Raw genomic sequence first — 230,817 nt, 5'->3', positions numbered from 1 at the left:
TAAACATAGACGTAAATTTAGAGCATAACATGATGTCTGTTTTAGTGACCCATTACCAGGAGAAAATAAAATGTCTGCACGAATACCGCACATTCTAGCCCCTCCCAATGACACACTGCTTACGACTTATAACAAATTATTACTCTACCTATGAAAAGTTATTCCGTTATTATACTTCCTCTGTGTACATCTGTATGTGTAATCTGTTGGGTTGGTCGTGAGCCCTTGGGCCCTGGCCGAGGCCAGCGGGGCGCCGACCCAGGTCAAGGGGAGACCGACCCACCACCACACACCCCAGCTACCCAATACCCCTAAGCTACCCCTCCCCGCAGTCCCTCAGGAAGAAGGGAAATAGGCAAACAGGCGGGCCTTGCAGCCGAACCGGAACCCACGCACACAGAGCCACTCATGCGGGCCTCATGGCCAAACAGGAACCCAGACACACACGGGGGGGGGGGGGGGGGTGAAAGAACCCAGAGGGCCCCCCGGGACCCCAAAATGTCAGACACGCGCTGAACACCAGCGATAGGGCAGAGGGAGAAACAAAAGAACCAGAGTGGGCCACACCCACCCCGGGGACTAGCACAGGGCAGGGGAACTAACACAGCAACCCCCAAAAGGGTTAGGAAGCCCCAGGCAGAAGCCAGAGGAACCAGACACAAAAGGAAGGTAGGAAGCCTTTGCCCCAAACCCACAGCAGACAGAGGCAACCAGAACACAAAGGGTTAAGCTTGTAGAGCCAGCAGGCCGGGACACTGGGAAGAGCAATCCTTAGAGTAAACAAACAACCAGAGAGGACACTCTCAGACAAGCAGCCTAGCTGAGACAAAAGCTGAACAAAGCCCAGCCTCCACTGAGGAACAAGCAGCTGGCTTCCCACAGAGAGCAGCAGCCAGTGAAGGGAAGCCCAGCTGGAGGCAAGAGAACTAATTAAACAAACACACACACACACATTGCCCCCCAGCTAACACAAACAAAGGGAAAGGAAAGAAATCCCTGAACAGGGAACTCAGATCAAAGTCAGAGCACAGAGCATGTTCTGACCAAGAGCTGCGGCTTTCAAGTCACCACAAGAGTGTGAGTAACGCCAAAGCAAGGCTGGGAGTAACACGCAGGCTTAAGTAGACTCACAGACGTCAGCACAAACCCTGGCAGCCAATCAGAAGAGACATTCCCCCTCTCTCCCTGCCAAGCCGGCAGAATCATAACAGTATGCTGCACAAGCTGGCACGTTTGAAAATATAAGTGAGATTAAATAAAAACAACAATAAAGAACAATACCAACAATACCAACAATAAAGAATGACGAGGATGCAGCAGCTCATAGGTTTGCTTGCTTTGTTTTGAGTGTACGAGAGATTACGACTGCGCACGGAGAATGGGAAACAGCGACTGACCAAATTGGCTTCAACTTTTTGATGTCTTCCCATCTCCTGCTTTCTTCAACCTCCTTGTATCTGACCCTCTAGGGGTGACCCAGCCCATTCTATAAACCTAGCACCTAAATGCTACATTGCACAACAACAAAGAGGATGCGCACATGAGCAGATGAGGGGCGGGCCTTGCAAGTACTCAAACATACAGTTATGTGCATGTCAACTTAAGCTGTACTCTGTAACAGCAATTTCAAGCTCAATTGCCATTATAGAATTGGTGCTTAGCAGTCATAATTTTCACACCTAATTTTTGGCGCGGTTTCTTAAATCTACCTCTATGGGTGTAACTTTCCACTCCATCTATCTGCAAACAATACGCTATCAGAGGTTTGTGCATAGTTATAAATTAGTGCATAGGTGGCAAAACCAGTATATATGTACGTCTTGAAGAATACAGAGCCACAATTTTCTATATTATAGGACCAAAACTTTGGAATAATTTACCTCTAACACTGAGAGCGTTCAGATCACTGAGTCATTTTAAAAGAATGCTGAAAACTAATTTGTTTCAGAGTGACTTCTCAGATATCTATTTAATAACAGGCCATGTCTGGCCTTTGGTACTGAATGTCCGATTTATGCGGCATCAACTAACACATAGCTACTTAAGTAAATCATAAAGAAACTCCAGACCGCTCAAAACTTAGCAGCCAGACTTGTATTTGGAAAAACACGTTTTGACAGTGTCAAACCACTCAGAGAAAAACTGCATTGGCTACCAATCAAAGAACACATCACTTTCAAAATCTGCACAACTGTCCATAAAATCATCTACGGTGAGGCACCGGGTATCGACCTGCCAACCAGAAACACCACAAAATATGCACGATCATACCTAAACCTCCACTACCCAAGCAGCAAAGGTCTCAAATACAAATCCACCCATGCATCCAGGTTTTCCTACCTAAGCGCACAACTATGGAACGCATTGCCAAAAGCAGTAAAAACTACGCTCGACCACCTAAATTTTTGGAAAGCACTAAAGACAGACCTGTTCAGAAGAGCATACCCCACTGACCCAATATAATAATACCTGGACACCTGCAACAAAATGTCCCCCTTTCCCTCCATAAGTTCCCCCTAATTGTACCTACCATACATGTACCTCACTTTGTATTCATTCATACTATGTATTTGTTCAGACCGGAATCGGCTAACACTGTTAACGGTTATATGTAAGCCACATTGAGCCTGCAAAAAGGTGGGAAAATGTGGGATACAAATGTAACAAATAAAATAAATAATAAAGACTCTTTTGCTTAACCCAAGTTTGTTATTTTGACACTTCAGATTTGATATAGAGGTGTCTGCTTTAAGTATGATTTTATGTTTTGTGTATTTGATGATTTTGTATGTAATATTGTACACCGCCAAGAATTGTAGATTGAGTGGTATAGAAATGTATGAAATAAACAAATATATGGTATTCTAAATATTTACTGTTTTTTACCCTCTCCTTCTTTCTCTACACTTTGTTAATATGATAACATTGCAGTAGCATAGCCAAGAATTTTCGACAGAGGGTGCATCTGCATTTCCCTTCCACCGCATCTCTCTCTTCTCTTCCCACCCCGGCCCCACAAAGATCTGGCAATTCCCTCCCTCCCTCCACCATACCATATAATCACCTCCAGTCTTTGCTCAGGCAGCGCCAGTGGCACTCATAGGCTGCCTGCACTGTGGCTTTCTCTTGGAACCATCCCATCCTTCAAAAAATAGGAAATTGCATCAGAAGGGGGCAGGATGATTCAGAAACCCCTTGCAGGCCGCAGCAGGCAGCCTATGAGTGTCACTCACTGCCACTGCCAGGGTAAAGACTGGAAGTGGTTTTAAGGCACGGGGGAGGGAGGGAATTGTAGATCTTTGCAAGGCCTGGCCTGTCCAGGAAGGGAGAGCTATGGCTAGAGGAGGAAGGGTGGACTGATGGGGTGCATATGTAACACATGCACCTTGAATGGTTACACCAAGATTGCATATTATTAGGCTTACCTTGGTTTTCTTTATTGCCGTTTTTAGTTGTAACCTGCGTAGTTTATAGGCAAATCAAATCAAAATCATGTCTTGTTATCCCCAATTGTCTTGGTTTGTTTATGTCTTATTTTATTTTAACTGTTATTTTATCTGCAACTGTAAACTGCGTAGATGTTAATATTTTTATGATTCACAGTATATCAAGAAGTAAATAAACTGTAACATGCAGAAATGTTGGAATCTACTTTACAGAATTACCCCCTTATAAGTGGGTATGAGGTACATATATAAACCCATTCCATACATACTTTTACCTGCAGTAAGCAAAGATATTTCTGCAAGTAAATTTGGACAGAGTTTGGACTTTTGGATTTTCAAAAGTATGATAAATTTGGAAGAAAATGTTATGCTTGCTAATAACAGGTGTAAGTATATGTAGGTATTTTTGGTGGTGAAGAACAAAAGTCCTCCGCACAAGAGCAGCCAGATAAGCAAACACAGTGGGAGTGACATGAAAGATGATGCAGCACAAGCAAGGTTCAATGGACTCAAAGAGTTCACATCAGATGTTTTTATTCAAAGAAAATGTGTTTTGGCCACAAAGGCTACTAGCTGTGACTTCGTTTTACAGCACTCCTACGATTTGCCAATGACAAAGCTGATCAATATAAAATGTATAATGCATTTTATATTGATCAACTTTGTCATTGGTTTTTTATTTATTTTTTTATTTTTATATTTTTTATTTGTTGTATTTTAATTCTTTGTTCTTCTAGAATTATTCATTTGACCCCTGATGTAGGCATTTCGTTACGCTAAAACACAGACCGTGTCTGGTCCACCAATATCAGCATCAATAAGGCATTTCTCCATAACATCTCCAGTGTTGGATTCGTCCTTTGGTCAGTCTCTACTTTTCCTTGTTTGCTCTAAACAATTCTTCAGACATGTGCACCCCCACCTCTCACCCTGTGGGCAGTTCAAGGCCCTATCCCCTGTAGTCCAGCATCTCTTCTTCCCCTCATTATCCTCCTCCCCGGGTCCACAGTGTCTCATCTTACCTTCCCCTCCCTGTCCCCCCTCAGTCCAGCATCTCCTTTCCCTTCTATTCCCCTCCCTATCCCATCTCCTTCCCAAAGTCCAGCATCTCATATCCTATTCCTCCCTCCCTACCCACCCCAGTCCAGCATCTCTTCACCCCTTCCCCTCATTCACACCGTCTAGCATCTCCTCACCCCTCTTTTCTTTCCCTCTACCCACACCCTGACCAACATCTTTCTCCTCCTCCTCCATACCCCCATTTAAGCATCTCCTTTCCCTCTTCTTTCCTTCCCTATGCCCACCTCTGTCCAGCATCTCTCCTGCCTTCTCATCCCACCCTCTCCCCAGCATCACCCCTCCCTCAGGTCAGCATCTCCCTTTCCTTACCCAGGTCTTATGTCCAATGTTCTCCATGCCACTGCTGCCTCTCACTATTGCACCTCTTCCCAGGCTGCTCTGAAGGTATTCTCTTACTGGCCCAAGGCTTCTCAGTAGTCACCCATGCTCAAGAGCTGCTGGCTTCTTCCCTCCCCCCTGACAATGGGCTTTCTGTAGGCTTGTATATATGTTTTATTGTACTTCATATAGGTGGACTATAAATCCAATAAATACATAAACAAAAAATGCAAGGCCTTGCTGCAGCATGTAGCAATTTGAAACAAGCTCAGGAAGAGGTGCAATGGTGGTGGAGGTGGAAGGGGGAGCATGCTCTACTTGGGACTGGAGTAAGGAAGGGAAGATTAAATTATGCTCTCCTGCTGCGCTGCAGCTACCTAAATGCTGCCACCCTAAGCCAATGTCTAGTCTGCCAAGTGGAAGGGCCAACCCTGCCTATACATGTGAAAAATCCTATATAAAATTACTTGTATTGGCTGTTAGCTTGGTTATTGCAAAATCACCCTCTTTGGGGATAATTTCATAACAGGGTACTTAGTGAGAAGTCCATAAAGGCACCTTTATTAAAAAGGCAACATAAACACTTATGTGCCTTTAGAAAATGGGACCCCAGAACCAGCCTCAGCAGTGCACAAATGCCCTTCCACAAATGTACATCTGCTTTGATAAAGGTGTAACTGTATTTTATAAAATACAAGCATACATTCCTACTCCACCTCTGCTCTGCCCACACCATGCTGTGGGAATGGCTATGCACAGACCTTTCTGCACCCCTTCCTTTTACACACATATGCAGCTATGCAATTTTACAAAGTCCTTTATAAGATTACCCCCTTTACATGCAATGTGTACAGTAAACTTGAGTATTTAGTGTGTGTGTGTGCTAATTTGTATGTTTGAAATCTCCTGTGCTAAATGGCCCAAAGCAAAAAGGTATGAGATATTTCATGTGTCACCACCAAAGGTAGATTCCCCCTTCCCCAATAATCACTCTCTCCCCCTGAAAGCCCCAGACTCTAAAGCAAGGGCCTTTGCAGGCTGATCATCCCTCTCCATCGAACACCAATATCAATGAGCCTCTGCCTTCTAACAGCCCCCTCCTACACCTTCCCTATAAAAGATCAGGGCCCACTCCTAACCCATAATCAGTGATTTTCAAAATGGCAATGGCTGACCACTTGTGTGGGGCAAAGTAATACAAGGTCAGCCAGCTATTTTGATGTACCCGGTGATGGCACAGTACTCTTCCCTTTCCTGACTCAATTTTCTACAGTGCATTGTTACCAGGGGTAAGACTTGCCAGAGGAAGGAAGGGAGTTGGATGTTCAGTCAGGGCATAGACTTGGTCTCGGGGGAGGAATGATCAATCTGCTGTGTGTGTGTGGCTTTTCATGTCTAGGATGGGAGGCAGGATGAGAAACTATGGACACAAGGGATATTCTTACTTTTGTTGGGGAGGTGGGGGAGACCAGGGCACTAGTGAGAATTATTTCTGTGCGTGTTGAGGGAGAGGGAAATTGGTATATACAGACCCCTAGATTGGGAGAGTGGGCAGATGATCGGGCCCCTTTATTCTTGAGGTTGCAGTGTGTGTTTGGGGGGTGGATACAGCAAGCAGATCACTTTATTCTTGTGTCAGGTGGGGAGGTGTATTGGAACCTAGAAGTGCCTTACTTTTGGAACTGGGGAGGCTCAGAGCAGTGCCATCTTAACCTGTCCTAGAGCCCTAGAATGAGAATGAACAGCATGGGGGTTTCTCTCTGCTGAGACTGTAAGGGGAGGGAATGAACCAAGAATACAGTGACCTAAGATGGCCCTTCCCTGAGAGCATGGCCCCTCTCTCCATTACACCTGGGCTGAGACAAGTGTAGGCTTTAGTGGGTCTACAGAAAATGGTTGAGAGCATACCATACTATTTCTGTGCATATGCTAAAGCCTAATTTGCATATGATGTACACTTATTTATATACAGTATGTACCAACATCTAAGCCTGATTTAATGTGCATTGTACAGGTTCAGTGAATAGGGCCCTCAATCTTCACAAGCAAAGGACAGAAAATCTCTTTCATGAAGAACTGACAATATTTCTTCTGAAAAGAGAGTAATATAAGGTTTATTAGGAAAAACAATGTTAATCATGCATAAATATAAAAAACACAGGATGCAGAACCTCTCCAATGGCAGCTAATGGTACAGTCAAGCTATATCATGGAACAAAAGGCTACAGCTGAAAAAGAAATACACTTGGGTTAAAACAGATGTTCTCATTCTGAGAAGGATGCACTCTCACAAGACCGGCCTTTACAGTACATTTCATAGCTGTAATGTCAGCTGCATTTAGGGTAACACACAGCTTTCACAGGTATCAGTGCCATGATGCAATGACTACTGGGTCTTTTTCAAATATTGTGGCACATGCACTAGGTAAATCAAAAGTCAAACATACGGCATTTGTATTACATCTTAATGGCAGACAGGCTAAAATGAAAGATCTCCACTGTACAATGTTCCCAATCAAATGTTTCACATTTCCATGAACATTCCAGTCCAACCTGCCACATAAGCATCTGTTTATTTATTAAGGCTGTATGGTTCTGGAATACCTGTGAGCAACTGTGCTCTTATTTATCCCAGTTCCTATATCTATCATATTAAACAGGTACCAGCGTCATTTTTTTAAACACACATAACTAATAGCGCTATTTATTAAACAGCAATAACTCAGCATCAAATCTGATACTCAATGCACTTTGGAAAATGCAGTACTGTGCAATACCGTTAATATGCCTTTCCATTCATTCATTTTTGTTCCAATTGGGCCTACGTTGTTTTAAGCCAGTGTAGATAATTAGCCCCAAGAATAATTCCCTCTCCCAAAACAAACACAGACACAATCTCACCATGTCAAATGTCCCTCATGAAAATAAGACTCCTGACATCCTCTACAAGGGAACAGAAGCCTTGGGTCAACTGGCATAATACTGGGTCCCCTGTTGTTCTCAACTCATTACTATTGAAGCTGGAGGGGGAGGTGTGGCCTCATGGTTAGTGTAGCAGGTTGCGGACATGGGGAACTGGGTTCAATTCCCACTGTTGCCTGATGGTTAGCAGTTAGTTGAGATTCTGGGGAACCAGGCTCAATTCCCTCTGCAGCTCCATGTGACCCTGGGCAAGTCGCTTAACCCTGTTGCGCCAGGTACAACAGTAGTACAATGTACTACCTAGACTAAGAGCCCAATAGGAACAGACCCAGTACCTATAAAGTGAAACTGTAAACCACTTAGATCTAAGCAGTATATACATACTTGAATGAATGAATGGGAAGGTCCAGGGTGGGCAAGGAACACCAGAGGCCACAGCAGGTTTGCTTTCTTGAGGGACATCTGGTGCAAGAGGAGGCTTCATACCCTTTTAAGAATTACTGGAGATAGTGCTGGAAGCATGTGTTCCCACCAGCACTAACATGCCAACTTGAACATCATTGTTGCTGGCTGCAGGAATAATTCAGTAAATCACAGTACTCAGTGACCAGAGTTTAGTAATACCATGGGCACTACTAATCTGCAGTTAATGTGGTTCAGTAAATAGGCCTCTAAATTGGTCTGATTTCAATGTGAAATTCAGCATCATCTGTGACAGGTTTTTCTTTCCATTTATTTTATTTTTCAATTTAAGAGTATAATTGTGTAACAGCGTGCCATGGGTAGGTGCTATTTTTATAAACCAAAAATATATAAAATATATATTTCCCAAGTACAGAAGTGAGAGCTGTGTAATTGAATGCAACAGGATATTCCAGTGTGTAACAGAATCCCAGAATGACCTTAATGCAGCTGAGCGAAACGCTGGCCTTGGTTGGTCAGAGGATTTCTACTAGAATGGGCTCAAATTCATTTGGAACTTCATGTGCCAGATAAGTGCTGTTTGCAGAGACTTTTTACTGTTTGCTGGAGATTGAATATCAGTACAGAGATAGATGTGTTGGAAGTTTTCTTATGTCTATGATGAAGATACTAAGCTCGAGTATTTTGTACCTGGAACCCTTTGAGGCTTTTTCCTTCCACAATTTTTATCTCTTAAAAGTTATTTTGTGGTGATTACTTCTGTGCTTGGGAGTTATATTTTTTTGGTGACTTTGGGCGCCCTCCCCATGTGTATTTTGTAGCTATTTTAATAAAGACAAGTAAGCACCTACGTGACTTTATAAAAATACTAGTGCGTATGGAAGAGAATGTGCCTTGAACGTAGCTGCCATCACTTACACCTGTGAAAACTGGTGTGAATAAAGGCACGTACGTTATGTATTTACATACATAGATTGAGGTATTTCATAATCTATACACAGGTGTTAATTCCATCCAGATGTGTGCACAACCACCAGCAAAGTACTGTCATGGCATGTATTTTTTGTGCATATGTAGCAGTGGTGTAGCCATGGGGCCCCCTCCTCAACCAAAGTACCTGTTCAATTTTTGGGGAGCTCAGGGGCTGGACTGGGGAGGGCAACGCATTTTCTCTGTAGGTTAATAATTTTACCTTTGCTGGCAAGGATTCCCAATACCCACCAGCCGATGAGATCCGCTGCCCAGACTTACCCTAAACTTATGTACTTATGCTGCCTCACCTATGAAGAAGTCGGCGATGACCTTATTTTCAGCCGCTGACACCAGTACTGCGCAAACATGCTCAGTTAGTGCATGAACTGAGCATGTGCAAGGAGTACCGGCATCAGCTGCTGAAAAGAAGGCTGTCTGACTTCTTCACTGCTGAGGCAGCACTGGGGTAGTTCCAGGCAGTGGATCTTCAGCTGGCAGGAATAGGGCATCCCCACCAGCAAAGGTAAAATTATTAAAGGGGGAGGATGGTGTAGAGAGAAAATGAACTGCCCCCCATCCTCACCCCACCCCTCAAATTTGAATCCTGGCTATGCCCTTGTACATAGCTGTATATGTGCAGACTTGACTTTATAAATTACCTCTTTTATGTGTGTTTGTAATGTATGTAGCTTAGTATTACATTCTTCTACAAGTGGCATCTCTTGTTCAATTATGTGTGTCTACTAGAAATATTCCGATTAACTACTGTACAAAAATATATAATAAAAACTTCACTACACCTGTCAGTTTCTGGCACTCCGGCATATGGATACCAGTATCTGAAAAAGACCCTAATGCAAACAAATTCTTTCTGTGTAATAAAAGGAGGTTATGTTTCAGCTTGTGCTTTGATTTTCCAAGGCCATATTACGTACATCTTTCATCGCTTCTTCAATGAAAATAATACAAAGACGTACAAAGTATTTACAGATCACCAAGCCGAAAAATATTCTGCAAAAAAAACATCCAGGACTAGTCTGAGTTCAGGAAGCTTCAGTCAACAACTATTATTAATCCTTGCAATAGAAAACACTGTTAAACACACTTGGGGGTATTAAAGAAATACTGTCGTTTATCATGTCACATAGGCAAACCCCTTAATGCAGTCCTTCGCCAGTGGAAATTTAAACACATTTTAGTAACCTGCATTCTCTCGGGAATCCTATGACAAATTATAGTGAAATGTTTAATTCTGTAAAAAGAGAGAAACATCGGTGTAATACACTTCCAAACAATTGTAAAATCTTTGGCTTTTCTTGTAGCATATAACAGAGTTTAAAAATACACATAATAAAAGAATTTAAAAACCTGAAAGCTATATTACCAATAGATGTCATTTGATATAACATATTAAAATATATAACACTTTATATTTCTGTTCAACAATCAAAGTTTGTCAGTTCTAATAAGTACACAGGAACAACTTCACGGACATTAACAGCTCTCGAAAATAACTTTCAATATTATTGTCAAAAAGCACATTCCCTCCCCCCCCCCCCCCCCCCTTTTTAGCAGCTCTCATCTACTGTTCTTTTCCTTACAACAGGTTGTGAGCTAACTGCGTAGCTTTTCCACTTTGGCTAAATATGGCTTAATACTATTCCTGTATTTATTGCAGTGTATCCGGTGGCGACATGTTACATCTGTCCGTTAGATCATGAAGTGTGTGTAGCCTTCAGCCCCAGTAACTATAACATCCATCCATATCCTCATAGCTTCTGGGGTTGGTGCAACCATGTAGTATATTCTATCATGTGTCTTCACGCTGAACGTGAGTAATGGATTTGGACTCTAGAGGAAAAGGGGAAAAAATATCAGTTAAAAATATGAGGGTGTACCATTTTAAATGAGTACTTTACATTCTGAAGCTTATATTCATATCTAGAGCTGATGACCTTTCTGTATGTTAATACTAGCTGGTGCCACGCTTCAGCTATATGAAACAAGCAGAGGAACCGAGAACAACACAAGAGAGAATGATCCAAAGGACCTGTCTAAGCATTTTTCTTTCTTACTGCAAAATCTACAACTTCCATGTGATTTCTGCTTTACCTTTGCTCCCCCACCCTGTGTTTCTCCTAGGGCAGGATTAACCCTTTGGTGGACCCTCAGGAAATAAGCGCATTGGGCCCCATACTGTAACACAAATACATTTTGAAGCGCCCACAGACGGGGTCCCTTGTGGACAGTAGCATAGCTACATGGGGCCACGGGGGCCTGGGCCCTCCCAATTTTACTGTGGGCCCCTGGTTTTGCTGGTGGGGTCTCCAACCCCCGCCAGCTAAAGCGTTGTCCAGCGCTGCGTTGCCTGCCCTGCTCTGTCTTCCCCTCACATCCGGCACGCTCCTTTTAGTGAAAATGAATTTCACTAAAAGGAGCGTGAAGGATGTGAGGGGAAGACAGAGCAGGGCAGGCAAAGTGGCGGCGCTGGAGACTGGCGCTGGACAACGTTTCAGCTGGCGTGGGTTGGGGACCCCTGCCAGCCAAGGTATTTGCTGTGGCAGTGGCAGACCAAAATGCCCCCCCCCCCATCTCGGGCTCTGGCCTCCTCCCACCGTGAGGTCTGGCTACGCCCCTGCTTGTGGATTCAACTGCAGAGGATGACCGGCAGAGGAGAAAGCAGCAAGTAAGAAGTGCTACTTGCAACTTGTCCTGTCTACTGGAAGACAATGCAGAGGAGATAGGGAGAATAGACATACCTCTGTGGGCAGTGGTGGTTCCAGTCCCCATCCTCCCACGCTTCTTTCTGCTAGCAGCTGATTTACTGTGGCTACTACTACTACTACTACTATTTAGCATTTCTATAGTGCTACAAGGCGTACGCAGCGCTGCACAAACATCTAACTACAAGGCGTACGCAGCGCTGCACAAAAATCTAACTCAGAAGCCACTGAATTAGCTCATTTGTGAGGGCCCCTTCCAAACATTTGGGCCTTAGACATGTCTCTAGTTTGCCTATGCATTAATCCTGCTCCGCTTTGTTCACCTGTGCTCCTCTTTTTACCTCCACCATATTCACTCTATCCCCACCCTTTCTTTGAAGAAATACTTCCTTGTGTTACTCCTGTGTTACTCTCCTCTCCAGCTTCCTATTATGACCTAAGAATTCAGTTAAGATGTGCTGTTTTTACTTCCCTTTTCTGTTTTGAGATGGGATGAAACTTTGCTTTGATGATCCTTGCCTATCAGTCTGGCATTTGCCCTCCATCAGGCAAGGATGGCCAGTACAGACTTTCATTCTAGACATTTGCCTACCATTGTAGTCAAATTAAATGTGCAGAACTGTACTGAGCCAGAAATGTGTCATGTGCGATACCCCCTGGTGCCTCTACCCCACTCACTGTACCAAGGCCAAGAAGAGGATATGGGGAGCAATTTTGCCACCCCTACCTTCCTTGCACCTTCAGTACGGCCCTGTCAGTGATGATAATCCAAATGCAGGAAACCAGGGCAAAAAAGTCCCTTTCATGATTACAGCCTGTATTTGTGGACAAAAATGTAAGTGTCCGATTGAAGACTGATAAGTTTCCAGTTTTTCCAAAATTAATTTCTATTTTAAAAAGAAACTCATAATGTGATATATATTTGATTGCATTCTCCCTTTTCTTCTACCTTGTGCGCATTCTTGAGGTGATCATAATATACTTCTTCAATGGCTTGGAAATATATTACTCCTTTCAGCTTGGCTTCATGCTTGTCTGAAAAGAGACAGAAGAGAGCTGTTAGAAAGGGAGTCAGATCCAGTAATTAACCCATATTTATCAAAGGCTGCAGCCAGCTAGTTTCCTGCTTCACTTTTCAATATATTGTGAAATTAAAAATCATTTCTTTCAACAAGTTTGACAATATGTTCTCTGTGTTGTGCACAATTTAAGAACAGCACTAAAGTTCAAATCTTGATGTTTATCTATATATATAAAAGGCACCTCCAACGTTCCATTGAAGCCTCAAGCCGGAAACTTGAGGCGCCCGAGATATCCGGTTTGGCTTGCAGGCTGCAGTCACTGTAGCTCCGCCCTCGCGTCAAAACGCGATGACGTTGAGGGCGGGGCGGGCCTGCAGTCAGTGTACCTACGCCCTCGCGTCAACACGCGATGACGCAGAGGGTGGGGCGGCGACACAACGGACTTCCACACATTCTCTGACAGCTGCTGGGAGAGCGCACCGAACTTCGCAAACTCGCAACCACGTCACTGAGGGACGGAGGGAGGGAGAGGACAGGTGTCGAACTTGGAAGGGAGGCACGGAGGGGGTGTCTGGAACTCGGGAGGGAGGGACGGAGAGAGGACGGTGGGGGGGGGGGGGGGATTACCCTGCTAGCACCCGTTTCATTTTTCCCCGAAACGGGCATTTCTTACTAGTATATTAATATTATTAGAAAATGAAATTAAAGGGGTGAATCCGTGAGCAAGGTGGCGTAAGTAGAGTGAGGTGAACATTCGGTGGCACCATATCTGGGTAAAGTTAATCAGACCAGACAACTTATCCGGTCATCTTTAGCCAGATATTCAGAGAGACATCTGATCAAGTCAGCACAGCAGATTAAAGTTATATGACTTAGGGGAGACATTATGATGTTTTACTGCAGCTTAATTTATCTGTGGTAACTCAGTACTCCAGGTCAGTATCTCCCAAGACAAACGAATAATGCATTATTCTGGGGCCATCTTAAAGGAGCCAGAACTAAAGAATTATGTGGATCCCCCACCACCACCACCCCTCCTGGAAGACACTCCATGGATCCCCCTTGGAAAGACTCCGCCCCCCTCAAAACCCCCATGGCAAGACCCCTCTCAAAGCACCCATGGACTTCTCACCTCTCTGAAGACACCTCCCCCACAGCTTCCTGGGAGTACCCCTGTTGTCTAGCGGGTGGACGGATCCCTTATTTTGAACTCAGTGCCCAATGGTCATAAATATCTACAGATCGTTTCTGCTCCAGCTTCTAAACACCAGGGGGTTCTCTGGTGGCATGGAGGATCTTTCTCGGGTGGCCTGTGGGTATCTTCTGGGAGAGGGGAGGTCCAGTCTTGTGCAAATCCTTTATCGTTGGAACTTGGAGCAGATTAAAATTTTCAGAATGTAAGGATCTAGCAGGATGGTATCACTGAAGAATGGGCTAAGAAATAAGCTGTAGCAAGGTCCTATAGAACCTTAAACATGACTATCAAGATTCAGTTGGTAACCAATGTAATTTAAGTAGAATGGTATAATACATGCATATCTTTTGACAACCCAAAAATCACTCTTGCTGCTGAATTTTGAGCTATTTGCAACACTCTCGAACAATGTTTAAAGAAGAACTAAACAGACAATTACAATAGTCTATTGAGGATAACAACAGCCTCTGAAGCACTATAAAGAGGTCTTGGAATGACAAGTAAAGTTGGGAACCACTGTTGTGGTGACCCGAGTTGGACATCTGAAATAGGTCTTGTTTTCATATACTCTCTACTAGGTCCCTGTTGCTTTCTTATATAAAATGCTGGCTTGATGCTCCTTTCATGTGACTCGAATTGGCCTTATGTTACATGCATGACTCACCTGCATAGTAGGACACAGTCCTCTTGTTTCTGTCAAATACGAACCAGCGCTTCTTCCAGGTTTTGATCTTCCCTCCCATCTTGATCAGGAATCCCCTGCAGGTCTTCTCAGTTAGGGACACATGGTAACAGATCTCCACATTGTGGCCAGCTGATTCAATGTGACTCCGAAGATCAAAATCTTCTTTCCTGACTGGCAGGTAGCGCGTCAGAGGACGAGCCTAGAATATAAGACAAGGCTGCATTATACAGTTTACTCCTTGTCTGCTCAAGTGCCATCAGCAGAGGCTTCATTTGGAGGTTCTGACCTTCCAGAACTGCCACAATAATGATGCCCATACCACCTTTTACCACAAGTTGGGGGGGAGGGTATTTTTCCCCCCAAATACCATGTTCCTTTCTCCCTTTTGATCTTGTACCACATATTTTCATGATATGAATTTCCACTAAACCTTGACCTTGAATAAGTAGTAATACCCCTGGGGCATGGGTTCTGGAGAGTTCTGGAGAGCCTGTACCAACCTGCGCTCTCTGCTTCTCACGCATTTTGATTTCCCTTTCAATCAGTTTTTGCCGGTGACTTGTTTCTTCCTGCAGTCTTTTCTCTAGGTCCTCCCGGCGGCGCTTTTCCTCATCCAGGGCTCTTTTTCTTGCTTCCATCTCGCGTTCCTAAATACCAACACAATTAGACAACTTCATAAACATGATTAAAAATCTGGTAGAAAGACTGGTCAATTTGTAAACAAATGTCTGAAAACTTGCACATTACTTCTGTCCCACCACCCCCCCACCCCCAGCACAATGCTGCTTCTTGGCAAAAACCTCACTCAAGTTTCAAGTTATTTCGAATTTTCTATCCTGCTCATCAAGTAAATATCTGAGCGGTGTACAATCTAAATAAAAGGGGAGGAGTGAGAGGACATCAAAGTTAGGGAAAGGAGGAAATACAATTACATAAGCAAAGCAGGGAGGAGGGAAATACAAAGGGACAACTGTGTAGTCCAGGGTCACACCGATCAGATCTCAGTAGCATCTATATGCATCAGTGAAAAGACATGTTTTTAATTCATTCTTAAATTTCTGTAAGGACGTTTGTAGTCTGAGTTGTTGTGGTAGCAAGTTCCAAATCTCTGGACCCTGAACTGAAAAAATAGGCCGTCTTCTGAAAGAGGGAACATTACGTTGGTTTTGTTGTGATGACCCAAGTGCTCTTAATGGGCCACACCGAGTTAAATATCTAGCAAGAAATAGGGGTGCCCTAGAAAGTTTGATCTTACGTACTAGGAGAAGGATTTTATAAGTGATACAACGCTTCATCAGTAGCCAATGAGCTTCCTTCAGTAGTGGTGTGACATGGTCATATTTCCCGTGCCCAGTAATAAGCTTAATAGCTGTGTTTTGTATCATTTGGAGACGTTTGAGTTCCTTAGCCTTAATTCCTTTGTAAACAGCATTTCAATAGTTGAGCTGACTGATCACTAAAGAGTGAATAAGAATATTTAAAGCTGAAGATTGTAGTAATGATCTGATGGAATGGATCATTCTAAATCACTTGAGCAACAAGGCGTGAAAAAATTTATATCTCCCATGCTACAGAATTTGTCCCTCATTCTTGCATATCAGAATGAAGAGTAACCGCACCCTCTCTAAAGGACATACCCACCAACAAGCTTTCTCTGGAGTAGCCCCCACTCTCTGGAATGCACTCCTTGAAAGGCTTTGCTTAACACAAGACTGTCCATACTTCAGGAAGCAGGTGAAAGTTTGGCTCTTCAACCAGGCCTTTAATGGAAGAAGTAACTAACTTGCTAGTCACACATACACACAAGGAGTGACACCAGCTGCACATACTATAGCTGGACATGCTTATCCACTCCTACCTTAGCTGAGATAATATTCAAGCACTTTTCTGACCTCATTTGTAACTTTTTAAAAAATTAGTACCTTATTTTATTCCTCCCATTACTCTGTCTTACCTATCTATATGTTTCATCTTTGCTTATACCCTATGCTGTCTATTAAACTGTTTTATTACTTATTCTGTTGACATTGTAAGCAGTATACTATGCCATACTTTGTATTGCTATTTGAATATTTTTACTACTGTAATTGTCTATTGCCTGTGTTTGACTAATTTATGCTGTAAACCGCCTTGAATGAATTCATTCAAAAACACAGTAAATAATTCGTAATAAATAAAGCTTTTTAGTGCCATAGTGCACCCAGGAAGAGGTTTTGGGGGTTGATATTCAGCTGGCGGCACTCAGGGGTCCTTTTACTAAGCTGCGGTAAAAGGGGGCCTGCTCTAGTGTCAGCATGTGTTTTTGACACGCGCTGAGGCCCTCTTTCACCGCACTGGGTAAAAGCCTATCTTTTTTTGGGGGGGGGGGAAAAGAAATGGCCATGCGGCAAGTGAACCACTTGCCATACAGCCATTTGGGGGGGGAGGGAGCACTTACCGCCACCTTCTGAGGTGGCGGTAAGGGTTCCCACGCTAACCTGATGGTAACTGGGCAGCAATTACAATTATACAAAATTGAAAATATTTTTTTGTAGCGCCGGAAATGGCGTGCACTGGGGGTGGGAATTATCACCGGGCTCCTGCGGTAGCCTGGTGGTAGTTCCAGACTGGCACGTGGCAAGCCTGTTGCCGTGCACCAACCCTTTAGTAAAAGGGCCCCCTCAATGTTTTGCATTACGCCTGAAATTCAATGCCGGGCCATGTCTGGTTCTCACACTGAAGTGCCAGGTTTACAGAGCCGGCTACACCATGCGATATTCAACACTTAACTGGTTATGGGGCACTGAATAAAGAGGACAGACTTTTAAGCAGTCCTAGTTATAAAGTTAACCTTGGCTGGTTAAGTGCTAAATATTGGTACTTAACCAACTGTCTCCGCCCCTTGAATGCCCCCAAAATAGTTTTGGGTTGGGTGCTAACTGGTCATTTTCAGTGGCACTATCTTGTTAAGTGCCACCGAATATTTATTTAGTTAGTTAGTGCATTTTTACCCCACCTTTTCCCACAGGATGCGGGCTCGAAGTGGCTTACAATAGACTGGAAAGGCGATCGCCAGACCAGTGGTAATACAAATACAATATTTAAACAAATAAGTAGGCAGAGAGAAGAAAGCAAAAAGAATAGAAATTAAGGAGTCCAAAATTAGGTCTTGACTCGCTGAGACATAGCAAGGTAGGTAATCAGATCTCTACATCCGGCCACTCGCGATCTTCGTCAGAAACAGCGGACCGGCAAGCTGAACCCGCCAGCAGGACAGGAATGCAGGCGAAGGCCAACGGCTGGAATCGCCCGTCCAGGAAGAAACAGGGCCCCTTCAACGTGCCGCACAGTTAGCCCCAGACAGGCGATTTAACCGACCAGGAGCCATTGCTGGCTGGTTAAATCACTTTGAATATCGACCCCTTCATTTAAAAAAAAAAAGTATGCAGGACTTTATTCTACAGTATCCTGTAAGCTTTGATAGCCGTAACAAACATTTTAAGCTTGACTTCAGCGAAGGACACGTTTCTCACCCTCGATTCAAGCAGTCGTGTCTTCTCTGCCTGGGCCTCCTTTAGCAGTCTTTCCATCTCCTCTATTCTAGCGACATTCGCAGTGCTGGCGCTGAACAAAGACAGGGATATTAAAATCTAGGCCTAGACATAACAAAGACCTGCCCTATTCAGGAGATGCTGAACACGCATACTGCTCTGTTCTCAGGTGGGCAGGATATTTTTCAGCAAGAAGCCAATGACTTAAGACACAGGAAGTTGATATTCAAAAGATTTGTGTGTATAAATATGCCACTGTGAAAATACAGCCTTTATATGGGCAAAGTTACCTGGCCGATAAGGGGACATGATAAGGGCGGGGTGGCAAATTTAGCTGGTTAGCTCAGTATTATGCACTATTGCACTAAAGAGGTCTTTTACTAAAATGCATTTTTATTTTCTTATCGTGAACCTTTCAGTCCAGGACCCCCACCACTTGACAGGTAGGGTAGGAAAGTGAGATTTCTAAAGACTTTTTTGATAAATGCAAAACAAAGTTGTCGTTTCCTCTCAGGCCTGAAGAATTCTTGGAGCTTTTTTTATTTTTAAATTTGAAATTACACATAACGTTCATGTTTTATCCCATTCTTGATCTGCTCTTCTTCTACTAGATACAGCCATGGTCACGCATTCACTGATTTAATAAAGACCCCAAACCAGACCACCCTTTGGTACAGTTATCACAACTTGTTGCAGACTTTTCCCACTCACAGTTATTTTTTTCCCCAGTGTACTGCAAGTTCTGGTAATAACAGATTTACCTGGAAATATTGTCAGGTGAGCAGGCGGATATGCTAGTCTCCATGCTGTCGGAACTGTCCAAGCTTAGGGTGTCAAAGGCGTGATCAGCGTAATAGAAGTTGTCCAAATACACATTTGATTCGGATGCAGTTCTGTTGTAAAATTCAGGCGATTTCTGCCTTGGTGCTTCACACAGATGTTGGTGATTATAGCCTAGGTATCAAGTCGGAAAGTGCAATGATACAGAATGCCAGAAGCGGCTACAGGATATGTAAGCATGAATGTTATTTCCATACATATTTGAATCAAACAATATTTAGAGGCCTATGGAACCATCTAATACTCCAATATCTAGTGTTTTACTGGACTAAAATCTCCACAGTAGGTATTCAAGCATTTGGGTTAAAGCTCTTGGTCCTCAGACACAGCAATGCATTGAGTTTTCATGAACCCCAGTGCTAACAGAATAAAGAAAAGGTCTATCTGCAGTATAACAATGTGGTATGCCAAGGATTCATCCAGTATTATGATTAGAGGGCAGATATTTCGTAGTGTAATACATAGGCAGTCCATTTCTTCTTCAGTGTGTAAAGGTGTACTCCATGATGTTCGCAGTGGTAGGCTTTATGTGCATGCACCCAAATAAGAAAGCATGCCCTCCTGATGGTAATTTCAGATTCGGTGCGTGCCCATCACCCATGGATGAATTATTTCCTCCTATGAGTGCCAGTTCCGGCGGTGATCGGCACTTGGCGCTCACTGACCAGTCACCGCGTGTGTCGTGCGTGAGCCTTTACCGCTAGATCAATGGGTGGCGTTAAGGGCTCAGGCCGGTTTTGGGAGCGCACTGGTTTCATTTTTACAGCAGGCCCATTTCCCGTCCCATTAAAAAAAAAGCCTTATTTTTTTGTAGATGCGGTAAAAACTGGCCCGGCGCACGCCCAATATACTTGCCTACGCTACCACAGGCCACTTTTTACCGTGGCTTAGTAAACGTACTCCATAATGTCCAAAGGTGTTCTTTAAACTGTATGGAGTAGATTCAGTAAATGGTGCCAAAAAATCTGTGTGTAGTGCTATTCTATAAAGGGTGCTCTGAATAGCTCATAGAGTCGATTTTTGTGCCAAATTTGGATGCGAGAATTTATATCACCTGAAACCTGGTGTAAATCCTGGTGCGTAGTTTAGGCATGGATCCCAGGTATTCAGTAATACTGTGCGCATCTTTAGTGAATGCCTGATACCCGTCCATGCCCATCCCATGGCCATGCCCCCTTTTGAGTTGTGTACTATAAGATTTGTGCATGGATCTTTATAGAATAGCGCCTAGCAAGATGAGTGCAAAAAGCCAAATTGTTGCCAATTAACGCCAATTGATTCTAGCACCCAATTATTGGCACTAATTGGCTTTTTAGCCTTTTTAGTGGCACGTGCATCTCAGGACATTGCACAATTTTGCGCATGGAAATTTGTGTGCCATTTATAGAATCCGTGGATTTGTGCACAGTCTCTGGTGCTCTCTCCTCATCCCTTCAAAGCCCCCAACCAAGTCTCAATCATGCCCCCCCCCCCCCCAGTCTCAGTTATCCACTCTCCAGTCTCAGTTCCCCCTCTTGGCCTAGAATCCCCCCACCCCTAGTCAGGGCTGACCCTAAAAAGGGGTGTGCAGATTCAGCAGGATGTCCTTCCCAAAGACTGATGGGTAGGAGGGACACAGTGCTGAAATCTCTGCCAATGTATCTCGGAATATAGTTCAAGGTGAGTTACATGCAGATATTTTCCAGTTACCAATGGACTTACAATCTAAGGGCCCTGTTTACTAAGCAGCGCTAAGGCCGCATTAGCATTTTCAAATTGCACTAATGATTAGCACACACTAAATGATAAGTCGACCATAGGAACATATGGGTGACTCCAGTATTTAGCACATGCTAAAAATGCTAGAGCGGCTTAGTAAACTGGGCCCTAAGTTTGTACCTGAAACAATGGAATTGTATATAAAATAATGAGTGGAGTGGAACAGGTGGATGTGAAGCGTCTGTTCACGCTTTCCAAAAATACTAGGACTAGGGGGCATGTGATGAAACTACAGTGTACTAAATTTAAAACAAATTGGAGAAAACGTTTCTTCACCCAACGTGTAATTAAACTCTGGAATTCGTTGCCAGAGAACGTGGTGAAGGCAGTTAGCTTGGCAGAGTTTAAAAAGGGGTTAGACGGTTTTCTAAAGGACAAGTCCATAAACCACTACTAAATGGACTTGGGAAAAATCCACAATTCCAGGAATAACATGTATAGAATGTTTGTACGTTTGGGAAGCTTGCCAGGTGCCCTTGGCCTGGATTGGCCTTTGTCGTGGATAGGATGCTGGGCTCGATGGACCCTTGGTCTTTTCCCAGTGTGGCATTACTTATGTACTTTTATGTAACCCTGGCTCCCTGGTTCTCAGCCTGCTGCTCTAACCATTAGCCCTATATACTGAAGTGAATCAGTAGAAAGTGAAAACAGTAACTGAGCAGAAAATAACTAACATACATTACTTGAACCCCTAAAACGATATCGAATGGCCTTGAGACTGCACTATTCAATACAATGGGCTTTATCTTGCAGCCAGTGGATGGGCAGTCATGTTCTAAATAAAGAGGCATTTTCAATGAACACTGCCCCTGTTTCAGGCACACTGGGTGTGACATGCTTGATAACATTTTACAAACAAACCTACCTTTTCTGCTAGGGCTCTTGGCAGGACTGGTTGCCACTGTTTGGAAGGTTTTACATTATTTGAAGCAAGAAGAGAAAAAAAACAGAGAGGACTTAAGAATGAGCATCGAATGTAATACAATAATTTGCTGCTCTGAAACAGAGGACACGGAGCTACATATGTGTCAGCTTCAGTGACAGACCATTTTAATTACTACTGAAATCACTTTTATAAAACTTCTGTAAGGAGGGGTTGGGTACGGTGAATGTACCATCCTGTGGCCCCATGTCAAACAGGAAAAAAAAAAAAAAGAATTAAAATACCAGGAAAGTGCGCGGTACATATGTAACAAAAATAAAAAAATAAAATAAATATAAAGAATCGAACACTTCTAAATACAAACTATGGTAAATGCATAGGAAATACAGGAATCACAATAACTTATTCTCAAAAATAAGGAGGAAAAAGACCTCATCAAAGACCGAGATCACCAATATCAGGGCTCAAATCAAATGTAGCCACCTCATAATGCGATTGGTCAAAACATCATCATCGATCTAGGAAAACCTCCAAAAATTGTTAGGTAGATCAAACATTTCACTGAGGTTTTTTCTACACTGCATCTATATATATTTTTTTGATTTATTATATTTTGGAAATGTTTACTGGATTTACAGAATCCTTCAACATCTCCCTGTTTTGGGGCTATAGTTTTGTATTTGATTTTTGTGATTTGAAACCTGCCCATCCAGTACCCACCTTGTTTCACGGCATTGTACGTTTATCTGCATTTAGCAGAAGTGTTCCCAGAGACAGGGTAAAGGAAGGGACAGAAACATCGGCACACTTTTCATATTTTCAAAAGTACGGGTGCCATTTTGGTCAGAAAAAGTGCCCACAGAAGAGGGAAGTGCAACTGTCTGTGGGCACTGTTTCTCTTCAGCAGTTCTGAAAGTGAAAATGCATGCCTGCTTTTACTTTGTTAACGTACAAAGTCCGTGTGTACAAACTTTGCGGCCATGCAGGTGGTGTGAAAAATACTCTCATGAATAAAACTTTAGGGTGACCAGTTTCCAAATGCAGCACTTGTTAGCCACGCTAATCCTCCTGCATCCTTACCTTTGTGCATCCTTCGGGAGTCTACATCTTTGGGCGACAGGCTGTGGGCGAGCATGCTGCCACAGCTATTGCTCTGTCCAAGAGGTAGGTGGGGCTTTGTAAAAACAAACACAAAAGAACAGAGCAAATAAACCAGCAGGCTACAATATGTTAAAAAGACATCACATGTTATTTACTAGAAAAACAGAATGGGAAAGAAAACACAAACAGGTCCATTAAAAATCTGAGGGGGGTCGATATTCAAAGCAATTTAAATGAACAGGAGAGGCTCCTGGCCATTTAAATCGCTTGTTCAGGACTACTCACTGATATTTAGTGGCACTTAAGCCGAAAATAGATAAGTTGTGGGCCGTCCAGGGGCGGAATTGGCACTTCTGTGGTTAAATGCCAACATTTAGGGCTCAACCACATAAGGTAACTGCGTAAACTGGGCTGCATAAAAAGCTTCCCTATCTTTATATAGTTCAACTTATGAAGTTAAGTGTTAAATATTGCACTTAACCACATAAGTGTTATCCAGCCATGTATGCCTGGATAGTCAATGAAAGTGCATGAACATGGCCCAGCACTGAATATCTGGCAGTGGCCAAAAAAAAAAAAAAAAATCAAAAAACGCTGATCCCACTGTCGGAATATGTCAGCATATATAGGTCCAAAATATTTTTCAATGCAGGGACTCTGGCCTGAAATTTACCAATAATATTAGGAAAGAGTCTTTGGGTGGCAATTCTATAAACTGGCACCAAGAATTAGGTGCCCCAATGCCATATGCATAGCACCGATTCTATAACGGCTTTTGGGCGCCAAAATGCCATCGTAGAATACTCAAGTCAAATAGGCTCAAAAAGTATCAAGTAATAGAAGTAGAGCATATAACATCATCCAATAGAAAGAACTCTATTGTAATAATAATGAACACCTTAGAAACCAATTTCAAGAACCTCAGGGGTACCACTTTAAACTGAAGAGATACCCCCACCCCCCAATATTTGGCTGGCGGCGGTCAGTATTTTTTAAAATGCTTACTGTAGCTGGCTGAATTAACCACCAATATCCAGTGATCGATCATGTCCAGGCACTGGGGGCTAAGTGTGGGTGGGCTGGTTGCTGAAGCTAATGCGGGCCTGGCTGATATTCAGTCGGATCCGCATAAGAGAGTTATGCAGACCCTGACTGAATATCGGCCACATAACTATTTTTTAAAACATTTTACTACAACCCTCCCAATTCCCCTCCCTGGCTCCCTCCTACCCCCCTTCCATGTTCCTAAGTCCCTCCCCTCTCCCCCAACCCCTCCCCTCTCGATGTCTAGGTAGACTCCCCTGGGCCTACCTGTCTCCCAGTGGCACAGCAGAGTCTCTGAGGGCAGCAAAATTAAAACCAGCGTGCGTCCATTTTCGGCCTGAGACCTTACTGACACCCATTGACTTAGCAGTAAAGTCTTATGCGCTAACCGGGTGGTAAGCAGCCAGCGCTCGTAAACTGCTGATTACCGCCAGGTAAGCGCCACGTGGTAGAAAATATTTTCTACCACTTGTTTTGGATGCGTGTCAAAAATGGAATTACCACCCGGGGCACACTGTAGCCGGGCGATAGTTCCAATTTGGCACATGTTGGACATGCGTAGGCGCCTACGCTCCTTACTAAAAGGGCCCCTCAGTAGTTCTCAGTCTCCCCCCTCTGCTAGTCAGAGGTCATTGGGAACAGTCTGGAGAGATGACAAAGAATTGCCCTTTTTGGGCTTGATATTCAGACTGTGGGAGGGAGCCCAGCTAACTTCTGCAGACAGCTGAGATATTCAATGCCGGGCCATTTCCAGTGACCAGCATTGAATATCTGGGTGTTTTTTTGGCTGGTTTAATTTTAACTGGCCAAGGTGAGATTCAGCACTAGCTGGTTAAGTTTAAACCAGCCAAAGATATACCTGCTTTTTGGTGGCCTAATTTGGCTACCAAAACTTGCTAACTGGCAATATTCAGCAGGAGATAACCGGATAGCTAGTTAAGTGCCATTTAACCGGCCAGAAGCTGTTCCTGGCTGGTTCAATGGTTTTAAATTTCAGGAGGTTTGTCTTTTAGGAAACAATTTAACACGTGGTTCTTTGAGGTGGCTTTTGCTGCCGATATGTAATTCATAGGGATTTAAAAAAACAAAAAGGCAACAGTCTACTTGCTAAAGTAGATACAGACTAAAAAAAAGCAGACTGATACAAATATAAAATATATAAAAATACTTTATTGAAACAAAAACCCAGAGGTTTCACCTCTGGGTTTTGTTTCAATAAAGTATTTTTATATATTTGTATCAGTCTGCTTTTTTTAGTCTGTATTCATAGGGATTTGCCTGTTTCTGAGAATTAGTGTGATACGGGCGGGTTTACACTTTAGATTTTATTGTATCTGATTATTGTTTTAAATATTTTATGCATGTTTTATAGTAACTTGCTTAGATGTTTTACAGCAGGAGAAGTGGAGGAACACAAGTCCCTACAACAACAAACATGCAAAACCAAACAGTAGGGTGTGGGAATGACTCTTCCAAAAACTACAGGGTGGACGAGAAGTTCTTTATATGCAATGCAAAGTTGACATCCTTGCAATAAACTTTGCATGTAATGAATTTCTCGTCCACCCTGTGGTTTTTGGAAAAGCCATTCCCACACCCTACTGTTTGGTTTTGCATTTTTATGGAAGGTGAGACACGGAGCGAATGCTGATGAGATAAAACCAGTAAGACCACTTCACCTACTTTTGGAGTCACACTTCGCCCCAGGGTGGAGCTGCTAAAGTACGGTGAAACCGCCATGTTCGTTTTCTTGCGTGGCAAGGTGTCGCTCAGATATACGCCTTCCCTGTGCTGTTTCTTCCTTTCCTCCAGGTTTCTAAAATGCTTGAGAGATAAATTTATAAAAATGCTCTTGGTACTTTGGATTATATTGTCTCCACTGATCATCATCACACTGCACTCCATGCAGTAAAGACAGCTTCCTGTTTGGATGAATTCTCCAGTCTCAGGCAATGCAGATAAAACAAAGCACAGTCGTTCTAGGAGTTAAATGAAATCTGTAAATTAACTACCATGATCGATATCGAATGGCTATGATTTCCAGTAAATTCTGACTTTGGCCTATTGTTCTGCATAAGGCATCATCTGAACTGGTGTTCTGGTGTTTGAGTCAGCAAACGGAGTCTGAATCCAAAGAGACTGCTACAGTTTCCCCCTCTGACCCTCACTGCGTGACCCTAACCAAGCCACCTAACCTTCTGGTACTGAAACTGAGGTGGTTCAAGATGACAGTTCGTGCTACTGCTGTGTGTGCCAAAGCAATTGTATCTTTTAGAAATACTGGAACCTTTACAATTTTTTCTTCTGGATCTAATGTATTTGTTAATATAACTTATTATTTACCAGTACTTTAGATCCAGGACAAAGATATATAATATACTAGTGCAACAAAGCCCGTTTCATCAAAAATGAAATGGGCCCTAGGAAGGCTCTCGTCTAAGCAATTTCTCCTCTCTTCCCTGCTCTCCCCTCCATGTCCCGCGATTCTTCCCTCATCTCTCCTCCCATCCACTCCGTGTCCCGTGATTCTGACCTCCCCTCCATGTCCAGCGGTTCTCCTCTGCCCTGCCGTCCCCTCCGTGTGCCACAATTCTGGCCTCTCCTCCATGTTCAGCGATTCTCCTCTTCCCTGCCTTCCCCTCCGTATCCCAGGATTCTTGCCTCCCTTCCATGTCCAGCGGTTCTCCTCTGTCCTGCCCTCCCCTCCATGTCCCGTGATTCTCCCCTCACCTCCCATCCCCTCCTTGTCCAGCAATTCTCTTCTGCCCTGCCCTCCCATCTGTGTCCCGCAATTCTCCTCTCCCATCCCCTCCATGTCCAGCGATTTTCCTCTCATCCGTGTCCCACGATTCTCTCCTCTCTTCCCATCCATGTCCATCGATTCTCCTCTGCCCTGCCCTCCCCTCGACATCCCGCGATTCTGTCCTCCCCTCCATGTCCAGTGATTGTCCTCTGCCCTGCCCTCCCATCTGTGTCTCGCGATTCTCCCCACCCCTCCCCTCCCCTCCCAGTGATTTTGGCCTCCCCTCCATGTCCAGCAATTCTCCTCTGCCTTACCCTCCCCTCCGTGTCTCGCTACTGTCCTCTCGCCTCCCATCCCATCGAAATCCAGCGATTCGCTTCTGACCTTCCCTCCCATCCCATCCATGTGCAGTGATTGTCCTGTGCCCTGCCCTCTCATCCCATCCATGTGCAGCGATTCTCCCCTCCCCTCCATGGCCTGTGATTCTGTCCTTCCTGCCACCCTGCCTGTAAGCCGTCCATCTTACCTCAGGTCGGAGCGGCGGCAGGCAGGCTGGGATCATGTCACCTCCAGCGTTCCCTCTCAGTGTCCCGCCCTCCTCTGATGTCATTTCGTCTCTACGCGAGGGCGGGACAATGAGAGGGAAGGGAACGCTGAAGGCGAGCGGACATCACCAACATGTTACGAACCTAGCCAGCCAGCCAGCCAGAGAACCGTGAGGTACAAATTATTATATAGATAAGTATAAAATGATAAATTTACCACATCTTATAATATATATATATATATATTTTTTTTTTTTAATTTTGAAGCTATTTTCGAAGTCGGTACATTTTTACTGACTGCTGACCCCACCCAAAATTGCTTCTGACTCCAACTCTGATACCATAGCCTTGACTCTAACCAGCCTGGCACTATCCATATAGAAAAGGGGTGGAGAGAAGGAGCGTAGCAGCAACATTATCTTGCTAGCAGTGATTTTCAGCTATCTGGGTAAACTATCAGTTTTGTTTAGGTCTGCTGAATGGCACAGCTAATTTAAAAGGATAGCGGTGGTGGTGGTGAACACACAATATTTAATTTCAGTGTCACTGACTGTCTAGTGGTGCTGACTATACATATTAAATACTGCTGAAAACTGACCCTTGGCAGTTTCCTCCCAAGCCGTTTTGCTCCCAGCTCAGTGCAGTTCAGCCGCTGTTGTGTCACATCACCGGAAGTCTTCATTTGCAGTGACTTGAGGATTTTTTTCCCTTCTTATACAGTCCTCCCACCTCACCTAGACCAGTCATTGCAGTGACCGTCCTTAGTCAGGGCCCTAAAAGGTACTGTGACTGTGAGATGACTGCAACTTCCTTCCTTGCACGGCCTGAGTCCTGCCTTGGCAATACCCCTAATCCTGACTGTCCTGGGGAGCATACATTCTGACTCAGGAAATGAACCCAGATCTTTGGCATCTCAGTGCACAGTGCTGCCACTGAGCAGCCGTCTAACATTTCTACAGCATTTAGCTATTAGCTTCTTAACACTGGAGGAAATGGGCATTATAGTTACTATTAAAAAAGCAAAGGAAATTAAGCATGCAGAAATGTTACAAATTTTCAAGGTACAGCTAGCAACAGTAAGATAAGCATTAAGGGTATTCTTTATCACTAATTTCCAACATTTCTTTCACAGTTTAGGAATCAGAGCATATCATACAAAAGACCATGCACTGTTAAATGATATCTCTGTTGTCCACTCAACAAATACACCAACATCCAAGATATCTGCTATGCACCAGGGTGAGGCTGGGATCCCAAGGCCTCCACTAGGCATAGGGGTAAAGATGAAATCAAGAGGCCTGAACTAGGCATAGACAAGAAAATGGGAAAAGGCCTTCACTAGGCATGGAGGTAGAGATGGGATCCAGAGGCCTCCGATAGCCATTTGGTGATGCTGGCACACTGAAGACATGGAAGTCTATTGAGGTGAATACTTAATGTTTTTGGGGGGGAGGGGGGATTTTGCTGCCCTTCCTGTGGGAATTGGTTGAAATGCTAAGTTTAAGATGATGAGATACCCAAAATCTCTCCTTTATTTCCTTCCAGAAATCATAAAAGGGGCTTGCAGCCATCTGGGTCAGAAGTCCAGAATAATTGAGTGCCAGTAGGTACTAAGCACCCCCAATATTGAACAAGTTCCTTTGTCTTGTATTGGGTACCTCAATCGCTCTGAACCGTTGGTGTCTATGTTCATGCTTACTTGGGATGAATTAAAGAAAACTCAGTAAAGCTTTTAACTTGTTGAACTATATATAGTCAGCAAGAAAGAGAAGCGATTCCCACACTAAAACAACAAGCCAAAACAAAGAGTGTAGAGCCTAGCACAGAAGGCAGCAGGACCATAGAAGTGGATGAATGCAAAGCAGTGGTACAGCTAAGACTGAATGGGTCCCAGGCAGAAACATTAAGGTGGGTCCTATAATATCATCTCTCCCAAGGCAGTGGAGATAGGGGGGAGGGGAGGATCCTTCTGAGCTCCAGTTAAGGAAATTGAGGGGTATGAGGGATAGAGTGTAAGTGAGTAGATTCTGGGATTAGGCATGTGTGTAGATTTGGGATTTTGCTATGTAGGTCAGAGGGGTACATGTGGGGTAAATAGGGGAGTACCTAAGTCAACAGGAGTATGTGTGTGTGTGTGTGTGTGTGTGGGGGGGGGGGGGGGGTCTGATCTGGGTGTGATGTGTAAGGTGCAGGAGTAAGGGTTTTGTGTTTGTCATGAACACAGTGGGGGTGCATCTGTGGGAGTGCATGTATGTGACGAGCGTCAACGTGGGGTGTCTAAGTCTATGGTCTGGGAGGCGGGGTGGAGGGGGATGTGAGGTACTGTGTGCAGGGCCACCAAGAGACTGGGCCAGGCCCGGGACAAGGCCGCCCCCCCCCCCCCCCCGAGGTCACCGGGCCCTCTCTCCACCCCCGGGCCCTCTGCACTGACCTTAAGTGCCTCACCTTCGAAAGCACAGCAACAAGCAGCGGCAGACCACTCCTTCCTTCTGTGTCCCACCCTCGCGGAAGTTACATCAGGCGAGGGCGGGACATGAAAGGAAGGAGTGGTCTGCCACTGCTTGCTGTGCTTTTGAAGGTGAGGCGCATAAGTTCAATGCCAGGGAGCGACGGAGGGCGGGCCGGACTGCGGCAGCAGCACCGGGGCCCCCCCCTGGAGGCCCGGGCCCGGGGAATTTTGTCCCCCCTGTCCCCCTCTCTCGGCGGCCCTGACTCTGTGTGTGTGTGTGTGTTTAAGAGACCAAAATGAGAATTGTCAGATGTAGTTAGGTATTGGGAGGATGGTTCTGAGAAGAGTTTTGGCTGGGGTGGTGGTACAGTGTGAGGGGAGGGGGAGGTGTCTGAGATGGGTTTGCAAGGAGGGTTTAAATGCACTATTACATAATTTGAGAGCTTCTAGCCTAATTTACGTGTGAGGATTTATACCAGGTTTCAGTTGATGTAAATCCTCACACCCAAAGCTGAATGTGGATCCCAGTGCTACACGCTATTCTATAAACAGAGTGTTCTGATTAGCGCGTGCTAACTGGATAATGCAAAGTTAATGCGGGAGCACTTAGCACCTGCTAAACAGGAGGAGGTAAGTTCTCCCATATTTTTTTTGCAGGTGCTGTACACTAATGGGAACATTAGAACACAACCTTTACAAAAAAAGCCCTACTTTAAGCCCAGATTTCTCTGCACCTATGTAAAGGGGTTCCAAAGTTAGGACAGGAAAAGGACTGACATTTTAACAAATGGTGACTGCCACAAGCTGAATATTGGGGGGGGGGGGGGGTGGTAGTTTTTAATATACATTGTTAATTGAAAGAGTTGTGTACCTCAAATACAGGCATTTTTAGTCTCAATGTGGCTCTGTTGGATTTCATTATGTTTTCATTTTGTTGTTATATGTGTTGTTTAATTTATTTCCTTGCATTAAAAAATACACCCTATGGGTTTTTATTTGTTCATATTTCTCAGTATTCTATAAATAAACTTATAGTTTCTTTGCATCCATCTATGCTGACAATCCTGCTGCCTGTTGTGCTAGACCTACTTACAGTATTCGGAAAATATCCAAGATGCATGAATATCCAAAATCCATCATACAATTTTTTTTCTGGCACAAGCGAGGTGCATATGTTTTCCAACTCTGTGAGATGTAGGTTACCTGCCTCTGCCTGCGGTGTTTCTTTACTGGAAGAGGTGGAGGAGTGTCTGGTAAAGTCGAAGGAGGAGGTACACAGGCAACCATGACCTCAGGCCAGTGGACCGGAGGAAGAGAAAGAGCATGAGGGGACACACAGCCAGAACAGAGGGAGGAGCCCAGAGGCTTAAAGGGAAAAGAGAAACACACAGCAACATTTTCTACCAGCCTGCACTTGTTAGACACCACACAGATTATGAACAGTCCAGGGGCGTAGCTACGTGAGGGCACGGGGGCATGGGCCCCCACAGATTATGCCCTGGCCCCCTCTACATTTGGCCCCCCACCGCCGCCCCGCATCAGGTACCTTGTTTGCTGGCGGGGGTCCCCAATCCCCACCAGCCGGAGTCTTCTTTAGCGCTGGTCGACTCCGGTATCTTCGTTGTGTGATCATCTGTTTCTGACGCCTTATGTCCTGCACCGTGCATGTAGCCCCGTGCAGGACGTAAGGCGTCAGAAACAGATGATCACACAACGAAGGCGCCAGAGTCGACTGGCGCTGAAGAAGACTCTTAGGCTGGCGGGGATTGGGGACCCCCGCCAGCAAACAAGGTACCTGATGCGACGGTGGGGCAGGGGGCGGGCGGGCGGCGGGGGGGGGGGGGGGGTCTGCAGTGGCAGTCCAAAGTGGTGGTGGTGGGGGAGGCGGCTAAACAGTGCCCCCCCACCTCGGGGTCTGGCCCCCCCCTCCCGCCAAGGTCTGGCTACGCCCCTGGAACAGTCTAGGAAAATGACCATTTTTAACTGGTCAAACTGTCCAAAACTACTTTATAAGTCATTGTCAGAACATTAAGGAAATAGATGCAACAAGATGTACCCTGAATTAACCCGTAGAAACGCAGACCAAAGGAAGCTTCTACAGAAAATCAATTCACACACACATAAAAATTTGCTAATAGCAGAAAATGAAAACTCATAGTACAATCTCAAAGAAGCTAGCAAGTAGTCATGTTGGCCCAAAATTTTCTGAGACAAAATTCATTTCAATGAGTACATCCAAAGGACATGAGCTATAGAATGAAGGTTCATTCCTAAATGAAATGATGTGTGTGTCTGACCTATGGTTTTTTTTTATGTCTGTCCAAATAAACCTTTCAAACATATTATGACAAAGACAAAGGTCTCTAAAATTGATTATAATAAAGGATAGTCTTGAGTACTCCTCAGCCAAAGAGCAGAGGCAGAAATCCAAATGCATGTCCAAAAAAACCCAAACGATATTCACATTTCAATGATCAGAATAATTGACAAAGGCCCCCTGAAAAAAAGATCAATAAAATGTGAATCCCTTCTACTCACCTTTCATTCACAAATTGTCCTCTGAATACGGCATGTTTGTCCCTGACTATAAACCATACTTATCCTTGGTATTGTGCCCTGTGGTGTCAAGTACTGTGGTGAAAAAAGGTGTTAAAAAAGTCACACGGACAAACCTCTTTGTTTTGGGAGTGGCTTGGTGGTACAGATGTGGCAGGCTCAGTGGGTGCAGGACCTGCATCGGAGGGGGCCTGGGTGGAAGGGGAAACATTCTCGGGGCTGTCACACAGCTCATTAATGTCACATACACTGATATAGCCCTAAAAGGAGGAATGCAGATGTTAGCACAGAGAAAGAAGAGTGATTGAAATAAGTCATGCAAGTGAATTAACATCTTCAGCCCAGAAAGTGTTAGTTCGGGGTGATACAGCCCAACATCTGTGGGTATTAATTGAAATTTCATTAAGCGGTGAAATCTGAAATTCAGAAGGCAAAATGTTAAAACAGCTAAATTTAATATAAGCTGGAAGAAACATTCTTCAATCATTCCATGTACATTTTAAATGGTCTGACACAAGGCAGGAGCTCTGAGGTTTGTAAATGAAATTATGATTTAGTTTAAAAGAGCACAATTAATTGTTAACAATGGACAGGTTAAATAGCATCTGATAACCTGCACAGGGACACTTCCTCAATATAAATTTATATCTCTGTTTTTCAAAACAAACCTGTGATACCCTCACACCAGTCACTTCTTCAATGAAGAAAAAAGATTTGGTGGGGGGGGGGGGGGAGAAAACCTGAAAACTACATTTAAACTAGATCCACACAAAGATAATTTTCTCCTAATTCTGAGCAAGAACTGTCCACATTAAATGGGGTCCCTGTAGCCATTCAAATTTGACCAAACCTAAGCAACGTGGGAGTATAGAGCACTGAGCTGCCTGCAGCCTTCACTGTTGCCACAAGATGGTACTGCAGCTCCATCTTCTTTTGAGGTCTGGTTTCTGTGAGCACATGTGTGCTGCAAGCGATGAGGACCCTCCTGGAAACTAAAAGGCAGGCTATTATGGTATGCAGCCAGCCTGACACCTTTGACAGGGTGGAAAAGTTATTCTTAATATAAGTGCCAATGATTGAAATACTCTTGTCTGGAAAAGAGATTTATGCAGGCTTTAAAGGATTTCCCAGTCTAGTTCTAAGGTCCCTAATGTCATGTGTGATTATGAGGCAAATGTGATATCCAGTGCAGTATTTTGATTTATGTATAAGCTAGACAAGCTATAGCTTAGGGTCTCATATTACGAGGATCACACTTAACAAGAAATATAAAAAATTAATGCATTTGTAAATAATAAAAATGACAATATAAAATATATATATTTATATACTTATCGTCTATTAAACCACTGAGAGGGGCTTCTTAAATGTTACAGCTTAGGGGCCACAATAAGCATAAATCCGGCCCTGTTGAGAACACTTCTTACAACTGGTTAATGAGAGCAGTGAAGTGACCAGGCCAAGTATGCTGAAAATATGTAATATAGCCAAGACCATTAGCGGGGAAGTTATCAACATGGGCTACTGTTGTCAGATTATTTTACCATAAATTGGGTTAATTTAGCACAGGATCCCATTTTATGCAATGAGACCCTGTGTTAAAATCAGTGGCATTCCTAGGTCGGCTGAAACCCTGGGCGGATTGTTGCTGCGCACCCCCCCCCCCCGGGTGCAGCACGACCCCCCCCCCCCCGACGCATCAACACCCCCTCCCCTGACGCATCAGCATACCTGGCATCAACACATGCTGCTGGAGGGGTGTTGGGAGCAGCCACGCGGCTGTCGGCTCCGCTGGCTCCCTCTGCCCCGGAACAGGATCACCCGCAGCCGCAACGCCCCGCCCTTGGTACGCAACTGGCTAAAATAACTTGACTTAACAATAGTCCACGTTGATAACTTCCCCACTTACCATAAGGTGTTCACACTCAACCACACAAAGTGGCAGTATGGGGATCGGCATGCGTTTCCCACACGCTAAAAGACTGAAAATATTTTTTTAGCGCTGGGGTGCAGAGCAGGCGTGCCCAGCATTAATTGGCTAGCGCAGCTGCATTGCCACGTGCTAACCGATTAGCGTGCAACTAGGAGCCCTTACTGCCCAGTAAATAGGCGCTAATGGCCAGGTGCTAATTGGGAAATTAGCGTGTGGCCATTAATTGAACAAATGGAATATGTGGCCATTTTACAGCTGTGCTAAAAAGTGGCCTCAGCATGTGGGAAACTCATGCGCTAAAAAATAGTGCAGGCCACCTTTAGCACAGCATTGTAAAAGGGCGCCTAGGTTTGTTGTTCGTCATTATTTATGCTGCTGTTGAAATTTTTGCATTGCTCTGCTCTTTCTGTATTTATTTATTTATTAGGATTTATTTACCGCCTTTTTGAAGGAATTCACTCGAGGTGGTGTACAGTAAGAATAGATCAAACATGAGCAGTAAAAATATTCGAACAACAATACAAAGTATGGCATGGTATACTACTTGCAATGACAACACAATCCAGCTTATTTTCGAAAGAGAAAGACGCCCATATTTCGACCCAAATCGGGAGATGGGCGTCTTTCTCCCGTGGGCATCCAAATCGGTATAATCAAAAGCCGATTTTGGGCGTCTTCAACTGCAATCTGTCGCGAAAACAGCCAAAGTTGATGGGGGCGTGTCGGAGGCGTGGTGAAGGCGGAACTGGGGGAGAGATGGGTGTCCTCGGCCGATAATCGAAAAGAAAGGCGTTTTTAGCGTGAATTTGGGTCACTTTTGTGGACCCTTTTTTTCACGAACAAGTCCCAAAAAAGTGCCCTAAATGACCAGATGACCACCGGAGGGAATCGGGGATGACCAGCCCTGACTCCCCCAGTGGTCACTAACCACCTCCCACCCAAAAAAAACAACTTTAACAACTTTTTTTTCCAGCCTGTATGCCAGCCTCAAATGTCATACCTAGCTCCATCACAGCAGTATGCAGGTCCCTGGAGCAGTTGTTAGTGGGTGCAGTGGACTTCAGCCAGGTGGACCCAGGCCCATCCCCCCCCCCCACCTGTCACACTTGTGGTGGTAAATGGGAGCGCTCCAAACCGCCCCCAAAACCCACTGTACCCACATCTAGGTGCCCCCCATTCAGCCATAAGGGCTATGGTAATGGTGTAGAGTTGTGAGCAGTGGGTTTTGGGGGGGGATTTGAGGGGCTCAGCACCCAAAGGAAGGGAGCTATGGACTTGGGAGGTATTTTACTTTTTTTTTTTTTTTACTTGTTACAAGTGCCCCCTAGGGTGCCCGGTTGGTGTCCTGGCATGCGAGGGGGACCAGTACACTACGAATCCTGGCCCCTCCCACAAACCAATGCCTTGGATTTGGTTGTTTTTGAGCTGGGCGCCTTCGGTTTCCATTATCGCTGAAAAACGAAACCGCCCAGCTCAAATCCGCACAAATCCGATGCATTTGCTGGGCACAAACCGTATTATCGGCAAAAAGACGGACACCCATTTTTTTCGAAAATACGGTTTGTCCCGCCCCTTCACGTACCCGTTCTCGGAGATAGACGCCCATGGAGATGGGCGTTCGCGTTCGATTATGCCCCTCAATATGTACTAGAACATTATAATTGGTAGTGAAGGGTAAGGCAAAGTTGTAACATATAGATGAGTAAGAAAATAGGAAGAATTAGAAAGTAAGGTGATTGAATTGAAGAAAGTTGCTCTTGAGGTCAGTTATTTGGTGTACAAACCACTTTGAATGATCTTAGTCACAAAAATGGTATAAACACCTACATACAAATAAATAAATACATAATTCTTTCCAGTTATAAACTGTGGGACCCTTTTACTAAGCTGCGGCAACAAGTGGCCTGCGGTAGTATGGGTGCGTGTTTCTGGTGCGTGCTGGGCCATTTTTTATCGTGGCTGGGAAAAAAAGGCTTTTTATTTATTGGGGCAGTAAATGGCTGTGCGCTAAAACAAAAAGTAGCACGCAGCTATTTAGTGCCTGAGCCCTTACCACTACCCAATGACCTAGCAGTAAGGGCTCATGTGCTACTTGTGCGGTAATCATGCAGCGTGTGTCAATGTGACCATACCGCCCGGAACGCCCCCCCCCCCCCCCCATGGTAGAAAATAGAAAAACATTTTCAACCGCGGGAAATAGCACGCACCAACTTTGAAATTACTGCTGGGTGCCTGTGATACCCTGGCAGTAGTGTTGATTTGGCGCACATTACCCCCTCCCCCCCACTGTGTTAGCCCTACCGCAGCTTACTAAAAGGGTCCCAATTAGAGTTAGGTGCTCCTGCAGGAATGTACTGAAACAGCCATGTCTAGAAACTCTCTCTGATGTGAGCGGCACTCCATTCTGTAAAATGATGTTGTAATCAGTCTCACAGGCTCCTTGGAGGTGCACAAAATGATGTCAAAGAGAGCACTCATCCACTGTCATACACAGCAACATTTAAAGTGTAATACTAAAAATAAACAAGTCAACGTTTAACGTGAATTATCCAGCTAACAGCAGCTGTCATCTGAATAATTCCCCTAGCAGGCACTACTTGAGCATTTTCAGCAGTGCTAACCAGACAATGCTGCTGGAAATCCTTTCAGACAACTCAAGCAGTACCCTGAAAATGCCAGGGTAGTGCATAGGCCAAGCGCCAAGTTATCCAGGTAGCAGTAATAACCAGGGGTGGTCTGACCATTTAGGCAAGTGGGCAGTACCTGAGAGTCCAGAGGCTCTGCCCGGTTGCCCGCCACCACCGCAGCACATTGCAGCCTTCCCCGGTCCTACCTTGAAGGGCCTGGTGGTCTAGTGGCCTTTGCAGTGGCAAGAAAGAATCCCACTCTTTCCTGCCCGCTGCTGTGCATGGCAGTACCGGCGCCGCTGTGTTTTATAAATGGCTGCCAAGACTTCCTGTGGAAGTCTGACGGGACTGCCGAGACCCGCGAGACTAACACAGTAAGCCTCGGCAGCCATTTTGAAAAACACGGCGACGCTGCCGCTGGCTGGGCACATTAGCAATAGTGGACAGGAAAGAGTGGGGTTCTTTCCTGCCCCTGAAGAAGTCACTAGACCACAAGGCTTTTCAAGGTAGGACCAGGGAGGGCAGCGGCGGTGCAGTGGCTGGGGGGGGGGGGGGGGGGGAGCCCCCCCAATGACCCTTACTGCCTGGGGGCCCCAACCACTGTCAGTCCACCCCTAGTAATAACTATCTGGATACAGTTAGGATAGTAACTTATCCCAACAGCGGACTGAATATCGCTGATGTTTGGATAGCTCTGGCGTTGTCTGCTCTACAGGTATGCGCCACCCACTATCCATGTAACAGCTCTGAATAAACATGCACAATTTTAGCAGCCTAGTGGGCATTTAACATGAATACTGACTACAGAGTTTAGTTATCAATGTCGGCTACCGTTAAGTCGGGTTATTTTACTACAACTCATGCTATTTTAGCACAGATCCCATTTTATGCAATAAAGGGTCCTTTTACTAAGCAGCGGTAAAAAGTGGCCTGTGGTAGTGTGGACGTGTGAAATTGGCGTGCGCTGGCCCGTTTTTTACTGCAGCTGGGAAAAGGGGCTTTTTTAAGTGGGGGCAGTAAATGGTCGTGTGCTGAAATTAAAAGTAGCGTGCGGCTACTTACTGCCTGAGCTCTTACCGCCACCCACTGCCCTAGTGGTATGGGCTCACGTGCTACTCGTGCGGTAATCAGGCAGCATGCGCCAATGTGGCCAGGCTGCCAATTACAGTCATAAATACCCCCCACAGAAGAAAATAGAAAAATATTTTCCGCCACAGGAAACAGCGTGCACCAACTTCGAAGCTACTGCAGTGCGACCACACTACCCCTGCAGTAGTGTTGATTTGGTATGTGCTACCCTACATGTTAGCCCTACCGCTGCTTAGTAAACTCCTACGTTGGGAGGGGGGATCCAAGATGGCGAACGCTGCTCGTTGACGCTCATCGAGGCTCTGCGGACTCTTATTCCTATTTTCCTGAAACTATTTTCAAATTATTAACTATGCCCCATACAAAAAGGAAAGGGTTGGTTAGGGGCTTACTGACTGCGCCAAGAGCCTCCCAAGTAGTCCAGCGGACCCTTGATGGATTTGCGACGAGTACTCCACGGAATAGAGAGGCGAGGAGCCCTGCTGTGGAAGCGGTCGGAGGAGCGGCGGCTCCCCTAGGGCTAGAGACGACGCTTTCCTCGCCCGAATTGAACCTGCCTCCATGCCCAGCAGAACTCCGTGGGGAGGTGGAACCTTCGGAGGCGTCTGGAGTTGGCGCCGAGGAGGGTATCGCAGTCGGAACCACCCCCGGAAAAGCTGCTGAAGGTTTTCACCAGGTGCTAGGAGCCTGCGTGGAGGTTTCCCTGGAGGGCATTTGGGCAGTGCTACAGAATCTTCAAGAGACAACTTCGAAAGCTGCCTTGGACACGGCTTTATTAGTGACTAAGGTAGACTCTTTGTATGATTCTTTTGAAAAATTCAAATTAGATTCTGAGAAGCAAAAGGCTTTGTTTCAACAAGAATTTACCTCACTAAAGAATACAACTGAAAGTTTGATTAAGGATAAAATTATCCTACATAACAAGTTAGATCAAATTGAAAATTTCAACAGACGCCTCAACTTGAGGGTATTAAATTTTCCAATAATGACAGAGTTGGGCCCAATGGAGCTATTTAAAAAATATCTAAGTGAAGTTCTCCACTACTCCTCTGATTATATTCCTCCGATTAATAAAATATACTATCTCCCAATTCCACGAAAAAATGAGGAGCAGCGGAGTACAAAGGTTCAACAGGATTTACAACCTTCAGGATTACAGGATTTGACAGCATTTCTTGAGCAATCGTTGACTGAGATCCAATCTCGTGCTACTTTATTGGTATCTTTTATTTTTGAGCCTGATGTTAATTCAATTATGAAATTATTCTTTAAGAACTCTCAAAAATTATTTTATGGTGCTCGAGTATGGATCTATCCGGATGTTATAAAATCTACCCAAGAAAAGAGGCGGAAGTTTTTGTTATTGAGAGAGGATGTTAAAAAGCTAGGAGCCAGCTTTTTGCTGGCTTATCCTTGTAAATGTCTTATAAAATATCAGGATAATAAGTATACCTTTTTTGAGCCGGAACAATTGAGAAGTTTTGTTGAATTAAAGAAGCTTGCTAAATGACTTTCCAGGATAAAGGTTCAATATAGTGTTAAATATACCTGTGGTTAGGTCTAGGCCTTAATTCCTATAAAATTTGATTGTGTTAAATTTCTCCTCAATCTTTCTGATTCCTCTCCCCTATAGTTGTGGTCTAAGAAAGGGAGATTTGTTTTCTTTGTTTTCGTTTCCTATAATTATTCAATTGATCCTATATGACTTATCTCTCTGTATTACCTAAAGCAAGGATATCTTGTATATTATTGTTTGAAATTATAAATAAATAAATAAATAAAAAAAAAAGTAAACTCCCACGTTGATAACTTCCCCCCTAAATCATCTCTGTAGAGAAATAAATTATATATGCATTCCTGGTTTGTCTTCACTTTGCTTTAAAAACATGTTCTTCCTGAGTTTGACAGAATTAGTGGTTGAAAAAGAAGAACTGGGTTCAGGCTGAGTTCGGTCCTAGGTTCCTGCTTACTCAGCAACTTTGAGTACTGCTATATTCATATTCCCAGTCCCTAGAATCTCTTCTGAAGAAATACAGTGATTTATTAAAAAATGGAATGTGCCATCATAAAAAAGTCAAGAAATGGAGACTGGTTTATTACATCTCACTTCATGTCCTACTTATAGTATATTAATGCGTCAGTAAGATGTGCTAATCATGGAATGAACTCTTGAGAGAGAGAGAGAGAGAGAGAGAGAGAGAGAGAGAGAGAGAGAGAGAGAGAGAGAGAGAGAGAGAGAGAGAGAGAGAGAGAGAGAGAGAGAGAGAGAGAGAGAGTAAATACTGACACCTAATAATGTGAGACAATCTACTACTCATTGTCTTCTTAAGTGCAGCTGCAGGGGAAATGAAATTATTTGAAGGGACAGGACAGCACAGCATAACCTAAGGTTACCTCTTTCAGGCTGCTGGGATTCACAGGAAATCCTTTCCCTCCTGTAAGACTGGCGTATTTCTTCTCCAGATGACAGAGATTCTCCTTCTCCTGTCAATGACATAAGGAAATATTTTCTAAAAGTTTGTATAAACCACAAAAAAATTCTGGGATGGCAACACATGATGCTGGGGTTTGACACAAGCTTACACGACTATAGGTGCCAAATTAACATGGGTCCCACACTTGCAGCAGTGCCCAAAGAAGCTCCAGACTTCAATTTGTTAATAATAATAATAAGGAAGATTTTTTACTTCATCCACACAGGATCCCAAATGTGTTTACCCCTGGATTCTGTATATGACGGACAAATTTGGGCGTAGATCTCAGATCCGCATGCTAATTAACAAGCCACTAGCAATCAATTATTGACATTCATTGGCACTAATTAAGATTTCCACACGGATCTGTCTGTGTGCTATAACACAGTGCACCTAAATTGTCTTGTGTGCAAATGAAAAGGTGGCATGGGCAGGTTAGGGGCACTCCAAAAATTTAGGCGCAGTGCTATAGATTAGGGTCATTTGTGTGCCCAACTGCCATCAGTTGAGCATGAGGATTTAAACCAGGTTTCAGCAGGTGCAAGTCCTCACACCCAAAGTTGGATGCTGGAATCTGCGCTCAGCACTTTTCTATAAAGGGGACTTGGCGCAAATTGCCCTTTAAATACGAGTTTACCCCCTAATTCTATAAAAGTAGCCAAAAATTGCACATGTGCCCAATTTGTGCATGAAATTTAACTGAATAAAGAGCTAATAGAGGTTGTGGAAATAGGAGGACCAGGGACATAATGGGAGCATTCCTAAAATTTAAGAGCACTGTTATAGAATAATGGGGATATACTATGTTTCAGTAGGTGCAATTGGTGACGCATAAAGTTAGGCAAAATTCCCGAGCGTAAGTGCTATTCTATAAACCATGCCTAACTTTAAGCACAGCTTATAGAATAGTGCTTTTTTTGGCGTTATGACAAAACAGTGGGGGTCTCTAAGCTGGTGAACTGAATTAGTTCCTGAAGTGTATTTCTCCTACTTGGCCAGCAGGTGGCGATTGTTTTGTGTTTTAAAGCTGTTGCAGAAAAAATTTTATTTTTTCCAGTTTAAGCTTGTGGAAAGGCAATTTGCAGTACCATTGGTCAGATACTTTCAAAGTTGGTGCTCTGGGCTTTGATTGGCCCTGGAATTCAAATCTAGCCAGGAGGTACTAGATTTTCCCGAGTCTCAGCCAGGGAGCGGAGAGAAAAAGATCTCTTTACTGAGGCCCTGTGAGCAGTTATATTCTATAACCTGTGAGCAGCTATATTTTGGCATGCAATTGAAAAGGGAGCAGGGCTGCTAAGAGAGGGGCATGGGGGTTAGGGGCGTTCATTAAAGGTGCGCACCTGGAGTATTGTGTTCAGTACTGGTCTCCGTATCTCAAAAAAGATATAGTAGAATTGGAAAAGGTACAGCGAAGGGCGACGAAAATGATAGTGGGGATGGGACGACTTTCCTATGAAGAGAGGCTGAGAAGGCTAGGGCTTTTCAGCTTGGAGAAGAGACGGCTGAGGGGAGATATGATAGAAGTGTATAAAATAATGAGTGGAATGGATCGGGTGGATGTGAAGCGACTGTTCACGCTATCCAAAAATACTAGGACTAGAGGGCATGAGTTGAAGCTACAGTGTGGTAAATTTAAAACGAATCGGAGAAAAGTTTTCTTCACCCAACGTGTAATTAGACTCTGGAATTCGTTGCCGGAGAACGTGGTACGGGCGGTTAGCTTGACGGAGTTTAAAAAGGGGTTAGATAGATTCCTAAAGGACAAGTCCATAGACCGCTATTAAATGGACTTGGAAAAATTCCGCATTTTTAGGTATAACTTGTCTGGAATGTTTTTACGTTTGGGGAGCGTGCCAGGTGCCCTTGACCTGGATTGGCCACTGTCGGTGACAGGATGCTGGGCTAGATGGACCTTTGGTCTTTCCCAGTATGGCACTACTTATGTACTTATGTACTTATGTACTAAGTATTATAGAATTCAGTGGATCTGTGCCTAATTTATGCAAGAGGACTTACACCAGGTTTCAGTTGGTGTAAATCCTCATGCCCAAAGTTGGGCGCGGATCCCGGTGCAACGCACTATTCTACAAACGTCTCGAACTCAGAGCACCGTTTGTAGAACAGCACTAAGTACTCATTCTTTTCGGTGCTAAATTTGGGCACCATTTACTGAATCTAGTCCTATATGTGCATTCTTCAAAAATGCAGATGTAGCATTTACACCAACTGTACGGGTGGTTTTAAGCGCTCATGCTTAAAATATAAGTGTGTCTTAAATGATGCAATCTGAAAATTTAAAATTAGCTGAAGAAACATTCTCCACACACATTTTAAATGGTCTTAAACCAGAAGGCAGGTACCTTGAGGTTTGTAAATGAAATTATGAATAATATATTTGAAAAGGGGAACAATTAATTGTTCTTAATGAGCAGATTAAACAGGATCTGATAACCTTTAAGGTTGCGGTAAGTAAAAAACTCAGTGGATAACGGGCCTGAAACTCAAGACGTTTATCCAGATAGCAGCAGCCATTAATCAGCAAAATCAGCCCACAGGAGGGCTAACAAGTGAATAGCGTGCGCCAAATTGGCACTACCGTTGGGGTAGTGCGTGTGCCCAGCGGTAATTCTGAGTTTGGCACACGCCAAATCCCACAGTAGAAAATATTTTTCTATTTTCTACCACAGGGGGCGTTCCCAGCGGCAATTGGCAGCGTGGCCACATTAGTGTGCGCTGCATGGTTACCTTGCGGGTAGCATATGAGCCCTTACCACTAGGTCAATGGCTGGCGGTAAGGGCTCAGGCTGTAAATGGCATGCGATAGTTTAAATTTTTGCAAACGCCCATTTCCCAGCTCATTAAAAAATAGCCTTTTCCCAGCCGCGGTAAAAAGTGGTCCAGTGCGTCAAAAAGACACGCCCACACTACTGCATGCCACTTTTTACTGCGCATTTGTAAAACAACCCCTCTATGTATGATGACTAAACTTATGTGCGCAATTCTGGCTGTGCAGCAGAATTGCGCATGTTAGCTTAATTGATTAACGAGTGAATCAGCAGCAATAATTGGACCCTAACAATTAGCATCACTAATTGGCAATAATTTGAATTTGCACACACTACTTGCTAAGTGTATTCTATAAAGTAGTGCGCATAAATTCTACCACGTGGATCTCAAAATAGGGCGTGGACTTAGGAGGAGCATGGGTGGGTCATGGGCATTCCTTAAATTCTGCGCAGTGTTCTAGAATACACCCATTCTGCGCCTAACTTATGCGGGGGCATTTACACCAAGTTTTACTTGGCGTAAATGGCCGTGACTAGATTTAGTCGCAGGGACAGGCGTTAGGCATATTCTCTAAACTGTGCCTAATTTTAGGCGTAGTTTATAGACTATGCATAGGCATTTTTTTTTGCGCCGATTTTCAGGCACGATATATAGAATCTAGCCCTAAAGAAAAACTGCTGTCCTAACTTTGGGTCGAATGCTCAAAGCTACCACCAGTGTAAACGCACAGTCAACGCCGGGTTTGCACGCTTGCTATTCAGATACAAATTAAGTATACCAGTGTTTAATCATGAAGAAGTGGAACCTGTGCAGAGTGCCGGATTCAACTCTGACCACCTTGTTGGGCAGACTGGATGGACTGCGCAGGTCTTTGTCTGCCGACATTTACTACGTTACTACAGCGTGTGCTGAATGCTCGAGTACAGGTGGCGAGCAGAGCACAGATGGGAGTGCTGGAATGAACAGAATGATGGCCCTATAACGCCAAAAGATTTTGCCAAGTCAGGGGCAGCGTATGTGGTTTTCAGGAGAGGATTTCTTGTCAATATTTTACACTGAACTGCTGGTCTTTTCTTTTACAAGCAGAAGGAGGCTCCTGCAAGTTTTAAAGACAGACGGGAAGGAACAAACATGTGTGCGTGTCAGAGCAAACCCAAAAGTAAAAGCACACATCTGCGCCTGTTCTTCTGAATGCAAACATTTGTGAGGTTCATATTTAGGCACTGAAGAAAAAGCACCGATGTGTCTGGCACTTCCATTTTTGTCTGGCATGCACACAAGAGCCGTGCTTACCGCAAAACCTTTGAGAATGTGTGTCAGGCACGTTCCTCCCCCCATTTTCATTTAATAGCGCAATTTAACCATGCATAAAATGTAAATATGATTTGTTTCAAGCATCACTGCACTAGTGTTTTGCATTGCTGTTGCATTGTGGGCCCATCTGTGCATGGCTTGGAGCATCGGCTCCTTTATCCAGTGAGCTCTCTGAATAGCAGTTTGACTATTCAGCACCACTCACTTTCACGACCAACACTTTCATGACCAACATCGGTGAATAGTTTAAATGTGCATCCAGTGTTTAAAACAAACGCTGACTGAACAGTTTAAATATTGACTCTCATATCCTTCATTTATACAATAGAAAGCCACGAGTGAGGCAAAGTTTAAAAAAGTATTTATAAATCCAGACATATTTGATGAATGCAATCACCCGAAGGGTTATTTATTATAACATAAGCATTATCATACTGGGACAGACCGAAGGTCCATCAAGCTCAGTATCCTGTTTCCAACAGTGGCCAATCCAGATCACAAGTACCTGGCAAGATCACAGAACAGTAAGACAAATTTTATGCTGCTTAGCCTAGAAATAAGCAATGGATTTTGCTGTCTCCATCTTAATAATGGCTTATGGACTTTTCTTTTAGGAAATTATCTAAAGCTTTTTTAAATCCTGCTAAACTAACCTCTTTTACCACATTCTCTGGCAACAAATTTCAGAACTTAATTACTCGTTGAGTGAAGAAATATTTCCCCCAATTTGTTTTAAATTTACTACTTAGTAGTTTCATTGCATGCCCCCTAGTTCTTGTATTTTTGGAAAAAGTAAACAAGCAATTCATATCTACCTGTTCCACTCCACTCAGTATTTTATAGATCTCTATCATATCTCCCCTCAGCTGTCTCTTCTCCAAACTGAAGAGCCCTAGCCGATTTAGCCTTTCCTCACAGGGAACTCATCCCATCACATTTATCATTGTTAAAGAAGCCTTTCTGATCAGATGAAGAAGGGCTACCTTCAAAAGCTAATCAAAAAAATGTATTAGTCCCATAAAAAAGGTATCATCTTATTTTCTTTTCTCTGTTTTATTTTATTTCTATTGATTACCTTCAAAAGTGGACTAACACGCCTACCACATCTCTCTACTCAAGAAGCCTTAGAAGAGATTTGGCTTTTGAGGTGTAGTGCCAGAGTGAACAAGACAGAGGAGGACTGTTGGGACCCTTAGGCCCCATTTTACTAAGGCGCTCTCACGTTTTTAGCGCGCGCTAAAAATGTGAGCGCGCCTTAGTAAAAGGGGGCCTTAGTCAGAAGGAACACACCCAAGCCTTACCCTATGCAGCATTAAAACCAGATTGTTCTTCTCTTTTAAGAAATGATCCTGCTCCCGCTGGGCTTGCTGGACAAGCTGACTGGCCTGCTTCTTCAAAGCAGCGATCTTTTCCTGAAAGCAGAGCATAAGTAGTGTGTGTTAGCTGGAACTGGGGAATTAAGACATTCTGCTGGATTCTGTGCTTATAACTACATTTTATGTTAACGTCCACAAATACCCAGATATCGAAACCATTTGTACTGGCACTGCCAGCTTTGATGCATCTCTGAGTCCAGAAGAGCCACCTGTGCCCCTGGTTATAACACATTTGTGGGATGTTGTATCATTCCTTCACGCATATAATGCCTGCCAGCATAATTCAGTATTGTTTTCTGAGCAAGGGCTGCAGACACCTTTTGCCTGAACGCCTGGGATGCCAGACGCATGAATTCTGACTCGGATTATTACAAATACACCCGCATCAAGGCACCTCAATAGTCAGTTACAAATTTAAGCTATAACAGGCTTGTCCAACTACGGCCCACAGGCCAGAATCTGGCCCAAGTGATTTTTCTGGTCCTTGGAATCTTGGCAATTCTTGTGCAGCTTACAGCAGGATTTCTGCTTCCCCACTATGACTTGGGTCTCTGTAAACTTAATCCACGCAGTGCTGGAAGTTTGGATTGGTAATGCGGTTTCTAGTTTTGCAAGACCTGAAACTGCGAGACCAGCCTGAACTTCTAGCACCATGCAGCTTAAGCTTGCAGACAGCCGTGTTGCGGTGGGGAAGCAGGAGTCCCACTGTTTCTTTTGCAGTTGAAACCAGGTGAGGGAAAAGAGACCAGGTGAAGATTGGGGGTGTACATGACAGATTGAGAGACTAGGGGAGGGGTGTATGAGAAAAAGACAGTGAAAGAAAGTGAGCGAGAGACAGAGAGAGAGAGAGAGAGAGAGAGAGAGAGAGAGAGACTGGTTGAAGGCTGGAGAGGGAACAATACACCATCATATTTTGCCACTATCTGACTAAACATGCCACAAAATGGTGCAAGTTTTGGCCTTCCATATGTTACAAAATATAAAATGTGGTCCCTGATAGAAAAAGGTTGGGCAAGTCTGAGCTATAACAATAACATTTAATAAATGTTCAAAACTTACCTGTAGTCCAAGATTCCCAAAGTCTACTGTGGTAGACTTGTGTGCACAGGGCTTTATTTAGGAACTATTTACTAAACTGCATTAGCCCTTTAATTCCAGAAAGTTGCACACCCAAATTTCTGACTAGTGTGCAAAGTTGAGTGCATAAATTACAGAATAAAGTAAGTTGCACATGTAATTTAATTTAATAATGAGCTAATTGGTGTTAGTGGAGGAGTAGCGTAGTGGTAAGTGCAGTGGACTTTGATCCTGGGGAACTGGGTTCGATTCCCTCCTTGTGACTCTGGGTAAGCCACTTAACCCTCCATTGCCCCTGGTACAAAATAAGTACCTGAATATATGTAAACTGCTTTGAATGTAGTTGCAAAAACCTCAGAAAGGTGGTATATCAAATCCCATTTCCATTTCCCTTAACAAGCAATAGGCTATACTTGGCCTTAATTGGCACCAATTAGCAGTTACATGCAGTGTCATATTTATTCAAAGTGCATGTGTTGCATACACACTCACTGTTCAGAACCCCCCCCCCCCCCACCCGTGCCTTAAAATCAAACACAGACTAGCCCAACATTTAAGTAACATTAAATTGCAAAAAGTGGAAGCACCTTTGGTAGAGCATTGGATTAAAGAGAATGTTATGGCAGATTTGAAGTTTGTGGTGTTATTTCAATTCAATGTGCAAATGGGGGGTAATATACTACAAAAAAATGTTTCAAACGGAGCAACAATTTATTTTTGAGTGGAAGACTGTAGCCCCTTTGGGATTAAATAAGGAAGTGGAATGGACAGGAGTGTAGTATGTGACGTAGGGTTTCAAAAGATTAGTGAGTTCTGCACACGTACGGCGTCACTGGTTTCAGCGACACCATTGATCCTGTTACCGGTTAGAAGTTCGCTTGGGTAAAGCAGCCAAAAGAATGGTATATAAGCACAAGGTATGAAAGCTTATAAGATTACATTTGTAGTAGTTGAAGAATTAATATGCATATACAGGTACGGATCTGATAACCTCACTGATTTGTATTTTTCTAGTCAAAACCCCTGATGACGCATTTAGCGAAACATAAATTTGTGTAGGGTTTGATGACGTTTTCAAGAACTAGACATTCCTGCGAGTTCTGGTAAAGGATTACATCGGAAGAAAAGGGAATCGGCTTTTGCAGAAATAAGAGCATTGCAATTGATAAAGACGGTTCAAGAAACTGGATATGGTATGTGGAGATATATATGTGGGGCTGACAACTTTTGGAACCAGGGCTATATGTGGACTGATGATTTTTGGAATCAAGCACTGGAGATGTGAATAGTGGTTAAAATCATTGTAATAAGGTAGACATTTATTAAGGAAAGGTAAGATGGACACTTATTTAGAACACCCAATTTCATTATTGAGAAAAAACAACAGTGAAATTTATAAATGTGTATGATGAAACATTTTTAAGGTGTCAGATGCTATAGGCCATAGAGATTCTTTAATGAAGGGCAGGTTCTACCCACAAGTTTGAATGTAGTATGAATGATGAGAATGAGATGGTATGGTGAGGGCAGATGTTGGAATATATTTTGAATAAAAGAATATTTTCTATTATAAGATTGAAAGTTTTCAATAAAAAACATATAATAATTTTATTTATAGAATGGTAGTTATTTGAGAAATACATATTCACTAGAGATATCCTGAAAACCTGGCCTGTTTGTAGCTCTCAAGGACTGAACTTTGACAAGACTGCCCTAACCAGAGAAAGTAAATTGTTTCCTATAAACCATTAACAAGATGATAGATCAAAGCAGGCATTTCCTCATGAAAGGACTGTTAATCAACACTGGTAAAACAATAGATCTTTTTCTTTACTTAAGGGCAGCACATATACCTTCCTGGTGACAGATGAGCGCTGGTACTCGGCCACTTCACGCAGGAGCTGTTGCGTCAGGGTCTCCTTCTCCTCATCCATTCGGCTTTCACGCTCCAGCTGCTGGAACTCCAAGTCTTCAAACATTTTACTCTCCATCTCCAGGAGCTCGGCATCCTTCACGGGACACAAACCAGCACACATCAGAGAAGGGCGGGTATACAGTTTTGTTCATATCAAAGATACAGTCTACTGATGTACGTAGCTTAAAGCACTGTCCATAGCTTTACAAAAATGTTTATGGTGCAAAAGCTGCTTTTCTGCAAACTTTAATTCAACAAGGAGAGAGGGGGGTAGTAATTATTCCTGTTGAGTTCAGTTCAACCCTTGTATGTGGACACAGGCTGGCAACACATTGAAACTTTCTGAGCAACCAGATAGTTTGATTTGGACTTTCACAGTGGTTAAACTCTCAAAGAAGGGACTTGGGACTGCAAAAGAGTCTTTAAAGGTGTTTACATATTGATCAAATAGATCCCAGCAGTGGGGCTATACTCAAAAAATGAGTCCCAGTGTCAGTAGAACAGGTGAGGTCATTCATGTCTTCTAAGTTTCTCACTACATGTGAAGAGAAGATAAATCTACTGTATGGATTAAGTTCCATACAGAGCAATTTTCATACTGTCCACATAACTAAAGTTTGTAGGTATGCTTTACCAGTCACACTTTTAACCATGTTTCCAAGACAAATGAATGTGTACACTTTCACTTACTGCCCATTTGCCTTAACTTTTTCTGAGGGTAGTATTACTAATCAAAACAATGCATGTAATTTTGAAAATACAAAAAGTGTGCATCATCATCATCCTCACCCTAACCTTGCTCCAGGAACACCTCAGTCAGCGTGGTGAAAGTACATAGCATGAGCAATTTTTAAATAACCTATTTCCATGTAAAACAGTTTCACATGCGGAAATGGCACTGAAAATTGCCCTCAAGCCTTAATAAATCTCTGCTTATATGATCCTTTATTATGATTTTAGTAGACTTCCACAAGCATAAACATCTATGGGACCCTTTCTGTATGTGGGTATTTTTGTTTGGTAATGGGCAACTGTGGCAGCCTGAAAGACTGCAGCAAAATCTAATGCACCTCAGTAAAATAATCCCACTATTATGAAATGATACAAAATATACATCCCTCATATCCACCAGGCTTCAGAGGAATTTATGATGCTCTAGCCCTTGGTCTTCATTCCCAGTCCTCAAGGGCCACCAACAGGCAAGGTTTTCAAAATATCCCTACTGATTATGCATAAAAGATTTGGGTTGATTATACAGAACGGTAGCATAGGTAGAGAATCAGAAAAATAATGGCCGCCAAGACAGGAATACGTAGAACTGAAGAGTTTCATTCCAAAACCTATTAAATGCAGAAAGCTGTTTTCTGGATAAATGAATGTTTTTATGTTTAAGAATTCTAGTCAACATAGGAAGTTTTTTTTCACTGAATATCAAATACCTTACAAAAAAGCCTTTTTGTAAATTTCACACTTCCAATGGCTATCTATGAAGGCAGTCTGTTTCCGGATTAAACTTGTTTTTGAAAAAAATGTTATTCACAGGTTTTGGAATGAAGCTCTTATTACTGTAGATTAAAGAAGCCCCCTAGGTTCCCAAGATTTCTCCATTAAGCTTGAGGTGTTGACCCAGACTGCTGAAAGAAGATAGCACACTGAGCTAGCCCATGGCAAGGCTGCACAGTACCACAGTGAATGAGGCAGATGAAAAACCAATTGGTCCATCCAGTCCGGGCAGGCTTAACCAGTAAGAAAATTAGGTGGATGCCTAGGCTGGCAGCTTCTGGGGGGGGGGGGGGGGGGGGGGGGAGGGGATGGCAAAGAGCAATAAAACTCAGGGAAGCATGAGCACATGCCTTTACCTGAAGGGAGGGTGGCTCATTTTCAAACAGCCCACTAAATAAGAGGAACAGGCAGTTCAGAAATCCAGAAAATCAAAAAATAAACATACTGCCTAAAAAAGAACAATACCATGTGGTCCCCTAAAAGTCAAGTAGAAGAAACGTGATGGTTCTTCTCCTCTGGTACAGATACTACGTGAAACAGGGGGCCTCTGTGGGAATTTATGAAGTCTTAAGCCTTTGACTGGGGTGGCAAGAAGCAAGATTTGATAAGCAGATGATGTAATACCGTGGATATAGTGATACTGGTTGATTGATCAAGCTTCATTTCCACCTTTCATCTCTACACTTCTCTGACTATGTTGGTCCCTACCATTTATTGATTTTTGTTTTTGGGATATTTTTGATATTCTTACTCTTTTTGCTCAGTGGAACTGTTTTCTGACCAATATAATTAAACGAGCATACAGTGAATGCAGTTCATGCATAAATTTAAGCTCCTATTCTTAGGTCTTTTTCTCCACTCGCATACATTTCTGAGACAGCTTGGATTTATTAATAATTGCGGGGACCACACGGTATTGTTCATTTTCAAACAGCCCACTTACTTGGATAACTGGCTTTTGGAAATTGTCTTTATTTTGTAAATATATGCAAAACAAAGTTTGTTTCTCCAGGAACTTCTGCCCAGGACGGAAGAGTTAGGACAGTTGTTGCAGTTGGTGATTCGATCTTTAGGAATGTAGATAGCTGGGTGGCTGGTGAACATGAGGATCGTGTGGTTATTTGCTTGCCTGGTGCGAAGGGGGCAGACCTAATGTATCACCTAGATAAGATTTTAGATAATGCTGGGGAGGAGATGGCTGTCTTGGTACATGTGGGTATCAATGACATAGGAAAATGTGGGAGGGAGATTGTGGAAGTCAAATTTAGGGTCTTAGTAGAAAGCTTAAATCCAGATCCTCCAGGGTAGCATTTTCAGAAATGCTGCGCATTCCACGCCCAGAACCCAAGAGGCAGGCAGAACTCCGAAGTCTCAATGCGTGGTTGAGATGATGATGCAGGGATGAGGGATTTAGATTTGTTAGGAACTGGGCAACAGTATACCACCTTCAAAAAGGCGGTAAATAAATCCTAATAAATACATTCTGGGAAACGGGGAGCCTATTCTAAAAGGATGGACTCCACCTTAACCGGGATGGAACCAGGCTGCTGGCACTAACATTTAAAAAGGAGATAGAGCAGCTTTTAAACTAAAATGGGGGGGGGGGGGGGAATGCTGACAGTCACCCACGAGCACATGGTTTAGTGTGGAGTATCCTTGAAGGATAATATTGAAACAGGACATACAGGGAATCCCAATACAGAGGTTTCAACAATGGTGAAACCAGGAGTGTTTAAGGAGAGAGCAGAGTAAAGGATGCACATTATCCCCATCAACTTCCAAGCAGCTTGTAGATGCAAGAAAAGAACCCACAATCTGAAGTGTCTGTATACAATGCTAGAAGCCTAAAAAATAAGATAGGAGACTTAGAGTATATAGCACTAAATGAAGAGGTAGATATAATCGGCATCTCAGAGACCTGGTGGAAGGAGGACGATCAATGGGACACTGTTAGGGTACAAATTATATTGCAATGATAGAGTGGATCAAATTGGAGGAGGGGATTGTGCTTTATGTTAAAGAGGGAATTGAGTCAAACAAAATAAACATTCTATATGAATCAGATAGCAGTGTGGAATACTTATGGATAGAAATTCCATGTGTGAAGGGAAGGAGTATTCTGGTAGGGCTGTGTCCACCAAGACAGAATGAACAGACAGATGAAGAAGTGTTTACAGAAATTAGGAAAGCTGGCAAATTGAGCAACAGTATAATAATGGGTTATTTCAATTATCTCAGTATTGACTGGATAAATGTTACATCAGGGAGCACTAGGGAGGTAAATTCCTAGATGTAATAAAGGATTGCTTCTTGGAGCAACTGGTTCAGGAACCGACAAGAGGGGGAGATATTTTAGATCTAGTCCTTAGTGGAATAAACGGCAGTGTTGGGTCCACTGGGAAACAGTGATCATAACATGATCAAATATGAGCTAATATCTGGAGTGAAGTCACAAAGGAAATCTACTGTAGAAGCATATCATTTTCAAAAAGGGAAACTATGATAAAATGAGGAAAATGGCTAAAAAGAAGCAAAAGGGATTGGCTGCAAAGGTTAAGACTTTAAACGAGGCATGGATGTTGTCTATACCATCTTGGAAGTCCAGAGCAGATGCATTCCATGTATTTACAATGGTAGAAAGAAGAGCAAACAACAACCAGCATGGTTAAAAGGTGAAGTGAAAGAGGCTATTAGAACCAAAAGAACGTCCTTCAAAGAATGGAAAAAGGACCCAAATGAAGAAAATAAGAAGCAACAGAAGCACTGTCAAGTTAAATGCAAAGCATTGAGAAAGAAGGCTAAAAGAGAACATGAAGAGAAATTTGCCACAGAGGCAAAAACTTGTAGTAACAATTTTTTTCTGGAACATTAGGTTGAAAGCCTGTGAAGGAATCCATGGGACCGTCAGATAATGAAGGAGCAAAAGGGGCACTCATGGAGGAGAAAGCCATAGCAGAGAGACTGAATTCTTTGCTTCGGTCTTTATAGAAGAATATGTAACAGATCTACCTGTACCAGAAATGGTTTTCAAGGATGATGATGCAGAGGAACTGAAAAATCTCAGTGAAACTGGAAGATGTACTGAGCCAAATCAAAAAAATTAAAAAGTATTAAATCACCTGGACCAGATGGCATGCATCCTAGGGTACTGAATGAACTCAAATATGAAATTGCTGATCTGCTGTTAGTGATCTGTAACCTGTAAAATCGTCCCATAGTATCTGAAGATTGGAGGGTGGCCAATGTAATGCTGATTTTAAAAAGGGTTCCGGGCTGATCCAGGAAATGACAGACCGGCAAACGTCAGGCAAAACAGTGGAAACTACTATAAAGAATAAAATTATGGAACACATAGATAAACAGGGTTTAATGTGACAGGTTCAGTATTGATTCAGCCAATGGAAGTCTTGCCTCACCAATTTGCTTCATTTATTTGAAGGCTTGAATAAACATGTCGATAAAGGTGAGCCAGTTGATGTGGAGGGGCATAATCGAACGGAAACGCCTATCTCCATGGGCGTTTATCTCCGAGAACAGGTCCGTGAAGGGGCGGGCCGAACTGTATTTTCGAAAAAATGGACGTTTTTGAGCTGGGCATTTGTTTTTTTTTGCGATAATGAAAACTAAAAATGCCCAGCTCAAAAACGTCCTAATCCGAGCCATTTGGTCGTGGGAGGGGCCAGGATTCGTAGTACACTGGCCCCCCTGATATGCCAGGACACCAACTGGGCACCCTAGGTCAGTGCGGTGGACTTCAGAAAAAGCTCCCACATGCATAGCTCCCTTACCACAGGTGCTGAGCTCCCAATCCCAATCCCCCTCCCCCAAAACCCACTACCCACAAATGTACAACACTACCATAGCTCTTAGGGGTGAAGGGGGCACCTACATGTGGGTACAGTGGGTTTTGGAGGCCTCCCATTTACCAGAACAAGTGTTACAGGTGGGGGGATGGGCCTGGGGCCACCTGGCTGAAGTGCACTGCGGTACCCACTAAAAGTGCTCCAGGGACCTGCATACACGCAGGCCTCTAGGACTGGTTGCTGCTATATATCATTGGCACACCAGTTGACACCTGAAGACTAATCTCTCCGAAATGTCCTTTATTGGAATAACCACGTTTACACACAGTTAACTGCAGATCAGAGGTTGTGCCCCAGCCCCACTGGCAACGAGTCTCCCTGGTACTGAGATGAGCAGAATGCTGTAAAATGCCCTCTTTCAGCCACATTCAAGGTAAGAACTAAGTTGTCTAACGTGGCTAACACAGGAAAGGGAACTAAAACTGGCTTACAAAAATGGCCACTACCGCATGGACTACAACAGGAAACACAACAGGGCACACTCTGACCCAGTTGGCAGGGGGAAAAGCACCATGGGAGAAGAGCCTACCAACTACCAACATCGTGAGACTGTAACACAAGCTAATGAAATCACGGAGCCCAATACCCTACACCCACCACAATGCAATGCTGTGACCCTGTACTGCACCCGAGAGCCACATCTGACCCAGGGAAAGGCTGTGACAGAATCAAACACATTCTGCTGTCGTGGAGGTGGGTACGGCATTTGAGGCTGTCATACAGGCTGGAAAAAAGTTTTTAAAGTGGGGTTTTTTTGGTGGGAGGGAGTTAGTGACCACTGGGGGAGTCCGGGGAGGTTATCCCTGATTCCCTCCAGTGGTCATCTGGGCAGTTGGGGCACTTTTTTGGGACTTGTTCGTGAAAAAAAGGGTCCAAAAAAGTGACCAAAAATCGCGGTCAAAACACCTTTTTTTTTTTTTCCGATTATCAGCTAAAGACGCCCATCTCTCCTCGGCTGATAACCATGCCCCAGTTCCGCCTCCGACATGCCCCCATCAACTTTATTCGTTTCCGTGACGGAGTGCAGTTGGAAACGCCCAAAATCGGCTTTCGATTATACTGATTTGGGCGCCTTTGCGAGATAAACGTCTATCTCCCAATTTAGGTCGCACTATAGGCGTTTTTCTCTTTCAAAAATAAGGCGGATAGTGTATCTAGATTTTCAGACTCCTGAGAAAATTAAAGAGTCATGGGAAAAGGAGGCAATGTTCTGTTGTGGTTTAGGAACTGGTTATTGGACAGAAATAGAGGGCAGGGTTAAATGGCCATTTTTCTCAATGGAGGAGGGTAAATAGTGGAGTGCCACAAGGATCTGTACTTGGACCAGTGCTATTTAACATATTTATAAATGACCTGAAAATCGGAATGACAAGTGAAGTGATTAAATTTGAAGATGACAAAAAACTGTTCAAATTTTTAAGACACATGCGGATTGTGAAAAATTGCAGGAATACCTTAGGAAACTGAAAGACTGGGCATTAAAATGGCAGATGAAATTTAATGTGGACAAATGCAAAGTGATGCACATTGTGAAGAATAATCCAAATCCTTTTGGGGGAGTGTCATAAGGTGTCTACCTTGGGAGTTGGCACTCAAGAAAAAGATCTAGGTGTCGTAGATAATACATTAAAATCTTCTGCCCAGTGTGCAGTGGTGGCCAAAAAAGCAAACAGGATGCTAGGAATTATTAGGAAAGGGATGCAAATAAGACCAATAATACTGTAATGCCTCTGTATCACTCCATGGTGTTATCCTACCTTGAGTACTGCATTCAATTCTGGTTGCCGTATCTCAAAAAAGATATAGTGGAATTAGAAAACGTTCAAAGAAGAGCGACCAAAATGATAAAAGGGATGGAATTCCTCCCATATGAGGAAAGTCTAAAGAGGTTAGGGCTCTTCAGCCTGGAAAAGAGACGACTGAGGGGGATATGATTGAGGTCTATAAAATCCTGAGTGGTGTAGAACGCGTAGAAGTGAATCAATTTTTCACTATTTCAAAAAGTACAAACACTAGGAGACACTCAATGAAGTTACATGGAAATACTTTCAAAACAAATAGGAGGAAATACTGTTTTCACTCAACGAATGGTTAAGCTCTGGAACTCGTTGTCAGAGGATGTGGTTACAGCAGTTAGCATATCTGGGTTTAAAAAAGGTTTGGACAGGTTTCTGAAGGAAAAGTCCATAGAATGCTATGGAGATAGACATGGGGAAGTGACTGCTTACCCTGGGACTGGCAGCATGGAATGTTGTTACTATTTTGGTTTCTGTCAGGTACTTGTGACCTGGATTGGCCACTGTTGAAAACAGGATATTAGGCTAGAAGGACCTTTCATCTGACCCAGTATGGCTATTCTTATGAAGCTGGCTGACCTGAGGCAGACACTATTTTGGTGTATGCTATCACACTGGAATGGCTCTGGTCCTCATTTCAGGAGCATCCACATATGTTAATAGTAGCTTTTAATCGTGTAGATCACCTAAACATGCAAATTTTAGAAGACTACTATTTACATATGATGATCCTCACCACGTTCAGACAGCAAGAGAAAATGGTCAAGGTATGTAGAGGGAGTGGTCTGGGCGTCATATGAAAAAATCTACACATCCACATTTATACCTGCTCCAAGGAATGCAGCCTGCTGGGAGGTGCAAATGTAATGATCAAGGCCAACTTTCCCCACCCACTGACATAAGCACAACTACCTTATGACACTCCCCCAAAAGGATCCCCCTATTACAGACTCCCCCCAAATTTCACCCCCTCCCTGGCAGACTCCCCAACCCCACTGATGCCACTTTTCTGGCTCTTAACGGGTCCCTGGTAGTCTCATGGGAATAGTGCAATCCCCATTTTCTCCTGTTCATGCCAGGCCCAGGTTCAAAATGACACCCATGACTCCTAGCAGTAATCTTGCTGTCTATTGCAAGGAGTGATGCTGCAAAATAAGGAAAAGATATCCTTAATTCTCTCTGCTCCCACCCCTCTCTCTTAAACCCCTTATCTCTCTCCCTACCCTTCAGCACACTCTCTGCCCTCTGCAGTTCCCCCTCCCCTGTTCTCACTTCCTAACTCGCAAAACCTCCAATTCTGTCTATCCCCAAGGCTTCCTCCTAGCACATACCCCCCCCCCCCCCAACTAGGTACATAATCCCACCTCTTCTCCATCTCTGTGGTAGACCTTCCCGATTCTTTCATCCCCTCCCACCATGAGCTAGCTTCAGCCCCCCCCCCCCCCCCACCACAGCTCCCCTAAGAATATAAGAATATGGCTGTTGCCATACTGGGACAGACCAAAGGTCCATCAAGCCCAGCATCCTGTTTCCAACAGTGGTCAATCCAGGTTACAAGTACCTAGCAAGATCCCAAAACAGTAGAATACATTTTATGCTGCTTATCCCAGAAATAAGCAGAGGATTTTCTCCAAGTCCATTTTAATAATGGCTTATGGATTTTTCTTTTAGGAAACCATCCAAACCTTTTTTAAACCTTGCTAAGCTAACTGCTTTTACTACATTCTCTGGCAACAAATTCCAGAGTTTAATTACATATTGAGTGAAGAAATATTTTCTCCAATTCATTTAAAATTTACTACTTTGCAGCTTCATTGCTTGCCCCCTAGTTCTCACCACTCCACTCATTATTTTATAGACCTCTTTCATATCTCTTTCATATCTCCCCTCAGCCATCTTTTCTACAAGCTGAACAGCCCTAGCCGCTTTAGCCTTTCCTCATAGGTAAGTCGCCCCATCCCCTTTATCATTTTCATCATCTCTCTTTCTCCTCCCATCATATTTGCCTCCTCTCCTTTTCGCACAATCAGGATTGCGGGAGGGTGATTGGGTAGTAGGTGCTGAATTCTATGCAAATGCTGCAACTTGCACATAAGCCACAACACATAGCAGACTGTCAGTCAGCATGTATGAAATGCTAGTGTCAAACCATGAACATCCTGCAGTGGACATGAGTACAAGAAAGACATGAATGGAAAATCCTTTAGTGGCACATGCAAGTAATTACCATCAAGATCAAAGATGTTAATGGCCATGAACAAGACTTCCTGGAGCCTGTTATAAGAAAGGACAGGACTAGCGTGGTGGTGGTTAGAGCAAAGAGCTGGGAGCCGGGAGCCGGGAAGACCAGTGTTCCAATCTTGTTTCTGCACTCCCTGTGACTTTGGACAAGTCACTGTGGACCTGATTTACTAAGCTTCCTTTTATCCTCAGACACAGAATGGGAAAGAAAAACTCAGTAAAGCAGGCCCTTTACTCCACCTCCCCATACCTTAGATAATCCTCAGTGTCTAACCATTTTTAGATAGGGTTTTATCAAACCTGAATGTAATCTAATATGCTGTTTGCATGAGTTTCAAAAAACAGCCAACCTAAACTATCTGATGCCTTGGGAAAAAAATGAGAGATGTGATTAATGGGATAGCAAAACCCTCAAACAATTCTTCCGGTCTGGACCAAACTACAAGCCCTTATCTGCTCATTTTATTTTGACCTAATGAAAGGGAGTGTCATCTCTTAAAAGCTAATTAAGACATATATTAAGTTACTTTCCAAATGGACTAACATGGCAACAATATTAATGTCAAAAGGATAAATTGGTGAATTCTTCAAGCTTGCTACTGACCCTGTTCAGCTGTTGCTGTAACTGTTCCCTCATGGACTCAGGGCAATTATCAAGCTGGGTCTTCTGCTCAGAGTAAAGCTCCTGCAGCCTTTCTAGCTTTTCCCTCTCAGCATCAAGCTTTAATTTCTCCTAAAGTATGAACCAGAAAATGAATGACCTAGTTAGCGGTGGTTAGATGGAACACAACAACATTAGTGATGAATCCTGGACATGGTCTCATGAGAAGATCATACACAGACGCTGAAAAGCAACAAATCCAGAAACAAGCAAAGCGGTTTTAATTCATTGGATTCATGCTCACACGCACAAAGTAGTGAAGATTAAAAGCTGTGTAAGCTTCCGTTAAAAAACAGCTCTTTCAAGATGTGCAGGAAATTGTAGCTCAGGCATGACAGATTCTTCTTTAAGTAGATTTTTTCTTGAATACACATGCTTTGATAAACAAGGTTAAAAATTTAGTGAGCCCCTCTTCTGCTGTTAGAAATGAGCACAGGCCAAAAATAAAAGGGGTTGTTTTCATATTTTTTAGCTTTTTGCTGAATTTTGGACCTTTCGGTAGTTCATTCCAGATATTTATTTGAACAAAAACTGAACGCATATTAGAGAACATGTAAAAATCAGTTGTATGAGTACAGTCCATCCGCGGAGCAACGAAGAGCAGAATAATCAATACTGGGAACAATGGACAGTGGCTGAAAAAATAAAAGAGCATTTTAAAAAAGATAAAAAATTTAAAAAATAAAAATAAAAACAATATGAAAATACAAAACATCAGGAACATTGGATTTTCAGATCAATGAACATTGCCTCCCTCTATGTAATCCATTGCCCTGAAGATGGACTGTATTAACTCTTAGATTAACACATATTAAATCAAATTTGCACATACTAACCCCTTGTTTACCAAGCTGCGCTAGTGGCTGCCACACAGCAATGCCAACACAGCCTATTCAAAGTGAATGGGTTGTGTCGGCATTAGCGCACGGCAGATGCTAGCGCAGCTTAGTAAATAGGGTTTAAAAAAAAACACATGATAATGAGCTGAATGTGTGGTAACAAATGCACACCCCATTCTGCGGTATGTTTTACATTTGCCCTATATAACTGTGTATAGTGTCTTAGGACAATTCTATAACAGGGTACCTATAAGGCATCTACTGGGAGACTATATTTTATTTGCAAGCACTTATACCAGCTATAGAGCTGGTATAAATGCTTGTGCCTAGATTGTTGTACAACTCACATAAATTATAGTATTCTATAATTTATGCACATTATGGGCTAAATTTTATATATCATGCCTAAAAAATCAGCACCAAAACATACACCTAAATTTCTGCATGGTTTATAGAATTTGTCGAGTTCCCATCTGTGCGACTAAATTTAGTCGCAGACAGTTACGCTAAGTAAAACCTGGTGTAAATGCCAATGCCTAAATTAGGTGGGGACTGGGTGTATTCTATAACTACATGCACAGATTTTAGAAACACCCACGACCCACCCATTCCACGCCCATGGCCACGTCCTATTTTCAACTATGTGACTTGGAATTTACATGCATCACTTTACAGAATACGCTTAGATAATTGTGCGTGTAAATTCTAATTAATGCCAATTAGTGTCAATAATTGTTTGTTAATTGTCAATTATTGGTGCTGATTGGCTTGTTAACTAATTACGTTGCATGCAAAAATCTAGAATTCGATCGGATTTGTGCATGCAACTTAAATCATGCTATATAGAATCCAGGGGTGACCTTGTGTCCTGCCCATGCTCTGCTCAGACTGCCTGTGTGTACACCCATTTTCAAACTATGCATCATCACATTTAGGTGCCACGTTACAAAATAACATCTGGATGGTGCACAATAAGGTCTGTCCACCCCCAGAACCTGAGATGTCACCCTCTAAGTTCACCCCCCCCCCCACCCAATCCATTGTAGAAAATCTAAAGTGACACCAGGCCAGGAAAAATCTCTGGTCCAATTCCAATTTCTATGCAGATGCTGTTAGCTGCATTCTTTTACTTTTGACATTGGACCTCATTTTTCTTTTAAAGACAGGTATTGCAGTACATGTTTTGAATTTGTGAATGTATTGTGGAAACCTATACCTATGTAACCCCTGATGATGGTTTTTCCGAAACTTAGCAGGTTGGGTCCTGTTTCCATTAAAGTTGACATTTGGATAAACTTTTGCTATGTTTGTTCTTCCTTGGATCTCTGCTGGTGCTGCTGCCTGTTCTGCTTCTGCAGTAGAATGTCTCCTGTTTGTTTCTGCACCCCTCTGTTAAACCTGTTATCACCACTCTACCATCAACTCTGACTGTGGAAGAGGTACTGCTAGTACTGCTTATGTGTGTAAATGAGCAGTTTCTAGCTGTGTTAACATATGCATGCAAATGACTACAATACAAATATTTATGCACATTCTTACCACCTAAAATTAGGTGGTTTGTCATAGAATTCCCCTTAGGCCACAGCTTAGCACTCTTTTGTTGGCTGTAACCCCATGGACAACAAAAAAAGCACAAAAGGGTTTCCAAGGCTGGAACAATGGTACAATCTTTAATGAAATGGACCCGACATGGGCTGCGTTTCGGTGCAAAGGGGCACTTGCCTCAGGGGTCTGACAAAACACAAAAAAAACAATATACAAAATTATAAATTAAAAATAGGTGTCCATGCACATGATAATCAAGATCAAATGAAAATTAAAAATTATATATATAAAAGATCAAGAAAGATTTAATTTATGTTCATACATATGCTAATAACAATGATGACATATCCTATATAATAAAAAGCACCTCCAACATTCTGAAGCTGACTCTGTGGCACTGTGGCAGTGTAGGGTTCGTAAGTCTGTAGAGTTCAGCGTTTCATTGGCTCTCACTGTCCCCGCCCTCACGTCGAGGAAATGGAACACTGCATAGTTGCCAAGCAAACAAACGCGACATCACAGGAACGAAGAACCAATCAGACAGAACGGAACTTGGAGGAGGGAAGTGGAGTGGATTGAATCTCTAACAAACAATCATATATACAGGAAGGTATGAACATCAGTGGAGGCAAGTGCACAGAACGGAAGGGAAGACAAACATTTAATCACTTTGTCACTCAAACACATACACACACACACAATCACTCTGTGTATCTCTCTCTTACACTGTCTGTAAAACACACTGTCACTCTCAATCTCTCACATGGGCAACTGTGTGTTGCATTCTCACGAGTAAGGAGCTCTTCTGATGTGATTGTTAAACTGATTGAAGGGCCTGAACAAGGAAAACTTTTACCACATTATAACACAGTTTACACAAAAAATATTGTATATAAAGAAATCTTACACATGTAAACAACAATTATATTCAGAATACAACCGTGGAAACATTAATGGCAGGAACTCATTACATTGCTAGCGCCCGTTTCATTGCGTTAAGAAACGGGCCTTTTTTACTAGTGTGATAATAATAGACATCAACACACATATAAAGTATTAAATAAAATAATGTATATATTGAGCTTTACATTTAAAGTAGGTGTCCATGCATATGATAATTATAATCTAAGGCTGGACATGTGTCCATGGCATGTGGGAATATACATAACTTGTGAGAATATACATAACTTGTTATTAAAAATAATAAATTAAAGTGACATAATAAACATGAAAATACACGAATAGTGTCATATAAAACAATGAAAGTACATGCTTGCATTGACTATAAGAGTGTAACACTGCTCCAGCCTTGGAGGCCCTTTTGTGCTTTTTTTGTTGTCTTGATTTGTGTACTTTTGGACCCTCTCTTCTGTTACTTTGCAACCCCATGGACACAGCCGCAGCATTCCTGGTAACCCCAGAATGATGTGCCTATGTACTTCTGTTTGGGGTCTCATCCACAGACTGAGAAGGAAAAATTAATTCTTACCTGATAATTTTCTTTCCATTAGTCCCAACAGATCAATCCAGAGACTTGTGGGTTGTGTCCCTCTACCAGCAGGTGGAGATAGAGAGAACCTCCGAGGTTTGCTATATGTGGACCTGTGCAGCCAACTGAACTTCAGTATGAACGATACCAAAGCAGTGGAGTGGAAACAATAGAAAACTCTCCTGACATTGTCAGACCAATTGCCCAACATACTTCCACCACTTCTATATTTATTTATTTTATTTTTTTAATCAAATGAAGGAACATTCAGAACAACGGACCCCCCCCCCCCAAAAAAAAAAAACTAACCAACTGCAACAAAACCACAGACAGTAAACCCAGGGGGGGGCCTCTGGATTGATCTGTTGGGACTAATGGAAAGAAAATTATCAGGTAAGAATTAATTTTTCCTTTCATGGCGTCCCACAGATCAATCCAGAGACTTGTGGGATGTACCCAAGCAGTCCTCAAGTAGGGCGGAACACCCCCAACCCAGCAGAAATCACCGACAAGCCAAACACCGCATCTTGACGAGCTGCTACATCCACCCGATAATGACGAGTGAATGTATGGGCCGAAGCCCATATAGCTACCCTGCAGATACCTTCCAGAGAAACCAAACGGGACTCTGTATAGGAGGAAGCCTGAGCTCGCGTAGACTGACCCTTCTTACTGCCTCCAAAAAGGATGAAGAGATGGTCAGAAAGAAGAAATTATTTTCTACCACAGGAAACAGCGTGCGCAAACTTCAGAATTACAGCCGGGTGCCAGTGCTACCCTGGCGGTAGTGCCAATTAGCCTTACTGCAACTTTGTAAAAGGGCTCCTTAACCCTCTGCACATGGAAAGAGTGTGCCTACTTTATGCATCTGAGCATAGGCATTCCTGCTGGCATAGTTTGGGCAGAGTTGTGATATATGCACAGGTATAGAAGACATATGAGTTTCCACCATCTTCGGAGCAGGTGTACATTTGGGTGTTTGAATTTGCACACTTTTAGGGCTGGTTCTGGATGCCATTTTTTTTATAAATATAAAATAGGCTTAAACTAGGCTTGTTTTTGGATTTTTCGCACAGGTCTCATCTTATAGAGTTTCCTCTTTCTAGTTCAGCAAACAAAGCAATGAAAACAGTTTCCTGCAGCTAACATTCAACTTCTTGGGAAAAAAAAAGACACAGTTTCATGCATTTGAACCCTCAAAAGAGGGCAAGTGGGAGATGGATGTCACAGAAAAGTAAAAGACTTGAGGAGGGAGAATATTTAAAGGGACAGCAGTCCTGGATTTCACCCGAGATGATTATTTTATAGATTCGCTCACTCGGAGACTCTGTGAAAAACAAGAACTAAGCCAGCTAAAGGGACTCCTGCCACCAGCACGATGCTTTCTACCGGGAACAACGTCCTACTGAGCTCTGTGAATCCAAATATGGGCAAAACCATACAGTCCATTCTGAAACCATCCGGACTTATCTAGCATTTTATAACCCCAATAAGAATGTGAAGGGCTGTTATTCAACGCAATGTGCAAACGCATTAATAAGAAAGAAAAGCAGACTTCGTGGAAGTTTTAGGAGCTTTGGTTTAATGTGGAAAGCTCTTCCTCAGTGACTGTCCCTACTGTCACTGGATAATATTATACAACAGTGAACAGGAAACTAAATTTGGGTTCACGGAGGTAGCCAATATTACTACTACTACTTAACATTTCTAAAGCACTACTAGGGTTACGCAGCGCTGTACAATTTAACATGGAAGGACAGTCCCTGCTCGAAGAGCTTACAATCTAAAAAGACAAATGTACCGTTAATCAGATAGGTCAGACAGATTGGGGCAACCTATATGTTCGAAAGGTTAGGTTCCGAATGCAGCATTGAAGAGGTGAGCCACCTATATACAGATACAGTTATCCATGTGTACATGTACAAACATCCATGTGTACATGTACAAACATGCACAATACAAAACAGTTTCTCTTTTCTTTCACTACCAAAATCTCATCAGTATGGTCCAGGAGTACAGGGAATCTATGCAGTCAGAAATTATTAGGCGCTCTTTTACTAAAAGGCATGTGCCAAATTCTGTGCATCCCATTTTATGTTTATGGGCCATGTGGCTCTTAGCCCACGCTAAAAGGGTCCCCTAGTGAACATTCGTGCACACACTTATCCCCTTTTTCAGTGATAGGAAATTCTATCTGCATACCAGCACCAGGAGGCCAAACAGAGAAGTATTAGGAAACTTGTAAATAACATTAGCAGGCTGCATCCATTCCAATCGCAAAAAAAAAAAAAAAAATACCAGCCCACTCTGACTCATTATTTTAAGTAGAAAATAAAAACATTTGGCAGATGCACATCTTGCTGGAAGATACCCAATAAATTTGGGGTTGGGACCATGTGAAGTAACTCCCAATTAGGGCTGGAAGACAGTGAAGAGAGTTGAGTCACAGTAGAAAAACAAAGTGGAAAAAATGGCCACACTAAATAACAATCCATACCAACTCAAATGAAATATTATCTACAAGCAATGTATTCAATAAAATAATACACACAACAGAAATATCTAAGCTAAGAAGTGTTAATATCAGAAGAGTAATTTTCATGCACAAAAGGGATCGCTCCTGAAATTATTTTGCAGTCTTCCTAATTTTCCCTTAGGTAAATTGAGTTATTCTTAGAAACAAGACACATTATATCAGAATGAACTTCAGAATTGCTCTTCCTGATGAGATCACAGTTGCAGTGGGTTTTGATCCTGGCAACTAGGGTTCATTCCCACTGCAGCTCCTTGTGACCTTGGGCAAGTCACTTAACCCTCCACTGCCCCAGGTACAAAAAAAACTTAGATTGTGAGCCCTCTAGGGACAGAAAAAGTACCTGCATAGAATGTGCACAGCGCTGCGTACATCTAGTAATGCTATAGAAATAATTAGTAGTACCCTGTTTCCCCGAAAGTAAGACATCCCCCGAAAATAAGACCTAGTAGAGGTTTTCCTGAATTGGTAGATATAAGGCCTCCCCCGAAAGTAAGACCTAGCAAATTTTTGTTTGAAAGCAGGGCCGCCGAGAGCCGGAAAAGGCCGCCCCCGGGCCGTCCCCCCCACCCTTGGTCGCCGGGCCCCCCCTCCAACCACCCTCCGTCGTTCCCGGAACTAACCTTAAATGCCTCCTTTCACCTTCGCAGCAAGCAGCAGCAGGGCAGACCTCTCCTTCCTTCCGTGCCCCGCCCTTGCGGACGTTACGTCAGGCGAGGGCAGGACACGGAAGGAAGGAGTGGCCTACCCTGCTGCTGCTTGCTGCGAAGGTGAAAGGAGGCATTTAAGGTTAGTTCCGGGAGCGACGGAGGGTGGGCGGGCCAACCCCGATGTTTCCCCGAAAAATAAGACAGCCCCTGAAAATACGACCTAGCGCATTTTTGGGGGCAAAAATTAATATAAGACAGTGTCTTATTTTCGGGGAAACACGGTAGTAGTATTAGTAGTAGTAGATTGGCAATCTAGAGACCTCCCACATTCTCAGACAAATGCTGTTATTTCCCTTGCCCTAGTCCTTTGCAACCTCCCAATATCCAGGAACACAACCGGAGAAGTGGGAAAGGTAATCACTCTACCGTACAGCGATATTTATGTCAAATTATTTGATACACCTGCACTTTTGTGAAATATATCTCTATCATTCTCTTCTCCCTCACAAGATGTTGTGTTGTACCCTCTGTAACACTTCTGTCCTGCTCGTGTGAATGATGTCTGTCTGCAGGCTAGCACAGGAAATTCAGTATGCATTAGCAGGGCACCAGCTGTAACCCGAGATGCTGGGGTCCTCTATGTCTCTGTTTTTCTAGTCTACCTTTTCAGCTTTAGGAATAGGCCACTGGGAAATTTAGCAGGAAGCTAGTGCAGGGTCTTGTACTGGGTTGGAAATTCCTCTGTTTAATAGCATCACCCTTCCCGCATGCTAATTCTATCACAGCCCTCAACTGGATTCCCACAGGAGTGCCTATGAGCTGCCATGTCACTTGCAGCTCTCTTCTGGTTCATTCACCCATGAAATGTTAAAGAAGAGCCGTATGGTAGGGAAAGCATGTGGTTCACTGAACAAAATTAAACCTGGTCTGCTGCCATCTCCGCTTCCGGTCTAGGATTACTTGGTCAATGGCACAGCCATGAGGTATCAAGGAAGCCTGGGACTACACTCAGGTGTCAAAAACTGTACTGCCAGTAGAAAAAATGTCTCATGCTATTTAAGGAAAGTCTTGAAACGATACCAGTGAAGGAAGTGTGAGACCTGCTGGCCTATTCCACAGCGAGAAACAGAATCCTTAAAAACGGCACAGACGAGAACCTTTTCCAACCATAAAGGAAAAGAGTTCTGAACATTACTTTTTTCAAACATGGTTCATCCTTATGGCCAGATCCAGCGAGCTTTTTCCCCTCACAAATAAAGAATGGGAGAGGAGTCTTCCTGGATGAGGCTTAAACTTGTAGAAATCAGAAAACTAAGACTTAGGGCCCTGTTTACTAAGCCAAGCTAGAGGCGAGTTAGCATTTTTTAGTGTGTGCTAAGCATTAGCACGCACTAACCATATAGATGTCCATAATATTCCTATGTATATCTAACAAATGCTCAGCACTTTAATAACTCTTTATGCTTTATATATTCATGACCTCAGCAGCGACTCGTTTCACATGAGCATACAACTTATGACTCGCCTGGAGGAGTAGCCTAGTGGTTAGTGCAGTGGACTTTGATCCTGGGGAACTGAGTTTGATTCCCACTGCAGCTCCTTGTGACTGTGGGCAAGTCACTTAACCCTCCATTGCCCCAGGTACAAAATAAGTACCTGAATATATGTAAACCGCTTTGAATGTAGTAGAAAGGCGGTATATCAAGTCCCATTTCCCCTTTCCCTATTTGAGATTCTACATGGAATGTTGCTACTATTGGAGATTCTAGATGGAATGTTGTTATTCCATTAGCAACATTCCATGTAGAAGCCTGCCCTTGCAGATCAGCAACACGGCTGCGCAGGCTTCTGTTTCTGTGAGTCTGATGTCCTGTCAGACTCACAGAAACAGAAGCCTGCACGGCCGCATTGCTGATCTGCAAGGGCAGGCTTCTACATGGAATGTTGCTAATGGAGGAGTAGCCTAGTGGTCATCTCAGTGTATAACATTAGAAGTAAAAGTGTTAGTTTTTCATTATAATTTAATTGTTTTTAGGTCCACACCCTGATGCAGCTAAGGTTTAATACCCCACAAAACATGGTCTGTGTAGGCAGCGGATCTGAAAAGTCAACATAAAAAGCGAAATAGCATAAGCAATTTTAATAGAAGTTTACATAAATGAATGAAGACTGTTAAAAGCAATTCTGACTGATGACGAGGCAGGTGAAGTCATGAGTTGTTTTTAGCACGTGCTAAAAACGCTAGCACCCCTTAGTAAAAAGGGCCCTTAATTTTTTTAAAAATCCTTTCCCTGACGGGTCTCTCAGCATGCAAAGTTTCCAGAGCTCCCACCATCTTCTCCCATATTGCCTCCACTGCAGAGGCTGAGAGCTGCCTGCAGCTGATTCATTTCTGCTCTTTATTCATCTTTCAGATACAGAAATGAAAAGAGCTTCCCACTGTAACTGTCTAACACTTATTCTCAAGGACTGCTGTTTTCACCATAACACCACTTCTGGCTCTGGAACCCAAGTAGTGGAAAAATCTCAGCAGAACACCAAGCCACTTTAATGCCTTATCCACTGAATTAATTCTCACTGTCACACGTTCTTTATCTTTTTGTCAGTCACTGTCCTTTTCAATCAACTAACTCTAGCAGAGCCTAACATCTGAACTAACTGCTAGAGCTCAGCTGGGCAACTGAAAGACATCTTTAAGTCCTTTTCTGCCTGTGCGCTTTAACACCACATCCCTGTCTTCATCTTTCTCCTGTGATTCCAAGCATTTTAGCCCTTCACATTCTATATTTTAGTGGCATTTCCAGCATTTTCAGCCCCTGTGGATCCATGCAGATGCCAATTTTCATAAAAAGGACAGTTCTTAAACTAGGCTCCTTAATTTTAATTTGACACTTGTTCCATTTTTTTCCCTGTAAAGAATTTGGTTCAAAGTGGGTTACAACAGGTACAGAAATAAAACAGATAAAATGAGAAAATAATACAAAAAATATAAAATCTTATTAAGAATTCATAATAAAAAAATAATGAAATGTACTCTGAAACAGCTCAATTCTGTTCTCAAAATATTAAAATATCAATTGTAACTCCCACCCCCCAAGTGACCAAATCACATTCAATAAAACATAAAAACTGAGGTCTCGAAAAACAAAATGTCCTGATAGAATTTTTTAAAAAATTAAAAATTAGGCTGGAATAGAACACACCACAAAATAACACTCATAAAATTCTTTTGGAAATATAAACTTAGCAATAAGTATAGCCCTGTCTAATATACTCAACAACAGAGACACATTTCCATTTAAAATGAAAAGGTTATCTGGTTGAAAAGTCAGGTTTTTCAAATGAAAAATAGAAAGCCTAACTTTTGGATTGCAAATGTACCTAACATAGTAAATGACAGCAGATAAAGACCTGTATGGTCCATCCAGCCTGCTCAAAAAGGCCAGAGTTATACCTGCTGCTCCATGCAGGTCCTCTATGTCCTGTTTGAAGTGTGAAGGCCATTTAAGTTTTGCTTTGATTCCATCCTCTTTCTATACAGCAATCCTCTACGTTTATCCCACATTTTGAATTCTGTCACTGTTTTTGTCCCCTCTACCTCTACTACCCTCCCCATAAAGAAGTATTTTCTGAGGTTACTCCTAAAGTCTACTACCCTGAAACTTCAGTTCATGTCCTGTAGTCTACTGCTTCTTCGTCTCTGAAAAAGATTTGCTTGCATATTAATACCTTTCAAGTATTTAAACATCTGTATGATTTTCTCCATCCCTGCTTTCCTCTATGGCAGGTGTCCTCAAATCCAGTCCTCGAGATTCACAACCCAGCCAGGTTTCAGGACATCCACGATGAAATCTATTTGCATGCAGTGGAAGCACTGAATGCAAATAGATCTCATACATATTCATTGTGGAAATCCTCAAAATCAAGCTGGGCTGTGGACCCTGCAGATTAAATCTATGAACCTTGCTTTAGACCTACAATACTCTAATGGTGTAATATTCCACCCCTGAGCTGACCTAACCCTGGCTATTCAATGCTGGAGTATAGAATATCTGGGTATGTCTGCTGACTCAGATTTTAACCGGTCACCCACAGATATTTAGACTGGTGCCCAGCTAACTTGGCATATAAAGTTAGGTCAGATGTTTTGCTGTCCTAACTTTGGGGCCCTTTTACTAAGGCATGGTAGGCCTAATGCAGGCCTATTGCACATTAAAAGAGCATTACGTGGAGGGGTGGAAACTGGAGACGGATGCTGGGGCTGAGGGGCTGGGAGAAGAGGCTGAGGGTAGAACATAGGAAGAAAGGAGCTAGGGGGTTGGGAGAAGGGAGCTGGAGACTATTGCTGGTGCTAGGGACTTGGAGGAGGGGGCTGGAAGCTAATGCTGGGACTGAGGAATGGGAAAAAGGAGCTGGTGGTTGATACTATAAAATAATGAGTGGAGTGGAACGGGTAGATGTGAATCGCTTGTTTTCTCTTTCCAAAAATACTAGGACTAGGGGGCATGCAACAAAGCTACAAAGAAGTAAATTTAAAACAAATCAGAGAAAATATTTCTTCTCCCAAAATGTAACTAAACTCTGGAATTCTTTGCCAGAGAATGTAGTAAAAGCACTTAGCTTAGCGGGGTTTAAAAAAGGTTTGGATAGCTTGCTAAAAGAAAAGTCCATAAGCCATTATTAAAATAGACTTGGGGAAAATCCACTGCTTATTTCTAGGATAAACAGCACAAAATGTACTGTTTTGGGATCTTGCCAAGTACTTGTAACCTGAATTGGCCACTGTTGGGAACAGGATTTGGGCTTGATGGATTTCAGTCTGTCCCAGTATGGCAATACTTATGCTCTTATGTTCTTATGCTAGAACTGGGTATTGGGAAAAGGGAGTTGGAGGCTGACGCTGGTGGAAACACAAAGGCCTGTTCAGGAAGAGGATTCTAAGGGAGGAGAGAAATAGGTATGAAGGAAAAGATAGGGGTAATGAATACGTAGGAAAGGGGCAGCAAAGACTCAGATTTAGGTATAGACTCTAGGGCTGGGTAGGAAAACAAAAGAAGATGTTTAAGATTGGTTGAATTTTGGGAATGTAATTGGAGATTGGCTGGGATTGTGAATGAAGACTCAGGGATTGTGTAGGATGGAAGAGTGGGGATTTGGGGATTAGGTGGAGGGACAGTGGGGATTGGGTAACCGGGCAAGGGTATGAGACTGAGTGCAGAACCGGGACCAGGGGGGCTCTGAAAAGAGCCCTTGGGGCAGGCCTTACAGAACCGGGACCTGGGGTGGTTCTGAAAAGAGCCCTTGGGGCAAGCTTGGTAGAACCTGGACCTGGGGTGAAGCACAGACAGAGGTAAGGCTGGGGACAAGGTGAGACAGGTAGGAGGCAAGGCAAGGCACACTGGAAATGAGGCTAGGCAAGGAGGACTGGAGACTAGGCACGGCAGGGCAAGACGGATACAAGGCTAGGCAAGGTAGGATGGAGGCAAGACAAGGCAAGCTGCAGACAAGGCTAGGTGAGGTAGCCAGGAGACAAGGCAAGGAAGAGCATGCTGGAGCCAGGAAGACCTGACGGGAAGGCAGTAGGAGAGGGAATGTGGCCTGACTAAGAAGGTCTCCAGGGCTGACTTCAGCAAAAGGTGTCATGTAACCCCCTCCCTCCCATGGATCTACTTAAGCTGGCTCCCAATGTACATGCACACATCCAGGAGACCCTGTCCCCAGCAGGGCTGAACTGGTGTGGCCTGCACCATCTATGGAGTACTGAGTGATGCGATCAGCCTGCCAAACCACCGGGAACGCTAGAGGACACTGCGGACTTCCATCCCAACACCCCATGAGGTCAGTCCATCTACTAGAGCTTGCGGCACGGCCCAGGCTGTGACAGCAGGCAGCAATGTATCAAGCGCTGTGCAAGCTGCGCAGCCCCACAGGCAGCAAAAATGCTGGAATGTAAAAAGTTTTCTCAGACCATCATCTCCAAAGTGGGCAGGGGAGGGGGGTTACTCACCAGTGGGTGAGTTACACAGGGCGCAACTATACCTCAGTACTGTCTGGCAGGTGGATTTGCAAAGCATGTGCATTCTTTATATTAAATAAAAATACACATGGGCATACAGATGAGCTGCAGTAAATGTGCACAGCTTGAATCTAAACCTTATGCTTTGGAGTCCTTTATGGTGATCCTCCTACCATTAGCACAGCTTGAATCTAGCCATGATTTCTGCTGGTTTATCCTAGTTTTTTATAGACACATTCTATGTGTCTTTATGGGACATAGCTACATGGGGCCACGGGGGCATGGCCCCCATAGATTTGGCCCTGGCCCCCCCACCGCCAACCCCTTCGACCCCCCTCCCGCTGCCAACCCTCCCCCCGCCACCATTGGGTGCCCTTGCTGGCGTCAGACTCACAGAAACAGAAGCCTGCCCTTGCAGAACAGCAACGCGACCGCACCGGAGAAGAGGAATTCGGCTGGCGGGGGTTGGGGACCCCCGCCAGCAAAGGTACCCGACAGCGGCGGGGGAGGGTTGGCGGTGGCGGCGGGAAGAGGGGGTCGAAAGGGTTGGCGGTGGGGGAGGGGGGTCGACGGCGCCAGGGGGGGCTAAACTATGCCCCCTCACCTCAGGCTCTGGACCCCCCTCCCGCCGAACTCTGGCTACACCCCTGCAACAGACTAAAAAGAGGCACCTTCTTACCCTATTAGCCTAAATAACCTGTTATAATATTAACCCCTAAGCATTTATTTTTTATCTTGGCTTAATCATGATAAATCCTCCCTAAACGCAGGTGATCAGCTGTAGTTAATTTTCAAAGAGGCTGAATTGGGTACTTGTCCCAAAATTAAATACCTAAGGGTCCCTTTTACAGATCAGCAGTAAGCCCAACATGGGCTTACCGCTCGCTCTTCTGGGATTATCGTCGGCCCAAAGCAGCCGCTGGCAGCAGTCCCACCCCGAGCGCACACCATTTCCGGAGAAAAAGAAAACCTCCGGAAATGGCTTGCGTGGCAATAACCCAGCAGTAATCTGGCAGCAACCACGCGCTGCCCGGTTACCGTTGGGTTAGTGCGGGAGCCCTTATCGCCGCCTCAATGGGTGGCAGTAACGACTCCCTGCTGCATGGCCATGCGGTTAAGAGTTCTCTTTTTTACCTGCTGCGGTAAAAAGGGCCATGGCACACGGGAAAAACACCCTTTATCCTGAAGCTTGGTAAAAGGACCCCCAAATCCTTTGAAAACTTACCTCTTAAAGGGGCCCTTTTTACTAAAGGGTGTTAAGCTCTAACATGCTCAGTGCGGGCAACACAGACTTCCGCAAACTTTTTTATAGTGGTAGTGTCATGGGCAGAGAATGGGCTTGGCAGATGCCCTAACTGGCTAACGCTGAAGTAACACAGGAGCATACAGCGTCTCCTAAATAGCAGGCAGTAAGTGCTCCCAAGCTAAGCTTTTGCACATCCTGAGTGCTAATGGAAAAATTAATGTGGGGCCTGCAAAATAAAAAATACAAAACAAAAAGGTTCAAAAAAATATTGCCGCGTTGAATCTTGGTAGGGCTTACTGCGCAGGAAAGTTCCAAGTTAAGACGTGCTAAGCCCAGATTCTAACGCCCTATAATAAAAGGACCTCAAAGTCTATCCTCCCCCGATATTCAAAATCATTTAACTGTCCGGGAACGGCATCTGGTCGTTTAAATGGTACTTAGCCGGCGATATTCGGCGGGAGATAGTTGGCTATTTCCTGCTGAATATTGCCAGTTAGCAGCTAGCTGGATATATCGTGAAATATATAAGGCTATCTGCCGATGTTTAGCATGGGCTTGGTGGCCATTTTTGGCCACATGTATACCTGGAATATCTTTGGCCGGTTTGAACTTAACTGGCCAGCGCTGAATATTGGCTTGACCAGTTCAGTTCAAACCAGGACCGCTGACAGGGGGGGCAGGGGGGACAAAATTCCCCGGGCCCGGCGCTGCCGTCCCACCCGCTCACCCTCAGCTCCGTCGACCCTCTGCCAAGGGGCCGAGGCCCCTCCATTCAAATCACAGCGCCTCACCACCTCGCTCCGTGTGAAAGCGCAGCAGCGGCAGTCTGCAGATCGCCTCCCTTCGGGCCTTCCCTCCCTGTGTCCCGCCCTCGCACAAGTTACATCAGACGAGGGCGGGACACAGGGAGGGAAGGCCTGAAGGGAGGCGATCTGCAGACTGCCGCTGCTGAGCTTTCACACGAAGCAAGGTCAAGGTGAGGCGCTATGATTTGAATTCAGGGGGCCTGGCCTGGTAGTGGACGGAGGGAGCGGGTGGAGGGGGGGGGGGCGGCAGCGACAACCTCGGGGGGGGGGGGGGGGGCAGCGGCGGGGGCCTTGCCCCGGGTCCGGCCCAGTCTCTCGGCGGCCCTGGTTCAAACCAGCCAAAAATAAACTGGATATTCAATGCTGGTCACCACAACCGGCCCGGCATTGGCTGGGCTATCTCCTGCGGTCTGAATATCGGCCCCTTTAACAATAGTCCCTGGCAAATTCCCAAAAAAATCTCCAGCAGATCTCTGCCAGCCCTTGCAGAATACGGAACAATTCTGGTTAAATCTTTCAGAACGATACATTGTGTTGGTTCTAAAGTAGAAACAATGAATCTGTTCCGCCCTTTAGTAGGTAAATCAAGGACTGCCTGTTACATTCTGTTTATGACTATTCTTATACAGAAGATTCAGGAGGGTTTTGTATGGCAGCCAAGAACAGCTGCGGTGAGCAGGAGGAAAGGGATACAGGGTAGGGTGTTCATGTCAAAACAGGTGCAGAGGATAACAAGCACCTCCGGAAGACACTGCTACTTCCCTTTGGTACCACAGCTTAAGCCAGGTCATCAACTGAACAGCCTGAGCTAAAAATATAAGGATCTGTCAGCGTATGAGAAAGGAAAAAGGAATCGCTCTCATACTAAACGTATGATTACACACACATTATTTCTGTAAATCAGGATTTATTGATTTTTACCAATAACACACATAAATCATTTGCTTTAGACAGACAAGTAAAATGGATTTCTAATCTAGAAAAGAAGAATATTGGTAATCTGATCAGTTTTGTAAACATTTACATAAGAACATAAGAATAGCCATACTGGGTCAGACCAATGGTCCATCTAGCCCAGTATCCTGTTTTCCAAACAGTGGCCAACTCAGGTCACAAGTACCTGGCAGAAACCCAAATCGTGGCAACACTCCATACTACAAATCCCAGAACAAGCAGTTGCTTCCCATGTCTGTCTCAATAACAGTCTATGGACTTTTCCTCCAGGAATTTGTCCAAACCTTTTTTAAACCCAGATACACTAACTGCTGTTACCACCTCCTCCGGCAGAGTTCCACAGCATGACTATCCGTCGAGTGAAAAAATATTTCCTCCTATTTGTTTTAAAAGTATTTCCATGTAACTTCCCTGAGTGTTTCAGTGTCATTATTTAAAAAGACGTATCTAAGTAGCAGCTGCTACCCACATAAGTCCCACTAAGCCAGATATTCGGTGGTACTATCCGGACAGTGCCGGAGTAGCCTGGAGCAGACAGCAGTTATCCAGGATGTACAATTTTCAACCCTGCTACGCGGATGACTATCTGGATAACTTAGGACAGCAAAAAAAGCTATGCTTGGTGTATCCAGATGAGCTATCTTGATAATGACTGAATATCACAATTACCAGGATAGTGCTGGGTGCTCACTACAATATCTAGATAATCAGTGGCAGCTACTTTCTGGATACTACCACTGAATGTTTGGCTTTTTTGAGGGAACATTAGTGCAAAAAAAACAAAAAGAAAGAAAAAAGAAAAATGCCCTAAATGTGCCACATGAAATCTGGGCTTGGTGCATGGGAAAATCTTGTGTTACACCATGCGAAGCCCAGATTTTAGCGGACTTTAGTAAAAGAGCCCCTTAGAGAAATATTTTTGGGATACGTGAGCAAAACGATTACTTTTGAAATAGGGAGTCGCTGAGTCTGCAGTATTTATTTTTCAGCTGATAAATCAAAGGCATTTCGCCTCTATTTTTTATTATTTTATAAGACTGCATTTCTGAAGTAGGCTGTGAAAATTGTAAGGGCCCTGTTTACTAAGCCGCACTGTTTTTAGCACGTGCTAAAAAGTGTGCACTAACACTAGAGATACCCTTAGGAATGGGTGTCTCTAGTGTTAGCACGCTAAAAACGCTAGCGCGCGGCGCCTTAGCGAACAGGGCCCTAAGGCTGTTTATAGCTATTCTGCATGGTGTTTTAGATTCTTTAATTTATAATTGTTCAGTTTATATTTTATATTTTTTATATTTTCATTACTTTTTATTCTTTAATATTTTTAGGGCTGCATTTTGATGAAAATTTGCAATTGTGATTAATTGCACGATTAATCGCACAATTAATGGTATATTATTACTTTTGGTTCCCACTACAGCTCCTTGGTGCCAATGATCAGAAGCTCTGCAGTGCTCCAAACAGTGATCTAAAAATAGCGCTGGAACAGCAAGGGGCTATAACGCCCCTATGATCAGAGTTAATAGCATGCACATTTAGGCATGCTATTAGCTCTGATCAAAGGGGTAAAGTGCAGGAGGATAAGGGCACGGAGGGCTGGAGATCCGGTGGGATGCACTGGGCAGGGTGCCGCCATTTTCAAGGTGGCACTAGAAGAGGAGGGAGTGTGCTACTCCCTTCTCCATTGCAGAGATATGGGGGGGGGGGGGGGAAGAGGGGGCTACTAAACCACCAGGTGGGGTGGGGGTTGGGTTTGTGTGCCACTGGGTCACCAGGGCTTTGTTTGGGTGTAAAGTGAGGGTTAGGGGAGGCTGGAGATCCACCAGAGGATCTCCAGCCCCCCGTGCCCTTGTGTCAGGGAGATCGGGTGCACTGCCAGTCCCTGTGTTGCTGGCTTGGAGGGGGGGGGGGGGGGTCAGAGCTCCTACAAGGAGAGGCCTGTTGTCGGGTTGTCTGTTGGGAGGGATGGGGGGGCCTGCTAGCATACAGATGCATGCTGGACAGGGCTCCCCATTCCTCCCCAATGTTCTGTAAACCCTAAATCCAGCTCTTTGGCGCACTGCCCGCTGAGCATTGGGGAGGAACACTAATGTCCCTGTTTAGCTGGCTCTGATCCTGGGACACAAGCAAATGCGGGCACTAGTCCGGCGCTAATAGCTTCTAGCGTCCACATTTGCTTTTGATCAGGTGAGCCCTTGTGACTCAGGGCAATGGAGGGTTATGCGACTTGCCCAGAGTCAGGAGCAGTTGCAGTGGGAACAAAACTAAATAAATAATATAAATTTAATCATACAATTAATCATGATTAAAACTTTAATCGAAATGCAGCCCTAATTAATTATATATCTTCACTTTCTCCCCATGATGTGGGTTTTTTTTTTTTTTTTTAAGAAAGTTTGGTAATATTTTTTTAGGGGCCCTTTTCCTAAAGGGTTTCTATGTGGGAACAGGTTTGCCGCACGCCAATCCGAAACTACTGCTGGGCCGCTGCAGCAGCCCAGCAGTAATTCCAGCCCCAGCATGCCCCATTTCCGACGCTATGGAAATTTATTTCCATATTTTTACTGCTGGGTTAGCACAGGAGCCCTTAAGTGCTCCCCGCCGATATGGCCATGCGGCACGTGCAAACTTACCGCATGGCCTTTTCTTTTTTTGGCCTTTTTACCCTCTGTGGTAAAATGGGCATTGATGTGTGGCAGCTAGCGCAGTGCCCCTTTTACTTCAGCTTCCTTCTTTTTTGCATTTGATATGCCTGGCAAGCTGTGGCAAAAGGGGGCACTTTTTTCATGCATGCCGAGGTCCCCTTTTACCGCAGCGGGTAAAAAGGATGTCTCTCTTTCCTGCAGGAAACAGCCCGTGCAGCAAATAAAGCATTTGCCATGTGTCCATTTCCGGGGGGGGGGGGGGGGGGGGAGCCCTTACCGCCATCCATTGAGGTGGCGATAAGGGCTCCCAGTGCTAAGCCGGCGGTTGAAGTGCTGGATATGACAGTGGTACTTCCTGTTTAGCGAGCAGTAAGCCCGTGTTGGGCTTAGTAAAAGGGGCCCTTATCCTTCCATTGCCCCAGGTACAAATAAGTACCTGTATATACTATGTAAACCGCTGTGAATGTAGCTGCAAAAAGCACAGAAAGGTGTATATTAAGTCCCATTCGCTTTCCCTTTCCCTAAAGAAAAAAGAAATGTGTCTAGAAATTGAAATCTATGTAATAAAAGTGAGCCAAGTGTAGGACAAACAAGTCACTGTGACATCACTGATGAGGTTGACACTTAGGCATTGGTTGAATGAGGCATGGAGGGGCATAATCGAAAGGGACACCCAAGTTTTGTTGAGGACGTCCTCGCAAAACGTCCCGATGGAGGGGCGGGGAAACCCGTATTATCGAAACAAGATGGACGTCCATCTTTCGTTTCGATAATACGGTCGGGGACGCCCAAATCTTGAAATTTAGTTCGTCCTTGGAGATGGTCGTCCCTAGACTTGGTCGTTTCTGATTTTTGGCGATAATGGAAACCAAGGACGCCCATCTCAGAAATTACCAAATGCAAGTCCTTTGGTTGTGGGAGGAGCCAGCATTTGTAGTGCACTGGTCCCCATGACATGCCAGGACACCAACCGGGCACCCTAGGGGGCACTGCAGTGGACTTCATAAAATGCTCCCAGGAACATAGCTCCCTTACCTTGTCTGCTGAGCCCCCCAAATCTCCCCTAAAATCCACTACCCACTGTACACCACTACCATAGCCCTTACGGGTGAAGGGGGGGATCCAGATGTGGGTACAGTGGGTTTGTGGTGAGTTTTGGAGGGCTCGCTGTTTCCTCCACAAACATAACAGGTAGGGAGGGGGATGGGCCTGGGTCCGCCTGCTGAAGTGCACTGCACCCTCTAAAACTGCTCCAGGGACCTGCATACTGCTGAGATGGAGCTGAGTATGACATCTGAGGCTGGCAAAAAATATTTTTAAAGATGTTTTTTTGAGGGTGGGAGGGAGTTAGTGACCACTGGGGGAGTAAGGGGAGGTCATCCCCGATTCTCTCCGGTGGTCATCTGGGCCACCTTTTTGTGCCTTGGTCGTAAGAAAAACAGGACCAGGTAAAGTCGTCCAAGTGCTCGTCAGGGACGCCCTTTTTTTTCCATTATGGGTCAAGGACGTCCATGCCCAAGTCCCGCCTTCGCTATGCCTCCAATACGCCCCCTTGAACTTTGGCCATCCCTGCAACGGAAAGCAGTTGGGGACGTCCAAAATCGGCTTTCGATTATACCGATTTGGACGACCCTGTGAGAAGGACGCCCATCTTTCCGAAGGCGCCCATCTTCCAATTTGTGTCGAAAGATGGGCGTCCTTCTCTCTCGAAAATGACCCCGATTATGACATAATAATATCAGCTCCAATTATCAGAGACTGAAAGTAACTCTTCACACTGAGGGGGGAAGTTATCAATGTGGACTACAGTTAAGACGGGTTATTTTACCACTAACTTGTGCTATTTTATGCAATGAAACCTAGTTAATAATAACTAGGGTTAACAGTAGGAAAACACATCTTAAACAGTAACTCACATTGATAACTTCCCCTCAATTCATGCTTTTGTAGGAATCAGACCCTCTGTAAACAGGGCCTTTATTGTGGATGAGAACAAATCAAGCTGAGCAGACTTGCTGAAGGCTTTAATGCTTTGTCCTCCTACCTTGGTTTTTTCACACACAGCACTTCTCTCCAGTTCAGCAATCTTCTTGTTGAGCTGATCAAGAATGTCCTTCTCCTTCTGCAGCTGCACAGCTTCAGATTCCTGTTCCCCTTCTAACAAAGCACATTCCATGTCCACCTAGGAACCAAGAAACACAAAATGTAAAAATATTTTTCAAGGTCCTTATTAAAGCCTTCAGAAAAATCTGAGCCAGTCTGTGGCTTTTTTTCAACAATGATTCTGCCTCATCTGTCTCAAAATCACGTCATTTGCAACAAGTAAAAACAAAACAAAACAAAAAACGGAGAATATCGCAGTTACATCCACATCCTTTCCCTAATGTTTTAAAAAGTGTACACAGTATTCCATATGTGTAGCTGCATTTACAGAAGGTGTTTCATGGAGCACCTTTTCATTTGTGGACAAAAAGAAGGTGCAAAGACCGAATTTCCAAATATACACTAGTTTTCTATTAAAAAAGTACCCATAGAAAAGCCAATGTGAAGGTCCACAGGTACACATATTTTTGCTCCGAAATATGCTGTAAAGCAGACTGACTAAAAATTTACCCCCTTAGGAATCTTTCTTGATTTCTCAGGTTTTATTATAGGGGGGCGCGGGCAGAAGGGAGCAGAAAGACGGGGTGGTGTTAAATTTCCAGAATTTTAATTCTTGTGCTGAAATGGTACATCAGAGGTTTCCAAACCTGTCAGCAAGTCAGGTTTTCAGGATATCCACAATGAATATTCATGAGAAAAAATTTGCATGAAATGGAGGAGGTGTATGCAGATCTCTCATGAATATTCATTATAGATATCCTGAAAACCCGACTGGCTGAAGATCCTTCCCCCAGGACAGGTTTGGAAACCACTGTGTTACTCAGTGACACTGTTATGAAAGAACCTTGGTAGACAATAGGTGTAAGTTAGGATAAGGGTCTCTGAGTTGAAGCCTTTAAACTAGGTCACAGAAGAAATATTAACTGATAGAAATGTTCCAGCCATCCTCTGCAAGTAAACAACTAACATCCTGTTTAAGTGATGTATTTTTGATACATCTTGTTTTTGCTGCTTTTATATTTTTGTTTATTGTATAATTTATGAATGTCCTTGTCATTTGCAGGGCACAAACCTAGAAGTCTGCCCAGCGCTGGCCTTGTACTCCAACTTCTGAAGTTGTCATAGAAGCCCCACTCCAAATCTTTCCAGTCATGACCAGAGCACAGAGAGTAGAAGTCTGCCTGGCACTGGCGTTGTTCTCCAGTTACTGAAGCTGAATCTGTCCAGCCACAATCAGGGCACAGCCCTGGCTTTACTTCCCAATTACTGGTGTTGCCATCTAATCACCACTAAGCTAAGCTTGTCTGGTTCCATACCTTCTAAACAGGATTCTTTTGTGTTTATCCCACACATTTTTGAATTCCATTACCATTTTCATCTTCACTACCTCACGTGGGAGGGCATTGGGTATCTACCACCCTTCTCCATGAAAAAGTACTTCCTGACATGACATTATTCCTCAGTTGGCCTCCCTGCAACATCAATTCATGTCCTCTAGTTCTACCACTTTCCCATCTCTGGAAAAGGTTTGTTTGTAGATTAATACCTTTCAGATATATGAATGCCATAGTTTTATCTTTCACATGGATAAGCAAGGTAATCATCTGCATATATATATATATATATATATATATATATATATATATATATATATATATGTACAGAGAGTGGAAGAGAATGACTTCAATGAAGTTGACACATCTAACTGATCTGACTGAAAATGTGACCACACTCTATTAACTGGAACCTGCCTTAAATCAGTCTTAAACCTGCCTTAAATCAGACAGATAGTGTAGCTATTCTATAAAGAATTTATGTAATTTCTGATTTTTAAAATCTTATTTTAAGAGCAATCACAAAGTATATCTGCTGTTGGTATTTGAAGTGAAATAGTATTAACAGAGTTGAGTTTGCTAACATTGGTAAGAATATGGACTATACAAAACAATTTTTTTGGATCCAGAGAGTAAGTACGGTACTTCCCAAATGTGAATAATAAGCTTTTTGGGATTCTAACAATTGATTTTTATATATTTTAATTGCCATTTTCTAATTATTCCATAATCATTTGTACCTGATTTTCTCCATTGTTGCTGTAAACGCCTAATTTTTGTTTTAATAATAACAGATAACAGATATTATAAGCATGTACTTTCTCTGTCACTAGTGGGCTCACAATCTAAATTTTGTACCTGGGGAAAAGGCGTGTTTTGACTTAACTGGAGTCTTTCCTTCCATGACACATCCTTCCAACCCCTCCAGCAGAAGAACTGAAAGGATGTGTCATGGAGGGAAAGACCCCAGTGAAGAGGTTGAGCAGAGAAGATCTAACTCTGGGCCATTCAGAGAGGGAGGGAGAAGGATATCTTTAGTGGGACTAGATAAGTATAAGCATTATGTGGTAAGAGTGGGCTAAATGCAATCTGTTATTTCTGTGGAGTTCATGATTATTTCAAGTAATAAAAGACAGAGTTTATCACTGAGTGAAATAAAGCGCAATTTGTTTATCTCTTCCAAGTGTGTATGAGTCATAACACCTGTGGTACTCATGACTTCCTACTTTATCCCTGCACAAATAAGAGTTCAGCTTACTAAGGCACTCATAATGTCGTGCCCTCATAGATAATTTTCCTTAACAATTTGAGATCAATCATTCCAACCAATGATGAAATCTTTGGAAGTCATCTCTGTTGTAGGAGCTGATGACAAGGACCACCAAACTGGGATCAGTTTAATATTTGTTTAAACAAAGGAGTATTCACATATGGCTGAGAAATAATATCTGCACGTTAAACATAGGGTTTAGTCCGGCTGGTCACTCAGAAGAGAGCTACTTTGCCAATTACCTTATGAGTTACTCATGAGCTCTATATTTATCCTCCAAAGCAGAAAAACAACATTTCAATGAAACACTACTGCTTGATAAGTTGGACCTTTCTTCTAGCTGCACAGGTTCTAGCTAGCCTCCAACCCCAACAATAATCCTATCAGAGAGCTGCATCAATTGCTCTAAAGTAAGGGTTCTCATCCCAGTCCTTGGGACACACCCAGCCAATCAGGTTTTCAGAATATCCACAATGAATATGTATGAGACAGCTGTACATACACTGGAGGCACTGTGTTGAACTATGTTTCATGCATATTCACTGTGGATATCTTCAAAACCAGATTGACTTGGTGCACCCTGAGGACATCCCGAGGACTGTAGCAAGTTTTAAATTATTGAACAACTCAAAAACACTAAGATGGAGTCAGCAGTCCAGCAGCGAGAAGGGTGCTATCCAGTCTTTTGCATTGAGTGTCACATGTATGATTATCTCCAAGTTGGTGAGATGTCATATGTGAGTGCCCAATGCAAAGAGCTCCTAGCTCTTAGAAAACATGTCTGTTCTCTTGAGGCTAGAGTAGCAGGCTTGGTGGAGCTGAGGGAGACAGAGAGGTACATAGAGGAGACCTACAGGGATGTTGTAGAGAAGTCCCACCTCCAGTCTGGTAGCCCCTGTGCTACCTTGTAGGAGAGAGGTCTCCTAAAAGGACAGCATCGCCCTGGTGAAGTAGGAAGTACTCCTGTAGCCAGGACCTGCCCACCAGGGGATGTACTATCCTCTCGCACCGAGGATATGTCTCCAAGTGCTGCCCGAGAAAGGTTAGGACAGCTGTTGTAGTTGGTGATTCGATCATTAGGCATATAGATAGCTGGGTGGCTGATGGACATGAGGATCACCTGGTGACTTGCCTGCCTGGTGCAAACGTGGCGGACCTCATGCGTCACCTAGATAGGATTTTAGATAGTACTGGGGAGGAGCCGGCTGTCTTGGTACATGTGGGTACCAATGACATAGGAAAATGTGGGAGAGAGGTTCTGGAAGCCAAATTTAGACTCTTAGGTAGAAAGCTCAAATCCAGATCCTCTAGGGTAGCATTTTCTGAAATGCTAACCATTCCACGTGCAGGGCCCAAGAGACAGGCAGAGCTCTAGAGTCTCAATGTGTGGATGAGACGATGGTGCAGGGAAGAGGGTTTTAGATTTGTTAGGAACTGGGCAACATTCTGGGGAAGGGGGAGCCTATTCCGAAAGGATGGGCTCCACCTTAACCAGGGTGGGACCAGGCTGCTGGCGTAGGCATTTAAAAAAGGAGATAGAGCAGCTTTTAAACTAGAAACGGGGGGAAGCCCAGGCCAAATATATTCCGCATATTAAAAAAGGAAGACGAAAGACCAAACAACAGCCGGCGTGGTTAAAAAGTGAGGTGAAGGAAGCTATTAGAGCTAAAAGAAAAGCCTTCAGAAAATGGAAGAAGGAACTGACTGAAAATAATAAGAAACAGCATAAGAATTGTCAAGTCAAATGCAAAGTGCTGATAAGGCTAAGAGGGACTTCGAAAAAAAGATTGAGTTGGAGGCAAAAGCACATAGTAAAATTTTTTTTAGGTATATTAAAAACAGGAAGCCGGCAAAAGAATCGGTTGGACCGCTAGATGACCGAGGAGTAAAAGGGGCGATCAGGGAAGACAAAGTCGTAGCAGAGAGATTAAATTAATTCTTTGCTTCGGTCTTCACTGAGGAAGATTTGGGTGGGATACCGGTGCCGGAAATGGTATTCGAAGCTGATAAGTCGGAGAAACTTAATGAATTCTCTGTAAACCTGGAGGATATAATGGGGGCAGTTCTACAAACTGAAGAGTAGCAAATCTCCTGGACCGGATGGTAGTCATCCCAGAATACTGACAGAACTGAAAAATTAGCTTGCGGAGCTATTGTTAGAAATATGTAATTTATCCTTAAAATTGAGCGTGGTACATGAAGATTGGAGGGTGGCCAATGTAACGCCGATTTTTTAAAAAGGTTCTAGAGGAGATCCAAGAAATTATAGACAGGTGAGTCTGATGTCAGTGCCGGGCAAAATGGTAGAGACTATTATAAAGATCAAAATTACAGAGCATATTCAAAAGCATGGATTAATGAGACAAAGTCAACATGGATTTAGTGAAGGGAAATCTTGCCTCACCAATCTAGTACATTTTTTTGAAGGGGTGAACAAACATGTGGATAAAGGTAAGCCGGTTGATATTGTGTATCTGGATTTTCAGAAGGCGTTTGACAAAGTACCTCATGAAAGACTCCAGAGGAAATTGGAGAGTCATGGGATAGGAGGTGGTGTTCTATTGTGGATTGAAAACTGGTTAAAAGATAGAAAACAGAGAGTAGGGTTAAATGGTCAGTATTCTCAATGGATAAAGGTAGTTAGTGGGGTTCCCCAGGGTACTGTGCTCGGACTGCTGCTTTTTAACATATTTATAAATGACCTAGAGATGGGAGTAACTAGTGAAGTAATTAAATTTGCTGATGACAAGTGGAGGGGCATAATCGAACGGGGCGCCCAAGTTTTCCTGAGGGCGTCCTCGCAGGACGTCCCCGCAAAGGGGCGGGGAGACCCGTATTATCGAAACAAGATGGACGTCCATCTTTTGATTCGATAATACAGTCGGGGACGCCCAAATCTCAACATTTAGGTCAACCTTTGAGATGTTTTTCAGGGTGGGAGGGGGTTAGTCACAACTGGGGGAGTCATGGAAGGTCATCCCCGATTCCCTCCGTTGGTCATCTGGTCAGTTCGGGCACCTTTTTGAGGCTCGGTCGTAAGAAAAAATGGACCAAGTAAAGTCGGCCAAGTGCTCGTCAGGGATGCCCTTCTTTTTTCCATTATCGCTCAAGGATTCCTATCTGTTAGGCACGCCCCAGTCCCGCCTTCGCTACAACTCCGACACGCCCCCGGGAACTTTGGTCATCCCCGTGATGGGAAGCAGTTGGGGATGTCCAAAATCGGCCTTCGTTTATGCCGATATGGGCGACCCTGAGAGAAGAACGCCCATCTCCTGATTTGTGTCGAAAGATGGGCGCCCTTCTCTTTCAAAAATAAGCCTGAAAGTTATTCAAAGTCGTTAAATCAATGGAGGATTGTGAAAAATTATGAGGACCTTATGAGACTGGGAGACTGGGCGTCTAAATGGCAGATGACGTTTAATGTGAGCAAGTGCAAAGTGATGCATGTGGAAAAGAGGAACCCGAATTATAGCTATGTCATGCAAGGTTCCACGTTAGGAGTCATGGACCAAGAAAGCGATCTAGATGTCGTCGTTGATGATACGTTGAAACCTTCTGCTCAGTGTGCTGCTGTAGCTAAGAAAGCAAATAGAATGTTAGGTATTATTAGGAAAGGAATGGAAAACAAAAATGAGGACGTTATAATGCCTTTGTACAGCTCAAAATATTTTGTTCAATTCTGGTCGCCACATCTCAAAAAAGATATAGTGGAATTAGAAAAGGTGCAGAGAAGGGCGACGAAAATGATAAAGGGGATGGGATGACTTCCCTATGAGGAAAGGCTAAAGCGACTAGGGCTCTTCAGCTCGGAGAAAAGGTGGCTGAGGGGAGATATGATAGAGATCTATAAAATAATGAGTGGAGTTGAACGAGTAGATGTGAAGCGTCTGTTTAAGCTTTCCAAAAATACTAGGACTAGGGGCATGTGATGAAGCTACAATGTAGTAAATTTAAAACGATTCGTAGAAAATATTTCTTCACTCAATGTGTAATTAAACTCTGGAATTCGTTGCCAGAGAATGTGGTAAAGGTGGTTATCTTAGCGGAGTTTAAAAAAGGTTTGGACGGCTTCCTAAAGGAAAAGTCCATAGACCGTTATGGAATGGACTTGGGGAAAATCCACTATTTCTGGGATAAGCAGTATAAAATGATTTGTACTTTTTTGGGATCTTGCCAGGTATACTGTGACCTGGATTGGCCACTGTTGGAAACAGGATGCTGGTCTTTCCCAGTATGGCAATACTTATGTACTTATGGTTGAGAACCCTGTGTTCCAAAGGGATCATCCCTGCCAAGGAGAGCTCACAAATCTTGCTGGTGTTTTCTCTTTGCTCAGAATGTGTAATACTGTATTTCAGCATTATATACTAGCAAGGGAATTTCAACTTGATCTTAAAAATCCTTAATTTTGGCAATGATATCTAACATTGTTCCCCTAAACCACGGTTGGATGGTGTACATGGTTGGAAAGGGATTGGGGGAAGGTGAAAAAGCAGAAGACATGAAAAATGTTGATGTTAATTTCATGTTCTTTGCAACTAAATAGTTCTTTGATGACTGTTTATATTTCTTTTCCATTGTATGTGTGTGGGTACAGCCCTATATATGGCCTGTTACTTGCTTGTATTATCCCTGACTACACTTGTTGCTATACAGTATGCACCTGACAGGGTTCAGACTTCAGGATTGAGCTTTCATTTGTTAATGTTTAAGGTTTAATAAAATATATTTAAAAAAAGAAATCCTACTACACAAAATGAAATCAGTTCCCACACAGAATCCTACTTAAGGAACATCTACTATAATAAAACGCACCCTCAACGTTCTGAGGACACTGACGTCACTGCAGGCACTCACACACAGGTTCGTAACTTCATGGTGGTGAAGCCACAACACTCACCATGTTGGCAGGCCCCGCCCTCGCGTCACACGTGATGACGTCGAGGGCAGGACACGAAAAAAAGGCAAATCAACGAACGGAGAGCAGTAGGGAAACACGCGCAGCGTGTTTTCCTACTCCTCCCCTTCCAACAAATCCCAGCCGCAAACGCCGACGTGACCAGCACCCCGGCCCCTTTCAACACATCGCCCCGCCCCTTTGAAGGTACCGGCCCGCCTCCGGTAACACACTCTTCCCCTCAACACCTTCCCAACCCCCTGTCACCTCCCATCTCCTTACACCAATATCCCTGGTGGTCTAGCGGTACCTGTTCGCTTGGGCAGGAACGAAGGAAACCCCACTATCCTGCCCGCAGCGCTGCTGCTAGCTGCCCGGCTGCATCGTGTCTGAGTCCGGCTCTCGGCGAATCAAAATGGCCACCGAGAGTTGAAGCTGCCTCGCGAGAATTCAACTCACGGCGGCCATTTTTAAACGCCGACAGCCGGACTCCAACACGATGCAGCAAGGAACCAAGCAGCACCGCTACGGGCAGGAAAGAGGGGGCTCTTTCTTTCCTGCCCCGACTGAACAGGTACCTCTAGACCACCAGGGAGACAAGCGTAAGGGGAGGGGGAGTCCGGTGCCGGCTAGGGCCCGTTTCATCACCGCCAGAAACGGGCCTTTCCCACTAGTTATTAAATGTTACACTTGAATTTCACTCTGTAGGTCCTTGATATTTAGAACATACAGGGAATACAATTTAAAAGATCTTCAGCTCACAGGTTCGCCTATACTGTACCTCTCTTGAGGATTCATCCATCTGGTTGTTTAAATCTTTGATCTTCTGCTCCAGTTCCTCCAGCCGATTTAGTATTAATACACGCTGTTCTTCCAAACGAGTCAGCTCCTGTCCTCCCTGCTCATCCGCTGTGTTTTCAGCAGCCTGCAATTAACAACAATTATAACTTCAAGTCATTTTGTCATTTGCCAATTGATCTAAGACCAAATCTGTCAATTATGGCCTTTGTAATGGGAAAGTATTTAACTAGTAGGATAAGTGAAACCTGATAAATATTTCCACAACAGATATAAGAGATAACAACTAACCTGATACTTGCAGGCACTAGTAGAGAAAATGCTCTCAAGGAAAAATATAAAATGATGGCAGATAAAAGACCATCCCCTGAATTCTACAAAAATTGAATGCACAAATTTGGGCGCACGTCAAATTTGTGTGCGCAATTTAATTACATAACGAGCAAATTAGTACCAATAATTGTCTTTTTAACAAGCAATTATTGGCACTAATTAGGTTTAATTAGAACTTACATGTGTAAATTTTGGTGCAGGATCCCCATCTAAATTTTAAGTGTGGCCCAAAAAAGGGGGCGCAGAAAAGGGAAGGTCATGGGCATTTTGGGGCAGATTAAGGGTGTGGTTTTGAGTTACACATGTAATTATAGAATATGGGGGATCCACGTACAAATTTATACACGGGCATTTGCACCACGTTTCTGTTGATGCAAATGATGGCACCAAAATTTACATGTGACCCCTGGGCGTAAGCACTATTCTATAAACTGCGCCTAACTTTAAGTACAGTTTAAAGAATAGCGCTTTATTTGGCACCAAATTTTTTTTGGCGCCTTATATAGAATCTAGTCCCATATGACCTATCCCGTCCAACCATACCAGCTACTATCTCTTCATCTCTCTTAGAGATCCTCTGTGCTTGTCCCATGCTTTCTTGAATTCAGATACAGTATCCATAACCTCCACTGGGAGGCTGTTCCACACATCTTCCACCCTTTCTGTAAAGAACTATTTCCTTAAGATTATTCCCAAGTCTATCCCTTTTCCCCTTCATCCTATGCCTCCTCCATTTTCAATTCTAGGTTCATAAATCTCTCAGCTAATTCATATCAATTTTCATTGATTTGAATTATCAGTACATCACATCAAGCTTCACTGGAAACAGCTGGGGCAGGCATTCCAGGAAAGGACGGTTTGTGGCTGTGCAAACCTAGTCTAAGTAGTGGTTCTCAACCCAGTCCTAGGATCACCCCTGCCAGTCTGGGTTTTAGGATATCCACAAAGAATATGCATGAGACAAATTACATACAATGGAGGTGGTGCAAGCAAATCTCTCTCATATATGTCACCATCTCTGGAAAAATGTGACTAAAGCCACCAGAAACAAAAAATGAGGTTTTAATTAATTCTGTTAGAGCACACATTAGAATAGTCACACTGGGTCAGACCAATAGTCCATCTAGCCCAGTATCCTGCTTCCACCAAGAGAAGGCTTGAAGCTCTGAGATCCTTCTGGCTGAGATCCTTAACTTTGTGTAGGGGTTCAAAAAGGGATTTTTTTTTTTTGAAGGGCCTGAAGAATGAGATTAAGGTTCTGTTCATGACAGAACATGTCTAAACGGTGGCCTAAGGTGAGTGACACCCCTCACAACATCTGAATGTGTCGCCAAAGAAGACTGTTGGATACGAAAACAAAAAATAAGCCAGAGCCACTACCTGAATTTTGAGGGAATTGAGAGAAAGACCTTTAAGCCCTTCTTGAAGAAAGGCTAGTAATTGTGGAAAACCAAGATTCAAAGGCTCTCAATATCCGAGCATATGTAGTAGAAGTAGATCTTATTCAGGCTTGTAGAAGAGTTCTTCTTCCAAGTAACCTTTCTTCCTTAGGCTTGACCTTTCAAAAGCCAAGCCAGAAGACTAAACAGGGAGGGATCATCCATTGGAATTGGACCCTGAATCAGAAGGCCTCTGTAATTGGGTAGAAACAGTGGAGTATCAATCTTCAACTGTATCAGATCTGCATACCAAAGACATCTTGGCTAATCCAGACATACAAGGATCATTTTCCCTGGATGAAAAGCCATGTGAAGAAGTTTTCTGCGTAACATGATCAAATGATCAAACAAATGTAACACCCACTGGCATTCACTTCATGAGGAACTGGGACGAATTAAGTAGGAACACATTGAACAAAAGAGCACCGCTCAAAATGAAAACAAAAAGGAAAAGATAACTAAGTCCTTGATTTAAAGAGGAACTATTAGAGAAGAAAAAACTCTGCAGGAAACTGGAAAGAAAATGGTCCAAAGACAAATCAGACATGAACGAAACCACATGGAAGAAAGCCCTAAGTAAGTACAAACACAGTATAAAAAGAGCCAAAGCGGAACATTACAGCTCATATATAAACCCAGAAGCGATAAACACACACACACAAAAATATATGAACTACTCAGTGAAGGGGCATTGGTATGGATCTGAGGTAGGGTAGGGGAGGGGAGGGGGGGTGGATCCAAATTACCGTATAAAGTTGATGATGTTTTGCTGTACTGTCAAAATAGTTTACTTGGTTAATGATACATTAGCTATGTGAATGTATGCCTGTACCATTTTTTTCTGTCATCAATAAAAATTGTTGGAAATTAAAAAATATATGAACTAATGAATAAGGTACTGAACACACAAGCTCTACTAACATCAAACGAAACATCACTAACAGCAGATGAGCTTGCACAACATTTTGCGGAAAAAATAATAAAAATTATATCAAACTTAGCTGCAACACAAACATCCCTCATAGACTTCCTACATGAATGTTAAATCAACAATGATCACATCAAGGTAGACAGAATCTGGTCCGCCTTCAAGATACCCACAACAAGCTCAGTAAAAGCTCTATTGATGAAATATGTACACACCAATTGCCTATTAGATAGTTGCCCAAACTGTATGATGAAAAATCCACCAGACTAGTTCATTAAACGAGTAACTGAACATACAGAACACATGTTCTCGAAAGGTCACTTTCCTTCAGATAAAGGTGACATCATACTTACCCCAATTCCTAAAAATGCCTCCAATAAGATCTATGAACTCTCAAACTATAGACCCGTGACCTCAATACCATTACTGACCAAAAGGATGGCGGGTCTAGAAGCTCAACAACTAATGGAATACCTAACACACTTCTCAGTTCTACACAGCTCTCAGTCAGTTTTCCCATTATCACCTATATTATTCAATGTCCTGATGGCTCCACTTGACAAGAAACTGGAAAAAATAGGATTCAACCCATTTATATATGCCGAACAATGTTACCATCTATCTACCTTTCAACAACAGTATCACCAAGATACTGGACAAAGTCAAAATAGGGCTGGACCTCCTGGAAAACTGGGCCACAATTGTCAAACTCAAACTAAACCGAAACCAAACCAAACTCCTGGTTTTATCCAGCTCTCACAATCCCACTACCTACCAAAACCTCACAATAGATTAACAAATGTGTCCTATTGAAACACAAATACTAGGAATCATCCTTGATAAACATGTCTCTCGAAAACCAAGTTTCTGCAGTCGTATCAAAAAGCTTCAAAACACTATGGAAATTGAGAAGGATTAGAGACTATTTCCCCAGACAATCATTCTGTCTTATGGTACAAATGCTGACATAGCCCCAACTAGACTATGTAAAGAAAGCATACTAAAATCGCTGCAGACTGTCCAAAACACGGCAGCAAGACTGATATTCAAAAAGTCGAAAGAGCAACCCAACTATTCATAATGCCACACTGGCTCCCCATCAAGGCCAGACAATTTTTCAAAACCAGCATAATTATTTTCAAAATACTGTTTGGCATGCTAGACCTGATTACATTATCACCAAGAATCGCAAATTCAGGAAGCAAGGGTTGCTTACTACTATACCTGCCCAACTGCAAAAAGATTTGCTACACAGCAGGATTTAGCTATCTGGGTGTTAAATGGTGGAACTCAATTCCAAAGGTCATAAGAAGCATCACAAACTGCCTCCAGTTCAGAAAAGAACTAAAGACCTACCTTTTCAAAAAATTCTATGATTAATCTACGTGCACTAACAAATTCACGCTAATCACTCTGCCACTGTTATAGAAGAGCATCCAGACCCTCCACATTGGGGTCCTTCCAATGGCTGAAGAATCTGTGTACTTGAGCATTCCTTCTGGATGCCAATAGATTTAACCCCAGGACTCCCGAACATTACGTAATCAGATGGATTGCTTCTGTCAGCAACAGCCACTTCCCAGATCCAGAGAAAGTTTGCTGAGAAAATCTACTGGAATATTCGGAGTCCCTGCAGTAGGAGTTGCCTTTGCCCCAGAAGCTCAACTGAAGCCTCAAGAAAAGGCCAGGAGCCCACCACAGGAAAGGGGAGAGGTGGTTGAGGGGAGGAGGGAGGGACCTGGCATCTCCAGGCTTATACCAAGAAGGCAAATTTATAAAGCCTTTAACTTAGAAACCCAACTGAAACCTCAGAAAGGAAACAGGAGCCCACTAAAGGAACCTAAGACAGAGCTGCGCAGCAAGGTTCTATCATCTTATGTGGCAAAGTTCTAATTTATTTATTTATATTTTGTTCACACCTTTTTCAGTAGTAGCTCAAGGTGAGTTACATTTAGGTACACTGGATATTTCTCTGTCCCAGGAGGGCTCACAATCTAAGTTTGTACCTGAGGCAATGGAGGGTTAAGTGAATTGCCCAAGATCACAAGGAGCAGCAGTGGGATTTGAACCGGCCACCTCTGGATTGCAAGACTGGTGTTCTAACCACTAGGCCACTCCTCCACTCCAATTTGCTCCCTATCTCCACCTGCTGGCCGATAGGCATAACCCAGAAGTATGGACTACATAAGTACATAAGTACATAAGTAGTGCCATACTGGGAAAGACCAAAGGTCCATCTAGCCCAGCATCCTGTCACCGACAGTGGCCAATCCAGGTCAAGGGCACCTGGCACGCTCCCCAAACGTAAAAACATTCCAGACAAGTTATACCTAAAAATGCGGAATTTTTCCAAGTCCATTTAATAGCGGTCTATGGACTTGTCCTTTAGGAATCTATCTAACCCCTTTTTAAACTCCGTCAAGCTAACCGCCCGTACCACGTTCTCCGGCAACGAATTCCAGAGTCTAATTACACGTTGGGTGAAGAAAAATTTTCTCCGATTCGTTTTAAATTTACCACACTGTAGCTTCAACTCATGCCCTCTAGTCCTAGTATTTTTGGATAGCGTGAACAGTCGCTTCACATCCACCCGATCCATTCCACTCATTATTTTATACACTTCTATCATATCTCCCCTCAGCCGTCTCTTCTCCAAGACTAATCCTTTGGAGACACTAAGGAATAGGGGCTTCTACCCCATCCATCAATCAGGTTATTTAGGCGGCTTACAAAGCGTAATCTAAGAAAACAGGAGTCGAAGAAAAGAGGCCAATAAGAACTACAAGTAGGACAGAGAACGGAAGAGGGATTGAACTAGAATAATAGCATAAATGCATGCCTGAGTGCACATACGTGTTTACACGCCAGACATGCACATAAGCACTATTCTATAACTATGTACATATCTCTGACAGCACAGTAGTGTGCAGGTATGAGTGCATGAGCAGGGTTTGAGTGAAGTGAAAAGTTACATGCGCTTCTCTGGAAAACAGGTGTACACCCTCATGTCAGCTCTATCTGGTTACATTAGTCTTCTAGTAGAGAGATGTGGTAGCCGTGTTAGTCCACTTCTAAAAGCAGTCAATAGAAATAGAATACTACTACTACTACTATTAAAACAGAAAGAAAATAAGATGATACCTTTTTTATTGGACTAAATACATTTTTTGATTAGCTTTCAAAGGTAGCCCTTCTAGGAATTCTACAAAATAGGTACAATATAGGTACCACTAACTGCTTAAATATAGATGCAGCTAATACAGAAATAAGACTGATTTTTCAACTGAATAGCTATAGTAGTGTTTCATTATGTTTTGTTAAATTACATTGGCTTCCAATAGCTGAAAGAATCAAATTTAAAGCTGCTTGTCTGGTCTTTCAAATTTTACATGGTTTTACATCTGAATTGTTCATCACTGTAGCATCATTATGTATGGTTTGATCTGACAGACTGTGAGAACAATTGACCTTATATTCTCCGTTCTGTAAGGGAATTCAGTTTCAGAAGACATTTAATTCTTTATTCTCCATTTTAGGAGTTTCCTGATGGAATTCTTTACCTTTTGTTATTAGGTTAGACAATGGTTATCTTAGCTAAAGGAAGAGGCTAAAAACTTTTTTTATTTCCAAAGACTGTTACATGATGTTATTATTTTTCTGTTATTTTTTTAATTGTTTATAAAATTGTTCTGTTTTGTATTATTGTATAAGATGTAAACCGCATTGAACACTGAATAGGGGAATTTAACGGTATATAAGATTTGTTGTGATTTGATTTGATTTGATGTGATAAATAAAACCTCCTTAGGATGGAACCTACTGACCTAACTTACTACTGACACAACCTGGGAAAAAGGAGACAGTACCAAGCACATTTTTCTTTTTCATTAATAAAACGTACCCTGTAGTACCACATGCATTCACTTTTGAACTCTATTTTCTGTGAGCAGCTATCTAATTCTGTAATGTTTATGAGCAAGGTATTAAACAGCACATACATGTCAATCCCAAGAAACCATGTCCGATTTCTAAGCCCATAAAAAGGAAGCTTAAAGCAAAAACCAAACAAACTTATGAACTGATGATCTCAGCACCAGCATCCTCTCTCATCAGCTGTGCACAGCTGGACAGTGGCGTACCAAGGGGGGGTGTGGGGGCGGTCCGCCCCGGGTGCACGCCGCTGGGGGGGTGCTGCGCACCTGTCTGCTCCGCTCGTTCCATGCTCCCTCTGCCCCGGAACAGGTTACTTCCTGTTCCGGGGCAGAGGAAGCATAGAACGAGCGAAGCAGACAGGCGCGCGGCACCCCCCCAGCAGGTAAAAATCCACCCGTGGGGGGTGTGTCCTTTTGCCGGGGGGGGGGGGGAGGTGTGTCCTTTCGTCAGGGGGAGGTGGCCTTTCACCGGGGGTGGGGGGGGGTCGTGCTGCACCCCGGGGGGGGGGGGGGGGGCGCATCGGCGATCCGCCCCGGGTATCAGCCACCCTAGGAACACCACTGCAGCTGGATATTCCTAAGGCATAATACGGCCTGTTAGGCTTCAGCAATCCACCTGGGGGATCCTTCGCAATCACTGCTTGAACCAACCCTGGCAGGAAGGCTGAGAACACAACTTGAGTTTCAGCAGCCGTCCCAGCTCCCAGTCAGGATTACAAGTGGAATCTCTCACTTACAAAAAGAATGTATCTCTTCTTGTGTCTGTAAGATCTGTGAATACAGTAACTGCAGGAAGAAATGAGTCACAAATGGAAGAGGGGAAAAACGTTTCAGGAGTTTATGAGACTGCCAGAATATTCAGCCTAAAATCTTTGGGCCCAATATTTTAAAAAATGTATGATCCCAAGCTATGGTACTAAATTTGTGCCGTACTAAATTTTCAGCCAAACTTAGAAGCCTAGGAGTCAATATTCAAAGCAAGGGGCTCCTGGCTGGTTAAATCGCTTATGCAGGGCTATCCACTGATATTCAGTGGCACTTAACCAGTTAACGCTGTTGAATATCAGCACTAACTGCTAATGCTGGCTATTCTGCAGGTGGTCCAGGGGCAGAGTCAGCACTTATGTAGTTAAGGGCCACTATTTAGCACTTAACCGCCAAGGTTAACCAGACAAACTGAACAGCATAACATTCAGTCCTATCTTTATGCTACCACTACTAATCATTTCTATAGTGCTCCTAAATGTATGCAGTGCTATACACATTATATTCAGATACTTTATCTGTCCCTTGAGGGCTCACAATCTATTTTTGTACCTGGGGCAATACAGGGTTAAGTGACTTACCCAAGGTCAAAAAGAGCTGCAGTAGGAATTAAACCCAGGTTGCCGGGATCAAAGCCCAATGCACTAACCATTAGGCCACTTCTCAGCTTTTTGGTGGTACTCACACGGTTTTTGACTGTGTGGCTTCATTCAAGAGGTATACACCCTACAGGTACCATATAGATACAAAGCATTCTCCTTTCAAGTCTTGTGAACCCCAATGCAGGTGGTTTTCCCATTGAAACACTGGCCCGTGTTGGGTCTTCAGCTTTGGTACCTAATAAAAAGTTTCAACTTGAATTCTCCCTGCCTGAGAGTCGTGTCTCCCTCTACTTTGTTTTGATCTTCTTTGAATCCTGAAGAGGGCATCTTCCTGTTCCCCTGTGGACTTGATGATTCTTAATGCCACACAACCAAGATGAATGCATCAACTCTCGATCAAAGCAGTATGAATTTTCTTCTGACTTCAAAGCAAGGCATGTGAATGAGTGTGCCCATTTGCCATGTGAGCATGTTATCACACAGAAAAAATCATACGAGCTTTGTGCAGTGCCCAATGTTAAAAGTACCGGAGAAGTGACAGCAACAAGCCTCTGACAAGAACAGCAATCCACATTTTGCTCCAAAAGGCACTGTGTTCTGCTCTGAAGGCTATGAAAGGTGACTGTGGTACAATTTATGTTTGGATATTAATTGGAAGGTAACATATAAATGTTAAATAAATAAAACACAAATTTCTTCATTGAAGCTCAGACAGGAAGGAATAAGGCAAAGGAATGGATCCTCTGAAGGTTAGCAGAGATTGAGTGGCAGCACTGGTGGTTTGGAGGCGGGGCTAGTGATTGGGAGGCGGGGCTAATGCTGGGCAGACTTCTACGGTCTGTGCCCTGAAAATGGCAGATTCAAATCAAGGTCAGGTATACACATAAAGTAGCACATATGAGTTTATCTTGTTGGGCAGACTGGATGGATCGTACAGGTCTTTCTCTGCCGTCATCTACTATGTTACTATGTTCTGAGGACTGAGACACTGAATAACAGTTAAGTGACTGAGGAACAGCATTTACATTTCTTAGGTTTGTAATAAAATTACCTTTGGTGCACTTGAGTATGAAGATGATGACACACTGGAAGCGTTCAGCAGAAGTGGGGAGGAAAGCTGTGGAAGTTGGCTGATTTCACCAGGGTACTCTTCTGTCCTTGTTCCTCGAGAGACAGTGAAAACAGAGGCACTCCGACTTGGACTGCTGAACTCCGAAAAGGCAGAACCACGACTGGGCGGCCTCAAGAGCTCCTGCAACCTGCCATCCTCAAAGACGGAGTCTTCATCCGACAGTTGGAGCTTATCCAGTTCTTTGTTAATTTTCTGAACATCTGCTACCTTCCTCTGATCAGTGTCAATGTCAGTTTTGGTGTATTCCGCACACAGATTAAGAATGGTCTCCAGACGCTGTCGTTCCTAAATAGAAATTTTTAAAAAATTTGGTTAGTTTAAAAAAATACAAACAATAGAAAAAGACAAATAAAAAATAGTAGTGGGCTAAGAGAAAAAACTGATTACTTCAGTGCTTCTCAGCCCTCTCCAGCAGGCACACCTAGCCAGATTTCAGGATTACCATAACAAATATGCATGAAACAAATATGTACTGGAGACCCACTGTAAGCACATTTTTCTGGTGCACTGTCATTGTGGTAAGCCTAAAAATCTGACTGGCTAGGTGTGCCTCCAGGAGAGGGTTGAGAAGCAGTAATTTAATCCACAAATTCATTTTTGCAGAATGTTGCGTCAACATGAATTTGCCAATATGATTTACAGGTATCTTGAGGTGCTAGTACATGACAACAGCAATTGTTAACAAATTATTATTATTATTTATATACCATCTATAAGTCCGAAAGCTATCAAAGTGGAGCACATTCAGGTACTTGTGTGGCTAAGGGATTTAAACTAGAATCGTTGGGGCAGGGTGGTCAAAGCCTCCAGGTTAAGTACAAGCCCTCAGGTAAATGAATCCTTAAATACCTCTACACAAATGGGGAAAAGAGGCAATGTCTGGAAAGCAGTAGATTTCTCAAAGTATGAGAAATAAGGTTTTAGATCTTAAGGCTATGCTGAAAGAGGCTGATTTGGATTAAGTGGCAATCACATAGAACCATGACTGGGATTTAATTATACATGGCTACAATCTGTTCAGGAAAGACAGGGTAGAAAGAAAGAGAGGGGGAGTGGCATTATATGTTAAAGATAATAATAAAACCACAAAATTGCAGGACCTATAGGGTAAGGAAGAGGCACTGCAGATCAATCTGAAAAGAGGGACTGGTAAATATATTTACATTGGTGTGATATACAGGCCTCCTTCACAGATAGAAGAAGTGGACAGAGATTTAACTGAAGACTAGAGAATGAAACAGGAATAGGGACCCAGGGTTAAAAAAAATTAAAAATTACCACATTTACAGCTTTGATCCTTTGGTTAAAACAAAAAACCTTGATTATCACAGGTCCAGCATATCTTCCTGTCTTCCTCCCTCCTCCCTACCCCTCCCTGCCATGTCTCTCTACAGTACCTTATGGAGCTGCAAGAAGGATCCCTCACAGGCCTGCTCCGCAGCCTTCCCTCCTCTGCCGCCTCCCGCCTTCTGATGTAATTTCCTGTCTCATGAAACAAGCTCCATAAAAAAAAGGCTGGACCAGCATGAGGGAGGGGGGCAGTGCTGGAGGGAAGGGGGGGCTGGAGCTGAAAGGGACAGAGGTGCTGGACCCAAGGGAGAGCTAGAGTTGAAGGAACAGGAAGTGCTGGACCCACAGGAGGGCTGGAGCTGAAGGGAACAGAGGTGTTGGATCCGCAGGAGGGAGAGGAGCTGGACCTGAAGGGATGAGAGGCGGTGGGACTGCGGGAGGGAGGTAGGACTGGAGCTGAAGGGGAACGAGGGTGGGAGGGAGGGAGCTGAAGGGGGCAGGGGTGTTGGACCCATGGGAGAGCTGGAGTTGAAGGAACCAGAAGTGCTAGACCCATAGGAGGGCTGGAGCTGAAGGGGACAGAGGTGCTGGACTCGCAGGAGAGAGGGGAGCTGGAGCTGAAGGGAACAGAGGTGCTGGGCCTGCAGGAGGGTGTGAGGGAGAGAGCTGAGAGCTGAAGGGGATAGAGGTTCTGGACCCATGAAAGGGAGGGGGGCCTGAAGCTGAAGGGGACAGAGGTGCTGAACCCACAGGAGGGAGGGAGGGCTGGAGCTGAAGGGGACAGAAGTGCTGGACCCCTGGGAGGGAGAGGGGAGGGATGCTGGAGCTGAAGGGAAGTGACAGAAGTGCTGAGTCCCATGGGGGGGATACTGAAGGGAGGGAAGCAAGGGAGAAGGTGCTGGAGGGAAGGGAGTGAGAGAGGTACTGAACAGAGGGAAAGGAGAGAGGGGCTGAACAGAGGGAATGGAGAGAGGGGCTGGACCAGCAAGAAGGAAGGCATAGAAGGGAAGGGAAAGAGAAATACCAAACCAAGAGGATGAAGGAAGAGGGAGTGAAATCTGAACAAACAGCGGAGGGAGGGAGACACGGTGGTGTGGGGGAGGAAGAGAGAGGAGAAGCTGGACAGAGGGAGGTATACAGAAACAGAGGGGAGATGATTGGCATGGAGGGGAGCATAGGAACAAGGACACAAAGGGGAGATGCTGCATGCAGATGGTACATGAACACAGAGGGCCAATGCCAGACATGGGGGGAGGATTATGTACACAGAGGGAAGATGCTAGACATGGGAGAGAATAGGAACACAGAAGGGAGATGTTGGACTTTGGGGGCATAGGGACCCAGAAGAGTGATGCTGGACACAGGAGGAGGAGATAGGGATATAGAGTGATGATGATGATGAATGCAGGGAGATGAACACAGTGAAGAAGCTGGACAGAGACGTATAGGGGACACAGAAAAAGGAGATGCAGAACATGGGGAAAGATAGGTACACAGAGATGGAACATGGATGGTGAGCATGGAGAAAGAAGAAATGTCAAATGAGCAGGAGAAACTGGCAGGTGAGTTAAGGGAAGACAGAGGGTTCAGAATCATGCATATAGGCTACAAGAGCCAAAGGAAACTGTACAGTTTAGGAAATGAAGAACTTCTGTACACAAAAGAGGGACTTGGGTGTGATCGTACATGATGATCTTAAGGTGGTCAAACAGGTAGAAAACGTGATAGCAAAAGCTAGAAGGATGCTTGGGTGCATAGAGAGAGGAATGGCCAGTAGGAAAAAGGAGGCGATGATGTTTCTGTAGAAGACTCTGGTGAGACCTCATTTAGAATACTGTATACAATTCTGGAGAGTGCACCTTCAAAAAGATATAAACAGGATGGAGTTGGTCCAGAGGGTGGCTACTAAAATGGTCAGTGGTCTTCATCATAACGCTTATGGGAACAGACTTAAGATCTCAATATGTATTCTTTGGAAAAAAAGGCAGGAAAGGGGAGATATGATAGATTCATTTAAATATCTATGTGGTATAAATGCACAGGAGGCGAGTATCTTTCAATTGAAAGGAAGCTCTGGAATGAAGAGGCATAGGATGAAGGAGAAAGGGGATAAACTCAGAAGTAACCTGAGGAAATACTTCTTCATGGAAAGGGTGGTGAAATCATAGCATGTTGGAGTTGGAGTCAGAAGCAATTTTTGGAGGAGTTGGCATCAGAGTTGGTAAAAATGTACCTACTCCAATTCCAGTTTCAAAATAAAAAACATTACAATGTAAGGTAAATTTATCATTCTATACATATATGTTGTTATATATAGTCGGCCCCGCTGCACACAACACTGACACCCCAATAGCAGCCTCTGACCGCATGGCCACAGCCACTCTATAATGCTTACTGAAGGCATGCAGTGAAGCCCATGCCGCTGCCCTACAGAAATCCACCGGAGAACACAGGGAGGCCTCTGCCCAAGATGCAGACACATGCCTGGTCGAATGCGCATTCAAAACCAGAGGCGAAGCCTTCCCCACCAAGACATAGTCCGAAGCCACAGTCTTCTTCAACCAGCTGACAATGGATATCTTGAACGCCATGAGACCCAACTTTTGCTTATCAAAAAGCATAAAGAGTCTATCCAAACGACAAAGGTCATTAGTCACCCTCAGGTACTGCAAGAGAGCCCTCCGAATGTCCAGAAGTCACAATGAGGTGGAGTGGCATGGAGGAGTAGCCTAGTGGTTAGTGCAGTGGACTTTGATCCTGGGGAACTGAGTTCGATTCCCACTGCAGCTCCTTGTGACTCTGGGCAAGTCACTTAACCCTCCATTGCCCCTGGTACAAAATAAGTATCTGAATATATGTAAACCGCTTTGAATGTAGTTGCAAAAACCTCAGAAAGGCAGTATATCAAGTCCCATTTCCCTTCCTTGGTCACCTACATCCTCCCGACAAAAGGAAAGAAGATCCGCGGATTTATTAATATGGAAGGCCAAAACCACCTTGGGCAAGAAGGAAGGTACAGTCCGAAGTGAACCCCCACCTCCGAAAAACGGAGAAAAGGGTCCTTACAAGAAAGCGCCTGAAGCTCCGAGATGCAACGGGCAGACGTAATTGCCACCAAGAACAGTCTTCAGCATAAAACTTTCAGGGTAGCCTTGCGAGTAGGTTCAAACTGAGGGCGCTGTGAAGAACCAGATTAAGGTTCCATTCCGGACAGGGCACCCGGAAGTGCAGATGAGGCCTGTCTTCTGGGAGTCTCTGAGGCTTAGACTCCCCCAGTTCATTAACTAGATTGCTAAGGTCCTCTCCAAACAACAATTTACCCTGAAAGGGCAACGACCAGACAGACCTTAGAGGCAGTATCCGCCGCCCAAGCTGATGCCTGGTGATGACTGCCAAAGACATGCCCTTGGCCGAAACCAGCAGCATGTCATACAATGCATCCACTAAATAGGCCAAGCCTGCCTTCAGCCGGCCGCCTTAGAACTTTGGTGCCACTACAAACAGGCACAGGCAACAAAAGAACTGCAAATTGTAATAGGCTGCGTTTGGATGCCATTCTCTAAACAACTTATGAAATTTTATAAAATATTATACAAAAAATGTACAGGAATTAAGAGAGAATTAAGTCTTTTTAATTACTCACCCACCATCACAACATCAGACATCAATTGTAAAGTTATAACAAAACTTACAAAATCTAACATCAGTACCTCTGGTAATTATAAGTAATTAGACTAATTATATAAAGAAGAGAAAAAGAAGGAAGAAGAGTTTGTTCCTCATACAAAGGTCACAGAACAGAGAGAAAGCAGAGAAAGAAAGAATAAATGAAAGAAAGATTCTTATATAGAATTAGATTCTACGAAGGGGGGGGGGGGGGGAGCAAACCCCTTCGGGAAAAACCATAGGCCATTGGACGGATCTGAAACTCTCTCCCCAAGCCTAGTTTTTCAGAGTTCCTTTGTCTGCAGCATGGTTTTATAGGCTGTGCTGAGCATCCACCACTCCTCTACCCTGGACCAATCATAGGTGCTGCATATGGGCTGGAGACTTGTAATTGGGGCTTTCATATGTGCTAGAGGCTTGCAATTGGTCCTTGCCACACCTCTTTCCAGTAAATTACTTTTGTAACAGGATATACCAGGTATCTGAGTTGCCAGTTGCCTTAGCAACATTTTCACCATCAGAGCATGTGACCAGCCAGAAATTCCTTCATGTGGCTGATAGGAAAAGAGAGGTGGGGGGTGGGAAGTAATGCAGTATACCTGAAGTAAAACTTTATAGCTTATAGCTAAAATGTATTTATTTATTTGTTACATTTGTATCCCACATTTTCCCACCTATTTATAGGCTCAATGTGGCTCACATAGTACCGGAGAGGCCTTTGCAGGCTCCGGTGTGAACAAATATAGGGTGGTGATGTGGTAAGATCAAGTTCATGTGGCACAGCTACATTAGGGAATCGGAGAACGGAAGAGTTGTGCAATGTCCATTACGTGCTTTAGTTTGGTTGTGTTGCAGAGATTAGGCATTTAACTTGGATCGGTAGGGTATGCCTTTTTAAACAGGTTGGTTTTTAGTGATTTCCGGAAGTTTAGGTGGTCGTACGTCGTTTTCAAGGCTTTTGGTAATGCGTTCCACAGTTGTGTGCTTATGTAGGAAAAACTAGATGCATAAGTTGATTTGTATTTAAGTCCTTTGCAGCTTGGGTAGTGCAGATTTAGATAAGATCGTGTTGATTCGGATGTATTTCTAATTGGTAAGTCGATCAAGTCAGTCATGTAACTCGGGGCTTCTCCATAGATGATTTTGTGAACCAGGGTGCAGATTTTGAAGGCGATGCGTTCTTTGATTGGAAGCCAGTGTAGTTTTTTGCGAAGGGGTTTTGTGCTTTCAAATCGGGTTTTTCCAAATATAAGCCTAGCTGCCTTGTTTTGAGTGGCCTGAAGTTTCTTTAAGGTTTGTTCTTTACATCCCGCATAAATTCCACTGCAGTAATCTAAGTGGCTTAGTACCATTGATTGTATCAGGTTGCAAAATGTTTCCCTCGGGAAGAATTGCTTCACTCGTTTGAGTTTCCACATTGAGTGGAACATTTTCTTTGTTGTGGATGCCACTTGGCTCTCTAATGTTAGGTTACGGTCCATTGTAACGCCGAGGATTTTCAAGCTGTCTGAGATAGGAAGGGTGTGATCTGGGGTGTTGATACTTGTGGAGATGTCCGCATTGTGTTGGGATGAGAGGATGAGACAATGAGTTTTTTCATTATTGAGTTTTAGTTGAAATGCATTTGCCCAGGAATCCATGATGTTCAGGCCGAGCTTGATTTCGTTGGTGATTTAAATGGACACCTGCAGTCCCAGGGCAGCCACCTCAAAGGCCTGTTTCAGTGCCTACTCCAACTTCCTATCCTGTAGGTCCTTCAAGGCTACCCCACCTTCAACCGGCAAGGTAGTCTTCTTGGTACTGCTGTCACCAACAAATCTACCTTAGGAAAGACCAATTTTTCCTTCTCTTCTGGCACCAAGGGGTAGAGATGGCCCATGGCAATCCCCACCTTAAGGCCTAAGTCAGGAGAACTCCACCCCATGGAAATCAGGTTCTGAATGCACGGTGCAAAGGGAATGCCTTGGATGGCCCTCTAAGGCCCTTCATAAGGCTAGCTGGTTGGGCCGCTGCAGAAGCCCCCATGGATTCTTCAATGGAGAGCGCTGCCACTGCCTCCAAAATCAGGGAGCTCAACATGTCCTGCTGAAAATCCGGAGAACACGAGGGTCATCCTCCTCTCCTAAAAGGTGCTCGCCCTCTTCCAGGGGCTCCGCAAGTGAGGGACCCTCCAAGCAAACCAACCCCACCTCTGACTTCAGAGAGACCTGAGACCAAGTCTCCGCAGGGTGTCCAACGGAGCCGTCCACGACCTTTTGGGAAGAGGGGATACTCCAGCCTTTGCACTCCCCAGAGGCACTGAAACCACCTGGGCAGAAGCCCCCTGCTTCAGCAGGTAGGTCTGGTACAGCAGCAGCACAAACTCTGGTGAGAAGGGCAAGCCCTGCCCAGGCACTTCCCCCAAAGGGAGTCCCACATCCCCTGCAGCCGGGGTGGGAGCCTCATGGTCTGCTGAAAGCAAGATGGCCGACATTCCCGCCTCGCACTGAGGCGATGCGCCAAGCAGCTGAACCGGAGAGCTGGAGCAGGAGGCTTCCTGCTGCCGTGAAAGAAAACATCCCCCAGACGCGCAGCCTGAATTCATACTTCCACTTGGGGAAACCGGCCTGCACTCCGTGCAGTGGTCTGAGGTTAAGCACCACCCCCACATGAGGAGCAGCACTTCACCCCTTCTGCGGGGCCTGCCATGCTGGTGAACATACCTGACAAGAAACTGGCGGTGCTCTGCTTGTGGCCAAAAGAGAAACCCGCCAGAACCGCAGCAAAGAACTCCTGGTGTTAGTTTAAAATTAAAAAAATATATCAAAGCACTGGTCAACAAAAAAAGCAGCTGCGCCACTCCTCCATGACGCCCGAGGCCCTACACAAACTGGGATACTCACCGCGCTGGATCCTGCACCAGGTGCCACAGCCACCCCCCTGAAACGACAAACCCCACTCTCCTTGCCACCAAAGCTGAACTCCTTAGATGCTGAGTCGGCCTGAAATAACATTTTTTTTCTCTTTTTAGTTGCTGATCAGGCACCTCACAGCCACAAGAGGAGAGATGAGAAGCGCAGAAAAGGCACTACAGGTGAGAAGCAGGACAGGGACCCAGCACCACCAGGTATGTCCACTCAACTGGGAGTCAGTTAACCAACTAGACCAGGAGCTTAGGCCTCAGGTCCAGAGACAGAGGAAGCCTGTCCATCCACCTGCTGGAGATAGAGGATACTGAGGAACTGGGCTGCTAGCACAAGGCTATGTAGTGGTGTTCAGTTCTGTATTCTCTATCTCCGCCTGTTGGTTGATGGACATGACTACCCACACGCCCTGGAATAGTGGGAAGTAACATAATGGAAGTTATAATTACCAGTACTTTAGATCCAGAACAAAAAAATTAAAGCCTAATGTCAGTAGGAGTCAGAGTAAGACAGTAGAAAAACAGAGGAGTCAGAGTTGGACTCAAAGACTCTGTCTGAAACAAGGACCTGTTTTCAAACTCATGTACTGCAACTGCTCTGGATATCTCTTACATGCATTCAATGAAGCATTTTAAACCTTAGGCTGATATTGCTTAGAGCAAATAAGAAAGGATGAATATCTATAGTTTAAAAAAGGACCTGATTTTCCATCTCTTCACTGGTAGTAAACAGTAATTTCACAGAGGCAAAAAGGGTGAACCCTCATGTTTATACAGATTGGAAAATTACAACGTTTGTGAATATGATGACTGCAAAAATGAATGACAGTGAGGTGCTAATTAAATTTTTCAAAAATTACAGAAGCCATTTATTGTTACATATATGTACGAACAGCAAAACAATATTTAGTGGCTTTGATTAATCTTACATATACTTTTACATTTTCTTTAAATGCTTATATTGTGGGTGGTGTGAGCCAGCTTACTCTCTGCTCTTCTTACCTTCAACTTTCCCAGTTCTCTCTTTGAAAGATGCTACCGGCTTGCACCTACTTTTGGTGCAGGGGATTTTGCAATGGTAAAAAGAATACTTCTTCATCCCCACTGCATATAGGATGTAGAAATCAGAATTGAGACCGCCAGGTTGGGATGTGTACAATTCTGGTAGTTTTTTTTAGAAAAAAGATCTGCCTATTTGTTTTTTATTTATTAAACATTTCTTATATTTCGCCTATCTACATACCTGGGCGGTTTATGTTTATTTATTTGTATCCCGCCTTATATCCACTTACAAAGTCACATACATAAAATTTATAAATACATACAGAAATGCACATGTATGTAGCGGAACATGTGACTAGAACATCCATTCTACAAATATAACATAACATTTTTATATACTGCCCTATTAGCTCTAGACAGTTAACAGCAAATCAATAAAACAAATTACAAAAATTAAACAATAAATCAACCAACTATACAAATAATATCCTATCAAACGACACACAAGATAATCAATATTAATTAAAATATTTTTGAAAAAGACAAAATTTTAAGTCATTTACATCTCAAATAATCTTCTTCAAGTCTAAGATCACTAGGTAATAGGTTCCAAGCTGAAACTGCAGTAAACTGAAAACATTTTTTACAAGAAGATTTTAACTTTATACAGGACAATGAAGGAACCAAAAGTTTGTTTCTATGAAAAAAGAACTGCAAGAGACTTGATTTCTACTCAGTATAATCAGAGAACTCAAGTACTCAGGACAATTACCATTTGTGTATCACACACAGGATTCTGAATTCGACCCTGGCAGATATAGGAAGCCAGTGTAAAGATTTGAGCAATGAAAGTTATGAAAGCTAAGTATTGTTTTTTCAAACTATCATATTTTGCTTCTCACGTAACATGTAGTTACGCGAAATTAGAAGGTTTTTTTGAGCCTGTGATGTGAATATCCTCTATGTCAATCTTTAATAATCACTGACAGGAAGTCTGAGGCTTTTACCTTCCTTTATGAAAAGTGTTTTGAGACTTTGATTCATGCTTTAGGTACTTGTTATCACTGGAGCTTTATAAATAACTTTATGTTTGATTTCACACTCCAGTTCTCGCTTTTTATGGATACTGCTGCTAATTAGACCCAGGGATTGCAATCATTATTTAAATTTTAATGTCAATGGGGAAATGAACAATGGAGAATTAAGGATACCCCCTTAATCCCTCCTGTAAAGGATTCGTCAAATCAAGCACTTTTGAAAAACCTGTATGTGTGAAAAGGCAGGTGTGAATCCCAACATGCAAATTTACCCATATACACGTTTTCCCTTTGTGGGTATTTAATATGTAAGCAATATAAATGCCAGTATTTACATAATTAATCATTAATAGGACTTCTAAATTAAGGGCCATTGTATTTTCAAACCTATCCATGCTTCTTGTATTCTGATCCTGCCTAAAACCTTAATTTCTCACCCAAATGTAGTGAATAGATGCATGTTATGAAACAGCACATACAATTACAACCGCATGAAATGGGAAAATCATTTGACAACCAGTTTAACTGGGTAAATAGCTTATTCACCAGCATAACTGGCTTTGACAATTGCTCTCCTGAACTTTAGTAGAGGAGCAGCCTAATAGTTACTGCAGCAGCTTGAGAACTGGGGGAACTGGGTTTGATCCCTCACTTAACCCTCCATTGTCCCAGGTACAAAATAAGTACCTGTATGTATGTATGTATGTATGTATGTATGTGTGTGTGTGTGTGTATATATATATATATATATATATATATATATATAATACTTATTTATTTAAAGCTTTGGTTTCTAAAAGAGAAGAAAATATGTTCAATTGTTAAATAGTGTGTATTCTATATTCCTCATTTTTGGATGAAATACTAAGCTTTAGTAAACAGGGGGGTTAATTTACCAGTTATGTTTCCATTATCATTTTTTGTTGACATTGTTCTGCATTAGTCTGACAAAACTCTGTTGAGCTTGTAGGGTTAGATTTACTGCAGTGTACTACAGCTTTAGCATGGCCAAATGCCTTTAGTGTGTGTTTTTAGCAAGCAGGTCCCATTGCATAAAATGAGACCTGTGGTGAATAACGGATGTGTGTTAGCATGTGGTGAAGCAGTAGCAGATTTTAGCAAAGCATCATAGGTTAGACTTCCTAATCTAACATTCCAACAAATTTGGATTACCAATAAACAGTGAGTGGAGGAGTAGCCTAGTGGTTAGTGTAGTGGACTTTGATCCTGGGGAACTGAATCCAATTCCCACTGCAGCTCCTTGTGACTCTGGGCAAGCCACTTAACCCTCTATTGCCCCTGGTACAAAATAAGTACCTGAATACATGTAAACCGCTTTGAATGTAGTTGTAAAAACCTCAGAAAGGTGGTATATCAAGTCCCATTTCCCTTTCCCCTTATATAAGGAAGGCACCAGCTGGACATTTCAGTGATAGTGCTGTGCACTGCCCAGTTTGATTTCTGGATCAAGCAGAGCTCACAGCCCCTGCTCACTGCAATCCCACGGAGCTGGGGATAAAGCCCACGACTGCAGGGCCCTAGCAAATGGCCCCCACCTGGGTAGAGTGAGCGGAAGGGTGTAGAAAATACTAAAACAGTCCCAGAATAGTTCCAAATGAAGGCTCAAGGGGCCAAATCAAGGTGTATACTTTTACCCTGATTTCTCCAGCTTGCTTTCATGCAACGCCACATTGTAATCCTTCCTGTCAGGGGACACCCAGATTATAGGCAGAGTTTAAAACTGTAATGGAAAAAATCACATCGAGCATAGCCCAAAAGAAAATAAAATTTGCAATGCAAAATCAAGGAGAGGCAAAAACTGTTCACGTAATCCTCACGGGTAAGAGGATCAGAAAGGAGAGTGCATGCTGCAAATTGTTTCCCAGCAAAAATTCCACGATCACGCCTACTGTTTGCGACTACCTGGAATGAGCCCTGCGGGTGTAAGAACTAAACTAGAGAGAAAAAAATTAGTCAGCAGTAAGCTATAATTTACATGAAAGAACAAACATCAGAGCAGCAAATCTGTGCCCTCACAAGTCTTCCACACGTGTCCAGCCCTGTCTCTCTACAGAAAACACTTCACACAATCCAGCACTACTCACTGCGCAACCACGCAAAAAAGATGACACAGGAGTAATCTTCATGTTGTAGCCCTTCTTGAATTGAGCATTAATGCCAGTGAAAACTACAGGATGGTCTACAGAGACTGAGAAAGAAATGTACTGGAATGGTCAGGTTTTAAGAAAACCCAACAGACTGCCGATGCATCCAGGACCTCCGGCTTCCAAATTCCATCTGGCTTTGAAGCAAGAGTGTCCAGAACAACTGTATGCAACTCTATCCCACTAAGAGCAGACGCAGCCAAGAAGAGTCAAATATAGGAGCAGCAGCTATCTCTTTCTTTCCGGTTCTCTTCCGCATAAGCCACCTGGGAGCTGTGAGACGGATCACTAAAGCAGCACTATGTTTCTAACTTTGCTTTATCCTTTCCCTGATAAAAACAGATCTACCTCTCTCCCCACATCTGGCACTAGGAGAAACCATCACCTATTTCATGGGAGGGTGATGAAAGTCCTATTCCTTGCTCTTCTTAGATGATCTCCTATCCAAGTACTAGTCAGGGCTAGCCTACCAGGTTCCAAGATCAATGCATGAATGGCTCTTTGGCAATTATGGTTGAGAACCAGTGATGAATGAAGAAAAAAAGTAGTCCAGGTGGCCATGTTTGCTGCAACTCCTCCCCCCATGCAACCCCAATATCCTTCAAATAACCCGTTTCCTCTTTATTTTCCAATAAACATAATTATACTATGTGCTGAAGGCAAGAATTCAGTTTTTTAACTCTCCCTTTTAAGATTTGCAGGCAACATCACATGAATACATTTTAATTTCCCCGCTTTAGACAGAGTTCTGCTTATACATATTAAGTGGTAAATATTCAGCCTGAATGTTCAATGTCGGGCCATGTCAAGGAACCGGCATTGAATATCTGGCTTTGTATGGCCAGCTATCCATTTCCTGGTTAGTGAGAGACTCCTTGCTGATTAAGGGGGAGATGCATCAATCAAACGTTAAAAAATAAAAAACGTAAAAGTGCTTAACGATTTTTAAAAAACGAGGAATGCAGTACAAAAACGCTCCAGAAATGTTCGGATCGGTATTGCAAAGTAGGATTTATCACAGAATCGTTAAACCCGTCGTTAATCAGCGCCAAAAGCATGTGCAAAAGCATGCCCCCCCTTAGGTCGTCGCCGCCGCTCCCCCCCTCCAATGACCCCCCCTTTGCCTTACCGGCCCGTGCAGCGCCTCTCACCTCTGCTGCACGGGCAATAACAGCTGATCGGCGATTCAGCAGGCCTCCTCAGACGTCCCTTCTTTCTTCCTGGGCCCGCCCTCCTCTGACTTAGGCCCAGGAAGAAAGAAGGGACGTCTGAGGAGGCCTGCTGAATCGCCGATCAGCTGTTATTGCCCGTGCAGCAGAGGCGCTGCACGGGCCGGTAAGGCAAAGGGGGGGTCATTGGAGGGGGGGAGCAGCGGCGACGACCTAAGGGGGGGCGGCGGGGGCGGGGCACGGGACCGGAGTATGGCGGGAGGCGGAGCTAGTGTGGGAGAATACACAGGAAGGGAGGAGGGCCAGCCCGGGGCTGCTAAAATTGGAGATTTTTCGTGCGGGTGGGGGGGGGGGGGAAGCGGGGAGCAGCAGGGGGGGGGGGGGCAAGGTGTCCATACAGGATGCTCATGACGAGCGCCCTTGCCCCCTCCTGATTTTTTTTTTTCTTTTTTGGTGCTGAGGGAGAGGGGAGCAGCGGCGACCTGGGGCATCAATAAAGGACGCCCCTGACGCGCGTTTTTGCCCCCTTGTTATTTTTTTAAATAGATTTCACTTGTAAACTTGTAGCAGACAGCCCTAACGAGAGGTACAGACCTCTCGTTAGATTTCACAGTGTTTTCGTGCGTTAAATGAATCGGAAAAGGTTAGTGCATGTCATTTCAATAGGGTTTGTAGAAGAATCCCTCATCTGCATTCCGTTTTCGTTAGCTGCTAGCTTCGTCGGTAAAAGCCCTTTGATGCATGCAGTGGATCAAAATTTCCTCGTTGGAGGGTCGTTAAATGCTCATTAAGGTTTAGTGCATCTGCCTCTAAAACACTTGTGATGATAGTCAGCACTTAGCTGCCTAAGCAAAACCGGATAAAAATAAGACTAAGTTTTCTGCGGTCTGGTAAGTGCTGACTCCACCCTTGGACCACTCACAAAATAGCCAGCTATGGCTTTTGCAGTTAGTGCTGATATTCAGGGGCACTAACTATTTACGCGCCACTGAATGTCAGCGGATAGCCCTTTACAAGTGATTAAACCAGCCAGGAACCTCTGTTGCCCAGTTAAAACGCTTTGAATATCAACCCCTTTAAATTTATCTATGAAAAACTTTGCTGTATTCCAGTGGTTCCCAAACCTGACCCTGAAGGCACCCCAGCCAGTCAGGTTTTCAGGATATCCACAATGAATATTCATGAGAGAGATCTGCATGCACTACCTCCAACTCATGCAAATGTATCTCATGAATATTCATTGTGGCAGTGGCGTAGCCACAGGTGGGCCTGAGTGGGCCAGGGCCCACCCACTTAGGGTTCAGGCCCACCCAACAGTAGCACACATTTAGTGGTAGCTGGTGGAGATCCCAAGCTATATCAGCTGAAGACTTCCCCCTGATGGTAAGCCAAGATGGAAAGAAGCGTTTTCTCGCCAGCTGAGATATTTTTTTGGTGCTGGTGGGGGAGAACACTTGGTGCCCACCCACTTCTTGCCTAGGCCCACCCAAAATCTATTGTCTGGCTATGCCCCTGCATTGTGGATATCCTGAAAACCTGACTGGCTGGGGTGCCTTCAGGCTGCAGGACCAGATTTGGGAACCACTGCTGTATTCCATTTTGACATCAGCACCTGGCTGATTTTAATATTACGTGGAGGGGCATAATCAAACGGGGATGACCATCTCTAAGGACGTCCTGGCGAAGGGGCGGGGAAACCCGTATTATCGAAACAAGATGGGCGTCCATCTTTCGTTTCGATAATACTGTCGGAGACGCCCAAATCCCAACATTTAGGTTGACCTTAGAGATTGTCGTCCTTAGAGATGGTCGTCACAGGTTTTCGGCCATAATAGAACCCGAGGACGCCCATCTCAAAACCGACCAAATCCAAGGCATTTGGTCGTGGGAGGAGCCAGCATTCGTAGTGCACTGGTCCCCCTGACATGCCAGGACACCAACCAGGCACCCTAGGGGGCACTGCAGTGGACGTCACAAATTGCTCCCAGCTGCATAGCTCCCTTACCTTCGGTGCTGAGCCCACCAAACCTCCCCCAAACCCACTCCCCACAACTGTACACCACTACCATAGCCCTAAGGGGTGAAGGGGGGCACATACATGTGGGTACAGTGGGTTTCAGGTGGGTTTTGAAGGGCTCACATTTACCAGCACAAGTGTAACAGGTAGGGGAGGGATGGGCCTGGGTCCGCCTGCCTGAAGTGCATTGCACCCACTAAAACTGCTCCAGGGACCTGCATACTGCTGTGATGGAGCTGGGTATGACATTTGAGGCTGGCATAGAGGCTGGCAAAAAATTGTTTTAATTTTTTTTTTAGGATGGGAGGGGGTTGGTGACTACTGGAGGAGTAAGGGGAGGTCATCCCCGATTCCCTCCGGTGGTCATCTGGTCAGTTTGGGCACCTTTTAGAGGCTTGGTCATGAAAAAAAATGGACCAAGTAAAGTCGACCAAATGCTCGTCAGGGACACCCTTCTTTTTTCCATTATCGGCCGAGAACGCCCATCTCTTAAACAAACTCCAGTCCCGCCTTCACTACACCTCCGACACACACCCCGTGAACTTTGGCCGTCCCCGCGATGGACTGCACTTGAGTGCGTCCAAAATCAACTTTCGATTATGCCGATTTGGGCGACCCTGAGAGAAGGACGCCCATCTCCTGATTTGTGTCGGAAGATGGGCGCCCTTCTCTTTCAAAAATGCCCCTGATAGTCATTTCAAATATTATTCAGCACTTTCTCTTGTATTTCTCCTCTCTATTTTCGTAATTCTGGGTCCTCAATACTACAGCAGAGTTTTAGCCTCTACCCTCATCAGACCTGCACAAAGGATGCTCTTCACAAAGCTCCAAGTGACAGATGGACCCACCCGCCCTTTCTCTAAACATCTGTCACTGGTCTAACCCCATAATGACCAACTCACTTCAAAAATATATTTCCTTTCTCCCAGAGGTCACTTTAACACTAACCAAAATGTCACATTGAAGTTTTAGGAAAGAGGAAGAAGAGTTAAAACCTGTCTGGCATCACTTGTGGTTACCCCAATTTTAAAACAGTGCATCTTTAAATCAAGGATCTTTATCTTCCCTCCAAGAACGTGGATGTAATTGATATCCACAGAAAGTATTTTAAGCCAAAAAAGCCCACCTTGTGCAAATTGATCTGGTGTGTGTGTGTGTGGGGGGGGGGGGGGGGGGTAATTGCCCTAAAATGGCTAAAGTTAAGAACCGAGCAGTAGTGGCATTAAAAGCAACTGCTTAAAATGTCAAGAGGTCAAGTGAAGTTGAAAAGACCTGGAACAAAAGGGTCTTGTCAACTAGGCAGGTCATGCCAAGACAAACCACTGTCTTCTCTTCCAAATTGACTTGGGGAAACAAGCAGTTTTCCTGGAAATAAAAAAAACAAATAAATGTTGGCATGTAGTAAGGAGCAGTTTGTAATTTACATGCCAAGGCTTTCCTCGACACAAGCCGTAGTCTGAGGATTTGTGCTACAGCGATACACCAAGCAGCCATTTCTCTGCCAGGTTGCTGTTTGTTTTTCATGCCCTGTCACAGCCTCTCCACTGTGCCTGTGATCTTTTCTTGGCAGAATACTACAGATACTCAACATTCCTTTCTGCAGACTGCTGTTTCTGTGCTGGTAGACTCCCATCCAGGTACTAGGGAAGCCTGATTCTGCTTGACTTGTAAGATCTAACAAGTTCAGACTCTCCTATGCTAAAGTAGCTGGAGATCATCACCCTGAATCTCACTTGTTGAAAGGAAGTCTGCATAACAGGTGTACTTATATAACTTCTACTGGAATATTCTTATCCAACTAAATAAATTAATCTCCACCCCAGCATCTGGGTCTTCTCCTATCTATAAACATAATCCCCCTAATTCAATAAACTTATAGAATACTGTCAGTTACACATGTTACTTATAATAATTAGCTGCTACCTGGTGTAACTGGTGTTAATTGTGAACAATTGGCACTAATTAACAGTTACATGAGTGACTATCCAGCTCATTTTCAAAAGAGAAGGGCGCCCATCTTCCAACACAAATCTGGAGATGGGCGGCCTTCTTTCAGGGCCAGCCAAATCGGCATAATTTAAAGCCGATTTTGGCCGGCCTCAACTGCTTTCCGTCACAGGGACAGCCAAAGTTCAATGGAGCGTGTCGGCAGTGTACCAAAGGCAGGATGGGGGCATGGTTAACAGATGGCCGTCCTCATAGTAGATGACGGCAGAAAAAAGACCTGCATGGTCCATCCAGTCTGCCCAACAAGACAACTCGTGTGCTACTTTTTGTGTACACCCTACTTTGATTTGTACCTGTGCTCTTCAGGGCACAGACCGTATAAGTCTGCCCAGCACTATCCCCGCCTCCCAACCACCAGCCCTGCCTCCCAACCACCAGCTCTAGCACAGACCGTATAAGTCTGCCCAGCACTATCCCTGCCTCCCACCACCGGCTCTGGTACAGACCGTATAAGCCTGCCCAGCACTATCCCTGCCTCCCAACCACCAGCCCCGCCTCCCAACCACCGGCTCTGGCACAGACCGTATAAGTCTGCCCAGCACTATCCCTGCCTCCCAACCTCCAGTCCCGCCTCCCACCACCGGCTCTGGCACAGATCATGTAAGTCTGCCCAGCACTATCCCCCTCCCACCCAAAAAAATAATTAAAAAACATTTTTTTCCAGCCTCTATGCCAGCCTCAAATGTCATACCCAGTTCCATCACAGCAGTATGCAGGTCCCTGGAGCAGTTTTTAGTGGGTACTGCAGTGCACTTCAGGCAGGCAGACCTAGGCCCATTCCCCCCCCTACCTGTTACACTTGTGGTGGTAAATGGGAGCCCTCCAAAACCCACCCGAAACCCACTGTACCCACATCTAGGTGCCCACCTTTAAGGGCTATGGTAGTGTTGTACAGTTGTGGGTAGTGGGTTTTGGTGGGCTCAGCACCGAAGGTAAGGGAGCTATGCACCTGGGATCAATTTGTGAAGTCCACTGCAGTGCCCCCTAGGGTGCCCGGTTGGTGTCCTGGCATGTGAGAGGGACCAGTGCACTACGAATGTGGGCTCCTCCCACGACCAAAGGGCTTGAATTTGGCTGTTTTTGAGATGGCCGTCCTCGGTTTCCATTATAGGCGAAAACAGAGGCCGGCCATCTCTAAGGCCGGCGATCTCAACATTTTGGTCGACCTAAATGTTGAGATTTGGCCGGCCCCAACCGTATTATCGAAACAAAAGATGGACGCCCATCTTGTTTCGTTAATACGGGATGCCCCGCCCCTTCGCCGGGGCGCCCGTAAAGATGGGTGCTCTTAAAGATGGGCGCCCAGTTCGATTATACCCCTCCACGCCAAAATCCAAGCATATTCTATAACAACGCATGTAACTTAATTAGCTTAGCAAGCCAATTAGCATTGTTAACAGCACTTAACAAGCAATAATGAGCACTAATTGGCAATAATTACAATTTATGCGCCTAAATTCTAATGAGTGGAGCCAAAAAGGGGCGTGGTTATGGGCAGGGAAATGGGTGTTTTGTTGGCGCTCCAAAATTCACGCACACTGTTTATAGAATATGCCCCTCTGCGCCTAAATCTACGCACCAGTATTTATGCTACATTTTCCTTGGTGTAAATGGATGTGCATTGTTCTGGCGCTGTGATATCAATGAAACATATTCTATATAAAGTGCCTACACCACTTATAGAATACACTTAGGCGGAATTTTATTCCATGCAGCTTTTTCCCCTCAGAGCATAGCAGGGGAGGCTTAGCCTCTCCAAGCCTCTTATACCGGGCGCCTATGTGCCTAGGCGTAATTTTTTCAGCACCCTTTACAAAATCTAGCCCTTAGTGTGCCTTATCCCAGTTCCTAACATTAGGCAAGCTATAGAAAATTACACCCAACATGTTTGGTTCCAGAACGGTGTGTGTATGTCAGTATCAGTAAGGATGTGCATTCTTCTGTAATCATTTAGCTGATGTGGGGCAGTATGGGCTGGAGGGGGCCTAGCAGGAGAAAAAGACAGGCAGAAGGGGAAATTGAGGAGCCTGCTCATGTGAAGTTAGGCAGGAAGGGCAGAAGTGAGTGCTGGGTGAAATGGGAGCTCAGCTTGGAGAGGGTGTGGAAATGCCTGGGAGTCTGGGACCGATCCTCAAGAGCATCATGGGAAGGTGGGAGTGGATTTACAATTCCACACAGAATTTGCACCAGTGTCAGTTAATAAAACAAAACACGAAAACTCCTGGTAGTATGATTATTGCTTTATCCGAGCTCCTATGTAAAATTTACTGCAGTCTAAACATCCCAGGAATCCTCCGATATATATCAGTAACAGCAGAGCCTGGTAACTGGAGGCAGGGACCATCTGGTGAATATCAAAAAGGAGATAAGAGTAACAGTGGCCTGAGCTAGAATGAGCATGGAGACAACTTTCAGATCTGCACAGAACATCAAGTGTCAGGTTACTGAGAAATCTGAAAATCAGATGCTACAAAGGTCTGGCCAACATACATGTTCAGTAATAACACTGCAGATTAAAATGTGCTCCTAACTCTAGCCTAACATATTTGGTGAGAACAAAAAAGTTCCTTTCTGAGGCAAATTCTTTTTGATGGGTGAGAAATATAAAAATAAAGTATAAAATAATCCATAGTTGAAAGGTACCAAGAGAACCCTCACTCACAGCTGTAAACTGTTGCGAACCAAACTGCAAGCTCGAGAAGGGACGGGACTTTATATATGGCTCCCAAATAAAACAAAGTCGTTTCTTGTGTTTATACATAAGACAGGCATCATGAGTCTCCAACATCAATAGGGTATGGTGCATTTCTCCATTGCCAAAAAAAGGGTGGTTGATCATGAATCCAATTCTGCAAAATACATTTCTTGTGTACCATGACCCCCTTTAGAAAGAGGACCACAATATTCTAATTTCCCAAATAAAAATCCCAATGGAAAAGGTATTAAGCACTTGTCAAGGATTTTCTCCAAATAAGATAACAACTGATGCCAGAATCTGGGAAAGGGATAGTGAATAAGACCGAAAATACTATAATGCCTTTGTATCGCTCTGCGGTGCGCCCGCACCTTGAGTATTACGTTCAGTTCTGGTCAGTGCTTTTTTTGTAGAAAAAAAGGTGCCGGTACTCATTATGGGCAGGGTCACCACATATTTCTCCACCCCTATTATAGACACACCCACATGAGCCACACCCCTTATACCAGCCATGGTGCATATAAACAGACATCATTGAAAATATTATACTAGTATAGGAGAAAAAAATAACGTGATTTTTTTTCATTATAAATAATTCCTGTAAGCTGTTACAGCTCCAGTATACCCAGTGCAAAATAAGACAGCAGATGTAAATTCTCAAATTGGACATATTCCAAACACTAAAATGAAAATAAAATGATTTTTTTCTACCTTTGTTGTCTGGTGACTTTGTTTTTCTATCCATATTGGTCCCAGTCTCTGATTCTGCTGCTCTCTATCTGTTCTCTTAACACCGTTTCCAGGGCTTCCTTTCCATTTATTTCTTTACTTTCCTCTTTTCTTCTTCATTTCTTGCCCTACATCCATAAGTAAAAACTGGGTCCTCCTCTGTGGAATTGACTGGAGGAGATATAACGTGGATCCAACTTTTGCCTATTTTCTCGATCCATGTGGATCTTTTGGCGGTTAATTTTTATTAAAGATATTTCATAAGTAAACCCTGTTGTAAAAGGTCTCTTATACAATCACGTCATGAGTAAAAATAGAAACGGTGACGAGAAGGCACCTACTTTTACGTGACCCAAAGGTAAGCGTGTTGGAGGAGTTCAGACAGAGCAGGTGGAGTTGTGAAGTATGAACATAGGCTATAACACACCTGCACACATTTCAGCTGTATTCATTTACACCAGCTCTTGAACTGCAGGTACATTTTAGCCATGACTTCAGCTGCTTTTGTGATGCTGTTTTATAAACACACAAGCCCCTATGGAGTGAATTCTATATATGGTGCCAACAAAATCAGCACCAAAAAAAAAGCACTATTCTATAAAATGCGCTTAAAGTTGAGCACAATTTATAGAAAACCACTTAAGCCTGGGAATAGCGCTTATGCCCAGGAATCATGCCTAACTTTGCACTAACTAAAACATGGTGCAGATGACCATGCGTAAATTTGGGTGCAGGTGCCCTTATTCTTTAACTATGCGCGTAACTTAAAGGAACACCCCCGATCTGCCCATGATCCTCCCATTTCCAGGCCCCTTTTTTGACTTGCACCTAAACTTTAGGCACGTACATTTCAATTAAGTCTAGTTAGTGCCAATAATTGCTTGTTAAAAAGCCAATTATCAGCGCTAATTAGCTCGTTATTTAATAAAATTGGGCACAGGCCCAAATTTGTGTGCACAATTTTTGGTGCTTTTTACAGAATTAGGGGGTATGTGTCTTTATAAAGTAGCCCCCAAATAGGTGCCTACTAGGCCTTTCAGCTTAGGCAATCTGTTATAATATTACTCTCTGCTCAAGAGCAGCTCTCATTAGGCAGACTGAGGTACTCCCCCAGGTGGCAACTTTTTTTTTGGGGGGGGGGCAGCAGCAAGCACCCCTAAAATGCCTTTGCTGCAGCCACCCCATTTTCCTTTCCTTCAGGAGATTGGAGAGAAGCAGATGTGTAGCCAGACCTCAAATTTTGGGTGGGCCACTGGACAAACTGGGTGGGCACATGTAGTCTCTACATCCCCACCCCCTCAGCACAAACAAAAAACATTAAATACCTGAGTTGGAGGGGAACCCCGAGCCCCACCAGCTGCAGAGGTCCCCTGGCGACAAGAACAGCTCCCTCTACTTCTTGCTCCATTCAGTGGCACTGTGCACGCGCTACCGCTGCCCTGCCCCCTTGTGCAAACTTGGATTTCGTGCAGGTGTGAAAACCGAGTGTGTGTGGCAGGGGGAGGTCAGCGCAACAGCAGTGCATACGCAGTTCCGCCAGCTGGAGCAAGAAGAAAAGGGAGTTGTTCTTGCCAGTGAAGGACCTCTGTAACTGGTGGGGCTTGGAGATCCCCACCAGCCATAACAAGGGCGTTAGAATGGGCCCACCCATGGCCACTGGAGAGAAGAAACACTGAATACTGAAAGAAGCAGAAGTAAAAGTAAAGAGCTGCATGAGGCACCTATGTGCATACTCTGCTTCTGATGGACTCACTCCCTCTGACACAAGAAGTTTGCATTCAAGGGATGGGCAGAGTGTGAGTACACACATGGACTCCAAGGCCACATGTTGCTTTTTGCTTTTACTTTGGAAGGATGGTGGCTATAGTAGCTGCCTAAGAAAGGGAAATAAGGGGGTGCTGTTCTGGGGGGGGGGGAGGGAACAAAGCATTAACATCATACCATGATATTTGAATAATGCGTGCTTATTAGATGTTTCATTAGTATTATGCCGACATCGTATTATATCTTGTTATTTGAATTTCAGTGCTGTTAAACGTGTATATTTTTGATACGATTTCATGGTAGTCCTATTAGGTTTTAATTTGCTGTTCTAAAGTTTACCTCATTTATTTTATTTATATTTATATTTGGCCAATTTTACTATTGTTACGCTGTTAACAAAATTGTAAGGCTTATGTTAAACTGTATCGCTGTACACCGCCTTGGGTGAATCTCTTCATAAAGGCGCTTAATAAATCCCAATAAGTAAATAAATAGACTGACCCGTTGACGGATAAGTGAAAAGTCGGATAATATGGAAAACACTGAATAAACCCCTCAAACAATGCATAAACAAAGGCATAGAGCTCTTGATTTTCAAAACTTGTTCTAAAACAAAGATTTTTAAAAGAAATCAATGCAATGACATCACCGGGAGGTCTGTCAGATATGCCAAATGGTCGGATAATCAAGACTGTACTGTGTTCTGAATATTCACATGTGTAACTGGCACAGAAATGTTAGCGCCTACTTTATAGACTCACCCCCTATATGACATCCCTAATTACAAACCAGGAGGCCTAATTATATTCCTTAGACATCTCACTAGCTGAAAATAGATCTTCCTGTAGGGTACTCCTATCTAGGCCCAAAGCCTATACAAGGAAGCTAGTCATATTAAAATGGTTTAGGATTTTCTTGAAGATGCTTGGCATGATTCCCAGTTTCCTAGTCAAATAAATTATCTTCATTACCTTTGGCTGGTTATTCTCTGAAGAGAATGCAAGCTGCTCTTTCACTTACTTTTGTTAAAACATGCATAGTGGTCCTCTGTTATACAGGGGGGTTTGAAAGAACTCTAGAATAGAGGGAGAGGTTTTCCTCTTTCTACAATTAGAGGGAACTATAAAAGGCCATTGTGAGCCCTGAAATGTGTGTCTGTTTCAGGTGCAGAAGGAAAGCTCCACTTTCTAGGGCTGGCCAAACCTAGATAAAGAAGGGGAGCTCCCAAAGGCCAGATAAGCCTAACTCCAGAAAGACAGGAAGGAAGCATCTTCGTGCTTTCCCCGGTATGTTCATTTTAGTACCTCCCAGAGGCTCAGACGAGAAGCATTCTACAGACCCAAGTGTAAAAAACATCAGAGGAGCTGGTCACCTCTGTCTGATAGGCTGCACAAAACCAAGAGTACCAGGCATAAACACTACAAGCCTCTAGTGTACCAAGGGTGAGGTGGTGAGGGCGGTCCACCCCATGTGCAGGCAGCAAGAGGGTGCGCTGAACAGTCGCGCGGCTGTCAGCTCTGCTGGTCCCCTGCCCCCTCTGATGTCGACTTCCTGTTCTGGGGTAGAAGACTGACAGAGCCGACAGCTGCATGACTGCTCAGTCTGCTCAGCACACCCTCTTACTTAGAGAAGGGGGGTGCTCGGGGGTGGGGGTGGCAACAAAGATAGGTACCCCACTGCTAAGAGCTAGAAGATAGATAAGATAAAGACCTGCTTAAGAGAATGTCTGCACTGCAGCAAAGAGCTTTTCTAGTACCGAAGATTTGTAACCTGCTTTGGGTTGAAGCAGGATATAAATGTAAAAATAAATAAATAAATATTCTGTCTGCAATAGGCTAATATATATTTTGTTTCATATGCTTGGGGGGGGGGGGGGGGCACCAGTAAAAGGTGCTTTTTGAAAAACTTTGCTGAACTGAATCTTTTTCCCCTGTGGTGAAGGAAAGTGGAGCATGTTGTTATTGAGTACTTTCAGCAAGGCAGAGCCTTAAGGGCACTTTTCCCCTGCCCACCAGCACCCTGGTGTAGGAGCTGGAGCCTGTGTCTACCTCACCCTGTAAAGCTAAGGAGTGACCCATATGCACAACAACACAAGTGATGACATGCTGGGCCAATCCATGGTCCATCCTGCTTGGGATCCTCTTTCTGACAGTAGCCAGTCCAGGTCACTTGTAGATACCTGGCAGATCTTAACAGGTCACTCCATTCCAGTTGCAGAAGTTGGCAATCTCAATGTCTACTTGGTTAATAATTGCTGACGGACTTGATCTCTAAAAACTCATTCAAACCTCTAACCCTACTCTACAATTAACTTTGACCATATCCTCTGGCAACACATTCCAGAAATTACTTAAGAAATAAGAAATGCCATACTAGGTCAGATTGAAAAAAAATTGTTTGTTCTACAGTTGCTACAGTTCCCTATTTCTAATGCTATTTAAAAGCCTAAATAATGTGGTCACATGATACAGTGAGCCAGGAGGCAGCATTTTTCCTGGGCTCCTCAGCTCGCTCCCCTCAAGGGAAATCCAAGTGAGTTTTTATGCTCAATACCAAATACAGCTATTACTAAAGCTAAGGTTTGTAAGAAGCTTTTCAGGCATATTACCAAACCAACGAAGCTTATATTTGTATTAAAATAAATATTGTTGGGTTTTTTTCATGTATCATATTGTTAAGAGCTGCTTGCGCTGTATTAAAAGCATGTCTATTTTGTAACGTTGGGGCACGTTGATATGCAGACTTAAGATGTTTCACTTTCTGCTCCAAATCAAGTATCCTAGCAGCGAGTTACAACTTCTTCCTGCTCATGTATGCAATATCACCCCTTAGTACAGATTTGGCAGTCTCTCAGAACAAAATAGCACTGGAGGAATGTTCCCTATTATAGTGAACAAACTCTTGCTACTTCTGCTGAAGATACTTATGAAATTCTGTGTCTCATACAGGGAAAAGGGAAATCGCCAACACCAGCCTCCCTCGTTCCCCTGACTCCTCCGTCTCTATATCTGTCCAGATAGGAGTATGGTTAGAGCCTGCCAATGTACAAACTGTCAAATTTATGACTTAGGAAAAAAGGTCTCTAGATACAAATATATAATCAATAAGTGAATTCATCTGATGGGCCTTTCATATATGGGTGAAATCTTTCTCCTGTGGATGTAGTGTCCTCCAGGTATCTACCAAATCTACACTACGAACCTGTGATCCCAGGTCATTTTCAGTTCTAGCACAAGCTCTCTGGGCCTTTGCCAAAGAATCTATTTGGGGGTCTACAGTACAGTTAAAGTCTCCCAAAATAATCTTGTACATAGAGACTTTGATATAATAGATCAATCCAAAAAAGAAACACAAAGGGCTTTCAAGAATGGTACAAGTGTTTTTTTTGTTAATGACCTGACATGGGCCATGTTTCTAAGTAACTTCTACTTCAGGGGTCAATTCAGCAAATCAACACTAATAGTGTAAGATGTTACACAGGATATAACATTCAGCTTAATAACAATCCACTCTGGTGATGGAAATCTCTGAATATTATATCCTGAGTAATATCTTATGCTATTAGTGTTGATTTGCTGAATTGACCCTTGAGGCAAGCATTGCTTTACGTCGAAACACGGCCCGTGTTGGGTCATTAATAAAACACACTTGTACCATTCTTGAAAGCCCTTTGTGCTTTTTTGGATTGCTTGTGTTGTGTACTTTGACCGTCTCCGTTGTTTGATATAATAGATGTCAGCAGAGACAAAAGAGATCTGTAAAAGTGTCTGGGTGCAATGTTCTGAGCATATACAGAAGCGAGAATAACAGGAAGATAGTTAAGTGTCCCTTCTACTATAATAAATCTTCCCTCAGGATCCTTAATCATATTTTGCATCTGAAAAGACACTGTTTTGTTAATCAGCAATGCAACCCCAGCTTTCCTCCCATTTGAGGTAGTGAAGTAACATTGTCCCACCCAAGACTGTTTCAGTTTTTGGTGTTCTACATCACACAACTTTGTTTCTTGTAGTCCCACTATATCAGATTTATGCCTGGCTAAAGTTTGTAGAATTTTTGCCCTTTTGATGGACGAGTTCATGCTTGACACATTCCGAGACGCAAGTCACCCTGGGGTTAGACATACACTAAATTTAAACAGCGTAACATAGTAGCGCCATAACATATAAAAAATATCATTCCACTGAGGTGCACAGACTTCACCCCAGTATCCAGCCATCCCTGGATCCCTAATAATTTCCAGATCCCAACTGTCATCCATTTCCAAAAAACAAATATTACTAACCCATATCCCCCCTTATACCCCACCCCTTTCCCTTTTTTAAACCAAATTATTCATTGGTTGACGTGCTAAGATATAGCAGCCAAAGACAGAACTGTGATTCATCTGGTTCTATTTGGCCACTAAGCTTAACCAGTCAGCCGATAAATATTGGCGCTATCAGGCTATCTCTAGCTGAATATTAGCGCTTAGCTGGCTTAAGACTATTTAACCAGCCAGGAGCTGTTCCTGGACAGTTAAATAGCGCTGAACATCAAAGGGATTCTGTTCACTTTCAGACTTCTGGCCTTTTTCCCTAATAGTCATACATTTCTGGTTTGCCTCAGACATTTGTGTTAATAAAGATTTTATTACACAAATCAACATTATGCACATTGACTAGTACCTTAGCATATGTTAAATCAATGTTGCGCCCCTAATTTCAAGGCATACTAATGAACCAGGTGTGTGCTAATTAATGCATATCCCTATTTATAACTTAAAAGTACTTTCTCCCGCACTCAGCATCTACAGGCATATTCAGACATGAAACTTCTATCCACCCAACGGTTGGCTTACCATGCAGAGTCTGTAGTTACTGAGCAAACCACAACATCCAAGACACAGTGCCAGAACTCTTCCACAACCACAGCCTATATAAGTAATCAACCAAAGACAGTACCCAAAGTACCCAGCAGGAAAGTCCCATCATGCTTCAAATTCATTAGATATGATGACCTGATTTAATCCAGCACTCAGAACACACTGGCCGCAGTATGAAGTCAAGTGAGGACAGTCATTCCAGTGTATTCCTCCTCCATCTTCCATTCATTGCAGCTAAGCTCAGATAAACCTGAGAGAAATGATTTAAGCGAAGGCAGTAATCCAGTCAAGTCATAGATCTAAATTAAACGCTCCTCAGACACAGCAGGAAACAAGGATTAGGGGAAAACATTCTAAACGCCACAGTATCACTGCATGAATACAGGGCTAGTCCAGCTGAAAGAAGATGCTTGTCTGTAGCACGTACATTATCCTTCTTTGAATTATTTGAGCTTGTAACAATTATTAAAAAGGGGAAAAAAAAACCACAATCCTATAGAACCCATATTGATTAGCTTACATTGATTAAAAAAAAAAAAGAAAGAAAAAAAAAGGAAATCTACTTCCAAAGAGGGCAACTTGGGGGCAGGGAGCGAGAAATCATGCCAGTGACTATGGATTAAGATAGCAATTGTCCCCTTAGTTAAAATGATGAACCGGTTAATGTCATGTGCAATGAGAAAAAAAGCACCAACAGCAGTCAAGAAATCAAAAGCAGCAAAGTACATGGCTGAATTCTCAGGAACTGGATGATTTCCAATATATGACGCTGTCTTAAACACAAATGCATGGGACCGCCTGCATACAGAGCCTTGTGATACAGGGTACCTGCTCAGTCAGACCACCCATTTTCTAGATACATCCCGTCCTAAAACCCTAATGTTCTTGCACAGCTATAACCTTTTAGATTCTAGTCCACTAGGAAATTCGGATGTTACAGTAAAACTAGAAGCCTTAGTGGAAACCGAAGCCATCAAGTCACTGAGTCTGTCTAGCAGGCTATTGACCGGGTCATCATAGTGGACTGATAATAAGCAGGGTGTCATCTGGGACCTGAGAAACCTAACGATTAGGTAACAGCAGTGCTGGGTTGTGGCTCTCTCTATTATTGATAACAGTAAGTGATTGGAAATGGAAGGGGAGAGGTGAAGGGTCCTAGAGAAAAAGGGCATCTTGCATGCTTCTGTAGAGAATTTGGGGCCCTTTTACTAATTAGTGGTAGGGCTACTGCGCAGTATCACTCGCTGAATCAGCTCTACCATGGGGTGACCTGAGGTGTCCCACGGTATTTCTGACATCAGCGAATGCTGATTCCCACGCTAGAAAATAGAAATTATTTTCTAGCGTAGAGGGAGGATAGTGGGTATGCCCTGCGGTAATCGGTTAGCAAGTGGTCATTGCCATGCACTGCCTGATTACCACATGATTAGCGCATGAGCCCTTAACACCTACTAAATAGGTAGCGGTAGGAGCTCACGCAGTAATAGCCATGTGCTAATTTGGAAATTAGGAGGGGCCATTAATGGCACAAATAGAAATTGGGTCATGTTAAAGCAGTGCTAAAGAGTGGCCAAAGTGCGCAGGAAACCCAAGTGCTATTCATGGCGTTGGTCACTTTTTAGCGTGGCTTAGGAAAAGGACCCCTTAGGATTCTGCTAAGGGGTGCTCACAATGACACCTAGTGGCTCTACTAAAATAATCTACTGTTACTTGACTGGCATTACCAGTGCTAGAGGGGAGATTCTTCCCCTGTAACCAGTATTCTAATCAGAGGATAAGACCTCTGAAGAGAACTTGCCGGGGGTATAAAGGCTAAGCACAATTCAAATCCTTGTCTTTGGCTCCTTGCCTCCCCAGCCAAATGTCCTACATATGGGGGGAACCTTTCAGTACAAAGACCCTAGCCAGCTAAGCCCAAGAAAATACAGGAGATAGAGATACCTGGTCAACCTAGTCAGGACAATAAGAACATAAGCACTGCCATAATGGGACAGACCAAAGGTCCATCAAACCTAGTATCCCGTTTCCAACAGTGGCCAATGCAGGTCACAAGTACCTGGCAAGATCCCAAAAGAGTAAATCAGATTCTATGCTGCTTATTCAAGAAATAAACAGTAGATTTTCCCACGTCCATCTTAATAATCCCCACACCCTGCAACACAGCATAACCAAGGATCCTACTGGACAATATACAATCTACATTCCCTTTGATCCTCATGGTGCCTGATACACACCTAACTCATTAGACCACAATATAACCTTGTATTTGTTATCAAAAGACTTGGCGAACGCCATTACGGTACTATGTAAGCCACATTGAGCCTGCAAATAGGTGGGAAAATGTGGGGTACAAATGTAACAAATAAAGAAATAAAAATAATGGCTTATTAAGATGGACTTGCTTAAGGAGAAGTCTCGGAGTATTTACAGTGACAACAGCCAATAAGGCTCTGTGCTGTGATTGGGAGAACAGGAACGGAGAACCTGCTGCACTCACTCTTAATACAAAAGGAGTAAAGGAGAAGCTTGGCTCAGTGGTGTATTTCCAGCAGAGCGACCAGGACCTCATATCATGTACACCAGATCCTGGAACAACTTCAGAGAGAAGCAACTACAAACTGCTTACAACAACAAGTCTCCTGGGACCATCATACATCCCACTAAGACTAAGCCACTTAAAGCCCTGCACTGGAGCCTCTCAGCACCTGTAATAACTAACAACTTTCTGTGAAACATACTTATTCTACTTGCTACACTGTTATTAAGGGGAGTTAAGGAGCGGATATTCACATATTCTCACAAGGAGGAAAGGCTATAAGAGAGATAAAGGGGCTTTCTAAATAGATTGCTGCCTCTTTCTAAGAGACTGCTTCTGCTGATGTTATCGCCCCAATTATTTGCCAGCAAAGACTTAGGGGCTCTTTTACTAAGGTGCCTACATGTATCCAATGTGTGTCAATTTGGAACTACCGCCGGCTACCGCGTGCCCTGGGAAGTAATTCTATTTTTTTACACGCATCCAATATGCATGGCGGAAAATATTTTTTATTTTCTACTGTGCGGTGGTAATCGGCAGTGTACGCGTACTGACATTTATCGCCTGGTTAACGAGTGAGACTTTGCCACTAAGTCAATGGGTGGCAGTAAGGTCTCAGGCCCAAAATGGATGCGCGCCAATTTTTATTTTGCTGCACGTCCGTTTTCGGCCCTCTAAAGAAAAGGTCTTTTTTACAGGCACGATGAATAATGGACCTGCGCGCGTCTAAAACATGTGCCCACACTAGCGCAGGCCATTTTTCGGCGTGCCTAAGTAAAAGGACCCCTAAGTAAATCTGTTGGTTCAGAACACCAATACAAGAGTGGTCTGACTTAGGGACCTTTTACAAAGCTACATTAAGGGCAAATACACATCTAATGCAGCAAAAACGGCCTAACACGGGACATGCTAGAACATTCTGCACCAGTTTTGCTATCTGCGCGTGCTAAGCGTGTGCTATTTATTTTTAAAAATCTTTATGGAAGGAGCATGTCGGGGCCAGAGAATGGGCTTGGATGCACTAACCAGCTAGCACGTTGACGTCACCACCACGCTAGCTGGTTGGCACATCCATAACGCAAGAGTGCTTAGCACCTCGTAAAGAGGAGGTGGTAAGTGCTTCTGTGGTAATTTTTTTTTTAAATGGCTGCACACTAATGCTAACATAAACACATGGTCAGAAATAAAATAAATGGGGAAAAAAAGCCCTTTTGATGGCTGTGCTAGAAATGGGCTTAATGTGTGAGACAGCGGCGTAGCCAGACAGGCAATTTTGGGTGGGACTGATCTCAAAATGGGTGGGCACCAAATTTTTTCTCTGCCTCCTCCCTCCCCCCCCCCCCCCCCCACTCTCCACTTCTCCTCCAGCACCTTCCAACTCAAAATATACAGTCCGTTCTCGCTATCCATGCATTCGGTATACATGAATTCATTCATTCACGCAAAATAAAGTGTAACCCATTTTTGCTATTCACAGGCATTGTTGCTTATTTGCAACCATGCACAGTGTAGTGCAAGTGCAAATGAAAATCTGTTCACATGAGGAAGAAGATAATTATTATTTTTTTTATGTTACATTTGTACCCTGTGCTTTCCCACTCATGGCAGGCTCAATGCGGCTCACGTGGGGCAATGGAGGTTTGTGACTTGCCCAGAGTCACAAGGAGCTGCCTGTGCCTGAAGTGGGAATTGAACTCAGTTCCCCAGGACCAAAGTCCACCACCCTAACCACTAGGCCACTCCTCCACTCCACAATCATAGAGCTGTGCATGAGTATTGTTACACCAGAAGTCTGTATATACTATACTTTTACAAAAAAAGTGTATAAAATACCTTTATAAAATGCACAATATAATAAATAAGATGTTCTTTACAAGAAGGGTACACAAAATGATGAGTTTATGCTGTTAGACAGCAAAACTGTACAGTGAACAGGGTCACACAGGAACCTAATCCCCTTTTGCCACAGTATAGTGAATGATACATACCTGTAGCAGGTGTTCTCCGAGGACAGCAGGCTGATTGTTCTCACGACTGGGTGACGTCCGCGGCAGCCCCCACCAACCGGAAAAAAGCTTCGCGGGACGGTCGGCACGCAGGGCACGCCCACCGCGCATGCGCGGCCGTCTTCCCGCCCGTGCGCGACCGCTCCCGCCAGTTGAATGACTAGCAAAAGATGAAACACACAACTCCAAAGGGGAGGAGGGAGGGTAGGTGAGAACAATCAGCCTGCTGTCCTCGGAGAACACCTGCTACAGGTATGTATCATTCACTTTCTCCGAGGACAAGCAGGCTGCTTGTTCTCACGACTGGGGTATCCCTAGCTCTCAGGCTCACTCAAAACAAGAACCCAGGTCAATCGGACCTCGCAACGGCGAGGGTACAACAGAAAATTGACCTACGAAGAACAACTAACTGAGAGTGCAGCCTGACCAGAATAAATTCGGGTCCTGGAGGGTGGAGTTGGATTTACACCCCAAACAGATTCTGCAGCACCGACTGCCCGAACCGACTGTCGCGTCGGGTATCCTGCTGGAGGCAGTAATGTGATGTGAATGTGTGGACAGATGACCACGTCGCAGCCTTGCAGATCTCTTCAATAGTGGCTGACTTCAAGTGGGCCACCGACGCTGCCATGGCTCTGACACTATGAGCCGTGACATGACCCTCAAGAGTCAGCCCAGCCTGGGCGTAAGTGAAGGAAATGCAATCTGCTAGCCAATTGGAGATGGTGCGTTTCCCGACAGCGACCCCTAGCCTGTTAGGGTCGAAAGAAATAAACAATTGGGCGGACTGTCTGTGGGGCTGTGTCCGCTCCAAGTAGAAGGCCAATGCTCTCTTGCAGTCCAATGTGTGCAACTGACGTTCAGCAGGGCGGGTATGCGGCCTGGGGAAGAATGTTGGCAAGACAATTGACTGGTTAAGATGGAACTCCGACACCACCTTCGGCAGGAACTTTGGGTGGGTGCGGAGCACTACTCTGTTGTGATGAAATTTGGTATACGGAGCATGAGCTACCAGGGCTTGAAGCTCACTGACCCTACGAGCTGAAGTAACTGCCACCAAGAAAATGACCTTCCAGGTCAAGTACTTCAGATGGCATGAATTCAGTGGCTCAAAAGGAGGTTTCATCAGCTGGGTGAGAACGACATTGAGATCCCATGACACTGTAGGAGGCTTGATAGGGGGCTTTGACAAAAGCAAGCCTCTCATGAATCGAACGACTAAAGGCTCTCCAGAGATGGCTTTACCTTCCACACGATAATGGTAAGCACTAATCGCACTAAGGTGATTCCTTACTGAGTTGGTCTTGAGGCCAGACTCTGATAAGTGCAGAAGGTATTCAAGCAGGTTCTGTGCAGGGCAAGAACGAGGTTCTAGGGCCTTGCTCTCACACCAAACGACAAACCTCCTCCACTTGAAAAAGTAACTCTTCTTAGTGGAATCCTTCCTAGAGGCAAGCAAGACCCGGGAGACACCCTCAGACAGACCCAACGTAGCGAAGTCTATGCCCTCAACATCCAGGCCGTGAGAGCCAGGGATTGAAGGTTGGGGTGCAGCAACGCTCCGTCGTTCTGCGAAATGAGAGTCGGAAAACACTCCAATCTCCACGGTTCTTCTGAGGACAACTCCAGAAGAAGAGGGAACCAGATCTGACGGGGCCAAAAGGGCACTATCAGAATCATGGTGCCGCGGTCTTGCTTGAGCTTCAGTAAGGTCTTCCCCACCAAAGGTATGGGAGGATAAGCATACAGGAGGCCGGTCCCCCAATGAAGGAGAAAGGCATCTGACGCTAGCCTGCCGTGTGTCTGAAGTCTGGAACAGAACAGAGGCAGCTTGTGGTTGGTCTGAGAGGCGAAAAGATCCACCGAGGGGGTGCCCCACTCTCGGAAGATCTTGCGTACCACTCTGGAATGGAGCGACCACTCGTGCGGTTGCATGACTCTGCTCAGTCTGTCGGCCAGACTGTTGTTTACGCCTGCCAGGTACGTGGCTTGGAGAAGCATGCCGAACCGGCACGCCCAACGCCACATCCCGACGGCTTCCTGACACAGGGGGCGAGATCCGGTGCCCCCCTGCTTGTTGACGTAATACATTGCAACCTGATTGTCTGTCCGAATTTGGATAATTTGGTAGGACAGCCGATCTCTGAAAGCCTTCAGTGCATTCCAGATCGCTCGGAGCTCCAGGAGGTTGATCTGCAGATCCTTTTCCTGGAGGGACCACAGACCCTGGGTGTGAAGCCCATCGACATGAGCTCCCCACCCCAGGCGAGATGCATCCGTCGTCAGCACTTTCGTGGGCTGCGGAATTTGGAATGGACGTCCCAGGGTCAAATTGGTCCGGATGGTCCACCAGAGCAGTGAAGTGCGGCAACTGGTGGAGAGGCGGATGACATCTTCTAGATTCCCGGTGGCTTGGAACCACTGGGAAGCTAGGGTCCATTGAGCAGATCTCATGTGAAGACGAGCCATGGGAGTCACATGGACTGTGGAGGCCATATGACCCAGAAGTCTCAACATCTGCCGAGCTGTGATCTGCTGAGACGCTCTGGTCTGCGAAGCCAGGGCCAGGAGATTGGCGGCCCTCGCTTCGGGAAGGTAGGCCTGAGCCGTCTGGGTATTCAGCAGCGCTCCTCTGAATTCCAGAGACTGGGTTGGCTGGAGATGGGACTTTGGGTAATTTATCACAAACCCCAGCAGCTCCAGAAGTTGAATAGTGCACTGCATGGACCGGAGGGCTCCTGCCTCCGAGGTGTTCTTGACCAGCCAATCGTCGAGATATGGGAACACGTGCACTCCCAGCTTGCGTAGGTAGGCCGCTACCACCACGAGGCACTTGGTAAACACTCGTGGGGCAGAGGCGAGCCCAAAGGGCAGCACACAATACTGAAAATGCCGTGCGCCCAGGCGGAATCTGAGATACTGTCTGTGAGCTGGCAGTATCGGGACGTGAGTATATGCGTCCTTTAAATCCAGGGAACATAGCCAATCGTGTTTCTGAATCATTGGCAGAAGGGTGCCCAAGGAAAGCATCCTGAACTTTTCTTTTACCAGGAATTTGTTCAGGCCTCTCAGGTCTAGGATGGGACGCATCCCCCCTGTTTTCTTTTCCACAAGGAAGTACCTGGAATAGAATCCCTGCCCTTCCTGCCCGGGTGGTACGGGCTCGACCGCATTGGCGCTGAGAAGGGCGGAGAGTTCCTCTGCAAGTACCTGCTTGTGATGGGAGCTGAAAGACTGAGCTCCCGGAGGACAATTTGGAGGCAGGGAGGCCAAATTCAGGGCGTATCCGCACCGCACTATTTGGAGAACCCACTGGTCGGAGGTTATAAGAGGCCACCTTTGGTGAAAAAATTTTAACCTCCCTCCGACCGGCAGATCGTCCGGTACGGACACTTGTAGGGCGGCTATGTTCCCGTGGATCCAGTCAAAAGCCCGTCCCCGGCTTTTGCTGTGGAGGCGCAGGGGGCTGCTTAGGCGCACGCTGTTGACGAGAACGAGCGCGCTGGGGCTGTCCCTGTGCCTGACGAGGCCTTCGGGCCGGCTGGTTGTACCTACGCTTCGCAAAAGAATAGGGTGCAGCCTGCCGGGCCCGGGAAAAACGTCCACCTGTGGAGGTGGATGCTGAAGGCACCCGGTGGGAGAGCTTGTCGAGAGCGGTTTCCCGCTGATGCAGTTGGTCCACCATCTGCTCGACCTTCTCACCAAAAATGTTATCCCCCCGGCAAGGGACGTCGGCCAGTCTCTGCTGGGTGCGGTTGTCCAGGTCAGAGGCCCGCAGCCATGAGAGCCTGCGCATCACTATACCTTGGGCCGCAGCACGAGATGCCACGTCACAGGTGTCATAGATACCCCTGGACAGGAACTTTCTGCACGCCTTCAGCTGCCTGACCACCTCCTGATAAGGCCTGGACTGCTCCGGCGGGAGCTTCTCGACCAGGTCCGCCAGTTGTTGCACATAGGTCCGCATGTGAATGCTCATATAGAGCAGGTATGATTGGATGCGGGTCACGAGCATGGAGGATTGGTAGGCCTTCCTCCCAAACGAGTCCAGAGTGCGAGACTCCCGCCCCGGGGGCGCCGAGGCGGTATCCCTCGAACTCCGTGCCCTCTTGAGAGCAGAATCCACGACCGCTGAGTCATGGGGCAATTGTGGCCGCATTAACTCTGGGTCAGAGTGGATCCTGTACTGGGACTCTGCTTTCTTGGGAATGGTGGGGTTAGTTAATGGTCGCACCCAGTTCCGAAGCAGTGTCTCCTTGAGGACATTGTGCAGCGGTACCGTGGAGGACTCTCTAGGTGGTGATGGATAGTCGAGGACCTCGAGCATCTCGGCCCTCGGCTCTTCCACAGAGACCACGGGAAAGGGAATGCTGATAGACATATCCCGCACAAAGGAGGCAAAGGAGAGACTCTCAGGAGGTGAGAGCTTCCTCTCCGGTGAAGGCGTGGGGTCCGAGGGAAGGCCCGTAGACTCCTCTGAAGAGAAATATCTAGGGTCCTCCTCTTCCCCCCACGAGTCCTCATCCTCGGTATCGGACATAAGCTCATGTAGCTGAGTCCTGAACCGGGCCCGGCTCGACGTCGAGGCACCAGGGTCTCGGTGTCGTCGAGCGGTGGGCTCCCGCGTCGGCGGGGACGGAGCTCCCTCCATCGACGTCGACGGGGACTCCACCTGCGTGGCGGTCGAGACCGGCACCGCAAGCGGCGGCGGTGTCGACTGCCCCGGCGCCGGGCTAGAGCTCGCCGGCGCCACAGTCATCGGCGCCGAGGGCGCAAGCACCCCCGGCGCCGGCACAGCCTGGCGCATCAGCCCTTCCAGGATCCCCGGAAGGATGGCTCTGAGGCACTCGTCCAGGCCCGCTGCCGGGAAAGGCGGTGGGGCCGGTAGGGGTGTCGGTGCCAGAATCTGGTGGGAGCCAGGAGACGACACCGAGGTGCCGGGACCCTGTTGTGTCGGCACCTCTATCACCGACGGGGATCTCTCCTCTCGATGGAGACGCTTCGGCGTCGACTCCTCTCCGATGTGCATCGAGGGCGACCGGTGACGGCGCTTCTTATCCTTCTTCCGATGCCCGTCACCGGCGCCGGGAGGCATGGAGGAGAAGGATGACGATCCCCCTCGGTCTCGAGGAGCCGGGTCAGACAGGGTTCGGTCCCGTGGGCCATGGGCTGAGGGAGTGACCGGGGCCGACTGCCCACGCGGCCTCTCACCTCTACCCTCACCGGCGGACCGGCGGGCCGACGGGACCTGTTCTCCTGGGGTCGATGCCATCGGTGCCGATGTCTCGGGCATCGATACCGGTACCGAAGGACCGGGCGTCGATACCGATGCCGTCGAGGTCGACGTCGAGGGGCCGGCGCAAGTTCCAAAAATACGGTCCCGTTGAACTTGCCTCGCAACCTGAGTCCGTTTCCGGAGACCGAGACACAGGGGACACGACTTGAAATTGTGCTCCAGCCCGAGGCACTGGAGGCACCAAGCGTGGGTGTCGGTCTGCGAGATGGGCCGGCCGCACCGACCACACTTTTTAAATCCACTCGGGACCTTCGAGGACATCGACGGAAAAATCGCGTCGGCGAAATTAAAGTCGTCGATGGTGGCGGAAATCAAACCTCGAAAAAGAAAAACGACCGTGCGCGCAACGCAACGTCCCCGCTGGAAGCGAGGGAAAATGGGAGCGCGTGCTCCTTTTTTTTTTTTTTTTTTTTTAAGAAAGAAAAAGTGAAGCGCGCGGCAATTCAATAAAAAAGAAGAAATAAAGAACTTCGCGTAAACGCGACGGTTTTTCCGGGGCTGAAACAGAGAGAGCGGCACAGGCACGACTCTCTCCAGGCGCGGAAAAAAAGGAACTGGCGGGAGCGGTCGCGCACGGGTGGGAAGACGGCCGCGCATGCGCGGTGGGCGTGCCCTGCGTGCCGACCGTCCCGCGAAGCTTTTTTCCGGTTGGTGGGGGCTGCCGCGGACGTCACCCAGTCGTGAGAACAAGCAGCCTGCTTGTCCTCGGAGAACTATGGTTCCATATTCACGTTTTCGGTATTCATGGGGTTTTCTATGAATCTAAGCCCAGTGAACAGTGAGAATGTACTGTAAAAACTTTAGCTATTAAGGATCCCCAATGTCTGTCAGCTGAAGATTTTTCCTAAAGATGGCCAGTTTGGCAGGCAGCAGCAACATACCTGAGACACTGACATTGGCACCCCACGCATGCTTAGTTGTCGGTGGCTCAAGGATGCCGAATTGGTAGAAGGGAGTTCTGGCCGCCTTGGAGGAAATCCTCAGCTGGCAATGCTTGGGGATCCTCACCAGCTACAGCAAGGGTTAGGGCTGGTGTTAGAAATGTTGGGGCCCAGGTCAGGAAATAAAGGAGAGGGCTTCCAGATCCCCTCCAATCACCCCACCTGCCAGTAGAGTCACACCAACAGACCCTCACCAAATACAGAACAGGGGATCACAAATTAGAAATAAAAGTATGCAGACAAAAATTGAACTGGGAACTCCAAGACTCAGCATGAACTGCAACACTGAAGAAAGAAAAGGGGGGAATGCATTTTCTTTTCTAGTGAACACAATACAAAGAACATCTGCTATGTACATTTCCTAAAGCTAACATATTTCATTAAAAATAAAATGGGTTTTTTTCTACCTTTGTTGTCTGGACATTTTATTTTTCCATCATGCTGGTTCCAGCTTCTCTTTTTTGCTTTCCTTTCTGTCCTCTGCTAAATTCTTCTTCAAGCGGCTGCTGTCCATTTGTCTTTTCTCCTCTCTCCAGTCTTATTCCATTCCCTCACTTCACCTGTCTTGACATATTGATCTTTCCTTTTTGGCTCTTTCCTCTCTCTTTTTTTGTTTTCTGTCTCTGTCCACTCAAACTTCACCCTCATTCTCACCCTTCTTTTTACTTTTCAGCTATATCTATCAAATTTCCATCTCCTCCTCTTACCCACCAGCTTCCCCATTCTCCATCTCACTCCTTCCCTAGCCTTCCATTCCTTTTCATCTTTAATCTACTCTCCATTACCTCATTTGTACCCCATGTAATCACTATCCTCTTCATTCATTCCCTCCCCCCCCCCCCCGGCCTCTCCCACATGGTTCCACCATTCCCAGCCTATTCCTCCATCCATCTTTCTAGTTCAGCATCTGCTCCTTCTTTCTCCGCTTCCCACCCTCATAGCCTGATATCTTCCTGTCCCTTCCAATCCACCCCTGCATCTTTCTATCCCTTTCCTGCTACTCCTGCCTCACTCCACCATGTTCCAGCATTTCTCCTCCCATTGACCTGCATCTCTCCCTCAATCCCTTCTGCCCTGGATCCAACATCTCCCTCTTTCTCCTCTCCCCCAAGTTCATATCTCTCTCTCTCTTCCCCTCCTCCACTCTCTCATTGTCCACCATTTCTTTCTCTCTCCCTCAAGCCCTAGGTCCAACATTTCTATCGTTCTCTCCCCCCATGCAGCATTTCTCCTTATCTCCCTTCCACTCCAACACTTCACACTCTCTATCCCCCAATTGCAGCATTCCTCCCATGACCATGTGCAGCATCTCTCCCTTCTGCCCCCCCCATCCACTTCTCTATCTTGACTTGCCCCCCCCGTATTGCATCTCTCCCACCTGACCCCCCCTTGTCAATTTCTCCTTCTCTTCCCCCACCCCATACAACATCTCTCCCTCCCTTCCCCCTACCCTGTCCAACAAGTCTCCTTTCCTCTTTCCATCCTCCTGTTGTCCAGCCTCTATGAGAAGTAAGCTGGGCTTGGCTGAGGAGGCTCCTGTGGTCCGGAAGCTCCCTCCTTCCCTTAGCAACGGCAGCAATTCCTGTCTGCACCTTACCCCAAAGCCTTCTCTCTGCTGTGTTCCGTACCGCCCAGGCCACAATAGGAAGAGGCGTCAGAGGGGGGCAGGATGCAGCAATGAAGGTTACTCGGTCAGCCACAAGCATCCTTTCTGAATCGCCAAGGGGGTTAGATTGAGAATGCCGCCACTGCTAAGAGAGTGCGGGAGGGAGCTACAAGACCACGAGAGCCTTTGCGGTGAAGTCTGTAGATTGCGGCTGGGTGGACCCTGGTATGAGGAAGGCCTGCATAAAGACACGTTAAGCCCATTTCTTAGTGAAGCTTAGTAAAAGGGTCCCTTGTTAACAGACTGGGGAGCACAGCATGTGTAGAAAAACTGCCTAGGCCTCCTGGTTTTTGCCAGTCCCTGCCCCAGTCTCAAACCAAATAAATTCTTTATGTGAAAGGTCCCACCATATAGTCTCTGGGCATTTACCAGGATCCCCTTACTTACACTTGACTACTTGGAAAGGTGGGGTATAATGGAAATTGGTGACAAAAAATCTGTCAGAGAAGGAGGAGTATCCTGCATGCTGGCAATATGAACAGGAATCTCTCTCTGCTGTCATCTATCATGTTGCTATGGTACCATGGAGCCTATGTACTAGCCTTTGGATGGCTTCATAGGAATGGATCAGTAATGCAAGTCTTTTTTCCAGCATTATATATTTTTTTCTTTTAAAGTTTTCAGCTTAACTGTATCTCCTTGAAGCAGAATTTAACATGAAAATCTCAATTTCTGTGACCTGCATGTGTTACTTAGCTATCCAAATCTAGGCAAAAAGCTGCTCTGCACAATTATTTTATTTATTTATTTGTTGCATTTGTATCCTATTTGCACCTTTGAAAATGAAAATTTTTATACACTAGAAATCTCCAGCGATATATATTATCACTTTAAAATGCGTTATCAATGATTTTAATGCTAAAAATCACATTTGCTCATTTTTATGCTTTAGTAACATGTGGAGAAGTGGTTGTACTATTTTGGACGTGGTGTATAAGCAGGATAGGGCAAATCCCACGTCTTCTTCTTTTCTTAAATCAAAAACGCTTTTACAGAGAACCTACAAAAGTTAACGGCATGTTTTTATAGTGAGTTAATGGGAGCTGCAGGGTGCTCTGTGGCATTCTCATCCAACCTGTGCAAGATGATACATCCCTCACAGCACCTGTCACTTACTGTGATGTCTCGGGCACTGGAATTAACTCTGCAGCTATGACACAGCTGGCAGGCGAACACAGTATCTGGTCACACGGTAATGCCACTGCTGTTTCAGCATGCGGAGTGTGGCATTAAAATTCTGGTGCACAGGAAGTCCAGCCTGCTGACATTTGCTATTCTTGTCGCTTCATTCATAGTCAAGTTGTCTCATTTGAATAGCTCTGGCAGGATGCTAGTTTGAGTTCAGTATTTCAAACCTGACATGACAAGCCAGCAAGGTTTACAGCAATGAAAGATACAGGCTGGTATTTTAAGGGTGTTTGAAGGTACTTATATTCAAAGGCATCCCCATAGCACATGTGCTATCCTGCACCTTATTCATAAATCAGACCAGTGAGGGAGAGGGATATTGCTGTCTTCCAGGTCCTTTTATTACTCTAGAAAATTCTGTATTAGTTTTTTTTTTTTTTTACTTTAACCAGCCTTTTCCTTTGATCATGAAATGAGAAGACTGACTGGACAAAGAAGTGGGCAGCAACGGCTAACCTATCTATTCAGAAAATGTTCCGCAGTTTAAATGGGTCTGGAATCAATTTTATGAATCTATGGTCTACTAACAGGTGTCAGAATGGGGGGACCCACACGTGCCATGACACCCCCAAAATTTTCCATCTCTCCCTCCCTCCCCCAGGGCTGCGACACTATATAATTGGCACAACTGCAGAAGTGTTGCGACCAGCCGTCGCACGTCTTTGAGCATTTGTGTATGCTCAAGGCCTGCCGGCTTCTGCCCTTCTGAAACAGGACGTTTAGAGGACATGGAAGCCAGTGGGTCTTAAGCATGCGTAGGTGCTCAAGGCCCTGTGCTGGCCAGCCTTGATGCCTGTTCTACTGATTGTAGCATCAGGGAGGGAGGAAGAGTTGGAAGGAAAGAGAAAGATGCTGGAGACCATGGGGGGAGGGAAGGAGAAAGATGCTGGAGACCATTGGGTGGGGGGGGGGGCGAAGAGATGCAGGACATCACGGGGAGGGGCTGAGATGCAGGGAAGGAGAGAAATGCTGGACATCATAAGGGGGAAGGGGAGAGATGCTAGACATTATGGGGAGGGGGGATTGATAGGTAGATAAGGTGAGACATGCTGGATGCCATGGGGGGGGGGGGCTATGAGATGGTAGCTAAAGGATGGGGGGATTCTGGGGTTGGGGATGGGGACAGCAGTGTTGGGAGTGAGATTGGGGGCACAGCTTGGACAGGAGGTGGGACCGGGGCAGAGATGGTTCAGGGGTAGACCTGGGGCCCAAACAAAAAGGCAATCCTCTGCCTCTGGAGCAACAACACCCCACATACTGTATGTAGTTCTGTCCTCCCATTTCATAAAAGATATAGTAGAACTAAAAAAGGTACAAAGGACATGGAATAGTTTCCCTGTGAAGAGACGCAACAGAGATCTATATAAATAGATAAACAGGGATGTTATTTAGGCTTTTAAATAGCAATAGAACTAGGGACACTCCAAGAAACGAACTGGCAGCAACTGTAGAACAAATAAAAAAGGTTTTAAATGCAGAAAAGGACTTTTATAAAACTGTGCAACCACCATCCCATGAAATGCCACAGAACATCTCCCCTCTTCCCTCCCTCTTCTTAGCTCTACACCTTCCTAGCATATGTATTTTGGCCAGCCCTATGACCATAAATTTGATAGTTGCCATTTTCACTAAAACCCAACAGGCTCTTATTTGGCAATCTGACATTTAAGGGGTCCAACCAGTGCCATTTTAAAACCTATCCTGCCATTATGTACCAGGGAAACCCCCAGTAGGTATATGGCCGGGGGGGGGGGGGGGGGAGGGGGTTATTAGGAAGTTAGGCCCTGCTATCTTCTCATATCTGCAGCTAGGAATGTATGCTGTTCCTGACTACAATGCAAATAAAAAATAAATTACCACACGAGTAACTAACCTGTGTTATTGTGGTGAAGGAAGCTGTGGTACAATAGTGCCAGATGTTTTAGAGTCAGGTATTGAAACTATAGCCTGGTCAATCCATGTCCCACTCTGTCTCAAAGTCCAGGCATTTAAAAATCAACACAGTAAAGCCTACCAGAGATAAAATAATCATCTACTGTGAGATGAAGCTGATCCTAGAACAGCGTGGGACAGCCTTAAGACAGTGGTATTCGAAGCTGAGGAGTTAGAGAAACTGAATGAAATCTCTATAGACTTAGTGGATGTAATGGGGCAATTTGACAAAACTGAAGAGTAGCAAATCTCCTGGACTGGATGGTATTCATCCCAGAGTACTGATAGAATTGAAAAATAAACTTGCGGAACTATTGTTAGTAATATGTAATTTATCCTTAAAATCAAGTGGCCAATGTAACGCCGATTTTTAAAAATGGTTCCAGGGGAGATCCAGGAAACTATAGACCAGCGAGTCTTCCGTCAGTGCCGGGCAAAATGGTAGAGACTATTATAAAGAACAAAATTACAGAGCATATTCAAAAGCATGAATTAATGAGACAAAATCAACATGGATTTAGTGAAGGGAAATCTTGCCTCACCAATCTATTATATTTCTTTGAAAGGGTGAACAAACAGGTGGATAAAGGTGTGCCGGTTAATATTGTGTATTTGGATCTTCAGAAGGCATTCGACAAAGTACCTCATGAAAGACTCCAGAGGAAATTGGAGAGTCATGGGATAGGAGGTAGTGTCCTATCGTGGATTTAAAAACTGATTAAAAGATAGAAAACAGACAGTAGGGTTAAATGGTCAGTATTCTCAATGGAGATGGGTAGTTAGTGGAGTTCCACAGGGGTCTGTGCTGGGACCGCTGCTTTTTAACATATTTATAAATGACCTAGAGATGGGAATAACTAGTGAGGTAATTAAATTTCCTGACAACACAAAGTTATTCAAAATAGTTAAATCGTGGGAGGATTGTGAAAAATTATAAGAGGACCTTAAGAGACTGGAAGACTGGGCATCTAAATGGCAGATGACATTTAATGTGAGCAAGTGCAAAGTATGTTGGAAAGAGGAACCTAAATAATAACTACGTTATACAGGGTTCCATGTTAGGAGTCTCCAACCAAAAAAGGGATCTAGGTGTCGTCGTTGATGATATATTGAAACCTTCTGCTCAGTGTGCTGCTGTGGCTAAGAAAGCAAATAGAATGTTAGGTATTAATAGGAAAGGAATGGAAAACAAAAATGAGGACGTTATAATGCTTTTGTATCGCTCCATGGTGCAACTGCACCTCGAATATTGAGTTCAATTCTGGTCGCCGCATCAAAAGATATAGTGGAATTAGAAAAGGTGCAGAGAAGGGAGACGAAAATGATACAGGGAATGGGATGGCTTCCCTATGAGGAAAAGCTAAAATGGCTTTGGCTCTTCAGCTTGGAGAAAAGACGGCTGAGGGGAGATATGATCGAGGTCTATAAAATAATGAGTGGAGAAGAACGGGTAGAAGTGAAGCGTCTGTTTAAGCTTTCCTAAAATACTAAAACTAGGGGGCATGCAATGAAGCTACAAAGTAGTAAATTTAAAACGAATTGGAGAAAAGTTTTCTTCACTCAACGTGTAATTCAACTCTGGAATTCGTTGCCAGAAAATGTGGTAAAGGCGGTTAGCTTAGCAGAGTTTTAAAAAAGTTTGGACGGCTTCCTAAAGGAAAAGTCCATAGACCATTATTAAATTGGACTTGGGGGAAAATCCACTATTTCTGGGATAAGCAGCATAAAATGTTTTGTACTTTTGGGGGGATCTTGCCAGGTATTTGTGACCTGGATTGGCCACTGTTGGAAACAGGATACTGGGCTTGATGGCCCTTTGGTCTGTCCCAGTATGGCAATACTTATGTACTTATGTAGTGATAGTAGGTGAATTTATAATGTGGGAAGCAAAGAGAAAACAAAAGGAATGGGTGAGGGATTCTGAGGAATGGCAGGTGAACATCAAGAACAAAAAAAACAGTGGTGATGACAAAAGGCAACAAAGTCTATATTGTAAATCTTTACTTGACTCAACACGGGCTGTGTTTTGACTATAGTGCCTGTTTCAGGAGTCTAGAAACATAGGGCTCCATTTATCCAGCAGAAGTAAAAGGGGCCCTGTGATGGCTCTGGCACATGGGTTTGCCACATGCCGAGGACCCTTTTTGCCACCACTGGTAAAAGGCTTTTTTAAAAATATTTCAACATTTATTGATGACTCAAGAGAGCAAAAGATAAACATCAGGAACTGCAAAATGTACAAAATTCTAAAAATCCCCAACAGTTATCTAAAAGAAAGATAAGATTAATCATTAAATTTTTTATGTTTTTCACCCACAACCCAATGAAAACACACCAATACCTATCAACCTCCTGAATCAAACCCTCCCTATGTAAGGAAAAAAAACCCCTATACCAATCCCCTCCTCCCCCCCACACAAACAACCAGATACCAACAGAAATCTGAGGACCCATGCTCTTCTGGCCCTAGGGTCTGATCAGGAAATAGAACCCCCCCCCTTAACCCTCCCTCACCCACAGTACCACAACACCCTTCTCCTTACATACAGACGCTCCCTTAAGTGTACCCCCCAGGCTTTTTTTTAAGGAAGGAAACGAATGTGCAGTAAGTTAAACACTTGCCGTGTGGCCATTTCCTGGGAAAGCAGAACCAGGCAGCGTGAAAATACAAAAATATTTTCTAGTACCAAGAATTGCGCACAGTAGGGGTCCGAACTAGGGAGCCTAGTGGTAGAGCCAAATTGCCATATGGCAAGTTCACGGTAAGCTTGCCACATTTTTAGAAAAGGGTCCCATAATAAATATACCAAATATATACAATACCACACCAAACAATAAACACAACACAAATAAACAATGTTTTAAAACCTTTAGCAATAAGGTGGAACGAAATCCCCTCGCTGTTACTAATCCATAATTCAAAAAAGCATGAGGATGATGACAATGAAGCCTGTGTTAAACAATAACTGATACTGCAAAGATATAAAACATATTTTAAACATAAATAAAAAACGATAACACATCAAAAGGATAAATGAAATAAAATTAATAAGCTTCAAGCAAGGACCAGTGGAGATCCACAGATTTACAAGGTCTATATATATTTGTTAATAACCTTTTTTGAGAAATAATATAAAACAAATGGAAATCTATATGGACACCTAATTAAAAAAAAAAAAAAGTTATCGAATTCAGATAAAACCAAAGAACAAAGAAAAAAAACTCAAGGAAAATACGTATGTATCCACTGATAAAACCAGTCATTATTGTGGTAAACACTACATACATATTTCTACAATACTGATCACAGACTAGATCATACAAAAAGGTACTTGGAGTTTGGCAAAGATGAACATCGAAAAGTGTATAAAATTTCCAAATAGATATTATAATTTACTATAAATAAGCCAATCATTTCCAGGGCTGGAAACAGAAGACATACCTGGCAATTATCACATAGACATACTCCGTGGGGTGAGAAATATAGGACACAAATGTGCCTCACAGCAGGAACAAGAAGTATTCATTGACAAAACATATGCTTAATATTAAGTGAGCCACAATTATCATGCTGGAATGAAAGCCCAAAAGCTCTGAAAAGTGAACAGACAAGAAAAGAGCATAATATACATGGAATAAAAAACATCCTTCGAAAGAAAGGTATACAGCCCAATGGGAAAAAAATAATAATAATAACAAGTCGTGTTTCGGTCATAGAGGCCTGCCTAGAGAGCCTTCTGTAGGATTTCTCTAAGTGTGCTAACTTTGCAAATGTACATCAATAATATTGTACCACATGCAACATTAGACCTCTGGCTTAGAGCAAACGTGTTCTCAATCCAATTTGGCTTGAGAACACAATAGCTCTAAGCCAGAGATCTAACATTGCATGAGGTACAATATTGTTAATGTACATTTGCAAAGTTAGCACCATTATGGGGTCCTTTTACTAACCTATGGGAAAAAAAAGAGCCCTGCAGTAGCGGCGGGGGTCCGTTTTTCCCACGTGCCAGGGCCCTTTTTACCACAGCAGGTAAAATGCCCTAAAAAAAATTACCCTTACCACATAGTCATATGGAGGAGAGCACTTACCGCCACATACTGAGTTGGCGGTAAGGGCTCCTAGCAGTAACCGGGCAGTGCGCGGCAATGCCCAATTACTGCCAGGTTAGCGCCGCAATGCAGAAAAAACATTTCCAGACCACTGGAAATGGCGCACGCTCCAGCCAGAACTACCGCTGGCTGCCACATTGGGCGGTAGTTCCGCATGGGCCACAGTAGTTCTGCATTGGGCTTACCACCACTTTCTAAAAGACCCCCTTAGAGAAATCCTACAGAAGTCTGCTGAGGCAGGCCCCTATGGCCAAAACACAACTTGTGTCGAGTCTTTGGATATTTTAATAAACTTTTGACATCTTGGACATCATCTAGTTTTTTTGTTTTCTCACTAAAATAAGTCGTGAACATAAAACACTGCTGTGAATAATGAGCATATTTTAAAAAAACATGACGGTGTTATTAAAGACAAAATGGAACATTCAAACAACATCACAAGTAGCACAATAAGAAAACACAAGTGTTTTACCAAGCTGCAGGAAAAAAGGGCCCTGTGGTAGCGGCAAAGGATTTTTTCCTGCGTACCAGGGTCCTTTTTACCACAGCGGGTAAAAAGCCCCAAAAACAAAATGACCATGAGGTAAGAAAGCTCTTACTGTGCGGCTATGCAGGGTAACCCGGCAGCACGCGACAATGCCCAATTACCGCTGGGTTACCACTGTGCTATTTCCGGGGGTTCTTCCCCCACCCGGAAATGGCGCACACTTGACCTGGATCTACTGCTGGTGGCCGTGTTGGGCCGGCGGTAGTCCCAGAATAGCGAGTGGTAAGCCTGCGTTGGGCATACCGCCGCTCTGTAAAAGGGCACCTCAGCACGTCCCGCGGTAATGCGGTGCCCTTCAAAACCTTGTCTCTTAATCAAATAATATCAAGAAAAGTGCAGCTGTAAGTCCCGCTGATATATAAACACTTATAATCAATGTTGGCCATACACAATGGTAAATACCACTCTGATCATGACTAACTTACAAAGGTTTAAAACCAAAAAACCAAAACGCATTCGTAAAGACGTGAATAAATGGATACAAAACCCACAACAACTAACAAAACCCTTTCATATAATAAATGTAAAACAAATAATAAATACAAAAACTTAATACCCGACAAGTATGACCATTGGGTTCTAACCAAACCGATTATATAAAACATTATTGATTAAACAGAAAGGGGATGGGAGGGATGGAGGGAGGGCAGGAGGGAAGGGAGAAAGGGAAGGGAAGGTGGGAGGAGAGGGGAGGGAAGAAAAAGAAGAGGGGAGGGAAAGGTGAGAAGAAAAAGGAAGGTGAAAAAGGAGGACGATAAAAGGAGAGAAGGTGAGAGGGCCAAGGAAAAAAGGGGAGGGAGGGGAGGAAGAAAGAAAAGGAGAGAAGAAGAAAAAAAAGGAAAAATATATGAATAAATAAAAACATCAAAAAAGTTGGTAAATCAAGACAAAGGAAAAAAAGAAGGGAAGGGGGTAACAGTAAGAAGAAAATCATGCACCGTATTGTATATCTTAGATACTAAAGAAAGGGCCTCAAGTCTAACTCAGAATTAAGACCATCTGGAGTAACAGTGTTCAATTCAAAGCAAAGCTCTTAGCATTCAGCAGTGGGTAAATCAACTCATGACAGCACATATCACTGAAAAACTTATGCTACAGGATATGAGTGACGATGCAGCATGGGGCAGAGATTGAAGGAGACTCATCCGTGATACAGCTTTCAGCGAAACGTGAATTCATGCCAAATGATGGTCTCCATGCTGGCTTCATTTGAGAAAGATTTTTTTATCATTTAATATGAGTATGTTTGCTAATTCTTTCTAAAAGTTATAAGTGACTAAGGCTTTGAAGTTTTGAAATTTTGAAGTTAAAAAATTAAAACTCTGACTGATGACAATTTATGTTTCAACATGTTTATTAAGAACAAACTAACATAGTGCAAACATATTCACCCTTTGCAAAAGGTGTAAACAGAAGCCCAACAGTAATTCGCACCTTCCAATACCAAGCAACATTCAAAAAGTTTTTAACTTTAATCCCCTCCCCTCCCCAACCCCTCCCTCCCTCCCCATTCCTCTCCCCCCTCCCCCCTCCCTATTGAAATATCCCCCAGCCTAAGCTTCCTTAGCCTAGTGAACACTCCCAACCCTCCCCCTCCCAAAAAAAAAAAAAAATCATAAACCAGAAAGCGTTTCCTTGTCTTCTGTGAATGGCCCACCGCCCGTCGCTCGTCGCTCATGCAGTAAGAGACCATGAAATCTGTTCCTCCAATGCCAAAAATCAGGTGGGTCCGCCTCCACCCACCCATGCATAATCACCTTTTTCCCCATCAAGCAGGCCCTATGGATCAGCTGCCGCGGACCACTCCGTGACTGATGACAATTTAAGTGCTAAACTCTCAGGTAATAAGATTTGATCACCTGGGTTGCACTTCTGACGATCCGGCGAATATCTATGTTAAGAAGAATTGCAGACAACACAACAGGTTTCATAGATTTGGAAATCATTCATGGTCTATTTGGCAATAAGCTGATATGGCCCAATGTAAGGAATGCTAACAGAAGGATACGAATTAGATACTTGACAGCCACTAGTGTAAAGAAAACTGTGGGGTTTCCTTTTACTAAGCTGTGGGGAAAAGGGCCCTGTGGTAGCGGCGGGGGCCATTTTTCCCACACGGCAGGGGCCTTTATACCACAGTGGGTAAAATGCCCCCCCCAAAAAATGGCCACGTGGTAAGATCCTTATAGCAGTGTGGTGGGGAGCATTTACCGCCACCCACTGAGGTGGCGGTAGAGTCTCCTGCGCTAAGCAGGCAGCGCTGAGCGATGTCCAATTACCACCGTGTTAGCGTCACACTACAGAAAAAAAAATTCTGGAGTGATGGACATGGTGCGCGTTCCAGCCGGAACTACCGCCGGCAAGCCAGCATTGGGCTTACTGCCGCTTTGTAAAAGACCCCCTCCCCTCAATGTTGAACACTTGGAAAAGGGATAGCTAGGGAATAGAGGTGTCGGGGCAAAGGGGGAATGGTTGTATGAAGAAAAGAACAGGCGCATGCTGTATGTTAGCAGCAAAGCACAGGAAATAATAAACAAACTGTAATTAGAGGGAAAAATCACAAGAATGCCATCAAAGAAAATCCCTCAAACTCGTATTAACGCAATCAAATATAATATAAAAAAGGTTTTTAAGTGCTCATAGTTAGTGAGAGGAAAAACAACACCAACGGTGTCAGAAAACACTTCTCTGGGATTTTAATCATTGCATTAAACCATTATAAAACATATAGTTTCAAAACAATTTTTAAATTGGTTTTTACATTGCAAAACTTCAAAAAAAGAAAAAACATGAAACTATAGTGAAGTCATCCAAAGTGCACTAAATTTTCAATGAAACTATTTCAAATAGAGAAATACTGAGCAGAGCAGCACTTATCTGAACTGATGGTTTGACTACAAAATCTTAAATATTCAAAACATGAAGTATCAGGTCCATGACATTGACCATGTTTTGAAAACATAAGAACGTAAGAATAGCTATACTGGGTCAATGGTCCATCTAGCTCAGTATCCTGCTTCCAAAAGTGGCCAATCCAGGTCACAAGTACCTGACATAAACCCCAATTAGTAGCAACATTCCATGCTACCAATCCCGGGGCAAGTAGTGGCTTCCCCCATGTCCATCTCAATAAAAGATTATGGACTTTTCCTCCAGGAACTTGTCCAAACCTTTTTTAAACCCAGATACACTAACTGCTGTCACCACAACCTCCGGCATCTAGTTCCAGAGCTTAGCTAGTCTTTGGTGAAAAAATATTTCTTATTTGTTTTAAAAGTATTTCCATGTAATTTCATTGAATGTCCCTTGGTCTTTGTACTTTCTGACAGAGAGAAAAATCAATTCACTTCTACCCATTCTACACCACTCAGGATTTTATAGATCTCAATCATTTCCCCCCCTTAGCCATCTCTTTTCCAAGCTGAAGAGCCCTAACCTCTTTAGCCTTCCCTCATATGAAAGGAGTTCCTTCCCCTTTTATCATTTTAGTCGCTCTTCTTTGAACCTTTTCTAATTCCGCTATATCTGGATACGGCAACCAGAATTGAACGCAATGCTTCAGGGAGATCATCTGCAGCAAAATGTCCAGTTCAAATACTTGTCACAACTTAATTCTTGTGCAGATCTCAATAAAGTACACACCTGTCATTAATTATTTGCACCTATAAACCTTTAAATTGTATTTGATTGATTTAATACTAATATGTTAGCAATAAGCAGGTTATAAAATGAGATATAAAGTTTTACCTCCTCAAGTTTTATTTTGTACTGACCTAATGGATTCACTGATGTAATATCAAACTATAACGCCTGAATTATTAATAAATATAAACTAAACTGGAAGCAAATCATAATACAATACTAAAATCAAGAGAAAGGAAAAAAAATTACCAGTCGTTCCATCTCCTGCTCTCTCAGCCTCTCTTCTCTCTGTCTCCTATGATAATCCATCAATTCTTCCCTGCCTGAGAGCGATCCAATGCTGCTCTTCCTCTCCCGCATGGAAGGTGACAGTGCGCTCGGAGGGAGCTGGGAACTGTCAAAATCTGCTTTATCAAACTCCATGGAACCAGAAATGTTTCTTCTTATAGAAAACGTTCGGTTGACTTCAGCAGGAGAAAAGGAGTAACCAGGGCTGGTCTCCAAGAGTCCGCGGATATCCAGGTCATCACTCCCACATGAAGAGGTTGATGTCAAGAGCATCTTTCTGGCTACGCGGGGGCTTGCGGATACACTAAGGGCCGAACTACAATAATTAGTACCATCAGATGCAGAGTTCACAAATGGTGCACCCACAGAGTTGGAAGAAGTAAAATGAAGGTAATTGTCTGTATCTAGAACATTCTGAGGTAGATCTCTTTCTCTGTGATTTTTCCTTTTGGAATTCCCAAGGGAACTTCTTGGTGGTAAACTTAGGGGCACGACTTGATTTTCCGTTGACTTGTACAACCTTGGCAGGGAACGACTACAAGCTCCCATGTGACTCAGGGATCCCCCTGAATACTTTCTGGCTCTCAAGCCCACAGGAGCCTCCACAGGAACCTCCTTGTATTTCGCCAAACGTGGTTGCAGTGTTTGACTATCCTGGATGTTCATTCTTCGGACTTGCTTTGGGCTAGAGGGCATGCTTGCAGCCCCTGATCGGCCAACTGGTGAGAGGTTCCTTTCACTCCCTGAGGTTCCATTCCACATTGCTAGGAGGGCGCTGGAGGTCTTTCTCCCCTCCAACATCTCCGGAAATACATTGTCGTGTGATTTATTCTTGGGACTGTATTTGGAATAGGGAGACATATCCAGGAGTCGAAAACTACTTTCAAGTCCTCTGCTGGAATGAATGTCAAAATCTGTTTTGCTCAGGCTGAAACCAAGGTCTGCTGTAGAACTTGGACTGGTAGCTGCATGTTTTGTGGAATGATTCTTTTCTGACTGATGGGAGCCATCATATGCAATGCGATTGCTGGTCTGCAGTTTGGAAGAGGAGACTGTGCTTCTTGTAGGGGATGTCGGTGGCAAAGTGCTGGTACTAGGAGGCGCATATTGCGACAGACTGAAATAGGAATCCGAAGATTCACCATTAATGTGACTATGAGAGTTTGATGAATGCAGGTAACTTTTCTGCTTGAGGGTGTCCATTATATTCTGGAGATCATTTTCAAGAGAATCCATCTCCAATCGTTTCCCTGATGCGGTGTTTCTGAAATCCAGGTTTTGGATGAGATCATAGTCAGACATTCTTGCTGATATCTGTAAATAAAATGAATACGTATTTATTGGTTAAGTTTTTTTTTTTTCCAAATTAACTAAATAATACATTTTTTTAATGTTGGAAAAGTCCCAGGTTGATTAAAATGTGAGGCCTGGTGCCTAACATTATCCCAGGCCTAGTGAAAGGCACCATGCGTCCATCAACCAGGCTCTTAGTAAAAAGATGTGGTAAGGCTGGGGAAAGGCAGAGGATGGGAAGGGGCCGAGAAGAAAGAGGCAACGTGAGAGGCTGGATACACAACACAGGCAAAAAGCAAAATAAAAAAAAAACAAAACACTGAAAAAAACAAAACACTCAAAAAGCGCTCTCTCTCTCTCTCTCTCTCTCTGGGCCCCTTTTACTAAGCTGCGGTAAAAGGGGGCACACTGAGACTCCCTTTTACCAAAGTGAGTAAAAGGCTGTCTTTTTTTTAAAGAAATGAAACGTACAGTAAGTGAACCACTTGCCATGCAGCCATTTTTTGGGCGGGAGCACTTACCGCTGCCCATTGAGGTGGCAGTAAGGGCTCCCACGTTAATCTGGTGGTAACCGGATTACTGCCGGGTAAACATCGCTGCTACAAAAATAAAAAATATTGTAGTGCCGGAAACTTGCACTCAAACAAACTCTAATGGGCATCATTTTCAGTAGCCCTGTTATAAAGTACATGGACATTTCTGTACCCATGAACCTTATAGATAATTTTCAAAGAGAAAAAAGGGGACAGTTTGGTCTGTGCCCTAAAGAACACAGGTACAAATCAAAGTAGGGTATACACAGAAATTAGCACAGAGTTATCTTGTTGGGCAGACAGGATGGACCGTGCAGGTCTTTTTCTGCCGTCATCTACTATGTTATGTATGTTACTTTGAAAATCACCTACAATGTATATCGGCACAAAACGTGCCCAACATATTTTGCACCTGCTTAATCTATGGACAGCAAAACTCCATAAAGCATTTCTGTAACCAGGCATGTGCGTTAACCCCCCAGATTTTGTATAGGTCACACAAATTTGGGTACCTTGATTTGGGTGCAGATACCAGATCTGCACATAAACTAATTAGTCAGTTAGGTGCTAACAATCAATTACTGGTGTTAACAAGCACTTAATTAACAATAATTAACTAGCAATTAATATAGGAACAAAAACCAAAGAGGAGCTGTACGATCCATCTTCCATCCGCTAGGAGACAGAGAAAATACTGAACATTCCAGGCTGCACGATACCCTTAAGGGGGCGAATTACTAGGAACTATTTTTTCTCTGTCTCCTTCCGCTGGTGGATGGACATAACCCATTGGTCTGGACTGGTCTGGTAGAAATGAAAAGGGATAAGGAGTTATGCGCAAATCTGCCCTACGCCCTATAAGCACGTCTAAATTTCCTAGAGTTCAACTCCACAGGGGGCGTTCCCAGAATTTAGGTGTGATGTTATAGAATGCCTGTATTTGCACACCTAACTTCCATCAGTTGGGCACCAGCATTCACACTAGCTTTCGGCAGGCATAGCTGCTCGTACCCAAAGTTAGACACAAAATGTACGCTAAGCTGGTATTCTATAAAGGATGTGCCACACAGGACACCCATTACAGAATACCAGTTTAAAGTGGATCATCCTGGCACCTAACTGGATACCATTTATTGAACCTATCCCTAAATGTACAGAAAAAGTAGCAGTTACACACATAAATGCACTGAGCATTATTATATAAGGGAGCACGTAACTACAAGGGAAGGGAAAGGGAAATGGAACTTGATATACTGCCTTTCTGTGGTTTTTGCAACTTTATTCAAAACTGTTTACATAGTATATACAGGTACTTATTTGTACCTGGGGCAATGGAGAGTTAAGTGATTTGCCCACAGTCACAAGGAGCTGCAGTGGGAATCGAACCCAGTTCCCCAGGATCAAAGTCCACTCCACTAACCACTAGGCTATTCCTCCACAAGGAGATGTACATGTGGGCGGAGCATGGACAGGGCATAGGTGTGTCTCCAACTTAGACGCAAAACTTACAGAATACAAAGTTACATTCATTGCATGGCACTTAGTCGTGGCCATCTACACCTGCCATCATCCTGGCGTAAATGTTCGCACCTAAATTTAGGAGTGCAAATGTGGGTTTATGCTACTACTCTATAATGGAATCAGGATGCCAAGGTGACATTACAGAATAGACGCAACCCGCGTAGCAATGCGGCACCCTGTTATAGAATTGTCCCCCACATGTGCATATCTGGGTAAAGTTATGTAAGTTGTAGAATGTACAAAGTGTTCACTGCTCCCTGTAAGCTGAGTGGGAGTCCTCCAACTGCATTGCTGCCAGTAGGGGGTGGTGTTTCAATAGCATGTTTTCAATCACTAGAGACAGGCAGGTTCCCTGGAGTCCTGCAGAACTTACCTGTCCCTCGCTATTGAAAATGTGACAGTAAAATAGCATTCCCCCCCGCCCCCCCACTGGCACAAATGTAGATGGAGGACTCCCACTCGGCTTAGAGGGGACAATGATAGTGTTACTTGCATAAAGGGCAAACCACTTACTAGGAGGTTATTTTCCACAAGTAAAACAGTTTTTTTTTACTTGAGAAATGGTTTTCAATATTGTTCTCCTCATATACAGATTTGTCCAATATTCCTTTCAAAAATATTTTAATAAATTCTCCTGGGGCTTACTTCATTGGTATTTGAGTTATAAATTATACTCTTCTTGTTTGGATACCTCAAATGTATAACCCAGCAATGAATCATAACTAAAACATCTGATTCAACACAATATTCATCTGTTGTGCAAAAAATACCAATCATTTTAACGTGATTTGCGTCTGACCCCTGTACAAATATTTACCCTGTAATGGGAAGTGAGATGCAGAATTCTGATGAATCAGGGGTCACAGTCATGACTTCAGTCTGACTTTAAGAATTAACATGCTGCTGCAATGTTTTTGGCTGGGCAGTTTCTTTCCGTTCATTTGGGATACTGTGCAGCTAAAACCTCTGCATCGTAACCAGTAAACCATCTGACATTCAGCCTCTGTGAATCCACCTCACTCTTATGCTATGAAAAACATTTCTCCTTCTATATAACCATACAATGCAAATACAACCCCCTTCCCAATAATGAGTACATGAAAGTCAGTGTTTTTTAAATGCTGGTCACTATAGGCAAAAAAAAAAAAACCCCAAATATTCACCGGCAGTATTCAGATAGGGATAGATTCTATATATGACACCTAAAAAATCGTCATAAAAAAAACCCTGCTTAAGCATTAGTCTATAAGCCGCTACTAAAGTTTGGTGCGGTTTATAAAATAACACAAGCATTATCATTCCACATAAATTTAGGAGCCACCATTTAGCACAGCTTAGTAAAAGGGCCCCTTTGTTTCTCATTCATCAATAGAGCAGGGCAAAAAAATGTATTAAAAACTTTTTGGTAACCTTTGGCAAACTTAGGGGCCTTTTCACAAAGCGACAGTACCAGAACACTTTTCTTTTTTTAAGGTTACACTTCTGTTCCAGGCAGAACACACACGCATATGATACACGAACATGAAAAGTGCAGATACTATCAAAAAATGAAGACCACCAAGAAGCTGCCCTTTCACATGCAATGCCTCCTCGGATCTGCCACAAAATTTTGATTACGGGTAGGTGCTCCCTTCCGTGCATCTCACGGAATGCTCATTTTAATACTAATCAGCTCGTTTTAATACATTTGCATGTAGTTTTTGGTCACTACTCTCGCAAACGGTGAAAGCAGCACCAAAACCCTTTGAGCATTAGGTGCACAATAATATACGCGAAAAATCAGCTAAAACTAGTCAAAACAGAATGTTACAAGCCTGGTAAGCTTTGAGCATCAGCCCCTTAGTCAATATATTTTGTTTCACTCCGCTTCGAATGACTGCTAAAAAACAGAGCATTTTCAGATCTCTTTTAAATTGTCCCACCATCTGAATTTCTCTTAGGCAGGGAATTCCAACGTCTATTAAATTAAATTCACCCAAATACAGTCTGATTTCTGTGGGACATTTGCTGCCCAATTCCACCAAGGTTATCTCACTGGGAATGTTTGACTGGTGGTGCAGGAGGGACATCTACAGAGCACTGTGGGCCTTGCCACTGCCAACCTCACATGGCAAAAGTTAAAAGACCATACATATTAACAGCATCCAGGGCTCCAGGCTATATCTGAAACAATGCATATTCATGCTTCTACTCTGGGTTCCTTTCAGCTTAACCACTTCTGAAAGGTCTGAAGAAACCAGGCTACATTTTTTTTAAGCTGGTGAATCTATTTACACATTCCCTCTAACTTTCTTCTGCTATTCTGGACTTCTAGTCCAGTCAGAACCTGCCTCAGTTAATACACAACTTCATGCACAAGTAACTGGCATCTTTCCCTATGTTATCTATTTAAAAATATTTCTATCCTGCCTATCTCTACTAGCTCTAAGTAATGGATAACAAAACATTACAAATTTAAATTACACAGCATAATACACGCAAACATAACTAAAATACATCCAAAAAATCTTTACACAAGATTTAATGTAAACAATCATGTTTTCTCACAAACGCCTGGACAAAACAAGTAGCCTTCACTTTTATTATTTTGTTTTGAAAATCCAAAAGATCGGATAATAATCCAGCATCTATGGGCAAATGATTCTAAACACCAAGACTCGATATGGACAGGATCCAGTTACACTTTAGCCTTCGCTGCTCTCCAGCCACCTAGCTCAGCCTTTGCAAGGATTGTTCTGCTTCTGTAGGCCCACAGCATGCACTAATTTGTCCCTGCAAAAGACAGCACAAACTGCTTCGCTCTGTCCTGGAGTCTCCAAAGTTGAAGTCCTGTCTTTAAATACTCAGCCCAATTGGGCCCAGCTTCGCCCGGACTTCCAAAGTCACTAATGTCAACCAGCTTCCAAGATAAACTTGGCCTACCTCAAATAAGTTTCAGCTTCTGGCAAATACAGGGTAGCAATCTCTGTTGTGGTGCCACTCCTGTTCCCCAGCTCAGCTAAGGTACTGCAGCCAACAAGCTCACCCTGGGAGAATTCCTTCACTCCCGGGCTTCTCTGTTCTGTTCTGCCAGAGGGCTTTTAACTCCCTGCTCTCCCCTTGAGCCCCGCCCTCCTGGCCAGACAGGCTACCACACCAGTGGACCCCCCCCTTTAGAAAGAGAGTGTTCCTAAGGAAACTGGACGACCTTGTATTACCCACTCCCTCACACAGCCTTTGGGTCTTCTGCACGTTCGTTTTGCAATCAAGTGACGTGGCTAATGACCTCGTTACCATGAGATTATAATACGCAGACTGTCCCCCCCCTTCCTGCACTGTGCAGCCATGTTTGCGCAGAGTATTATGAAGAAATGTTGCTCTAACCTCTGCGTTGTTATGCACTTTGGGGTCCTTTTACTAAGCAGCGGTAGGACTAACGCGCAGATAGCGTGCGCCAAATCGGCACTACTGCCAGGTTAGCGCAGGCACCCGGCAGTAATTCCAAGGCTGGTGTGCACTGTTTCCCGCAGTAGAAGATAATTTTCGACCGCAGGGGTGTTCCCGGCGGTAATTGGCAGCACAGTCACATTGGCGCACACTGCATGATTACCACATGAGTAGCGCATGAGCCCTTATCGCTAGGTTAATGGGTAGCAGTAAGGGCTCAGGAAGTAAATAGCCACTCGCTACTTTTAATTTTACCGCACTGCCATTTACTGCCCCCAATACAAGAAGCCTTTTTCCCAACCACGGCAAAAAAAAAAAATGGCCCAGCGCGCACCAAAAACACGCACCCGAACTACCGCAGTCCATTTTTTACCACAGCTTAGTAAAAGAGCAGGGACTGTCTCTTCATGTTCAAATGTACAGCGCTGCATACATCTAGTAGTGCTTTAGAAATGATAAGTAGTAGTAGTAGTAAAAGGACCCCTTTGTGCACTGGCCCCTCTGTGTGGAAAACTATTTCCAAAGTGCAAGTCATTCCTTATCAAATAAATCTCTGTATTTCAGATAAACTACTGGGCTGTCTCCAATCCTTGGACTTCAGGATTTGTTCCTGAGCCACAGGCCACTAGGGCTAATCATTATTTACAAAACACACTCTTAAAACCTTTAATTCTTTTGTTTGTGCTCTGCTGTATCTCATGACTTCTCAGGTGCCCTTCCAGTGGTGTGTTGGTAAATTTTTAACAACAACAGGCACTCTCCCCGGTCCACCTCTGCCCCCCTCCACCTCTTGGCCCACCTCCCAAATTTCAGAGCTGGCTATACCCCGTGGAGAGAGCCTGGGGGAGGGGGGTAATGCATTGTTCTCTCCGGGAATTCTTTTTTTTTTAATGCTCCAAGGCTCCAATCTAATTCATGTGGGATAAAATGCCATAAATAAGTAAATAAATAGATAGAAACTCTGAAGGTTGAGCACCTGATTCCCATAACATGATGTGTGCTTTAGAAGCCCTTTACCAGGAGAAAAAATCTCTGCACTAATAAAAGGGTTAGGTGTCCCTATAACCAGCCCCTCCAAATGACACACTGATTACGATTTATAACAAATTACTACTCTACCTATGAAAAGTTATTTCCTTATTATACTTCCTCTGTGTACATCCCTGTGCACAAGAAGGCAGCATTTTTAAGAATTTAACTTTTTTTTTTTTTTTACACTATCCTCCTCTCTCCACCTCACCTACCTATTACAGACCTCCTCTCCGATCCCCAGAGCCAAAAGGTCCCACTCCCAGCACATACCTGAAGGCAGCATCCCTGGTGGTCTAGTGGATTCTTCTAGGCAGGAAAGATCCCCAGTCTTTCCTGCCCTCTGCCAGCGCTGACCCTCCTCCTGTTGCATCTTCTTTAAAATGGCTGCTGAGACTTACAAGTGTGGCCTCGCAAGACATCTCCTTCCTCTTTCTTCCCTCCCAACCATCCATGTGCATCTCCTTCCTCTATCTGCCCTCCTCTCCATCCATGTCCAGAATTTCTCCTCTCTTCCCTAAATCCATGTGCATCTCCTCCTCTGTCTTCCCTCACCTCCATTCATGTCCATCCTTTCTACTTCCTATGTCTTCCCTCCCTCCCCTCCATCCATGTCCAGCATTTCTCCTCTCTGCCTTCCCCTCCATCCGTGTGCATCTCCTTACTCTCTCTTTTCTCCCCTCCAATATTTCTCCTCTCTTCCCTTCCCTCCCCTCCATGCCCAGAGATTCTCCTTTGCCCCCTATCCTCCCCTCCCATCCATGCGCAGTGACTTGCCCCAGCCTCCACCTGCCCCCTTTTTCAGCCCCTGAGTTCCAGTTTCAACCCCCCAATGCCAGTTCACCTACTACTACTACTAATTTCTATAGCGCTACTAGACATACGCAGCGCTGTACATATTATATACAGGTACTTTCTCTGCCCCTAGAGGGATCACAATCTAAGTTTTTTTGTACCTGGGGCAATGGAGGGTTAAGTGACTTGCCCAAGGTCACAAGGAGCTGCAGTGGGAATCGAACCCAGTTGCCAGGATCAAAGCAAACTGCAGTAACCATTGGGCCACTCCTCCACTTTGCCAATTTCTTCCACCCCCTCACCAGCAGCCCACATTACCCACCTTCTTCCACCCCCACATCCCCAGCATCCCACATTTCCTACTTTCTTCTACCTCCTCTCCCCTCCAACACACATCAACTATCTCCCCCCCAGCAGCCTATCAACACTCTCCTCCCCCCTGCAGCCCACGTTAACCAAACTACATTTCCTGCGTTTTCACCCCACTCCCCAACATCCCATGTTAACCCTCCCCCCACTCAATGCCAGTAGCCTACATTTCCTGCCTTCTTCCAGCCCCCCCCCCCATCCCCGCTCCCCCGGTTGTCCATCATCTCCTGCCTGCCCTCAGCTCCCCGATAGCCCTCGTTTCCTTCCTGCCACCGCCCTGCCTTTAAAATATTGTATTTTACCTCGAGTCGCAGCGCTGCCATTAAAAGCCACAGGCTCGGCTCGCCTCCAGCCTTCCCTTCCCTTGCATGGTTCCGCCCTCTTCTGATGTATTTCCTGTTTCCGTGAGGGCGGAACACTGCGAGGGAAGGGAAGGCTGGACGCGAGTCGAGGCTGCTGCTTTCCATGCCAGCGCTGCGACTCGAGAAAAAATACAATATTTAAAGGCAGGGTGGCGGCAGGAGGGAAAGGAGGGCTATCGGGGAGCTGAGGGCAGGCAGGAGATGATGGATGACCTGGGGAGTGAGGGAGCCTGCAGCTAGCGGGGTGGGTGGAGGAGAGGTAAGCTGGCTCACACTCAGTAAACAACCGGCTCGCAAGAAGCCAAAAAATTTAACAACCGGCTCTTGCGAGCTGGTGCGAGCCGGCTCCAGCACACCACTGTGCCCTTCCTAAATTAAGCACTGTGACCTGCACTAGGTCTGAGTATGGGCTCCAACAGTAAATCACCCCATCCAATCTGCCCATTTAGTCCTTTGTGCACTGCTAAGGATTTGCCAGGTGCCAGAAGCAGATGCATGACTTATTGAAGGATTATCATTCCTTATCCAATCACTTTCAAGTTTCAATTTTAGTGATATTCAACAAGTGGAGTTTTTGTATTCTTTCATAACCTGGGCTCAGAACAGTTTACCATAATGGATGAACAAAGCAATTTCCTTAATTACAAGACTCTGACAAATGCTTACCCATAACTAAATAACCTTCCTCAAAGAGTTGATGCAAATACTTATTCAACAACCAAGATTTCAGTAGCTTACAGAACTTTCATTTCTAATTTCTACTGATGGCTGAAGTCTATAATCGGCACCAATCACTATTCTATAAAGGGCACTCTGGGATGAATGCTCTTTAGAGAACAGCGCTTAAAGTAGTAGATTCCCAGATTCCCAAGACTAAAATTGAGCACCGGTATTTATGCCAGTCAAAACCTCATGGCATTTTGGGGTATAAATGGTGCCGTTCTATTAACACTACATGCAACTTTTTGCCACGACCCTGACCCACCCATGCCCCTCCCCTGGCCTAGAGGCTGACCAAATTTTTGGTTCAGTGGTGGCCAAAACAGACCCAAAAACTGGGTTTGGGTTTTGGCCAAAAATGCCAGTGCATTTTCAGCTGAAACTGAAACTCTCCTTCCTCCTCCCCCTGGCCGCAATCGCTCTCTGCCCCCCACCCCCTCAAACCACCTTACCACTTCCCAGGCCTGGTAAGTCCCTTTCATCCTTTCTCAGTGACTTTGACGCCTGGCTTGCCTTCTTCCATGATCCTTCCTCCCCCTCTCTCATCCTTGGTGACTTTAATATTCCTGCTAATGATCCTTCCAACTCTTATATTTCCAAGTTACTCGCTTTAACGTCGTCCTTTAATCTCCAACTATGCTCCACCTCCCCCACTCATCAAAATGGTCACTGTCTTGATCTCATCTTCTCCTCCAACTGTTCACCTTCTAGTTTCCTTGCCTCTGATCATCCCTCCTCTGATCACCATCTTATAACTTTCACACTTAAATCTCCCCCCTCCCAGTCCCGTCCTATCCTATCTAATTTATCTAGGAATCTTCACGATATTGACCCTTCATCTCTATCCTCCCATGTTTCAAACCTCCTCTCTACTGTGGCACCATCCACGTCTGTCAACGAGGCTGTTTCTTCTTACAACAATACTCTATCCTCTGCCTTAGACACTCTTGCACCTTTGATGACCCGCCCTGTAAGGCGTACAAAACCCCAACCTTGGCTGACTTCTAATATCCGCTACCTACGTTCCTGTACCCGCTCCGCCGAATGCCTCTGGCGGAAATCTCGGGCCCTTGCTGATTTCTTACACTTTAAGTTCATGCTGACCTCCTTCCAATCTGCTCTTTTACGTGCCAAACAGGATTATTATATCCAACTGACCAACTCTCTTGGCTCTAATCCTCGACTTCTCTTCACCACATTGAACTCTCTCCTCAAGGTGCCCCCTCCCCCAACTCCCCCTTCATAATCTCCTCAGACCCTTGCTGAATTCTTTCACAACAAGGTTCAAAAGATAAACCTTGCTTTCTCTACCTCACCACCTCTCCCTCCACTAGTCCGTTCCCCTCTCTCTCCTTCCCCTCATTCCCTTTCCTCCTTTCCTGAAGTTACTATTGAGGAAACTACACTTCTCCTTTCTTCCTCAAAATGTACCACCTGTTCCTCTGATCCCATTCCCACCCACCTTCTTAATGCCATCTCTCCTACTCTTATTTCTTTTATCTGTCACATTCTCAACCTCTCACTTTCCACTGCAATTGTCCCTGCTGCCTTTAAACATGCTGTGGTCACACCTCTCCTTAAGAAGCCTTCACTTGACCCTACTTGTCCCTCTAATTACCGACCCATCTCCCTCCTTCCTTTTCTCTCCAAATTACTTGAGCGTGCTGTTCACCGCCGCTGCCTTGATTTTCTCTCCTCACATGATATTCTTGACCCATTACAATCTGGTTTTCGCCCTCTCCACTCAACCGAAACTGCGCTTACTAAAGTCTCCAATGACCTATTACTGGCTAAATCCAGAGGTCAATATTCCATCCTCATTCTTCTTGATCTTTCCGCTGCTTTTGACACTGTCGATCACAGCATACTTCTCGATACCCTGTCCTCACTTGGATTCCAGGGCTCTGTCCTTTCCTGGTTCTCTTCCTACCTCTCCCTCCGCACCTTTAGTGTTCACTCTGGTGGATCCTCTTCTACTTCTATCCCTCTGCCTGTCGGCGTACCTCAGGGTTCTGTTCTTGGTCCCCTCCTCTTTTCTATCTACACTTCTTCCCTTGGTTCATTAATCTCATCCCATGGCTTTTCCTACCATCTCTATGCTGATGACTCCCAAATCTACCTTTCTACCCCTGATATCTCACCTTGCATCCAAACCAAAGTTTCAGCGTGCTTGTCTGACATTGCTGCCTGGATGTCTCAACGCCACCTGAAATTAAATATGACCAAAACTGAGTTTCTCATTTTCCCCCCCAAACCCACCTCCCCCCGTTTTCTATTTCTGTTGATGGCTCTCTCATTCTCCCTGTCTCCTCAGCTCGAAACCTTGGGGTCATCTTTGACTCTTCTCTCTCCTTCTCTGATCATATCCAGCAGACCGCCAAGACCTGTCGTTTCTTTCTTTACAACATCCGTAAAATCCGCCCCTTTCTTTCCGAGGACTCTACCAAAACCCTCATCCACACCCTTGTCACCTCTCGTTTAGACTACTGCAATCTGCTTCTTGCTGGCCTCCCACTTAGTCACCTCTCCCCTCTCCAGTCGGTTCAAAACTCTGCTGCCCGTCTCATCTTCCGCCAGGGTCGCTTTACTCATACTACCCCTCTCCTCAAGACCCTTCACTGGCTCCCTATCCGTTTTCGCATCCTGTTCAAACTTCTTCTACTAACCTATAAATGTATTCACTCTGCTGCTCCCCAGTATCTCTCCACACTCGTCCTTCCCTACACCCCTTCCCGTGCACTCCGCTCCATGGATAAATCCTTCTTATCTGTTCCCTTCTCCACTACTGCCAACTCCAGACTTCGCGCCTTCTGTCTCGCTGCACCCTACGCCTGGAATAAACTTCCTGAGCCCCTACGTCTTGCCTCATCCTTGGCCACCTTTAAATCTAGACTGAAAGCCCACCTCTTTAACATTGCTTTTGACTCGTAACCACTTGGAACCACTCGCCTCCACCTACCCTCCTCTCTTCCTTCCCGTTCACATTAATTGATTTGATTTGCTTACTTTATTTATTTTTTGTCTATTAGATTGTAAGCTCTTTGAGCAGGGACTGTCTTTCTTCTATGTTTGTGCAGCGCTGCGTATGCCTTGTAGCGCTATAGAAATGCTAAATAGTAGTAGTAGTAGTAGTAGTAAATGCCCTAGTGGTTCCCTCACAGGCTGCCCAGGCCTAACTTTTAAATCTCCTGGTGGTCTAGTCTAAAAACTTATTTATTGGTGAAAACATTTTTTTTAGAGTACATAGATGTTATTTGACTGGCAGAATTTTGCTGCAGCAAAGGAGATGGGTATTGATGGGGACATTTGTTTTGTATTTTAATGCATTTTATTGTATGTATATTTATACATCGCCTAGGTTTGTAGGCTGACTAGAAATGTTTTAAATAAATAAATACAATTATATAAAGTTACTTATTTTGAACCTGGGGTAATGGAGGGGTTAAGTGACTTCCCCAGGGTCAAACGGAGCTGCAGTGGGAGTCAAATATGGTTCAAAATCATATTGGGCCAAAATCATTTTATCTAGTTAACTTTGGGAGTTGTCAATATGGGCTGCTCTTAAGATGTGTTATTTTACTATTAGCCTCAATTACTAGTAACTAGGGGCCTTGTTTACTAAGGTGTGTTAGTGTTTTTAACGTGCCTACAATTAGCACGCGTGCTAACTGTGTAGGTGCCTATAGAGATATTGTAAGTACATACACAGTTAATGCATAAAGATGGTTAAAGTACGTTAAAAACGCTAACGCACCTATAACGTGGCTTAGTAAACAGGGCCCTAGGTATCATTGCATAAAATGTGCCCTGTGCTAAAATAGCATGAGTTATGGTAAAATAGCATTTTAGTAGTAACCTACATTGATAACTATGCCCCTAAATGTATGTTTTAAAATTTCCAAGTGACTAAATGGATAACATTTGGTGAGATATATCTCAATGTATTGCCAAAGGTCATCAGCTTAATATAAAGAGGAATCACGGTGTGGCATGGCAGGGTGTGTTTAAACTTCAGCGGAGCAGTGCTGTCTGGTCAAAGTTATGTAGATAAGTTGCTTGCAGATAAATCAGCTGTAAGAGGTCTAGATAGCTTTAACTGGCTATAATCATTAACGCTAACTTGATTAAAGATAGTTTCTGGTTATGTTTAAATGGATATGGATTGATTTGATTATTGGCTCCTAATGGTTACATGAGTCAGTGGGGAAAACTAGTCTATTATTGACCAGAGTTGTCATGCTTCTAAGCCCCCCCCCCCCCCCTATTTCCTATCTACTTCCATGTCCTTGGTTGTTAGTTGTCAGAAGAGAATCTATTTCCTTATCCAGTTGACAGAGGCCAAATCCAAAATAGCACCACCAACATTAAGAATCACAGTTCGAATTTGAAAACTTTAGGTGAGATTGGGGATGCTTACCTTGAAAGCCCACAATTTGTATTCTGTTTGTCAGAGAAATGAGGTTTTAGGTACTTAAAATCTGAGTTACTATGGTTCTCACTAAGGTGCAGCTAACTGTTTCCACATTAGTAGGTCATGTGGAGCGCAGTGGAGGAGTGGCCCAGTAGTTAGAGCACCAGTCTTGAAATCCAGAGGTGGCCGGTTCAAATCCCACTGCCAGCTCCTTGTGATCTTGGGCAGGTCACCTGGCCCTCCATTGCCTCAGGTACAAACTTAGACTGTGAGCCCTCCTGGGACAGAGAAATACCTGAATGTAACTCACCTTGAGCTACTACTGAAAAAGGTGTGAGCAAAATTCAAATAAATAATAATAATAGTAGTCTCCTCTGGGTAAGAATGATCCCCAGTCACTCTTGCCCCCACCACTTTCTCAGTCAAAATAGCTGTCAAGACTACTGTGGGAGGTCCTGGAGGTCATTTTAGGAATGGACCATGCATAAGCAAGAAACAAATTTCTGTTGGGGGGGGGGGGGGGAGGGAGGAGCTGGTTACCGCTTTGGTTTCTGTTAAAATCGAATGGTAAATTTCTGCTGCTGATTTGGTTTCCATTAAACCCAAGACCCCTAGTTATGGTCAGATTGTACCCTGACCATGTCCCCTTTTGAGTAGCGCACTATGGGATTTCGATGCTTGGTGTTATAGAATAGCACACAGGCAGATGTGCGTGCAAAACCAAATCAGTGCCAATTAATGTCAATAATTAAAATTAAGGTCAATTGATAGTTAACAGCTTGTTAACCAATTTGTTTACATGTGCATCTTGGATCTGTGCCTTACTTTCAGCACCATATATAGAATTCGAGGGACAGAATATTTTGTAAAACTGGAAGAAGGATTAAATCATTTCTTGCAAGAAGATGAGCATCTCAAAGATGAGATTATGCATAGCTCTAGCTTGTTCTTATGAATCTGATGACTAAGGCTCTGTCCAGTTCTGAGGTGTATTAGAGAAAAGAAATTGACACAGGGACTGGGACCCACGGTAACTACAGGAATGGGGACGGGGAAAGAGCCTGCGGGGATGGGGTGGGGATAGGGACAGAGTCCACAAGGATGGACACAAACTTTGTCCCTGTGTCATTCTCCACTTTGAGGACTGTTAAGAATTGGATGTTATTTATGTTCAAGTAATGCAGACGACAATGTTTTCATTTTTTGCAAAAACAAGCAAAAGTGCGGACCACAGCTGGCAAAATTTGCATAGGGGATTCTGTGCATTCCTGCTACCAAAACCTCTTCCGAGAAGAAATTTTCTATTGCAGGAAGGGCTGTGGAAGACAGGAGAGCTAGACTGAATCCTGTGATTGTTGATGACTTATGATTCATCCACAGATTAAAAAAAAAAAATCATAACAATGCTTCATAGGGCATATTTCTCCCCCGCTAGGGCATATTTTGTACCCCTGGTCATTTTAACAGCATGGACTAGGATTCCTTGGGGTAGTAGAAGTCAACTGTTGTTGGTGTTGGATGGGTAGATGGTGGTGGGGGACGTTATTATAGTTGCTCGTTGTTATTATTGTTTTCTATTTGTGATTTATAAACAACAGTTGAACAGAATATTGTTTCTTTTTATACTTTAATAAAAAGATTTAAATATAAAATCATAAGTGTTCGAGGCTTCTGAAGATGAGGACAGAGCCTGCAAGGACAGGGCGGGGACAGAGCCTGCAGGGACAGGGACAGAGCCTTCAGGGATGGGGTGGGGACGGGGCGGGGACAGAGTCCTTTGGAACAGGGCGGTGATGTGGACAAACTTTATCCCTGTATCATTCCCTTTATTAAACCGTGCTAAGCACTTAGGGCTAGATTCTATATATGGAGCAAAATAAAATAATTGCACGAATGATGTTGCCCATTTATATAAGCAGATGGCATACCATTTATGGGGGATACAGATGGAATTATATCAGATAGTAAGAGAGGTCTGGATACACTTGAGCAATGGACCTTATTAGTTAAATTAAAACTTAACTAAGAGAAAACCAAAGGCCCTGTTCACTAAGGTGCACTAGCATTTTTAGCATGCGCTAAATACTAGAATCGCCCATATGTTTCTATGGGCGACTTTAGCCTTTAGAACGTGCTAATCATTAGCACACGCTAAAAATGCTAGTGCACCCTTATTTATTTATTTGCTGCATTTGTATCCCACACTTTCCCACCTATTTGCAGGCTCAATGTGGCTTATATTGTTCCGTCATGGCAATCGCCATTCCAGATTGAGAGATACAAGTGGTATTACATAAAGATCAAGAGTGACAAAGTAGATTAAGCAATCAAGTATAAAGAGAACATATTTGGAATAAGGGATAATGTGGTGTTGCATTAATGTTCATAGGATGGATCGTTGTGGTATGCCTTGCTGAAGAGGCAGGTCTTCAGTGATTTCCAAAAGTTGGTTAGCACTGCTTAGTAAATAGGGCCCCAAGTTTTAAGTATTGAGTAGTAGCTATAATCCAGATTATAGTTCAGGCTCTAATTCTAACACACCTGAACTACTGTAATGGGTTTATGTTGGCTGGGGCATAAGTATTTATTGCGAAGGTGACAAACATTACAGAATACTATAGCTCACCTTATTTGTCAGGCATCAAGGTTTGATAATGCTTTGCTATTACTGCTTAAATTGCATTGGTTACCAATAGAGGCTAGGGTGATATTTGAGATGGTCAAGCCCCTGAAGTTATGATGAGTTGTTACTATTTTAGCAAAAGATTACAATAATTATTCTGTTATTTAATGTTGTAATACCCTAATAGCACAAAGATCAGGTATAAGAGGCTATTTGCTTCATTGTTTCTATTTTTGGCTGTGAGAAGCTGGAATGCATTGTCTTTGAGGTATATGACGGATTACAAACAGTTTTGAAAGTCTCTGAAAGCTTTTTTATTTGGAAATTTGTGTTAATTAAGAATCTGTTTTGGGTTTTGCAATTAATTGATGCTTTGATTCCGGAGAATGCTCAGTTATTATTTATTGTAAGATGCCCTGTTGGCAGTTGCTAAATGTAATTTGTAACCAGTGGTGTGCTGGAGCCGGCTCGCACGAGCCAGTTGTTAAATTTTCTTCTGACTTTTATTTTATTTTAGTTACATTTGTACCCCGCACTTTTTCCCACTCATGGCAGGCTCAATGCGGCAGGCAATGGAGGGTTAAATGACTTGCCCAGAGTCACAAGGAGCTGCCTGTGCGGGAAATCGAACTCAGTTCCTCAGTTCCCCAGGACCAAAGTCCACCACCCTAACCACTAGGCCACTCCTCCACTCCACTCCTCCACTTGCGAGCTGGTTGTTAAAAAGCACGAGCCGGCTCTCCTCCCTCCCTCTGGATCCGGTCCCTCACCAACTCTGAGTCACCCTGCCTTGTCCTTCGAATTCTTCGGGGCAGGCAGTCTTGCCTGCCCGCTGCCAGCGCTGACTCTCCTCCGCTGCTGGTTCGCGCTTTAAAAATGACCGCCAAGACTTCCAGAGGCGGCCTCGCGAGGCTTCTGCTGAAGTCTTGGAGGCCGCCCTTGTAAGTCTCGGCGGCCATTTTGAAGCGTGATCCGGCAGTGGGGGAGAGTCAGCGCTGGCAGCGGGCAGGGAAGACTGCCTGCCCTGAAGAATTCGAAGGACAAGGCAGGGTGACTCAGAGTCAGGTTGGTGAGTGACCGGATCCGGAGGGAGGGAGGAGAATTCGCTGAACAACTCAGGAGTCGCAGGGGAGAGAAGGGAGTTGCTGGGCATGGGTGGATGGATGGAGGGGAGAGAAGGGTTGCTGGGTATGGGTGCATGCAGGGCAGGGGAGAGGAGGGTCGCTGGGTATGGGTGCATGGAGGGCAGGGCAGGGGAGAGGCAGGTCACTGGGTATTGGTGCATGCAGGCCAGGGGGAGAGAAGGGTCGCTGGACATGGGTGCATGCAGGGCAAGGGGAGAGAAGGGTCGCTGGACATGGGTGGATGGAGGGCAGGGGAGAGGAGGGAAGAGAGAAGAAATGCTGGACATGGATGGAGGGGAGGGAAGAGTGAGGAAGGAGATGAGATGAGGGAAAAGGAAGAGAGGAGAAAAACTGCACATGGATGAAGAAAATAGGCAAAAGCTGAGGACTAGAAATGAAGAAGAAAGGAGGAAAGGAAAGAAATAAATAAATGGAAAGGAAGCCCTGGAAATGGAGTTAAGAGGACAGATAGCAGCAGAATCGGATACTGGGCCAGCATGATCAGAAAAACAGTCACCAGACAACAAAGGTAGAAAAAAATCATTTTATTTTCATTATAGTGTTTGGAATATGTTCACTTTGAGAATCAGGTGCTCAACATTAAAAGTTTATATTTATTTACTTATTTGTGGCATTTTATTGCACATTAAACATGAATTAGATTGGAACCTGGGATCATTTAATTGTAATGCATTGCCGCCACCCCCCACCCCCAGGCTCTCTCCCCGGCTATAGCCAGCTCTGCAATTTGGGGGAGGGTGCAGAGGGGGACGAGGGCGGCGCAGAGGGAGACCGGGGAGAGAGTCTGTTGTTAAACATTTACCAACACACCACTGTTTGTAATGTAATGTTTTGCAATTTGTCTAAATAAGGTTGAATTTGGCACAAAAAATGCAACTTTATAAACACAACTGAAATCAAATTTTTTTTTTGGAGATAGGTCCAGTCTGTTTACTTCTGCTTTTATTTATTGACTGATTTATAAAATTCTGCTTTAATCTTTTAATCTAATCTGTAAATTGGCCATTGAGTTTCGTTGCCACATCATGTATATATAGATAGACAGGCAGACCGATATATTACTGTGTGATTGTTGTAACTATCAGATTCTTGGCATGGGTTTTATTGGGAAAGACATGTGCTTGATTTCTTGTACTGTACCATCTAGTGAAGCATACAGAATCCCCTTCTTATTCCAAGATTCAGCAATCCTCCCTCTTTCTCCATGTCTCACATTCATAGCTAGAGGAGCTGCTGCTGCTCAACATCTGGCTGCCTGACTCCCCTCCCCACCCCCACTCAGCTGGACAGTAACCAGCAAGTTCTACAGCATCCTACATAAAATCTCTCTTTATATATTCTCACAGATATGAACACATCTCAAGATTTTATTTGCATGTTTCATTCTTTTGGACCCCTGCATAAGAAAGACATACAATCTATATAACAAGCATGTCTATACTAACCTCTGTATGGACTAAAAGAAATACAGTCTTCCTACTCAGAAGCTAAATCTAATTTACATTCGTATGCTCTACTGGATGCCAGACCTCCCCTCCTCCACTCCACAAGCAAAGTAAACATTCTTTCTGACTTTACCAAGCATAGTCACTTCTAAAACCTCTCCACCCCCTAATCAACAAGATACAAAAGTAATCTCCCACCCCTTTGCCCACACACATATACACACACAGCACAGCCAGGACTGAACAAAAAGAAAAGGGCGGTGCTATATGTTGCAGAGACCACAATCTCAACCATGTTGGTGGGGGGGGGGGGGGGGGGTACTGTCACTTATCATACAATGACAACATTAGCGTTTACTAGATAAACGGAGATAACTTTTTGGGGTGTTTTTTTAATATAAACAAATTAAATCTTTCTCCCTTCCTGGTCACTCTGCCATTGCCATGACGGTCCTTGTTGGGTGCTTGGGGGCTGTGAATCTTGGCTCCTTATGAAACCCAGTATGGAGAAATTAGGTCTTACCTGATAATTTTCTTTCCATTAGTTCTTCACACTATTCTGTATGCCGCTGACCTACAGATTGCCATCAGAGAAGACAACGAAGCCTCCGCCCAAGATGTAGCCACACGTCCAGGAGAGAGAGCCTTCAACCTGAGAAGCGCCTCCCAGGATACAGGCTGAGACCACAGCCACCTTCACCCACTGGGCAAAGAAAGCCTTGGGCAACATGAGACCCCCCTGCTGTTTACCAAACAGCCCAATAAGACCAAAGGAATGACAAAAAACATTGGGAACCATGAAATGCAAGAACGCCCTGCTAAGACAAGAAGCTTCCAAAAAAAACAGACCTCTGACTACGGAAAAAGAAAGAACAACAAACACTAAGGCAAGAAGCATGGTATTGCCCCAAGTGAGACCCCTGCCTCTGAAAAATGGATAAAGGGAGCTCCTGACCCAAATCGCTGAGGGTGTACCCAAAGAGAAAGGTGCCCCAAAGTGGAAACCTGACCACGCAGGCCTTGGAGGTGGCAACCACCACCTACGGCCGAAGGCAGAACTGACAGCTTTTGGTGAATGCCAAAGACATACCCTAGGCCGAAGCCCGAAGAATGTCATGCACAGCGTCCACCAGACAGGCAAAACGTGCCTGGGAAACAGACTGCTGCTGCCCAGGCCCGCCGAGAGACTGGGCCGGGCCCGGGACAAGGCCACCCCCGGCCCTACTGCCACCCCCCCCCCAGGTTGTTGCCGCCCCCACCCCCCCGAGTGGGGCCCAGCGCCACAGTCCCACCCACCTCCGCCACCGGGCCCCTTCCACCTGAACCCCCGCCAGCAGAAGTGCTGTCTTCTGACTCCGGTGTGCGCGGCCCACACAGACATGCTCCTCTCAGCTGATCTTCGCTGTACTCTGCAGGGCTTCTGTGCCGGAGTCAGAAGACAGCACTTCTGCTGGTGGGGGTTCGGGTTGAAGGGGCCCGGTGGCAGGTGGGACTGCGGCACCGGGCCCCCCTTGGAGGCCCGGGCCCCGGGAATTTTGTGCCCCCTGTCCCCCCCTCTCGGCAGCCCTGCTGCTGCCACTGCAAACAGGCCCATGCCGCAGCCCTTGACCCAAGACAGCCCGCAGCGGGAAAGACAAAGGGCTACCAATAGAAGCCTGCAGCTCCTAATGCAAACACCTCCAAGATGGGCTACAAGGTCTGATTCAGCTTCCCATCTAGCAGATTCCGTGAGGCAATGCCGCCAGCAACCAGGAAGGGAAAATGCAAGGTGACTGCAGACACTGAGTCCAATGTAGGTCCCTGCACTAGAGAAAAGAAGTGGGCCATGGTTCTCCCAACCTGCAGGCCTGAGTCAAGTGCATTGTACATTGTGGTAAACAGGCCCCAAATGACCATTACATGGGGAACACCTTGGACAAGCCCCTGAGGCACTACGCAATGCTAGCCGCCCGACTCTCCTCCAGAGAACCCCAAGGGTTTCGCTATGGGAAGCGCTGCTAGCGCCACCGAAAACAGGGAGCCAAACTCCCCCTGCTGAAACAGACCAAGCACCCGAGGGTCATCCCCCTCCCCCAGAGGGAGGTCACCCTCCCCCAAAGGCTCTGGCAGAGGAGACCCCATAGAGCAGCCCAACTGCAGCAAAACAAAACGAAGACTCCACGTGTTATCTGCTGCGAACTCCTGGGAGCAGGAAGGAAAACCCTGTCCCCTGTCCCCCAGGAGATGCTAGGGCCACTGTAGAAGGGACTACTTGCACCAACCCAAAGTCTGTCAGAGCAAGAGAACAAGCCCAGAAGGGTAGGCTCTGACTCAGCCCCCCTCCCCCGAAGAGATACCCACTGCTACAGCTGTCTGCACAGGCTCTCACGCTGGCAGAGAACAAAATGGCTGCCATTCCCGCCTCCCTCTGAGGCGAAGCGCCGAGATGCTGCACTGGGGACCAGAGCTGCAAGAAACGCATTGCTGCGACTGAGGGTGCTCTGTGTGCGTGAGCCCCGACTCAACCCCTCCACTCGGGAACCGGACTGCACATTGTGCAGTAGCCTGAGGAAGAACCCCGCCCGCTGCAAGACGGGCAGCTCCTCGCAGTCCCAGCGGTGACTGCCATGAACGAAGATTGTCGCAGCGTGGGAAAGCATGTGGCACACCGCGCTACACACTCGCTTGTCTTTCGTGCGCTTTTTGGTGTTTTTTTTTAACTGGAGCGCAGCCCAACCCAACCATAAAGCTCTTTTTTTTTTTTTTGTGAGCACAGACACAAATCGCTCCCAAGGACGTCCTGAGGCCCAAATCACAGCAGAGAACACACTACCCCAGGTCCATGCTCCCAGGGGACACAGCCACCCCCCTGTCACGGAAGGACATAGCACCACCGGCCTGCCAAACTCACTGCGCTGCTTGCACGGTTCCTTATCTTCTGAAGCAGACTGGTTGCTGAGCAGGCTCCCATAAGAACGCAGAACACTCCAGGGGGGAAAGCATGACAGGGACCCAGCACCACCAGGTATGTCTGCCCACTATGCTCAACCGGGAACCAGTTGACCAACCGGACCAGGAGCAAGGCCTCACAACCACTGACAGAGGAAGTCTGTCCATCCACCTGCTTGGAGATAGAAGATACTGAGGAGCTCAGCTGCTAGCAGGGTGCTATGTAGTGGTGCTCAGTTCTGTATTCTCTATCTCCACCTAATGGTCGATGGACATAACTACCCACTTGTCCTGGAACAGTGGGAATGAATGTAATGGAAATATGCATTCTGAACACAACACAAACAAATTCACCACCATCAACATACCAAAACTAAATTTACCAATTTCGGAAACCCTAAAAATTCTTGGAGTTACCATTGATCGGCACCTAACACTTGAGAATCACGCAAAAAACACAACTAAAAAGATGTTCCACTCAATGTGGAAATTAAAAAGAATAAGACCATTCTTCCCAAGGACCGTCTTCCGTAATCTGGTACAATCATTGGTACTCAGTCATCTAGACTACTGCAACTCACTCTACGCTGGCTGCAAAGAGCAAATACTCAAAAAACTCCAAACAGCCCAGAACATGGCAGCCATGTTCATATTCGGAAAATCGAAATACGAAAGTGCAAAACCCCTACGAGAGAAGCTACACTGGCTCCCACTCAAAGAACGCATCACGTTCAAAGTATGTACCCTAGTTCACAAAATCATCCATGGCGATGCCCCAGCCTACATGTCAAACTTGTTAGACCTACCTCCCAGGAATGCTAAAAAATCATCTCGCACATTCCTCAATCTTCATTTCCCCAACTGTAAAGGTCTAAAATACAAATCAATGCACGCATCAACCTTTTCCTATATGAGTACGCAACTCTGGAACGTGTTGCCACGCAACCTAAAAGCGATCTATGAACTGACCAACTTCCGCAAATTACTGAAGACCCATCTCTTTGACAAGATATACCACAAAGATCAACACATGTGAAACTCCCCACATATATCCAGAAATGTTTAATAATACCTTCTGTTATATTACTATCATGTATTCCATTACCATGCAACCCAAAATCCTTCTGTAACACCAAATGCCTATTCTCTTCTTATTTCCACTATCCATGATGTATTATTGTAAGCCACATTGAGCCTGCAAAGAGGTGGGAAAATGTGGGGTACAAATGCAATAAATAAATAAAAACAAATAAAATATACTGGGTTCCATAAGGAACCAAGATTCACAGCCCCCAAGCACCCAACAAGAACCATCATGGCAATGGCAGAGTGACGAGGAAGGGAGAAAGATTTAATTTGTTTATATTTAAAAAACACCAAAAAAAGTTATCTCCGTAATCTTTCCAGTGAGCTCTGATTTCTCTGCCTTCACTATTGGTAAAATTCCAACCTCTACTGGGCCCTACCAATTCCCAAATCAGGAAGCAAAGACTTTCAGCTGGGGTTTGGGGGAGTTGGTTGGATCCTTCCTGGGGTTTTTGGTTACTAATTTGTTATGCGTATTATGTTTTACTTTGCCATTTGTAATCTGTTTGGAATTCAGGGTCTCCTGTACACTGGCAGAACAGAAATATTATAAATAAATAAACTAAAGGCAGGTAGGCAAGAAAGAAACACCACAGAAGTTAGAAGAGTGGAATTTCCTGTGACTTGTTCATCAAAAATTGCAGAATCCATTATGATAAAAACAAATATTATGCCCACAGAAAAACTGTGTAATATCATACAATAGAATTATACAGGCAAACGTCCCCTAAGGGCCCTGTTTACTAAACCACGTTATAGGCACGTTAACATTTTTAATGCGCATTAACCATGTAGGCACGTTAACTGTGTATGTGTTTACAATATCCCTATAGGCGCCTGCACGGTTAGTACGCGCTTTAATTACAGTTGCGTTAAAAACGCTAACACGCCTTAGTAAACAGGGCCCTAAGTTTTTTAGGGAGCAATTCTCATAGTAGACCACTGAGATCAATCGTTTTGTTCTCTACAAATCACAATCACCTTGAATCACTGTCTGCTGCTCTCCAAACATTAGGAGCCTGATATTCACCAGTGTTAAACCTGGAAATTCAATGCCGGGCCATGTCCGGACACCGGCACTGAATTTCTGGGTTTGTAGAGCTGGTTAACGCACAGCTGGTTAAGTGCGATATTCAGCATTTAACCGGCTATGGGTTTACTGCATAAAGATAGGACTGACTTTTATGCGTTCCTATTTATGCAGTTAACCTGACCGGTTAAGTGCCGAATATTAAGTGCAGCTGAAAATAACCGGTTAACCCTGAACAGGCGATTTTACCGGCTCGGAGCCATTTCTAGCCAGTTAAATTGCGTTGACTTTTGACCCGTACATGTATTCAGAATTCCAACATTACAGACCAGTCTTTTCTGCAGCTCTACATCAAAGGGATTGCTCCAATAAGTAGATCAAACAATAAAACAGTTATTTGCAAAACCTTCCCCAGCTGCATCCAATTTTAAAGAGTTTTTTTTTTCATTTTTTTTTTTACCTGATGCCAAACTTTGAAAAGCAGAAAAAAATGCTTCTGTGTGAAATCACATTCTTCATTCAAACAGTATCCATTGGAAGGGGGAGGAGACACGCTTGATTAAGAGGCCCTGGAGAACTGCAAAACCTACATAAAAAACAAGGGAACAATTTTATTGTGCTGCAGATCTGAAAAGTTTCCATGGAAATTAAGAAGGGTATATTAAAAACACACACAAAATACACCAAATGTATCTGATGTGCACGGGAAATGCACAGGAGGCTGTTTGGACAGATGTTCCCATTTGGGTGCAAAAATTCAAAGAAAGTTTGTGCGGTTTTGAGAATGATACGCTACAGCAAACAGAAGAGAGATTTCAGGGTGACATTGCAACAGGGCAGTGGGCAGTGCTACAAGAAATGTTTGGATGATTAAGGAACAGGTACAACCAGGTGGCTATTTCTGTACAAATGAAGCTGGTGCTAGCGTTTCTGGTCACTTTATAGTCACTTTTTCCCAGAGATGATCGCATTTCATTCATTAAATTTGGCAATGCTGAAAAGTGGATTACAAACCAACACAATTACATTATACAGTAAACTATTAAAATACTTAAATGAAACAAGGCAGTAATACTGTCAAATTTTCATAACTTCCCCCTTTGTCTAAATCATGAATCCAATCACACTCTATTTTCTCCCTCCAAAATCGAACAGAAGAACACCCAGATCGGTTTTAAAAGTCTTCCCCAAATGCTTTAATAAAAAGATGAATCAGCTTAAAGAGACCTTGCAGTACCAGTGTGGGGACTTATTTCAAATACAATGTCAATTATTGTCCCAAACACTCACAATTCTTACACTTTGCACAGTCCAAAAGCACACAATCTTCATATCCTACTTAGGCTTAATATTTTTAACGGGGATCATCAGAGTAACTGACAGCATATCCCACCTGGGAACAGCGTCCCTATATTTATGGCACTGTACACATCTTCATTGATCAACCTGATTTTTCCCCCTTTTTTTTATATGCAATCTTCAATAGTCATACTATAAAAAGCGTATATTTTAAGTTTTTGAGATGCGTATAGACTTAACTTTGGCAGCGATTTTTCACCCGAGTCAAACCTCCGCCGACATGGCCAGGTTTCGTATTCCTTCAGGGATGAGCTTCGCATCTCATAAACTGCTCCTGCATATATAAAAAAATGGCCGCTGTTCCCGAATGGGATATGCTGTCAGGTACTCTGATGATCCCCGTTAAAAATATTAAGCCTAAGTAGGATATGAAGATTGTGTGCTTTTGGACTGTGCAAAGTGTAAGAATTGTGAGTGTTTGGGACAATAATTGACATTGTATTTAATAAAAAGATGAGCTTTTAGCAGCTTAGGTAACTATGGGGGTCCTTTTACTAAGGGCTTTTATCAATTTGTTTCATTAATGGCCATGCGCTAATGTTACCATTAAGGTGCAGCCATTTGAAAAAATTACTGCAGGAGCCCCATCTTTCCTGTTTATTGTAGTTCTATTTCACCCTCTCAGACTGTTCTCTCTCTCTCTCTCTCTCTCTCTCTCTCTCTCTCTCTCTTTCTAACTCTACTATTATTAGAATTGTAAGCTGCTCAGAAATTTATTTGATGTGCAGGGTAGCAAGTGCTTAATAAACTTGGAGCACTTGCCACCTCCTATTTAGGTGGTGTTAAGGGCTCCTGCGTTATGAATGCGCTAACTAGCTGATTAGCACATCCATACCCATTCTCTGAATTGACTCCCTAGGGCCTCAATTACTAAAGCATGCTAAGGTGTTAACAAGTGCAGATTCCATGTCATTCAATTAGATATATGTACTAATGTTGCACTCTAACACTGTAGCATACTTTAGTAAATGAGGCCTTTGGTACACGAGTGACAATTTTTTTTTCCTTAATATTAGTTTTGCCACCATGTTCTATAACAATGGCAAGCATTTCAAGTTGATTCCCAGAAGCCCTTGGCACAATGAATTTGAATAATCGGCATGTGACAAAATTAAGGAACATACAATAGGAGAATAGGTCATTTCGATGATGCACCTAGGACTAAATTCCATAAATGGCGCCTAAAACATTGGTGAGAAGAGTGGGAACAGAATCAGGCTCTTCAGAAAATAGACCAAGGGCATCCAACGTAGCTACGAAACGTTTATTAAAGGATGACTCAATACAGTACCATGTTTCGGCACAAAAAGTGCATTCTTCAGGAGTCTTGGTAAACGTGTCAAAGTGATCTTTATGAAAGATACCTTCAGAAATGAACCTTTAAAAGTATGGTCTTTAAAAAAAAGCCTTTCTGGATATAGCGAAAAGATGTGGCCTTTAGGCGCTGCTGGTCTGGACGCCCTTGGTCTGTTTTTTGAAGAGCCCGAATCTGTTCCCATTCTTCTCCTGCTCGTGTGACTTTTCGTGGGACATTGTAGTTCTTTCCGCTTCTGTGGTTGTGTTCGCCTAAAAAAATTAGTGCCGAAAAAAGGTGCTAAGCACTATTCTATAAACGGTGCTAAAAGTTAGGTGTCATTTGTAGAATAGTATTTAGCTAAAGGAACCATGACTTCTTTTAGGCACGGCCATTTAAACCAACGAAAACCTGGTGAAAATCAGGCACAGATCCCCTGAATTCTATAACATAAATGACAGGAACGCCCACTGATCTGACCATGACCCTCCCATAGTCTTTTTAGTCCTGCATGTAAAATTTACACGTGGATTCCGTGCCTAGATTTATACATGTAAATTTTAATTAAAGTCAATTAGCACCAATAATTGCTTGATAAAATTCCAAATTTGTGCACCCAAATTTGTACAGGCAATTTACAGTGCCATTTATAGAGTTCGGGGGGCTAATATGATAGGATTTATAATATGTGCCAGAGCGTGTTTATCTATAACAATATGTTATCCATAATCAGCTTTATATTAACCCTTCAGAGGTTATTTTTACCAGATTGTATGGATGTCTGCGGTTTCTGTCTGCTCTACCTAGTCCAACTAAACTGGTATAAAGATCACTGGGGGAACATTAGACTATTTTTTACTATAGAAAGTTGTTGGGTGCTTTGGGGGTGACATGGGAAGAATTGGCAATTTTTGCCACAGGAATTAGGAAATGCACTAGAACTCAAACTGTGGCTAGACAGAATTTCATTACTCCTTGTTCTTGTCATAAACTGCTTTTTAAAATGTACTTTCTTATGTTGATACATTGGTTAGTCATTTTTTCCACACTTTCCCAATGACTGTTGCTTAACTTGTTCTGGAGCACTGAAGCTCCCTCCAAGCTATCTTTTAATCCCATGTATTTTGTTTAAACAATTTAACACCCAATCCCACTAGTTTTTCTGACCAGCTATGAAAGGTATGCACTTCAATGCAGAACGTTTTGATAATCAGTGATGGCCTGGCTGTGTTGTAAGGTCTAGAAAAAACTTCTGTTATTTGCAGAATTTGGGCCAATGGACGTGTAGCATTTTAGCTTTTTGTGCAGATGGCATACAGTGCACATAGCAATCAGAGAATTAATGGTGCTGAGCAGACTGCAGGAAAACTTTGACACAGCCAGGGGCCCTGCCCAGGAACATCATATGACTCCAGAAGCCCTGGACAATTCACAACAGGCACTCCCAACTGGGCAGTCATTTTTTATATGACTTCAACCCCCGTCTTTTAATAAAATTTTAAAAATGCACTAAACTAACTTTTAGGAAGAAAGTTAAAAAAAAAAAATCAACAATCCTAAAGTAAAGCTGTATTTAAGGGTCCTGCAGCTAAGAAAAAAACTCATGCCTGTTCTTCATGTCCAGATTACAGTATTTATTCATCATTAACTAAAGGCAACCAGGCCAAAGGTAAGTTTCAGTTACCCATTACACAGTTAAAACCACAGACGCCTTCTACTTACTTATTTGCAGTGACTCATACTATTGTGCTGGGAATGAGGCTCTGGCTCTCTTCCTTTATACTGCAATCCAAAATGGATTGTGCAAAGGCATCACATCCTCAAATAAGCAGTGAATCACTGGATGAAACTATCATTTATTTATTTACTTATTTATTTATTTATTTTTAATATTTATGATCTGCACTATCTACTACTGTAGATGACTTTCAAAAAGAAACATGCATAATACATAAAATTACAAAACATAAAATAATAAAAAGAAAGAGTAATAAAAATAATCTAAAACAACAATATAATCAATAAAAACAAACACATTCATAAACTCATAGAACCGAGTAATGGCATTTATGATCACAGCACCTATCAGTAGAATATCTGTCATCAAATTAATTGCAATGCCTGAACCCTCAACCAACATCTAGGAAACAGCCTGCTTTAAAAAAAAAAAACGCATCTTCAACTTCTAGTCGTAAATGTTGTCATTCAGTGTTCTCTCAGTAAGGCATTCCAAAGTGTTGGACCAACTACTGAGAACAAACTAGTGGAAGAGTGGCCTAGTGGTTAGAGCACTGGTCTTATAATCCAGAGGTGGCTGGTTCAAATCCTACTGCTGCTCCTTGTGAGCTTGGGCAAGTCACTTAACCCTCCATTACCTCAGGTACAAACTTAGATTGTGAGCCCTCTTGGGACAGAGAAATATCCAGTGTACCTGAATGTAACTCACCTTGAGCTACTACTGAAAAAGGTGTGAGCAAAATCTAAATAAATAAACAAACAAACTTGAGTTTCCAATCAATTTAAACTGTCTCAACTGCCCAGACTGTTGAAGTACACATCAAATTGGACCTACCACGTGCCCAATTTTTGGAGCATGCCCAAAACACGCAGTAGAAAATATATTTTCTACCGTGTGTCACTTACCCAGCGGTAATCGGCAGTTTATGTGCGTTGAACCTTTACCGCTAAGTCAATGGGTGTCGGTAAAGTCTCAAGTTGAAAATGGACAAGTGCTGGTTTTAATTTTGCCGCACGTCCATTTTCCAGCACAAAAAAGCGCCTTTTCTCCAGGCGCGCTGAGGAAATGGACCAGCGCGCATCCAAAACACGTGCCTACACCAGCACAGGCCACTTTTTGGTGTGCTTTAGTAAAAGGGCCCCTCAGTGCCTTAAATACTGTTAACAAAATCTTAAATTGTATTCTCTAAATTCTCAGAAGCCAACGTAATGTCTAAACAATGAGGGAAACATGATAAAAAAATATGGGCTCCAACAGTAATTCAAGCAGTAGAATTTTGTACTATCTGGAGTGCTTTTAAAGTGGAGGCAGGAAACCCAATATATAGGTTGTTACAATAATCTAACGCTGAAATTAATAGAATTCAGTCATATCCCGAGAGCAAGTAGATGGATATGTTTGAAACATTTAACAAAGGTGAGATTAGCATATATATCCAACTAGCGTTTGAACAACAGAACTAAAAAAATATCCACTGGAAAAAAAATACTTAAGGCAATGAATCAAATGCAGCATAAAAACGCCTTCTTAATAACACCATTGATCTGGGATTTCATATCTTAGGGGTCCTTTTAGAAAGGCACACTAGCGTTCTTAGCACTCACTAAAAATAAGCACACGCTAAACGTTAGAGTTGCCCGTATATTTCTGTGGGCATCACTAGCGATTAGCGCACCCTAAAACTGCTAGAGCACTTTTCTAAAAGAACCCCTTAGAGTCAATAAGGGCACCCAGATTCTTTACAGTAGAGGAAACAGGAATAGACCACTCCTAAATCTCCAGAAACTCTAGTACAGGAATAGTATTAACAAGACTGAAAATAGTCATCTCTGTTTCTCCTAAGTTTAGAGTAAGCTTATATGGCTAGAGTCAGCAAATGGCGCTCAAAAATCAGCGCTCAATGCTATTCTCCTTCAAGACTTTGTAATTCTATTTACTATGTAAACCGCATTGAACCTGCTATGTGTGGGAAAGCGTGGGGTACAAATGTAATTTAATAATAATATTCTATAATGCGCACTCATAGTGCTGAGTGCTGATTTTGGCATCCAGATTTGAGCACTTGGACATATGAAACCAGGTGTAATTCCTGGCGCACAATTTGGATGCACATCCCTGGCATTCTATAACACTGTGCACAAATTTTAGGAATGCCCTTGACCCACCCATGTACCTCCCATGGTCAAGCCCCCTTTTGGGTTGCTCTATGGGATTTGGGTGCACATTGTTATAGAATCATGCATAGCAAGATGTGTGCACAAACTAAATTAGCACCTAATTATTGGCACTAATTGGCTCACTGACCAATTTAATGGGGTACATCTTGGATCAGCACCCAATTATCAGCGCTGAATTTTGGGTGCCAAAAGCCACAAAATTAAATGTAGCTAATAAAGTGTCACTGACAAGAACAAAACATTGAAAATCATCCATATAGCCTATAGTCAACCCCAAAGGGCAGTAAAAAGCTTACATATCGGAGCTACATAAATATTAAATTACATAGCTGACAGAGCTGACCCTTGGCAGCTAACCCTTGGGAACCCCAGTTGGAAAACAAAACCATTGAGAAACATGATCTTAACTCTAACTTGCTGCAAACAATTACTTAAATCAATCCAACACTCTACCTTCTATTCCCACTTCTTTCAAATGATATAACAATATCTCATGATTTATTAAAGACTAGTAAAAAAAGGCCCGTTTCTGACACAAATGAAACAGGCGCTAGCAAGGTTGTCCTCTAAGTGTGTATGTTTGAGAGAGTGTGTGTGGGAGTGGCTGTGAGAGAGACAGAGTGAATGTACGAGTGTGTGTGTGTGTCATAGAGTGAGACTGTGTGTGTGAGAGTGAGAGTGTATGGCAGGGGCCCCCTCCCCCTCTTCCTTCCCCCCTCCCCCTCCCTTCCCCGCCTCCTCCCTCTCCTCCCCCTCTGTTCTCCCCTCTCCTCCCCCTCTGTCCTTCCCTCCTCCTTTTAGGGTTGTTCACCCCCCTCCTCCATTTAGGGTCATCTGCCAGCCCTCCCTCCTCTTTTTAGGGTCGCTCCCACCCCTCCCTCCTCTTTTTAGGGTCGCCCCCACCCCTCCCTCCGCCTTTCAGGGTCGTCGTGAGCTCTTTGGATGAGGAAGTGTCTGTAAGGTAAATGGGAAGGGAAAGCGAAAGTGAAACTTGCAATGCGCATGTAGGTGGACTCATGTGAGTCCTGGCAGCATGGGAAGCAATTGAATGAAATTAGAAGGCAGAAAGGACTGAGAGGACACCATATGTGTCACGTCCCCGTGGAATGTGCGGGACCTAGCCGCTGGCGTTACTCGGCGTCTGCTGTCTTCTTCTTCTCCTCTGCGTTAAGGGCCCCTCCGTGTGGGCCTGGCCGTCGGGAGTGGAGTGTCAGCCATTTTGGCAAAGGCGGCGCTCCGAGGATGTCCCGGGTCTCTCCTTCGTGGTTCAGAGAGGGGCGCTGGCCATCTTGGCAGAGCCGGCGCTCCGAGGATGTTCCGTGCCTCGTCTTCAGGTTGCGTGCTTCGCGCCCGGGGTAATCCATTCTCGGCTGGTCTGCTTGGTCCCGGAGTGTAGCCATTTTCGCCCCGCCTCCTGCTTCGTCGTGACTGGAGTTTGTGGCCTGACTCCTCCCCCTCCGGAGAATTAGCCTACGGAGGGCTCTCCTGCCCAGCTGATCTTCTGTCTCCTGATGGTAGGGGCTATTTGTAGAGCAGCTTCTGAAGCGAGGGGGTGTGTTGAAATCGGAGGGAGGGGGGCGTTTTGAACTCGGCGTGAGGGGGCCTTGAACGGGATGGGACATGTGCATGGGGGGGCAGGGGTGTTGATGTTCTTTGGGTGTGAGGGGGTGCTTTTGTTATGCAGGGGGGGTTGAGGGGTGTTTCGAGTGGTAGGCAACTTGTGTTAGTTTGCGGAGACGGTGGGTCAGTGGGTATTTTGTTCTGGTAGGGTGGGGGGAGGGGCTTGGGTGTTGCACCGGGGGGGAGGGCTTGTGCGATGTGCCGGCGCGGAGGGGCTTGGGTGTTGCGCCGGGGGGGGCTCTGTGAGTTGTTTCGTAGGCAGGGCTCGTAGTGGTGTATTTCGATGTCTGCCCCTGCGATTGGTTGAGTGCCATTGCTCCACCCTCGATGTCATCACGTTTGACGCGAGGGTGGGGCAAACACTCATGGGCAAATTGTGGTTTCACCACCATGCAGTTAGAACGCTGGGACTTGTGGAGGCTTCATTAGAATGTTGGAGGTGCGTTTTATATAGAGAGATATATCAAGCAGCACCAACACAATTGAGGTCTTTTGTTCAAAACCCTGCCGCATCACATCAAAGTTTGAAAAAGCAAGGTCTCAGCTCCACGGTATGGACGAAAACCAAATTGAAAATTGTCTACATCATTCAACTAATGCAGTACAGCTTTCTTAATCACTTTAGCTAAAAACCACAGAGAAGAAATTGGCTGGTAGTTTCTCAGAATTCAGCTGAACTCACTGTAAAACTTATGAATGTGGATGGTCCCTCTTACCTAAACACAAAGATGGGCTACACGCACGCGCGGCTCTGTGCTAGCAGCAGCTATATTCTGCACCCCTCCCCCTCCATACACACACACAGAAAAAAAAAACTGTACTGGCACTCGGCATTACATAAACAAACATATGCGCATGTGGTGGAATGCTATAACGAGATGTTATTTAGGTTGAAACAACTGGAGATAGAAGGAAAAGTTTATGACTGGATTTCTTCATATTTAGCTGGTCGTAGTATTCAAGTATGGAGTGGTGGAACACTGCCAGAGGTTAATGTGGTTCGGAGGGGGGGGGGGGGGCGTACCACAAGGATCGGTGCTTTCTGCCCTTTTAACATTTTTTAGCACCGTTGTGTTGGGTGTTTCAAAATTTAGGTGTGGAATATAGATTGTATGCTGACGACATGCAGTTCTTTTTTCCAATAAGTGTGGGATGTCGATTTGACAAGCCAAGTTTCAACATACATGATATCTATTCAAGAGTGGATGGAGGCAAATGAATTGGTTCTGTGTTTGAATAAAACTAAGATAATGACTGTAGGACGAAAGAGGGATGATAGACGGCCTCAGTCAATGCAGATTAAGAATGACATGAAATTATTGGGGGTGGTACTGGATGCACATCTTACTATAGAATCTCAGATTACCCGTGCCATTGGTACATCACTTGCTCAATTACGTTTGTTATGTCAGCTGAAACCAGTGCTGTCTTTTTCTGATTTTCGCATTGTTGAGCAAAGTAAGGTGATATTGAGGATAGAATATTGTAATTCTTTGTACCTGGGAATGCCAATTGCGAAAATTAAAGCCCTGCAGATGGTGCAGAATGCTGCAGTGAGGGTCATTATAGAGTTCTCTCGATATGAACATATTCACATGATGTATGAATGTCAAATGGTTCTTAAATTTTGGAAGGAAGTCTGGAGCATAATACAAAAGATTTTACCTATTGTTGATGACCTGTCTTATTCCATCATAATGTTTAAGTCTGCATCTAAATCTTTTGACTTGTCAACGTCACAAGTAAAGTTACTAGACATTCTCCTTACCATTGCTCAAAGACACATTTTACAGAACTGGAAATCTGCACATCTATTGAACATTCATTTTTTGTGGAATAAAGTTCTACAACACCAGAAATTTGAGTTTGCCATGGCACAGAAGTTTTGAGCGACAATTTCCATGAAAAAGGTTTGGTCTTCTTTAGAAAACTACCTCCAATCTACTCAGACCTAACCTCAGCTTAACTCAAAGGACTTATATATTAGACACCTAGTCAATGTTTTCTATTTTTCTTTTTCCCACCCCTATCCTTTATTGTTCCTTGTATTTGTGATATTTGGAAAAACAATAAAATATTTTGAAAAAAAAAAAAAGAACATATCATTCCTGCTTTAAAGCGTCTGCGCTGGCTGCCTATGCAATATAGGATTCATTTTAAGAGCTTATATTTTCTCCATCAGGTTGTGTATGGCAAGATTGCATGGTATTTTCGGTCTGTGGTCAAGTTATTTGTATCTGCAAGAGGGCTGAGATCTGACTTCACAAAAAAACTGGCAACTGACTCACTGAGAAGCACTCACTATGCTTGTACACGGGTTGCAGCCTTTTCATGCAGGTCCTGGATTGCGGAATGCCCTGCCCAGCTATCTACATTATTATACTAATGCAGGACATTTTAAGAAGTTTCTGAAGACTCACTTATTTGTTCAGGCTTTTTAATATCTTGTGCCGAGACTTTTCAAGTTTCTGGTTGCTTGGGAAACAGTGGGTATTGTCATTGTTTGTATTATATGTAAATTTGTGAATGTTATATTGTTACCCGCTTAGGTTTAGGCAGGATATAAATAAAATAAATAGTCAATATCAGAAAAACTGTAGCTCTGCATAGGTTTTCAGTGCATATACATTATACTCGTATTGCAGTGCTGTTTCACACAAAGCTCCACCTCTGGCCACCTTCAAATCCAGGCTAAAGGCCCACCTGTTTGATGTTGCTTTTGACTCCTAGCTTTTCACTTGTTCGTAACCTTTATCTTGTCTTCCTCTCTTCAATAGTCCCTTATCCCTATGTGTCCTATCTGTCTGTCCTACCCTTATCCCTTATTTGTCCTGTCTGTCTGTCCTGAATTAGATTGTAAGCTCTCCTGAGCAGGGACTGTCTCTTCTTCATGTTCAATTGTGAAGCGCTGCATATGACTAGTAGCGCTATAGAAATGATTTGTAGTAGTAGTAGTAGTAGTAATGTCAGCAGGCCAGCACCTTATTGTTTGTTCCAGCACACAAATATATATATACTAGTAAAAAAGGCCCATTTCGAAACGCAATGAAACGAGTGCTAGCAAGGTAAATTCCCACCCATCCTCCCTCCCTGCCGAGTTCCATACCCCCCTCCGTCCCTCCCTCTGTCCCTCCATCCCTCCGTTTCTCCTTCCCTTCCAAGTTGCAGACCCCCTCCCTCCCAGTTCAAGGCCCCCTTCACGTCCCTCGCACCGACTTGAACTCCCCCCCTTGGCGTCACTGCCTGCCCCCCCCCCCGTAGCGCGACCCAATGGACACCACCCTTTAGTCCGGAAAACCTCCCCCGAAGCCTCTGCGTACCTCTGCTAACGGAGGCGAACTTCTCTTCTCGGCTGCGGGGCTTTCCTTGTTGAATGAGCATGTTTGTGCGTCTGATGTCAGACGCATGCACAGAGATTTGGACACATACTACCTCATCAAGCCACGCCCCGCAGGCAAGAAGAGAAGTTCGTCTCCGTCAGCAGAGGTAGGCGAAAGCCTTGGGGGAGGTTTTTCGGAGGAAAGGGTGGTGTCCAGAGGGTCGCGGCAGGGGGGTCCAGGGGGCAGTAACGCGGATGGGGTGTGTTCCAATCGGAGGGAGGGGGGAGTGTGCAAGTCGTTGGTAGGGGAGCGTGTTTCCCTACTCCTGCCTTTCCGTTGCGTTCCTTCCGTTCACCGAAATGGTTCCACCCTCGACGTCATCACGGTCGACGCGAGGGCATGACAGAGAGACATGGTCAGTGGAGAGGCTTCACCACCACAAACTAATGAACCCTTCACGGAAGTGGGTGGAGCTTGGGGCTTCATTAGAACATAGGGGTTGCGAATTATGTCCGGATGGGGCGTGGCTGAGGGCGGGTGTATGAGTGAGAGTGAGTGGTGCTGACAGGCTACAACAGTACAGGGCTTCAATGTTTCCCTGCCACACAGTGAGCTTCAGAATTGGAGGAGAGAATTATATACACACAACCACCCACACAGCTCCTGATCCCCTACCATTTTTGTTTTTGCCATCCCTTTCAACTGAGACAGAAAAAAGGTTGCAGGTCCTATAAGCTTGCAGTCAAGAGAAGAAACAGGCATGAAGTCCTCACTAACGCTAAACACAACAGTGAGCTAGCCTCTTACTCCTTCTCACACCTTGTATTAATGCCCTAGTGTTAAACACTGCACTCCACCTTCCAGTCTTTTAAGCACTTCCTTCCATCTGGGTTCAATAGCTAATGGGATTTAAATAAGCTGTGAGCGAGTTTTTGTAGCCAGCTCATGTGCAAAATTTGTTCTAACACAAGGCACCATGGTTGTCCATAATAGTATGCACAAAAGTCATGCTAAGCTGTGTGTAAAGCCTACCATACTTTAATTATATCAGCCCCACAGTTTCAAATGAAGCCAGAAACCCATTTTCAGATGTTTATATCAGCCTTTGAAAATGAAGAAGGCCAAGCAAGTGACACACTAGTGTCGCATCTTAATCCTCTACCAACCGTACTGACAAACATGTGAGCAATCAAGAGGAACACACAAGGGACTGAACAACTGCTGTAAAAAGGTTTAAGTCTTCATTTTATTAGGCCACGTAAATCCAACATGCAAAATGGGAATTTTTAGATGCGGCAATCAGGAGAGAATCCCAGGCACCATGACACATTTTGTTTGCACTTCCCATCCCACAGGGATCATTCAGCAGGTGCATGTTCCTTAGCAGCGAGACTTGGAAGATGATATCAGCAATTGAAACAGATACAACCGAGAGGCTGTGTGGTCTGTATTCTGTTGTACCGTGAGAATATGGCAAGTCTACGAGAAGCCCAGTTTTGCTAGATGCAAGAGAGGAAATATGAGCACAAGATTGCTAAGGACATCTATCTGGGTTCCAAATGATGGAACTCAATATCAAAAGCCATAAGAAGCATCTCAAATCTCCTCCAATTCAGGAAAGAAATGAAAACTTACCTCTTCAAAATATTCTACAAATAACTACAAGACCACCTTCACCTTCCGCTTCAAATCAACCCCTCAAAAACAAACGAATAAATAACTCCAAAACAAATAACAGCAAAAGCTACAACTGTCTTTTCCTAGTCAAATTTATCTATTCATAAACTCTTGAATAATCACACGAATTATAGTCCTCCTACACTGCAAAGCATGATGGTAACTCCACCAAAATGTAAACTGTAAGCCACTTTGAACTGAAACTTGTTTTTGGATAATAGTGGGATACAAGAATGCATGCATAAATCAGTCAATCAATCAATCAATCAATCAATCATTCTAGTAGTTAGCCATTTTTAGCTGGTGTCAAAAAGTGTCATTAAAAAGGATCCATTGTACTGGCTAGTTTCAACTCAGTGTCACCATTGCAAAATGATGCTAAATCTGGGAAACATGAAATACATGTTCTGCATCAATCTTGTGCTGTTTAATCACATGACTAAGCTAGGGAATAAACAAACTTCCCCATGAATACTGCTGCATCATGGATTTTCCAGCTATGAGCTTTCTGCTTCCGAAATGACACAGGACCAGATGTAAGAATTTTCCAGGAAAGGGCTGGAAGATCCCTCTCAGTAACACTAACTGAGATAAGGCAGTCACTCTGCTGGATAATATGTACCAGACACTCTGAATCACAAAGATAGGATAGATGCAGTCAAAATCCAAAATATTGTGGAGTGGAGGGTTAGACCAGTGCAGAGGATACCAACATTTTTGGATGTGTGCATCCTTTATTAATCTCCAAAACGTTCAAGGACCCCCTGTTCAACCTGACCACTCTTTCCAGACTCCCTCCCCTCAGCACCAAGCCTGCCCTTGCTAGGTATAAGATAAGAATAGCCATAGTGGGTCATCTAAGCCCAGTTTCCTGCTTCTAAAAATGGCCAATTCCAGGTCACAAGTACCCGGCAGAATCCCAAAAAGAAGCAAGATTCCAGGAATAAGCAGTGGTTTTCCCAAGGTCTACCTTAATAACAGTTTATAGACTTTTGGGCTCATTTTCGAAAAAGGACGTCCATCTTTCGACATAAATTGGAAGATGGACGTCCTTCTCCCAGGGATGTTCAAATCAGTATAATCAAAACCCGAATTAGGCCATCTCCAACTGCACTCCATCACAAGGAGAGCCAAAGTTCAAGGGGGCATGTTGGAGGCATAGTGAAGGCGGGACTTGGGCGTGTCTAACACTTGGACGTCCTTGACCCATAACTGAAAAAAAGAAGGATGTCCCTGATGAACACTTGGACGTTTTCACCCGGACCTATTTTTCTTACGACTAAGGCACAAAAAGGTGCCAGAAATGACCAGATCACCACCAGAGAGACTCGGGGATGACCTCCCGTTACTCCCCCGGTGGTCACTAACCCCCTCCCACCCTCAAAAAACATCTTTAAAAATATGCCTTGCCAGCCTCAGATGTCATACTCCGGTCCGTGACAGCGCATGCAAGTCCCTGGAGCAGTTTTAGTGGGTACTGCAGTGCACTTCAGACAGGCGGACCCAGGCCCATCCCCCCCTACCTGTTACATTTGTGGAGGAAACAGCAAGCCCTGTACCCAAATCTAGGTGCCCCTCTTCACCCGTAAGGGCTATGGTAGTGGTGTAGTTGTGGGTAGTGGGTTTTAGGGGGGTTTGGGGGGCTCAGCACACAAGGTAAGGGAGCTATGGGATCCTCAGAAGCTTAGCCGAGATTGGGTGGCAGAGCCGGTGGGGGGAGGCGGGGCTGATGGTTGGGAGGTGGGCCTTGTTCTGGGCAGACTTCTACGGTCTGTGCCTGAAAATGGCAGAAACAAATCAAGGTCAGGTATACACATAAAGTAGCACATATAAGTTTAAATTGTTGGGCAGACTAGATGGACCGTGCAGGTCTTTTTCTGCCGTCATCTACTATGTTACTATGTACCTGGGAGCAATTAATGAAGTCCACTGCAGTGCCCCCTAGGGTGCCCGGTTGGTGTCCTGGCATGTCAGGGGGACCAGTGCACTACAAATGCTGGCCAAATGGCTTGCATTGGGTCATTTTTGACATGGACGTCTTTGGTTTCGAAAATCGCCAAAAGTCAGAAATGTCCATGTCTAGGGATGTCCCAATTTAAGGATTTGGACGTCCCTGACGGTATTTCCGAAATGAAAGATGGACGTCCATCTTGTTTCGAAAATACGGGTTTCCCTGCCCCTGGATTTCGCTGTTTTGCAAGGACGTCCCTTTCAAAAATGCCCCTCCACACCTCCAGGAATTTATCCAAACCTTTTTAAAGTCCCGCTATTCTAACTGCTTTACTACATTCTCTGACAATGAGTTCCAGAGCTTAACTATAAGTTGAGTTAAAGAATATTTTCTCCTATATATTTTTTTTAAGTTGTAATACTAGTCCTCTTTCTATCTCCCTTCGCATTAGTTCCCCCCCCCCCCTCTCTCTCTCTCTCTTTCTCTCTTTCTCTGCCTTCTCCAGTCTCCAACAGTCTCAGTCTCTCTCTCTCTCTCTCTCTCTCTCTCTCTGACTCCCCATCAATCAGTCTCCCTCTTTCCCTCTGGAAGTCTCCACCAAGTGAGAAAAGGGAGATACTGAGGCAGCACAGATATTTTCAGGCCCTGCAGGCTGATGCTGGTTCCAGTGACTCTGCTTCCAGCCTTTACAGCTGCCTCTGATCTCACCCCCATTGCCTCCATGGCTGGCCCCAACCCCAATTCTGTATCCAGACTGCATAGTTGCCTCTGATCCTACCTCCTCCCCCCAGCTGCTGCTGTTTCTGTCCCCTGCAGCTATTGATTGCTGCTACCGCCATCTCCACAGCCACTGCTGATCCTGCCTCTACAGCAACCTCTGCATTTTGTTTGCATGGATTACAGAAGGATTAAGAAACTTTTTTTTTCTCTTCTCTGTGATCTGTGCACCCCACTTTAATGGTCTCACAGACTCCCAGGGGTCCATGAACCATAGGTTGGGAACCATTTGCCAAGGGCTAGAAAAATAGGCTGAGAACCAGTGCAAGCCAGACCCTCCTCTGCCTCAGGTACAAACTTAGGGGTCGATGCTCAAAGCCTAATGCCGGCATTAGAGGCAATTAGTGCCAGATTAGCATGCACATTAATGAGCGCAGAATGTTCAGAGGGCTCTAGCATGGGAAATATGCACTGGCCCACCGTACTGCTTCTATGGCTGCCACCATCAACCCCAGCATCTGAAGACAGTTCCGAGCACACGGGGCTCTCTGTCCCAGGAGGTCCTGCATTGATTCTGCAGCTTGATGATGCACGGTACTTGGAAAAAAACTCGTCCTTGAAAAGAATCGAACGTGACCCCCAGATATTACAAGGTCTGCATCGGAACTAAATGGCTCTTGTTTACATTGATCACCCAACTTAAAGACTCCAAGAACTGCACCACCTGTGCTATCACCTGACACCTTTCCTGATACGACTTTGTGTGAATCAAACAATCATTCAGGTAAGGGTGAACTAGTATGCCCTGCTTGCGAAGGGCCGCCGCAACCACCACCATAATCTTGGTAAATGTCCTTGGTAATGTCGCTAATCTGAACGGCATCTCTCAAAAACCTATCAAGATCTTTCAGAAGAGACATCAATACTGGAAGAAGGTTCAGAATTCTTAGATTCAAGTTTCTAGTATAATTATCAAAGTACTCAGGTTCCCCATAAATAATCAGTTTCTGTTGCAATACAGGAATTTGAACCCTTTAACCTGAGAAACACAGGATCCTAATTCCTCAAGTTTGAAGTCTGGTTGAACAATTGCACCTCAAATGCTTCAAACTTAGAAGTGTTCATAAGGGAAGAATGAATAAAATCTGCATAAACATTATGCAAGAAGTCCAATGCAGTCCATACTGAATCTAGAGCAATTTCTCCCATTGTTATTCCAGAAGGGGTCTTCCCATCAAGCCATCTCCCACAACAGGCCTGCAAGTGAGCTCAACCAGAGTCTTAAGCAACACATCTTCCAGGTGCAGCATCAATAAAGACTAAGACTCCACTGTAACGTCATTGGGGACAAGGACTGCACACCTCCCTAAAAGCATGCCAAATGGTAACACATCCTTAGGTGAACACCTTGTGATTCTGCAGAGTCCACCCCCCACAGCCGCAGAGGAATAGCTGGGCCAACTAGGCTGAGCGAAACCTCACCCTCTGAGTCAACATTTCTCCTCCGCTGAGTCCAAGAATTTGCTCAATAATGAATGTATGACAAAAGCAGTGATTAAAGTCTGCCATGGTCTGGGGGCAATTTGCTGTGGGGGAGGTCCCCTAACTCTCCCTTTTCCTGTAGTAAAAAGTAAACCAGGCCATAATAGATGAAAACCACAAAATATCACCGGGGCTTTGCCCACAATGTCCTACACCACCGCTATCTTGAGAACCTGGATGTATAATTTATGACATTATACAGTGGGGGAAATAAGTATTTGATCCCTTGCTGATTTTGTAAGTTTGCCCACTGACAAAGACATGAGCAGCCCATAATTGAAGGGTAGGTTATTGGTAACAGTGAGAGATAGCACATCACAAATTAAATCCGGAAAATCACATTGTGGAAAGTATATGAATTTATTTGCATTCTGCAGAGGGAAATAAGTATTTGATCCCCCACCAACCAGTAAGAGATCTGGCCCCTACAGACCAGGTAGATGCTCCAAATCAACTCGTTACCTGCATGACAGACAGCTGTCGGCAATGGTCACCTGTATGAAAGACACCTGTCCACAGACTCAGTGAATCAGTCAGACTCTAACCTCTACAAAATGGCCAAGAGCAAGGAGCTGTCTAAGGATGTCAGGGACAAGATCATACACCTGCACAAGGCTGGAATGGGCTACAAAACCATCAGTAAGACGCTGGGCGAGAAGGAGACAACTGTTGGTGCCATAGTAAGAAAATGGAAGAAGTACAAAATGACTGTCAATCGACAAAGATCTGGGGCTCCACGCAAAATCTCACCTCGTGGGGTATCCTTGATCATGAGGAAGGTTAGAAATCAGCCTACAACTACAAGGGGGGAACTTGTCAATGATCTCAAGGCAGCTGGGACCACTGTCACCACGAAAACCATTGGTAACACATTACGACATAACGGATTGCAATCCTGCAGTGCCCGCAAGGTCCCCCTGCTCCGGAAGGCACATGTGACGGCCCGTCTGAAGTTTGCCAGTGAACACCTGGATGATGCCGAGAGTGATTGGGAGAAGGTGCTGTGGTCAGATGAGACAAAAATTGAGCTCTTTGGCATGAACTCAACTCGCCGTGTGTGGAGGAAGAGAAATGCTGCCTATGACCCAAAGAACACCGTCCCCACTGTCAAGCATGGAGGTGGAAATGTTATGTTTTGGGGGTGTTTCTCTGCTAAGGGCACAGGACTACTTCACCGCATCAATGGGAGAATGGATGGGGCCATGTACCGTACAATTCTGAGTGACAACCTCCTTCCCTCCGCCAGGGCCTTAAAAATGGGTCGTGGCTGGGTCTTCCAGCACGACAATGACCCAAAACATACAGCCAAGGCAACAAAGGAGTGGCTCAGGAAGAAGCACATTAGGGTCATGGAGTGGCCTAGCCAGTCACCAGACCTTAATCCCATTGAAAACTTATGGAGGGAGCTGAAGCTGCGAGTTGCCAAGCGACAGCCCAGAACTCTTAATGATTTAGAGATGATCTGCAAAGAGGAGTGGACCAAAATTCCTCCTGACATGTGTGCAAACCTCATCATCAACTACAGAAGACGTCTGACCGCTGTGCTTGCCAACAAGGGTTTTGCCACCAAGTATTAGGTCTTGTTTGCCAGAGGGATTAAATACTTATTTCCCTCTGCAGAATGCAAATAAATTCATATACTTTCCACAATGTGATTTTCCGGATTTAATTTGTGATGTGCTATCTCTCACTGTTACCAATAACCTACCCTTCAATTATGGGCTGCTCATGTCTTTGTCAGTGGGCAAACTTACAAAATCAGCAAGGGATCAAATACTTATTTCCCCCACTGTATATGTGGTTTACTCTCTGGGTATAATGCATGATATCTTTAGGACTGGGGCTGGATGTTATCTTGCTTGTATGTGTGAGATACTCACTCATATAAGCAGAATTCTTTGTTTAAGGGATTTTATGCACTGTACTTTGAGATTATATGCTGGGGTTTTATTTTATTACTACATATTAACAATGCTTATTTTTTTGCACTGGAGTGTAAGAAGATTGTGTTTTAGACACTACAATGTATTGTTGCTCATTGTGCTTTTGCATTTAACTACAGGAATGTGGGAGGGTGAGAAATAAATGATATAAATACAAAGATAAACCTTCAGCTGTATGTGTACAAAAGCAAAACACAGAGTTAGGTGGTCTTCCACAATATTGCTCTTGGAGTGAAATCACTTAGCCGATCTCTCATTCACACCTTATCCACCCTTTTTGTTTTTGCCCAGCAGTTTCCCTCCTGCTTCTTTGGGCTTCCAGCTTAATCAGTGATGGCCTCTAGTGGGCTACCGCCTAGGAGACCTTCATTCAGAACTGCCTAGGGATTTTTTCCACCTACTTTATGACCATTCATGACTCTCTTCCCAAACTTTGATCCAATTTGAGCTCATTTAAACAACTGAAAACTCAGTTAATCCCAAAGCCAAAATAGCAGGTCTCCATACACCCTCTCTTCCAAATCAGGAAGGCTGTGGTGGGTGATAATAGTGGAAGCAGTCAGCTCAATGCCTGTGGGTCAGTGTGTATGGATAGATGTCACTGTTCTGTATGGGTTTCCTGTCTAATAGGCCCAATATTGTGGAATCAGCTTCCTACGAATATTCGAACTATGAATACAACAAAGATTTAAAAACTTGTAAAGAGTTACCTGTTTGTCCAAACTTAATTAAATTGGACTTTGCACAGTAGGCATGAACATGAATATGATAACATTTAGGAAGTAATGAAAAAATTATGTTGGACTATGTAAAGTAAAAGCAGGAATAGGTAGAAGACTACAGTGGTTATTATTGATTATTTATTTTATTTGTGTTTGTATGAGATGATTTGAATTATGTTTTTTTTTATTTGGGTTTTTAATTATTGTGTATATTTTAGGATTATATATGTTATTTTGTTATCCACTTATATATAAGCAGAATGTAAGTTAATAAACCTTAACAGGAATCTGACCTGAGCCTCTGAATGTTCACTGACTCACTGGCCCCATGCTGGCTGCCACTACTGTCATAGGTCACAAAGGACATCCAGAAAGAGGCACGATGGCTGTTTGTGACCCCATTTGGGGTCCCGACCCACAGTCTGGGAACCACTGGTTTCAGGTCAGTTATTACAGCAAAGGTGACATACTGGGGTCCCTTCAGGAACTCTGCTATAATAGATTCCTAAATCCAGCCATTAGGTGCTGTGTTGCATTTAATAGGATTCCTTCCTTCCAGTGGAGTTTGAGAATGCTGCCTCCACAGCACCCCCAACCCCCAGCCTACACAGGGCGTCAGACCCATTTCTTACACAGCAGTGCACAGCGCTGCAAGTAAGCTACTGAAATGGTCCCAATCTGTAATTAACACCAAAGTGTTTCTCTAAAATCTAAGGTGATGTAAAAACCTTAAATTGATTACCTATAAACCAAACACAGGAAGGAAAAGTTACAGTAAACAACTAGAAATCAACATGGTTGATACTCAAACCAATTTAACCAACTAGAAATGGCCGCTGACCGGTTAAATCGCTCGTTCAGAGCTATCTGCTCATTTTCAGTGGCACTTAACCAGTTATCTCTGCTGAAAATTAGTGGTTAGCACCTAAGTGAAAACTAGCTACTTTGGGAGTGATCAGTGGGCAGTCAGCACTTGGCCGGTTAAGTGCCAATATTCAGCATTTAACCGGCCAGGGTAACCGCATAAATGGGACCCCTTGGCCGGTTAACTTCTGAATATCGACTTAACCGGTTATGTGTTAACCAGCTCCGCAAAAAAACGGATATTTCCATGCTGAAGCCCAGACATGACCCGGCTGAATATCTAGAAATAATGCCAGCGGCAGTCAGCAAAACGCTCACCACCGCCAGCTGAATATTTACCCCAATATATTACTTTTAACAACAACAGAACCGGTGGCACCCCCAAAAGCAGACTATAAGATGCCACTAATCTATTACTTTGCTTCAAATTAACATGGATACCCCTCTGAAAATATTGCTTCTAACATTCCTTCGGAGTTTGAGCCAGGATGTTTAGGGCTTCACTTCGTCTTCAGGCAACAATACACAGTACCTCATTAAGGGCTAGATGTCCTGAAGGGCGCCATACAGTTGCATAAAATGGGCCCTGCTGTAAATGCGTGTTAATGCATGTAAGCATAAGCCAACACAATAATACATTTAGGGAATCTAGGCCTAGTTCTAATTAAACACTGCAAAATTCCAGAGAAGTGCAAATAGACAAAGCTTTTGAAATTCCCAGCCAGCAGCATTCTTTTCGGCTCTGTAGATAGTTGGTTCTCTCACTAGGTGTATTTTTTTTTTTTTGCACACTTCTACTGTTGCAAAATAAGGGCCTGGGGGAAGGGAGAATGAAATACTTTCTACATTATGATATTAATAATGCCAACATGGAACACACATATTCTGAAATGGCTTGCATTTGACTCTAATATACTATCTGCAGGCACAACCTCCTCTGGGGTTGATACCACAGCCACAGATTTCAGTGTCTGGACACTACATAGCTGCCTTTGAGGTGAGAGAGGATAATACCCAGCTGTGGGTTGGCAAACAGAGTCACAACATAGTAAAGAATCATGGACTTCATGATAGTAAGGAAGGGTTTACACCGAACACAAGAACACACATCCTACAGCACAAGAGGCAAAGTAGACACGGATACATTCTGGCAACTGATATACAATAATGAATGGATAGCTCAAACGGACTCCATATACTACCTCATAGAATGGGATAAAAGATGCAAAAGTGTACTAAATGAAATAGCACCCTTACGAACAAGAACCGCACGTAAGCACAACTCGATACCATGGTACAACGATGAACTGAAAAAGTTAAAAACACAATCCAAGAAACCCGAACGAGCATGGAGAAAAACAAAAGATGAACATACACTTAACGCATGGAAACAAATACACAGGAAATACAAATACACAATAAGACAGACCAAAAGATCATACCATAAAACTAAAATAGGAACAAATTACACCAACTCGTGAACAAACTCCTAGACACCAACTTGGTTACTACAATGAATACAGACATCCCATCTGCAGATAAACTTGCTAAATATTTCAATGAAAAAATTGTAAACCTACACAAAACGCTACCTCAGGACAATACCGATATCGAAACCTTCCTTAATGAGTTGGCCCCAACCTTTGAAGAATACCCGGTTGACCGAACCTGGACAAACTTTGCTCTCCTTACCGTCGAAACAGTTACCCAGGCGATTAGCAGGTTCTCCAACACTTACTGCAAACTAGATACCTGTCCCAACTACCTAATGAATTCCGCCCCTGACCGCTTCATAGCAGACCTCACATCCCACCTAAATTACATGCTTCAGCAAGGCCTGTTCCCCAAGGAAAATGGCAATATCCTACTCACCCCTATACCAAAGATACCAAGAAAAAGACAAATGAAATCACTAACACCGTCCAGTAGCATCTATCCCACTGGTAGTCAAACTGATGGAAAGCATGGTAACTAGGGTTACCATTTTGTGTCCTCTGAAAAAGAGGACACATGTCACGCCCCCTACCCCGCCCCCGTCACGCCTCATACCCCGCCCCCGCCACGCCCCCTTCGGGTCCTCGTTCCGCCCCTCTATTCCCCGCCCCCCCCGTCACATGGTTTCCCCCCCCCTCACATATTCCCCCCCTCACTTACTATCTAGCCCTGGTGGTCTAGTAGGGTCTTCTCTTCGGGGCAGGAAAGAGCCCCCTCTTTCCTGCCCGGAGCGCTGCCTGTCCTTGCCTGCTGCATCCTCCTCGGTCTGGCTGGAGATTCAAAATGGCCACCGAGAGTTGAAGTGGCCTCGCGAGAGTTCAACTCTCGGCGGCCATTTTGAATCCCCAGCCAGACCGAGGAGGATGATAGACAGGGGAGGCAGCGCTCCAGGCAGAAAAGAGGGGGCTCTTTCCTGCCTCGAAGACGTCACTAGACCACCAGGGAACATGGTAAGGAAGGGGACGGGACGGGAGTAGGGTTACCACGGCGCCAATCGCCCGCCCACACGCACGCGCCTGACCGCACCCGCGCCCACGTTTGTCCAGAAATCCGGACAAACGTGGGTGCAGGCAAAATCCGCCGGACGCCCCGGACATGCCCTCAAAAAGAGGACATGTCCGGGGAAATCCGGACGAATGGTAACCCTAATGGTAACCAAACAACTTACAGACTATATAAACAATTTCTCAACATTACACGAGTCACAGTCAGGATTTCGCCCCCTCCACAGCACTGAAACAGTACTACTCACTCTCCTAGCCAAATTCAAGCAAGAGATAGCAATGGGCAACAACATCCTCCTCCTCCTCCAATTCGACATGTCTAGTGCATTTGACATGGTAAAACCATAATATACTACTAAGACTACTAGATCACTTCAGGATTGGTGGAAACATACTTAGCTGGATCAAAGGTTTCCTAACCACAAGAACATATCAAGTAAAATCAAACTCAAACATATCATCACTATGGAAAGCAGACTGCGGAGTACCTCAAGGATCTCCGTTATCACCGATCCTCTTCAACCTAATGATGACCCCACTAGCCAAGTCCTTAGCCAACCAAGGCCTTAACCCTTTCATCTATGCAGACGATGTCACAATATACATTCCTTACAAAACTAAACTGACAGAAATCACCAATGCAATCAAGCTCAGCCTGAACATCATGGGCAAATGCATTTCAACTAAAACTCAATAAAGAAAAAACACATTGTCTCATTCTCTCATCCCAACACATCGCAGACAACCCCACAAGTATCAATGCCCCAGATTACACCCTCCCTATCTCAGACAGCCTCAAAATCATTGGTGTTATAATGGACTGTAACTTAACACCAAAGAGCCAAGTGAAATCCACAACAAAGAAAATGCTGCACTCAATGTGGAAACTCAAACGCATGAAACATTCTTCCCGAAGGAAACATTCCGGAACCTGATACAATCAATGGTACTAAGCCACATAGACTACTGCAATGGAATTTATGTGGGATGCAAAGAACAAACCTTAAAGAAACTTCAGACCGCTCAAAACACAGCAGCCAGGCTTATATTTGGAGAAATGCAATTCGAAAGCGCAAAACCACTCCGTGAAAAACTATACTGGCCCCCAATCAAACAACGCATTGCATTCAAAATCTGCACCCTGGCTCACAAAATCATCTACGGTGAAGCCCCGGGATACATGACAGACCTGATCAACCTACCAACTAGAAACACATCCGAATCAACACGAACATACGTACTTAAATCTGCACTACCCAAGCTGCAAAGGACTTAAATACAAATCAACCTATTCATCCAGTTTTTCCTACATAAGCACACAACTGTGGAACGCACTACCAAAAGCCTTGAAAATGACGTATGACCGCCATTACGGTACTATGTAAGCCACACTGAGCCTGCAAATAGGTGGGAAAATGTGGGGTACAAATGTAACAAACAAATAAATAAATAAAAATAAACTTCCGGAGAACACTAAAAACTTACCTGTTTCAAAAGGCATTCCCCACAGAACCAACCTAAATGCCTGATCTCTGCAACACAACAAAACCAAAGTACGTAATGGACATAACACAACTCTTCCGCTGTACGATCCCCTAATGTGGCTGTACCACATGAACTTTATCTTACCATAACATCACTTTGTATTTGTTCACACCGGAGACTGCTAACGTCTCTCCGGTATTATGTAAGCCACATTGAGCCTGCAAATAGGTGGGAAAATGTGGGATACAAATGTAACAAATAAATAAATAAAGCAACTTCTCCCTAGTCACTTGGAAGGTGGGTCGAAGAGTCAAGATTAGAGGCCTGGTTTACAGTTAAACTTGAACTAGGCAGATCAGAGGGAAACGGCAACACTGAAAATTGTGAAGCGGTAACAGTGTATAGAGCCACAGATGGAACAAAAAGGAAGAGTCCAAATTCAAAGGAAGCAATTTATTGTAAAATCCAAAATAGCCCGTGTTTCGGCGAATGCCTGCTTCAGGGGTCTGCATAAGAATACAATTAAAAAACAGAAGTCAACAAAAGCAATACATATAAAAATAAAATAGAATGTTGTGCATGTTGTTCAACAAAGACACATGTGCAACTCAACTTTGATATTTATATGTTTGTATGTATACAGCATGCAATTTTTATTGTATTTTATTTTTATGTGTATTGCTTTTGTTGAACTCTGTTTTTTAATTGTATTCTTATGCAGACCCCTGACACAGGCATTCGCTGAAACACAGGTCGTGTTGGGTCTTACAATGAATTGCTTCCTTTGAATTGTTGTTCCATCTGTGGCTCTATGTACTGTTACTGCTTTACAGCTAAACTTGGCCTAGCGCAAATATTCCAGCCCTAAAGAGGAAACAGACTTAAAAATAGCTAAACTATAAATACTGCAGCATGTAGAAAGGTGTTATCCCACATGAATGGATTTCACAGCATACAGGATGCACTATTTCCTGTGATAAGGAAACTAAAAACACAAGAAAAGAATATTTCAGCAGGTAATAGTGAAGTACCTTTTCCCATAGCCACACAAAGTCCTTTTTTAATAAGGCCCAATGAGAGCTATAAAAACAAATAAAGCATAAGCAGTGCCTAATAATGAAGGCATAGCCTAGTGGTTAGAGCACCGGTCTTGATATCCAAAGGTGCCTAGTTCAAATCCCACTACTGATTGTGAGCCCTCCAGGGACAGAGAAATACCCAGTGTACCTGAACATAACTCACTTTGAAAAAGGTGTGAACAAAACCCAAAATAAATACAAATTCTTGTATCATAATTAGCTTGAATAGGCTTAGAAAATCCATTCTTTCTTCCTGGGAGACAAGACAATTTATTCCTTAGGATCCTGCCTGATGCTTGTGAGCTGGCTTTTGCAACTGTGGGTGACAGGATGCTGGCCTTGATGGAACTTTGAGACTGACCCAGAATAGTGTATTTTATCTTCGTATAAACAAAAGTCTTCTTCAACTTTTACTTCTAAATTAAGCACATTCACCCCCTAATTCTCTAAGGCTGGGCGCTCAACATTATGCTTAGCACACTTGTGCACTGGAGTTATACTTTAAGATTAGTTGCATGCATGACAACATAATAATGAACTGATAATTGATGTTAACTACCAATAGTCGGCACTAAAGAGTGTTAATTGTCACTACTGGCACCAGTTAGCAGTTACACACAGTCAGCACTCTTTATAATGTGTACACAAAATCCACAGCATGCAACTGCAAGGGGGCGTGGACAGGGGAGGGTCAGGAGTGTGCCCAGGACTTGAGCAACACATTATTGAATACATGCAGTTAGGTGCCTAACTGCTTACAATTAGGAGCGTAAAAAGATCAGCACGCACATTCCTGAATCTCCACTACCCCAGTTGCAAAGAACTTAAATATAAATCGACATATGCATCCAGCTTTTCCTACATTAGCACGCAACTATGGAATGCACTACCAAATGCCATAAAAACATCTGTCACTAACGAACGTTAATGCACTACCACCTTATTATTTCTCACGCCGGAAATTAACTGATTATCTAATTTACTCTACCATTTATGAACTTAATGCAATACCACTTTGTATTTCTCATTCCGGAAATGGCGATCGCCACTATGGCATACTGTAAGCCACATTGAGCCTGCAAAAAGGTGGGAAAATGTGGGATACAAATGCAACAAATAAATAAATGCAGACTTCCGCTAGCATTCTATCCATGCGGAACTGCCATTATAGAATTGATGCTTAGAGGGAGATTCTATATGGCGCCTAAAAAAAAATCGGCATGGAAATCAATGCCGACTAAGCATATTCTATAAGCGACGCCTAGATTTAGGTGTGGTATATAGAATACCCTTGATATCTCAGTGCCTAAAACTATGCACATCCATTTACACCAATGAAAATGTGGCGCAAATCCTTGCCGTTAGATTTACATGCACTGGGCCATATTCTATACACGCATAAATTTCAGAATGTCCATTTCCCTACCCATAACCACGCCCCTTTTTACCTGTGTATGTTAGAAATGAGGCGCACTGCATTACAGAATACGCTTAGTGAGTTCAGCACGTAAATTCTAATTATTGCCAATTAGTGCTCATTATTGCTTGTTCAGTGCTGTTATCAACACTAATTAGCTAGAAGCCAATTAAGTTATGAGTGGTATTAGATTTCGACGTGGATCTCTAGGCACGCTACATAGAATCCAGGGGTTAGCGTCCAAATGTTTGGCATCTAACTTTAGGCAACCTTTAATTCTCCTTCAGTAAACAGAAACTAAAGTTTAAGATATGTTAAAGAACAATGCCATAAGTTAAAGTTTTCAACTGCAAGAAAAGATTTTGGAATCAAGTCTTTTGAAGTTCTAATGTGGTACTTTGCACATATGGGACCCAGACTTTTGCAGCAGCCTCCCAAGCCGTATTCCCACTGAAAAGGGGCACCACTCTGAAAAGGGACGCATTTGCCAAATCCATGGTCACTTAAGAGTAAGCAACTATAGCTTTCAATTCATGGTACATATTCTTAACAAGCAAGTAAAATGTGTGGAAGTTCCCTTTGAGGGGAAGTCTATCAGAATCGAATGTGGTAAACCCTGCCAGAGAGCTGAGACATCAGAATTACACAGATTCTCAAATATGCCTCTACAGCCTGGGAAGAAGTAGGTTAGCAGACAGAAAATTAAAAAAAAAACATTACAAAGTTGAAGAACATCTGGCAGAGCAGTTACACTTTCCAGGGGCACACTCGCCACATACGAGTAAATTCCAGATGTTAACATATCACTAACATCCCCCATCCCCCTTCATTATGTTTCCTGCCCCGAAATTCCTCAAAATCTTACTGGGAATGCCAGCCTGAGCCAAGTAGTAGACGGTAACCGGAAAGGCTACACTATGGTCAAACAAGAGTCCCCTCTCCAATTCTACTTGTAAGCAGAACTAGTACCCTGGTCCATCTTTAAACAGCCTCTCTTGCCCGCCCCCATACCCATTCTCCCTCTCTTCTGCCCAGTCCCTCTTCTTTCAGTCTTTCTTTCTCCCACCTCCTTCTCTCCCCCTCCCACACTGCTACATCTGGATGCCTTTTAGCCAGGCAGTTCTCTGGACCCAGGTCATTAACTGCATTCCTCGGTTTCCTTTTTTGTTCTCGTTATACCCCTTCAGAGAAAAAAAACCAAACAAACCCTACATTTACAGCTGAAAAAACCCAACAACAATCCATACTTCTCCTTAATCTTGACATATATTTCACTTTGCAGATTCCAATGTGACTCTTAAATATGCTACTACAATTAACTAAGATTATCTAACACAAACGGCCAATTATCCTGCCAGTAAACTGAGTAAAGTATTAGTAGAATCCAAAAGAATAAGACACCACGATGTATTCGATAAACTGAGATAAATGCAACGTTTTGGGTCAGTTTCCTCCTGCACTGGACCTTTGGATCCGTCGGACAGAGAGGGCTCGCACCTGCAGACACACTTTCAGTTCTGAAGTCAACATCTTTCCTCTGTATCCAACCCTCGAATTATTCTCTCGCTGCTACAAATGAAAAGGATCCCAGCAGGGCGCCAGCTTTTCAACCGTAGGATAGGGGCACTTTGCAGAAGCCAAAGCCAAACCCACTGCCTGCTGCTAGGGAATTTTGGAAATAAACCTCCCCATACAGAGCAGGATCAGGAACTCCCCGAGGCAGGGAGGATCTGAGCAAAGTCCGGTGCCCTCCCCCAGCCCTCAGGGTCCTCCAGTGCTTTGGGGAGAGTGGGGGGGGGGGGGGGGGTTAACCCAACAACCCCCTGAAGCCAAAATGTTTCATTCTGCTGCTTCCTCCCAGACCCCCAAATCTTCTGTATCCAATACCCTGATTTCAACCCTTTCCTCCAAACTTTGTGTATCTAATACCCACTTCCCATGCCATCCTCCTCAAACTTCTGCATCTAATACTCCTCCGTCCCTTGCAAACTTTCAGTATCTACTGCAGTGCCCCCTTATCCCTCCTAATGCACCCGTTACCGCAGTTACCCATCACTAACCTCTCTTCTGCCCCTAGGAGGGCACAGCAGCAGCCGCTGGCCCGGGACGAACAGATTTTCCCTCCTCCCTGGGTGCTCTATTGCTTAGGAGCGCGCCTTCCTCCCCTCCTTTACCTCCAACCACGGCGATTCCAGGAGAAGGGGGGGGGCGCCTATTTCCCTCCTCTCAAACCACAAACCAGCCCCCTAGCTGCCAACCCCCTCCCAGCCTCAGGTGCCAGGCGTAACCCGCAGTTCTGGAAAGGGAAGAGTCAGCCGCATACTTACCCCCAGCTGCTGCCTGCACTCGCACGGTGGGCGGGTGGTCTCTCCCCCCTCCACAGCTGGAATGGTACATTCCCAAACTTTAAAGCGCTCTCAGGGAACACAAGTTTAAGGAGGGGAGAAGTGCCGAGTGGGTGATGAGGAGAGCATCAGATGTGCTAACACCGAATTCTAGTAGGAACATTTAAGGCTTTCAACTTACATCCCCTGTGCATTCAGTTCTGCTGGTCCTACTCCTATAATGCAACACGATGGGACTGGAGTGGTAATGTCCCTACTGGAACTGGTTAAGTCGGCGGGGGGAGAAATTAGATTAGTGTAGAGCGGGGGTGCATGGCGGGGGACGGGACTGTAAATAGCAGAGTAAGGGAGGGTGTGACTGGGGGAAAGCGCCTATAGTGCAGAGGAGGAGGCCAGCAGTGCTGTGTGCTGAGATGATAAACAAGGAAATCTTACAAGGTTCATCGTTACAGGGAGGACATAAGAGGGGGGGGGGGGGGGGTTGTGTATTAGTTCAAGGTCTTGCAATCAGTGATTTGCAAATGACAATTAAGAAGAAGGAACCAGAGGTTTGTTTAAATGAAGTAGTGTGAAAACTGAAGACAGGATGGAGTGGTTACAATCACAGTCAGTCTGGCAGGGTGGCTCACAGGAAACCAGCTGTGTTTATCTGACCCTCTTCCCTGGCTCAGGCTGGGAAAGGCTCTTTTGCACTGTACTCTTCAGATTAAGGAGCTTCAAGCTGCCAGAAGTGGGCTCGGGCTATGGAATTTACTGCTGAGAAAGCAATAGCAGCAGCCCACGGTCACCGCTGTTTCAAAATAAAAGAGCAGGACAGACACTAAACCTTTCGCTCATTCTGTCTGTATCTATGGGGAATAAAAGCTTTGAAAATCAATCTGGAGTGTATCTGCGCTGCTCTCACCCAGGACAACGGGGGGAGGGGGGAAGCTCTGTGCTTAGGGTAGAACTCAGACACCCATAAGGAGGCATGAAACGAAAAGCACTTAAATGTTGCTAACTTCAATATTGTTCACCCTGCATTTTCCAGCACTTTTTCACAGATGTATTCACGCTGTATATATTGTTTCCTGGGCCATTTAACCTACAGAGGCTGATTATCAGCATAAGCACATCTGTATAAAAACTGCAAACTGAAATCATTTTTCCTCCAGAAAAGTTATGGACCTAGCTCAAAATAATAATAAAAGATATTCTGAATAAACAGAAAAAAGTGCTCATACAAATTAATTTGCAATTCTTTTTTCTTAATTTTTTAATATCTCTGTTCATTGACCTGGTATTTGGTAGTTGGCATTTCCTCCAAAATTAACACATGAAAAATGCATTACAGCTAAAATAAAAAAAAAAAGGACTGCAACATTTTATAGTACTGCTGGTTCAAATAGTTCAATCAGCAGAAACCTAAACCAAAAAAATATCTAGACTTTTTCCCTCCTCTTTTTGACTTGAATTTCATTTTTGAGACAAAATACATAATTGAGGTTTTGGAAGAGTTCTTCAGACATACCACCATGCACCTTGATGGACTAATGGAAACTGAGGCAGCTTTCAGGACCACAGTTATCTGGAAACATTTTATGGTCCTTTTGTCTCATGTGTCTTGTAAAGAAGGGGGACACTTTAGAAGACCAATCCAGTTGTCATGGAATTTGAGTGAGAAGTCCAATGATTTCTTACCCCCAGGGCCAGTGCAATGGTATTAGGTTTCCTAGGCAATCTTCTAGCCTTGCACCCTTTTCAATTAACTTTTAGGCCTTTTGTCCCCTCCCCCCCCCCCCAATAATACTCGGTGCTGGTCTAGGTGATTACCTAATCCTGCCTAGTGGTTAGGTCAGTCTTACTCACCTCTGTGTCTAGCCAGACAGTTTTCTCTGGTGTGTTTTTGTAAGTACTATTAAAATGCTTCTGAATAGCAATATTGGAGGATCCCATCTAAATGTGATTGCTAGAACCCATCTCAGTTTTTAGCCCAGTTTTTCCACATGAGGAAAACTTGAGCATGTGTCTGTGTGTGCCCTATCCGCACTAAATTTTCAGAACATGTCAAACAGTTGGATTCTGATGGGTATTTTGAGGAAGACGGATCCTTGAGTGTGTATGAATTTGTGTTCTATTCCAGAAAAAAAATTAGGATTGGTAAATTAATTCAGTACAGAAATAAGAAGGCTTAAGTACATTGTCTTAAATGATGCGTAGCCACTCAGCACTTTCTGTATTAAAACAAGGACAGCAGGGAACAGGAGAGTAAAGATGTGTGTATGTTAGTGCCCATTTGATGCATCATTATGCATTCAAAAATTTAGTCTGTACTAAATTGATTTATTAAACTTGGTAGCCAGTCTGGAACAACACTGAATAAAAACATTGTAAAAACCAATACACTGAACATTCCAAGTGCTTTTAGTACTACAATGAATCCCCCCCCCCCCCAATCTATCTATATTAATAAATCCCACCTTGAACGTTCTGAAGCTCACTCCAAGGCAGAGAAGCTCACTCCAAGGCAGAGAAGCACAAAAATCCTGTAGTCTTCATAGGTTAGGACCAGTCACCCTCACTCATAGACCCGCCCTCAGCCACGCCCCATCTGTACATAAAACGCTACCTCAACATTCTGAAGACAACCTGCTGAAGCCATCTGCAAAATCCCTAAACAGTTCCTTAGTTCATGGTGGTGAAGCCATCCAACTCACCATGTCTCTCTGCCCCACCCTCGAGGGCGGAACACAGAGAGTAAAGGGATCCATAAAGGCACCCCTACCAACTGGCAACCCCCTCCAACAAACAACGACCCAGGCAGGGGGAGTGTTTCCGTACTCCTCCCCCTGCCTAGGAATTGCTACAGACTGCTGGCAAACTCCCCAACCACACGACCACAAAAGCCACCCGCAAACCCCCCCCCCCCCACACACACACACAAATGCAAACACACACACATAAACACACACACACACAGAAACACATACACACAAACACACACAAATGCAAACACACACACATAAACACACACAAACACACACACATAAACACACACACAAATACACAAACAAACGCAAACACACACACAAACGCACACACACATAAACACACACACACAGAAACACACACACACGCAAACACACACACAAACACACAAACAAACGCACACACACAAACGCACACACACAAGCGCACACAAACACACAAACACAAACACACACACAAACACACATACACAAACACACACACAAAAACACACACACACACAAACACACACACACACAAAACACACACAAACAAACACACACACACACAAACACACACAGAAACACAAACATACACACAGAAACACAAACACACAAACACACACACACACACAAAAACCACACAAACAAACACACATACACACACACAAACAAACACACACAAACAAACACACAAACACACACACATATATACAAACACACACACACAAATACACACACACAAACAGCCTCGACGGTGCACCTCTAAGTGCCCCCCCCCCCGCCGCATCGTCACAACAACCCGTGCAACGGGGCATCAGAAAGCCCCTACCCCCTTTCCTCCTCGCCGCATCACCCAACCCCTCCTCCCCCATTTCACCAAGCCCTTCCCCCCCCACATCGACCGCCTCACCACCCGCGACCGCTAATACAAACTCTGTCCGGCAGCTGCTGCTGCTTCTATTCAGTAGCAGCAGCCCGTACATAAAGAAAACAAACAAAAAAAAAACCAACCTCCTAAAACGCACCTCCGTGGAGAACCATCTCACATTGGCTGACGTCTCTGCAGCCGCTTCTCCTCTCCCCTCAACGTCAGTGCCCCTGCCGGAAGACCACGGAGAAACGCCGAGACGTCAGAGGGGAGAGGAGGAGCGCATGCTGAGACTTCAGCCAATGTGAGATGCTTCTCAACAGAGGTGCGTTTTAGGAGGATTTTTTGTTTGTTTGTTTTCTTTATGTACGGGCTGCTGCTGCTGAATAGCAGAAGCAGCAGCCGCCGGACACAGTTTGTATTAGCGATTGCGGGTGGTGAGGGGGTTGATGGAGGGGAGGGACTTGGTGATGTGCCATGGTGGGGGGGGGGGGGGGTTGGGTGATGACCGAAGGGGGGGGACAAGGGGCTTTCTTTGGGTGCTGCGCCGGCTGGGGGGGGAAGGGGGGGTCTCGCTGGACATGGGTGGCTGGAAGGAAGCAGGGGGAGGGGAGGGTCGCTGCACATGGGTGGCTGCAGGGGGGGCAGGGAACAGGGAGATAGGGATGGGGCTCTACACACCACATGGGTGCCTGCAAGGGGGACAGGGGATACATGACGGACACTGCAGGGCAGGCAGGGGGACAGAAGGGTTGGTGGTCATTTTGGGGGACAGGTGGGTCGATGGACATGGCTGGCCACAGGGGAGGAACAGGGAAAAAGGAGAGGAGCGTCCTCAGACATGGGTGGCTGCACAGGAGAGGAGGGTCGCTGGACATGGGTAGCTGCAGGGGGGCAAGGGGACAGAAGGGTCGCTGGACATGGCTGGCTGCAGGGGGGACAGGGGAGAGAGGAGGGACGCTGCATATGCGTGCCTGCAGGGGGACAGGAGGGATGCTGAGGGGGGGGCTGAGACCGTATGGGTGGCTGCAGGGGGAGCAGGGGAGACAGGAAGGACGCAGCAGGGGGAGAGGAGGGTTGATGGGCATGGGTGGCTGCAGGGGGATGCTGGACATGGGTGGCTGCAGGGGGAACACGGGGAGAGGAGGGTCGCTGCACATGCCTGGCTGCAAGGGGGCAGGGGAGAGGGAGGGGGTGAGGGGATTCCTCACACCACACACGCAGTCACTCATTCTCTGTCTGCCACATACACTCTCACTCACACACTCACTGTCTTTGTCCCTCTCTCTCACACAGTGTCACACAGAAACACAAACTGTCTCTCACACACTCTCTCTCGCACAAACACATACACTCTGTTGCTCTCTCTCTCACATTCTCTCTCTGACACACACGCTCCATCTCTCACACACGCTGTTTCTGAAACATACACTCCAAGGAAAACCTTGCTAGCACCCGTTTCATTTCTAACAGAAACGGGCCTTTTTTACTAGTATATATATAATATATATTAAAACTTTCAAACACGCACTAATCTATTTAACACAGGCAAGTTTGTAGGCTTATGTGCCTTAGAAAACTTTTATTAAAACAAAATGTGTGAAACAAAGTGAAAAAAATGTCCAAAAATTTGGAAAAGGCCAAACAAACTAAACACAAAATGAAAATTCTTGCCCTGTGTACATTCCTAAAGGAGAGAGATCCAGGGATATGGCAGATAAACTGAGCAAAGCCAACAAGAGTAGCAGAGGTCGCAGGCTCTCACCTTTAAACCCCAATCTGCAGGTCAGTGGCATTGTGTCAGTTGCCACCTGGAGTGGATCGCCGCTGCGCACCCCCCCCCCCCCCGGGTTCATCACCCCTCCCAGCGCATCACCTCATAAGAACATAAGAGTAGCCATGGACCAATGGTCCATCCAGCCCAGTATCCTGTTTTCCAAACAGTGGCCAAGCCAGGTCACAAGTACCTGGCAGAAACTCAAATCGTGGCAACATCCATACTACAAATCCCAGGCCAAGCAGTTGCTTCCCATGTCTGCCTCAATAGCAGACTATGGACTTTTCTTCCAGGAATTTGTCCAAACCTTTTTTAAACCCAGATATGCTAACCACTGTTACCACCTCCTCCAGCAAAGAGTTTCAGAGCTTAACTATTTGTTGAGTGAAAACAAAATTTCCTCCTATTTGTTTTAAAGGTATTTCCATATAACTTCCTTGAGTGTCCCCTAGTCTTTGTACTTTTGGAATGAGTAAAAAATCAATTTACTTCTACTCGTTCTACCCAACTCAGGACCCCATAGACCTCAACCATATCTCCCTTCATCCATCTCCCCTCCAAGCTGAAGAGCCCTAACCTCCCCAGTCCCTCCTCACACAAGAGGAGCTCCATCCCCTCCATCATCCCAGTCGCTCCTGCTTGAACCCCCTCCAATTCTGCTACATCCTTCCAGAGATATAGCGACCAGAACTGAATGCAATACACAAGGTGCAGACTCAGCACGGAGTGATACAAAGGCATCATAGCACTTTCGATTCTATTCACCATACCCGTCCCAAGAACTCCTAGCATCCTGTTTGCCCCTTTGGCCGCCGCTGCACACTGAGCAGAAAGCCTCAGTGCATTATCCACAACAACACTCAGATCTTCCTCCTGAGCGCTGACCCCCAAGGTGGACCTCAGCATCAGGCAACCATGACTTAGATTATTTTCAATGTGCATCACCCTGCACCTGTCCACATCAAATTTCTTCTGCAATTTGGATGCCCAGTCCCCCAATTTCACAAGGTCTTAACGCAATATTTCACAGTCCGTATGTGATTCAACAACCTTGATTAGCTTTGTATCACCTGCAAATTCAATCACCTCACTCGTCATTCCAATTTCCATACCATTTACAAACATGTTAAATAGCACCAGTCCTGTACAGAGCCCCGTGGCACTCCATTCTTCACCCTCCTCCCAGTGGTGTAGCCAAGGGTTGACCCAGGTAGGCTAAGGCCCACCCAGTAGCAGCAGCACACCTATCATGTGGCTGGCAGGGATCCCCAAGCCCCCTCCAGCCGAAAACTCCCAACTGGCCCTCCTGCATACTGCAGCAACTGATACATACTGTTTGCACCGGCCCCACAGCCTTCCCTCTGATGCATTCCTGTCTATGCGGAAAGAGGAAGTTGCATCAAAGGGAAGTCTATGGGGCCAACATGAGCAGTATGTATTAGCTGCTGTTCACTGCCGTGAAAATCTGCTATTTAAAAGGCATGCAGGGGAGGGGGATGTTTGAGACACTATATGGCATGCAGGCAAGAGAGGGAGAGACCAAATCACTTGTGGGACAGGGTGGAGTTCTGCCCACACATCTTGGGCCCAGGCCCACCCAAAATTGGGTGTCTAGCTATGCCCCTGCCTCCTGCCTGCTTGGCAGTGAAGACCCTAAGTTGATACCTTTAGAGAGACACTTTACTCTGGTGACTGATCATGCTCCACTCCAGGTTAAGGTTAATAAGAAATCATAATGCTAGATTAACAAAAAGGTATTAGGCTCTCCAGGCTTAAGCTGAAAACAACACACCAACATTAATTACTTGTTTTAAGAGAATAGAAACTTTACCACAAAATTTAAAAAAAAACTGAGAAAAATCATACTAAACTTTTTTTTTTTTAAGTACATAGTGAGGTATATCGGTTATTAGTAGAGCAAGAAAACTCCTTATCACCAAAAGATATCCTAAACTGCTCCTATAGGAACACAACTTGGTTATAATCCCCACTAGCATGGTTAGGGTGAACAGTCATTGGGTACCCTGCTTGGGTGGCTGTAGTCAACTAGGGAAGGCTACATGGGAGGTGGGGCAGAGAAGGACTAACCCATCCTGGAGTTGTTTGAACTTGATTCCTTGAGCACTGGGAGTGAGAATAATACCCAAGAATTTAACTAGATGACATATGCATCTAATTTGCATCCACTGGTGAACAGTGGACGTTGGCTACTGGAAAACCCTGGGAAGAGGGAAAAGGACTCCATTAGGCCCAGAAAGGGGGTAGAAGGAGGACATATGGGTTTATCCCAGGACTCTAAGGACCAACAAGTCCCTGATTATTGAGGGCAGGAACTCATCTTAACTGTAAAGAGAGACTCTAATCAAGGCTTTGCAGCTGTGGAAGCTTAAGAATTTAATAGTTGATTGTTTTCTGTGATTTTAGGGAGTGGTGAGGTTTAATGGTATAGGTCTTGATTAGACATTCCCATAGACTAGTCTGTTTGTGAATGGATTATAGAAAGTATTTTGTTTATATTTTCAGGTAGGCAATGATAGGTTGTTGAAGACTCGGCTTATACTCTTAGTAGGCTGCAACATTCACAAGGATATTCCAAGGGGATGGGATTTGATATATCCCCTTTCTGTTATTACAATCAAAGTGGTTTACATATTATATACTGTGAAAAAGTACTTTCTGACGTTACTCCTGAATCTGCTCCCATGCAGCCTATATTCATGTCCTCTAGCTCTACCACCTTCCCATCTCTGGAAAAAATGTGTGTATTAATACCTTTCAAATATTTGAATGTCTGTATCATATCACCCCTGTCTCTTTATGGGGATACCAGTGATATGCAATGCCAGTGCTTGCATAGCCAACTAGACAGATAGGACCCCACAAAAGGCAGTCCTATCTTTGTCCAGTTAGCTATGAGGGTGTCGGCACCCATATAACTTCCAGGTCTGTGGAGGGCTCAGCTATTCAATGCTGGTGCCTAGATAAGGCCTGGCTTTGAATATCCAGGTCAAAATTAGCCCATGGTGGTCAGCAGCATAAAAAACTGCTACAGTGGCATCATTTGGTGAAGACTCTGGTTCTTCATTTGAAAAATGTATCACTATTTTAATAGCTTTGGCACAACTATCAAATTAATTATCATCCCTGGCACACAAAACTATTTGAGAGGAAAGCAAGCATGATAGAAAGAAATTAGTTATTGTTTGATGTTAACAAAGGTCTTCAGAGCAAGTTCCAAACTATTCCTGATGGATTATACTAACTATTGTCAAACTGATTCTCAGGGATAATATTTCTTATTAAGAAAATGCTATCGTAGGTGCCCGAAGTTTATTTTTAAATCTTTTTATTGCAAACTGTACAAAGCATGCAACAACAAAATCAGAGCTAAAACAAAAACATATATATAGTCTGCAAAACAATTCATCCCCCTACCACAATAATATACTAAAATGCAAAGTCAAATGTATCACTGACCCTCCCTAGCCACCCACCCACACCCAAAAACTGTGTCAAAAACCTTTATCAGTTCTAAAGGAATTTGATGACAGTGATCTGAAAAGGAAAGTAAAAAATCTAATAAAAACTACTGGAATTATTGCAGAGTAAAATAAAAAGAAAGGAATAAAAGACTAAATGGGGAAAATGGTTTCTTAGAGTTCCCTGCTTAATTGCACTCAGACTCAGATGCACAAAGGTCCCGGTAAAGAATTGCTCTGTATTTCCAAAGAGAATCTCATGCAAATGAGCTGGTCGCTGCTTTTGCAATCAGCTCATTTGCATGTGATGGGGGGGGGGGGGGGGGAGCCAGTCAGCCAGCTGAGCATGCGCAGAACAGCCAATTTCTAAGCACGGCTGCTCTGCACCAGGGGTGTAGTCAGTCCTCGTGGTGGGAGGGGGCCAGAGCTCGAGGTGGGGGGAGCACATTTTGGTCTGCCATACTGCCGCCACTCCCCCATCCTCCGCCGCTCTCCACCCACTGCTGCAGCAAATACCTTGTCTAGCAGGGGTCCACAACCCCCACCAGCTGAAGCCTTCTCCAGTCTCAGTTTCCAGTGCCACCGCATTGCCTGCCCTGCTCTCTCTTCCCCCTCACATCCTGCACGTCCTGCATTCTCAGTTTCACTAAAAGGAGCGTGCAGGACGTGAGAGGGAAGAGAGAGCAGGGCAGACAATGCGGCAGCACTGGAGACCGGCACTGCACAAGGCTTTAGCTGGTGGGGGTTGGGGACCCCACCAGCAAAACCAGGGGCCCAGAGAAAATTTGGGGGGCCCAGGCCCCCGTGGCCCCACGTACCTATGCTATTGCTCTGCACATGCTCAGAGCGGCGCTTGTATACGGCTTTTATACACCTAAAGAAGCTGTGTCTATGAAAGCTTTTTTTTTTTCTGTTGTGCTTGGGGACCGGGGTGTGCTTCCAGAAAACAGATCTTTTCTGATCAGCCTGTGATCCGTGCAGCAGGACGTCCAGGGCAGAAGTCAGGAATAAAGTTAACAAGATCATTTGGACCAGCACCACAGAGGATGGCTTCTTTAAAAAAAAAAAGTTCTCCCAAGGTGCACGTCCAGATATCTGTTCTGATGGGATTCTTCCCTCCACCCCGGATGAATTCTTGTGTTTCAGCTGTTATTCTTGCAGTACCAGAATTCCTGACCACCTGTTAAATTTTACGTGCTAAGGGTAGGAGCTGCTTCTGTGAATCGTTCATAAAACGGCTGTGCATCGCATTGCATGCACATTTGTATAGTAATTAGCTCATTATAATACCTTTGCATATGATTTTCTTTAGCTGCTACCGTGACAGGAAGACAGCTGGCAGAACCCTTTTGTTCATGCCTCACTGAACTCAGTGCTGCTAAACCAGCTAAAACCAGTGTAAAAACCAGGTTGCTGGCTCCTTAAGTTTTGTGCATCTGGGCCTCAGTGCCCGAAGTTTATTTATTCATTACATTTGTATCCCACATTTTCCCACCTATGTTACTATGTTATTTGCAGGCTCAATGTGGCTTACATAGTACCGTAGAGGCAATCGCCAATACTGGTTATAACAAATACAAAGTGTTGTTGTTTAAACTGTGATACCTTTTTGAATAGCTCACTAAAGTTATCTGGGCAAATGCAACAAACATACCAAAGCATATGGCAGAGCTCCCAAATGACCTCGTTCCAGCGGCAGATTTTCAGCAAGTCCTGGATTTTTAACAGCTCCATTCTGATGTATCATGGGATTTTCAGTCCTGAGTTCAAGGGGTCTTTTACAAAGGTGGGCATCTCTAGTGTTTAGCGCATACATATTTAATGCACGCGCTAAAAACGCTAGCAAGCCTTTGTAAAAGGACCCCTCAATGAGTGGAATCAAGGACTACAAATGCTACATTGCTTTGGAGGGTGTAAGTTGAAAACCAGGACTGGTCAAAAAGTCTCCCTCCTGGAACTGTGAAACTTGGGTTGCCAATTGTATCCAGATTTGCAGGAAAGGGTTGATACAGTCCTGTGTTTACTGCTATGCATGCTGGGACTTGCAGCCTTGCTTTTTTAGGGACTGCAGTGGGGAAATTAGAACTACAGGCCCTTGCTTGAAACAGGTAAACCCACAACTGGATCAACCTGTCCTGTGAATTGGGATCCATTTGGCAGCTCTGCAATATGCTGGATACAGGGTAGAATTATTTATTTATTTAGATTTTGCTCACCCCTTTTTCAGTAATGGCTCAAGGTGAGTTACATTTAGGTACACTGGATATTTCTCTGTCCCAGGTGGACTCACAATCTAAGTTTGTACCTGAGGCAATGGAGGGTTAAGATCACAAGGAGCAGTAGTGGGATTTGAACCCGCCACCTCTGCATTGCAAGACTAGTGCTCTAACCACTAGGCCACTCCTCCATGCCAGTATATTGAATATCATCAAAAGGTATGGTTCAAGTGTGAGATACTCCATTGTGAGCACTAATCACAAAATTTATTTTTTTATATCTTTATTAATGATAATTAGGATTACAATACAAAAATGTTTCTTAATTTTGGAGATATTTTAACTGCCAGACCTTTGACCATTCTTCTAATTTTGGGGTATCTCTTCTCATGGTTTCTGCACCCATTCTATTGGCTGTCTTCGTGTCATCAGCAAAAAGGCAAATTTTTCCTCCTCAATAAAGGTAACAAAGCAGCAGAATATCAGGAAATAGTCTAGTAGTTAGAGCACTGGGCTGACTGACAACCAAGGAAGCCCAGATCAAATCCTGCTGCTCTTTGTGATCTTGAGCAAGTCACTCAACCCTCCATTGCCTTGAGTCCAAACTTAGGTGCCCTTTCACCAAACTGTTAAGCACTAATGCGCGCTTACCCCCAGATTCTACATATGGTGCTCTACTGTGAAACATGTGCCATTCAAAAAAGCTCCAGCCCTAGTACAAATTTCTGCAGTGCTCTAATGTGCCTCATATCCTATCAAAGAGAACATTTCTGCAGCGAGGTACTAAAGGCGGGGTGGTGGGGGCTGTCCGCCTTGGGTGAAAGCTGCAGGGGGGGGGGGGGGGTGCAGGGAGCAGCCGTGCGGCTGTCGGGTCCGTCGGTACTCTGCTCCCTCTGATGTTACTTCCTGTTCTGGGGCAGAGGGATCAGGGAACTGGTGGAGCCGACACCCGCGTGGCTGCTCCCAGCACCCCAGGAGGTAAGAGGCAATGCAACCAGGAGGGGGGGGGGGTCTTGAGGTGATGTGATGGGGGGGACACGACGCTGCATCCCGGGGGGGGGGGGGAATGACACTGCATCGGGGGGGGGGGGGGAGGTGTGCAGCGGTGATCTACCCCTGGTGCCAACCGACCAAGGAACACCACTGCATTTCTGATTACATTCATAAAATGCAGGGCAATTAACTGCACTTGTGTGGTTTAGTTAACTTCTGTGTAATGTTGCCTGACACAACTTGTTTAATGAAAAGCAAAAATCAGGAGGAGAATTACCTTTTCCCTGAGAACATCTTCCAAATGTTTCATTTTAAAGGATGGTGCCTTTCTGGAAGACGCACCCCCCTCCCACCCTGAGAAAATTAAAGCAACAGAGGGAAATACAGACAGATTAGAACAGTGTTCAAAGACCCTCCTTACACCCATGTCATATTCGAATCATCAGATGTGGGGGAGGGGAAATGGTGGTGCATGAGATCACTTTTGGGTGGTGGCACCAGAAGTAATTGAGTGTTGTAACCTCATAAGCACCCATATTCACATGTCTAATTATATATATTTTTTGTGATTATAAGAGCTGTTTTTTGTTTTTGTGGGTATGTGTGTGGGGAGTTTGATGTATTCAGCTTAATCTTTTTGATAGCTTGGAATGAGGAGGATGGGTGTGGCTCTGAGACAGCCTTAGCCCAGGTGACTGGCTTCCTACCAACCACTTCACTGACTCTCTGAGCTACTGTGAAATCAAACTTTTAAAGATATTTCAGATTCCAGTGGATTCAGCAGGAGGATGGATTGGGTGGGGGGGAGGGATTTCAGGTCTGGATAGCCCATTAAAAGTAGAGAGAAATGAGGGGGATGGACATATTGGGGTGAACAGGGCAAGGGGGAAGCACTAGAGGTAAAGAACTGTTTGGAAGTTTTTTTTTCCCCCTAGTTTGTGAGTCTTTATAGTTTGAGAGTTTCTAGTTTTTATCATCTGCACAACAGTACAGATGTGCCATATGTTTTTATTAATTTTATGTAATGACAGTTTATTTGTGAGATTCTTGACATACCGCCTTTCTGTAGTACAAACAAAGTAGTTTACATATTACATACAGGTACAGTAAGTATTTTCTCAGTTCCTAGTGGGCTCATAATCGATTTTTTTTTTTTTTGCCATCTAGCAGGAACACAAATCAAATTGTTAGTGATACCAGAGAACAAAGTAAGGAGTATAAAAATGATGCTGTTTATCTATCTGGGGACAAATGACCTGGCTAGAAATAGTATCTTTGCAGTATAAAGAAACTTTAAAATTTTGGGAGAGAGACTAAAACCCATAGGCAATACTGTAGCATTTTCAGAAATTGTACCTGTTCATGGTAAGAGATAAAAGTAGCTAAATTGCCCAGTACCAAACCTTGTGTAAGCAAGAAGATTTTAGATAAATATGTGTCTGTGGCAATACATGGAAGAACAAAGGCTATGCTGCAATGAATAGATTACATCTTTTCCTAACTGAAATCCAGATGTGGGCAGGCATTTAAACTAGAGGAAGGGGGATGACAGATGGAATAAAATAATTTCAGGAAGTCAACCCCAGGAAAAACATTACAGTAGTGGTAAAAAGAACAAAAGCCACGATTTATTTATTTGTTACATTTGTATCCCACATTTTCCCACATATTTGTAGGCTCAATGTGGCTTACATAGTACTGGAGAGGCGTTTGCAGACTCCGGTGAGAACAAATACAAAGTGATGTTGTGGTAAGATAAAGTTCATGTGGCACAGCCACAATTAGGAAATCGTACTCAAAGTGGAGGGGGTAACCAAAACAATAACTTTACAAAATACAAGCAAACTGTCTAAATATTGGTGGAAGACTATTGAGCTTATTTTCGAAAGAGATCGCCGGCCATCTTCCGACACAAACTGGGAGATGGCCGGCGATCTCCTGATCCCGGCCAAATCGATATAATCAAAAGCCGATTTTGGCCGGCCCCAACTGCTTTTCGTTGCGGAGCCGGCCAACCTTCAAGGGAGGGTACAGAAGGTGGGATGGGGGGCAGGACGGGGGCGTGGTTACGAGATAGCCAGCTTCACCCCATAATGGAAAAAAGATGGCTGGCTCAGACGAGCATTTCGCCGGCTGCACTTAGTCCATTTATTTTTAGGTCCAAGTCACAAAAATGTGCCCCAATTGACCAGATGACCACCGGAGGGAATCGGGGATCACCTCCTCTTACTCCCCCAGTGGTCACCAACCCCCTCCCACCCAAAAAAAAAAGTTTTTTGCCAGCCTGTATGCCAGCCTGAAATGTCATACCCAGCTCCCTGACAGCAGTATGCAGGTCCCTGGAGCAGTATTTAGTGGGTGCAGTGCACTTCAGACAGGTGGACCCAGGCCCATCCCCCCCTACCTGTTCCACTTGTGGTGGTTAATGTTGAGCCCTCCAAAAACCCCCAAAACCCACTCTACCCACATGTAGGTGCCCCCCTTCACCCCTTAGGACTATGGTAATGGTGTAGAGTTGTGGGGAGTGGGTTTTTTTTTTTGGGGGGGGGTTGGGGGGGCTCAGTACCCAAGGTAAGGGAGCTATGCACCTGGGAGCTACTTTTATTTATTTTTTTAATTTCTAGAAGTGCCTCCTAGGGTGCCCGGTTGGTGTCCTGGCATGTGAGGGGGGCCAGTGCACTACAAATGCTGGCTCCTCCCGTGACCAAATGCCTTACATTTCGCCGGGTTTGAGATGGCCGGGCCAGGTTTCCATTATGGCTCCCTTATATGGTCTGTAGCCCTGCCCAGCACATCCCAGGATGCACTGGGCGGAGCTGGGCGCCGCCATTTTGCAGCGGCGTCACCCATGGAAGAGGAGGGAAGCAGGCTACCTCCCTCCTCCAACCAAGGTAGGGGTCTGGCAGGGGGGGGTCTCTTTTACTGCTTCTGCTGGGACACCAGGGAATTCAGTAGCCAACGCTGGAGGGGGGGTCGGGGTGGGCCGGAGGTCCACCAGACCTCCAGCTTCCCCCCCCCCGTCACTTGCTGGGTGGGAGGGTGGGAGAGGGTTTGGCCAGTGGCCAATGGACATTTTCTGGGGGTTTGGGGGGCTGGAGACCCACCGGATCTCCAGCCCTCCCTGAACCTGTGGTGGGGAGGTGGGGAGGTGGGATTGTCTCCAGCCCCCTGTTGGCATTTGCTTTGGGGGGGAACGGCGGCCTGCCATTCCTCCCCAATGTTTGGCAAACCCTAATGCCAGCTCGGAGCTGGCATAGGGTTTGACACGGCCAGTGAACCAAATTTTGGCGCGCTGGCCGCTGATCATTGGGGAGGAATACCTAATGCCCTGTTTAGCATGCATTTGCATGCTACTTGCGCCACGAGCCCTCGAGTACGTTGTTTCATGCGCTCAAGGGCTCCAATCATGTGAGGCTAGCAATTGCCAGCGCTAGTATGGTGCTAACAGCCTCTAGCGCCGGCATTTGCTTTTGATCATGAGGGGCTGAATGCATTCTGTATCTGTAGAAGGTATTGTAACCTAGGGGTTAAAATAATCTTAACTGGGCTCCTCCAGAGGGAAAAGAAAAAAGGGTTCTATAGTGACATCACTCTGGAACAACAGCTGAGCAAGCTGAGACCTGGTTGCCTTGGTGACAGCTGGTCAGTTGAAAGTTGGACAGAAACAGATGAAGAGAGTATATGTATTTTTGAGTGTGAGAGTGGCCAGAAGGAGAAGGCTGCAGCACTGGGAGTGAGAGGTTGTGCTGATAGTGAGCTGTGAGAAAGAGAAGGGAAAGTTGGAAATTTTATTTATAGGAAGTGCAAATGCAGAGGAGCGGAAGCAGTGAAAGAGACAGGTTGTGTGTCCAGGGTGTCTGAGTCTTGGTGATGAAAGGGATACATTTAGTGGATGGATTGAAGAGTGGTGGGGAAAAAATAAATTATTTGAGAGTGAAGGGTGAGTGAGAAAGGTGATTTAAGTGGGAAAATAGGATTAGGTTTTCTTGTGAATGACTTGTGCTACTGGATTGCATGTTTGGTATAGTGAAAGGGTAAAGCAGTGTATGAAGGTATTTCGGGTGCTCCTCCAGAGCAGGGACACATAAAATAAGAGTAGGCTGAAACGTTAGGGGATTTTATTTAATTTTATTTTGATAAAATTAGCTGGCCACAGTATATTTGTAAATGTTGTTCCCTAGTTGAAACCCTTTGAATAAAGTGAGGGAGTTAGGGTTTTGCATCCATTTTATTTTATTAAGAGAAAGGTGTAGGAAGAAGACCTGCATAAAAGAGAACGGACGAGTTCCAGAGAATGCTACGGGCCCCCACGCAAGAAAGCCTACACGTTTCTCCAGAGAAAGCTAATTACAGCAGCTAAGTGACTTGGTGGGACACACGAAAAGTTCTGAGAGCACAAGAGGCTAGAATTGAATAAGACAAACTAAGTAAAAAGGGGGTAATTACCACAAAAAAGGGGTTACTTACCTCATTCCTCCGGGAATGTCGATGAATTTGAGAAGGTACCTGTAAAAGATAGAAAAAACACAAAGAATCAAACTCTTGAGGGATATAGTAAAGGAAGGAAAAGAGAGACTCTACATTAGCATAGGAAATTGGTGTACTGAAGTTCAATACTTATCTGATCATTGTTCCACTGATGAAAGAGGTCCCTGTAAGGGAAAAAAGAAAATAGGAATTATTTAGAAAACATTACTTGAATTGCTACATAATTAACATTTGAGTTGTCTGTTGAGAAAAAGAATATATTTGTTACTCATACAACAAAAGAGAAATGTCTTAAAATAAAACTGTAATATTGTTTGAAGAAATCTGATCTGCTTTATTGTCACTTATCGAATTTGGGAAAGAATTCTAAATTTAGCTTATTTTCCTCTCTCGCCCTCCGAGGACGGGAGACAAGGTTAGTGAACCTGTATTGTCCCCTGCGCTCAGCAGTGAGTTCTCAAATACTGGTCACGACTACAAACAACGGGTTTTGGGTAACTCATTGATTACAGTGAGACGCAGGTAGGTCCAATTACAGTATTTGTCATTTTTCTATGAGAATCTGAGTGGAGTTGTTTTATGGCTCATGATTGAACTGAGCCTCCTACAATTCTGAAGGCTTGGTCCTTGCAAATAGGAGTGACTCTGATATTCACTGGTCTTTTTTCTCCACTTATTGGATATTGTTGTTTACATGGGCTCTAAATGAGATCCCTAAAGATACAGAATATAAGAGTAGAAAACTACGTTTATAGATTTTGATACTGGATAACATAATCCCAGAATACCAAGGGAGCTAAGTGAGGCTTTGCAGGCCATCTAAGGGATGTGTTTCATAAATCCTTGACGATCTGGGTAGTGCTACAGGAATGGAGAAGGCCGATGTGGTCCCTCTTCACAAAGACAGTAACAGAGAAGATGTGGGAAACTACATCCTGGTGAGCTTTACTTTGGTGGTGGGAAATGTAATGGAGATGCTGTTGAAGGAAAGGATTGATTGATTTCTTTGACTGGGTGACATAAGAACTGGATCGAAAGCACACACTAGATGTAGTCAATTTCAGCAAAACCTTTGCTAGTGCTCCTCATAGGAAGCTCATGAATAAACTGAGTAGCTTGAGGATGGGACCCAAGGTGGTAAACTGGATGAGAAATTGGTTGATAACAGGCAACAGAGTGTAGTGATAAATGGAATTCACTCAAAAGAAAGGTGAGTAGTGAAGTACCTCAGGGATTTGTACTGAGGCTGATTCTGTTCAATAGATTAGTGGGTGATATTGTTGAAGAGTTAGAAGGAAAAGTACAGTGGTGGAAATAAGTATTTGATCCCTTGCTGATTTTGTAAGTTTGCCCACTGACAAAGACATGAGCAGCCCATAATTGAAGGGTAGGTTATTGGTAACAGTGAGAGATAGCACATCACAAATTAAATCCGGAAAATCACATTGTGGAAAGTATATGAATTTATTTGCATTCTGCAGAGGGAAATAAGTATTTAATCCCTCTGGCAAACAAGACCTAATACTTGGTGGCAAAACCCTTGTTGGCAAGCACAGCGGTCAGACGTCTTCTGTAGTTGATGATGAGGTTTGCACACATGTCAGGAGGAATTTTGGTCCACTCCTCTTTGCAGATCATCTCTAAATCATTAAGAGTTCTGGGCTGTCGCTTGGCAACTCGCAGCTTCAGCTCCCTCCATACGTTTTCAATGGGATTAAGGTCTGGTGACTGGCTAGGCCACTCCATGACCCTAATGTGCTTCTTCCTGAGCCACTCCTTTGTTGCCTTGGCTGTATGTTTTGGGTCATTGTCGTGCTGGAAGACCCAGTCACGACCCATTTTTAAGGCCCTGGCGGAGGGAAGGAGGTTGTCACTCAGAATTGTACGGTACATGGCCCCATCCATTCTCCCATTGATGCGGTGAAGTAGTCCTGTGCCCTTAGCAGAGAAACACCCCCAAAACATAACATTTCCACCTCCATGCTTGACAGTGGGGACGGTGTTCTTTGGGTCATAGGCAGCATTTCTCTTCCTCCAAACACGGCGAGTTGAGTTCATGCCAAAGAGCTCAATTTTTGTCTCATCTGACCACAGCACCTTCTCCCAATCACTCTCGGCATCATCCAGGTGTTCACTGGCAAACTTCAGACGGGCCGTCACATGTGCCTTCCGGAGCAGGGGGACCTTGCGGGCACTGCAGGATTGCAATCCGTTATGTCGTAATTGTTGGATTATTTGTAGTAAATAATTAGCAGATTTTAGTACACACAGCTTCAGCTTTAGAAATGTTAATTTCTTTCTTCATCTCTCTCTCATTCACCCCTGAATAATTCACTGCTGAGTCACTTTAAAGTTGAAGTAACAAAACATCTGTTTACTCACAGTTTGTAGTTAGATTATAATCAGACAGGCTTATATATACATATTACTATACATTTGTATTATCAGCTCCTTCCATGTGCTTAGATGGTAATGGATGCTCACACCACCATAGATCCTCTCAGGTTAGGAGAGAACATGAGCTCCATGTGCTCCATGTGCTGCATCTGCTGTGTCTAACCCCCACAGGAAGTTGCATAGCTGTGTGACCTCTCTAAGTAATTCACATCAGAGGTCACAGAGTAATCACAGAGAAAAGATTGCTGACAGGCAATGCATGTTAAAATACAATACATTCCAACAAACCCCTTCTCATGCATAACTGTCATGCAATTATTTATTCATACAAAGTCCAAGCTTTATACGCAGATTCACAAAATGTTCTCTGGGTAATGGTTTGGTCATGATGTCAGCTGTCATCTCACTGGTGTGACAATAGTGTAGACTGATGACCCCTTCTTTCGCCAACTCTCGCACGTTGTGGTATTTCGTTGCGATGTGCTTGGTGCGTGACTGAACCTTGTCATTCTGTGACAGTCGGATGCAGCTCTGATTATCTTCCATTATCTGGATTGGTCTCTTTTCAGCTATTCCGAAATCCAGCAAAAGTTTTTCAATCCACATCAGTTCTCTGCACGCTTCTGATACGGCCACGTATTCAGCTTCTGTAGAAGACAAACTCACAATACTTTGTTTATGACTGGCCCATGAAATTTGTACATTTCCATACATAAACACATATCCACTTGTGGATTTATAATCAGAATGATCCCCTGCCCAATCTGAATCACAGTAACATATTAGTTTTGGATTACTATTGGCTGAAATCTTTAATTTACAATCAATGGTACCCTTTAAATACCTTACCATCCTTTTAACTGCAGTCCAATCTGATTTGGTAGGTGAGCTGACCCTTCTGCTCAAAATTCCTACTGCATTTGCTATATCAGCCCTGTATGTGGTAGCTAGATATAAAAGCTTACCTATGGCTGATCTATATTGGATGTTATCTGGTAAAGGTTCTCTTACTGTTTCATCCTTCAGAAAATCAGTGATCATGGGAGTGCTTACAACTTGGGCATCTTGCATACCTAAACTTTCAATAAGCTCATTTATTTTCTGCTTCTGGCTTAGAAGATAAGAACCATCATTTTGTTTCTCAATTTCTATACCAAGATAGTATGACACATTACCAAGTTCTTTTATCTCAACATTGAGGTTTAAACACTTTACAATGTCCTTGTACTCTTGCTCACTTTTGCTTGCAATGAGCAGATCATCAACAAAAGCCAAAATGTATGCATATTGTCCATTTGTGCACCTAGTGTACAAGCATTTATCTGCTTCACCTTGCTTAAATCCTAAATTTGTCAATATTTCATGCAATTTTTCATTCCAACATTTTGCACTTTGCTTTAATCCATAAAGACCTTTGTTTAATTTACACACTAGCTGTCTTTGTTTTGTATTTATGAAACCTGTTGGTTGTTCCATGTACAAGTCTTCAGTTATATCTCCGTGAAGAAACGCTGTTTTCACATCAATGTGTTTGACTTGCATGCCTTTTGAGACTGCAATGCTCAGAAGTGTTCTGATTGTCGTGTGTTTCACTACAGGTGCAAACACTTCATCAAAATCTTCTCCATATTTTTGAAGATATCCCTTTGCGACTAATCTGGCTTTATACCTTTCCACTTTTCCTTGTGCATTCCTTTTTAACTTGAATACCCATTTGCATCCTATAGCTTTCTTGCCAGGAGGTAATTTTGTAAGAATCCAAGTATTATTTTTATCCAATGCATCAATTTCTTCTTGTGCAGCTTTATGCCATTCAGCAGCTTCTTCTGCTGGCATTTTCTCAATCTCATCCCATGTTAAGGGCTCTTGAGCTTCTGCTGACTTTGTTAGGTAAGACAGTCTTGGGGGTGGAACACCTTTGTTTTCCCTGGATGAGCGTCTGACAACAGGTTGGTCTGACCTTTCCGCATCCTCTAAATCTGAGAGTTCTTCTCCAATTGATTCCCCTTCTCCAACTGTACTGTCTTCTTCAATGATCCTTTCTGTGTCTGTTTCCTCTGCCTGTTCCTCGTTAGATACAGATGAGTTGCTTTCAGACATCTGCCTTGGTATGGCATTTATATACACTGGCATGTCTATTATGGTTCTAGTTTCATATTCTGGATGATAAGGCTCATCTGGGATAATCCAGCCTTTATCAACCCTTTTGTTTTCATCAAAATATGTAACATGTCTTATGCTAACAATGCCAGTTTTCAGATTCAAAATTCTATATCCTTTGTGTCCTGGAGCATAGCCAACTAAAATGCCCCTTTCTGTTGTGGAATCCAGCTTATGCCTTCTTTGCTTTGGTACATGAGCATATGCTGTACTTCCAAATGTTCTTATGTGTGACAGGTTTGGCTTCCTACCATGCCATGTCTCATGTGGTGTGCGCTCAGCGCCTTTAGTTGGCATTCTGTTTTGTAGGTACACTGCTGTGAGAATGGCTTCCCCCCATAGTCTTTTAGGGAGATTGCTATCTGACAGCATACATCTGGTCATTTCCACAAGTGACCTAAATTTTCTCTCTGCAACAGAATTTTGCTCTGGTGTATAAGCTACTGTTGTGATATGCTGAATGCCTTCTTGTTCTAGAAATGTGCGCATGCTTTGTGAAGTGAACTCACCACCATTGTCGGTCTGAAGAACCTTTGGTTTTCTTTCAAATTTATTGCTCACCATGGCTACGTATTTCTTCAGCATGTCTGTGACTTGACTTTTCTCTTTCAGCAAATAGGCCACACAATATCTAGAGAAATCATCCAAGAATATTAGCACAAATCTGTTATTTCCCAATGATGGGATATTAAACGGTCCACATAAGTCACTGTGTATTAAGTCCAGTACTTTATTACTCCTATTTCCTGTGTATGCAGGAAATGAGGGTCTTACACCTTTTTGAGTAACACAGTCTATGCATTTCTCAATTTTACCAGCATCTGCACTTATCTGAATGCCGGTGGCCAGTTGCTTACTGTAAAGATCCTGGATCACCTTAGAATCACGATGTCCCAGGCGGCGGTGCCAGATTTCCAGACTACATTTACCATCATTCTTCCTTACTTGCGCCATATGTGAGGCTTCACCTGAAATGTTCAGCTTATAAACATCATTATGCATAAAAGCTTCAGCATACACTTCATCATTTTTAGAGATTGTGCACTTACTGTTTTCAAAATGAATCGCAAATCCCTTCTTATCTAATGTAGATACACTAAGCATATTGCAAACTGCTTGGGGAATATACAAGACATCACTTACAGGAATTTCTTTAACTTCATTAGACACTTTGCATTTTAAGAATCCAATACCTTTTGCTTGGATCTTAGCAGTCCCTGCGTTTGCAGTTTTAAGAATACCTTCCTCTGGACACATTTCCTGAAAGAAATCTTTACAATTGGTTAAATGGCATGTGCTCCCTGAATCCAAAATCCAAGTACTTTCATTTGAATTATTATTTACCATAGTCAAAGATTTTTCTGCCATTAGAAAGCCCTTGTGTTTATCTTTGTCCTTCATACATTTCCTGGTTTGAAAATTCTTTAGTTCCATTGGCTTAGGTGAGCTAGAGGGAGTGTTTTGTGTTTCCTTACACCATTTAGATACATGTCCCTCCTTTCCACATGAGTAGCAAATCAGCTTGCCCTTGGGTGGAGTTTTCCCATAGCTCCGCCTTCCTCTGTTCTTTGCCAAGAAATTTGTTTCATTTCTCTCTGACTTGCTTTGAGAACACATCTCCTCAGAATCATTTATTATGCATTCCTGCCTTAGTTTTGATGTTGCCTGTTCAAAAGATTGCCCTTCAATGGCCTCATTTACAGACCTAAAAACATCAAACTTCTTTGATAGTGAGGTAAAAAGAAATGCTCTTTTCAATGCATCACACATGGGAATTCCAGAAAGTTCTAGCTTTTGAAATGAAGACATAAGATGCATAATGTGATCATTACATTTACTTTTATCCCTTAATTTGGTTTCATTCAACTCTGCCAGCCAAATTGGTTGCTGCTTTGCATATGTAGTTGCATACATAGTTCTCAGTTTATATAAAATGTCCTTTGGTGTATCTTTTCCCTCCACTAATATGGCTTGTTTCTCTGAGAGAGCTTCCAAAAGCATGCACTTCACATAATAGTTTGCATTGTCCCATTCAGCCATATTTTCAGCTGTTCTGTCTTGGTCTAAGCATATATTTAATCCTTTTGCTCGAAGGAGACATATGAATCTTAGTTCCCACTGCTGATAATTAAACTCAGTTAATCTAGGCACCTTGAGAGAATAGAACAATGGTGAATTTCTTCCCTCAGCCATTTTCTTAGCCTTCTGTCTGCTGTGTGGGGGGGAGAGAGAGACAGACTGAATCTTTCCTTTAAAACTTAAGAGAAAAATGTGGCCTTTTTTTCTGCCTGGTAATATTTCTCTTCTTTTTCAATTCCTGAGCCCTGGGCCCATAACCCTTTTGTTGGATTATTTGTAGTAAATAATTAGCAGATTTTAGTACACACAGCTTCAGCTTTAGAAATGTTAATTTCTTTCTTCATCTCTCTCTCATTCACCCCTGAATAATTCACTGCTGAGTCACTTTAAAGTTGAAGTAACAAAACATCTGTTTACTCACAGTTTGTAGTTAGATTATAATCAGACAGGCTTATATATACATATTACTATACATTTGTATTATCAGCTCCTTCCATGTGCTTAGATGGTAATGGATGCTCACACCACCATAGATCCTCTCAGGTTAGGAGAGAACATGAGCTCCATGTGCTCCATGTGCTGCATCTGCTGTGTCTAACCCCCACAGGAAGTTGCATAGCTGTGTGACCTCTCTAAGTAATTCACATCAGAGGTCACAGAGTAATCACAGAGAAAAGATTGCTGACAGGCAATGCATGTTAAAATACAATACATTCCAACAGTAATGTGTTACCAATGGTTTTCGTGGTGACAGTGGTCCCAGCTGCCTTGAGATCATTGACAAGTTCCCCCCTTGTAGTTGTAGGCTGATTTCTAACCTTCCTCATGATCAAGGATACCCCACGAGGTGAGATTTTGCGTGGAGCCCCAGATCTTTGTCGATTGACAGTCATTTTGTACTTCTTCCATTTTCTTACTATGGCACCAACAGTTGTCTCCTTCTCGCCCAGCGTCTTACTGATGGTTTTGTAGCCCATTCCAGCCTTGTGCAGGTGTATGATCTTGTCCCTGACATCCTTAGACAGCTCCTTGCTCTTGGCCATTTTGTAGAGGTTAGAGTCTGACTGATTCACTGAGTCTGTGGACAGGTGTCTTTCATACAGGTGACCATTGCCGACAGCTGTCTATCATGCAGGTAACGAGTTGATTTGGAGCATCTACCTGGTCTGTAGGGGCCAGATCTCTTACTGGTTGGTGGGGGATCAAATACTTATTTCCCTCTGCAGAATGCAAATAAATTCATATACTTTCCACAATGTGATTTTCCGGATTTAATTTGTGATGTGCTATCTCTCACTGTTACCAATAACCTACCCTTCAATTATGGGCTGCTCATGTCTTTGTCAGTGGGCAAACTTACAAAATCAGCAAGGGATCAAATACTTATTTCCACCACTGTATGTTTTTTTGCAGATGACATGAAGATTGGTGACAGAGTAGACACCCTGGAGGGAGTAGAAGGTATGAGAAATGACCTACCAAAATTAGAAGCTTGGGCCTAATGCTTGAAGTTAAGCTTTAATGTGAAGAAAAGTAGAGTGATACATTTGGTCTAAGGAAATCCAAAGGAGTTGTATGTGAGAGGAGGTGAGAGATGTGCACGGACCAGGAAAGAGACCTCGGGGTGATAGTGTCTAAGGATCTTAACATAGTGAAACAATATGTCAAGGTGGTGGCCAAGGCCAGAAGGATTGGCTGCATAGAGAGAGACATAACCAGCAGAAAAAAGGAGGTGATAATGCCTCTGTACAAGTCATTGGTGAAAAACAAAGAGGAAGCAGACGTTGTGAAGTAAAACAGTCTTTATTAATTCATAAAAGCTCCCGGAATTTAAATACAGTTGCCCAACATGGCCATGTTTTGCCAAAATCCGGCTGCGTTAGGGGCAGAGAAATTAGTTGGTGTGAAATTTCAAACTTCACCAGAACTGGTCAAAAAATATGAGAAATGACCAGGCTTTTATTCTGTTCTCCATGGTACTTCCATGCATTCTCGTCCATCTTCTCTACTTCCATAGCCCCTCACGGATGCCTATCACTTAAGCAGCAAAAGGATTTAAAGGTGTAAAACAGTTTGCTGCTCTTCTTGTCTCACTCTTCTCGTAGGCCAGCTACTAATTGGCTGCGGGCTTTACATCGAAGAAGATTGATCCTCATGTTCAGCCTCTCCCCTTCTCCCCCTCCCCAGGTCCAGTATTTCTTCTTACCCCCCTCTTCTGAACCTGAATTAATTGTTAATCTTTCAAAACGTACAAAGACAAAGGGACACTCTGTGAAGTTGTCAGAGGCAGAGGCTTAGCCAGACCTCACTTTTGGGCGGGCCCTAAGCCCAAAGTGTGGGGTTGGCACAAATTTTGTCCCCCCTTCCCTTGTGTCCCTGCATACCTGAGCTGGCAGTGGTCCCAAGCCCTGCCAGTAGAAGTCCTTCTCCAGCTGAAGCCTGACACTTTTCCTGGGCCCCTACCCCTGCGCATACTTGGTTTTCAAAGAACTGAGTATACACAGGAGAGGCCCGTCTCCTGCGAATACTCGGTTTTTGCACATGTATGGATTTCCCTTCCCTATGTTCAGTTTCACAAAAAAACAAATGTGCCAGGGGAGGGGATGTCGGTGCAGCAGCAGCTCAGTTAGAGGAGGGCTTCCACTGGTGGGGCTTGGGGACCCTCAGCAGCCAAAGCACAAGACAGTGCCTCCATTTTTTAGTGGGGCCCATGCCTTCCTGTGGCTATTCCACTGGTTGCAGGATGTTGTAAAAAGAGGTAGCGTAACTGGGTTTAAAAAAGGTTTGGATGAGTTCCTGGAAGAAAAGCCCATAATCTGCTATTAAGATAGACATGGGGAAAATGACTACTTGTCCCTGGGGTTGGTAGCATAGAATCTTGTTACGCTTTGGGATTCTGCCAGGTACTTGTGACCTGGATTGGCCACTGTTAGAAGCAGGACTCTGGGCTAGATAGATCGCCGGTCTGATCCAGTATGACAATTCTTATGTTCTTGCAGCACCCCCATCAGGACATTCCTGGATCTGGGGTATGATCTAGCTGGAGCCTCCCAAGGGCAGCCTCCGTTGGTCCCTTACTCACTTGGCACTCAATGCCTCCACCTTGGGAAGAAAAGTGTTAGTGGGTGGGATTACCCTCTTCTCCCCCCAGGAAAAATCCAAAAAGACCGCGGTGAACAGGGCTGGCTAATAAATTAAACAGGTTTTATTGAACTATTTATATAGACCTCTGTATACACTATCTTACGTACCTAAGAACTGAGGATTTCTTATCACATTAACTCAAGTTACCATAAATGAACACCAACAGTCTTGTTACTTAACCTTTTGAACCAGTATATCATATACTTTCTAATTTGTTACTCAAACCAACAACATTAGTTTTTAACCAAAATCTTCAGAACCAGTAACTTGTAGTCTCTCACACCCTTTTAAACCCCTTAGTCTTGATTGCCAAGGTGGTAGCAGTAAGCCCTTCAGTTTCTTAGCTGAGTCTGTGCATGGGTGTGGCTGAGTTACCTAAGTCCCTCCTCTCTTTTCTTTGCAAGTCCACCCACTCCCCTCTGATCTCACCCCTATACTGGAGACGTCTTGGATCGGTGGCTGCTGGACTTCCAAGTTGGCTAGGCCTGTCCCTGCTGAGGCTTTCTGGTAGCTTTCCCTGAGCTCTGAGGACTGACTGTCCTCCCAGGTGCTGTTCTCCTCCACTGGACTCCTAGTGCTGGCCACATCCAGGGTACCTTCTCCCAGTGGCGTACCGGGGGGGGGGGCGGTCCGCCCCAGGTGTAACCTGTTCCGGGGCAGAGGGAGCATGGAAACCAACAACGCTGACCGGTGCGCGGCACCCCCCCCCAGCGGCGTGCACTCGGGGGGGTTCTTTCGCCGGGGTGGGGGGTGTCCCTTCGCCGGGGGGGGGGCGCGCTGCACGGGGGGGGCACTGCACCCGGGGGGGGGGGGCGCATCGGCGATCCGCCCCGGGTGTCAGCGCCCCTCGGAACGCCACTGCCTTCTCCCTTCCTGGGCCCCTAATGCCAATCGCACCCTGAAGGCCTTGTCTTTTGCTGGGCCCCTAGTGCCTATCACACCCTGGAGGCCTTGTCCCTAGCTCTCTTCAAGAGAAGCCTCTGGGGTTTCTCCTTGCTGGGGTTCAAACTTAACAGGGCTCTGCAACCACCAGTAACAGGGTTCCCCCGGCTAGAGGGCTACCTCTGCTCTTCTCACCTCGCTGACCATTTTATTTTGCCCTGAGCTGCTCCCAAAAGCCTCCTTACCCTTGAGCGTACTTTCAAGGGCTGCTGCTGCTCATTCTGTCTTCAGGAGAGCCTCTTCTTTCCTGTTGGGGTTCAGAATTACCTGCCTTTAACAAGGCTCTACAAGCACTAGTGATAAGGTTTCTCTGCTAGACAGCTATTGCTCATCTCAGCTAGAACCATCAGAAATATCTCAGCACAAGTTAAACTCTCCTTTCTTATTCCCTTCATAGTCAATTTCCAGCCATGCTACCAATTTCAGAACTCGTGGGGCGCAGGTTTCCCAATTCCTTTATTCTAATCTAGCTCTC

General features: G+C 44.3%; 2 protein-coding genes across 5 annotated transcripts; one reads left to right on the top strand and one right to left on the bottom strand.

Annotated features, from left to right (window-relative positions):
• Positions 1-7,384: 7,384 nt before the first annotated feature.
• PHLDB2 (pleckstrin homology like domain family B member 2) lies at positions 7,385-202,878 on the bottom strand. Of its 4 annotated transcripts, XM_030204196.1 has the most exons (21): positions 202,223-202,414; positions 173,783-173,908; positions 148,568-149,920; positions 97,064-97,429; positions 87,997-88,140; positions 79,656-79,793; positions 58,835-58,963; positions 48,766-48,921; positions 45,761-45,871; positions 40,279-40,368; positions 32,352-32,495; positions 30,883-31,044; positions 25,626-25,766; positions 22,878-22,971; positions 21,780-21,815; positions 19,078-19,270; positions 18,299-18,389; positions 15,287-15,433; positions 14,766-14,985; positions 12,834-12,919; positions 7,385-11,012 (listed from the first exon to the last, which is right to left on the bottom strand). In XM_030204196.1, exons 3-21 carry the CDS (start codon positions 149,906-149,908, stop codon positions 10,872-10,874), a joined length of 3,930 nt encoding a protein of 1,309 aa, XP_030060056.1. In that variant the 5' UTR covers positions 149,909-149,920; positions 173,783-173,908; positions 202,223-202,414; the 3' UTR covers positions 7,385-10,871. The 4 variants fall into 4 exon arrangements, with proteins under 4 accessions (XP_030060056.1, XP_030060057.1, XP_030060060.1 ...); XM_030204197.1 differs by lacking the exons at positions 30,883-31,044; positions 202,223-202,414 and adding an exon at positions 202,786-202,878; XM_030204200.1 differs by lacking the exons at positions 30,883-31,044; positions 32,352-32,495; positions 202,223-202,414 and adding an exon at positions 202,786-202,878.
• Positions 160,492-161,396, top strand: LOC115470720 (the record flags this gene model as incomplete). Its single annotated transcript, XM_030204201.1, is given in 3 exon segments — positions 160,492-160,615; positions 160,814-160,917; positions 160,920-161,396. Coding segments are annotated over 3 exon segments (705 nt in total), but the record flags the coding sequence as incomplete, so codon positions are not given.
• Positions 202,879-230,817: the final 27,939 nt, after the last annotated feature.

The sequence above is a fragment of the Microcaecilia unicolor genome, chromosome 5 (genome assembly GCF_901765095.1).
Source record: "Microcaecilia unicolor chromosome 5, aMicUni1.1, whole genome shotgun sequence".
Lineage (NCBI taxonomy): Eukaryota > Metazoa > Chordata > Amphibia > Gymnophiona > Siphonopidae > Microcaecilia > Microcaecilia unicolor.
Note: the sequence above shows the minus strand (reverse complement) of the source record. Positions and strands in the feature narration are given on the sequence as shown.

What these genes read in the sequence shown, in the direction of transcription:
- PHLDB2 (XM_030204196.1), bottom strand. Translation starts at nt 149,908, where the DNA reads ATGTCTGACTATGATCTCATCCAAAACCTGGATTTCAGAAACACCGCA. An exon ending in GACTGTGTCCTACTATGCAG is followed by an intron (nt 12,920 to 14,765) that starts GTGAGTCATGCA and finishes GTCTCTTTTCAG; the next exon opens with ACAAGCATGAAGCCAAGCTG. An exon ending in ACCTCAAGAATGCGCACAAG is followed by an intron (nt 11,013 to 12,833) that starts GTAGAAGAAAAG and finishes CTTTTCCTCTAG; the next exon opens with AGTCCAAATCCATTACTCAC.